The following is a 288,358-nucleotide window of genomic DNA, read 5'->3' as shown; positions in this document are numbered from 1 at the left end:
AGGGGACATCTAAGTCAATTGGCAAAATAAATTCTACTAAGAAAACATTCTGTATCCCACTTTGAAGTGTGGCATCTGGGCTCTTAAACGCTAACAAGCGGCCATCTAAGATGCATCAATGAATCTCAACCCACCTGGATCGAAGAAGAATGAACAACACCAAGGTCACAAGGTAATTATGAGCCCAAGAGACAGAAAAGGCTACCTGAACTAGAGGCTACATCATCCTGAGACCAGAAGAACTAGATGGTGCCCGGCCACAACCGAAGACTGCCCTGACAGGGACAACAACAGAGAACCCCTGAGGGAACAGGAGAACAGTGGGATGCAGACCCCCAAATTCTCATAAAAAGACCAGACTTAATGGTCTAAGACTAGAAGAATCCCAGCAGTCGTGGTCCCCAAACCTTCTGTTGGCCCAGGACAGGAACCGTCCCTGAAGCCAGCTCATCAGACATGGATTGGACTGGACAATGGGTTGGAGAGAAATGCTGATGAGGGGTGAGCTACTTGCATCAGGTGGACACTTGAGACTATGTTGGCATCTCCTGTCTGGAGGGGAGTTGGGAGGGTAGAGGGGGTTAGAAACTGGCAAAACGGTCGTGAAAGGAGAGACTGGAAGGAGGGAACGGGCTGACGCATTACGGGGAGAGTAACTGGGAGTATGTAGTAAGGTGTATATAAGTTTATATGTGAGAGACTGACTTGATTTGTAAACTTTCACTTAAAGCACAATAAAAATTATTTTTAAAAAAGTATGTGCTGAAATTAGCAAGATGAAAGGCAACATAGATATATGTACAGCAATGGGTTTGGTTGGGTTTTTTTTTTAATTATTATTAATTAAGATCTCTGACATCACAACAATTTATGTAAACATAAAACTAACTAACTGCATACAGACATGAGGCAAAAATATCTCCAAATCAGAGAGGCAATACCAGAGCAGCAACCAAAGTTGGACTCTGGATGAGATCTTTAAAAACAGACATTAACAACTGAAAGAGCTTTTTAAAAAAAAAAAAAAACTAAAGAAACTGCAAATGTTTAGGCAGGAAAAGAGGAAACTTGAAGGAGTAATCCAACAGCTATCTCCAAAGCTCTGAAGGGCTGTTACGGAGAAGGTACGGAAGGACATTTGGAGTCGCTCCAGAGGTCAGAACTGGGACACGTGAGAAGTTACAGAGCAATACATTTTTGTCTTGTCTTCCTTAACAATTTGAAAGTTACGGAGCTTGCCTCTTAGAAAAGGAAGGCTTCACTGCCTCCCAAAACGATTTTATTGTTGGACGACTCTATCAGAAATGTGGAGAGAAAGCTTACCTTGGTGAGAAGATGCTTTCCAACTCTGAGAGGCTATGAACATCTTCAAAGAAAACCCTAAGTCTTGTAGAAAATTTGTTTTCAAACAGCAGGTCATCAGTCACTATCGGTTGTGAAACCAGTTTAGTGGTTTGAAGCCAGCATTTAAAAAGAAAGACAGAAAAATAAACGAAATACAAAACATATCACATATGGACTTTTAATTCAGATATGTGTGTATATACACATATTTACGGGGCTTTTGTTTTCTTTTGTTTGTGTGTGTGTGTGTGTGTGTGCATGAACTGATTTGTGATAGAAAATTTATTTCTTTCAGAGTTCCAGAAAAAACATGTGAAAGCTACTATACTAGATGCTGCCCTTCTACTCCCAAGAGGACACAGTGGGCCCTGCTAGGCTACTCTAATGGGAGGACTCTGCTGCCAGATATTCATCACAAATTCTACCTCACTGGCCACTCCTCGGTGTCCTTTGCTACTTCTCTTCTCCTCAACCTCTTAACACTGGAGTTCAGGGTGTCCGGGACTCCTGGGTCCTCTTATACTCCTTTCTTGATCTCAACTAATCTCATGGCTTTAAATACCATCTATTTACATGCAACTCCCAAATTTACATCTGTAGCCCAGACTTCTCTCCTGAAGCCACTCTTATACCTAATTGCTGATTCAAAATCTCCACTTGGATACCCAACGGCTATCCCAACCTTAGCATATCCAAAATTCTTGAACTACTGATCTCTCCCTCCTAATCTGCTCTACCTATATAGCTTTTCCCATTCCATTCTATAACAATTCCAGTCTTCCCACTGTTTCAGGCCAAAATCCTTGGCATCATCCTTGACACCTCTTTTTCTTTCATATCACAGAGCCAATTCCTCAGAGCATCCTGAGGTAGAGACTAGCTAGATGTTCACCAAAGTTTTTTCTTCTTCCTGAGCATACAGGATTCCCAGCCCCTCTGATAGCCAGGCATGGTCATGTGACTGAGTCTAGCCCATGCAATGTGGTGGCCTGGCCTATTAAAACCGTCCCTTCATGATCCTCCATTCTCTTTCCCCATCTGCCAGCTGAATGAAGGGAATTCCAAGCCCTGAAAAGTGGGTGGGAGCCATAAGAAGATGGAAGGATCTTGGGTCTCCAATGACCATGTGGCAGGCTACCAGACCAGGAATACAGTCACAGATTAGATTGTGACAGAAATGAGAAATGAACTTTTACTGGCTTAGACCATTGTGAATTCAGGGCTTATCTAGTCCACTAGTTAGTGTTACCCTAAGTAATAAAAATACTGTTGGCTGTAGCTTTAAAATATATCAAGAATCCAACCACTTCTTACAACCTCCACTGCTACCACCCTGGTCCAAGCCAACATCATCTGCCATCTTTACTATTGCTAAAAATCTCCTAACTGTTCTTCCTACTTCCACATATGTCCCTCTATTCTCCACAAAGGGAATCCCAGGGTGGTGCAAAGAGTTAAACTGCTCAGCTGGTAAGCAAAGGGTTGAATGTTCAAGTCCATCCACCCAGAGGTGTCTTGAAGAAAGACCTGGTATCTACTTCTGAAATATCAGTCATTGAAAACTCTACAGAGCACAGTTCTACTCTGACACACATGGGGTTGCTGAGTCAGAATCAACTCAAGGGCAACTGGGTTTTTTTAATCTCTGCAAAGAGTAAAGCAAATCAGGTCTGTCCATTTTTATGCTCAAAACCTACCGATGATTATAGTGACTTTAAAAAAGGGAAGGGGTACCCCTTACCCTTTAGAGATACAAACTGAAGTATTTATTGATGAAATGATGTGCTGTCTAGCATTTGTTTCAACAGTCTAGTGTGGTTTGGGGGGGTAGTGAGGTATGGAGGGGTACACATAAAACAAGACTGGCCATGTGATCAGAACTATTGAAGCTGGGTGATGAGTACAATGGGGTTCACTATACTATTCTCTCTACTTTTATGTCTTTCCATTTTTTTTAACTTTGTTTTTATACTACTAAATGTTTCTTATTTGACCCAGAGTAAAAAAAAAAAAAAAATCCTTATAATGGCCACCAAGGTCCTATACAACTTTGCCCCCTTCTCTCCTATTACTTCTCTAACTTTCTTTCCTACTAAGCCTCTCTCCCTCATTCTTTGCTGTCCCTTGAGTTTACTAGGCACATTCCTGCCTTAGAGCTTTGCAATGGCTGGTCTTTCTGATTAGAGTTGTCTCCAACCAGATATCCACATAGCTCACTTACCTTCTCCATGAGGTGTACTTTGACCATGCTATTTAAGAATTGCAGCTCACCCTTCTTCCCCCCTTCTTTGGAACTCCCAATCCTTAGCATCCTATGTTTATTTTTATCCAGGCGCTTTTTTTTTTTTTTTTTTACTATCTTCAAACATAATATATGATTTACTTATTTTATGTTTATTATTTGTCTTTATCTTGTCACTAAAATGTAAATTACCAGAGGGACAGGGAGTTTTTGGTTTTGGGGGGATTTTTTGTTGAATGACTAGAATAATGCCTGGCACACAATAAACACAAAAAAAACCTAAGTAGAATGAATGTAGGACGTTTTAGAACTACTTATACACCTGAGGTAAAGGAGGGGATAGACGTTCTTGGCCTTAGTACTAGTCTTTTCTTCAGTCGCTAGAGTAGCTAAGACCCATGTACTCCCACTCCACTCTCTTGCACTAAACAAGAAATCTAGGGCACCAGATTTCTGAGGAGGAGTGAAGAATTTATACACAGCTCATCAGAATTATTGCCCTCCTCCCCAGCCTCCAGGCAGAGATTTCATAACTTGGATTTGGGACATGTAAGGTATCTCCAGTTATATCATGTAATATCACAAAATCCTCAACAAACTCCTCATGACAAAATGAATTTCTGTTTAACTGAAAAACTTCTCAAAATTGGGACTTTGTCATCCAGTAGTTTTAGGAAATTTTAGGCTTTAGCAAAAAACGCATATGTTTTGGAAGAAATTATTGCAAAACAAATGTCCAGAATCAGTTCTATGATTAGGAAGAGTGCAGGGCTTTGAACCAGTTCGAACTGATTCAATCACGGCCAAGAAAACAAAAGCGGGAAAGACCCAAACTTGTTAAATTTGGGTTATCTGGAGCCATGACCAGAACAAGAAAAATGACAGGCTGAAGCCCTGGAATGGGAGACTCAGAAGAGGTGCAGTGAGCCCTTTCAGGAGCCTGATGCATGAGATTGGATTATTGTCATGACTGAGGAAAGTGACACACATTCAAAGTGGCATGGTCAGCTGCCATCTTTAAGGGGGCACTGCTGGTTCCAACTCTGTGCAAAATCCAACAGGCAAGAGATTGGTTGCTATGCAACATGTATGTTGCCCTTTTTTTCTAAAAAGGAGATTAAATTTCTAGCAGGGCTTCAGCCCATAATTTTTCCTATTCCAGTTATGGTTTTGGCTCACTCAAATTTTAAAAATTCAGGTCTTTCTCAATATTGCTTCCTGAGCCATGACTGAACCTCGAAGAAACAGTTTGAAGCCCTGGAAGAATGTGGGCATCAAAACCTAATTTAGAAACACTACTTTGTGCCAAGACTTTTTGTAGGTGAGGCAATTTCTAATAGGCTTATCCCTTCCTGCATTTACAGCTATCTCCCCTTGCTAAGAAGTTACTCCTATACACATCTTCATTTATCCGTGACACAAACTAGCTATGAATCTTAAACTATTTATTTGGGCCAGGTTTCTTAAGATTATAAAAATATCTTAGGTGGTTGTGTGTGAACCACTCAGTACTTTCAAATGAGAAACAGAATCTTGGGAAATCAGATAAACAATAGAATGAAATCCCACAAAAGATTGGGAATCATTTCCTTAAGTGATAACATGAGTACTTTCAAGCATGGAAAGGGGATTATCCACATCTCCTTTTAACACTATTATTAACCAAAGAAAATACTGTCTGAACACGAAAAGAGAGAGTGGAGGGAGAGAGCAGCCTCATTAGGGGGAGAGTAATTGGGAGTGTGTAGCAAGGTGTATATGGGTTTTTGTGTGAGAGACTGACTTGATTTGTAAACTTTCACTTAAAGCACAATAAAAATTATTTTAAAAATACTGTTTGATGTGCTCACGAGCGATTGTTCAGTGACACGTTGCAGTTTATAGCATAGATGCTATTCGAGACTGGGTGACCTTTCCTGAGCTAAACCCAGAATATAAACCCAGAATAAAATGGACAGGTTCCCTGGCTTCAGTTTCCACAGACCAGGCCTACATGGCTTCTAACGCTCCTAGGCTCGAGGAAAGAGTGCCATCTGGAGGATTTCCGTTTCCAAGAGAAATCCTCTTGTAAAACTGTGACCCTGGAACAGGTCACCAACAATTCAACATCCACACAGAAATAGGAGCCATTATCTATCTAGTCACCTCCTGGATCGGTTCGCAGATGCCTTAAAAAAAAAAAAAAAAAAAAAACTTTAACTTCCTTTTTACAACAATCTTGGGAAACCTTGCTTGAATTTCATTTCTAAAAGTCATTTTATACTTCTGGTTGCTATTTGGGAAGGGATTTCTACTTGGCCCATAGAGCCAGTGAATGAGTCAAGCCTCTTAGAGTTCCCTTCCTCCCATAACCTACCTGCTCTTTCTGAAAGGAAAAAGGCTCCAATCCCATTCCGACTCAGGTTCCCGATCAGAATAGGTATCCACAAGATGCCTGTAAGAGCTGCCAGTGACTCTCAAGTGCTCCGTCAGATGATTCACCCCTAACCAAATGAACTCCCACTGAATCATAGCTGTCAGCTGCCTTGGCCAGGAAAGAAGATGGAGTCTGCCCGCTCAGTGAGCCATGGCATATAAACTTGTTACTAGGGGGGACATAGTCCTGAAGGACTGAGTCTACACAGCCTAAGAAGAACTGTTACGCAGTTTTCTGTGTTAATGAGGGGCGAAGAGTGGGGAGTGTGCTTTTCAGTTACAAGAGATCCCTCCCCCAAATTGCTGTATCTGTCAAGCAACAGGAATAGCTTCTATGAACAAAAGAAAACGGCTCTTCTATGTGATGCATTTATTTTAGTTCTGCCCTTACTTCCCCATTTTTCTCAGTTGCTGAGAAAAGAATGCTACCTGAAACCGTGCCAATTCTCAAAAACAGGTATTTTCATCAGTGAAAATGGTCCCTTCTTCCTCTAAGAAAGACAACCTCTTTGTTCTCAAAAAAAGCAAAATTGGTTCAAACAATTCTTTTTTCTGAGTTCTCACAAGACATGCTGAATATAGACAAATAGCTTGTCATTAACCTCAGCTGATTTATAAGGAAAAACTGGTCTTTTTTTTATTGGTTCTCTTATGACACTTAAATAGGAAAAGAAAAACCAAGCAACCAGAATGACTTGATTAAAGGGACTGAGCCAGAACTAAGGAGAGGGTGAAGGCAAAAGAACACCTTGAATGCAGGGAGAAAAACAATTTGTTCTGTGTGTGCAAGGGGTTAGGAGGTTGAGGACTAAGGAAGCATGCCCCAATCCAAAAACCCACTGCTGTCGAGTCGATTCTGACTCATAGCGACCCTACAGGGCAGAGAACTGCCCCCATTTGGTTTCCAAGGAGCGCCTGGCAGCTTTGAACTGCCAACCTTTTGGTTAGCGGCCATAGCTCTTAAGCACTATGCCACCACAGTTGCCCACTTCACTGAAAACTTCCTCTGGGTATTACCTGCCTGAAAAGCACATAAAGATTACACCCTTTACCCTGTATTCATGACAGAAAACCATATTTTATTATGGAGAGAGATGATCCAGAATCCTAGAGCCATCTAGGATAATCTTAACATTATAACTCCAAAGGCTGCAAAGAGTTCAAAACCCAAAAAGTTGAGGTGAAGGATGACCTATGTCCACTAAATAAAGGGTCAGGCTATAGAGCCCAGAGTTAGCAACTCATGGGCACCTACATACTAGAGTTACACCGGCAACTTAAAAAACTTTGCCGTTTGAGAAGGTGCAGCAACAGTGGAGCTTGGGAAGGGAAAACACCCAACCAAAAAAAATTGGTTTTAGTTGAAATAGCAAAAAGGTCCAAAAATGTATACTTAAAAAAGTCTGTTATGGATTGAATTGTTTCCCCCCAAAATGTGTGTCAACTTGGTTAGGCCATGATTCCCAGTACTGTGTGATTGTCCACCATTTTGCCATCTGATGTGATTTTTCTGTGTTGTAAATCCTATCTCTATGATGTTAATAAGGCAGGACTCAATCTATAAGATCAGGTTGTGTCTTAAGCCAATCTCTTTTGAGATATAAGAGAGAGACACAAAATAGCGAGACGGGGGACCTCATGCCACCAAGAAAGCAGTGCTGGGAGAAAAGCAAGTCCTTTGGACCCAGGGTGCCTGCACAGAGAAGCTCCTAGACCAAGGGAAGACTGATGGCAAGGACAGATGGCAAGGACCTTCCTCCAGAGCCAACAGAGAGGTAAAGACTTGCCCTGGAGCTGGCAACCTGAATGTGGACTCTAGCCTACTAGAATGTGAGAGAATAAACTTCTGTTTGTTAAAGCCATCCACTTGTGGTATTTCTGTTATAGCAGCACTAGATAACTAAGACAAAGTCCTAGAAGTCCTAAGAATTCTGAGAAAGGAGATGACAAGTCAGTGAGTACTCTGTGACAGTCTTATACCTCAATAAAAAGAATGGCATGATAGATAAGAAAATGTGTTGGTCTCTTTTGTCAACACTCCCATGTTATTAAAGACACTCACCCCTTAATTCTGAAAAGCAGTATTTATTACAAAGAAATATTACAGGGAAGTCTTCTTGATTCCTGCAAGGCCCAATATGGTGTTCCTACTCGACCAAAAATATCTCACATTTGCTCCCAAATTCTTTAGACTCTTGAAATCTCCTGGATTCTTTGGTCCAAGGCCAGAGTGGGCCTACATTTACAAGGTATACAGTTCCCAAAGGGCCAACGAAGCAACATGAAATATTGCTGTTCTACAGTTTCTTATTGGTGGATAGTGGCTAGAAAGTCAACAAATTGAGGTGCTTCACTCCACATCTTATCTTAACATCCAGTTCTGCAATAAAGCCTCATGCACGCCAGGAGGTGTTCTTACATAAAGTCAAACTTCCACGATATATTGGTTAACTAAAACCCATGGGCGATTCCAAGAAGTCTTTGAAGGAGTGATTGTCCCAAAAGAGGAATCCACATAGTCGAGACACGGCTTTCTTAGATGAAGCTATTTAATCTTAGCAAGGGCAGCTGCTCTTCTTTCCGTGTTCTGGAACAAGGAACGAATTAAAGCTTTCACCTCACTAGAGGAGAATGAAGCCGCTAGGGGCCCTTTTCCATCTGCCCACCTGCAAAACAAAAGATAAAATTTTATTTCCTATCACGTGTCTGAAGTATAAGCAAGATTTAAAAATTGCTTATCTGATCCCCAATGTTTCTTCACGTTAAATGGTAATAGCAAGTCAGGGCATCCTTGTTCCTCATGGGCCTCCCTTCAATACCTTTGACCTCTTCTGCTTATAGGCCACATTGGTATAAGCACAGATAGAAGAGGAGACCAGGTTGGGAAGATGAAACTGTTCTCCTTCAATGCTATACTCACTAAGCCCTGTCTGAGCTTCATAATTATGATCACAGCCTCAAAAAACCACAGGAAACACTTAAAACTGACAAAGGATTGGTATTAAAAAAATACATAAAAGAACTCCCATAAGTCAACAATGAGACAACAAACAATCCAGTAGAATAAATGGCAAAAAATATGAACAGGCATTTTACAAAAGAAGGAACATGAATGACCAATGAAAAGATACTCAACCTCATTTGAATCTGAGGAAATGCAAGTTAAAATTACAAAAAGCTACCATTTCACACCAACTACATTAGCAAAATTTTTAGTCTGATAATACCAAATGCTGGTGAGAATGAGATGCAACAGAGTAAACAAACTATGAAATATTTGTACAATGCAATATAATACAGCCATGAAATGAACTGCAGCTACACAAATCACTAGAAATGAGTTTCAAAAACATTTAAAGCAAGTTACAAAAGAATTCATTTACAGAGTGTTCAAAAACAGGCAAGTCTAAACTTTATATTGTTTAGGGACGTGTACGTATATTATCATATGTATATTTACATGTAAATGTGGTAAAATTACAAAAGGAAATAAACACCACACAATTGAAGACAGTGGTTACCTCTGGTGGGGAGTATGAGAAGGGGGACACATAGGAGTCTTAAGAGGTCCTGGTGAAACCATTATTCTTAAGCTAGTAGTAGGTACATGGCTGTTCACTTTATTCTTTTTCTTTAAACCATCTATATATACTATATCTACTGTACCATTTCTTATGTATATTTTACAATTTTAAAATATTTAAACTACACATAGCTGGAGGTCGTTTCTCCAGTAAAATAATTTATTTATTTACTTATATTTACTGAAAGCTCTTAGAAATCTTCCTAAGCAGGAAAAAAAACCTGAGGGGATAGCCACTTTCTAATTTTTCAGATCATTCTTAGGCTGCTAAGAAGACCCCTTCAACAGCAGAGAGAAAAATTCTTATCTTCAGCCCTCTGGAGCTTGTCACCTAAAGACATCCTTCTGACCCACTAAGAACTTATAAATTACAAATGAATAAATCAAAATTTTGCAATAAATGTCATTAGAGATATTTTGAAGAACTTTTTTTTCCAAGTAGAAATCTCATTTGCATTGCTTTGAGAACAAACGGGCAACATTTAGTGAGAACAACTCAGAAACATCTTGGCTGACTGGTCTAATCCAATGGACATGTGGACGGACTAAGCCAAGCTAAGGCAGGCAGACAAGCAGCTGCCACGATGGAAATGGGCCTTAAGAGCATCTTCTGAATAAAATTGCCTTTTCCCAACATATACACTGTGCTCTGATGACGGAGCTCCCTAGGCAAGGCATACATACTCGTCAATAATCTACCAAGACAATAGTGAACGCATTCATGGACGTGAACTAACCCACATCTACTCGTTTTGTGCCGTATTAATGACCTCCTGACACTCAGTAGATGATATAGCATACGCTGACTGACCACAGCGACATTAACTGATGGTGCCAGAAGAAAACATGATCCACTATATTTAAGAAAAGATGGACCCTTTCTCGGTGAATAGTGCTTCATCTCTAAAGGAGTGAATTTTTGACATTCAATCCTTGTAGAAAAACGGCTGGTCAATCAGACAACAGCAGAGGGTTATCACTACATACAGACAAAACTAACTTCTCTGTTAAGACGTCAAAGCCATTCTAAAAAGTGGGCAACAATTTCCACGCAGGGGTCAGAAGGCTGTACTTCTCGCAAACATCGGATCATTTGTACAGCATGCCAAAACATGTTCAAGGCCAAGACAGTACGAAACGAGAAGTCTTTGTAGTATCAACTGTGAGAAAATAGTAATGAGATCCTCACTATGATAGACCATGCAAAGGCCCCAACTACTGCTACTTAGTAACAAACTTTTTCCTGAGTAATATTAAGAAACTGAAGAAAGCATAGCCACCAATAGCACTATTCTTCTTTCATAGCTGTGGAGAGATAAACACCTCTATAAAGGGTTATGTACGCACCGATCCCCAATTTCTTGCAGGCTGGCTTGTAGCATCATCATCAGTTCTTTGAAAGACATCCATTTTGGCACATAGACTGGAACCTCTTCTTGGTATTTCTTGTTCTTGCTCTCTTCAGATAGAGGGGCAAACACTTGGGGTCCTTCATCCATCACTGTTTTGCATAAGGAATACAATCTATTCCCATCTTCAGTGGAGATGTCCTGGTTTTGCACAAAGGGAACACAGCAGAAGAGAAATGGGCCAGCTTAGTGGTAGGGACAGGGGAAATCTTTAGTGCATGCTGTCCAGGCAGGTCATCTACAGCAATGTTTCCAAACAATTTAGCACACCTTTCTAGACACTACAATTCATCAGCTCTCTGACAATACTCCTAAAGCTAGAATGACATAAACTATGTCCCAACAGATTGTCAGTAATTCAGTAATTTAGTTTGCCTACATGAAAGAGCCCATTTCTCCAGGAGAATGTGGCACAGCTTGCTGCTAGGCAGGGAGTGTTATTACAAATAAGGGTTTAGGCAACCCATGCTTTAAAGCCATCGGCTGGCAGAGCCCAGGCAATTTTCCCATAGGATCGCACACATGACCCCAACTGCAGCAGTGTGTTGGAAAAGGGGCGCCGCACCGCACGGGGCTGCATTCACTTTACTAATTTAAATGACTACGTTCACTTGCAAAGTAAGTGGCTTCATACTTTACAGCATATCTCAGGACCACTGCCCAGCTTCCAACCTCTTCACTCATAATTTACAAAGATGCTAGGCTAAGAAGCAGGACAATCAATCCTACTTCCTTATTATTAGGAATGAAAAGCAGAGATTGCCAAGTTTCCAGCAAAATAGGATTAAACAAAATTGAAAGAAAAAAAAAAAACATGGTAAGTTAGGCATGAAACACGTACAACTTCTACCATCTGTTTTAACTAAAACTGAGCCTTTAACTTCACTTTCTAACTGAAGTAACAATCAGGACAAGAACTACATCTGAAGTCTGGTGAGGCGTTGAATGGCCCTTACCTCTAAGGCAGTGATTCTGCCAATGATCTCAGAAATTGCGGTATTGAGTAAAGTCCCCATAGCCTTGCAATATATATTCACTGGCAGGATGTCCTGCCACACAATCCCAAGTCTCTTTAGTTGGTGCAGTACCTGTCAGAAGAATGGAGATATTTACATGGGAAAGAGTTTGTTGTAACTCAAATATTCCAAATTTACATTTATCATCTGTTTGTGTGTTGGGGGAAGGGGCGTTATGTAGAGTAACATAAGTAATCAAGATGATATGCTTCTTGAATATCTAATCTTAGTGACGTCACTGCTAGTTTTCATCCTGCAGATAGGAAAACCACAATGAAAAGATACAGCACTTAAGAGAAAGGGATACTAAGGTGAAAGCTAATTATTTAAAATTTCCCAAACCCAAGTTCATGAGTAAATTACTTGCTATGACAAACTTACTAGATAACTAGTCACACTACTGGGTAGATGGAAAGATAGCTTCTGTTGGCTTGGTGAGAAGGTACAGGAAAGGTCTTAAACATGACTGTAAAAGAAATCCAGATTTCTAGTAGGAGCTGTGGGGAATCAACTGAGATACCTTTTACATATTCTTTGCTGCCTTTGAAAAAAAAAAAAAAAAAAGGCCATTTAAGGATAGAGTACAAACTCCAGAGCGAGCAACAGCCTCCCACCTGCCGGATTGCTTTGCTTGCTGCAGAATAATTCTCTTCATCATCCATGTTTAGAAAGTTCCTAGCGCTTGATAATCTTTCCAGAAGTTCTCCTTTCTGTGCCCGCATTTGAGCCAAAAAACACTCTGTTCCTATGAAGGAAAAACAGTTAGAATAAAAAATTCTAAAAGCTGTTCAATTACACATTGCAAAACCAGGATGGAAGAGGAGAGGTATCTGTTCTATTTCAAAACAACTGCTAGATAACATCATAAAGCTCCCTTTTAGGTTACTAGAAAAAAAAATCTCTTCTAATATATTAGCCAGTCCCTTCAAGCCCACCCTTGGGATAATAAATAACTCTCTCCCAGAGTCAGAGTCAGCTAGGAAAACTACCTCTTTTTATAGAAGCAGCAGCTACTTATTGTTCTGATACATCTGGCATCACCTAAGGGAAAAGTAGGGAATCTCCAGTAAAGCTGGGTGCGGGGGGTGCTGTCTTGGGGTTTGGCAGAAGAACAAGCATCGATACTAGTGTGCTCTTACCAACAACGCTAACAGAGCTGTCACGATACAAATCTTATTCTACGTTATTCCCCGAACATAACTCTCACCTGGTGAAGTCACTGCACACCAGCAATGCAGTGTGGGACCTAATGTACCATGAGATCGTGTCGAGACAAAACAATGCTTCTGCAAAGACTGCACGCACATTATTATAAGATCAAATAACTGGGAACCCTGCAAACTAAATGCCCTCCCGCTCTAAGGTGCAGCTCAGGGCCACCACGTCTCTGACCTCTGCACACATAAATTACAAAGAAGCTAGCCTGAGAGACTGGATAATTTTCCTAAAAGTATCCTTTACCAAGTCTCCTGAAGCCAGGTACGAGATCCACGAACGTGGCAGTGCCATCGCAAAGAACAGGGGCAAGACGCGAACTGAACTGATGCCCAAGGGTCAGCAAGTGGTGAGCAATGTACATGCAGTTGTTGTGGTGGATGGCAGCCAGCTGAGGCAGTTTCTGAAGGTTCTCCCTAAGGCAGGAGGATAGGTAGGAAAGGAAAGGAATTACCTGTTACTGAAGGCGGCACTGATGAAAAGTTACCAGTCCTCTAATGTATTTCCAGGCTTTGGTAATTATACGCTACATAAATGTGGTACACACAAGATTAAATCTCATCACTCCCACTCCACTCAGAGTGAGGCTGTTCTGCCAGAATATGGCCTCATCCCGTAATGTATCCAATGATTAACAAAAAAAGAAAAAGTGAGGGAATTAAGACATCTACCTGGTTCGTCTCTTTGTTCTGCAAATCTAGCATAGCTGTTCATAATAATTCCTTTAAAATTTAACACTCCTAAGTCTGTAGAGATGCAGGACTTCCCCCTTCTCCAAATTCCTGTTTCACTTACATTATGAAGCACTTCATTATTTTCAAATTCACTAGTTTTTGATGCTAGCTACAGATTAGAGTCACCTGAGGAATTTTAAAATATACAGATGTTTGGGCTTCACCCCAAACAAATTAAATCACAACCTCTGGGAGTGAAGTCAGGGCATTTATAGTTTTTAAAATCATCCTAGGTAATTTTAATTTACATCCAGGATTAAAAACCGCTGCTCTAATTCTTCTACACATATTAGTCTACTCAGCTTTGGAAGAGATTGTGTCTTATATTTGTGTTATATACCCACTAGCAGGCAATCAAGTTAAAACTTTTTTTCCTAGTTTGCTGTTTCAGTGTCAGGCTAGGATGTACAAAGTCAGGAACCGGCAATCCAAGGCAGCTGTCCTCTTTCCTGGCTACACATCAAAATCACGTGCAGGGCTTTAAAAAAACACTGATGCCTGGGTCTTAGAGCTGACCTATCCACTAAAATCTCTAGGGGTAGGGTCTAGGCAAAGATACATATTTTTAAAGCTCCATAAGTGACTCTAATATACTGCCAAAGGTAAGAACCATAATCTAGGACAGTGGTTTCCAAAGTGTGGTCTCCTGACAAAGAACATTATCGTCACCCAGAAATTTATATAAAATATAGGACTCATCCCAGACCTACTGAATAGAACTGTTGGACACGGGGTCCAGCAATCTGTGTTTTAACAAGGCATCCAGGTGATTCTGATATACACTAAAGCTGTGAACCACAGGTCCAGGACAAAGTTCAAAGATCACACAAAGGGGAAAGAGAGGCAAATCCAACTCCTCATCAGTGAGAAAATGTTTTGAAGCCACAGCAGCTCCTGAGCCGACTATCTCTGAATCTTCAATGACACATCTGTCAGCTGACCCAAATATGTTACTCTCGTTCCCTTTACTTGACTAAGCAGAAAGTGAAATACGAATTTTAAACCAAAACAAAGAGAATGCAAATAAAAAATAATAAGGGTTCATGATAAATAAGCGCTCTTTTATACCAAAAATAACAGGTGGGCCTAGTTAAAAACATCTCAGTTGCTCACAAATCTAAGCTAAAATATACTTCAAATAATCAGCGTTTTTTCTTTGTGAGCAGAGTGCTTGGTGATAGGATAGTTCTGCTGGCATATTATCAAAAACACTTCTAAAAAAGTATCCAAAGCACCTAATTAGGATGACAGGGAGCGCTCCCGGAGGCTTCCAGTTCAAATAACTTTTCAGACTCATATTAAAAGAAACTTTTAAAAGCCAAGACAGTAGGTAAATACAGCCTAAGACAGCTAGGAATGGGGGCTGACCATACCCTACAGGGAAACGGCAATCCCTTGCGGTGTTAAGTGTGCAGAGCTGCGAACGCCAAAGGAAAATGTGCTTTGTTTACTGGATGCCAACATGGAGCGGTAGCCTTTTTGTTTTTTAACCAAGTAAAGTGAGGCAGTTCTGAAAATACCTAGCATTAAAAACAGGTTAAAATTCTGTTGAGTTTTTAAATTTGCTTCATCCACTATATTGCAAGATCATAGTACTCGTATGAATTTATTAATAAATGACATTGCTCCTTCTATGTGTGCTTTAAAATAGTTTACTTAATTATTGTGTGAGTTTTAATAACCAAAATATCTTCGGTGAGAATATAAAATTACTGGTTTAAACTTGACTTACGAACATTTTAGACATACGGTTGTTGTACGGGAATGAGATACGGCGGCACTTACTTGTGATATGTTGGTACCACATCATGGAACAAATGGAAGATATTCCTTACCGAGCAGAAAAGCTGAACAGCACTAAGGGAAAACACAGATTTAACAGAAATGTATTGAGGAGATATTGAAAATGAGAAAAAAAATTCAACCTAAATGCACCTTTAATAAACTAAAACTACAGTTGCAGAGAACACTTGCCTTGGTTACTACACAGTTAATCTAGATAGAAATATATTCTCAACCAATATTTACTAACTACATTACCCTTCTTAAAACCTAGATCCATTAATAATTTTAAGAACAGCAGCACTCGACCCACTGCCTTTTTTCGATTTATCAGTGTGTGTTCCACCAGGACCCAGAGTATCCCTTTAGTAACAAATGGAGCTAAGCCTCAAGCAAATGTCACCTACTCGCTGGCGCACTCTGCAAAGGGCAAAGTATCAGTAAAGGCACTCGCTGGGTTCTTTTAGAATCAGTCTGACTTTCAGCTTTCACCTTTTCTCCTCCTCACCCCAATACAAGGAGATGAATCAACATTTCTAGGACAGAATTGAGCCCTCAAGTTTTTTGCCCTTTAAATCTGGCTTTAGAACACCTTAAATCTGGCTTTAGAACACATTAAAATGCACTTAAAAAGAACAAATATAAGCCTTGCGTAGCTCACCTTTATGTAAAAAATATCTTAAAGTAGGTGCCCTGAATAAGTCCCAGGAACTCCACAAATACTTAGAAAAACAAGTCATGGTTACTATACACCAAAACACTGTTACTGGTTGATTACTGTGATACCTGATTCTTTCGTTCTAATTTTGCTGTACATATGTCGCTGTTTAAGGTCTGGTAATAGAGAAGAAAGTTGTAACGTAATTGTATTTTTGTTTGTCCTATTAAACTACTTTTAGTGGAAAGAATCCCCAAAGGCATATGCAATTAAAAAAAATACTGCTTGGTGTTCTATGTTCTCAAAAATTTTAAGAAATACTGCCCAATATCCCTAACTTCCTAGCCAGAATGGTCTGGTATATTTTGGGAGTATGCCTAGTGAAGAAATAGTCACTCCTGTATTTATTTTGTCAAATGAGTATACACTTCTTTTTATAAATATCCTACTGATAATTAAACCTGGACAGATTTATAAATGTAACGGTTAATGCCACGTAAGTATCTTGGTAGACATGTGCTTTCTAGAGCAGAATAAAGTTAAGGGGTTTGTTTGCACGTGGAGATAAAAATTGAAACTCTAGAAGCCCATCTGAACATGCAACATGATTAAGTCAAATCCTTACTGGACTGGTTTTCTATTATGAGAATGAGAAACGCAAAACTCCTACACAGAGATGCAAACTAAAGAGGTATAGATGTAAACCTGCTCTATAATCAACCTGGGCCACAGTCTGCCATTTTCTTCTCAATTTAGTCTAGGAGTAGGGAAGTTGCTTATTAAATAAAAACAGACTCAGCAGGAGATGCTGAACAGAGTTTAGGTACCCGGGTGCAATGTAAACTAGAAGAAATCATCTTGAAATGGTTTCTTTGGTATAGTCTGTTCTTTTCCTTCTACCTTTGGCTGCCCCCCAAATTATTATTGTTCTAAAAAATAAACATTTCAAATGTAAATTAATTAAAACCTGGATCTGAAAGAATGTTAGGCTAAAGAGCCAGAGCAGGCTGAAGCAGAGGGTGCAACTATTAATATTACCACCACTATTTTTTTTACCAATAATAATAAACAATTATTCATTTTTCATGTATTATCAACCAATTCAAATAAAAACTAAAAATTAAATAAATATTAAACAGCTTTTTTGTTAAAAAGTGATAAACAACAATTTCTAATGTCAAAGAAACCCATCTGTCCATCCATGCACATGCTTCTACTTCTTATATCGAGGTCCAACATGTATATGTTATTGTAAATAAAAGCCAAAGATTAATATAAGTTTGTATGCTGTGCTATGTTTTTCTAGGGGGAAAAAAAAATGAACTAATGGGATTTTTTTTTTTTTTTTTTTAAATGGGATAAGAAAACCCAAAGAATTCCAGCTAATTTTCTTAATACATGTCTAGTTTAGATATGCACTTAACAAAGTCACTGCCATTTTCAGACCACTCAGAATTCATACCATTGATCACTGCTGGTCGTCGCCTCTAGTAAAGTCTGGTAGGCGAGTTCCATTAATTTCTTCACAGACTCACTGATGCGGCACGTTGGCAAGGAAAAAGAATGTTGGTCCAGTGTATTTTCCGGCTCTAAATTTCTCACTTCACTGTACTGAGCTCTGGCCACTTTCTGTATGTCTAGCTTGTCATCCTCATCAGGACTGGGTAAGGCTGGCACACTTATCTTGGAATCAGGAGTAACCTAAGTTTCAAACACAGAAAATGCACGGTCTTCAGAATAATTTAAATGCAACACACAGAGAAGAATAAGACACTGGTTGCTCCCATGGATTAAGCTGTGGTTGTACAGAGTAATTTAAAGACCTGAGTCAATACGGCAATATTTTAATGATGGCCTAATCTCCAGAGAAAGCACAAGAAATAAGCAATCCCCTTCACGATTCTTCAGAGCGCTCTTAATCTTCACTGAAATAGCTAAGCTGTGAAACTGGCCCAGGGTTTCAGGTAAATGAAAGAACCTTCAAAATTCTCAAGATTAATCCAAAGGACTAACAGACCACAATCACCACAGCCCCCACCAGACGGAGTCCAGCACAACTAGGTGGTGCCCTGCTACCACCACTGACTGCTCTGACGGTGGTCACAATAGAGGGTCCCGGAAAGAACTGGAGAAAAATGTAGAACAAAATTCTAACTCACGACAACAACAAAAAAAAGACCAGACTTACTGGTCTGAGAGGGACTGGAGAAACCCCGAGAGTATGGCCCCCAGACACTCTTTTAGCTCAGCAATGAGGGATGAGTAACCATGACTTCAGTCACTCTTGAGGTTCAGCCTTCAGCCAAAGATTAGACAGGCCCATAAAACAAAACGAGACTAAAGGGGCACACCAGCCCAGGGGCAAGGACAAGAAGGCGGGAGGGGACAGGAAAGCTGGTAACAGGGAACCCAAGGTTAAGGGGGAGAGTGTTGACATGTCGTGGGGTTGGCAACCAACGTCACAAACCTATGTGTCTACTAATTGTTTAATGAGAAACTAGTTTGTTCTGTAAACCTTCATCTAAAGTACAATTAAAAAATAAATAAAATGTGAAAACAAAAAAAATTCTACTTCTTAGACTAAACTAGTAGATTATTACCCATACCCGTTGCTGTCAAGTCAATTCTGACTCAAAGTGACCCTACAGGACAGAGCAGAACTGCCCCATAGGGTTTCCAAGGAGTGGCTGGTAGATTTGAACTGCAAACCTTTTGGTCAGCAGCCAAGCTCTTAATCACTGTGCCACCAGGGCTCCAAAATTGTTACAGACCACTATAATTTTGTTTCACTGTCCATATTATTAAACAAATTATTTCTCACCCGGCACAACTGTTATTGGCTGTGTCAAATAAAGAACTCAATTAGTTAGTCTAAGAAATAACTGATTCCTTTCCTTAAAAAAAAAAAAAAAAAAAAACTCCAAACAAAACCAAAAAAGCCTCCGTAAAGCTTACACTAAATGAAAATTCTCACGGACTCGGTCAGAAGTAAATAAAAACACACTAGGCTGCAACTCTGAAAATATGACTGATATTTTTATCCTAACTTTTAAAAAAGTCATTTACCTTCTCAATTTTCTCATTACAAAATGAAGAAATTGGAGTGCAACAATGGTTTCCTGTTGTGCATAGGGTGGCTAGGAGTTGAAACCAACTCAAGAGCACCTAACGACAACAACAATGGTTTTCAAATCTTGCTTCTCAAAGATGCCTCAGAGGCCAAGAAAGGAGACTAAGCAGATAAGGCAATAGGTTCCCCACACCCACTGCAAGAAGAGCAGCTCTGTTCAGCACAAACTGCACCTCTATGGAAATTTTATGATGGAAAAAATTCCAAGTCTAATAAAAATGGTTAAGTCACCAGACTTGGTTTCCCAATCTGTAACGGTATAAGAATATCTACTTCATATGAGTCGGAATCGACTCGACAGCACTGTGTTTTTTGGGGTATGGCTTTTATGAAGATAAAATGAGAATAAAAATATCAGGCACCTGGTAGTCAAAAACTATAGCTAACATAACACCAATGAAGAAATGTAATTATAGAGATGATTTGGAAAATGTTAATGTTTATCTGAAAAAAATCACCAACTGAAAACCCTATGAAGTGCAGTTCTACTCAGACACAAATGGGGTCACGATGAGTCAGGGTCAACTCAATGGCAACTGTTTTTGTTTTGTTTTTTAATTCTAGGGCCTAGATGCCAAGAAAACCAAGTGAGAATCTAGAGCAGTGGTTCTCATCCAGGGACAATTTTACCCCAGGGGGCATTTGGAGCCCTGGTGGCACAGTTGTTAAGAGTTTGACTGCTAACCAAAAGGTCAGCAGTTCAAATCCACCAGTCGCTCCTTGAAAACCCAATGGGGCAGTTCTACTCGGTCCTACAGGGTCACTATAGACAAAATCGACTCAACAGCAATGAGTCTGGATTGGTTTTAGGTGGCATTTGGCAATGTCTGGAGACATTTTTGATTGTCATAACTGGGAGAGGTGCTACTGGTATCTGGTGGGTAGAGGCCAGGGATGCTGCTAAACATTCTACAGGACAGCCCCCACAGCAAAGAATTATCTAGCCTAAAATTTGCATAGTGTTGCTGTTAAGAAACTATGATCTAGAAGAAGTTACTAGGATTTGGGTATCTGGGAGAAATGCAGTTTTATAGAATATCAGAACTACTTGAGAACTCAGAGATTACCTACTTCAATTCTCTGATATTATAGAAAACAAAAATGAGGTTCAGAAAGGTTAAAGGATTTAGCCCGGAGTCATGAAGCAACCCAGTAATAACCCTGCTTACTTCAAGGGGTTGTGACAGAGATGAGTGAGATATGTATGTATTCATTTAACAAACATTTATTGAGCACTAAGTAGTATGTACCAGGTACTTCCTTGGTGCTGCAGAGACAACAAAACAAAAATCCCTGCCCTAGGAATGGCAGGAGGATAGGGAATGTGTGCCTAACTACTTTCATGAATAGCTCCCTCCTTTGCCATGAGACCAGAATTAGATGCCACCAAGCTACCATTACCGAACATTTTGATCAAAGATTCCATAGAAGAATCCTGATCAAAAGGGAGAAAATACAGAACAGAATTTCAAATTCTCACGGACTCCTGACTTTCTAGAGCCATGGAGGCTACATGAACTCCTGAAACTATCATCCTGAGAAAATTTTTAAACCTTAAACCAAAAATATCCCCTGAAGTCATCTTAAAACCAAACTATAGTTTAGCTTAACTAGTAAAGAATATCTGCCTTGAGTATTATGCTCTTTTAAGAACTCTCTATAAAGAATCAAACTGACAGCAGCAACTCGAGATTAGATAGGAACCTCAGGGGGCAGTGAGTTCATGTTAATGAGGGAGAAACAACTCAGCAAAGGAGGGGGAGAATGGTTGCGCAACTCAAAGAACGGAATCATTAAATTGTATGTGTAGAAACTGTTGAATTGGTGTATGTCTCACTGTATATATTTCCAACAACAAAATAAGTAAACCTTAGAAGAAAAAAATAAATAATTTCTGAATAATAATGTAGGTGAAAACAACATCGTTAAGAGTTTAGGAGTGAACGGAGATACAGAAATAGACGTACAGAGTATGGGCTGTTCTTCATCAGTCATCCACACAGACAGGGCTTATATTAGATAAATTGGAGGAAAACAATTAAAATGTTTGAAACCTATGAATCTTATGTATATGATACAGATGTAGAAAAAATTCAGACATGACAAAAAAATCCCTGTCCTCATGGAACTTATTTTCCAGAGAGGGAGAAACAATACATCAATAATTCATATAGATGATGGTTGATGATGATATGAAGAGAAATAAAGCAAGGAAGGGGCACAGGAAGCAGCAGGAGTTCCCAATTTAAAAAGAGTGGTCTGGAAAGGGAGCAAGTCACATTGATATCTGCAGTAAGAATGTTCTAAGCAGAGGGAACAAGAGGCCCAACCGAGAAAAGTCAGGGAAGAGCAACAAGTCCACAGTGATTGGAGCAGTGACTGAAGAAGAATGTGGTAGGAGGTGGAGCCAGAGAGACAAAGGAGTCAGATCATATAAAACCTTGTAGGCCACTGTAAGGCTTTTGTGGGTCTTTCTCTAAAATGGGAAAACACTGGAATCTGAGGAGAGGAGTGACCTAATCAAACAATATCTATGTTTTAAAAAAAAAGTTTAAAAACAAACAAAAACCACAGCACATAGCACAGCTCTTGGTAGTGAACAAATTTCAGTTTTCTTAACAATCCAAAATTACCTCAAAATGTGTTCATATCTGTGCACCTCAAATGGCCAATTAAATATTTTGCTGAAGTGGACACAGTAACAGGATACCCCCAAAGGAAAATGGGGGATGACAGAAGAAGGGACTAAGGGAGGAAGATCTTGATCCCTTCGATGGGGACTGAAAAATGGCTAAGGACCCTTCTATTAAGAGGCTGTCTTAGTCTACGTTTTGGTTTAATCTAAGTAAAGCCTTGTATTTCCAAATATTATTTTTAAAATGCACAGGATTATCTAAAGTCAAAGGAGTAAATTACCTTCAGTGAAAATTAACTTAGTCCACTGCCTCTGCAGATAAATTGTTTGTACCCTACATCTTTTTGTTTACTTATTTTATTATTTTAAGCCTAGCAGATGGAAGTCACCAATTTCATAATCGGGTATAATCTCTGGACGTAATAAAACCCAAATACACCTGTCACAAAATTCGTATACTAAAAACTCAAGTAATAAAGCTGAGGATAAGTCATTCAACAACAGTAATCCATTACATTTTCGTCGACTTTTTCTATTTACATAATGCTTTCATATACATTATCTTATCTGGACCTCACAATAACCCTGTGAAAGAAGAAGGTACTAGGACCACTTTAAAAGTAGAAAATTAAGGTTCAGAAGATAAATAACTCGCCTCAGTGAATTCAGCAACTGTCATAGTCTCTTCCACTCTACCACGTGTGACTCAAGAATGAGCTGCTCCTTAAATACAGTGTAATAAACTGTAAACCTGGTACCTTCACAGTGTTGTGAATTTCAGAGGTCATGAGGTTTCTGGCTGCCACAATCACATCCTGGCATTTCTTGTTAGCAAAATGAGAATTGATATTACGGGCGTATTTCAGCAAATCAGTAGTGTCTCCTTTTAAAAATCTCATCTCCTTTAGGGCATTTTCAAATTCTTCAGTGGATTGTATGATCTGACACACACAAGAAAAAAGACATTATCAATGATGTATACATATTTCATTTGAATATTAAGATTTCAAATCTAATGTATAGAAAAAAACAAGGACCAGCTGGTCATTTAAGTTTTAGGACAGACTATCGATTAATGGGTATAAAAATACTATTCATTTTCCAGTCTTAAATTCATTAGGAAGACTATCTTCAATAGAAATTTCTGACTCTACTTAGTAAAGGTGCAAAGATCTTTAAAATAAACATACTTATTTTAGCATTCTAGGAAACAGGAAAAAGATGCGAAAAAGCAGTGTTACACACTAGCCACTATAGTTGGTACACTGGCACAGGTATAAAAGAACAATTGTTTTTCAAAAGTATCTTACTAAAGACAATAAATTTAATAAGAAAACACAGTTCCCCCAAAAGGTAGGAAGTCATGAGAGAGACAAAGTTACAGAGAATTATTATTCATAATTTTCTTGAAGATATAACTAAAGAACAAAAGATCTCCAAGGAAAAACAAAAGACATCAATAGAAATCTACAGTCTCTTAAAACTTTGTGGTATCTCTGCTCTTACCTCTTCATATTGCTGTAACTTGCTGCTATTTGTTGGGATAGAATAAACCAAACAGTTCTTGATGAGGCACTCAGACAAGTCCTCCCAGATCACGTCACCAAGCATCTCGGCCAATATGATCTTAGATGTTTTTTCATTTTCTGGATCAGCATCAAGAGGCAAATCTGAATTCCAAAGAAAAAGTTCCACGCAAGAGACCATTACCAGTCATGATAGATTCTCAAGTTTCCTAGTTTTCTAGAATTCTTTAATTTTAAGATGACAGGGAAGAAAACAGCACAGATCATTCTACGGCCATCTCAACTGACTGCGTGGACAAAGTATGACACAATTAGTATTATTTTATTTTCACTGCTCAAATGAACAGTCTGCACTGTATGACTCTTTGTACTCTATAACAATAAGATATTAAGCCATCTACATTATAATTATCTACTGATTTGATTATATGACAAGTACTCAGAAGTTCTGCATTCCAAGTTGAAACTTGTTTAGAATAAAATCCCAATTCTTTAATAAAGAATAAATGTAATTTATTCATCTCCACATATGTTCTAAGTGTTATCCTAAGTAAAACATCAATGTACACCTTTCATAAAAGTATATCTAGCCTACCAAACAATACTTCAATACCTCTTTTATAACTTATGGTGGTTTTGTCCAACACATTTTGTGCTGGTTCTATTTAGAATGGAGTTCCTGGGTGGTGCAAATGGTTAAGTACTTGGCTACTAACTGAAAGGATGGCCTTTCTAATACACCCAGAGAGGCCTAGGAAGAAAGGCCTGGCAATTTACTTTTGTAAGATCACAGCCATTGAAAACCCTACGGAGCACAGTCCTACTCTGAAACACCCGGGGTGGCCATGAATAGGAATCTACTCAATGACAATTGTTTTTTCATTATATATATACACAGAGAGAGAGAGAGAATTAGAATACGTTTGTTGTTGTTAGGTGCCGTCGAGTCAGCTCCGACCCGTCGAGTCAGCTCCGATTCATAGCAACCCTATGTACAACAGAATGAAACACTGCCTGGTCCTGAGCCATCCTCACAATTGTTGTTAGGCTTGAGCCCACTGCCGCAGTCACTATGTCAATCCACTTCATTGAGGCTCTTCCTTTTTTTTGCTGATCATCTACTTTACCAAGCACGATGCCCTTTTAATTTATGCAACGCCACTGTGAATGCGGTGTTAATGTCGAGACCTGAGTTGGTAAATTAACTGAGTCACAGTTTTGAAATGGATATGCTTTTGCTTCAAAGTCAAATCAATTCTTCTAATAGAGATGAACCAGGTTTGTCACTGTGGATGTGAATATCAAAGAAAAAAGATTTTTTGGTAGTCAGTTGAGTTACTGGAAAGTTTTGAAGTATGTTTAAAACATCTTGGGTATGAAATCTACTTTTTCAACTGTAAAATTTTATAAAATTTAAATGCAGATCAAGTATTTCTGAGGAAAATTTGCATCTGAATTGAGATGTACTGTAGGTGTAAAACTGGAGCCCCAGTGGCACAGTGGTTAAGAGCTAGGGCTGGTAACCAAAAGGCTGGCAGTTCAAATCTATCAGCCGCTCCGTGGAAACCCTACGGGGCACTTCTACTCTGTCCTATTGGGTTGCTATGAGTCAGAATCAACTCGATGGCAACGGTAAGTGTAAATTACACACAGAATTTCAAAGTCTGTATAAAAAAGAGTATAAAATATCTCATTAAGTTTAATATTGATTATATATTAAAATTATAATATTTTAGATAAAAAAAATTTTTTATATTGGGTTAAATATATTATTAAAAATAAATTCACCTGTTTCTTAAGTGGCTATTAGAAAATTTTAAATTACATTATTTTATTCGCATTATATTTCTAATAGCTAGTGCTGATTTAAACCATGGGACCTAAATATGGGCATCATCTCAGGTGGTCTAAGCGGCCAACACAGTGCCCAGCTCTATAAAGGTTTGTCGAATGGATATAACCACACAAACCAGAGAAGGAAAAGCTAGTGCAATCACACTGTATAAACTATTTTGTATCCTTCTTTCCTTAAGATCATATCATAAACATTTCATCATACTATTGAAAATTATTCTATTCCTATTTTACTTAGTTTTTATTATGAAAGGGTGCTAAATTTTGTCAAACATATTTTCCACATCTAATCATTTAATTATTTAACCAGGTCCTAGGTGGTGCAAATGATTTGCACTCGACTTTTAACCTAAGTTGGCAGGCTGAGCCCATCCAGTACTGCCATGGAAGAAAGGCCTAGCAATCTGCTTCTGTAAAGATTACAGCCAAGAAAACCCTATGGAGCAGCTCTACTCTGTAACACATGGGGTCACCATGAGGTGTAATAAGTCATTGGCAATGCGTAATGATGTAGCTAGCTTCCCCCTTTAATATGCTGACATTATGAAGTATTTGATAGTTTTCTTCTGTTGAACCATCTTTGCACTCCTAGAATAAATCCTAGGTCATAATGTATCCTTTTTAAAGATACTGTTGAATTTAATTTACTATTATTCTGTTTAAAATGTTTGCATTTTATAAGCCCGAGGTAAAATTGTTCTTCAGTGTTTTCTGCATATATATGCTACCATTATCGTGCTTTAAGTGTTAAGGTGATACTGGTTTTTAAAAAATTAATTAGAGCATTTTTCATCTTCTTCTATGGACTAAAAGAACTTGATTAACAAAACAGAATTATCTTAATCTCAAAAGTAGAATTTAGCCAAAACCTTCTGTGTTTAGTGGTACCCATTTCAGTGGTAAATCTTCAACCATCCTTTCAACTTTCCTCCTCAGTTACCTGTATGTTCACAGTAAATTTTAGTAATTTATAGTTCCTAGGAAACCATCCAAGGCAGAAACAAAACATGCTTGTTGCAACAAACTCAATACCCAGTAAGGTTTATAAAGACAAAGCCAGTTCTCCCCTCTAACTCATCTCTCCCCTTGCCCAACTGACCACTGTTAAGTGTTTGGTTTGGACTCTTCCTCTCTTACACTCATATAATATACATACATATATATTCATACAAGGGTCTTCCTTCTTCCATTTTTCTAAAAATGGGCTCATGTCATAGATCTTACTCTTACCTGTTTTATCACTTAACCATCCTTTATGTCAATGTATCTAGCTGTATTTCACTTCTTTTTCATATCTACATATTTCATAATATATACAAACATTCCGCAAATGACACATATTCTAGCTGTGTGCAGCATGTGTATATATATAAACTATTCACCCATAAAAAAATTACATACATATAAAAAAAATACATACATATACATAAGTACATATACACTGTTGATATTACTTCTATAAGGCATTAAATAGAATAACTGGGTAAAAGGGATGCATGTTTTAGATTTTACTATGTATCTTCAGATTACTTTCTAAAAAAAGGCTCACAAAGCAATAAAGACTACCTTTCTACTTTCTTGCCAAAAGTGATAGATCTTTTAATTTTGCCAAACCTAAGGGTAAAAAGTTCTATCTTGATGGCATAATTTCCATTGCCCTAGGAAAGCAACACATATTTTTAATATTAACAATTTGCACTTTTTCTTCCATGAATTGCATGCTGATATTCTTTACCCACCTTCCTCGCACCTTCCTATTACCTTCTTTTTCTTTGAAAGAGGTATTCTTACACTAACTCTTGTCTTTTAAAGGTATTGCAGTTATTTTCTCCTAGTACACTACGTATCTTTTGACTTTGTTTATGGTGTTGTTTGCCGTATTGAATTTAACATTTATATGCAGTCAAATTTTCTTTCTTTTTTTTTTTACTGCCAAAATTTTATAATTCATTTTCTGATTTCTGTCATTAGGAGAATCTTTTTTCTTTTTTTTATTGTGCTTTAAGTGAAAGTTTACAATTCAAGTCAGTTTCTCATACAAAAACTCATACACACATTGTTATGTGACCCTAGTGGCTCTCCCTACAATGTGACAGCACACTCCTCTCCACCCTGTATTTCCCATGTCCATTCAACCAGCTCCCGAACCCTCTGCCTTCTCATCTCGCCTCTAGACAGCAGCTGCCCATACAGTCTCATGTGTCTACCTGAGCTAAGAAGCACACTCCTCACCAGTATCATTTTATGTCTTATAGTCCAGTCCAGACGCCTCTGAATTGCGGTGTTGGCGAAGAATACCGAATATACCATGGACTGCCAAAAGAACGAACAAATCTGTCTTGGAAAAAGTATGGCCAGAATGCTCCTCAGAGACAAGGATAGTGAGACTGTGTCTTACATACTTTGGACATGTCGTCAGGAGGGATCAGTCCCTGGAGGAGGACATCATGCTTGGCAGAGTACAGGGTCAGCAGAAAAGAGGAAGACCCTCAACGAGGTGGACTGACACAGCGGCTACAACAATGAGCTCAAGCATAACCACGACGGTAAGGACGGCGCAGGACCGGGCAGCGTTTCTTTCTGTTATACACAGGGTCGCTATGAGTCGGAGCCGACTTGAAGGCACCTAACAACAACAGTCCAGGCCAATCGGGAATGGTTTTAGTTTTGGGTATATGCTGTAAAATTTGTCAATCTTTTCCTTTAGGGATTCTGAGCTTCCTGAGACTATTCAAATCATCTCCAAAATTTTCTTCTAATATTTTAATTGTGCTGCTTTTTTGTATTTAGGGGGATTTAGTTCATCTGAAATTTGTTTCCGTATGAAGTATGAAGCAGGAATCTAACTCTGTTTTATTCCATAGAGACAGCCAATTTTGCGAGTACCGTTATTAAACAGACTAACTGAAATGTGACTGTTATCAGACACTAAGTTCTTATTTATAATTGGCTCTACTTCTGTACTCTTATTCCCCTATCTTCTTGTGCCAAGAGCATACAGTTGTAATTATAAAATACCCCTGCTAGTGTTTCAAACCTTTCTTATCAATCTTCATAAATTTTATGTGAGCTCAATTTTGCCCAGTTTAAAAAACATGTATATTGGGAATGTGACTGGAAATATATTAATTTATCCATTATTTTGGAGTGAATTGACAATTTTATGAAAGTGAATTCTAATCCAGGATAGCCTCCCTTTCATTCAGGCCTTACTTTATGCCCTCAATATGTTTTATGGTTTTCTATACGTATGTCCTCTCCATCCTTACTGTATTTTGTTTTATTTCTTTAAATATTTATTGTGTTTTTGGTGAGTGTTGTTACATTTAGTTTTGAGTATTTTATAGATTCAGTTGCCATTATAAACATTTTTATATTTTAATTTATAATTGATTATTGCTAGCTTAGGGAGAAGTCATCAATTTTTGTATATTTATACCTAGGTGACTTAGTGAATTATCTTATTAATTATAAAAATTTTAGTAGAGTCTTGGTTTTCTAAGTATACAATTATATCACTGCAAAGGAAGATCCTTTCTTCTCTTCATTTTAATATCCATATTTATTTTACTTTTCTTATTGCATCAGTCATAGCCACAAAAAACAATGTTAAAGAATAATAGTGATAGTTGGTACCCCTGATTTATAAGTGATTTTAACGAAAATAAGTTTTTTCATCCTTTAGAAAGGATGAAAGAGGGTAGAAAAACACCTAGATACACTAAATGAGCTGTTTTCTACTCTGAATATATTATATCCTCGGTACTAAGAAAACTACAAATAAAATAACAGACTGAGTACTAATCAATGGACCAATGTCAAACTGGAAAATGTTTCCAGTGGAATGCCCCAGAACACCTTCTGACTTTGACCTTATCCTAGGTAACAGTATCATCACTAACTTACATTAAAATATAAGAAGATGTGGTTACCAATTATTCACCCAATATGAAGCAGAAAGGACAGCAAATTTAATAAAGATAATGTCAGTTCCCAAAAATCACATATAAGGTGGGAAAGCAGCAGTTTGCATTGATTATGACATAGAATTTTCATGTATGTTAAGCTCAACGAGTTAACTGCTAACTATACTAACAGAATTATAGAACTCTGAATGAGGGCACAAATGCTCCCATATTGCTCTGAATTGGTTCAGACTATACCTAAAATACAGTAGAATACAACATACTGTAAGAATAATACAGAAGAAATGGAATATATTCACAAGAGAGCAATGAAAATAAAGGGAACTCAAAATTGTTATCCAAAAAAAAAAAAAAAAAACCCCTAAGGATACGGATGATAAAATTTAGGAGAAATAATAACTACTATAAAGAAGTTCAAAGTCTATCATGTGTAATAGGAGTTAGAATTGTTCTGCATGGCTCCACGAAGTAGAACTAACATCAACAAGCGGGGATCACAGGGCAATATATTTTGAAGAAACTTTTAAAACAACTGCCCTAATTGTAAGCACAAAATGAGCATTTTATTACTTTAATATAGATAGGGGATAAAAATTTTTTAAAAGTAAACAACAGCAAAAAAAATTCCTAGAATTCATAGTTGCCTAGAGATAGGATGGAATGCTCAAAAGGGAGTGAGTTCCCTCACCAAAGGTGCTCATGTTGGCTATATGACCAACTGACCAGAACATTACAGAGAAGATTCGAGTATTAGAGAGATGTTTGGACTGATTCATCTCTTTGGTTCCTTCTAATCCTTGGATACTATGTTTACAACTTTGTTTCTACCCGTCAAAATAAAAATGTATTTCTTCCTAAGTGAAGGATCTGGAAACTAGAAAAACCATCTTGGATTTTTAAACTTTATGCAAGTCTTAGGATTTTTTCTTCTCTGCTCCTGTCAAAACTAGAAAGAATTCCTTGTATTTATATATAAATTATTTATACATAAACAGCATATGACTGCCAGAAATACATACTAACAATAGCAGCATTTCTTTTTTATTTTCTCCACAGCAAGAATGCTTATTTAACTATTCAAGCAAACAACTGAGAAAAGCAAAAAAAAGGTAACTCAGGGAGACTAAAATAACAGTATTAAAACATTAGAAGAAACTTTACTTTTAATAGTATGACAACCAAAACAAAATACTGCAAGCAACAAAGAAACTGGCCATTACAAGTGTGAACATACAAATATCTAACTAGTAGGCTGAGCTGAAATATAATTTATTTCCTTTGTTAAGCCCAGTTTGTTTATATCAGGTAAATGGGTATTTTCCCAATGAATATGTAAAACCTCACTTATATTTCTCTAATAATTAAAGAGTCTCAAAATATGATATTACTGAAAGTTCAGTGAGAGAAGTGCATCCTAGAATTCATCTAAAATAATATTACAAGTAAAGAACCCACCGTACCACTGATGATCTTGTCAATATGGAGCAGAGAAGAGATGCAAAGTGGATCAAGAAATTAGAGGTAACTATTTTTCTCCTGCAGCATAATTTACTCACCCCTAATCCGCATTCACTCAAATCATGGGCATCTTTATCTTCTTTAAAATAATACTTACTTTTAGAAACACTATTTACTTTTCCAAAATATAAAAACACTGCCTTGGGGATACATACCTAGAAGCTGTTTCTGGAGCACTTCCAGAACCAATTTGATCTTTGCAAAAACTTCAGATGGTGATGGATGTTCCAAGTCAGTCATCACAGATTCAAAACGAAAAGTAACTACGTTCGGCTGGCTTTCTATCACAGCATAAAGGGACGGACAAGATGCCAGAGGCCTAAGGATACGCTTCAGAAGCATCTTACCTGAAAAATCACATGAACATTCATCAAAAATCACAGGAAGAAACTTCTAGAAAATAAAAATGTTAAAAAAAAAAAATTGGATCTTAGGGCCTAACAACAAAAATACATATACTATGACATTATAAACCAGCTACTAAGCATTGCAGGTTTTCCCTGACATGACAAACCAACCACTAAGCACTGCAGGTTTTCCCAGTGAAGTTTCCCAAACTGCTTGCGGATTTTTATGTAAATTATTCAAAATAAAATAAATAACAGCAACAAGAAAAAAAACAAAAAGAGAAGAAAGGATCCAAGCCCTAAAGAAGGTCTATTTACGACAATTTCATTTGATGAATCATTGAGACCAAACCCTGTGATAAATCACTGTTACTCTCCAGTGAATATTTTATCATCTGTTTTGTCATCCCTTTAATGCTGGGCCTTCTGAGGTTTCATGTAAATGAAACAAAGTAGTACGCCTTACCAAATGATTTAAGCTTGATGTGTAGCTCCCCGAGAATAGAAAATGCCAAGAGAACAGAACTGATGGGTGGTACAGGGGTCTTCTCTTCTTTCTGGGACTGTTCTGTGCATAAATGAAGTTCTGTCTGTAGGCAAGATTCCAAGCTGTTGGTATCTAAGAAAAAGGAGGCGGGGGTATCAGCCACCTCAGCGATACAAGATGTGCCCACTTGTATTTGTAAAAGCTCATTCTCTACTGAGGTACCTAAACGTATGATTTTATTACAACATACTTCTAATTCAACCACATATTAATTACGGCATACGTGTCCTTGGCATCACTTTAAAACTGGCAATGACTTTTTTTTTTGTATGTTCAAAGAATCAAATTAAGCTCAAAACCAAAATGATGTGCCCACAATAATGCTTATTAAATGTGTGCTCGATTACTGAATGAAGGCCAGGAATGAAAAGTGAGGCCCTAGTTTCCCTTAAAACCTCCTCCTCTATGTTCTTTTTTACCAAGTAATGAGAACAGCCTTCCAAACAAATTTACAGGTACCTTGTGTTATAACAAAGAATTCAACACATCCACTATCTTAATTTTAAAGTCTGCTTAGGATAGAACATAAAATTTTCTAGATGACATCCTTCAAAATACCTGACACACATACATACATAGGTATGTGGAGGCCGAAGTGGATACAGAAAGGGGAACATGGGAGAGACTGTGAGATTACCCCTGAAGTAGACAAAATTTCAAGACTCATCGCTGGAAAATAAACCAAGTTTAATGCATTCCTTTATATATACTCTCTGAGGTCTCACACTAAGTTCAACCAAGACATCAAAGGGGACTCACACCCAGTGATGGGCAGAGGGGCTGAGAGCCAATGAGCATTAATCAATGTCAAGGCCAAAGTAATCCTATTTCTTCACCTTGTAATGCACCCTTATCCCAGGATTTTGTCACCATTTTTTCCCAAGGACTGAAAAAATTGTGGCAAATCCCTCCTCTACCCACAGGCACACTGACGCTGGGCCTTCAGAGATTTCTTGTAAATTAGGTTGTAAAAAAAAAAAAAGCAATATTTTATATTAAATCATTTTCTGAATTTTAATAACTTCAAGTATCTCTGTGCCTGCCTTCTTTCCTCAGTAGGAGAAAGAATGGCTGAGCAGCTTTTTTAAGCTTCCTAGCCAAGATAAACTATTGGGATTTGGGCTGCTGGAAATGGGTACACCTTACACTGCAGTAGAAACCGAGTATGGTCTTAAACTGTTACCACCTCCTCTACCATACCCTCACCACATGAACTCTCCCCAGCCAATCATCTTTGCTCACTGTCCTAGGAAAAGGGACAGAAGAGGGACATAAGGGAAGTAAAGCAAGGACATTCTTGGGACCCAGATGAGTTGGTCCTAACAAAGCATGTTGCTTAATGTGGTAACTCAATATAGACTTGGGAGATGAACTAATGAAGCCTCCTTGTCTGCCAATATACACTATCTACGATATGTTCAGAGGCCAAACTGGTTCAGGCAGACCAAGCAAAGCATCCGCCTGAGGTCAGCAGCACCTTTTGATGGTGGGAACTTCCATACAATCAGCTTCTGCCACTCTTCTCCAAGGTGATAAAGTATGTTCTGTTTCTGTATTGTGAGCTCCATGCTGAGAGATTTCAACATTTTTAAATCAAAGCATTTTCTGGATTTTAATAACTTCAAGCATTTCTGTGCCTGGTAGTGAAATGGAATCATTGTTAAACATTCCATCTGGACTCAGGGCAATTCGAATATATCTGTATAATGATAAGGAATATATGGGACACAAAATTTACTAAGAACAGGAACAGTTGTTCTCCAATAGCTCATGCTTTGGAGAAAGCGCTTAGTACCTCTTCCAGACGCTGAGCAGCTGTGACATACTTCTTCTCTACTAATGCACAATTATATTCTTCAATAGCAGTAGAAAACTGAAAAGATAAGTATAACTTGTTAGGTATTTTATTTTACACATCCTTTTATTTCAAGTCTGTTTTTCGGTTTGTTTGTATTTAAAACACGAAAAAAACACACCTATAGTCTTTTTTTTTTATAGTCAGGGGATAGCCACTGAATAACGGGACCAACTGAAAAAATAATAACTTCCTCTTGACCAAAACACTGAAGTTTGAATTGAGTTTACTGACCTCTTGCAGCTGTTTAAGCAAACAAAGGACTACTGAGTCTCTCTCCAGCTGTTGCTTCAATTCTGTAAATTTAGTAGTTGATACATGAAGATCCCGGCGGACCTAATTCACACATCAAAAACGAATAACTTTTAAACTATGCCATACCTACAAAATAAAACATTTTCAGCTAATCGATAAGTTCTGTTAGGTCAATACAATTCACATTGAAATGCAAATGCTGGCTAAGAGGAAAAAAAAACACCCAATGTAGTAGGAAGAGACCTTAAGATCTGCTTTAGGTGAAGGGAAGGACAATACTCAATACATGGAAGGTCAGCTCAACTGGACTGGACCAAAAGCAAAGAAGTTTCCGGGATAAAATGAATGCTTCAAAGGTCAGTGGAGCAAGGGCGGGGGGGTGGGGACCATGGTTTAAGGGGACTTCTAAGTCAACTGGCAAAATAATTCTATTATGAAAACATTCTGCATCCCACTTTGAAATGTGGCGTCTGGGGTCTTAAATGCTAATAAGCGACCATCTATGAAGCATCAATTGGTCTCAACCCACCTGGATCAAAGGAGAATGAAGAACACCAAGGTCACACGATAACTATGAGCCCAAGAGACAGAAAGGGCCACATGAACCAGAGACTTACATCATCCTGAGACCAGAAGAACTAGTTGGTGCCTGGCCACAACCGATGACTGCCCTGTCAGGGAGCACAACAGAGAACCCCTGAGGGAGCAGGAGATCAGTGGGATGCAGACCCCAAATTCTCATAAAAAGACCAGACTTAATGGTCTGACTGACTAGTGGAATCCCGGCAGTCATGGTCTCCAAACCTTCTGTTGGTCCAGGACAGGAACCATTCCCGAAGACAACTCATCAGACATGGAAGGGACTGGACAGTGGGTAGGAGAGAGATGCTGATGAAGAGTGAGCTATTTGTATCAGGTGGACACTTGAGACTGTGTTGGCATCTCCTGTCTGGAGGGGGGATGGGAGGATAGAGAGAGTTGGAAGCTGGCAAAATTGTCACGAAAGGAGAGACTGGAAGGGCTGACTCAATAGGGGGAGAGCAAGTGGGAGCATGAAGTAAGGTGTATATAAACTTATATGTGACAGTCTGACTTGATTTGTACTTGAAGCTCAATAAAAGTTAAAAAAAAAAAAAAAAAAGAGAGAGACCTGAAAGGTCCACCTAGTCCCAAACCCTATCCTATGCAGGAATACTCATACCCTCCAACAGCCTGCCTTTGTGTCACCGTCCATTATAAACATAAGTAGTTATCGTTCATCAGAGAGCTCACCCACCTAGATTACCAGAAGCGTACACCCACTACGAAGGGATAGGTCATTCTGCAGTTGGATAGCTCTATTACAAAGTTATTTTTTATGCTGAATCAGAACCCACCTCCCATCTGTCCCACATAGAATACTTGCAGATCCCTGAAAGTGACATCTCTCAATTACCTCCATGCCTCTGCAATGCTGTCCCCTAAAACACTTTCCTTCCCCTTTTTTACCTAATTGGAGCCCTGGTGGCGTAGTGGTTAAGATCTTGTCTGCTAACTAAAAGATCAGCAGTTCAAATCCACCAGCTGCTTCACAGAAACCCTAAAGGGCAGCTCTACTCTGTCCTATACAGTCACTGTAAGTCAGAATTAACTCAATGAAAACGGGTATGGGGTTCACCTAATTACCTATTACTTCAACTCTTGGTTTGGACATTATTTCCTTAGCTACATCTCCTCTCTCCAGCTGGATTACTCCTATTTAGTATTGTATTACACTGTATTACTCATCTACATAAGTCATGAGATTCACACTCTGAAATAAAAATCTGTGTCCTATTCAGCAACTACCACAGTTTTTAGCCCTTGGAGGTGCTCAAAAAATATTATCAAATGACTGATTAAACCTCCTTATAACATCCACCTATTGAATCTAATTCCCCTTCTTGAGCCATAAATTTCAATCTTTCACCCATATGACAGGTCTTCAAATCCTGAAGGTGTTAATTTTCAAGGCTAAAGATCCTCAGTTTCTTCCATTGTTCTTCAGATGGTAGTGGTCAGGCCTGCATCTTCTCATCTGGACCAGCTGTCTCTCAAAATATAACAACCAGAACAGAATAAATTTCACCAGCTCTCATCTGGCTAGCATAAAGTACAGATAGCTCATTACATTTCTTCTTCCAGATACTTCATGTCCAATAGTACCGTCTATGATTGTATTACTGACTCATTGACCAATCAGCCAAGTACAAATACACTTTGGGAATACTGCTTGACCTCTGCCAGGGTTGTAGAGTGATTAAAAAAAAAAAAAACTGTTGCTGTCAAGTCGATTACAACTCATAGCAACCCTGTAGGACAGAGCAGAATTGCCCCATAAGATTTCCAAGGAGCGGCTACTGGATTCGAACTGCTGACCTTTTGATTAGTAGCCAAGCTCTTAACCACTGCACCACCAGGGCTCCAAAAACCAAACCTATTGCTGTCAAGTCGATTCCAACTCATAGCGACCGTATAGGACAGAAGAGAACTACCGCTTAAGGCTTCCAAGAAACAGCTACTGGATTCAAGCTGCTGACCTTCTGGTTAATAGCCAAGCTCTTAACTTCTATACCACCAGGGCTCCATAGAGTAATGCGGTGATTTTTATTAAAATCTCTAATCAGGCTGATTGGTGAATGGGCTGTTAAATAAATTTTCCAGGTAACTGGTAGTTTCCTTACTTATGATTCAAGTTTTATAAAAAACTTTTGAAAAACACATTTGTCCATTTTCCTTCTTTAGTAACTCACACAGAGAACAAACTTGATGCCTTTTCTTGGTATTAAGGACCTTGAGGATACCTCATCATCATTTTGGATATCAATGAGTCTTGTGTAATGATTTAGAAATACACATACCAGACACCTAAGATGGGAATTTGTTTAAACCTCTGATATCAGCTTACCTATTTTTCAACTGCCTCTTTTTCCTAAAAAGAAAATTGCAGGAGAAAAATCCTAGTGAGATAATACAAGTGAAAATGATTTTAAAATTATAAAATGGATATTTCTACTTCCAGACCGGCTTCCTTCTTTTTGTAATGATAGTGCTCCTGAAAATGTGCTAAATAATTCTAAAACCTGCCAGACTTTCCGTAAGGAGTAAAGCAAGCACTATTCCCCACAAAGTGATAAAGTACAAGAAGGGCAATGAGTCTCAGTTTGCCCAGAGAAACTGGCTTCATGACAGGAAGTAGAGTGCTTATGGTAGGCCACCCAAGCCAGTTTTCCAGAACACAGCCAAAGAGGGAAAAAGAAGTCTGGGCTGAGGCTTGAATGTGTTGAGGCCAGGGACAGAGCTAAGAAAATGCTAGCTCTTAAGAGATGCAGGCATTTTAAGCTCGGAGGAGATAAAAGATCTAATTCTAAGCTTCAGCTGTTTTTACTTTGTTATGTAGATAATATAATCCTGAGATTATTTCTTAAAATTTTATAAAGTGCTAATCAAATACAAGACATTATTAATTATTATAGCTAAAAAAAATTCTACCGTTAAAAAAGTTGTTTAAACTGTAGTTTGGGAAATATTTATATTTTAAAGTTAGAAGTCACCCTAAAGTCATCTAGTTCAACCTCCAACATTTACCAACAAGGAAAGTGAGTCCTGAAAAGCTAAACAGAACTGAGTTGTCTAAGGAGTCAGGAAGCTGAACTGCCTCCCTACAAGCCTACCCAATATAACTATTCTTACCTCGCTCTCTATCCTGGATTTCAGCTGGTCAATGTCATCAGACAGCTTATCCACCTGGGTAACCAGGTCCTGTGCACTTTGCATGCTAGGCAGGAATTCGCAGTACTTCTTGCTGATCATACTGCATACCTCACCCTATAAGACAGAAAATGAGATTAGTAGGGAGCCTTCTTGTCAGTTAGTCATAACCATTTACTCTTCCTCCCAGGCATTGAGTTTCTTTGAGAAACACATTTCTCCCACCCTTAAGGGTCCCATATCATACTGTGAGGATGCAAGAAGACACAATTGTCAAACCCCAACAGTGACCAAGTTACTCAAGAGTTACTCAAACACTGAAAAAAAGATAGCACTGGAGCCAGAAGGTCTCATATTTAACTCTGTCAGCTCAGGTTGTAGCCACCAATGTCAATCATATCTCTAACTAAAAAGAAAGTAAACGGACAAACTAAATCCACAGTCTGTCCACCTTGATCAATTCACTAATTTATGTCTTCTTACCTACAAAATGTTCAGGCCTGTTCTTAAAAGGCTAACTTGATTTGAGTTTCATCATCTCCTTTAATTCAAATGAATTTAATAAACAAATTACTGAATACTTACTATCCATTCAGTGCTTTGGAAGAAACAAGAATAAAACTATGATTGCCCACAAATAAATTCCTTTCAGGTAGGACAGATACTATATACACTTAAGTAACCAGAACACAGGGCTGAAAGGTGATAGTGCAAGAGAGTTACAAAGTCCTTCAGTAGCACAACTGAGGAAGACATCCTCTCTGCCAAAAGGAAAATGGGGTTCCTTTTCACGCAGGAGTCTACATTTGAGATGGAACTTAAAAAAACGCCTAGAAATACAACAGGTAAAAATGGAGAAATGGCAATTTAGGCAAAGGAGAGCCATATAAATAAAACCTGGGAGCTAGGCGGAAAAAAGTGGACTGTTTGGAGCATAGAAAGTAATTCTCAAACGGCTTAAGATTCAGGTTCGTAAAGGAAACTAGTGGGAAAAAAAAAGGGTAAGTCAGGTCCAGAACCAGGAGCCTTGAGTGTCATCTTTCTGTTATATTGAAAAAGTGGCGAAAAATCCTAAAGCCACGTTAAAGAAAAGATGCCAGTGGCATGAATACTTAAAAGTTAGGAAACCAAAAGGGTTTGTTAGAGCTAATTCCTGTGCCTTTATGGTATGGTCCCAAACTTGCTCCCTACAATCTAGATTTAGGCGGGTACACATTATTTTAAACCAAAGCAACAAAACTGCGGGAATCTTTGACAAGGTAACAATATCAGCACAAAGTGACGCTGTGCATGACTATGTGTGCTTTTTGTTTTTGTATTAATTCAAGGCAACGAGGTCCATGTAAGTGCCCTTCACATTTTTTGTAACATTCGGCATAGCCTAAAGGGCTTGGGGATGGAAAAGAGGGTTTAATAAACATATTTACAGGTTTTAATAACAAAAATGTCCACGAGGTTAGCACAATCCTCCCAAGCTATTATATTCATCAACAAACAGTACAAACACACGAAGCGGAGGCAGTGGAGGAGATGAACACAGATGGCGAGACGAGCCCTGTTCTCAGCTCCACCCCCTCGGACGCCCACCCCCCACCCACCTCCACGCTTCTGGCCCCCGCCGCCCGGCTTCTCCCGGCCTCGCCGGCCCCCCGCCGCCCGGCTTCTCCCGCCCTCGCCGGCCCCCCGCCGCCCGGCTTCTCCCGGCCTCGCCGGCCCCCCGCCGCCCGGCTTCTCCCGGCCTCGCCGGCCCCCCGCCGCCCGGCTTCTCCCGGCCTCGCCGGCCCCCCGCCGCCCGGCTTCTCCCGGCCTCGCCGGCCCCCCGCCGCCCGGCTTCTCCCGGCCTCGCCGGCCCCCCGCCGCCCGGCTTCTCCCGGCCTCGCCGGCCCCCCGCCGCCCGGCTTCTCCCGGCCTCGCCGGCCCCCCGCCGCCCGGCTTCTCCCGGCCTCGCCGGCCCCCCGCCGCCCGGCTTCTCCCGGCCTCGCCGGCCCCCCGCCGCCCGGCTTCTCCCGGCCTCGCCGGCCCCCCGCCGCCCGGCTTCTCCCGGCCTCGCCGGCCCCCCGCCCCCCGGCTTCTCCCGGCCTCGCCGGCCCCCCGCCGCCCGGCTTCTCCCGGCCTCGCCGGCCCCCCGCCCCCCGGCTTCTCCCGGCCTCGCCGGCCCCCAGCCGCCCGGCCCTCCCGGCCTCGCCGGCATCCCCCGCCCCCCGGCTTCTCCCGGCCTCGCCGGCCCCCAGCCGCCCGGCCCTCCCGGCCTCGCCGGCATCCCCCGCCCCTCCGCGCCGCAGTCCCACGCCTCCTCGCCCCCGCGACTCCGACGGCGCTCTGGCCGCCGGCTCCAGTCTCCGTCCTCCACACACACTCCTCAGCCCTCTCTCGCCTCACTCTCCGCACCCAACCTCACACCGGAGCTTCTTCGCAGGCCCGACGCCGGTGGGACCCACGCCCCGCCTGCCCCCGTCCACGCTCGCCCTTCCTTCTCCAGGCGGCTGCCACGCGTCTCCGGAGTCCTTTCCTAGCCCGCCGACAGCTGCCGGGCCCTCACCTTGATCTCCTCCACCTGCCGAGTCAGGCGATTGACCCGAGTGCCCAGATCCTCCTTCTCCAGCCTCCCCGAGTGTGCCAGAACTTCCGTCACGAACGAGGCCATGGCCACAGCCCGCACCGACCTCAACAGGTTCGCTGTCTGGTCGCCAGCGCGGCAGCGCCAGTCCCGCCGGCCGCCGTGGCGCGCGGCCTGCCGGGAAACGGAGTCTCGCGGGGCCCAGTCTCCCTGCACGGAAGGCGAGACTTGCACTACAACTCCCAGCAGGCCCCGCGCCAGGCCGATTGTGGGATTTCCACGGTGTCCCACAGTTGCATACTGGGCGGAGACGCGTTTTACTCCTCAGCGATTTTCGAATAGTTTGAGGCTTCCCGCCCGTTTTTCACTAGAAGAAATGAAATGTTTTTATCTAATAACCAGTCCTAACTGGACCTTTCTGAACTTCAGAATGCTTCTCTATGAAATTATCTAGCTGGAAGACCCAGCGAGTCCATCTCAATGGTTTGTTTTTTTCTTAAGTATTCATTCACTCACTGATCCGCAGTGTCTGTTAGAGTCTATAGGAAGGGTGCCTTCTGCAATTGTGCAATGAAGTGGCGTCAACCCATTATATGTAAAAGGCTGCCTATAATTGCACTCCTTTTATATTAAAAAACAAAAAATTATATCTACGTACATGTATTGTTAGGTGCGGTCAAGACGATTCCGACTCATAGCGACCCCATATGACAGAGTAGAACTGCCCCATAGGGTTTTCAAGGCTCTAATTCTTACAGAAATAGAGTGCCACATCTTTCTCCCACAGAGCGGCTGGTGGGTTCCAATTGCCCGACTTTCGGTTAGCAGCCAAGCACTTTAACCACTGTGCCACCAGGGCTCCTTGGTGGCACAGTGGTTAAGAGCTCGGCTGCTAACCAAACTGTTGGCAGTTTGAATCCATCGGCCCTGTGTGGACCAGAACAAGACACTTCCCACTTTTCTTCGGAGATTACAAATCAATATTATCAAAAGCTTTTTAAAATTAAGTTTCATTATGTAAATCTATCACATACTGAGAAATGTTCACTATACTATGTATAGGATGAGTCCAGTGTTAAAAATAAATAGATGCTGGTATGTACGCAGAGATAAAGAATGTACACCAAATTATATCTCTGAGTGATGGATTTACGGTGTTTATTTTCCTCTCTTTGTCTGTGTTTCTATTTTTCTGCAATAAACATGTACTGCTTTTGATAATAACTAAAAGGTTATCTTTCAGTGTTTTTTTTTTAGGCATCTTGTGAGGGTTGACCCCAAATAGATGCTGGCCATTTAAAAAAGGTCCCTGCCAATTTTAAATGTCTGTGGGATAATCCACTTAACCCTAGTAAGGCAAGGGCAGCTTCCTGTGCCTCAAGCAAAGGAAGTGAAACTAGGGTTGACGAAGAAGTCCTGTCCACCTCATCTTGAATTTCAATGCTGTTAATAATAAATGTCTGGAAACCCCGGTGCTGTAGTGATTAAGAGCTACGGCTGCTAATCAAAAGGTCAGCAGTTAGAATCCACCAGGCACTCCTTGGAAACTCTATAGGGCAGTTCTACTCTATCCTGTAGGGTCACTATGAGTCAGAGTAGACTCAACACCAGTGGGTTTTGGTTTAATAATAAATGTCCAGTGAAGAAAATGGGTCTGCAGATGGAATTCCTGAAAACTTGTTTTACAGGTTATTAAGCACCTACTTAATTAATTAAAACTTGATTAATTAAATTAATTAATTTAAAACTTAATTAATTAAAATTAATTAAACACCTACTAGGAAACCCTGGTGGCGTAGTGATTAAGTGCTATGACTGCTAACCTAAAGGTTGGCAGTTCAAATCCGCCAGGCGCTTCTTGGAAACTCTATGGGGCAGTTCTACTCTGTCTTATAGGGTCGCTATGAGTCAGAATCGACTCGACGGCAATGAGTTTTTATGTGGCAACCACTGTGCCAGGCCTGGAGGTCCAAAACAAATGAATAATTACAGGAAAATATGATAATTGCGGAGGTAGATGAAGGGTGGATCCAGATTTTGTGGTTCCTAAAAATAATAATAAATTTTTATTATTTTTTTACATATGGAGCCCTGCTGGTGTAAAGGTTAAGAGCTCAGGCTGCTAACGAAAAAGTTGGCAGTTCAAATCCACCAGCCACTCCTTGGAAACCCTATGGAGCAGTGCTATGAGTCAGAATCAGCTCCATGGCAATGGGGTTTAAACTTTTATAAGTGGTAGAGACACTCTTTAAGAAAAAGAAAATAACAAAAACAAAATTAGGTCCAGACTTTGGAAGGGGCCTGTGCAAGTAAGGTAACCTGAAGCTTAATCTGTCTCTGAGGAAAGTGCAAAGGACAGAGAAGACATCGGAAGAGGAACACCAAGTCCTGACTGAGTCAGAAAGGCTTCAACAGTAAGGGTGAATCTGAATGGAAACTCAAAGGAGGCCCCATTTTGAGATTGAAATTCTGGGATCTTCCTCCAAGAAACTGATCCATACATACCCACAAACACAACTGCGTGAGCTACCACCCCTGGGCAGAGAGACCACCGGATAAGGTGTTAACTTCCTAAGTTTCAAGGAAAAGATAGGGAAGAACCAGGGTTAGACTGAGGAAGAAGAAAGAGAGCACAGAATGGAGTTGGACTGTCACACTTCAACGCTCAGTGCATACAGGAATGAATGAATACTTGAATGGTGAAAACAAATTAATAAAGGAATGGGTTCTGCTTTCCCTCACTAAGCCACCTTCCTTTGTAGTTCACCCGTACTATGACTTATATTTCTCCCAAATTCCCAGATTTTCACAATTATCAGGAAAGGGCTCTACAGAAAAGATGAGGAAATAAGGAGTTATGTCTGAAAGAATTCTTCTTGACCTATCATGGCTCACGTACATGTGGGCATACTTGTACACAGGAAGTAAAGTATGAAGCACACAGATCTGTATGGGTATACTACAAGCAGACAGTTTTTCCAAGAATGCATAATATTTTGCCATTGTGTTGATTAGTACATTTGGTTGTTATAAAAGCAGCAGAAGGAGTCAACAATTTGAAAGAGCATCTAGTTTGCTTCAAAATCATATGAAGGTGGGGTAGGGGAGTGGTCGGTAGGGGTATGGATGAAACCAGATTGGTATGAGTGTGTAATTTTTGAGACTGGGTTGTGGGACATGGGATTTCTTTATACAATTTGCTCTACAGTTACTATATTTTTACGAAAATAACGTGCACCTTCTGTGTTTGCTAGCCGGACCTTCCCCTCTAGGTATTTTTGTAAGCAAGCTATGCTTTTTTTTTTTTTTTTTTTTAACAGCAACATGTGGAAGAGGATTGGCACGGCTGCCTCAAAGGCCTCAAAGGGCCAGCAAACGAACGCAGAAGGCACCATTATTTGTATAAAAATACAGTATATATGTTCGAAATTTTCTGTAATAAAAAGTAAAAGAAAAGAAGAACATCCCAGATGATCCTGCTCGCCTCCCTCCACCCCCATGCCATGTGATATTCACTGGTATACCAGGCTGCTTAGATGCTGAGACATCAGCCAGATGAAGCCAAGATACTTCTTTCTCTTCTCAGATGCTCCTGCCTGCTGGCTGGCCGACACCTTTGCTTTCACTTTGTGGTATACCACAGATATGCAGTAGGTTAAAATATGAATAGGGTGAGCATATTGGTCAAATGTGTATGTCTTCAATATAATAAATCCAGGTTTTCTTCTCTTACTCTAAAGTCTAGCCTTCCTCCTCATGCTGCGTCACCACTGTGTAGGAGCCAGATGGGAGTGATCGCTGCTGCAGCCTTGGGGGCAAGAACATGAAATGTCAAAGTTCAAGCCACCTGGCTCAAGTCTTGGATCGGTTGCTCACCAGTTGGGGAATCTTGGCAAGCTACGTAACATGTGCCTCGTGGTGGTGGTATGAAAATTAAATAAGGATAAAGTAACTAGCTCAAAGTCTGGCATTTAGCAGTGCTCAATAAGTGCTAATTATTTCCTTTCCTGTCAAAACGTGCTTTTTGGCAGAAGCAGCAAACAGGAATGGAAGCTGGTATATTTATAGCTGCTGTCCTAGCAGCCACAGGAGCCTGAAAAGGGAGAATTTCCCTCTTGGTATATTCTGGGCCTGAGCCTGCATTCCTTGAGTTGGGGGATGTTTAATTTTCTTTAAATAACATTTGTGGTTTTTTCTGCTTACAAAAATACTAAATGATGACTTTAGAAAATTTGTAAAATACAGATAAACACATATAAGGAAATAAAAAAACACCCATAATCCTACCAACAGATATAACCATGGTGAAATACTGTGTATGTATTGAGATATATATAGAGAGAGAGAGAATAAGTCCCCGGGTGATGCAAACAGCTAACACTCAACCGCAAACCAAAAGGTTAGAGGTTTGAGTCCACCTGACAGCACCTTGGAAGAAAGACCTGGCTATCTACTTCCAAAAAATCAGCCTCTGAAAACCCTATGGAGCACAGTTCTACTCTGCCACACGTAGGGTCACCATGAGTCACAATGGACTGGACAACAACTGGTACATATGTGATATACATATATATATACATGCATATTTATAAAACCCAAAAGCCAAACCCACTGCCATCGAGTTGATTCCAATTCATAGCAACCTTATAGGGTTTCCAAGGCTGTAAATCTCTACAGAAGCAGACTGCCACATCTTTCTCAATGTACATGTATATATATATATATATATACACACTTTTTTAATGAAAATGAAATTGTAGTATACATAATATAGTGTTTGGTTACCTGCTTTTTTCACATAAGAACATATCAAAAACATTTTTCATGTCATTAAACTTTCTTCTACAGGCTCACTTTAAAATGTTTGCCTAGTATTAACCAAAATTTAACAAATTTTCATAAATCTGTGTATATTCAAAATAAATTAGGGTAAATTCCTGGAGGTAAGGTGCTGTGTCAAAGTTATGCATACATTAAAAAAATATGAAACTGGTAGCCATATTGCCCTCCGGGAAGATTATATCAATGTGCATTCCAAACAACATTATTGTTGACAATCTCAGAGCTAGGGAGTGATTTTTAACTTTAAGTTTAGTAATTTATTCATCAAATATACATTGATGGCTTACTGTATGGTTGTTTGCCTCCAGGCGACCCTCCCGAAGAATCCACACGCACTTCTGACCTTGGGCACACCTCCTAAACCCAAAATTACCAAATTCATGGCACCTGCCTCAGCCAGAAACTGAAACAAGAACCCTTGCCACATGTGAGAGACCTTCCACTCAAACCTTCCCCAAAGCACTCCCTGCTAACCAGTCACCGAGCCACCCCGTCCTCCATTTCTTTCTGCCTCTCCGGGAACATCAGCTATGACCTGGTATTTCCATGGGAAAGTCCAGCTCGGTAGACTGCTCCTCTCCCTCCGTGGATGGGTCTGCTCATCTGTCACTACGGTCCTGCCCCACTGGAAGACTCAAAACCTGGAACTGAATGAAATGGAGACCCAAATGATGGGGCTTTGGGAGGTCTATGTGAATCATGAGGAAGTTGCCACTGTGTGCAAGGCCTTCGAGTCCTTCTTGCCTCTGCTCTAGGAGCTCCAGGTATCCTGGATCCTCACAGTAGCCTCCAATGCATTAGGACTATTGGGGCTTCTGCTGTCTGGCTTTGGGTCCTAATGCTTCCAGTTTCACAGGATCGGAGGGGTATTGAAGAGGTGGTTTTCCTCCTAGGAGGGGCTTTGGAGGCATCAGCTTCAGCCACTACCCTCTTTCCAGTCTTCTGGGTGGCCCACACTACGATTGAAGCTTCTTGGATAACAGCATACCTCAGATTTTGCCTCGGTGGGAGTTTGGAGATGGCGTTTACATAGGCTGGGCTGCTGGTATTTTCCTTGGCAGACTATTCATCTTCTCCTCCTGTCTGGGGAAAGAAGTTGTGTCCTCTCTCTGGATGGCTGGTCTCACAGTCTCACCATCCAGTGATCCAGCAGATGACTCAGATGTCACCATCCATCTAACACCAGGACCTAGGAACTTGGTGATCTAGGACTAACCTGGGCCAAGGAATCTCTTATATAGGGAGTGCCAGTAGAATCCTTTCTCTTCCTTACTCTTCGTCACTCTGTACCTGTTTGTTTCTTTGGGGCGGTGGTGGTTACTGTCCTACTTGTTAATAATTTGATTGTGTGGGGCTCTGGTGATATGATGATCCTAATTTCAAAATGAAAAAACAAGGCACAGTGTCTTAAAAAGATGTTCTTGTGATTTGAAATTTTATTTATATAAAAATGTATTGAAACTCTAACATTGATTACATACTTGATCCTTTTATTACAACCCATACCCGTTGCCATCAAGTCGATTCTGACTCATAGTGACCCTATAGGACAGAGTAGAACTTCCCCCATAGAGTTTCCAAGGAGCACCTGGTGGATTCGAACTGCTGACCTTTTGGTTAGCAGCTATAGCACTTAAGTACTATGCCACCAGAACTTCCTTTTATTATTAGGGAAAAGAAAATATTTTACAAAACTACAGCCATCATGGAACTTCTAGTGTGAATAGTCACTGAATGAATGTATAGATAGAAAAGCTGAAGAAGATGCCTTGCCAAATGAAAATGAATCATTGGCCTAGAATAGCGCCTTGTTGAAGCTCAGGATAGGAACTCCCTTCAAGTCCATTTTCGGCCTCAGGAACACAATTTGAAAGGGAGCTTTTTTTTTATGTGGTAGATTCTTACTATCCCCAAGGGTAGATGCATTCTTATTTCTGCTACGTCATGAGGCTGTGAATGGTCTGCTGTGTCTTCCCAGCTCGAAGGTAATAGTAGCAGTGAGAATAAGTGGTAAACCAAAAAGACCAAACTAAACCCAGTACCATCGAGTATATTCTGACTCGTAGAGACCCTTAGGACAGAGTAGAACTGCCCCGTAGAGTTTCCAAGGAGTGCCTGGTGGATTTGAACTGCCAACCTTTTGGTTAGCAGCAGTAGCACTTAACCACTACGCCACCAGGGTTTCCTGGTGACAGTAAGTGGTAGGGTGACTAAATGTTCCAGTTTTCCGGGACTGAGGGATTCCTGGGACTCAGAAATTTTCGTGCTAATAGTAGGAAAGCCCCAGGCAAACTGGGATGAATTGATCATTGCAGAGTAGCTGTGCCCAAATACTGCTTGGTGCGGATATGTATGTGAAGAGAGATATCAACTTTTCAGAGATGTTTTTTATCATGCGCATATAAACCCCTTAATTATTTACCCAAATGTCAGTGGACCCACAAGGCTGTGGCTACAAAGTTTCTAATTACAATAGCTCAATTTCCTTTTCTTGCCCCACCTGCACCAACAGGTGCCTGACAAGCCCAACCCAGGTCCTCCTGGGGCATTCTGTGAGACCTGAAGGAGGAGCCTCATGCTTGCTGATAAATCTGTCTGCTGGCTGAAATCACCCACAGTGTCCACCCTGTTCCTCTCACCACAACCTGCCCCGCCCCCTTAACTAGTTGAAGAAGAGTCACCATTGGGCCTTCCAACAGTTCCCACAGGAAAACAGCTAAGGGTGACGGGTCCCAATGTGCCCAAATAGGTCACTTCTCCAGCTTCAGGAATAGCTGGATTCCCTGCAGAACTGGGAAGGTTCCTCCCTCCCCAAGCTGGTGCTGCACTTGGTCAGCTGAGCTCTGAGGCTGCTCTGTTGTGCATAGAGCCCCACAATGCTTCTCGCCTCTCGATAAAACAGCCCTGACGTCTTCAGGTAGCCACTACTCAAGCAAGAATACACACATCTCCAAGAGTAAATGAGTGTGCCAATGCCGCACAGTCCAAATCCCTCCTTAGAAAAGCAACTTTTCCCCCCTGAGTAAATGGAGTCTGCAGGAGTGCAAATTTCTCTGCAGCAACTCTTATCTTCTCACCAGAGCAGATCTCTCGAGGGGCCCGTTCCTCCAGGAAACTTTCCGTTTGTGAAATTCACTTTACATTCACAAATCCAAATGGCCCTTAGGTAAATAAATTTCTAAGTTCAAAGGGACAGATTGCATCAAAGTTGTGTTCTGCTCTTCTTTCTTAAATCACAAAACTGCTTCCAATATCTGTTGTTTCAGCTACTCCTTTTCAACAAAGTTGAGTAAAATTTGGGTCAAATTTCAATCAGGGGTGAGACTCAAATTTCCAAATGTTTTCCCTGGTCCCACAATATCTACAAGAAGGAGCCATTTCATCATTCATCTGTCTAATCACTTACTCACTCATTTAGCAAATATTCAAGCACCTACCAAATGCCAACCACTGTGCTTTGAACCAGGGATACAAATGGTAAACAAGACAGAATTTATCCCTGGCCTTCATTCAGACAAGCATGGAAAACAAATATTAATCTGAAAATCAAAGATAAATGTAAATTGTGACTATGTATGACAAACTTTACAAAAGAAAAGTACTTGGTCCTATAAAATCATGCAACAGGAGAAACTTTAATCTAGTCAGAGAGTGGTGGATGGAGTACCTGTAATGGTTAATGTTACGTGTCAGCTTGGCTAGGCCATGAATCTCAGTGGTTCAGCAAATATTACGTAATCATTCCCTAATTTGTGACCTGACATGAGCAGCCAATCAGTTGAAAGGGGAATTTCCTTGGGGGTGTGGCCTGTATCCAATATATATGGATATTCTGGCAAAGCTGGCTCTTCCTCTCAATCCTGCATCTAACTCATCATCCTCTGACCTCCAGTTATTGGGACGTGCGCCAGCAGCCTGCTACCTGACCTGCAGGTTTTGGGATTCACCAGCTCCTGCAACCCCATGAACCAGCAGCCTGCTGTCTGACCTGCTGTTTTGTCAGCCCCTGCAACCACATGAGTCAGGAGGTGCCTCCAGCCTGATGCCTGACCCACAGATTTGGGAATTGCCAGCCTCCACAACCTCATGAACCATTCCTTTGAAATAAATCTCTCTCTCTCTCTATATTTTTATATATATATTTAGGACCGTGGTAGCACAGTGCTTAAGAGCTCAGCTGCTAACCAAAAATCAGCAGTTCAAATCCACCAGCCACTCCTTGGAAACTCTATGGGACAGTTCTACTCTGTCCCATAGGGTAACTATGAGTTGGAACTGACTTGATGGAAGCGGCTTTGGTTTTTTGGTGTATGTATTTGTATGTGTGTTTCACTGATTTTGCTCCTCTAGTGAACAGAGCCTAAGACATTTCGTTCTAAACCAAAAACCAAACCTGTTGCTGTCGAGTCAGTTCCAAATCATAGTGACCCCACAGGGCAGAGCAGAACTGCCCCATAGGGTTTCCATAATGACCCCACAGGGCACAGTAGAACTGCCCCATAGGGTTTCCATAATGTCCCCATAGGGCAGAGCAGAACTGCCCCATAGGGTTTCCAAGGAGCGGCTGGTGGATTCAAACTGCTGACCTTTTGGTTAGCAGCCAAACTCTTAACCACTGTGCCACCAGGGCCCCAAGAGTGGTTCTAGAGGAACAAAATTGTAAGGATGAGTTTTCTGAATTGGTCCTCAAGTCTGGCTAGTCTTAAAATTGCTGATGACTCAGCCTCTAGTAGTAAAGAGGACACTCACTACTAATCCATGGCATCAGGTGGCAATAGAAATACACAAAATATCACCACCATTGGATCAAATATTTGTGAAAGACAAGAAACCAAACCAGCGTCTTATTGCCAGAGTGGCTGAATTACAACACCAACTGAGTTCTAAACCTTGAATAATGTCTGAAGTAAAGTGAGACCATTGATTGAGAACAAATGGGATCCTGAAACTTGAGATGGGGACAAATGGGCAGATAATCAGGAAGCTAGGGACACTGAGCCCCTAAATTCCACTGAATCACTCCTGCCGACAGAACAAGCCCACTGACTCCCATCTGAAGAGATTACTCCATCTTTGTCAGGTAAACCACCCACCCCAGTAAAACCAATTACCCTCCATCCCCATTTGATGAGATTAACCCAGCTGTGTCTGAAGAGTCTTTGTCTGAGATATCACCTGAGGCAGCGCCTGGGGCATTGCCTGGGGCATCGTCTGAGGCAGATGCCTTACAAGACGTTGCTGAATGTCCCTAGGACTCACCACCACCATCCATTTTTGCTTCAAGATCTATGACTAGACTTAAATCCCAGTACGCACGAAGAGGTGAAGTATGACCCGTGGGGAGGGACGGTACACTCTGAAAGAACTGCTTGTTTTTTCTAATATATACAAACATAAACCTGGGGAATATTTGCAGAAATGTCTATAAGAGTGTGGGGTAATGGTGCAAGGAATGTAAAGTTGGATAACCCTGAGCTTACTGATTTGGGCCCACTAAGCATAGATTCTTCACTCAATATTTCAGCCTGAGAGGCTAGAAAAAGATCTAATACTTTACTTGGTTGGTTCCCTGAAACATGGATTAAGCGGTGGCCTACGCTAAATCAAGTTGAAATGCCAAAACTGCCTTGGTATATTGCAAAAGAAGTTATCCAAAAGTTTAGGGAAATTGGCATATTAGACTGGATTTATCAGGCTGGGAAACCCTGGTGGCATAGTGGTTAATGTTACGGCAGCTAACCGAAAGGTCGGCTGTTTGAATCCACCAGGCACTCCTTGGAAACTCTATGGGGCAGTTCTACTCTGTTCTGTATGGTCACTAATCTGAATCAACTTGATGGCAATGGGTTTTTGGTTAGGTTATCAGGTTGGACCCAGAGACCCATTCATGATCAGAGGACATACCTTTCACCTCATTGGTGAGGAACAAATTTGTGAAGGGAGCCCCAGCATCCTCAAAGACTACAGTAATTACTATTTTATGACTTATGATGTTGGCTACTTAGTCATGGTGTCTCTGGGAGTGAAACAGATAGAAAATGTATTAAATATTTACTTGATCTGTACAAGGGGAAGAATTCTAGGTCAAGTGAATGGCAATCTAACTTGAATTGCCAGAATAGAAAGTCATAGCCCCTCAATCAATTCCCAGCCTTCAGCCAGTTTACAGACCCACGATCCCTTGAATAAAGGGGAGGCCAGGTCCCCTTGAGGAAGAACCCCACTACGCGGCCAAAAATTTATACTATTAATCTTTCTTGCAGTCTTCTCCAAATGGATCTATGCCTTTTTCAAGAGTGACTGTTCATTGGGGAAAAGGAAATAATCGGACCTTTCAGGGATTGCTGGACACTGGCTCTGAAATGACACTCATTCCAGGAGAACCAAAATGTCACTGTGGCCCACCAGTCAGAGCGGGGGTGTGTGGAGGTCAGGTTATCAATGGAGTCTTAGCTCAGGTTCATCTCACATTGGATCCCTGAACCCATCCTCTAGTAATTTCCCCAGTTCCAGATGCATAATTGGAATACACATACTCAGCAACTGGCAGAACCACCACACTGGATTCCTGAAATGTGGAGTAAGGACTATTATGGTAGGAAAAGCCAAGCAGAAGCCATTAGAACTGCTCCTACCTAAACAAACAAACAAACAAACAAAACCTGTTGCCATCAAGTCAATTCCGACTCATAGTGACACTATAGGACAAGGTAGAACTGCTCCATAGGGTTTCCAAGGAGTGTCTGGTGGATTCGAACTGCCAACATTTTGGTTAGCAGCCAGAATCTTAACCACTGCGCCACCAGATTTTTCTAAGAAAATAGTAAACCAAAAACAATACTGCATTCCTGGAGGGACTGCAGAAATTACTGACACTATCAAGCACTTGAAGAATGCAGGAGTGGTCATTTCCACCGCATTCTCATTCAACTCCCCTATTTGCCCTGTGCAAATAACAGATGTATCTTGGAGAATGACAATGGATTATTGTAAACTTAGCCAGGTTGTGACTCCAACTGAGCTGCTATTCCAGATGTGGTTTCATTGCTTGAGCAAATCAATACATCTCCTGGTACCTGGTACACAGCTATTGACCTGGCCAATGCCTTTTTCTCAATTCCAGTTTCAAAGGATCACCAGACACATTTTGCCCTCAACTGGCAAGGCCAGCAATACCCCTTCACTGTTTTTTGTCCTACCTTAGAGGTATATCAACTCTCCAGCTCTATGTCATAATTTAGTCTGCAGGGATATTGATCGCCTTTCCCTTCTACAAGATGTCACACTGGTCATTACATTGATAATATTATGCTGAGTAAACCTAGTAAGGAAGAAGTATCAATAACTCTAGACTTATTGGCACATTATTTGCATGCTAGAGGGTGGGAAATTAATCCAACAAAATTCAGGCACCTTCTGCCTTGGTGAAATTTCTAGGGGTCCAATGGTGTGGGACATGTCGAGATATTCCTTCAAAAGTGAAGGACATGTTTTTAAAGCTGGCCCTCCTAAAAAGGAGGCACAATGTCTAGTGGGCCTCTTTGGATTTTGGAGGCAATGTATCCCCCATTTGGGTATGCTACTCTGGCCTATTTAACAAGTGACTTGAAAAGCCGATAGTCTTGAGTGGGGTCTAGAGCAAGAGAAGGCTCTACAACAGGTTCAGACAGCTGTGCAAGCCGCTATGCTATTTGGGCCATATGATCTGGCTGATAAATGATCCTTGAAATGTCAGTGACAGATAAAGATGTTTGGAGTTTTTGACAGTCTCCTATTGCTAAATCACAGCTCAGAGCCTTAAGATTTGGCAGAAGCTCTACCACTCCTGCAGATAACTACTCTTCTTTTTGAGAAACAGCTTTTGGCTTGTTACTGGGCCTTAGTAGAGACTGAACGCTTAAGTATGGGCTACCAAGTCACCATAAGGCCTGAGCTACCTAATGAACTGGGTGTTGTCTGACCCATAGAGTCATAAAGTTGGGAATGAACAGAAGCACTCCATCATTAAATGGAAGTGGTATATGTGAGATAGGGCTTGAGAAGGCTCTGAAGGAAGTTACGTGAGGAAGTTCTCCAAATGTCCACAGCCCCCACTTCTCTCACTTTACCTTCCTTCTCCCAGTCTGTATCTATGGCCTTATGGGGAGTTCCTTATGATCAGTTGACATAGGGAGAGAAAACTCGAGGCTGGTTTACAGGTGGCTGTATGTGATATGCAGGTACCACTCAGAAGTGGACAGAGGCAGCACTGTAGCCCCTTTCTGGGACCTCCCTGGAGAACAGTGGTGAAGCGAAATCCTCCCAGTGGGCAGAACTTCAAATAGTGCACCTGGTGTTTTCATTTTACTGGGGAGGAGAGATGGCTAGATGTGTGATTGTATACTGATTCATGGGCTGTGATCACTGGTTTGTGTCTGTATGGTCAGGTACTTAGAAGGAACATGATTGGAAAGTTGGTGCTAAGGAGGGATGGGGAAGAGAGTGGATAGACCTTTCTGGGTGGGCCAAAGAAGTGAAGATATTTGTGTCTCATGTGAATGCTCACCAGAGGAGGATTTTAACAATCAAGTGGGTAGGATGATGAGTTCTGTGGATATCGGTAAGCCCCTTTCCCCAGCCTCTCTTGTAATTGTCCAATAGACTTATGAACAATGTGGTCATGGTGACAGAGATGGAGGTTATGCCTATGGTCAGCAACATGGACTTCCACTCACAAAGGCTGACTCAGCTACAGCCACTGCTGAGTGCCCAGTTTGGCAGAAGCAGAGATCAACACTGAGTACTTGATATGGTACCATTCCTAAGCGGCAATCAGCCAGCAACCTGGTGGCAGGTTGATTATATTGGATGACTTCCATCATGGAAAGGGCAGCATTTGTTCTCACTGGGATAGACTCTTACTCTGGATATGAATTTGCCTTCCCTGAACACAATGTTTCTGCCAAAACTATCATCTGTGGATTTACAGTATGCCTTATCCACTGTCATGGTATCCCACCCAGCATCGCCTCAGATCAAGAAATTCACTTCACAAAAAATGAAGTGCACTTAACCATGGGCATATCGAGATATTCCATGGGCCCATGCTCATGGAATTCAGTGGTGTTAACCATGTTCTCCATTATACTGAAGCAGTTGGTTTTATAAAATGATGGAATGGCCTTCTAAAGACACAATTACAGCACCTGCTAGGTGGCAATACCTTACAGGTTTGGGGCAATGTTCTCCAGGAGGCTGTATATGCTCTAAACCAGCATTCAATATATGGTGCTGTTTTCCCACAGCCAGGATTCATGGGTCCAGAAATCAAGAGGTGGAAATGGGAGTGGAACCACTCGCTATTACCTCTAGTGGTCTACTCACAAACTTTTTGCTTCTTGTCCCTGCCACCTTATGCTGTGTGGCTCTAGAGGTCTTAGTTTCAAAGAGAGGAATGCTCCCACCAGGACACACATCATGGATTCTACTGAATTGGACGTTAAGAATGCCACTAGGCTACTTTGTGCTCCTCATGGCTCTGGATCAACAGGCAAATAAAAGTGTTACCATATTGGCTGGTGTGATTGATCCTGACTATCAAGGGGAAATCGGATTGATATTACATAATGGAGGTAAAGAAGAGTATGTCTGGAATACAGGAGACCCCTTAGGACGTCACTTAGTACTACTGTGCACTGTGATTAAATTCCATGGAAAACTACAGCAACCCAATTCCAACATGACTACTAATGGCCCAGACTCTTCAGGAATGAAGCTTTGGGTCACTCCACCAAGCAAAGAACCATGATCAGCTGAGGTGCTTGCTGAGGGCAAAGGGAATATGGAATGGGTGATGAAAGAAGGTAGTTTTAAATACCAGCTATGAGCACATGACCAGTTGCAGAAACAAGGACTGTAGTGTTATGAGTATTTCTTCTTTGTTTTGTTATACTGTATGCACGTGTGTGTATCTTTGTTTTCTTTCCTCCCTTATTCTGTTACTTATTATACAATGTTCATTTTCTTGCCTTCCTTTATTCCATTACTTACTATAAAATATAAGATGTAAACACGGCTAGTGCTTTTTTGGTCGCATGCATGTTAGTTGTACCATGTTAGACACAAGGATGACTTCATAATTGCCCTGAGTCAGAGGTTGTGTATGGTTTAAGGAGATGTGTACAGGTGCCAGTTTGGCAAGAGGTGGACTGTAATGGTTAATATCATGTGTCAGCTTGGCTTGGACATGATTCTCAGTGGTTTGACAGATGTTTATGTAATCATCCTCCATTTAGTGATCTGTTGTGAGCAGCCAATCAGCTGAAAGGGGAATTTCCTTGGACATGTGGCCTGCATACAATATATATGGATATTCTGGCGAAACTCACTCTCTTGATCCTACATCCAACTTGTCATCCTCTGGCCTCCGGTTCTTGGGACACAAGGCAGCAGCCTGCCGCCTGACTTGCAGATTTGGGGATTTGCCAACTCCCACAACCCTGTGAGCCAGAAGTCTTCTACACAAACTGCAGTTTTTGGATTCGTAAGCCTCTGCATCCACATGAGTCAGGAGAAGCCTCCAGCCTGATGTCTGACCTACGGATTTGGGACTTGCCAGGCTCCACAACTGCGTGAGCCATTCCCTTGAAATAAATCTCTGTATATTTATATATATGCTTCACTGGTTTTGTTCCTCTAGATAACCCAGCCTAAGACACTACCCTAAAACCAAACCAGTTACCATTGAGTTAATGCCAACTCACGGCAATCTCATGTGTGTCAGAGTAGAGTTTATGCTCCACAGGGTTTTCAATGGCTGATTTTTTGGAAGTAGATCACCAGGCTTTTCTTCCAAGGTGTCCCTGGGTGGACTTGAATTGCTAACCTTTCAGTTAGCAGTCAAGTGTGTTAACCATTTGCACCATCCAGGGACTTCCGTATGTACCCTAAAGAAGTGAGAGCTGGCTAAAAGCTGAGGGATGGATAGCAGTTATAAATGAAGAGGTGAGAATATGTATAAAATGAGGCTGACAAAATATGCTGGAGTCAGACCTTGCAGGGCTTTATAGACCACGTTAAGGAGTGTTGCCTCTATTCTCAAGGGCCATGAGGAGCCAAGCTTGTGGCCTAGGAATAAGAACTTAGCCCTAGTTAATTGCAGCAGTAACTACTCCCCTGTTTCTAATACCTTGTCCCTGTACAGTTTCCCTATCACACAGTTGTGTTGGGTTTAAGAGTTTACAAAGCACTTTCACATGTCTTGATAGTTTCATCTACATATCCTGAAAGCTTTTTGAGGTTAAGAGAGCAGATACAAGGCTTGCTAATAAGGAAATTTGAATTCAGAGAATTTAGGCAACATGTCCATGTATATCTGGGATTACTTAGCTGAGCCAGGACTTGAACCCATGGTTTTGAAGCCAAGATTTTTGCACCTATCCTGCTGCTTCATGGTGGATGGGTTGCCTCAACCATCCTCTAGACCACAGGCAAAACTAGCACTGAAGCACAAGACAAAAACAAAGACCTATAAAGGAAAACCTTCTCATTTGTGCTTATGTTGAAGTTCAGTCTTTGTTGCCAGATGGTTCACCTGCTCCTGCTGGTGGTTTGCAGCCCTCATCCTAATCCCATGGTTGCAGGCACTGTGGTGACATTTTTTCATCAGCATAAGATTATGACTTCCTCTGTAAAATAATGACTATAGCAAACTAAGGATTTAAGAAAATATCCTGTCTTCCGAACTCTCCTGATAAAGGGCACAAAGGCAATTTTTAAAAAATGGGGGTGGTCCAAGAGACAGAAAGGGCCACATAAATCAGAGACTCCATCAGCCTGAGACCAGAAGAACTAAGATGGTGCCCAGCTACAACCAATGACCGCCCAGACAGGGAACACAACAGAGATTCCCTGATGGAGCAGAAAAATAGTGGGATGCAGACCTCAAGTTCTTGTAAAAAGACCAGGCTTAATGGTCTGACTGAGACTAGAAGGACCCCAGAGGCCAAAGTCCCCAGACCTTCTGTTAGCCCAAGACTGGAACCATTCCCAAAGCCAACTCTTCAGACAGGCATTGGACTGGCCTATGAGACAGAAAATGATACTGGTAAGACGTGAGTTTCTGGCTGAAGTAGACACATGAGACTATGTGGGCAGCTCCTGTCTAGAGCAAAGATGAGAAGGCAGAGGGGGGCAGAAGCTGGCTGAACGGACACAGGGCATAAAGGGTAGAGAGGAGGAGTGTGCGGTCTCATTAGGGGGAGAGCAACTAGGAGTACATAGCAAGGTGTATACAAATTTTTGTATGAGAGACTGACTTGATTTGTAAACTTCCACTTAGAGCACAATAAAAATTAACAAACAAACAAAGAAACCAAAATGAGAGTGGGCTGGGAACTGTTGATTTCATATAGCAAATGGCCTCTCTTCTCCAGGAGGGCATGGCACCTGCGTACTAGTGAGAATCTGCTTTTAGAGAGTCTGAGGAGGGAGATGCTGCTCACCTAAAACTGCCACTGTTTGTATCCACTTGCTTTGCAGGGGGAAATCATGAGAAATAAAATAGAGTTAAATCTTAGCTTCAACCCAGCTTTTCCTCCTATAGATTTGTGGCAACTTATTCTAACATTAAAAACAGTTCTTTATTGTGGTTCCAAATGGAGAGGTAAGTGGTCATGTGTACTAGAAACAGAAAGAGACGTAAATCCATCAATATTTCAGATCAAAAGCTTTTATTACCCACAGAGCATTGGACACACTGAATTTGATACAGTTAGAATTTGATGGGGCTCAGTACTATCGTTGTCACTTATCTGCCTCTTTTTTTTTTTTTTTTAAATGTTAAAATATGGCAAAGAAAAAGGTTGCTGTGGAGTTGATTTTGACTTGTGGCAACCCCACGTGTGTCAAAGTAGAACTGTGCTCCACAGGGTTTTCAACAGCTAATTTCTTTCTTTTTTTTTTTTTTAATTGCACTTTAGTTGAAGCTTTACAGGGCAAACTAACTTCTCATTAAATAATTACTACATTTTTTTTTGTGACACTGGTTGTCAACCACACAACACGTCATCACTCTTCCCTTCTTGACCTTGGGTTCCCCGTTACCAGCTTTCCTGTCCCCTCCTGCCTTCTCTTCCTTGCCTCTGGGCTGTTGGGCCCATTTAGTTTCATTTTGTCTCATGGGCCTGTCTAATCTTTTGCTGAAGGGTGATCCTCAGGAGTGACTGAGGTCGTGCTCACTCATCATTACTGAGCTAAAAGGGTGTCTGGGGGTCTGGTCTTTTTTTTTTTTTTTAGCAGGAATTTTGTTCTACATTCTTCTCCAGCTCTGTCCAGGACCCTCTACTGTGATCCCAGTCAGAGCAGCAGGTGGTGGTAGCCGGGCACCATCTAGTTGTGCTGGACTCAGTCTGGTGGAGGCTGTGGTAGCTGTGGTCCATTAGTCCTTCGGGCTAATTTTTCCCTTGTGTCTTTAGTTTTCTTCATTCTCCCTTGCTCCAGTCACGGTGACACCAGTGGAGTATCTTAGATGGCCACTCAAAAGCTTTTAAGACTCTAGACACTACTCACCAAAGTAGAACGTAGAACATTTTCTTCATAAACTTTGTTATGCCAATTGAGCTAGATGTTCTCTGAGACCATGGTCCCCACAGTCCTCAGCCTGATAATTTGGTCCCTCAAGGAGTTTGGACGTGTCTATGGAGTTTCCACGACCTTGCCTTCATTAAGTTGTGCTGGCTTCCCTGGTATTGTGTACTGTCTTACCCTTCAACAATGGCTGATTTTTTGGAAGTAGATAGCCAGGCCTTTCTTCCCAGGCCCCTTTGGGTGGACTCGAACTTCCAATCTTTCAGTAAGCAGCTGAGAACTTTAACTGTTTGCACCACCCAGACACGTTAATTGGCATGGATGACTTTTATTCAACAGGGAGTTGCAAGGAAGGGCAAGGAATAAAGGAAGGAAGTGGTCCCTTTCCCCACTGTAAGGGGGAAGAGGGACCACTACAGTGGGGAGAGAGATACCAGAACTGTGTCTGAATACCACTCCTCTGAGACACAGGACTGTGAGGTTTTTAAAGATAGTTAATGGTGGGCTGGATGAGTGACATACTGAGGTTGCAGTCAGGGCCAGCTTGCTAGGAATGTTTTCTTATGATAAGGCCACCCCAATCCTGGGAAAGCCAGGGGGAAGTAGAGAGGAAGCTAGGAAAGGGGAAACCAGTTATTCAGAGTCACTCAGTAAGTCTTGGTCAGTGCTTTGCAATAAACCCTGCAGTTTTCCAGACCATAAAATGCTGGGGGGATTTCCTTAACAGAACAAAACAAAACAAAACAAAACAAAAACCATTGCCATCAAGTTGATTCTGACTCATAGTGACCCTATAGGACAGAGTAAGTAGAACTGCCTCATAGGGCTTCCAAGGAATGGATGGTGGATTTAAACTGCTGAACCTTTTGGTTAGCAGCCGAATACTTACCACTGCGTCCCCAGGACTCCTCCTTAACAAAGGGTTTGGATGAAATTCAGCCTTATCAGTCCTCACCCCTTCTTCATCATGAACAACCTAGAGGGATTATAGATCCCTTGGTAGGGGTAAAGCAGGGTTTAAGAAATAGTCTCTTGAGGAGTCTTGTTGGCATTGTCTGCAAAGTCAGTTGAACCATCTGTTGATGTGGTGGCAAAGTTCAGTTGCTCTAGTGCTGGGCATCTTAACATAGCGATGTCTAAAATGAAAAATATTAATATAAAAGTTTATATTACAGTTGAAGAGTCTGGTGAATGAAAATCTTTCTTTTATGCAGCACTGCTCATTGAGTTTCTTGAACTTAGATATAGGTGCTCTTGATGATGTTTTCTAGCCCCGGTTACAACTCTTATAAGGGCATAAATGGCCTGAGCATTTTACTGGACTTTCTTAATGACTCAGACAGCGGCTTGTCCAGAGAGAAATTCAGCCCATGCACAGTCTGCAAGGGTGATGAGTTCTTTGAAGTACATCTCAGATCATCAGGACTTAAAGAACCTACTGCAAGACAGGGTGTCAGTAAAGATCAATGTAGTCAAGTTTCAGTTCTCCGTGATTTCATGTCAGAACTTTGCCTGACAATGTCACCATTAGGGGTTGAGGCATTTTAGGAGGTCTCTATGAAAATATTCATCTGTTAGCCATCTGGTACAGATGGCCTTTGAGGCTAGGGCAGAACTCTTCAGGGAATGCAGCATGGGCTAGACACATTTTGGGAGTGAAGCCTGAACAGTTACGTGGGTTCCTGGCCAGGAGACGTGTTTTAGCAGCCAGGGTAAGATGATGAGAAACTCAGAGTAGGGAAATAGTTGTTTGCAGTCACTGGTCTACAACAGGGAACTGAAAGCTGGAGTTCACGTGCCACACTACCAATTGAAGGATTTTTGTTTCCTCTTAACCCCATCCATGTTTATAGGACATGGAATGGACTTTTCCGCTACCCCAGAATTTTAATTGAAGCCTCAAAGCTGAGTTCCAGGGTGATCTGTGCCTCACATTCTAAAGGAAGGGGCTCACCACATTGCTGCCAGTCTTGCTAAGAGGTGGCCAGATTGGGGTCAGTCTTTAGCCCCAATATCCTTTGTGACAGAAGTACACAGATTTACCAGGGGAGGATCCCTTGAAGAGAATTCCTAACAGTTGGGAGTATTGCAATGTTCTCCACTCTTCCCTATGAGGAATAGGATGGAGATAGACCCCAAGAGAAAAACTCAGACCAGAGACCAGTAGCTTAAACCAACTCCATCCCACCCCTGCTAAGCTTCAGAAACTCTTTCAGCCCAGTCCCTCTGCCACCAAGATGGAGCCCAAGGAAGTGCCTGTGATGTGGAGACACAGAGGAAGATGCCTGACTACCCCTGGTGCAGTCTGAAGGTAGGAGGCTGGCTGCAGTGCAGCATGGCAGCAGTCCCTGCACTTCTGCCTTTTATTGGGGGCAAGAATGGCATTTTCCCACAGCCCAGATGGATGCTGGGAAGGCAGGCTGTGGAATTCTTTTGAATAGACTTCGTTCCACAGCACCGTTGGAGGAGGTGAATGACTAAAACAGGAACTGAGAGAGATTGTAAAAGGTCAACCAGAAAGTCCAAAAATTTTCTTTCACACCAGGGACTAGGGTATGGAGGTTTTCTACAGGGTTCTCTGAACAGCCCGCAAAAAATGACCCACACAAGACCTAATAATTGGATTCCTGCTGTAACAAAAGACATTTGAGAGCCAAGGGAGTATTACAAAAAGCCCTCGCTATTTATAAGGAAAGTATGTCTTTCGCCTTCTTCCTCCATAAACCCTCCTTCCCCAGACTCTAGGGGAGCCAGAAGTTCACAATGGCATGGGGAACAAAGCAGTGAGACTGAAAGAACATTCTAAGACTCTCTCCATACTGCTGGTCCCTGAACTTCAGGGTGATGGCTGGACTAAAGGTAGGGGATAAGCAGCGGAGTGAATGAGTGAGCTTTTGATTACATTGGTCTGGACTCCATAACTCTACAACAATAATTGTGATTTAATACTTTTGAACACTACAATAAAGTTATGAGTTCTTCCTGAAATGCAGTCAAGGGGCAGGTAGGGGATATTCAAAAGATCATATTGGAAGACAGCAGGGAAAACAAAAATAAAGCTGTTGACACATTGTGGCTTATCAAGTTCAGGCCATTTAGTAAAAAGATTACAGAAAAAAAAAATTATCTAAAATGAGAAAAGAACCAGAAGAGCTATGATAACTTCTATATCCAGCACAAACCCTATTATTTCTCCAATAACATCTCTCTTCCAGCTAGATTGGCCCATATGCACAAATCCACTTGGTAGAGGTCCATAACCCGTGGATCTCTACTTCATGCACCAATAACTGAGAACGCACCTCTGGGACCTATGCAGACTGTACAACCCTTGAAGCTCTTGCTCTGTGACAAATCCTTGTGCAAACTGCCATCTGGAACTGTATTACACTGAGTCACTGCTACACATATTATCTCCTTTAACCCTTAAAATGTCACTAGCCAAAACCCAAACCCGTTGCCGTGGGGTGAGTCGATTCCAACTCATAGCAACCCTGTAGGACAGGGTAGAACTTCCCCAAAGGTTCTTAGTCATCTAGTGCTTCTGTGACAGAAATACCACAAGTAGATGGCTTTAACAAAGAGAAATTTATTTTCTCATGTCTACCCACTGTCTAGTAGGTTACAAATCCAAAATTGGGGCGTCAGCTCCAGGGGACAGCTTCTTCTCTCTGATGGCTTTCTGGAGGAAGGTTCCTTGTCATCAATCTTCCCCTGGTTGAGGAGTTTCTCTGAACCCCAGGTCCAAAGAACGTGCTCTGCTCCCAGCACTGCTTTCTTAGTGGTTGGAGGTCTCCCTGTCTCTCTGCTGGTTTCTCTCTTTTATATCTCAAGAGATTGATTGCCTCAAGACACAATCCAATTCTGTAGATTGAGTCCTGCCTCACTAACACAACTGCTGTCCATCCTCCCTCATTAACACCATAGAGGCAGGGTTTACAACGTATAGGAAAATCACGCAATACCTGGAATCATGGCCCAGCCCAATTGATACATATATTTTTTGAGGGACATAATTGAATCCATGACAGGTTCCAAGGAGCAGCTGGTGGATTGCGAATGTTGACCTTTTGGTTAGCAGCCGAACTCTTAACCACTACACCACCAGGGCTTCTAAAATGTCACTAGTAGGTAAGTTATTTCCCTGTTTCATAGACCAGGAAAACAGGTCCAGCCAGTGCTTGAACTCAGATGTTTCAGATTCCAATGACAATATTCTTTCCATGGAGCCACATCTTTTAAGAAACATGCTGATTCAGCAGTGATGTCTAAATCAGCAAAGTTGTAGAACTGTTTAATAAGTTCTGGCTATTCTTTAAGCAAGGACAGCCAGCATGATTTAGTGAATGACTCTGCTACTTTTAGGTCACCACTGGGAATTCTGTCCTTGCTGTTAAAATCAAAGTGCTAATTTGGGAAGACCACCTCCAGCATGCAGTGATACCTGCAGCCCACCTATAGAAAACTGGCCACCGCACCAAGAACACTTAATACCACAACCAGCACACATCTAATTTTCAAAGCACACTACTGGACATTCCTAGCTATCACTTTTATGCCAGTTTATCAATTTCCAAGTTATCTAAATTCTTTAGCTGGTTTCTATACTCTCCTTCTACTCAAAATTAATATTACCGTTCATTGCTTATTATCACATATTCCTGTCCTCAGGGCGTAGCAGGAGCAACCTGAGCGGATCTATTTTGAGACAGGAGACCAGGTCTCAGCCCTGCCTGATCCATTCCTTGAGCAGATTCCATTCATCTATCTATAAACGGCCAATGAGCTAACACAATAAGGAGGCTGACAGCGCATCGAAACTAGTCAAAACCTAATGGCCATGGCAGCACTTGGACAATCAAAGCAAGTCTGCTAAGAAGGGGAGGCACAGAAAAACCTTCAAGGTTCTCTCTTAATTCAGTTTCATTCTGACTTGTAGCTGATTAACATGTCAATTTAATGTTTAATGACTTAAAGAGAATGGGGAGAAAGTTTTTAAACATTCAGGAAGAGTAAGGTAATGAGTGAATAGCTAAAAAAAATTGAAGCTGTGAAATAATCTGAAGGGTTTATGGTAATTAACCACGATTCCTCTGTTGGTTCATCGTACTGCCGTGGCTTGCATGTTGCTGTGATGCTGGAAGCTCTGCCACCCTTATTTCAAATACCAGCAGGGTCACCCATGGTGGACAGATTTCAGTGGAGATTCCAGACTATGACAGACTACGAAGAAGGACCTGGCGGGCTACTTCTGAAAAAACTGGCCAGTGAAAACCTTATGAATAGCAGCAAAACATTGTCTGATATAATGCTGGAAGATGAGCCCCTCAGGTTGGAAGGCACTCGAAATACAACTGAGGAAAAGCTGTCTCTTCAAAACAAGAGTTGACCTTAATGACATGGATGGAGTAAAGTTTTTGGGACTTTCACTTGTTGATGTGGCAAGACTCAAAATAAGAAGAAACAACTGCAAACAACCATTAATAATCGGAATGTGGAATGTATGAAGTATGAATCTAGGAAAATTAGGAGTCATCAAATTGAAATGGAACTCATGAAGACTGATATTCTAGGCATTAGTGAGCTGAAAGACTGGTATTGGCCATTTCGAATGGGACAATCATATGGTCTACTATGCTGGGAATGACAAATTGAAGAGGAATGGCACCACATTCATCATCAAAAAGAATATTTCAAGATCTATCCTGAAGTACAACACTGTCAGTGCTGGCATAACATCCAAACGCTTAAAAGAAAAACCGGTTAATACAACTATTGTTCGAATTTACGCACCAACCACTAATGCCAAAGATGAGGAAATTAAAGATTTTTACTAACTTCTGCAGTCTGAAATTAATCATACCTGTAATCAAGATGCATTAATAATTACCGGTGATTTAAATGTGAAAGTTGGAAACAAAGAAGATCAGTTGTTGGAAAATAAGGCCTTGGTGACAGAAATGACACCACATAGAATTTTGCAAGACCAACACCTTATTCATCGCAGATACTTTTTTTCAACAACAAAAAACAGCAAGTACCCATGTGGCCCTTGCCAGACGGAATACACAGGAGTTAAATCAACTGTATCTATGGAAAGACAGGATGGAAAAGCTCAACGTCACCACTTAGAACAAGGCCAGGGGCCAACTGTGGAACCGACCATCAACTGCTCATATGCAAGTTCAAGTTGAAGCTGAAGAAAACTAAAACAAGTCCACAAGAGCCAAAGTATGACCTAAGTATATCCCACCTGAATTTAGAGACCATCTCAAGAATAGGTTTGACGCATTGAACACTAATGACTGAAGACCAGATGAGTAGTGGGATGACATTGAGGACATCATACAAGAAAGCAAAAGGTCATTAAAAAGTCAGAGAAGAAGTGAAATACCAAAATGGATGGCAGAAGAGACTATGAAAACTGCCCTTGAACACAGAGTAGCTAAAGCGAATGGAAGAAATGACGAGGTAAAAAGCTGAAAAGAAGGTTTCAAAGGGCAGCTCAAAAAGATGTGGTAAGGTAGTGTAACAAAATGTGCAAAGACCTGGAGATAGAAACCCAAAAGGGGAGAACACGCTCGGCATTTCTCAGGCTGAAAGAGCTGAATCAAAAAATTCAAGCCTCGAGTTACAATACTGAAGGAATCTATGGGCATAATATTGAACAAAGCAGGAAGCATCAAAAAAAGATGAAAGGAACACAGAGTCACTATACCAAAAAGAATTGGTTGACATTCAATCATTTCAGAAGGTAGCATATAATCAAGAACCGACGGTATTGAAGGAAGAAGGCCGAGGCACACTGAAGGCACTGGCAAAAAACAAGCCTCCAGGAATTGATGGAACACCAACTGAGATGTTTCAACAAACAGAGGCAGCACTGGAGGTGCTTATTCGTCCATGCCAAGAAATCTGGACGACTGCTACCTGGCCAACTGACTGAAAGAGATCCATATTTGTGCCCATTTCAAAGAAAGGTGATCCAATAGGATGTGAAAATTATCAAACAGTATCATTAATATCACACATTCGTATCAAAAACAGTTGCAGCAGTACATTGACAAGGAACTGCCAGAAATCCAAGCCATAATCAGAAGAGGACGAGGAAGGAGGGATATCATTGTTGATGTCAGATGGGTCTCGGCTGAAAGCAGAGAATACCAGAAAGATGTTTACCTGTTTCATCGACTATGCAAAGGCATTCAACTGTGTGTATCATAACAAATTATGGATAACATTGCAAAGAATGGGAATTCCAGAACACTTAATTGTTCACATGAGGAACCTGTACTTAGAACAAGAGGCAGTCATTCTAACAGAACAAAGGTATACTGTGTGGTTTAAAATCAGGAAAGGTGTGCATCGGGGTTATATCCTTTCACCAAATGTATTAATTTTGTATGCTGAGCAAATAATCTGAGAAGCTCGACTATATGAAGAAGAATGCAGCATCATGACTGGAAGAAGACTAACAACCTGTGATATGAAGATGACACAACCTTGCTTGCTGAAAGAGGACTTTAAGAACTTACTGATGAAGATCAAAGACCACAGCTTTAGTATGGATTACACCTCAAAGAAAACAAAATTCCTCACAACCGGACCAATAAGCAACATCATGATAAACGGAGGAAAGACTGAAGTTATGAAGATTTCATTTTACTTAGACACACAATCAACGACCATGGAAGCACCAAAGAAATCAAACGACATTATTGCATTGGGCAAATTTGCTACAAAAGACCTCTTTCTAATGTTAAAAAGCAAAGACGTCACTTTGAGGACTAAGGTGTGCCCGACCCAAGCCATGGTATTTTCAATCATCTCAGATGCCTGTGAAAGCTGGACAGGAAGGATGATCAAAGAACTGATGCCTTTGAATTATGGTGTTGACGAAGAATACTGAATATAATATTGACTGTCAGAATGAAGTCTGTCTTGGAAGATATAAACCCAAGAGTGCTCCCTGGAAGCAAGGATGGTGAGACTTCATCTTATGTACTTTGGACCTGGAGAAGGGCATCACGCTTGGTAAAATAGAGGGTCAGTTAAAGAAAGACCCTCAAGGAGATGTATTGATACAGTGGCTGCAACAAGGGGCTCAAGCATAGCAACGATTGTGAGGATGGTACAGGACCAGACAGTGTTTCATTCTGTTATGCATCGGGTCACTATGAGTCAGAACCGACTCTACAGCATCTAATAACAACATGGTAATTAAATGAAGGGCTATCAAGAAAATAATAAGTTTTCCTCTATCTCCCTGAAAATTGAGTTTAACTTTATAACATGAGAAATGTGCAGAAGATACATTTACTTGGAAAGTATGAAAGCCTATAAATTATCATTGAGGGAGGTTCTAGAGACTTTTTACAAAATCCTAACATAACATTCAGAGTGTTGATGACAAAGGAAAAGCCACTTTCTTAGGAGACATAAAAGTTCTATGAAGGAATGGTTCTCAGTTGTGGCTGTGTATCAGAATCACCTGTGATGCTTTTTGAACATGAGCCTGTCAAAAGCCCCAGCCCAAATCTAACAAATCATTCACTGTCTTCAGGGTTAGGCCCTGAGCAGCTGTTGCTTCTTTAAAGTGACACAGCTGATTCTGGACTGGCAGGAACGTTAAGGACCACTGCTAAAGAGCTTTGGGGAAAAAGCAGAGAAAAATAAGGGCAAAAGACGGTTCTCAGAAAAGACTAAATAAAGCCCTGGCAATACTAATCAAAAATAAAAGCCAAGAGGATACAATTTAGCCGGTATTAGTAACGAGAAGGGAGACATCACCACAGTTCTGTCATTGAAACACACACATACACAAGGCTATTATGAACTTTATGCCAATAAAGTTGAAATTTTAGGTGAAATGAACAAATTTTGAATGATTTTCCAAAACCGACACAAGAGGAAGTAACCCAAAAAATCTGAAAAGTAATTGAATCCGTAATTAAAAACATTCCCACCAGACAACAAAAATTTTAGACTTAGATGACTTCACCAATGAATTCTTCCAAACATTAAGGAATAAATAACCCTATCTTACCCAAACTCTCCCAAAGCGGAGAAAATAAGACATTTCCCAATTCATTCACTAAGACCAGAATAATCTTGATACCAAGCCCCTGGCAAGAACATTACAAGAAAAGAAAATTAATGGCCAATTCTCTCACATGAATACAGATGCAGAAGTCCTAACCAAAGTATGAAAAAAAAATTCTGGCTACACATAAATACTTCATGATCAAATTCAATTTATTTTGGTCATTTAACATTTGAAGTCAATAAATGTTAATTCACGTATTAATAAAGGAAGTCATGATCACTCCACTAGATATAGAAAAATCATTTGAGAAAACTCAACAGATATTCACGGTTAATAAAAAAAATTCTCAGCAAAGTAGGAAACAGAAGGGATCTTTATATAATAAATGGAACCTACAAAAAGCCTATATAGCGTGATTAGTGATGATATATTGGAAATGTGGCCCCGTGATATTGCGCGGGGGCAGGTAGGACGCCCACTATCATCACTTCTGTTCAGCATTGTACCAGAGGTCCTGAGTGTGATCACGCAAGAAAAATACATAAAAGTTGTAAGAATTGGAAATAAAGCACTAAAACAGTCACCATTCAGATAATTGTGAATGCAGAAAATCCAAGAATTTTCAAATGAACTATTAGAATAAGTGAACTTAACAGGGTCACTGGATACAGGGTTGATATAAAAGCATTAATTTATTTCTACGTAACAGCGACAAACAATAACAATGGAATTTAAATAATTATAACAGCTTCAGAAACGTCAAAAACCCAGGCATAAATTTTATGGAAGATGTGCAAGACTTTTATATAGAAATTAAGACTTGAATAATTACAACCCATTTTATATAACCATCACATAGCTTTCTTCGTCCTCCTCCTCCACCTTCCCTTCATCCTTCCTCACAATCCTTAAAACTGTAAAACCCATTCTAAGCCTGCAGAGTGGGGTCTGATGATTGAGAAACAGGGTTGGACCTAAAGGCAGCTGTTGTTGCACGCCGGGGAGTCAATTCCGACTCACAGCCACACTACAGGGCAGCAAGTGCCCCAGAGGGTTTCCAAGGCTGTAATCTTTACAGAAGCAAATTGTCACATCTTTCTCCCACAGAGTTGATGGTGGGTTCAAACAGCTCACTTTTTAGTTAGCAGCTGAGCACTTAACCACTGTGCCACCAGGGCTCCTTAAAGACAGCTAAAAGGCAGCTAAAATGAAGAAAAAGTAGTTCTGAGCACTCCCTCTGGTGGTTTGAGTGGACCCAAAAGATACAAACATCACTGCACATTACCTATTCCCCTGGGATCCTTTCTTGGCTCAAGCATAGGTCCCTAAGGGTTCCCAAGAGCTGACAAGGCAAAAACTAACATGAAAACGGTACAATGCAAAAATATTTTCTAAGAATAGCAAGGACAGCTGTGCAGTTCAAGCAAAGCCTTTGACGTTAGGCACATCAACGGTTAGTATCCTGGTTCTCCTACTTACGAGGTCTATGACCTTGGACAAGCCAGGGTCTCCCATCATCCCAGGGCTGTTACATTAAGTGAAATAATACAGCTGACGCACTGTGCACAATACTCAACAGCAGGTACTATGAAGTGAAAGGCAAATGGTGAAACATAGAATTTTAAACAGTAAAAGGTAATCAAAATTTGTGAGAAAATTGATCAAATTTCCATAAAACAAATGCAATGAGCTTTCAAACACAAAGCACCTCTGTATAATTGTAAAAGATGGCCTACTATCAATTTAATCAAAATATAAGAAATTCAGTTTTAGGAAAATAATTTTTTGCATTCTAAAATCTGACAAGTTACGTGCAATACAGCTAGGAAATGAGATGAAAAGTTATCAGTTACCACTAGGCATGGCTCTAAAATTGAGTGTTCCTTGCTCTTATTCCAAATCTTGACACCTGGTACATCCCCAGCAAGCTTCTCAACCCTTTCATCTGCTTTTTCTTTTAAAGGAGAAAAACTGGACAAGACAACATAATGAGGTGCAATTACTTTTGCACGTGGCCTTTCTAGCCATGGTCTTGCAATTCCCACCCAGATGATTGGGTGGGGCTGCACAAATAAGATAATTGTGGCCCACCAAAGGGATTGGTCAGTTTTGCTTTAAAACTGAGAGAGCCAATTCCAGAGCAGAGAGGAGAGCGCACCACCAAAGGAGAGACCCACAGGAGACGATGCAGTGGGCTTCCCAGCCTACGGAGCAAGAAAGCTGAGTGCCTTTGGGCAGAGACTGAGGACCAGGGAGAAGTCTACACCGGATCCATGAATTTGGGGCTTGCCTGCCTCTACAATTGCTTAAGCAGTGAATTATGGAATCCAAAGACAGGAGGGAGAGTAATGAGGCGAGAGGAAATAGTTGATGTTAGAGATGATGGAGTGGTTGGTATAGCAGCTTGGAAAAGTTGGATATTTTGGACATCTTTAAAAGAAATTATTAGGATACATAATTACTGAGTCCAGTCATTTCCAAAATGGTAAAAATACATTAAAAAAAAAGTCATATCACACACCAAAGGTAAAACAAATGCTTTTATTGCACATTTATAAAATCTGCATAGTTACACCAGTTTTCTTCCCTCCCACCATTCTTCCATTAATCTTTAAAATTTGGTAAAATCACAGTACCCAATCAGGAGACTTTTAAAAATGGTCAACAGGGCATATTTCTCTCTCTACATATACACATACATATATTTTTTTCTTTCTACAAATCCACATTCCGTATTTTTTTAAATGAGAGAAGGGGTCAAAACATTCTTTTGGGCCAGCAGCAGCCTCAGACACCTGTTTTTGACAATTATCGATGCTATAAGAAGTTACCTAAATGATTAACAACTATCAAAACACTATCTTGAGTCAAGTTTCATGATGCTGTTCTATATAAAGTCCTTAATGCTTTCCTTTCTTTAACTCAGGACTGAGTATGAGGTTTTCTGGTTTATTTAAAAATGTAAAATAAAAGAGGGAGAAGACAGAAAAAGAAAGGAAGATGAAGCGGTATTCTCTTGGCTTTTCAGCATCTCACTGCCACGTAGACCCATTTTCCACCCACATGTGAAAGGGCAGTGGTTCAACAGCAATCCTTTTTTGTCATCTCCTGTCAGGAGTCAGGCCAAGTCTATATTTCTAATCTCTTGCAGTTAAGAGTTTTTAAATGTCATTAGTATTTGATAAAATAACTAGGAGCTGTTCATCTGATACAGGTTCTGATGAAATCACTTTTCTATTCTGCTGTCAAAAATACTTAAGACCCGAAGGATAGTTTAAAAAGTGGCAAGTGACTTAGAAAAGCCCAAGCATTCCTGTAGGTACAAAGGCATTTCAGGTCTTCTGACATAATTCAATATCTTAAACACTGCTTCCTGCTTTTTCTAGTAAAACAGTTTTTACAATTCTGTACCTAAAAAGTGCAATTTTATTTTTAATCCTTCTATATACACACAGCATGGCTGGGGTCTTGATCTGAATCTTGCTCGTCCACCTAATCCCTTTCCCAAGGTGAACATTATGACAACGGAATTCTGTACAACAGAAAAGCAACCAGAGACCAGGATGGGCCTTGAACATGTAGGGACTTATTTCACTGTCACAGTTGAAACCCCCTGAATTGACTCCATGACAGCTGCAAACCGGCTACAGAGGTCATATGGAGAGTTAGGCCGAATAGTCGGAGGCTCCTTCAGGACGATGATTTCTGCAGAGGGATCGAGAAGCCTTGGCAGGAACTCCCCTAAGCACTGCTGCAGGTTTTCTGTGGAGGGAAAGTGGATGATTACATCTACAGCTAAAAAGATCTCCAAGTAAAAAACAGTTAAGCCTGTAACTATCCCAGAAGGCATTTAAAATAGCCCGTTACCCAACCTCAAAGGTCAAAGCACTATGCTGGCCAACTAGCAAGAAATAATAATCCCTTCCAGCCAAAGCAAGAGCAAAAACCTACTTGACGAATATACCAAAGCTTTAAGTCACTGCTTTAAGTCATCTGATGTGTGGCAGAATAACACTATATATTCACTTCCTTATGGACAGGTCTTCTAATCAATCATTCTTTTAAAATTGGAGAAAATAGATATGATACTCTATAACATAAACGTAATAGTGCTATTTTCTGTCAAGCAACCAAAATACATCACTGTTCACACGGTATAAAGTAATGCTAGGATCACACATGGCCTAAATTAAAATTGAAGACATTAAAAAGTAACTACTTATTAGAGAATTTTTCAATAAACTCAAACACTTGAAAAAGTCAGTGGAATATCGTCACATCGGTGAGAGAGTAACAAAGAAAATTCATATTAATTAATCTCAATACACCAACTTTCTAAATCCACCTAACTCACCTAAACTTAACTAGTTTTAGGCTCCCTCCCTGAGATGTTCTGGACAAACAAGGATATTCTGTGTACTAATTAACGGTGATGCTATCATAGTTAAAAATTTATTTTTATGTCTTACAACTTGGAAGTCACAGGAAAATTTAGTTATGGCATCATCAGGTAACCAAACTCTGCATCAGCAGATTTTGAATTTTTAAACTATAAGAAAGTCCAGATTTTGGCACATGAAAAGTAATAACAGTTTGACATTCCCGGAGAGCAGTGATTTTTTTCCATTAGGGCTTGTTGAATATCTGCAGAGGTGTGTCAGCAGCAACAGAGGAAGTAAAAAAAAAGAAGCTAAGAGGGACAGCGGTCCGGATCTCAACCACGGTCTCAAGAGCAGATCCACTTTTACCTCACTGGTATCTGGGGGGTTCCAACGCCTTAAAAAGGTTTGGCAACCAGTGCTATAGAGTGAGACCCACTGTAATACCTACAATTTTCAAAAGCCTTAGAAATGAACAGAAGTGCTAACAACATACCTGCAATATCTTGCCCAAGGTAAGAGCACCAATGGTTTCTCATGACCTCGATGGCATCCAGGTCATCCTTGGAGATGTCGTTATTAATGATAAGGTGAATACAGGGAATGATCGACTCATTCATGACACTAATGCCCTCTGTTACAGAGTGCTCATCATTTGTTTCAAAGAGAGAAGCCGCTTTGGCATTCAGCTCCTATGGATAAAAGGCCAGAGTGAAAAAAAAAGTCCCAACAACTTAAGTACCTATTTAAAAAGTGCCTAAGCAAGTGGTTCCCAAACTGCTGCCCACGGAAGTGCCTGGGGATCTTTATAAATTGCTGATGTTTGGTTCCCACCCCCAGACATGCTGATTTCATTGGTATGGGATTAACCTGGGTATTTTTTTTTTTTTTTTTAAATAATTGTGCTTTAAGTGAAAGTTTACAAATCAAGTCAGTCTCTCACATGTAAACTTATACACACCTGCTATATATACTTCCGCTTACTCTCCCCCTAATGAGTCAGCCCGCTCCCTCCTTTTGTGACCATTTTGCCAGTTCCTAATCCCCTCTACCCTTCCACCTGCCCTCCAGACAGGAGATGCCAACATAGTCTCAAGTGTCCACCCGATGCAAGTAGCTTGCTCCTCATCACCATCTCTCTCCAACCCATTGTCCAGTCCAATCCATGTCTGATGAGTTGGCTTCGGCAACGGTTCCTGTTCTGGGCCACCAGAAGGTTTGGGGACCGTGACCACCGGGGTTCTTCTAGTCTTAGTCAGACCATTAAGTCTGGTCTTTTTATGAGAATTTGGGGTCTGCATCCCACTGTTCTCCTGCTCCCTCAGGGGTTCTCTGTTGTTGTCCCTGTCAGGACAGTCATCAGTTGTGGCCGGGTACCATCTAGTTCTTCTGGTCTCAGGATGATGTAGTCTCTAGTTCAGGTAGCCCTTTTTGTCTCTTGGGCTCATAATTACCTTGTGACCTTGGTGTTCTTCATTCTCCTTTGATCTAGGCGGGTTGAGACTCATTGATGCATCTTAGATGGCCACTTGCTAGCGTTTAAGACCTAACCTGGGTATTTTTAAAAGCTCCCAAGGTGATTTGAATGTAGCAAAGTCCAGGACCCACTGGTCAAAGCTATTACTTAAAAGTCGAGGTCATACTTAACACCTATTTCTACCGAAAGACTGATTCAATGTCAGAATCGCCTGCACAGGAAACACTGCTGCCCAGGCCCCTCCCCTGTAATTTTGGTCAATTGTCTGGGGGAGGGGCCTGAATATTGCTACTGACAGAAAGGTCCCTAGGTAATTCTGACGCTCTGATGCAGCGATTACTGTGTTACTGTGGAACCTGAGTGGGACGTTCAAATGTAAATGTGTTTGGTGATTAGAAACAAAGACATGACTCTAATAAAATTTACATCCATTAAATCTATAAGGAAGGCCCCTTTTTCAACTTCAAAGTGGTCCTGCACACCTACCAATACAGAAATCAAAAGTATAAATAAGAAAATAAAGTTCTTGAGATGAATATATGTCATGTCTTAATCTCTTCCATTTGGTATTACCAAGGCAGGGGTAGAAATGCTGGCCTGACTTCTCCCATGAAGAGTAAATCTGCTGAGTATTAGGGAAAAGACGCACAAGCACACAATCTGAAGGCAAACTGCCTCTGTATCATTCTCTGAAGGACAAGCACCTGTATAAACCCTCGGGCAGGCAGAGAGGATATGGGTCAGCATTTCCACGTGGCTACCAAAAGCAAAACAGGTCAAGACAGACAAAGTCTTCACTGGTATGTGACAATGACAGTAACAGAACAAGAGGGCCAATTATTACGGTTCATACCTTTTTGAAAAAATCACAACTTCTTGGAAGTCACTAAAACTTTCATCTACTAGCTAAGCATGGAACACTGAAAAAACACTGCATTCCTTTAACATAGATTTATTTGTTTACTGCATTGCCAGGCACTGAGGACACAGCTGAGTAAGAAAACAAATCAGTGCTCAAGGAACTCACAATCGAGCAAGGAAGCACCAGGATAAACGCTGTAATGCAGGTGTATTTAAAGGAGAGAGAGAATGGGGTGACTGATTCGCATCCTAACCTCTATTAGAAATTGAAGAAGAATGATATTCACTTAAAGTAACTTAAAAGAACATGTTCCTATGGTAAAACTACTCTTGAGAGTTTGGAAAAAGTCTAAAACCTGTTGTTGATAATTATTTAATTTTTTTAAGTTATAGCTCTTCATGGCTTCAGGGAACAGAGATAAAGACAACAAAAGAAAAAAAAATCTTCAGGCTTTACAAAGTGTACCCACCAGAAGGCATTTTCTTCGGTACAAAGCGATCACAGATTCCTTCACCCCCCGGCAGGGCCCCTTCGTTAGCAGAGCAGCATTGCTCTGGTAGGCATACACCAGGTACGAAAGTGCCTCTTGGTACCTTAGAAAAGGGAAAATAAACAACAGTTGAGTGCTCTTTCCTCAAAATGTAGGGTTTAGGCCTCACTGTTCCCCAATATAAGAATCTACTTGGCTGCAACCATGGAAAAGTCTTAAAAGTAGAGGCAGCCAGGTACACTGGGAAGAGCCTGAAGGCTAGAGACTGCGGCCAGTGCCTGCCCGGCTGCAAACTGGCTGAGAAACCAAGGCAAATCATGAAGCCTCCCAGGGCCCGTTTTCCTCATGTCAAAAACAAGTGAACTAGGTGCTGACTAAGGTCCATGCCAACTCTAAAATTCACTGAGTTCATCTTCATTTATCACAAAGAAAACGTGGTGCAGTGCACCTCTATAATAATAAACCTGTCATTATGGGAAGGCTGAAAAGCTAGTGTGCTGCTCAGAGCAGAACTGAAGAGAAGCACTGGGAAGAGCAGGTGCGCACTGGCTTTTGTGACAACGGAGGTGGTACACTGTTGTGATTCTTAGTATTCAATAAACAGAGCACCCTGACGAATATCTTAGTGAAATAAAAGACCAACATACTTTCCTTTTTGATAGAGTTCCAGGCCTGTTAGAAGATAGACAGACACCTTTCGAAACAAACTATAATCTTCATGCCACTTCTGAAAAGGAATGACTACTATGAATGATTATGACCACAATAAACTATTTCTATACTTTCTACTACAATAAGTTCTGAATTCAACACAAACATTTATTAAGCACATAAAACAACAAAGGCTTTCAGAAAAAAAACTTATCCACAATTTAGAATAAAAGTCTACCTCTGATCTTAATTTCGACATCCTGCTCCTTCTACAGAGGAACAGAAATATTATTTCACTTGAGCTTTAGAATTTATTATCTTAATTTCCAAGTCAAAGGCATTCAGCTCTGGCTTAAAAGGATGGCCTCTCAAGTTCCAACAAAGCCATCCACATGTGAGATGGAAGGACAAGATAGTTCCAAGTCACAAAGAACAAGATCTGTGCCAGGCATACCATAACCATACCCATTGTCACTGAGCTGATTCCAACTCATTCTGACCCTGTAGGACAGAGAACTGCCCCGCAGGGTTTCCAAGGCTGTAATCTTTACAAAGCAGACCACCACCTCCTTCTCCCGCAGGGTGGATGGTGGGTTTGAACAGCCAACCTTTCCTTTAGCAGCTGAGTGCTTAACCACTGCACCACCAGGGCTCCTTGGCACGCCATGGGGGGTGGGGGTACATGATATTGTTTTAGGTAGAATGCAGTGATTTTTAAAAAATATATAGTTATACATGTATTTCAGTGCATATTAGCAAGCTAATATTTAAAACAACCTAAAACCATGATTTCAAGAATTTTATTGCCTAGGAAAAAGCTAATAAAGTGAGAAGTTATGGGGAATAAAGTATCGATTTATTCTAACAGAAACAAAGTCTCCTATTTTAAGCTTAAGAAAACATTGTTCATTCCAGTTTTTTTTTTCCGGGGCCGGGGGCAGGGGAGTGGGTGGTTTGCAAGAAAAATAAGTTAGTCCGTGATAATACAAACTTAGTAGTTTTGCCTCATGTACCATGTGTCTCAGAAATTAACATTCATGCTCGTAAACTCCCCAGAGATTTAAAGAAAAGACTTCACCTTGTACTCTTCCATATTCATGTCATCTGGACCAATTTCCTTCAGTTTAGCTTGCGCCACCTTCATAATACTGATTGATCTGTGGGGGCAAATTTCGGAAGGCAGTGAGCGTGGTGCGAGACGTCCCCACCAGTGTGGCCGGCCACGAGGAGGGGCGAATCACCTGGGTATTCCCTTCTCACCTTTCATCGTAGCTAAGATTTTTATCAGCAAATTGTTCCAAAAGGGTCCGTTCTACTACCCTTTTGGGTGCTTCATTTTGGAAAAAGTAGACAAGGACATGCTGAAGTCGAGGATCACTGTGAGAGGTGGGGGTCTCCTTGGCAAGCTGATACAGTCTGGAGTATTCCTCATGGAATGCCTATTAAAGACAGAACTGATGGTTAGGAAAGGGTCCACTGAGGAGGACTTTCGCACAAAGAAATTGATGCCCAAAGGTGAGAGGTTCTCATGAGACTGAGACCTCTAAGGAATAAGCCATAAGCAATCACAAGGCAACTACAGAATCTACGTTATTTCCATTTCATAGGAGGTGAAGCTCCTCTAGCATTCTGGTAACATTCCGGTAACAAAGACATACTGTACTCATAAGAAACTCATTTTCTTAGTTTTAAGTATATCCATGAGTCCCACTGACCTGAATTTTAAATATCCACATAAATACAATTTTATCCAAGTAAGTACCTTGAAAAGTCTGGCCTATGTCCTAATATTATGGCCCTGAAACTACAAGGGCAAAATCTCATTCACAGCTTTATTAACAGATACCTCCCTACAGCAACAGTAACAAAACCCTCCCGGCCAGGTGTGACACAGAATGGCCCTGCTAGCAAAGGCTGCCTTGGTGTGAGGAGAGAAGCACTCAGTACTGTGGGATAGCTCGCTCATTAGTTGGACAGGAAATGGTGGAAAGCCAATTATTTGTTTCACTTCAGTGAAAAACTTTTTTTTTTTTTAATTGTACTTTAGATGAAGGTTTACAGAACTAGTTTCTCATTAAACAGTTAGTACACGTATTTAATGATGTTGGTTAACAACCCCACGACATGTCGACACTCTCCCTTCTCAGCCTTGGGTTCCCTATTACCAGCTTTCCTGTCCCCTCCTGCCTACTAGTCCTTGCCCCTGGGCTGATGTGCCTCTTTAGTCTCATTTTGTTTTATGGGCCTGTCCACTGTGGCTGAAGGGTGAACCTCAGGAGCGACTGAGGTGAAAGGGTGTCCGAGGGCCATAGTCTCAGGGTTTTTCCAGTCTTTGTCAGGCCAACAAGTCTGGTCTTTCTTTTTGAGTTAGAATTTTGTTCTACATTTTTCTCCAGCTCTGTCTGGGACCCTCTATTGTGATCCCTGTCAGAGCAGTCACTGGTGGTAGCCGGGCAACATCTTCTAGTTGTACTGGACCTGGTCTGGTGGAGGCCATAGCAGATGTGGTCCATTAGTCCTTTGGACTCATCTTTCCCTTGTATCTTTAGTTTTCTTCACCCTTCATTGCTCCCAAAGGGGTGAGACCAGTGGAGTATCTTAGATGACCACTCAAGACCCCAGACGCTACTCACCACAGTAGAATGTAGAACATTTTCTTTATAAACTATGTTATGCCAATTGAGCTAGATGTTCCCCGAGACCATGGTCCCCACAGCCCTCGGCCCAGCAATTTGGTCCCTCAGGGCGTTTGGATGTGTCTACGGAGCTTCAAAAAACACTTTTAATCCCATTTTTTCCCATCACACAGAATTATTGCCCCAATATTATACCTGTGTTTTAAGGATTAGAATTTGAAAAACAGTGATACCTTGATAAGCCCTGCTTCAGACCCATCCCGGTCAAAGGTCTGGCGGGCTTTAGCTATGGCCAGGATGACCCCTTGCATGGCAGGGCTCAGCATCACCTACCACAGGAAGGCACAATACATACAGAGAGAGAGGACAGAAGAAAGGTTCAAAAGAACACTATGAAAGAGAGGTGAACAGATTGCCGATGGGACGCATAGCTGTGTGCTCTTTGATCGGCCTCTACTACAAGCCAAGTTTCAGACACATGTTCCTGTATGCGTTTACAGCCTTCTACATCATGTAAAGATGCTGTTCACAGCAAGCTACCTCTATACATTCTCTCTAACTTAGCAGGATGAACAAGGATGTGCATCTAAAAATAGCTGAAGAATCTAGTTAAATTATAGTTCTCAGAGGGGAAGTATTTGCGGTGAGAATTCTAATGCAGTACTGTAGGTTGGGTGTATATCCTGAATACACAAATATTTTAGTTTTAGTAAGATGAATAGTACTTTTACAGCCACCTGGAAACTAGAGGCCACACAAATGACTTTATAAAACCAAAACCTTTCAATGATTAAAAATAAAAAATTAACTATTGCCAGGCACCTTAAAAAAGTATATGCAACCACATGAGAAGGAAATACAGACTGACGACAAACAGCTACATCCTGTACTTGTCTCTGTACCTCCTCATTATATCCATATGCATCAGATCTAACCAGAATCCTTCCCACACTGGGAATCTCGACTTCAGAGACCTCAGAATTAGGCTGGGCAGCAGACTCTGCTTCATTAGCCTTTTGGGGCTGTTCTGACTGCTCTGCAAGGTCTGCTTCCTGGGGCATGGGCTTCTTGGGTTCAGCTTCCTTAAGCTGTGGCAGCAGAATGGACAGAAAGAGTAAGGAAAAAAGAGAAATGAAGAGGAGTTGGTTAACTGCAGTAGAGATACAGAGCAATAGAAACATGAGAAAACTGCAGCAATTACTGCTGAAAGACTGGGCCTCTTCAATTTGGGGTTCCAAGTCACTCTCACCTCACTCAACGCCGCTTCTACACCACTCTTCTCATAGGCACGTGCTGTGTTTGCAATAGCCTGGGCAGTCTGCTCCTTGGCAATCACAGCATGCTCAGATGACAGACAGCGAACCCCATGACAAGAGGCCACTGAAGGCTCTGATGAGAATGGCATGAAGGTATTAGCATCTAACGATAAAAAAGTCTAGCACACTCTGATAAAACACAAGCAGGATAAAGGATTTAATACAAACCCTCCTAACCTTTAAAAAACTATACAAATTACTCCTAGAAACTAATGACTATAAGAAATGGCTACTTCAGTAAGAACTCATTGATGATTTTTTAAACTTTACCATGCACTCCAATTTCGTCACATTCCTTTATGCCAAGAAGGCTTCCTACCAACAAAAGACCACCCTGGGGGAACAGTACAGGTAGTCCCCAACTTTCGACATATTCAAGTTATGATGAACTGTACTTATGACAGTCTGCTTTTTGGGGGGTACATCTTATTGTTAGTAATATGTACTATATACAATGTTGCAGAGCATAATTTGCTGATGTTATCATTCTCAGACGTTCAATGTTATGATTTATAAAGATACTGATGATAAAAGGCAATAATGAAAAAAAAATGAGGTATCCAACTTACATCAGAACCAACTTACAACTGAGTCATCGGAACGTAACCCCATCGTAAGTCAGGGACTACCTGTATTCATAAAGTCTACCTATTAATCTTATCATAGTTTCTCCTACAACCTAGAAAATAAGCAAAAGCTACGTACACAGTGGAAGTACAGGTAGCTAGTTAGTCTTTCTGATGTAACTTCTGCTCATCAGAAACCACATTCTAAAACCACATGTTACTCCATCAGCTTATACGATACTGACTTTATGGGACGACTGGGGCATCAATCAGCTAACGTATACAGGGCTGGCTTAGGGAGCACAGCATGAATATCAGTAGATCACTGGTATACATACTCTTTTCAGATACCTGGTGATGTAGAGAAATCCTGTGATGTTGAGTTGGTGGAAGATTCCATTTGGGGAATTTTGCAAGACTGCTCTTCTTCCCACTCCTCTACTTCCTGCTCAAACCTCCAGTTATCTTCCTGAATATAACGCTTAAGTTCAACAGACAGGGCTTCCAGTTCTTCCAACATTTGATCTGATTCATTTGAGGCTGTCTCTGAAGAAGAACAAAGACATAATCAAAGTGGTATGCCATCTAGCAAAAGGTCCTTTCTAGAAAGGAAGAAAATAAGACATTTTGTCATTTTTCTTCCTCCTTATCAAAAATACATAGATACATGAGATATCAGAAATAGTAATAACATAATGCCAACAGTCAACAACACACCAGTAACAGTGCTTGGCATATCAATAGGCAGACACTCGTTAAATATCCATTAAATAAATTAATGAATGAAAAATGAATAAATGATGGAAAGTAAAGATACGGAATAGAGACCAATCATTGACCAAAGTACCAAGGACACATCAAACATTTCTGGGGAATTCAGAAAATCATGAGATTCAATGGGAATTTCAAGCTAAACTGTTTTATCAGTTTCACCACTGTGCCTATTATTGATGAGAATGTTCACTTCGTGAGGGTTAGAGACGAATTCCAAGACATTTATTTAAAACAAACGAACAAAAAACCTAGTTGCTGTCAAGTCAATTCTGATTCATGATGACCCCATGAGTTTAAGAGTAGAACTGTGCTCCCTAGAGTCTTCAACGGCTAATTTTTTGGAAGTAGATCACCAGGCACCTCTGGATACACGTGAATCTCCAACCTTTTAGTTAGCAGCTGGGCACGTTAACTGTTTGCACTACCCAGGGACTCCCAGGGAAATCTGACTGTCTCAAATTTCATACAACTTTGTGCTATAAGAAAGCAATTTAATGCAATGGTTATATGGTCACTAATACTTGCTTATTAAAAACTATGATGGACTATAATTCAGCAATTCCAATCCTAGGTATGTTCCCAAAAGAACTGAAAACACAACACATACGTGTACACATACACGTACGCCAATGTTCACTGCAGCACTATTCACAATAGCTGAAAGATGGAAACAATCTAAATGTCCACCAGCAAATGAATGGATAAACAAAATGTGGTACACACATACAATGGAATATTACTCAGCCATGAAGAGAAATGAATTCTTGATATACGCTACAACATGGATGAACTGTGAAAACACTGATGAGTGAAATAAGTCAGTCACAAAAGGCCAAATATTGTATGATCCCACTTATGTGAAATATTTCGACTAGGCAAATGTACAGAGACCAAAGTTTACTAGTGGTTACCAGGGGCAGGAGGAAGGTGGCAGAGGGGAAGTCTTTGTTTAGGGGGTACTGAGCATCTGTTAAGGATAATGGAAAAATATGGGAATGGATAGTGGTGATGGTTGCACATGGTGAATGTAATTACTGTCACTGAATTGTACACGTAAAAAATGTTGAAATGGCAAATGTTTTGTTCTGTATCTACTTACCACAATAGTTAAAAAAAAAAAAAAAGCTATGACAGAAATATCAAAAAAAAAAAATTTTTTTTTTTTGATATCAAATTTCATTTCTAACTCTGTGACAAAAACACAAATGAGAATGAATTACTGTTAAGTGATCATTCTCTTCAACATGCACCCGTCAACCATACCAGCAAATCAGGAAGAAAAATGTCTTATGTGAGTAATATGTGATTGTTTTCTTATTTACGCAACACAGTAAAGCTGGAATACTGAAAAAAAAAAAAAAGCTTTCTATGATCTTAAATGTGAAATGCTGGTCAGTCATAGACCTCTCAGAGAAGACGTGAACGGGAGAGACAGAATAATGGAAGCTGAACACAGCACAGGATCTGGAGTCAGACCTGGGTTTGAATCTTGGGCCTGCCGTTTAGTTACTAGCTCTACCACTCTGGACACTGGAGAATCTCTCAGGGCCTGCTGCCCAGCTGGAAAGTGTGGAGAGTAAGAGTTTCTGCCCTGTCCACTTCCTCTGGGGGGTTGTAAGTCATTAGAGAGGCAGTTTCAAAGCCTGTGTAAGGAGTAAAGTATCGATATAAATGGTAACAATTACGATTGCTCTTAGTATTAACAGCACTGTGGGAAGTATGAAATCATTCAGGCAAATCCACTTTTAAAATCTGGCCATTCTCCAAAGGGTGCAAAAATGTGTGAAAAAGGATGTCAACAAGAAAGCAAAAAACTAGAGACAACTTAAATGTCTATCAACAGGAGGCGGGTTAAATAAATGCAATGGAATTTTTATACAGTTGTTCAAAAGAATGAGTCAGTCCCATTTATGAAAATACAGAGATTGCTAAGATACACGATTAATTGAAAAAAAATTAGATGCAGAACAGAATGGAAAAATATCCCATATGGGCAAAAAATAAGGGGAGGGAGATAAAATCTAGCATATACATAGAACAATTCTTAAAGGCTACATAAGAAACCTAATAGCGAATACTTGTTGGGAAGTAGGTAGGACCAGGGCTCGGGGATGGAAGGAAGGCAAACTTAATTTTCCTTTTCTACTATTAGTATTTTTGAAATGAAATATGTCTTTACAATAATAATAACATAGTTTACATTTTTTAAAAAGAAGTACAAGACCATTCCTTTCTCTGGACAGTGCAGTTTTTCTCATATTCACGGCTCTGCTAAGATATTTACCTGCATTCAAATGGGGAAGCTTGTCGTTAATGTACATCAGACAATATGCACTAACATTTCTCAGACCTCCGTAAGAATCCCTTTCAAGTTCTTCCCAGGAAGATTCAGTAACGGAGATGTCATTGTACTTGAGCCAGGTCTGTCGGGGTTGGTTATAGATATAGGCCCAGTAGTGTCCGGCATTTGCTTGGCCTTCGTGAACAAGAACTGCATGCAAGCGGTAAGGCACCTGCAAATCAAAAGGTAAATAAGGAAGTATCTGATAGAGTTTAGGTTATTAAAATCAAAATTATTCCCAACTATTAGATATAGAAAAATGGACTGTTTACAAGTATTGGATATGGGGTTCACATCAAAATATCCTGTTGGCTCAAGATGAACTAACAAAAACAGAGCAATCTAGGCCATTGGAAGCGATCACTATGCCTCAGTTCCCGAATCTTTAAAGCCATACAGTTGAAGTAGAAGACCTCTTTGAGGTCTCTTCCCATTCTAAACCCCTATGATTATACATCTAAAACCAAAGCTAACCTAGACCTGTTTACTGCCCCCTACTCCCAATTCCAAACTCAAGTTTACTTCAAAACTAGAATACCTTGGCCACTCACTCTGAGAAAATGTTTACCATATTTGGGGCCAACAACAAGTTTGGCAGCCATCTTGTTCTATGCCTATTATATTTGGTACTAAAATTTAAGTCAGCATATTTCATTATGAATCAGTCACATGCTCCTTGTATTTCTTCTTGTGAGTGATTATTCACCTATCTGGGTTAAAGACCCTTTTAAATACATATTGTTTTAATATTTGAAAAGCATGTTTATTTTTTCAATATGGAGAAAATAGAGCAATGCTTAAGTGTTCCATAAATATTGGTGAAAGAAGAAAACATGTCACAAAATCAAATTAAACTCAATCAGTACCTTGACACATTTTTATTAGTGGTGAAGATTTCTGAAATATAGCACATAAGAGAAAATGGGAAAAACCCAGGATACACACAGTGGGTTCCTGCTATACACCACAACTGCACCTCACTGCCACTCTAGAAAGGGCTCTACTCCTACAGCCATTCTGTCCATCCACACAGAAGTCAGTGCCTAAGTCATATCCCGGGGCGGAGGCTCTTTTTCCCTCATGCCCACAGTGTTAATCTAAACAAAAATTTATGTGGATAGTAAGAATTTCTGCCCTGGCTACCTCTCTTGTGAAGTCATAAGTTATTAGAGAAACAAAGCTTGAAAGCATGCTGCTAAATGAGGGATTAAAAGGGTGGTCTTTTAGAAAGGATGAATAACCTAGTTCTGGTTTTCCCCGTTGCACCACTTAAGTTACCATTTTGTGAGAAATTTTTATTAACATTATGACAGCAAACCTTTCTACTGTACGAAAAAACACTGTGTGACAAAATTATGTCATAGGTTCTATTGTTGGTAAAAGATATATTGCTTTCTTTGGCCTAAAATAAACTAAACAACACCCATTTCTATTTAAGTTTATTCTTATATCACATGGAGACTCCCGTTTAGTTTCACAGAAAAACTAACTTTTTTTTTTGTATCTACCATTAGCACCATTTGAACATGCCTTGACTACTTTCCCATCAATTTTCATTCTACCTGACGAAGGAGAGGATCACAATACATCTGCTCAATAGTCTGGGTACTGCTTGCAATACAATTCTTTAAGTCTGTTAAAAAAGAATACTTAAAGTTAGATCCTTCATTCCCTGTCACACTGGCAACTTCAGTTAAGCAAAAAGTAGCTGCTTATCTGCACCCGGGGTTCTGATGATTTCAGCTTCACTTTACGAACCACGAAGGTCTCCGTAGTTTTAAAGCAGCTAGTACTTATGGTTAGAAGGCTTTTAGTTTAAGATAATTACACTGAAGTTAAAAAAAAATTTATCTTTTATATCTAGCACCAAAATTTCTTAAAGACAAAACTATCTAAAAGACCTTAATATGTCACATGGGTATAAAATATATGGTCCGGAGACAGGATGTGAAAGAAGAGCAAGAAGTGGGCAAAATTTCTCTGAATAAGAATGCAGGAGGAACCTGGATTTTTATTCACTTTTTGCTCCATAGATAAAAGGAGAAAGGAAGGAGAAGTTTAGTCTGAGCAACATGGCAATGAGGCCAAAGGACTTTTAGGAATAAAATGTTGACTAATTTAATTTTACATTGTTTGCATTGCTCAAACACTCTCTGCCTCATTAACATTCAGTAAAGCATGCTTTGTATAGAAACGACCTTAGAAATAAAGGAAAGCTAAATTTTAAGGTTGGATCAAGTGAAGTCAGGGTTGAGATAAACAGCTAACTGAACAGAAATCAGCAGAGGCACATAAATCCCAGCCAAAGGTGACCTTGAGCACCTGAGCTTCCCAGGAATACCCAGAAATCTTGAGGAGGGCCTTTCTTTCCACAGCTGTAGAATGGGGGTGTGAACCAATCTTAGGAAAAGTACAAAAGCAGTCATAATTACCCTTAAGGCAATGGCAGGAAATATGCCCAAGGTGCTGACCTCCAGATATTCAAACAAACAAAAAAGGCAAAGAATAACTACTTGACACATTTTAAAAGAGCCAACCTTGTATATCTTGTTCAATCTCACTCCTCCACCTCTGAAGGCAGGTCTTAACGAAGTTTATCTCCTCATCTGTGACTGTTCGAGGAGCAGGGTGTGTGGGCATTTCCATGGCAGACCGGGAAGATGTAAGTGGCTCACTCTCAGACTTGTGTAGAGAATCTTCAGGAGAAGAAAAGGTACTTTCAACTTCCTGAGAAGAGCTTTCGGTACTTGTACTGAAGGAAGACAAAAACCATGCTCATATGGTAAGGGATGGCTTTGGCTTAAATTAATGCACTTTGGAAAGCTAGCAGATCTATCAAAAAGTACAGCTATTATTCAGTATTTACTCTGTAAAGTACTGAGCAAAACCCTTTTCTTTATATGCATCATCTCATTTAACTCAACTTGCTTATGAGGCAGATACTGTTACTATCCCCACTTTACCAACTATAAGCCTGAGGTTTGTAGAAATTAAGAACTTGACACAGAAGAATTAAAACCCAGATGTGCCTGACTCTAAGCTTCATGCTGTCTAACCACTTACTGTACTGCCTTCTCACCAAGAGAGGACAAGAAGGAAGATAAAAAAGGAAAACTGTGACTGGAACAATCAAGGAATCAGCTACAGAGTTACCAAAATTCAACAGACTCAAGTAAAACTATCCATCCAGGAACAAAATATACACAAGCAGAAAAATGAAGTTATCAGCTGAACATCCAACTGGGTAGTACAAATGAGATGGCATCTTGGAAGAGTACAGAGAACATGACTTAAAAGCCAGATAATCTCAGCTCTACCCGAACCCACTGCCATGAAGTTGATTCTGGCTCATAGCAACCCTATAGGACAGAGTAGAACTGCCCTATAGGGTTTCCAAGGCTGTAATCTTTAAAGAAGCAGACGGCCACATCTTTTTCTGGTGGAGCAGATGGTGGGTTCGAATTGCTGACCTTTTGGTTAGCAGCCACATGCTGAACCACTATGCCACCTGGGCTCCCACCCACCCAGCTCTACCACTCCTAGCTAAATACAGGAAAAAATTATTAGCCTCAGGTAAGTAATCTCATCTACAAAATAAACATCTTCGTTGTAAAGGAGAATACAGTATGTAAAGCAGCTATTCAGTAAATGTTAATTACCTACTAGTTAACTATTGTCAAACAGAGTACAAACGGCAAGTAGACAAACTAGCAGGAATATAATATAAGCTTCTAATTGTATTCAGGTTTATTTGACACCAAAACTGAAGAACACAAAATTTCCTTTAGCTTTGACTTAAAAGAAGCCCTAATTCCTTACACACCCTTACACACACACACACCCTTACACACACACACACACACACACACACGGCAGAGGAAACCTCTTTTCTCCAAGGACACAGGCATATGGAGAAATAAACCCAATACATACAGAAAGGATCGCACCGTGCCCACACATACATGCTGTAACTTTAATAGTCTAACAATACCAGGGAGTTTTATTTTACGCAATTAAATAGCCTGCCCCCCCAAATTAAAAACATTTATTTTTCATAAAATACACGAAAACATCATTAAAAAAAGTCACCCACCCCTACTCCCAGACTCATGCCACCCCCTACAGGTAATTATTCTTAACATTTGGTATGTTTCACCCAGATACGTGGTCCCTAGGTGGTGCTCTGCACTGATAGCTAACCTAAAGGGTGGTGGTTTGAACCTCCCAGCGGTGCCTTGGAATAAAAGGCCTGGGATCTGCTTCCGTTTAGACTGCAGCCAAAAAACACCAGGGAGCAGTTCTACTCTGTAACACATGGGATCGCCATGAGTTGGGATCGACGCCACAGCAATTAACAACACCCCAGATACATATTTCCATGTACTGACGAATGAGTAAAATATTAACATGTCGGGGTAGGGGCAGGGAGAATGAGTTTCTTAACATATAAAAACATTTTTCATTACCTTTCCTTGGACGTCAGGTCAGAAACTGGACAGTGCACTGAAGAAAGTGGTAATGTCACCCGTGTGTCACTTGGAGATGGAGAGCTTTCTGAGGCAGGTTTTGTACTAGCAAATTCAATAACATATTTCAACATGTCCGGGAGTGGGAACCGAGCTGGGCCTGAGCCATACTTCACATACCTAAGCGGTAAGGACAGTGCAGTGGTCCTTTACTGGCCAAGTCCGTTTTGTAATACCCAACACTGTGCTATTACTAGCACATGTTAGTAAGAGAGTTAATGAATTTTATAGTTCACTATACATCTACAGTTTAAACTGTACAATCATCAAACTGATTATACAGTAATCAAATTGGTACAAGTAACCCCATAATTCTGGGATTACATCAAAAACCAAAATGGAGTCACTCCATATTTTTCTTCTCTCAATAAAGTGGAAAAAAGAAACAAATACAGAACTAAGGAAAATCATGTAAGGACATTATGAAATGAAATTACTACTGGAAAATAAAGTATAATGCAACACACACACGTTAAAGGATACGTAGCAAAGGCACTTCACAGTGTGCAAACGTAAAGGGGAAAGAGAATTTGCACACCGCAGAGAACTACAGACTTCATTTAAAAAAAAACTTGAATATGTAAAGATAGAGGAACCTTAGAGAAATGTTCTGTTCCTTGGATGTATTTTCTCACCTTCATTTCAGCAATTACCAGCTTATAAACTCTACTTATCCTTCAAGATCTACTTTCTCTGTGACATCTTCCTCAATATCTCATCCCCTAAATGCTGGCAAGAGCATCTCCCCACCTGAACTCTTACAGTATATGAACTGAACCCTTCTCTTCTATCCCACAACACACAGTTCATGTCTTTTTAAGCACTCAGTGTTTGTTTGTTAAATAAATTAATACATGACTAGCCAAATATATGACTAGCCATAACCAAAGGAAACATTTTCTTACTGCAGTCATTTCATATGCAACACAATATTTATAATGCCACAGATTTTAAGTCATCATTTTATAACTGTAATTTTTCCCAGATTTGTTGCATTTTAATATGATACTTAAATTACTTCTCAGAACAATTTTTTTCTAAGAAACTTATCTTGGATTTTATAACATCATTTTCCTGTTCTTGTATTGACTTGAATTCCTTTAGACAACTTTTAGAAGCAACTACTTCATACAATGTAGTACCTATGTCAGATAGGAGATCACAGCAAAAAAGGCTTCAAAAAAGATGTCTACACTCTAAGTAGGAAATCTTTTCAGTATTATCTTAGAGAAGAAACAGTGGATATCTTTATTTTTTAAAACATAAAAGTAATGCATACACCTGGTAAGAAAATTCAAACACAGAAAGTAGACAGCAAACCATAAAAATCATCTACCGCCCACCTAGGTTCTGCTACCTCGTGGTATTCACTAACAGTTTCTTACATATTTTCCCAGAAGTGTGTCACACATATACAAACATGTACATGTACCCTTTTACAGAAATACAAATAAAGTTATCTGAAATTTTAAGTCATTTGATTTTAAAACAAAAATAATATCATGCTATAGGAAATGCTTTTATATCCATTTTAAAATCTAAATAAACCAGAACACCTTGTTAGTTACTGGTGAATTCAGTATTTCTGATCTATGAAACATCAGGTATGTTTGAGTCTATATGAACAATTGACAATATCCAGCCTTACAAACTGTAACTAAAACCTTAAAGTACTGTCCCATCTGGAATCCTGCAAATCACTTCCAAGACAGTATTTGAGGAATCACTCCTCTGCTCAAATCTATAACAAGACAAATAGAGAAATGGTCACAATACATCTTGGATAAGTTCTTATTGAGGGAGACGGGGTGCTGAGGGGAAAAAATGGCAACTGGCCTATCTTGGGCCTGCTATGAAAAGTGTTGTCTCTCAGGGAAAATAACGACCTAGCAATGCAGTGGGTGAAAAGGGGTTGTGGTAGCCAAATTGTTAAGTAAGGGAGAAAAAGGCATTGACAGCATTTAGGATTTCCTGAACTGCTGAATCAATGGAATCTATCTAGACTAAAAAGAAATCACATGGATTCCTCCTTAGTAAGTCAGTGTGATTCTGCACAATTAAAAAAAAAAAAAAAGGCACAAAGATTTCTCTGTAAGAGAAAGGATTCTGTGTGTATCCAAATCAGTTAGCACTATTCTCAGTTGAACAACTTTGCTTTTTATCTATACCAGAAACTTCAGAGCCAGCTTTTCCAAGAAAAATGGATTGGAGCAATCTAACAGTTATTAGTTATGTTTGTGAAAAAGATGACAAGAGGCACAGAAAAAGTAAAGGGCTATGAAATCAGAACTCGAGTTTTCCACAGTACTGCCAGTAACATCTGTGTGACTTTGGGTTACAAGTTCTCTGGGACTACTGTTTGCCGTGGATATTAGCTGATCTTGAAGACTGCTTCTTTCTTAGAAATTTTTTTCTTACCTATTTTATTATAAAACACCCTAGTTAATACTTGAACTTTGAATTAATTATGAAATATAAGAAAATTACCTGATTTTAATATTCCAGTCTTTCACATTTCTAAGCCCAAAGGTGTGAACGATGACTCACCTTTCCAGTTTTTGCTGCAGAACTTTTATTTCCTCCTTCAACTTTCGAATACATTCTCTCTTACTTCGAATAAGCTCTTTGCTCCTATACATGTACCTAGGCAAATAATAATCCCAAACATACAATCTATATTTAAAAACTTTAATAGCAAAACGTCTCAGAAAACTAGAAATACAAGGAAAGTTCCTCAACCAAATAAAGGACATTTATGAAAAAGTTACAGCTAACAACAACACCTAATGGTGAAAGACAGTCCCTAGGATCAGGATCAGACAAGGATGTTCACCCTCACCACACCCACTGAACTGCAGGTATAACCAGTGCAATAAGGTAAGACAAAGATATGAAAAGATTACAGACAAACAAAAAAATAAAACTTTAGATACAGATGGCATGATCATCTATGTATATTTTCCTGAGGAACCTACAAAAAGTCAAAGAACTAATACGTAAATTTAGCAAGGTCAAAAAATATAAAGTCACTTGAAAGAAAAAATCATTTGCATTTCTACATACTCTTAACAAGCAACAGGAACGTGGAATTAAAAACATGCTATTATAATTCAACATCAAAAACATGATTTAGGGCTAAATTTAATCAAATATGAAAAAGACAGGTACACCAACAATTACAATAATGACTTAAATAAATGGAGTTATACTACGTTCATGGATTGAAGGACTCGCTATTGTTAAGATGTCAACTCTACCCAAACTGATCTATAGGTTCAATGTAATCCCAACCAAAATCCCATTAGCTGTTTTACAGAAAACTGACAAGTTGTATAGACATGCAAAGAACCTAGAATAGCCAAAACAATTTGGAAATGATCAAAGTTGGAGGATTCACATTATCTGATTTCAAATTTTACAGTAAAGCTACAGTAACAAAGAAAATGTAGCACTGGCATAAGAAGAGACAAAGAACAGTGGAATAGAGTCCTGAAATAGACCCAAAATATATGTTCAATTAATTTTTGACATAAGTGCCAGCATAATTCAATAGGACAAAGAAGCATCTTTCAACAAATAGTGCTGGAGCAACTGGAATTCCGTGCCCCCTCCCCCCAAAAAAACTCCTTTATCTCCACCATATACAATAATAATTCTAAATAGGTCACAGGACTAAACATGTGCTAAAACCACAAAATTTCAAAAAAAAAAAAGAGAAAATCTTTATGCTCTTGGGTTGGCAAAGATTTCGCAACTAGATTACAAAAAATACAAATCATAAAAGAGAATGACACTAGGTTTCATTACATCTGAAAATGTATGCTCTTCTAAAGACACTGGTAAGAAAATGAAACAAAATACAAGCAGAGAAAATATTTGCAAAACACCTATCTGATAAAAGACTTGTATTTAAATTACATAAAGAACTCTCACAACTCAGTATGAAGATAACCAACCCAATTAAAAAGTGAAACAAAAGATCTGAAGAGACACTTCACCAAGCAAAATGTATGAATGACCATCAAGGATGCAAAAAGATTTTCAACATCAATAGTTAACAGGGAAATGCAAATTAAAGAAGAAGGATACACTGCTACACACTCACTTTTGTTGTTATTAGGTGCCGTTGAGTGGGTTCCGAATCATAGTGACCCTATGTACAAGACAACAAAACATTTACCCATCCTGAGCCATCCTAACAACTGTGGCTATATTGCAGCCACTGTGTCAATCCATCTCATGGAGGGTCTTCCTCTTTTCAATGACTTTCTACTTTACCAAGCACAATGTCCTTCTCCAGGGATTGGTTCCTCTTGATAGCACGTCCAAAGAAAGACAAGTCTCATCATCCTTGCTCCTAAGGAGCATTTTGGCTGTACTTCTTTCAAGACAGATTTGTTCATTCTTCTGGTGGTCCATGGTATATTCAATATTCTTTGCCAACACACTGATTCAAAGGCATAGATTCTTCTTCGGTCTGCCTTATTCACTGTCCAGCTTTCATGTGCAAATGAGGTGACTGAAAAGGCCACAGCTTGGGTCAGGCTCACCTTAGTCCTCAAAGTCACATCTTTGCTTTTTAACACCTAAAGTGGTCTTTTGCAGCAGATTTGCCCAGTGCAATGTGTCATTTATTTCCTGACTGCTATTTCCATGGGCACTGATTGTGGATCCAAGTGAAATGAAATTCTTGACAACTTCAATTTTTTCTCCATTAATCATGATGTTGCTTACTGGTACATCTGGGGGAATTTCTGTTTTCTTTATATTGAGGTGTAATCCATACTGATGGCTGTAGTCTTTGATCTTCATCAGGAAGTCCTTCAATTCCTCTTCACTTTCAGCAAGCAAGGCTGTGTCATCTGCATAATGCAGGCTGTTAATGAGTCTTCCTCCAATCCTGATGCCACATTCTTCTTCATATAGGCCAGCTTCTTGGATTATCTGCTCAGCATATAGATTAAGTATGGTGAGAGGATACTACCCCCATGCACACCTTTCTTGACCTTAAACCAGGCAGTATCCCCTTGTCCTGTTCTAAGGACTACCTCTTGGTCTATGTACAGGTTTCTCATGAGCACAATTAAATGTTCTGGAATTCCCATTCTTTGCAATGTTATCCATAATTTGTTATGATCTACACAGTCAAGTGCCTTTGTATAGTCAATAAAACACAGGTAAACATCTTTCTCATGTTCTCTGCTTTCTGCCAATATCCATCTGACATCAGCAATGATATCCCTGGTTCCACGTCCTCTTCTGAATCTGGCTTGAATTTCTGGCCGCTCCCTGGTGACGTACTTTTGCTTTTGAATGATCTTCAGCAAAAATTTTACTTGTCTGTGGTATTAATGACATTGTTTGATAACTTCTGCATCTGGCTGAATCACCTTTCTTTGGAATGGCACAAATATAGATCTCTTCCAGTCAGATGGTCACGTAGCTGTCTTCCCAATTTCTCGACCTAGCTGAGTGGGCGCCTCCAGCACTGCGTCCGCTTGTTGAAGCACCTCAGCTGGTGCTCCGTCAACTCCCGGAGCCTTGTTTTTTCACCAGTGCCTTTAGTGTAGCGTGAGCCTCTTCCTTCAGTACTATCGGCTCTGGATCACATGCTACCTCCTGAAATAGGTGGACATTGACCAATTCTTTTTGGTCCAGTGACTCTGTGTATTCCTTTCATCTGCTTTTGATGCTTCCTGTGTCATTTAATATTTTGGTCATAGAATCCTTCAAAATTGCAGTAGAGGCTTGAATTTTTTCTTCAGTTCTTTCAGCTTAAGAAATGCTGAGCATGTTCTTCCCTTTGGTTTTCTATCTCCAAGTCTTTGCACATTTCATTAGAATACTTTGTCTTCTCAAGCAGTCCTTTGAACCTTCTGTTCTGCTCTTTTACTTCATCATTCCTTCCTTTTGCTTTAGCAACTCTACGTTTCAGAGTCTCTTCTGACATCCATTCTTTTCTTTTCTTTCTTTCCTATCTTTTTTAAATAACCTCTTACTTTTTTCACATATGATTTCCTTGATGTCATCCCACAACTTGTCTGGTCTTCAGTCAATTGTGTTCAATGTGTCACATCTATTCTTCAGAAAGTCTCTAAATTCAGCTGGGATATACTCAAGGGCGTACTCTGACTCTCGTGGACTGGTTCTAATTTTCTTCAGTTTCAATTTGAACCTGCATATGAGCAACCAATGGTCTGTTCCACAGTTGGCCCCTGGCCTTGTTCTAACTGGTGATACTGAGTTTTTCCATCGTCTCTTTCCACAGATGTAGCCAATTTGATTCCTGTGTAACCCATCCGGTGAGATCCATGTGTACAGTTACCATTTATGTTGCTGAAAAAAAGATATTCGCAATGAAGAAGTCATTGGTCTGGTAAAACTCTACCATGTGATCTCCAGCATCGTTTTTATCACCAACACCATATTTTCCAACTACCAATCCTTCTTTTTTGTTTCCGACTTTCGCATTCCAATTACCAGTAATTATGCATGTTTGATCAATTTCAGACTACAGAAATTGGTAAAATCTTCGATTTCTTCATCTTTGACCTTCATGGCTAGTGCATAAATCTGAATAATAGTTGTATTAACTGGTCTTCCTTGTAAGCGTATGGGTATCATTCTATCACTGACAGCACTGTACTTCAGGATAGATCTTGAAATGTTCTTTTTGACAATGAACATGATGCCATTCCTCTTCAATTTGTCATTCCTGGATGGCACAGCAGACCATATGATTGTCTGATTCAAAAGGGCCAATACCAGTCCATTTCAGCTCGTTAATGCCTTGGATATTGATCTTTCTGCATTTTGTTTCATTTTTGACAACTTCCAATTTTCTTAGATTCGTATCTCAGATGTTCCACATTCCGATTATTAATGAATGTTTGCAGCTTTTTCTTCTCACTTCCAGTCATGCCACATCAGCAGACGAAGGTCTCGAAAGCTTGGCTCCATCCACACATCATTAAGGTCGCCTCTACTTTGAGAGGCAGGTCTTCCCCCGTCATATTTTGAGTGTCCTCCAACCTGAGGGGTTTATCTTTTGGCACTATGACAATATTCCATTGCTATTCATAAGGTTTTCCCTGGCCAATTTTTTTCAGAAGTAGACTGTCAGGTCTTTCTTCCTAGTCTACCTTAGTCTGAAAGCGCCACTGAAACCTGTCCACCAAGGATGACACTGCTGGTATTTGAAATACCGGCAGTAAAGCTTCTGGTATCACAGCAACACGCAGGCCACCACGGTACGACAAATGGCAGACATGACACACTCACTAGAATGGTTAAAATTAAAGACCGACGACTCCATGCACTGATGAGGATTTGGAGCAAACAGAGCTTTCATATAGTGCTGGTGGGAATGTAAAATTGTACAGCCACTTTAGGGCACAGTTTGGAAATTTCTTATAAAGGATACACTCTTCATACAAGCCACTAATTCCACTCCTAGGTATTTACTCAAGAGAACTAAAAACCACACTAACACCTATGTGCAAATTATCATAACAGTTTTATTTATAATAGCCTAGAACTGGAAATATGCAAAATGTCCATCAACTGGTGAATGGAATACTATAGTACATCCGTTTAACAGAATACGACTACCAGAGGCCCTTGAGTGGATTCCAACTCATAATAAAGAACAAACTACTGATACATACAACATGGATGAATCCCAAAAACATTATCCCAAGTGAAAAAAGACAGTTAGAAAAAGGTACACAGTGATTATTAATCTCACAAATATGACGTTCTAAAAATGACAAAATTTTAGGGCTAGAAAACAAGCACCGAGTGGTTGCCAGGTCTCTGGGTGAGCAAAAGGGACTGACTGCAAAGGGGAACATGGGAAGCTTCTGTGTGATGCAAATGGACTGTATCTTGACATTGATAGTGGCTACTTGACTATACATTTGTCAAAAGTCATCATCCACACACTTAAGAATGCTTAAATTTTTTTGTACTATGTCTCAATTAACTAGACTTTAAAACAACTGAAATTCTATAAAATAAGCTCGGCCTAGGATTTTTTTCAGGAATACAAATAGTATTCACATTAGAAAAGCACACACTGTGGCTACTCCACAGACTGTTCTTCACCCCAAAGCTGCATGGTTCTCACCTTAAGCCTTGCTTCTCAAACTGTGGTACAGAGATCAGGGGCATCATTAGTATCTCCGTGGGAGCTTTGCAAAATGCAAACTCTTGGGCCCCAGCCTGGGACCCACTGAATCCAAATCTGCATATTATCAAGGTCTCCAAATGATTCCTATGCACGAGGACAGTTCTACTGTCGTTGAATGTATCAGGACTAGAATCAACCAAAGAACTCACCTGTCTATATAAATAATCTGAGGAAATTCCAGCTTATTGTGAATTTTCTCTGGTTGACCAAGGGACTGATTGAACTCGAATCTTGAGAGTTCAAAGGTCAGCACTGGAGGTAGCTTTGTAAACCAACACTGTGTCAGAAGTAGAAATGCGGAAGAAAAAAAATAATTTTAGGAGATAGCAATAGCCAGCTTTAAAGTATCCCTCACCAAACATTCTTCTTTAGGATTATGGACTTTATATTCAAAGCAAACTCATACTAAAGCATTTTTCATCCCAATATTAAAGGAAATAACCACTCAGAATCATGCCCTCTTAAAAAATATCATTAGACATTCCTCAAAACCCCAAATTTACAAGCCAGTCAACAGCATTTTGCCCAACCATCATCCTCAAAAATACCCACCCTCAAACATGTGAACTGCCCCAAGAATCTATATAACTCATGAAGTCATCAGCATTCAAAAGAGGCTCAAAAACCTGATGAAAACAGCTAGCCGAAACAAATAATTAGAAATATTGATCTAAGCAACATATAACTAAGAAAGGAAACAACTGCCTCCATGAATTAGCTAAAATGTATTATGTACGATTTATTCAGTCTACTAACTGTAACTCAGATTCCCTTTATATCTAAAAAGGAAACCCTGGTGGTGTACTGGTTAAGTGCTACGGCTGCTAACCAAAAGGTTGGCAGCTGGAATCCTCCAGGCGCTCCTTGGAAACTCTATGGGGCAGTTCTACTTTCTCCTATAGGGTTGCTATGAGTCGAAATGACTCGATGGCACTGGGTTTGGTTTTTTTGGTATACCTTAAAAAGAAACTTGAAACAGCCTCATGATTATGATTTTTCAAGTTTCTGAGAAAATCTTTTAATTCCAAGAATTTATAAATGTCTCATAAGGAACCCTGTCAAACCAACCTATAATGCTACCTTGAATTTCAAGAGAAGAAAACATTGACTTTTATAAAAGATTCCAACTGTCACTCATGACAGATCAGAAAAAGCTAAACCAAGAAAGGCATTTCTGCTCAATTCACCTGTATGCCAGAGGTTCATGTCAACAGCTTTAAAATGTTCCCTTTACCATAGATGTAAACAGCTATAGTCCCTTCAATACCCTGTAGGCACTACAAGGTGAATCCAGATAGCCAGAGGGCTGCTTCATTACCTCAGGGCTAAACTTAAGCAAGCATAATGATTTCCTCTCTCTCTCCCCCCTCCTTTTTTTTTTTTTTTTTAATAAAGAGCTCCCATTCTTCAATAAAGGTCTCTTCTCTTTTGTGAGTGAATATATCTGGTCTGTACTTATGTACACATGGTATGTGTCCCATCAGGAATTAGTTCTTTTCTTGAAAAGCTAGAGGCAGGTGCTCTGTCCACGTTCCAACACTGCTCTACAGCTAAGGTACTTTCACAAGGCTCAGATTAGGCTCCCTACTTTAACTCAAAAAAGCTTTCCTTTCTCCTATAGTAATTGCTGAGATAAATTCTAATATAAGCCTCAATTTTGCCTCGAAGTGTGCTGAAAAGAGAATAATCTAAGCTGTGTAGTGTTGACAATTATGCTACTTACTAAATCTTAACCCAACTGGAATTTTGAGGTATTAATTACCCTTGCTCTCCCTTTACTTCCTTTCTTTCCAACCCCCCAAAATAAAAGGAATGAGTAAAAATTAAATTTAAAAAATGTTAAAACCAAAGGCAGAAGAATTTACAATTGAGAACAATAAATACTATAATAGGGAAAATATTCTAAATGGCATACCATAGGTGTTAAGCACTGTACTTTTACCCTCCGAAAATATGGGGGCAGTGGGTTCTCCCTACTCAGGTACAGGTAGGCTTCAACAGAAAGAGAGAAACTTGATCATACTTAAAACATCAGAAGCAGCATACAACCTTTAAATGATTAACTCAAATTCAGTTTTACTAAAGAATTTATTTATTAAAAGACTAAGGCTCACTGATGCATACCAACTCATGAGAGACTTAAGACAAATTCAAGTTTTGTTAAGTGTAAAGTTATTTAATATGTGATGGAAACTAGTTTGCCTGAAAGCTCAGTCCTACTTAACTGGCTTCCTCATTGGCACAACAAAGAAAAATGTCTAACTTACCTCTTGTCCATACTTCACTGAATGATCGGAAGGAAGCAGCTCAACATCACCCTCCACCATGGCCCCTTCCAAACATTCATCTAAGTTGCGATAACCGTTTACCTGAAGGGGATACTGGCCAAAGGTCTCGCTGTTACAAAAGGGCTTTCCTAGGCAAAGAAAGATTGATTTTATAAAAGAGACCATTACACCTATCTATAGCCTCTCTTCTGGCACCTCAGAGACAGTGGTTGTTGTTAGGTACCATCGAGTCAGTTTCGACTCACAGGACAGAGTAGGGTTTTCAAGGAGTGGTCGGTGGACTTGAACTGCTGACCTTTAAGTTAGCATCTAAGTTCTTAACCACTACGCCACCAGGACTCCACAGAGAGAGTAGCTTCCTAAATTGACAACTTCCTGAAAACTCATTACAAGTGCTTTTATGCTGCTGATAACCTCTAATGAACCAGTGGGTCCAGGCATTCATCATTAACAGCTGCTAACATTGCAAACAGAGAGACAACCAGACATTATGTGCCTCCTGATTCAAGAGCATCCCGCCACCTGTGAGTTGAACTTGCCAAAAAAGAACCTTACCTAAATCTGATTAAACCTCTAGACCCAACTAATTTACAGCAGTTGGAGTAGAGTGCATTGTGTTAAATTGTATCATGGGCATGCAAGCAGCAAAACTCAGAGTGAGGACTATAGAAAAAACACTTGTTTCAAAGAAAAAGGATGGAAGGGGAGCCTACAGAGACTTGAAAGACCTATGAACCAATCATACTTGAATTTGAATACTGACTAGATATTTGATTTTTTTTTAAATAATTTTTATTGAGCTTTAAGTGAACGTTTACAAATCAAGTCAGTCTGTCACATATAAGCTTATATACACCTTACTCCATACTCCCACTTATTCTCCCCCTAATGAGTCAGCCCTTCCAGTCTCTCCTTTCGTGACAATTCTGCCAGTTTCTAACCCTCTCTACCCTCCTATCTCCCCTCCAGACAGGAGATGCCAGCACAGTCTCAAGTGTCCACCTGATACAAGTAGCTCACTCTTCATCAGCATCTCTCTCCAACCCATTGTCCCGTCCCTTCCATGTCTGATAAGTTGTCTTCGGGAATGGTTCCTGTCCTGGACCAACAGAAGGTTTGGGGACTATGACCGCCGGGATTCCTCTAGTCTCAGTCAGACCATTAAGTCTGGTCTTTTTATGAGAATTTGGGGTCTGCATCCCACTGATCTCCTGCTCCCTCAGGGGTTCTCTGTTGTGCTCCCTGTCAGGGCAGTCATCGATTGTGGCCGGGCACTAACTAGTTCTTCTGGTCTCAGGATGATGTAAGTCTCTGGTTCATGGGGCCCTTTCTGTCTCTTGGGCTCATAGTTATCATGTGACCTTGGTGTTCTTCATTCTCCTTTGATCCAGGTGGGTTGAGACCAATTGATGCATCTTAGATGGCCGCTTGTTAGCATTTAAGACTCCAGACACCACATTTCAAAGTGGGATGCAGAATGTTTTCATAATAGAATTATTTTGCTAATTGACTTAGAAGTCCCCTTAAGCCATAGTCCCCAAACCCCCGCCCTTGCTCCGCTGACCTTTGAAGCATTCAGTTTATCCCGGAAACTTCTTTGCTTTTGGTCCAGTCCAGTTGAGCTGACCTTCCGTGTAGGTACTTGATTTTAAGAAATGCTCTTTTCTTCAGTAATAGTGGTATTGGATTATGTTTTTAAAAGGACATGGGAGAGGTAAAAGTAGATAGGGGTTGAGTGGGGAACGACTGACAGGGGCTAATGGTTGCTGTGAACATGGAATTTTATATTACTCTATTTGTATGTGTTTGAAATTCTCCATAATTAAAAAAAAAATTGTGCATCACATACGCAGCTTAGGTGAGCCTCAACAGTAGACATTTTTGGCTGCCTAACTCAACAAAACCTTTTGAGGCTGGTTATTACATCAGAGAAATCAACACAGAAATTTAAGTAACATCACTATACGTCCGACGTTACTGCTAGAGCTGGGCTGTGCACATATTATAAAAGTTAATATAACACCTCTGAGACACAGCTGGAAACCCTGGTGGTGTAGTGGTTAAGTGCTATGGCTGCTAACCAAGGGGTCGGCAGTTCGAATCCGCCAGGCACTCCTTGGAAACTCTATGGGGCAGTTCTACTCCGTCCTATAGGGTCGCTATGAGTCGGAATCGACTCGACGGCACTGGGTTTGTTTTGGGTTTGAGACAAAGAGTGTCCTTGTTTTAACAGAGGAAGAGACTGAGGCTCCAGGAGCTTACACATCTTGTCCCCAATTACACAGACATTAAGAGGCAGAACCAACACCCAGATTTGAGTTTTTCTGGCTCCAAAGCCTTTTCATTATATTGCCTCCCCAGAGAAAATTTAACAAGCACTGCCTCCTAGACACAGTAAGAAAGAGCTGGTCACAAGTCACAGGTCTAGAATTAACTCAGAGCAGAGAATTTACCTTCACGAACCCCTTCAGTCAGGAAAGTACCGTAGAAAAGCTGCACCATTGGGTTTTCACATTTGTTGCTGGAGTTGCTGCTTTTAAAGAGGGAGACAATTCTGTATCATTCTGATCAGATATGTACTACACTAAGCTCAACCATCATTCAAAAGCAACAAGTAGTGCACTGTCATCAACCCCCAAAGAGCGAGATTATGTTCTAAAGTATTGGACAGATTCAGTTCAAAAACTTACTGAACAAGTAAGTATATGCATCTGCATGTGCTGAGTTCTGGAGGTACAGACAATAAGGCATGATCCTTGGCCTTAAGGAGCTTAATGTCCCGTAGGCGAGCCACATATGTAGACAAACACATGTATCTGTATACATTCAATACATACATACATCTATATCCAATGACAGTTGTATACAAGGTACAAAGTAGTGTAGAAGTAAGAAGGAACCCTCCGTGCAGTTTTACAAATAAATACATAAGGGTTTTCCCAATGGCACAACAGAAATGAAATGAAAGTGGTTTTTTTCCTACAAGCCCACCTTAAATTGTTATTAACTATGTCAGCTGCTATTTGTAAAATTGTTTTATGATATACAATTCTTCTACCTAGAGTTAAAATAATTTAGGAAATGAATCTGTCAGCATCTGTATTAGATGGAAGGGACACATGAATTCTTGGCCCTAAATTTCACTTGTCAGTCACTTAAATGACTAAAATCTATCTTCAACACAAACTGGTCTTAGATTAAATTTTATATATCCATATTATACCACTACGTTCACATCTAGGATTTATTTGGCTTTTACAACACAGGGTACGTGATTAACAAAGTTAAGAATTATGGTTCTTCTAGTGAAAAATTGGTAGGTTAAGATGATTATACCCTTAGAGGGGAAAGCCAAAGGCAATGGGGATATACAATGAGGAATATCTCAGTGGTTACCCAATGAAGTCTAGTAAAAACCCAGCTATTTCTACTTGAGAACAGCAGCTTTCTCCCATGTCTTAATTCACACTGGACCACTGTGTGTAGGAAGCATCGTACAGGCAAATCCTCAACACTCACTTAACATTAACAGCTGGCTGGAATGCGTCCTCTAGCCAATCCAGGAGCTTGTGTGTGAATTCACTCACATCTTGCTGTAAGACAGGCATAAATTGCATAAGAGTTAGTCCCAACACTATACTTAGCGAAATGAAAATGTTTTTATCCCATTAATGACTAAGATTCTACTACTATGAGAAGATTTAGTTTTTAGGGCCAAATATCATGAAGATACCAGGGACATTGGAACCCAGCGACCACAAGTAAAACAGAAGGTGAGTTAGGCAACCTCTGAGTAAGTTGCTGCTAGAAGGAAATCGAAACTCTACCACTTCCAGCCATATCTATCTGTGTGGCAGAGAAAAACAAGGAAGTAAAATCTCCCAATTAGGCCTTAAACAGAAAAAAGTCTAAAGAAGAGACAGCAGTCTTCTAGAACAATGTAGAGAGTAGAGATCTGAATGGAGAATGGAAACGCTTATGAAAATGCTTTGACGATTTTGTAGAGCTGTAGGCACCTTTATCTAAACAGAAAAAAAAAGAAATAAAATTTATATGGGGAAGAAGCTGTTCTACTAGTGACAGCTTTGTTTTTTAATAGGAGATAGGGAAAGGAAAGGAAAGTACTAAGTCTAGAAAAGGAAAACTGCTCAGAAAAACCTGAACTCAGGTTTAGATAGTTTTAAAAAACATGATTTCTATTTTTAATCCCAAGACAAAGGTACAGGCCAAAGACTTTACTTCTCTCAGTGACTCTCTGCTATGGCTCACTGGAATATTTTCTAACCTCCTTCTTTCTACTTCAATCCCCCATTGCCATATTCTATTTTGATTAATAGTGACGCTAGGACAGAGTAGAACTGCCCCATGGGGTTTCTAAGGCTGTAAATCTTTACAGAAACAGAATGCCACATCTTTCTCCCACAGAGTGGCTGGTGGGATCAAACCACTGACCCTTTGGTAAGCAGCCAAGCGCTTAACCACTACACCATCAGGGCTCCTTTCTACTTTAATAGTCTTTATATATTTCTATTCTTTCTATCATTTCTTCCTTCCTGCAGAACTGCCATTCCCTGCCTCCCACCACAGACAAACAGATGGATACACACACACACACACTTTTACTATCTGTTTCTTGGGCATTACAAAGAGGCAAAAACAGGCACCCATGGCCTTGCCACACCATGTTCAGAATTTACAAAGTTGATATGAAGCAGTATTACAGTAACATAAATGAGGCATAATTTGAAACCTCCAAAAAGTCTGAAGAAAACAAGGTAAGAACAAGGCCTTCTTTATTGTACCTGCTGTTCCTCAGATGATCGGAATGCTCCTTTTAAGAGATCCAGGGCTGCTGAAGGATCTACAAATTTGCGATTTGATCCCATCATCAGAGCAAACAGATACTGAAGCTCTTGCATAAACACGATATTTCTCTTTTCCTGTAGAAAACACAGCAATGAGTACTCTCACAACATCATTTTTTGAAAACCAGAACATATAATGAGAAAAGTTGTCAATGATTACTCCCTAATTTATATTTATCTAGATCTAGATCAGCATCTGATGTCAAACTGTGTTACAGGAACTCTGCTAGGCCTATGGAATGGAATACTCTAAACTGAAGAACACTTATGTAGGAGCCAGAGAGATAATATTGTCCGAAAAGTAAAATGTTCATTTTCTGATGCTGTTACCCTCCCTCCTGTTAGGAAAATGCATCGTCAAGGTGAAATCCTGGCAAGGGTTAGATAGCTGGCAGGAGGCTACATCCTTTGACAAGAACAGACAAGAGTCTCTTCTAAGAAGGACCAACCAGCCCTCTGGCATCAGGTCCTCTATTCTGCATCATGTGGGCTGAGCAGCTCATGGAACCGTGAAGGACACGATAAACAGAACAGGAATCTCTGAATCTCCCTACCTAGAGACAGAAAACTGAGGCTGTCCCAGTGACTCACCATACTTTGTGGGAAGTTTTCCTAATGTTATTCCTACTTTGTATTTTTGCAACCTCTTATTTCTTGTCACAAAGAAGGAAAAGATCATTTAGAAATGAAAAAATATTAGCATAAGGCAAAGAATATTAGTTACGAGCTTCAGCTAAAAATTTAAACTTTTGGGGACGAAAAGACTAAACAGCAATGAAGAAGTTCCTCAAAACCAACTTACCGTGTGACTTCGACAATTTTCAAGTACATTTTGTGGCAGGCTATAGCTGAGAACAAGTCTTCGAAATTCGGGCAATTGAAAGAGAGACTGAAATAAGAAATGGATTCACAATCTTTCTTTCAAAATAACTGCAACAAAAAATATTGCTGTCAACCCAGCAATTCCACTTCTGCTATTTCTAAGGAAATAATTATGGCTATGCACAAAAATTTAGCTAAAGGAATGTTAATCCCTTTCAAACAACCTAACGGTTAACAAGAGCAACAGATTAAATAAACTATACAGATTATGTAGTCATTAAAATAACATAGAAAAACATGTTCATAAAAATGGACTACTATAAAAACAGCAGTGAAAATCAATGAACAAGAGCTAGGTTTATCAACATGGATAAATCTCAGAAATATATTTTGAGTGAAAAAGTTGCAGGGAAATACACGCATGAGGTTACACCTGTAGGGGAGGGAGGACGTGACTGGGGACAGGTACAACAGACTCCATAATACAGGAATTTGTAACATGTTGTTCCTTACATTGGGTGGTGAGTAGAGCAGTGTTTACTACTCACTTCTCTATTTCAAAGATTGCATTAAAAAAAAAAAGCTGAACAGGTATCTCTGGCTGGCAGAATTGGGGAGAGGAATTCTTTTCACTGTTTATAAATCCTACATTTTTCTACAGTGAGTATCTTCTGGAAGTTAAAAAAAAAAACAAAAACATGCTTATATGAACCTGACTCCTCATCTCAACATATTCCTCAAATAAAAAATGCCTCTGTATACTAGCACTCCTGAAGCAGCATCCCAGGCACAATAGGCAAAACTTGTGAATCAGAACTAAGTAAATATTTTATCGGTATTCAAAAAACCGCAGGTATACCTTCTAACGTCAAACAAAGAATCGAAATGCTTATACCTGGCCAGAGGCCATGGGCCACCCCCTCCAACTTCCCTGACTTTATCACCAGCCCTGGTGGGAATCAACCAACAGGGTGAGTTTTTACAACGGGCTAGGAATTTAAAATCATGTCCTGCTATTATACCAAAGTTCTACCTAGAAAGTGGAGGCAGACTGGTTCCTCTATTCTCGGCCCACTCTCTCTTTTCACCTTACCTGTCTACCTGGTACATTTCCATTCTTCCCAGCGTCATAATGACTCTGCTGACTACCCCACTAACAGTTTCTAGGGCTTCTGCTTTACCATGAGGAAACTGGCAATACATTCCTAATCATTTCCTCCCACCTCTTTGTCTTCATCAAAACCTGGCTTTCCCCAAAGCTGCCATTATTCTTAAAAGCCACAAAAGTGTGAATTAATACTACTTGCATTTCATTTCCCAATCCAGCAGCAATACGATTTTTTCAACAAATCTGCTTCTTCTTCTGTGTTTTCTGTTATCACTTAATTATATCCTCTGCTCCAGTGACCAAAGAATTCAAGAACAAGCTTTGAGTCTCTTCCATTTCTTAACTAAACATCCACATCCCATAAGTAACAAGTCCCTTGGACTCTGCCTCTGAGGTGCTATTTATAACCACCTCCTTCCTACCAGTCTCCCACCAACAGCTCTAATCAAACTCCCTTCACTGCTCGTGGTCTCCTGCCTCCAGAACCTTCCATCAACCCACTTGCCATACAGATCCTTCAAACTATCTTTCTAGCATGACCAAAATAAAACCCCTGAGTCTGGTTAACAGTTCTCCTCACTATCCCAAGTCCTGCCTTCTAGGTGACTTTAGTCAACATCCGATCCACAGGGTCATCTTGTCATCCCTACCTTGAAAGTATAGCAATCATCCAACCACTTCTTTAAGTCTGATCCAAGCCACCGTCTCTGACATGGCATACTGCAACAGCCTCCTTAATAGGTTTCTCCATTTGCATCCTTGCCCCCTCCATTCTACTCTTGTATCCTTGCCCCTCCATTCTACTCTTGTATCCTTGCCCCCTCCATTCTACTCTTGTATCCTTGCCCCCTCCATTCTACTCTTGTATCCTTGCCCCCTCCATTCTACTCTTGTATCCTTGCCCCTCCATTCTATTCTTGTATCCTTGCCCCCTCCATTCTATTCTTGTATCCTTGCCCCTCCATTCTATTCTTGTCACAGTAGCCAGAGTGAGTCCTCGAAAACGCAGGTCAGAGTTTCTCCTTCTTCAGTGCAGAACTTTCAAGTTCCCTCTCCAACCTCATCTCCGATGACTCTCCTTTGCTCTTTGCATTCTGGGCACTCCTTGATGTTTCCTGAACACACCAAGTATGCTCCCACCTTAGGGCCACTGCACTAATGGTTCCCCCTACCTAGAATGCTCTTCCCCCTATAGCTGCGTGTCTCACTCTCACCTCCTGTGTATTTGGTATTTACTCAAATTTCATCAACTCAAACCCAAAACCCACTGCTGTCAAGTTGATTCTGATTCAAAGAGCCCCTACAGGACAGAGTAGAACTGCCCCATAGGGTTTCCAAGGCTGTAAATCTTTATGGAAGCAACTACCACATCTTACTCCTGTGGAGAGGCTGGTGGGTTCAATCTCTACAACCCATATCCAAGGCCACACACAGCATATGTCAACACCTGAGAAGGTGCCAATTCTCAGATCACAAACTCAGAAAATCCTACTCTTGGACCATAACCTCTTTTCTGGCTTATCTGTTCAATCACCCACAGAACACTTGTTTTTTACTTCATCAGAGCCCAAGCAAACCAATCTCTTTGCTTTCTCCTTAACCACTAGTCCCCTCCTGTCTTCATTTGTCCCTCTCTCTAGCTTTAACCTCCCTTCATTAAATTCTTAAACTGCCCTTTTGTCCTTTCATCACATTTATTCAGCAAACCCACCAACCTAAATGGACAGACTGCTGCTAAGAAAAAGTGCTGATAAAAACAGGATATACTGACATCACTATACATTTAAGGTCAATAACCTCAAGTAGGCCCTCAGATTTTAGAAATCTTACTATTGTTTTTCTGGTACCAGCTGGTTTGCCCATTGTCTGCAACAAACTTCCACTCCCTTTGAAATCCGACTGTCACTTCTTTCTCATCTCAGGAAATGGCTGCTTATATTCAAGGAGGAAAAATAAGTCCACTTCAGTTTGCAGCCCTCATTCCTTCCTTCCTCTATTACTCCCTCCCCTCCTCTGTCTATGTGAGGCTAGTCCCTCCAGATAGGCTCTATACTCTGTCCTCTCATGCTTTCTCAGAAGCCTCACTTAGTATCCCCTCTATCTGCTGACTCTTTCCAACATCTCCCATAAGAGTGAAGACTGAGGGGATGTGAGTAGAGGGAGGATTCTTTTCTTTCTCTCTTTAGAAAGAACTAACTGATGGCCCTAATTCCACATTACCTCCCTACCTTCTATTCTCAACAGATGTCAGTGATCCTTTTGAAATGGAAGTAGACTCAGGGGACATCCAGCTCAATTGGCATAACATAGTTTGTAAAGAAAATGTTCTGCTCTACTTTAGTGAGCAGCATCTGGGGTCTTAAAAGCTTGTGAGCGGCCATCTAAGACACTCCACTGGTCCCACCCCATCTGGAGCATAGGAGAATGAAGAAAACCAAAGACAGAAGGGAAAGATTAGTTCAAAGGACTAATGGACTACAACTACCACAGCCTCTACCAGACTGAGTCCTGCACAACTAGATGGTGCCTGGCTACCACCAACTGCTCTGACAAAGATCATAATAGAGGGTCCTGGACAGAGCTGGAGAAAAATGTAGAACAAAACTCAAACTCATCAAAAAAGATCAGACTTACTGGCCTGACAGAGACTGGAGAAACCCCAAGAGCATGGCTTCCGGAAACCCTTTTAACTCAATACTGAAGTTGCTCCTGAGGTTCACCCTTCAGCCAAAGATTAGACAGGCCCACAAAACACCACCACACACAGCTCAACCACGTATACGAGACTAAATGGGCACACCAGCCCAGGGGCAAGGACTAGAAGGTAGGAGGGGACAGGAAAGCTGGATGAATGGAAATGGGGAACCCAAGATCAAGAAGGGGAGAGTGTTGACATGTCACAGGATTGGCAACCAATGTCACAAAACAATACTTGTATTAACTGTTTAATGAGAAACTAATTTGCTCTGTAAACTTCCATCTAAAGCACAATAAAATAAACAAATAAGTTTAAAAAAATGGAAGTAGAATCACGTTACTTCTCTGCTACAAACCTTCTAATGTTTTTTCATCTTACATACAGTTAAAATCTCCACCCCACTCCACTATACCTCTCTGACCTCAGCACTTTCTCTTCTCTCCCTTAATCACTCAGTTCTAGTCACAGTGGCTTTCTTGCTCTTTCTCAAACACATCAATCAAGCTCCCGAACCTGAGCCTTTTTACTTGCTGTTGTCTGGAATGTTCTTTATGTAATTATATAGGTCATCCCCTTGCCTCTTTCAGGCCTCTGCTCAAATGCCCACCAGAAAGGCCATCCCTGACCATGCTACATAAATAGAATCCCTTCCCTCTCCAGTTGGACCCTCTCTAGCCCAGCCCCTTTACCCTCATTCATTTGTCTTTATGGCACTCACCACCTGATACATATTTGGTTTACTGTCTGTCCCACTCTTTTCAAAGCAAACTCCATGAGAGCAGGGGCTTTGTTTTATTCACTGCTGTTTTCCCAGGGCCTGAAACAGTGCCAGGCACATGGTTAACTTGAATGAATGAATGGATTGTACATGGTGGTAAGAGAAAGAAAGGATTCCATTTCTTTGGCTTGAGCAGCTGGATAGATGACATGTACCATGTTGGAGAAGACTACAGGGGCAGGAATCAAGTGCTTTATTGTGGACATGTGAAGTTTAAAATGCCTAGGAGGTCTTTTCTAGGTAATACTCCCTTTGGGTGAATTCATTCACTCCCCTGGCTTTATTAGTACTAAATCCCAAAAGTATACCTGTAACCCAGACCTTTTTCTGAACTATAGATTCATATACTTAACTGTCTACATGGTATCTCCACGTGACATCTTACACAGTCCCCTCAAACTCCGAATGTCTAAAACTGAATACTCTGAGTATGCACCCAAATTGCTCCTTCTCCAGTGTCAAACGGTGCTATCATCTACCCGGTTACTCAAGCTAGGAACCTTGGAGTCTTTCTTAACTCTTCCCTGCACATGTTCCATATCCAATCGCTCACCAAACCCTGTAGCTTTGATCTCCTAAATACTTACAAAACACTTTTCTTTCTTTCCATGACTTTTACCACTTCTCTATTTCAGGTGTCATCTCCTGCCTGGATATCTATGATATGCTTTCAACAATGAATTTCTCCTTATTCACTCTTGCTTGGCTATAATACAGCATTTTCGGTAGCAGTGGGTTTTTGGTGGGTTGGGATCTGAAAGACCTATTCAACATACTTGCAACCACAGAAGATTTTTTTCTTTAGTACTGCCCAATTTACACATCAGAGCATCAAAATACAAAATACAAAAGAAGAAACCAAAACACAGTAAAATCATTGAAAAAAATACCCCACTTTTGTTTATCTGTTTCCATTTTTTAAAAGCCATGTTTCTCACATTTCAGTTTAATAAATTACAAAAATTATTTCCAGAAGACACAGGTGTCTCTTAAAAATGTCCTACCTGAATAACAGCATTAAACCAACATGTGTTGCCAACGTTTTTCAGCCCAACTGGCCAGCCATCGACTCTTCTCCAGTCACGGGGGTTGGGATTTTCTCCCCAGACCTCACAGCGTTTTCTCTTGGAGCGTTTAGTTTCTGCAGAGGTTGCTTCGTGCATCCTACATTGTGTCAACGTACCACACACCCAAAAAAACAAAAACAACAAAAGTGAAAGAATACACTATACAAAGGGTTTGAGTAATCTTCCACAGACAATTCAAAATTCTGGATAAGCTATTTACTGGGTAATTACTGGCTCTTTAGCAGTTATAAGATCATAACATACATGAAAAGCAAAGTTCAAACAGAGAGATGTTAAACCTTCTGCAACAGCGATTACTATTAATAAAGTCCATGATGGAGTTGGGACGTAAGACTATTTATGGCTGCTGTATTAAAAGTTTTAGATTTCAACTACAGTACCTTATCTCAGACCTTGCCATTAAAAGGGCAAAAGGGAAGCTCTGCTAAGGATAAGAGCCTCCAAACTGCCTAGCACACAAAATCTGGCCCTCTGTTTCCTTGATAAAAATAATTTAGCAGTGTGAAGGAATAAACATGTCCAGAAACTGACCACCATTAGAACTGGATGTTTGTGAATAATACCAAACACCAAATTAGTACCAATTAAAAAAAGATATCTCCTGGTCCCTTCTGAGGCAGGGCAGTTGAGTGATAACTTTTATTTTCAAACATGCAACAATATATCTCTCAAAGTTAATAAAGGGAATATAAATTTATCAAATACATGGGCTAGGTTTTTTTTTTTTTTTCTTTTCTTCCTAGCAATTGTGAACTATTCAAAAGTTCACAGGCTGTAGTAAGAACTTTGTCACATTTTGCTTTTTCAAAAGTGGCCCAAGGACTAAATAAATCAATGTGAACTCAAATTTTTCCTAAAAGAAAGTTCATTCAGGTTCAACAAAAGGAGCTCTGCAGAATTTTCTGAATGACATTTACAAAGATACTGCCTTTGACCTACACCCTAATATGGGGAGCAAAGATTATATATTAAATCAATAACCTGTTAAGATCTCTTCCATCAGCTTGAATTTTCGGGGATTCCAGTAGACTCAGAGCAATGGCAGCCTGAAGATCATCTTTGTTATCATGAGTAAGGTCTATCACTTCTGTAAGACGAAAAGAAATTTAATTAGTCTATATACACAAGAAGCACTACCATTCTATCTGTAGCGTAGGAAAAAGGGCCAAGAAATTCACAAAACTAAGTATCCTCCCTAGCTCTCCCTACAATGGCTCATTTGTGTAACAACTTTATTACTCCTTCCCAGAGTCAAATGAATAACTTACAGCTACTTTGTAACTCTAGACTAACCAATGGTCCAGAAACAACAAGCAGCTAAAATGCAATGAATCAAATACTCCCTTCTGCAGTCTTATTCTACAACATACAGTCTCCCCTCGGTAGCCAGGGGAAATTGGATACCAAAACGTGGGGATGCACAAGTCCCTTATATAAAATGGTGTAGTATTTGTATATAACCTATGCACGTCCTCCTGTATACCTTAAATCATCTCTAGAATACTTATAATACCTAATATAATGTGCATGCGATGTAAATAGTTGTAAAACCCCATTGCCGAGGAGTCGATTCCGACTCATTGCACTCACAGCAGCCCTACAGTTGTAAACAAACAAAAAAAACACACCAAACCCATTGCCATCAAGTAGATTCCAAATCATAGTGACTCTATGGGACAGAGCAGAACTGCCCCATAGAGTTTCCAAAGAATGCCTGGCGGATGTGAACTGCCAACCTTTTGGTTAGAAGCCTTAGCACTTAACCACTTTGTCACCAGGGTTTCCTGGAGTTGTAAAGTGCTATGTAAATAGTGCTTTATGCCCCCTCTTAGCCTTTGAGGGATTGCCTTGACCACTTCGTTGCTTTTTAGGAGCTACTTTTTCACAGAAACAAGGGTTCACTGGAGGCGAGACTCAAGGCAAGCAATGCTCAAACCAGTGCTGGAGAGATTGAGATCTGTGAAATGGCCGGAGGCTGCAGCAGGAGATGCCTACACATTCCTTCATTTGCGTGGATTCAGCGACTGCTCAGCTGCAGCAAATGCAACTTTTGCTTTTTGAAACTTCTTTTCCCCCCAAGTATTTTCAATCTACAGTTGGCTGAATCCACGGATGTGGAACCATGGATACGGAAGGCCTGCTGTATACATCCCAGACCTCTAGGTGAAACAGTCTCCTTATTAATCACTGTAAAACATGGGCTCAATAGTGAATGTTCAAGAAAAAGACATTTTCAATCTCACACGAACTATTCTAGACATGAGAGGACACACTCCTGAACTCATTTTATGAGGTCAGCATAACATCTTGGTATACGCTAAACCATTCAAGAAGAGTAAGAGGAGGAAAAATGACAAACTCACACATGATCACAGATACAAAAAACCTAAAGAAAATACTAACAAATGGGATCCAATAATGTATTAAAAAAAGATTACTTATTAAGATCCACTGAGTTTATTATGGAATGAGATATTGAGTTGACATTAGAAAATCAAGAAAAATTACTATCTTGATCAGATTAAAGAAAAGACCTATCAGCTCAATGGATACAGAAAAAGTATTTGATAACATTCAACCACCATTCTGGATAAAAGCTCCAAGCCAACTAGGAAAAGAAAAGAATATTCTTAGACTGAGAAAGAGTATCCAGGAAAAGCCCACAGTGACCTTTACATTTGCTGATGAAATGTTAAATAAATTTGTTTTAAAAACAGTAGTAAGACAAGGATGTCTACCATTACTGCTTTTTTTCACCATTGTTCTGAAGTGTTGCCCAGTACAATAACACAATAAAAGATACAAAAAAAAATAAATAAAATAAGGATTGGAAACTAAGAAACAAAACTGTCATAATTCACAGATAATAATCAGCTATGTGGAAAAGCCAAAATAATCCATAGAAAATTATGAGGCAGTTTGATAAAAGATCAATATACAAAAGATAAATAAATTTCTATACACGCATATTTAATTTAAAAAAATACCACAAAGCTACTCTAATCAAGACCATACGCTACTTGGTATAAGGACATACACACAGGTCAATGGAATGGAATTCAGAGTCCAGAAATAAACCCATACACATCTACGGCCAACTGATTTTTGATAAGGGCGCCAAAAAAATTCAATTGGGAAACAGAATCTTTTGAACAGATGGTGCTGGAACAACTAGGTATTCACATGCAAAAGAATGAAGTTGGGTTCCTACATCATATCACAATACAAAAATTAACTCAAAGTGGATCAAGAGGGAGGCAGAGCCAAGATGGTGCAATAGACAGACGCTTCTGCCAAGCCCTCTTTACAACAAAGATCTGAAAAAACAAGTGAAACGAGTATATTTATGACAAGCTAGGAGCCCTGAGCATCAAAGGCAAGCTTAGAAAATGAACTGAGGGGCAGGGGGAGAAAGAGACTGTTCAGGAGCAGAGAGGAATTACCGGACCTGAATTGCGGGGAGCCCTCAGGCACCGTTCCTTGAGCAGCGGCGGTGGGCCGGTACTACCGTTTGGCCACAGTTTCCTCAGAGAGAAGCAGCCAGCCACACAGCCCACCCACAACTCCAGAACCAGAGAAGAATGGCGCTCTGGGCAAAAGCTAAGCACTTGCGTATATTTTACCATGCACCACCCCCTCCCCGCCCCCAAGCCAGCTACAGCAGTTGAATTCCCTGGGCCGAAGATAGGCCCTGTTGAGCACCTAGAGCCATCCTCCCAGCCTTGAAGAAGGAATAAATTTGCAATTGCGAGAAAGGATAATTTGCCAGCTCCAGTACCTGGGGGAGCTCAGGACAGAAGCAGCTCCCATCCAGGAATAAACGATCCCTGGACTTTGAGTACCTTTCCCCTCTCCATGGACCTGTGTGGGCCTATCTCAGGAGAACACACCCTTGTTGGTAGACTCCACATTCAGCTATGCGGCAAAGAGGTAAGTGTTTGATATTTCACACTGGTTTGCCTATTAAACAGGGTCCTCACCTACCCACATCGGGTCCTAAGGACTGGTAGCTCCACTCTGGTCACCCAGCCACCCACGACAGGGATCCAAGGATAAATGGTGTCTCTCAGTACTTACAAACAAAAACATTGGGTGCCCATGGTCCATCTGCAGAACCCACCCACCTGTATGCTCTAGAGAACAGGGACACGCTTTCCTCAGAGACACGTGGGGGACGATTCTCAGCCCCCTGCCTTGTTCAGAGTGTGACTCCCTGCTGCAATCAGATACCGGTACATACACCAATCACCCCTGCCCCTCTAAGACTGTAGGGCAGAGCCCGTACCACAGGCTTGATGATCAGCTACCTGGACACCTGAGCTGAATTAATACAAGAAAAGTGAATGGACTCCTAAACTGATATACCTGGTAACAGCTTCTAGCCATCTGGGGACAGGACATCAGAGCTCCAAAGGTGAAAATAATCAAGCTAGCTTACTCAAGCAACCCATTTGGGCATATCAAACCAAAACAAAGAAGTAAGCAAACATAAAATAAACTAATATAATAACTTATAGATGGCTTGGAGACAACAGTCAATATCAAGTCACATAAAGAAACTGACCATGATCACCTCAACAGCTCTCAAAACAAAGATTCAAGGGATCTTCTAGACAAAAGTGCATTCCTGGAATTATCAGAGGCAGAATACAAAAGATTAATATACAGAACCCTTCAAGACATCAGGAAGGAAATGAGGCAATATGCAGAACAAGACAAGGAACACACAGATAAAGCAATTGAAGAAATTAAAAAGATTATTCAGAACATAATGAAAAATTTAAAAAGCTGGAAAAATCCACAGAAAGCAATCAGAAATTCAGAAGATTAAAAATAAAATTACAGAAGTAAACAACTCAATAAAAATCAGAGGAGCAGAATTGAGTTAGTGGAAGGCATGATTTCTGAACTTGAAGATAAATCACTTGGCACTAATACATTCGAAGAAAAATCAGATAAAAGAATTAAAAAAAAATGAAGAAACCTTAAGAATCATGTGAGACTCTATAAAGAGAATTAACCTACGAGTGATTGGAGTACCAGAACAGGGAGGGATAACAGAAAATACAGAAATTGTTCAAGATTTGTTGGCAGAAAACTTCCCTGCTATCGTGAAAGATGAGATGATATCTATCCAAGATGCTCATCAAACTCCACATGAGGTAGATGTTAAAACAAAGTCACCAAGACGTATCATAATCAAACCTGCCAAAACCAAAAGTAAAGAGAGAATTTTAAGAGCAGCGAGGGGTAAACGAAAAGTCACCAACAAATGAGAGGCAATAAGAATAAACTCAGACTACTCGGCAGAAACCATGCAGGCAAGAAGGCAATAGGATGACTTACATAAAAATTGAAGGAATAAAACTGTCGGCCAAGAATCATATAGCCAGCAAAACTGTCTCTCAAATATGAAGGTGAAATTAGGACATTTCCAGATACACAGAAGTTTTAGGAATTCATAAAAACCAAACCAAAACTACAAGAAATACTAAAGGGAGTTCCTTGTTTAGAAAATCAATAATATCAGGTATCAACCCAAGACTAGAACACTGGGCAGAGCAATCAGAAGTCAACCCAGACAGGGAAATCAAAAAAATAAAGCAAGATTAAAAAAAACACTCAGAACAGGGTAACAGCAATGTTATTATATATAAGAAGACAACATTAAAACAATAAACAGGGACTAAGACTTGATGGCACTGGGTTTGGTTTTTTTTTTTTTTTAAGAAATGTAGTCATAGATCTTCCATATGTAGAGGAAGACAAGGCAATACAAAGAAATAAAAGCTAGGTTTAAATTTAGAAATAATAGGGGTAAATAATAAGGTAACCATAAAGGAGACCACCTATCCTACACATTGAAATAAAATACAAGAAAAAAATAGAGACTCAGCAGAAACAAAATCAACAACAATGGATATGAGGAAACAACATATAAAGATAATCTACTCAGCACATAAGATTAAGTGGGAAAAAGAAACTGTCAACAACACACAAAAAAAGACATCAAAATGATAGCACTAAATTCATACCTATACATAATTATGCTGAATGTAAATGGGCTAAATGCACCAATAAAGAGACAGAGTGGCAAAATGAATTAAAAAACATGATCCGTCTATATGCTGCCTACAAGAAACACACCTTAGACTTAGTGACACAAACAAACAAAAAGCTTAAAGGATGGGAAAAAATACATCAAGCAAACAACGATCAAAAAAGAGCAGGTGTGGCAATATTAATTTCTGACAAAATAGACTTTAAAGTTAAATCCATCATAAAGGTTAAGGAATGACATTATATAATGATTAAAGGGACAATATACCGAGAAGATACGACCATATTAAGTATTTATGCACCCAATGACAGGGCTGCAAGATACATAAAACGAACTCTATCAGCGTTGAAAAGTGAGATAGACAGCTCCACAATAATAGTAGGAGACTTCAACACACCACTTTCAGTGAAGGACAGGACATCCAGAAAGAAGCTCAATAAAGACACAGAAGATCTAACTGGCACAATAAACCAACTCGACCTCATAGACATACACACAGAACACTCCACCCAACAGCAGCCAAGTATACTTTCTTTTCTAGTGCACATGGAACATTCTGTAGAATAGACCACATATTAGGTCGTAAAGCAAGCTTAGCAGAATCCAAAACACTGAAATATTACAAAGCATCTTCTCTGACCATAAGGCCATAAAAGTGGAAATCAGTAACACAAAAAGCAGGGAAAAGAAATCAAACACTCAGAAACTGAACAAAACCCTGCTCAAAAAAGACTGGATTATAGCAGACATTAAGGATGGAATAAATTCACAGAATCCAATGAGAATGAAAACACTTCCTATCAGAGCCTTTGGGACACAGCGAAAGCGGTGCTCAGAGGTCAATTTATATCAGTAAATGCACACATCCAAAAAGAAGAAAGGGCCCAAATCAAAGAATTATCCCTACAACTTGAACAAATAGAAGGAGAGCAACAAAAGAAACCCACAGGCACCAGAAGAAAACAAATAAAAAAAATTAGAGCTGAACTAAATGAAATAGAAAACAGAAAAACAATTGAAAGAATTAACAAGACCAAAAGCTGCTTCTTCGAAAAAAATCAACAAAATTGATAAACCATTGGCCACATTGACAAAAGAAAAGCAGGAGAGGAAGCAAATAACCCAAATAAGAAATGAGAGGGGCGATATTACAACAGACCCAACCGAAATTAAAAGAATCATATCAGATTACTATAGAAAACTACATCTAACAAATCTGAAAACCTAGAAGAAATAGATGAATTCCTAGAAACACACTACCTAGCTAAACTAACACAAACAGAGGCAGAACAACTAAATAGATCCATAACAAAAGAAGGGATTAAGAAGTTAATCAAAAAACTCCCAACAACAACAAAAAACCCCTGGTCTGGATGGCTTCACTGCAGAGTTCTACCAAACTTTCAGAGAAGAGTTAACACCACTACCACTAAATGTTTTTCAGAGCATAGAAAAGGATGGAATACTCCCAAACCCATTCTATGAAGCCACCATATCCCTGATACCAAAACCAGGTAAAGACACCACAAAAAAAGAAAATTACAGATCTATATCCCTCATGAGCTTAGATGCAAAAATCCTCAACAAAATTCTAGCCAAGAGAATTCAACAACATATCAAAAAAATAATTCACCATGACCAAGTGGGATTCATACCAGGTATGCAGGGATGGTTCAACATTAGAAAAACAATTAATGTAATCCACCACATAAATAAAACAAAAGACAAGACTCACATGATTTTATCAATTGATGCAGAAAAGGCATTTGACAAAATTCAACAACCATTCATGAGAAAAACTCTCAGCAAAATAGGAATAGAAGGAAAATTCCTCAACATAATAAAGGGCTTTTATACAAAGCCAAGAGCCAACATCATCCTAAATGGAGAGAGCCTGAAAACATTCCCCCTGAGACTGGGAACCAGACAAGGATGCCGTTTATCACCGCTCTTATTCAACACTGTGCTGGAGGTCCTAGCCAGAGCAATTAGGCTAGATAAAGAAAAAAAGGGCATCCAGATTCCAAGGAAGAAGTAAAATTATCTCTATTTGCAGATGACATGATCTTATACACAGAAAACCCTAAGGAATTCCCCCTAAAACTACTGAAACTAATAGAAGAGTTCAGCAGAGTATTGGGATACAAGATAAACATACAAAATCAGTTGGATTCTACACCAACAAAAAGAACACTGAAGAGGAAATCACCAAATCGATAACATTTATAGTAGCCCTAAGAAGATAAAATACTTAGGAATAAATCTTACCAGAGATGTAAAAGACTTATACAAAGAACTACAGAACACTCCTGCAAGAAACCAACAGAGACCTACATAAGTTGAAAAACATACCTTGCTCATGGATAGAAAGACTTAACATTATAAAAATGTCCGTTCTACCAAAAGCGATCTATAGATTTAATGCAATTCCGATCCAAATTCCAACGACATTCTTTAATGAGACGGAGAAAGAAATCACCAACTTCATATGGAAGGGAAAGAGGCCCCCGATAAGTAAAGCACTACTGAAAAAGAAGAACCAAAGTCAGAGACCCTACTTTACCTGATTTTAGAACCTATTATACTGCCACGGTAGTCAAAACAGCCTGGTACTGGTACAACAACAAATACATAGACCAATGGAACAGAATTGAGAATCCAGACATAAATCCATCACATATGAGCAGTTGATATTTGACAAAGGCCCCAAAACTATTAACTGGGGACAAGACAGTCTTTTTAACAAACAGTGCTAGCATAACTGGATATCCACCTGCAAAAAAATGAAATAAGACCCATACCTCACTCTATGCACAAAAATGACCTCCAAATGGATCAAAGACCTAAATATAAAATCTAAAACGATAAAGATCATGGAAGAAAAAAATAGGGACAATGTTATGAGCCCTAATACATGGCATAAACAGTATACAAAACATTACTAACAATGCAGAAGAAAAACTACATAGCTGGGAGCTTCCAAAAATCAAACACTTACGTTCATTCAAAGACATCATCAAAACAGTAAAAAGATCACCTACAGACTGGGAAAAGGTTTTCAGCTATGACATTTCCTGATCTCTGAAATCCACATGATACTGCAAAAACTCAACTACAAAATAACCCAATTAAAAAATGGGCAAACGATATGAATGGACACTTCACTAAAGAAGACATTCAGGTAGCTAATGGATACATGAGGAAATGCTCACGATCATTAGCCATTAGAGAAATTCAAATCAAAACTACAATGAGATTTCATCTCATTCCAATAAGGCTGGCATTAATCCAAAAAACACTAATAAATTTTGGAGAGGTTGTGGAGAGATTGGAACACTTATACACTGCTGGTGGGGATTTAAGATGGTCCAGCCACTTTGGAAATCAACATGGCGCTTCCTTAAAAAGCTAGAAATAGAACTACCATAGAATCCAGCAATCCCGCTCCTTGGAATATATCCCAGAGGAATAAGAGCCTTTACACGAACAGATATATGCACAACCATGTTCACTGCAGCACTGTTTACAATAGCAAAAAGATGGAAGCAACCAAGATGCCCATCAACGGATGAATGGATAAATAAATTATGGTATATTCACACAATGGAATACTATGCATCAATAAAGAACAGTGATGAATCTGTGAAACATTTCATAACATGGCAGGCATTATGCTGAGTGAAATTAGTCAGCTGCAAAAGGACAAATACTGTATAAGACCACTATCGTAAGAACTCGAGAAATAGTTTAAACAGAGAAGAAAATATTCTTTGATGGTTAAGAGAAGGGGGAGGGAGGGAAGGTAAGAGAGAGGTATTCACTAATTCAATAGTACATAAGAACTACTTTAGGTGATGGGAAAGACAACACACAATACACGCAAGGTCAGCACAACTGGACTAAACCAAAAGCAAAGAAGTTTCCTGAATGCTTCTAAGGGGCAGGGGTTTCGGGACCATGGTTTCAGGGGACATCTAAGTCAACTGGAATAATAAAATCTATTAAGAAAACATTCTCCATCCCACTTTGGAGAGCGGCGTCTGAGGTCTTAAACGTTAGCTAGCAGCCATCTAAGACGCATCAATTGGTCTCAACCCACCTGGATCAAAGGGGAATGAAAAACACCAAGGACACAAGGTAATCACAAGCCCAAGAGACAGAAAGGGCCACATAAACCAGAGACTACAACAGCCTGAGACCAGAAGAACTAGATGGTGCCCGGCTACAACCGATGACTGCCCTGACAGGGAACACAATAGAGAACCCAAAGGAGGGGAAGAGCAGTGGGATGCAGACACCAAATTCTCCTAAAAAGACCAGACTTAGTGGTCTGACTGAGACTAGAAGGACCCTGGTGGTCATGGCCCCCCGACCTTCCGTTGGGCCAGGACAGGAACCATTGCCAAAGCCAACTCTTCAGACATGCACTGGACTGGACAATGGGTTGGAGAGGGACGCTGGTGAGGAGTGAGCTTCTTGGATCAGGTGGACTCTCGAGACTATGTTGGCATCTCCTGCCTGGAGGGAAGATGAGAGGATAGAGGGGGTTAGAAGCTGGCGAAATGGACATGAAAAGAGAGAGTGTGGAGGGAGGAAGAGGGCTGTCTCATTAGGCAGAGGGCAATCGGGAGTATGTAGGAAGGTGTATATGAGTTTTTGTGTGAGAGACTGACTTGATTTGTAAACTTTCGCTTAAAGCACAATTGAAAAAAAAAAGAGTGCATCAAGGCCTCAAGGTAAGAACTAAAGCTACAGAACCCTTAGAAGAAAACAGTCATAAATCTTTGTGACCTTGGATTAGACAGTGAAATCTTACATAGGACATGTAAAGCACAAGCAACAAGAGAAAAAATAGATACATTGGATATCATCAAAATTAAAAACCTCTGCATATCAAAGGACACCACTGAGAAGGTGAAAAAATAACCCACAGAACGGGAGAAAATATTTGTAAATCATGTAGCTGATAAGAAACCTATATACAGGTTCTGATCAGGACAACAAAAATGGATTCTAATAGAAAGTAAGAAAAATAATCTAGACTTTCTGAACCCACTGAGCCAGGGGGAATCCCTAAGACTATTGTCCTGAGATATTTTTTAAGGCTTAAACTGAAACTATTCACTTAAATCACCTTTTAGCTAAATAGCAGGTTAGCTCACAAAAAATGAATATCACCTTTAAGTACTGTTTGCTTTTAAAAAAACATGAGATCAAATGGTCAACAAATGTTCTAAAGCATAGATGGGAAGGTTGGGGGCATGTGAGACTAGGTTCGTGGGAACAGAACAACTAGAATAGAAATAGTGAGAATGTAGATAAAATGTGTAGAATGTAACCAGTGTCACTGAACAATATGTGTAGAAACTGAATGGGAACCTGTTTTGCTCTGCATAGTTCCACTGAAAAAAATACAATATTATTTTTTTAAAAAGCAAAAAAAAAAAAAAAGAATCCTATATACAGAATATATAAAGAACTCCTGGGACTCAATAATAAAAAGATAAACATCCCAATCTTTAAAAACAGACAGAACAAAGGATATGAATAGGTATTTCTTTAGGAAGATATAAAAATGGCCAACAAGCACATGAAAAGATGCTTCTCATCATGAACCATTGGGGAAATGCAAATCAAAATCACAATGAGAAGCCACTTTTACACCAGTTAGGATGGCTAGAATCAAAAAGACAGATAATAACAAGCGCTAGTGATGATGTGGGGAAAGTGGAATCTTCAGACACTTAGTGGTACAGCCACTCTGGAAAACAACCTGGCAGTTTCTCAAAAGTTAGTAACAGAATTACCATATGACCCAGCAATTCTACGCCTAGGTATATACCCAAGAGAAATGAAAACACATGTCTGCACAAAAACTTATACCTGAATGTTCAAAGCAGCCTTATTCGTAATAGGTAAAAAAGGGAAACAAAAATACCCATTAATTAATGGCAGGGAAAGCAAAACATGGCATACCCATATAATGGAATATTATTTGACAGTAAAAAGGAAAGTAGTACTGACAGATGCTACAACACGGATGAACTATGAAAACATCATGCTGAGTGAAGTCAGTCAGTCACAAAAGAACACCAATTATATGCTATACCCAGAAAAAGCAAAACTATAGAGGCAGAAAGCAGACTGGTGGTTACCTGGGCTGGAACTGGGTGGCCACTGAAGTGCTGAATGACTGCTAATGGGTTCAGAGTTCCTCTTTGGAGTAAAGAAAATGTTCTAAAACTGATTGTGGTGATGGCTGTACAACTCTGTGAATAAATTAAAAACCACAGAACTGTACACTTTAAATGGGTGAACTGTATAGTATGAGAATTATATCTCAATAAAGTTATTATGGCAACCCTGGTGGCGTAGTGGTTAAGTGCTACTGCTGCTAACCAAAAGGCTGGCAGTTCAAACCCACCAGGCGCTCCTTGGAAACCCTATGGGGCAGTTCTACTCTGTCCTATAGAGTCGCTATGAGTCAGAACTGACTCTATGGCAACGGGTTTTTTTTTAAAGCTGTAATAAAAATAAAACCAAAATAATGCCCACAGATACCATAAAGGGAAAAGGTATTTTGACTGATCTGTCAGATGCCACCTTAAGCAAGTAATCAAATTCAGCATTATGAATAATGGGACAAAGCGACATCCTGTGCCCCATGTGACCTAACTGGAAATGCTAAATATTCTCGCCAAAATGTTTTAACTCAAATCTAATTTTGAGAAAACAATAAGTCCAGATGATAGGGCACTCTGCAATACAACAGGACTAGTGTCTGGCATAAGCCCCCTCCCCTTGTAGAATAAGGAAGACTAATGGCATAGCAGTTAAGAGGTAGCAGTTACTAATCAAAAGGTTGGCAGTTCAAATCTACCACCCTATGGGGCAGTTCTACTCTGTCCTATAGGGTTACTATGAGTTGGAACTGACTCGACGGCAACCAACAACAACAAAAACACAGATATAAAAAGTAGAATAAATGCTCCTTGGTTAGATCCTAGATATTTAAAAAAAAAAAAAAAAATAGAAAATTCAGAGAATTTAAATACAGACTTCTAAAACTAAAAACTAAAATAGCTGCCTTAATGTCAATTCCAACTCATGGTGACCCCGTGTGTGCAGGGTAGAACTGCTGCATAGGGTTTTCAAGGCTGTGACCTTTCTGGAGATTGCCAGGCTTTTCTTCCGAGACACCTCTGAGGGGGTTCTAACTGCCAACCTTTTGGTTAGCGGTTGAGGACTAAACCATTTGCACCACCCAGACACTCCTAATATAGACTACATATTTTTTACTTAAAAAGTATACCATAACAACAAAAATATTAGGTATTTAGGAATAAAGCTCTACAGACAAACAGGCATGGCTAAGACTCAATTATTATAAAGTTGCCAAATCTCCCCAAATTTATTCATAGATTTACCTACCCATTGCCATCGAGTTGATTCTGACTCATAACAACCCTACAGGATAGAACAGAACTGCCCCATAGGGTTTCCAATGCTGTAATCTTTATAGAAACAGGCTGCCACATCTTTCTCCCGCAGAGTGGCTAGTGGGTTCGAACTGCCAATCTTCTAGCTAGCAGCTGAGTGCTTAACCACTGGTCCAACAGGGCTCCTACAGATTAAATGCAGTCCCCATAAAGCTCTAACAGACCCCGATAAGTTGTTCTTAAAGCATATACGGAGAAGCAAAAAGGTGAAAATAGCCAAGGTATTCATGAAGGTGGACACGGTGGAAAGATACGGCCCTATGGATAGCAAGACTGATTATAAAGTTATAATAATTAAAGTATATGTGTTGGCATGAAATAGAATGGAACATATGAAAATCTGATAGAGCACAGAGCTGAAACTACAGATCAGTGGGCAAGGACAGCCCTTCAACAAAAGGTACTGGGACAACTGGGTAGCTACTGGGGAAAAAAATCTAATTGTTCCCCTAACTCTACGGCATACGCAAAAAAAATTAATTTCAGATGAAGTACAGACTTAAATGTGAAAACGAAATATTACTATTTTAGAAGGAAACAATATCCTTATGACTTCAGGGTATAGAAGAAGTTCTTAAACAAAAAGCACAAGCCATAAGCAAAAGACTGATAAATGCAACTGCAATAAAATTTAGCTCTTCAGTTCACCAAAAGAGTGTAAAAACACAAGGCACTCACAGAGAGAGGGTATCTGCAACACATAAATCCCCAAAAAAGGGATTAATATTGAGAATATGAAAAGCATCCCTACCAATCAACAAGAAAAAGGCAAGCAATTAAACAGAAAAATCAGCAGAGGAGACGAAGAGAAATTTCACGTAAGAGGAAACAAGAATGGCCAAAAATGAAAAGATGCCCAACCTTATTACTAGTTAGAAAAATTCAAATTAAAAATGAGATACCATTTCACATCAAAAAAGATGGGCAACAATTCTACAATCTGCTATATCAAGTTTGAGAGCAATGGTTACTCTGAAACCCCACTAGTGGGAGTATAAATTAGATAAAAAATCATTTTGGAAGATAACGCCATTACCTATAAAGTCAAAGATGAGCTATCTCAAAACCCAACAATTGCAGTGCTAGATATACCCCATTAAACAAACTTGCATACATGCACAAGAAACAGGAACAAAAACAGCCTTTATTTATAATAGCAAAAACCTGGAAACAACTCCGAAGTCAATCAATGAATAGATAAGTTGTGGTATATTCACACCATGGAATACTACACACCAGTGAAAATGAATTAACTACAGTTAAAACCTTCAATATGGGTGGGTCTCAAAAAGAAAAACGTCAGCTGAAAAAAAGTCACAATGTGTACCAGAATACACATATAAGGATAGACATAGCAGCACTATTCAGAATAGCACAAACTACAAACAGCTCCAATATTCATTAGCACCAGCTGATGGTCCACTCATCATGGAATTACCTTCTCCACTTGGCTTCCAGAGCACCAGTTTCCTGGTTTTCTTCCAACCTCCCAGGACACTCTTCACCTCCCCTGACCTCTACTGGGAGGACCTAATGCTTTGTCGCTGAACCTTTTCTCTTTATCTAAACCCACTCACTTGGAGAGCTCATCCAGTCGCGTGGCTTGAAATATAATTTATAGGCTTATGATTCCATGTTTATATGTCTCCAGCCCAGATCTCTTCCCTGAACTGCACGGGTGGATCTCCACTGCCTTTCTGACATTTCCACTTGGATGTCTAACAGGCATCTCAAACTTCATATTGCCGAAACTGATTTCCTCATCTTCCACCCCAAATCTGCCCCATCTGCAGTTAACTCTCATCTCAGTTCAGCCAACTCCATCCTTTCAGCCGCTGAGGCCAAAAAACATGGAGTCATCCTTCAGCTCCTCTCTCTCACAACCATTATCTCCTTCTCTGTAAGCAAATCCTATTGCCTTTACTTTAATACTACTACATATCCAGAATCCAACCAGAATTCTCACCTCTCCATCACTACATCCTGGCCCAAGCCACCATCATTTGCAATAGCCTCCTGACTGGTCCTGGAATCCCTGCTCAGACCCATGCTCCTCACTACCCACTCCTCCACATTCTGTTTATCAGAGTGACCTTTAGAAAATGGAAACCAGTTTACCTCATTCCTTTGCTGGAAACTCTCCAACAGCTCCCCATCTAACTCAGAGAAGAAGCCAAGTACTTACGAAGGCTCTGCCTGACCGTCTCCCGCTCCCTCTATGCCTCATCGCTGTGCTCCTCATCAAGCCTCAGCTCTGGCCTCCTTGCAGCTCCTTAAGCAAGCCAACGTAACACCCACATTAGGGACTCAAGTGATTTAGTCCCTCACTTCCAGCGTACATTCTCAAAAGGTCCATCCCTATTCAAAATCCAGTTCCGGTTCTCCTTTATTTTTCTCCCTGGCACTTTTTCACCTTCTACTATGCTATGTAATTTACTTACTTGTTGATCTCCGCCTACTAAAAAAAAATTAACTATATGAAAGGCAGGATTTTTGTCTTGTTTATTATTCTATCTGCAGTGCTTGGCACATAGTAGGTGCTCAGTAAATAGTTGTTAAGTTAATGAGTGATTGAAGACATTTAAGTACTTAGAACTGTGCCTGGCCCAATAATTGGCTGCTATTATTACTTCCAAAAGGTTAATGTGATTGATAGGGGATTCACATATTAACTCATTGCTTATTTTCTGCTAGTTTGGAGGAGGAACAAGACAGCATACACCCACTTGCTAGTACTTCTTTGTTGGCAGCACTGTCCTCCACTTCAGATGGTTCTGTAGCAACACTGTCTTGACTGGGTTCCTTAACTCTTTCATCTGTGAGAAGACTGACGGCCTGGGTGATGTCACCATTACTAGCCTAAGAGGACAAAAAATAGAAATTTCAAAAGTGAAGCATCACAGAATTTAAAATAAATAATAAGTTAAAAGTCTGCTGATTATAACTCCTTACAACCCTGGTGACATACTGAATAAGTCTAGGCATAAGACTAAGGTAGAAGTTAGAAAAACAGGTAGTGTGGTAGAGGGTAGGAAGTCCAGTATGCTTGAGGCACACTTACTTGCAGCAAGGGAGATGTCATGCTCTGATCTTCCACAACATGCAAACAAGAAAGAAATTTTGCTTGAGATTTGTTCTCACTGCTTTTGAATACTATTCCTCCTGATTTCACAAAATAACTAAGGCTCAATGTGTAAAAACAGGGGTTGGCAATGAACACAGAGTTCCAAATGAAGTCACTGTCTTATCGTTAATAGAAGTTTTAAGAAATTACCATATTCTATGATAGTAACCATGTTTCTATTTGTTTTCAGCCTTTTTATCATGAAAAAGTTCTAACACATACACCAGTAATGTACAACAGAATGTATAATGGAGCCCTATGCACCCATCACTCAGCTTCAGCAATTATCACGTCACAGCCAATCCTGTTGTATCTCTACTGCCTACCTTCTCCCCAGATATTTTTGAACCAACTCCTCAGCATCTTATTATTTCATCAGTCAACATTTCAGAATGTATCTTTTTAAAATATAACCTACAACGCTATTATCATACCTTAAGAGTAACACAGCCTTTTAATATCAAATAACTTGTTCAAACTTCCCTGACTCAAATCTTTTCTAGTTTGTTGGTTTGAATCAGAATCCATATAAAGTCCATAAAATGCAATTGGTTGATATGTCTCTTAAATCTCTTAGACTATAGGGGGGTTCACCCCACCTCAGGTTTCCCCTCACCCATCCACACCTGTCCTTATAATTTACATGTTGAAGATACAGTTTTAAAGCTTCTGTCCCCTATACGCACTTTCATTTTGACATAAAACCAGTCTGAACTGACTTAGCTATAATATGGACTATCCTGAAGCGTGTTGAGTAATTGGGCTCTTGAAACCAACCTTCAAAGCTTCATGAAGAAAGGAAGGGTCCTGAATGCCTGTGACTTCTCTCAGTTGATTTAACAGCATTTGGCAGCTCTACATTTGAGAGACAAAAAAAAAAGCCACAGACACATGTCAGTCAGAAAACAAACCTGGATACATTTAAGGAGTAAGTAAAAGCATCTTGGATAAACAGGCCAGAAACTTGCATTTTTTTTACTCAAAAAAACCCGACAAGCTACACATAAACTAGGTATTGGCCATCGAACACATTCTGAAACGCCAAACCCAACACTCCTTTAAGAGTTTAGTCAGGGAAAATGCTTTTGGTGCTTATGAGAGAAACATGAGTAATCAGCAACACTACAAATAAATAAAACCCGTAAATGCGATATTCCACATCTCCAACGGACTGGTAAAGTGCCCCAGGTATTTCTTTCTCTGAACAGTGCTTAAGTAGGTCATATAAGGAGTCCAGGGAATTTGCGTGGATGTGGTGATGTGCTATTTTAAGCGTCACTACACATGCCATTTGTGTATGTCATTTTTCACTGACAATAACTTTCCAATCGTGTAGTTAACAAATGATACCACCACTGTCATTTTTAAAACTCTAGGCTTGATTGCTTAAAAGGAAATGTACAGCTAAAGCTAGAACTTTCTGAATTAGTAAATAAAATGTGTAATTCCCAAAGGAAGGAACTATGGAATATTTTCTTTTTATTAATCTGAATCATGGAAAAACCCATCTTGTTAATTTCTAGCTACCCCAAGATCAGTCTATAATCTCTTTTCAGTCCTAGAAGTCTTTGAGGGACCATTTTATCCTATTTTACAAAAAGACAAGAGTAAACGCAAAAATCTATTTATAAGTACAGCTCAATTTAAACAAGTGGTTGGCCCAACTTAAGGCACGATGACCTGTTACATGAACACTGTGACAAAATAGTTCAAAATTAATTCAGTGAAAAGAAATCTAACTTATACCATTCTAAAGTTATCCTAAAATTAAGTCCTGCTTCAAAATCTGATGTTTCACCACATCAGTAAAATCCCCATTAATTATCTTTAAGTTAGTGATATGTCTCAGACACAGTCTACACTTCCTGCCAGATGTAACAGAAACCGTATCTTATGTTCTTCAACAGCTGAGGGCATGCAACGCTTCAAGTATCACTCAACTGGAAATAACTTAGGAGAAACTGGCACAAATGGAAACATCCTCGTGCAGTTCTCAGAAATGCGTCAGCAGGCTTTCTGTTCTCGTCACAGGCGACAGTCACAGGCTAGACACGGAACCCTACCCTGCCGAGACGAGCAGTCTCAGAGGCTGAGTCCTGTTACAGGCAGTCACTGCCTGTCCACTGGGAGGGTGGTTATCAAACTAAAAAGTGTCCAGATTTAGCCTCAGCCAGAGCTGAAAAGACACGCAGTGACTCTTAGAAAAGTAAAGCATTTGACATTTTTTCCCCAAATGAGTTCTAATTCCATTCAATTTTATTGTGCAAAAGTATGCAAATCCTTAAACGTGGCTGAAATAGCAAATATGTCCCTATACATACTACACAATAAAAAATATTATTTTAAGTGTGCGAATCTGTGTATCTCAATCACACAAAATTTTCAAAAAGACCACAGTCAGTATGCCCAAAAACTGGTGAAATATAGTTGCTATTGTTAGGTGCCAACTAGAAGGTTATAACTCAGAGTGACCTTTGCACAAAAACCTAGACATGACCTGATCCTGTGCCATCCTCACCATCGTTGTTATGCTTCAGCCCTTCATTGCAGCCACGGTGTCAATCCATCTCGTTGACAGTCTTCCTTTTTCTTGCTGACCCTCTACTCTACTAGGCATGGTATCCTTCTCTAGGGACTGGTCCCTCCTGGTAACAAGTCTAAAGTACATGAAAGGAAGTCTCACCATCCTTGTTTCTAATGAGCCCTCTGGCTGCACTTCTTCCAAGACAGATTTGTTCGTTCTTCTGCCAGTCCATGGTATATTCAATATTTGCCAACATCGTAATTCAAGGGCATCAATTTTTCTTTGGTCTTCCTTATTCACTGTCCAGCTTTCATGTGCGTATGAGGTGATTGAAAATACCAGGGCTTGGGTCAGGCAGCCTTAGTCCTCAAAGTGCCATCTTTGCTTTTTAACACTTAAAGTGGTCTTTTGCAGCAGATTTGCCCAATGCAATGTGTCACTTGATTTCCTGACTGCTGCTTCCATGGGTGTTGATTGTGGATCTAAGTAAAATGAAATCCTTGACAACTTCAGTCTTCTCTCCCTTTATCATGATGTTGCTTATTGGCCCTGTTGCGAGGAATTTAGTTTTCTTTATGTTGAGGTGTAATCCGTATTGAAGGCTGCGGTCTTTGATCTTCATCAGGAAGTGCTTCAAGTCCTCTTCACTTTCAGCAAGCAAGGTTGTGTCATCTGCATATTGTAACATCCAATCTTGATGCCCTGTTCTTCTTCATACAGTCTAGCTTCTTGGATTATTTGCTCAACACACAGACTGAATAGGTATGGTGAAAGGATACAACCTTGATGCACACCTTTCCTGACTTTAAAACATACAGTATCCCTTGTTCTGTTTGAACGACTGCTTCTTGGTCTAAGGACAGTTTCCACATGAGCACAATTAACTGTTCTGGAACTCCCATTCTTCACCATGTTGTCCATAATATGTTATGGTTCACATAGTTGAATGCCTTTGCATAGTCAATAAAACACAGGTAAACATCTTTTTGGTGTTCTCTGCTTTCAGCCAGGACCCATCTGACATCAGCAATGATATCTCTTCTTTCATACCCTCTTCTTAGTCTGGCTTGAATTTCTGGCAGTTCGCTGTCCAGGAACTGCTGCAACCGCTTTTGACCAATCTTCAGCAAAATTTTACTTGTGTATGATGTTAATGATACTGTTTGATAATGGGGGGGGCGGGGAATAAGTAGATGGAACAATGGAACAGATAAATCTTCACTTCAAATTACTCTGTATGATGTTGTGTGCCGTCAAGTCATTCCGACTCACGGTGATCCTATAGGACCAAGCAGAACTGCCCCATAAGATTTCCTAGGCTGTAATGTTTATGGAAGCCTGGTGGCTCAGTGGTTAAGCACTCGGCTGCTATTGAAAAGTCAGTGGTTTGAACCCACCAGCTGCTCCACAGGACAAAGTTGTGCCAGTTTGCTTCCATAAAGATTACAGCCTTGGAAACCCAATGGAACAGTTCTATTCTGTCCTATAGTGTCACTATGTGTCAGAATCAACTCAAAGTCAACTTCTTCTTTTTTTTTTAATCTTTACAGGAGCAGACCACCAGGTCTTTTTTGTAGCGGAGCCACTGGGTAGGTTCGAACCAATGACCTTTCAGTTAGCAGCTGAGTGCCTAACCGTTGCCAACACCAGGGTTCCTTTACTCTCTGTATAAACCAATTCTAACCATACCAAATCCATTGCCATTGAGTCCATTCCAACTCATATTGACCCCACAGGACAGAGAAGAACTATCCCTTATGGCTTCTGAAACTATAAATCTTTACGGGAGCAGACTGCCACATCTTTCTCCCACAGAGTGGCTGGTGGGTTCAAACCACTGACCTTTCGGTTACCAGCTGAGCACTTAACCACTGTGCCACCAGCACTTTTATTCTGTGTATAGTGATCAGCATTTAAGATTCACAGAAAATAATCCCAGGGATCGGGGAGCCAAGGTGGCACACTAGTCAGATGCAATACACAGTCCCTCTAGAGCAAAGACCCCAAAAAAACTGATAAAACAGATACAGATGTTAATGCTAGAACCCTGAGGATCAAATGAAGGGGTAAAGAATTAGATTGAACACCAAATGGAAGAAGAAACTGACTGAAAATGTCGAACAAGAAAGGACAGAGCAGAGGTGCCTAGCCAACTGGACTAGCACAATGGAGACATCTTAAGATGAAGACAGTGGCGGACCTGGGTGAGGAGCACAGGAAGCAACCTCGTGGAATTACCATCAGGACACACTGAAACTGAGAAGACACACCCAAAGTGAAACAAAGAAAACAGCGGCACACACCCCCATCCCTGCAGCTCAGACCACCAGGGACTATAGTATCAGCACCCCCCCTTTCTTTTTTTCTTCTTTCTCACCCCCTCTCTGCCACCGCCCATCTTCCCCTCCCACCCAAGCAAGCCGAGAGCCCGCAGGCAGATTCAACGCGGCTTCAGCTGCCCACTCAGCCTTTCCAGCCGTCTGAGCGAGCCAAGCACCAGCAGGCAGCTCCAGCGTAGCATTGGGTCCCCCCAACCCCACCTTTCCCACCCATCTGAGTCAAGCATGGCAGGCTGCTCTGGGCAGACTCTGCAGCCTGACCCTCATTTTCCACCTGCTCAATCACACACAGGAGCTAGTCCATCCGTTACCCACCCCTTTCCCCCCACACTAGGCAAGTACCAGCGACCATGTGCCCGAGTGCTTACATGCCTACCACACACCTTCCTCTCCTCTTCCGTTAGGGGAGGCAACCGCAGTCCAGTGGCGCCTTCTACTCCCTTCAGTCACCTGTGAGGCCCAAAGACCAGCAGCACACCTTCCCCACAGAGCAATCTAGTTGACAGGGCACACCCTCCCACCAGGCACCCACGGATGGATGGCATCTCCCCTATCTTGCCCCCAACATCGTCTCCCCTCTATAACAAGAGGCTTGAGGCCACTCCAACCACCTCTGCCCAGGATCATAGGTGAGAGTTTCATTTCACCTACCAAGTGACTGGTAACCTGGGAACCCTCGCCCAGAAGACCCAGCAACGGACACTGAGCGTACACAATACTCAACCCAGTGGCCAGTGAGAACGTTCCCTGCACCCACACCCAGCTGACCGGCCAGACAGACACATCTCAACAGAAATGGCCAGTTATATGCTTAGATGCCCCACACCAGTGAACAGAGGACTGCAATCGCACACCCAGTCACTGCCCCACCCTCCCAGAGACAGGAGGTGAGAGCTCCAGTGTGCTCAGACTAGACAGGAGAGTAGCACACACACCCTGCCTACCTGGATATATCAAAACAAAACAAACAACTAGGATACAGCAAAAGTATATACAAGAAATATGATATCACCTTGATGCCATGGAGACAACAGGTAATATCAAATCACATAAAGAAGCAGGTCAAGATGGTTCCAGCAAGTGACCAATATAAAGAACTAGAAAACCTTCTGGAGGAAGAAATGGTAATGGAACTACCTGAAAAGAAATTCAAAAGACTAATATAGAGGGGTGTCCAGGAGAGAGAAAAAAAAAAAAACACAGATAAAACCAAGGAAAACACAGACTAAACACAATAGAATTCATGAAAACAATAAAACGACAAACAGTTAGAAACCACACAAAAACAGCAAATGGAAATCCAAAAGTTTAACAATAAATTTTCAGAAATAGACAATATAATAGAAGGATACAGGAGCAGGATTGAATTATTGGAAGACAGACTCAGTGAAACTGAGGAGAAATCCCTTGACACTAATTTGCTCGAAGAAAAATCAGAAAAAAAGCATGAGGAAAGCCTAAGAGTTCTGTGGGACAGTCTCGAGAGGAAAAATCTGTGTGTGATTGGAGTTCCATAACAGGAGGAGGAAATGGAAAACACAGAGAAAATTGTTTAAGATTTGCTAAAACCCCCTTACATCATGGAAGACAAGAAGACATGCATCCAAGAAGCTCCACAAACCCCTTACGGGATAGACCACAAAAGAAAATCACTAAGACATATCATAATCAAATTTGCCAAAACCAAAGACAAAGAAAAATTCCTGAGAACAGCTTGGGAAAAATGAAGTGTCATCTACAAAGGGAAACCAAATAAGACTAAGCTCTGATTACTTGGCAAAAACCATGCAGGCAAGAAGGCAATGGGATGACATACATAAAACTTTGAGAGGAAAAAAAAAAAACAAAAAAAACTGCCAGCCAAGAATTATATATATCCAGCAAAATTGTCTCTCAAATACGATGGCGAAATTAGGACATTTTCAGATGAACATTTTCAGATGAAAAACCAGACCAAATTTACAAGAAATATTAAAGGGAGTCCTTCACATAGAGAACCAACAATATCACACAACAACCTAAGATTAGGACACAGATCAGCATCAGCCAGACACCAACCCAGATAAAGAATTTTCAAAAATAAAACAAAGCTAAAAGACTGAAAACAGGGAACCAGAGATGTTAATCTTTAATGATAACAATGTCAAAACAAAAAAGGAGGGAATAAATGGTGTATAGAACTTCCATATAGAGAGGAAGCCAAGGTGATATCAAGAAATAAAAGGCTGTTTTAAACGTAGAAAGACAACGGTAAATTTCAAGGTAACCACAAAGAAAGTTAACAAACCTATCCATCAAAATGAAAAAGAAAAACAAAGTCTCAATATTCACAAAATCAACAACGCAAGTAATGAAAAGAAAGCCCACGAGCAAAAAGAAATCAGTGCAGAAAATTAGGTAGAACAAAGAAATCTTCAATACCACACACATGCACACACACAAAACCATACAACAATATGACAGCAGTAAACACATGCCTATTGACACTCAACACTGAATGTAAATGGCTTAAATGCACAAGCAAAGAGACAGAGAGTGGCAGAATGGATTAAAAAAAACATGACCCATACCCCACCAATATGCTGTCTACAAGAGAAACACTTTAGACACAAAGACATTAATAAACTAAAACTCAAAGGATGGAAAAAAATATATCAAGCAAACATAACCAAAACAGCAGGATTGGCATTATTAATCTGATAAAGTAGACTTTAAGGCAAAACCCACTATAAAAGATAAAGAAGGACATTATATGATAATTAAAGTATCAATCCACAAAGAGGACACAACCATAATAAATCATACACACCCAATGACAGGGCTCCAAAATACATAAAACCAACTTTAACAGCAATGAAGAGAGAAATGACAGGTCCACAACAATAGTAAGAGCCTTCAACATCACTTTCGGTGAAGGCAAGAACTAGAAACAAACTCAACAAAGATACAGAAGATCTAATTGCTACCATCAACCACCTTGACCTCACAGACATATACAGAACACTCCACCCAACAGCAGCAAAGTAAATGTTCTTTTCCAGTGCACATGGAACACTCTCCAGAATAGACCACATTTTAGTCCACAATGCAAGCCTCAACAAAATCCAAAATACTGAAATAATACAAAGCACTTTCTCTGATCACAACGTTATAAAAGTTGGAATCAGTAACAGGAAGAGCAAGAAAAAAAAATCAAATACATGGAAACTGAGTAACACCTTACTTAAAAACCAATGGGTAATAGAAGAAATCAAGGATGAAAGAAAAATTCCTAGAATCATATAAGAATGAAAATGCATCTTATCAAAACTCTGGGACACAGCAAAAGCAGTGTTCAGAGGACAATTAGTAATAAATGCAGACATCAAAAAAAGAACAGGACAAAATCAAAACATTAGCCCTACAAGTCGAACAAAGAGAAAAAGAACAGTGAAAGAAGACCAGAGTTGCCAGAAGAAAGGAAATGATAAAGATTAGAGGGGAAATAAATGAAATAGAGAGCAGAAAAACTATACAAAGAATCAACGAGACCAGAAATTGATTCTTTGAAAGGATCAACAAATCTTTGGCCAAAGTGACAAATGAAAATCAGGAGAGGAAGCAAATAACCTGAATAAGACATGAGATAAGTGACATTAAAACAGAACCAACTGAAAAGGATCATAACAGAATACTATGAAAAACTGTACTCCCAACGTATTTGAAAACCTAGAGGAAATGACACATTTCTAGAAACAAACTACCTACCTAAACTAACAAAACTGAGGTAGAAAAACTGAACAGACCCACAAAAAAGAGATTGAAGAGGTAATTAAAAAAAAAACAAAAACAAAAAACCTCCCAACAAAAAGAAGCCATAGCCTGGACAGCTCCACTGGAGAATTCTACCAAACATTCAGAGAAGGGCTCACACCAGTACTACTCAAACTATTTCAGATCATAGAAAAGAGAGTAAATAAAACTAAGCCTGCGCTACTCCGCAAAAAACAGGCTGGCGAGAAGATAATGGGACAACATATGAAAAGCCTTGAAGGAAAAAAATTGCTAGCCAAGGATTATACCTGGCAAAACTATCTCTCAAATATGATGGTGAAATTAGTGCATTTCCAGATAAACAGATGTTTAGGGAATTTGTAAAAACCAAACCAAAATTACAAGAAATACTAAAGTGAGTCCTCCAGTTAGAAAACCAGTAACATCAGATAACAACCCAAGACAAGAATACAGGACAGAAAAACCAGATATCGACCTGGATAGGAAAGTCACAAAAATAAATCAGAGCTAAAACATTAAAAATAGGCAAACAGAGACGTCAATACATAAAAGATAACAACATTAAAACAACAACAAAAAAAAACCCCAAAAACCAAACCCAGTGCTGTCAAGTTGATTCCAACTCATAGAGACCCTAAAGGACAGAGTAGATCTGCCCCATAGAGTTTCCAAGGAGCGCCTGGCAGATGCAAACTGCTGACCCTTTGGTTAGCAGCCACAGCACTTAACCACTAGGCCACCAGGGTTTCCAAAACGAAAAAGAGAGACTAAATAATATAGTCATAGATCTTTCATAAAGCAATATAAAGAAATAAAAGACTGGTTTAAACTTAGAAAAATAAGAGTAAAAACTAAGGTTAACCACAAAGGAAACCAACAATCCCACACATCAAAATAAAAAACATAAAGGCTCAGCAACTACAAAATCAACAATGAAAACACGCTAAGAAAAATGACTCAGCACACAAAATTAAGTGGAACAAAGAAACTGTCAACAACACAACACAAAAATACATCAAAATGACAGCACTAAACTCTTAACTATCAATAACTACGCCAAATGAAAACAGACTAAATGCACCAACAGAGAGACAGAGAGTGGCAGGATGGATTATAAAACACGATTCATCTACATGCTGCCTACAAGAGACACACCTTAGACTTAAACACACAAACTAAAACTCAAAGGATTGAAAAAAATACATCAAGCAAACAACAATCAAAAAAGAGGAGTGGCAGTATTAATCTCTGACAAAATAGACTAGAGCAAAATCCACCACAAAGGATAAGGAAGGACACTATATAATGATCAAAGGGTCACTATACCAGGAGAACATAACCATAATACATATTTACAAACCCAATGACAGGGCTCCAAATACATAAAATAAACTCTAACGGCACTGAAAAGAGAAAGAGAAAGCTCCACAATAATAGTAGGAGACCTCAACACACCACTTTCAGTGAAGAACAGATCCAGAAAAAAGCTCAAGTAAGACATGGAACATCTGAAGTCACAATCACCCAACCTGATCTCATACACATATACAGAACACTCCACCCAACAGCAGCCAAATATGTTTTCTTTTCCAACTTGCTTGGAACATTCTCCAGAACAGACCACATATTAGGCCACAATGGAGGCTTTAAAAGAATTCAAAGAATCAAAATATTACAAAGCATCTTTTCTGACATAAAGCCATAAAAGTAGAAATCAATAACAGAAAAAGCAAGGGAAAAAAACCAAACACATGGAAACTGAACAACACTTTGCTCAAGAGCTACTGGGTTATAGAAGAAATTAAGGACAGAAAAAAGAAATCCACAGAATCAAATGAAAATGAAAACACATCATATGATGACCTTTGGGACACAGTAAAAGCACAGCACTCAGAAATCACTTTACAGGAATAAACGCACACATCCAAAAAGAAAGACCAAAATCAAAACATTAACCCTACAACTTCAACAAACAGAAAGAAAGCAAAAAAAAAAGCCCTCAGGCATCAGAAGAATGCAAATGAAAATTAGAGCAGAATTAAATGAAATAGAGAACAGAAAAACAATTGAAAGAGTTAACAAGACCAAAAGCTGGTTCTTTGAAAAGATCAACAAAATCAATAAACCACTGGCCAAACTGACAAAATAAAAACAGGAGGGGAAGCAAATAACCTGAATAAGAAATGAAATGGGTGATATCACAACTGAATTAAAAGAATCACAACAGAGTACTATGAAAAACTGCACTCCAACAAATTTGAAAACCTAGAGGAAATGGACACATTTCTCGAAACACGCTACCTACCTAAACTAACACAAACAGAGGCAGGAAAAACTAAATAAACCTATAACAAAAGAAGAGATTGAAAAGGTAACTAAAACACTCCCAACAACAACAACAAAAATCCCTGGCCCTGACACCTTCACTGCAGAGTTCTACCAACTTCCAAAGAAGAGTTAACACTACTACAACTAAAGGTATTTCAGAGCATAGGAAAGGACGGAATACTCCCAAACTCATTCTATGAAGCCAGCATAACCCTGATACCAAAACCAGGTAAAGACACCACAGAAAAAAGAAAATTACAGACTAATATTCCTCATGAACTTAGATGCAAAAATCCTCAACAAAATTCTAGCCAATAGAATTCAACAACATATCAAAAAAATAATTCACCATGACCAAGTGGGATTCATACCAGGTATGCAGGTATGGCTCAACATTAGATCAATGTAACTCATCACATAAATAAAGCAAAACACAAGAACCACATGATCTTATCAACTGATGCACATGATCTTATCAACTGATGCAAAAAGACATTTGACAGAGCACAACACTCATTCATGATAAAAACTCTCAGCAAAATAGGAATAGAAGGAAAATTCCTCAACATAATAAAGGGCATTTATGCAAAGCCAGGAAACCCTGGTGGAGTAACGGTTAAGCACTACAGCTGCTAACCAAAGGGTCGGCAGTTCGAATACACCAGGCGCTCCTTGGAAACTCTATGGGGCAGTTCTACACTGTTCTATAGGGTCGCTATGAGTCAGAATCAACTCAACGGCACACGGCTTTGTTTTTTTTTTTTATACAAAGCCAACAACCAACATCATCCTAAATGGACAGAGTCTAAAAGCATTCCCCTTTAGAATGGGAACCAGACAAGGATGCACTTTATCACCACTCTTTGCTGGTGGTCCTAGCCAGAGCGATTAGGCTAGATAAAAAAAGGGCATCCAAATTGTTTAAGAAGAAGTAAAAGTGTTCCCATTTGCAGATGATTTATACACAGAAAACCCTAATGAATCCACAAAAAAACTACTGGAACATTATAATACAAGAGTTCAGCAAATTCTCAGGATACAAGGTAAACATACAAAAATCAGCTGGATTCCTCTACACCAACAAAGAGAACATCGAAGACGAAATCGCCAAACAGTACCATTTACAATAGCCCCCCAAAAGATAAAATACTTAGGAATAAATCTAACCAGAGATGTAGAAAACCTATACAAGGAAAACTACAAGACACTACTTCACGAATCAAAAAAGACCTAAGTAGAAAAACATATTTTGTTCATGGATAGGAAGACTCAACATTGTAAAAATGTCAATTCTACCCAAACTGATCTACAGGTACAATTCAATCTCAATCCAAATTCCAACAGCATTTTTTTTAACGAGATGGAGAAACAAATTACCAATTTTATAGGAAAAGTGAAGAGGCCCCAGATAAATAAAGATTACTGAAGAACAAAGTTGGAGGCCTCACACTACCTGATTTTAGAACCTATTATACTGTCATAGTAGTCAAAACAGCTTGGTCCTGGTACAAGAGATACGTAGACCAATGGAACAGAACGGAGAATCCAGACGTAAATTCATCCACCTACATAAAAAAGTATATGAGCAGCTGGGAAATCCTGGTGGCATAGTGGTTAAGTGCAAAAGCTGCTAACCCAAGGTTAGCAGTTCAAATCCACCAGGTGCTCCTTGGAAACTCCATGGGGCAGTTCTACTCTGTCCTATAGGGTCACTATGAGTCGGAATCAACTCAACGGCAATGGTTTTTTTTTTTTTTTTTTGAAATGAGCAGCTGATATTTGACAAAGGTCCAAAGTCCCTTAAATGGGGAAAAGACAGTCTCTTTAACAAATGGTGCTGGCATAACTGGATATCCATCTGCACAAAAATGAAACAAGACCTACAGCTCAAATCATGCACAAAAACTAACTCAAAATGGATAAAAAACCTAAACATAAAATCTACAACAATAAAGATCATGAAAGAAAAGACAGGGACAACACTAGGAACCCTAATACATGGTATAAACAGAATACAAAACATTACCAACAATGCACAAACACCAGAACAGAAACTAGATAACTGGGAGCTCCTAAAAATCAAACACTTATGCCCATCCAAAGACTTCACCAAGAGTAAAAAGACAACCTAAGGACTGGGAAAAAAATTTTGTTTACAACAAATTTGATCGGCATCTTATCTCTAAAATCTACAAGATACTGTGAAACCTCAACAACAAAAAGACAAATAACCCAATTAAAAAATGGGCAAAGGATATGAAAAGGTGCTTCACCAAAGGCAACATTCAGGTGGCTAACAGATACATGAGGAAACGCTCACGATCATTAGCCATTACAGAAATGCAAATCAAAACTGCAATGAGATACCATCTCATCCCAACAAGGCTAGCATTAATCCAAAAAACACATAATAATAAATGTTGGAGAGGTTGTGGAGAGACTGCAACACTTATATTCTGCCGGTGGGAATGTATAATGGTACAACTACTTTGGAAATGGATTTGGCGCTTCCTTAAAAAGCTAGAAATAGAATAAAAAAAAAAAATTAGAAGTACCACATAATTCAGCAATCCCACTCCTTGGAATACATCCTAGAGAAATAAGAGCCATCACACAGTTAGATACATGCACACACATGTTCACTGCAGCACTGTTCACAATAGCAAAAAGACGGAAACAACGTAGGTGCCCCTCAATGGATGAATGGATAAACAAATTATGGTATATTCACACAACGGAATAAGTATTAAGAACAATGATGAATCTGTGAAACATCCCACAGCATGGATGAACCTGGAAGGTATTATGCTGACAGAAAGTGGTCAGTTGCAAAAGGATGAAATATTGTATGAGATCACTATAATAAGAACTCGAGAAAAAGTTTAAACAAAGAAGAAACATTCTTTGACGGTCACGAGGTGGGGAGGGAAGGAGAGGGATATTCACGAACTAGATGGTAAACATGAATTATCTTAGGTGAAGGGAAGGAAACACACAATACAGGGGAAGTCAGTACAACTGGACTAAAGCAAAAGCTAAGAAGCTTCCTGAATACAACCAAACACCTCAAGGAACAGAGTAGCAGGGGCAGATGTCTGGGGACCATGGTTTCAGGGTACATCTAGGTCAACTGGCGTAACAAAATTTTTTAACAAAATGTTCTGCATCCCAATTGTGGCGCCTGGGGTCCTAAATGCCAACAAGCGGCCATCTAAGATACATCAATTGGTCTCAGCCCACCTGGAGCAAAGGCAAAGGAAGAAGACCAAGGTCACACGACAACTAAGAACCCAAGAGACAGAAAGGGCCACATGAACCAGAGACCTACCTTATTCTGAGACCAGAAGAACTAGTTGGTGCCCGGCCACAATCGATGTCTGCCCTGTCAGGGAGCACAACAGACAACTCCTGAGGGAGCAGGAGACCAATGGGATACAGACCCCAAATTCTCATGAAAAGACCATACCTAATGGTATGATTGCGACTAGAGGAATCCCAGAGACAATGCTCCCCAGAACTTCTGACGGCACAGGACAGGAACCATCCCCGAAGACAAATCATCAGGCATGAAAAGGACTGGTCAGTGGGGGGGAGAGAGATGCTGATGAAGAGTGAGCTAATTAACTCAGGTGGACACTGGAGAGTGTGTTGGCAACTCTTGACTGGAGGGGGGATGGGAAGATAGAGAGAGAGGGAAGATGGCAAAATTGGCACGAAACGAGAGACTGTAAGGGCTGACTCAATAGGGTGAGAACAAGTGGGAGAAGTGAGTAAGATGTATGTAAACCTACATGTGACAGACTGATTGGAATGGTAAATGTTCACTTGAAGCTTAATAAAAAAAAAAAAAATGTTCTGCATCCCACTTTGGTAAGTGGCATCTGGGGTCTTAAAAGCTAGTGAGTGGCCATCTAAGATGCATCAATTAGTCCAACCCACCTGGAGCAAAGGAGAATGAACAACACCAAAGACACAAGGAAAATATTAGCCCAAGAGGCAAAAGGGGCAACATAAACCCCAGATTCCATCAGCCTGAGACCAGAAGAACTAGATGGTGCCCAGCTACCACCAATGACTGCCCTGACAGGGAATACAACAGAGTCCCTGATGGAGCAGGAGAAAAGTGGTATGCAGATCTCAAATTCTAATAAAAAGACCAGACTTAATGACCTGACTGAGACTGGGGAACCCCAGAAGACATGGCCCTCTGACTCTGTTAATCTAGAACTAAAACCATTCCTGAAGCCAGCTCTTCAGACAAAGATTAGAGTGGACTGTAAGACATAAAACGATACTTGTGAAGAGTGTGCCTCTTACTTCAAGTAGATACACAAGACTAAATGAGCAGCTCCTTCCGGGAGGTGAGATGAGAAGGCAGAAAGGGACAGGAGCTGGTTGAATGGACATAGGAAATCCAGGGTGGAAAGGAGAAGTGTGCTGACATATTATACGGATAGAAGCTGGGGTCCTATAACAACGTGTATATAAATTTTTGTATGAGAAACTAACTGGAGCTGTAAACTTTCACTTAAAGTAAAATAAAAATAAAAAAGAAGTAGTACTGGCGTTTGTTCAGAGTTGATGAAAAAGTCTGGAAATGGTGATGGTTGCACAACATGGTTTGAGTGTAATTAATATCACTGAACTGTACCCTTAAAAATAGCTAAAATGGCCACTTTTAAGTATATATTTTATAATAATTTTTTTTAAAAAGTCAAAGATAGCTATTAAAAGTTTAAACAACGAATTTCACAAGGATTAAACTATGCTATTGACACACATATACAACTGCTATTAACAAGACATACATAGCACGAATATAAGTATATGCCTGGGTTTGGGTGGGTTATGCCAATATACTTATCATATATATGATGTATGATAAGTTCTTAACAGCATCCACACCCAAATCCTAACAAGTAACAAGTACTATACACTAAATGTTAATTTTACAGTAACACACAAACTAAACTCATTAGTATTCTACTGCAATACTGACTCAGGGTTTCTCTTGAACTTCACAGAAGCTGATTTATTAACTTCATCCAAAACTACATTGCTTTATTTAAAGTACATGGTCAAGTTGAGACAAGCCAAAACCTGTACTCCAGTCACAATGAAGTAACAGGCAAGAGCCAACAGATTTGCATTTCCTTAGCTATATTCATATTGTTGTCATAAAACAAAAGTACTCCCAGAGGCAGTGAAGAAAGATTGACACACAAAACCTCCAGAAAGAAGGAACTCAAGCTTTCCAACCTCAGCTGCACTGTGGTTTGGTGAGATGCAGTTGGCTTCTCAGGACTGAGATTGTCTAAAGCAAAGACAGTAACTCACTTCACAATACACAATGAACAGGATCATTCAGACAATAAAACCATTAAGCAATCAAGTTTTCGTAACAAACGATAATTGGCCTAATCCTACTGCATTTAAATTAAAACTCTCTTTGCTTGAATAAGACAAATTTGTGAGATTACTAATTAAGGAAGAGTTTTCTCTTTAAAACACCCAATTTAGCACCGTGACAAGGAGCTTTCTAGATTATTCCATTTCTTCAAACAAGGATGCTATTTTCATTATTCTGATGTACATACTTCCTGGTTTCAGTTGTCTATTCTTATGAGGGCATTTCTAAATTTAAAACTAAATAAATAATTGATAAACGGTCCTTTCATTTACTCCACTGAACTACCAAAGCGTGCCTCCAAAACTCCTTCCAAAGTTAAAGATTTGGCTTTCCAATTTTAAAATAAAATTAAAAGTATGCAAGGAAAGCAAAAGAATAAGTAGGAGTCAAAGAATATGCATAGCTGCAACTCCAGAAACCTAGACTGGACAACGGGGTTTTAACACACCATCTGAGATTGTCACTAAACTTCCCCGTCCCCACAAAACAAGGAATGACCCACAAAAAACCTGTTTTTTTTCCAGTTTTTCTTCCAGCAACAACTCCATGTTCGTCCAATTTACTCATGAAGGAGAAACCTAAAGCAGCACAAGCATATGACTCTCTAAAAATGACAAACAGCAGCTTTTTGTGGATATAATTAAATCTCCTGAGATGGGCTATTTGACCATTTTTTTAATGATGCAAAAAGTAGCTACATGATGACATTGTTTGTTTATCAACTGGGTTAAAGATTTTAAAAAGCATTAAACAGTTTTTAAATTTCACTAATATTATATGGTGTACAGGGGTTTAAATTGAAGCTTACAAGAAAAGAAAATAAGGAATTAAATTCTTACTTTTAATTTTTTTCACCTCTTTTTCTCACATGCACAGAGTAAGAAATTGCGACTGCACAAAAAGAGATGAAATGAAGGGAAATCTTCCCTTCCTTCTACCTCAGTTCCATTTCTCAAGAGTAAGCACTAGGAATGGAAACCCTGGTGGCATAGTGGTTAAAAGCTATGGCTCTTAACCAAAAGGCCAGCAGTTTGAATCCACCAGGCAACCCCTGGAAACCCTATGGGGCAGTCTACTCTGTCCTATTGGGTCACTACGTGCTGGCATCAACTCGATGGCAATGGGTTTGGTTTTCTTTGGAATTATTATTAACAGCTTTTTTAAATGTATCTTTCCAGAAATTTTCTATGCACCTGATATCTTTTTTATGCTAAACAAAATGTCTGGCACCTTGCTTTTTTCTTACTTTAGAATACGTTAAGAAAATATTTTTTTCATTTCTTTGAATAAATGCCCCAATCAAATGTGTGAAAACTGAGGCTGGAATGCCTATACAATAAGGATATACGGAATGTACCTCCAAAAATTAAGGAAAATACCATTTTTAGCAATAAATTGCTAAGGTTAATTGAGAAACTAGGACGATATCAGAAAAAAAATAAACCAAATGGTTGTACTTGTAGTTTCAGAAATCTAACAACAGTAAAATTTTAAGTTATTATTAGGTGGGAGGTGTGTAGTTTCTATTTTTGATAAATAATTGAGATCAAAGAGGTGACACAGAATTGGATTATTAAGGGTTCTAAATGTCCAAATGAATTTAGACTTGACCTGATGAACAGTGTAAAGTCAGTGCAGGTTCCTCAGCAGGGAGGGGACAAGAGGAAAAAAGTTACTTCAAGAGGATTAACTGCTGATTCAAAATGGGACTAGACTAGGGAAAGAAAGCTCAATTATGAGTTACAGGGCTATTGAAAAACTCAAGTGTGATGAGAGCTAGGATGAGTAGGAGAAATGGTAAGGTAGGACATATTCTAAACATCTCAAAGAATGAAGAGATAAAAAACTTAGTTACATATTTGAAAATGGATGCCTAAGAAAGTACTATTGCCAATGACAAAAACAGAAATCAGTAAGAAAATCAATGTAATATGCTACATTAATAGAACCAAGGAAAATGATCACATGATCATCTCAATTGACGCACAAAAAGTATTTCACATAACCCAACACCTTTTCACGAGAAAAACAAGCAGAAAAGTAGGAATAGAAAGCAACTTCCTCAACACGACAAAGGGCATTTACGAGAAACCCACAGCTAATATCAGACTCAATGGAGAAAAAGTGAAAGAAAGCTTTCTCCCTAAGATTAAAAATAAGACAAGGATGCCCACTTTCATCACTGCTATCTAACACTGTTCTGGAAGTTACAGTCAGACCAATTAGACAAGAAAAAGGAGTAACAGGCATCCAAATTGAAAAGGAAGAAGTAAGACTAACTCTAGTTGAAGATGACATGATCCTATGTATAGAAAATCTCCAAGAATCCACAAAAAAAGCTACTAGAGTTAATAAGCTAATTCAACAAAGTTGCACAATACAAGATCAATGCACAAAAATCAGTTGTGTTTCTATGCATCAGTAATGAACAATCTGAAAAGGAAATTAAGAAAACAAGTGCATTTACAATTGCATCCAAAAAGCAAAATACCTAGGAGTAAATTTAACCGAGGGGGTGAAAAACTTATACACTGAAGCTACAAAACAGTGCTGAAAAAGTGAAAGCTTAAATAAATAGCAAGACATTCTGTGTTCCTGGACTGGAAGACTAAATATTGTTAGGATAGCAATTGTACCTAAAGTGATCTACAAAGTCAATGTAATCTCTATCAAAATTCCAACCGCCTTTTTGGCAGAAATGGAAAAGCCCATCCTCAGATTCATATGGAATTGCAAGGGGCCCCAAATAGCTAAAGCCATCTTGAATAAAAAGAAAATCATTGGAGGACACACACTTCCAAATTTCCAAAGTTACAGTAATCACAACACTGTGGTGCTGCCACAAGGACAGACAATGGACCAAGGGAACAGAAATGAGAGTCCAGAAATAAAGCCATACATCTACAGTCAACTGATTTTTGACAAGGATGTCAAGACCATCTGAAGGGGAAACAGTCCAACAAATAGTCCTGGAATAACTGGATATCCACATGCCAAAGAATGAAGTTAGACCCTTAACTGACACCATATACAAAAATTAATGCAAAATGGATTAACAACCTAAATATAAGAGTTAAAACTATAAAATTCTTAAAAGAAACACAGAAGTAAATCTTCACGACCTTGTATCTGGCAATGAATTCTTAGGTATGATACCAACAACACAGGCAACAAGAAAGAAAAAATAAACTGGACTTCATCAAAACTAAAAACTTTTGTGCATAAAAGGACATTATCAAAAAGACATTGTAATGAATGGGAGAAAATCTTTGCAAATCATACATAAGGGTCTAGTATTCTGATTATATATACACACACACACATATATATATATAACTCTTGCAACAACCGCACCCTAAGTTAAAAATGTGCAAAGGAATTAAATAGACATTTTTCCAAAGATTCCAAACAAATGGTCATTAAGCACATGAAGAGATGTTCAACATCAGTGATCATTACCACTGCCCTGGAGTGGATTCCAGCTCACAGACACTAACCAGGGAAATGCAAATCAAAACCACAACGAGATACATTTCACATCCATTAGGAAGGCTACAGGAGCCCTGGTGAGGCAGTGGTTGAGCACTCAGCTGCTAAGTGAAAGGTCACCAGTTCAAACCCACCAGCTGCTCTGCAGGAGAAAGATGTGGCAGTCTGCTTCTGTAGATTTTCAGCCTTGGAAACCCTATGGGGCAGTTCTACCCTGTCCTACAGGGTCGCTATGAGTTGGAATTGCCTAGACAGTAGTGGGTTTAGTCTTGGTGGCGATTTCAAGCCACCGACAAGAGGTCACGGGGTGTGGGGCTGGGGAGAGATGTACACCATCAGCTGGAGAGCCAGTATAAGCTGGCTCCAGCACACTCAAGTTTCTGTACTTCTAACAAGCTCCTACGTGATATGGATAGTCAGTCCTTGAGTAGTAAGGCTGCAGAACACAGGGAAAGTGTCTGGGGGTTAGGGTAGGACAAATAAGTGAGGTAACTGAGGACAGTGAGGACAGATATCATCCACAGGATTTCTCAATATGGGAACTATTGACATTTTGGACTGGATAATTTCTTTGTTGAGGGGTGCTACTACCCTGTAAATCATAGGGTGTTTAGCAGTATTCCTGGCTTCTACCCACAAGATGCCACTAGCACCCATCCTCCAGGAGTCACAATCAAGAAGGTCTCCAAATCAGAGACCAAACCCATTGCCACAGAGGCAATTCCTACTCATAGCGACCCCATAGGACAGAGTAGAACTGGACCACAGGATTTCCAAGGAGTGGCTTGTGGATTCAAACTGTCCATGTTTTGGTTAGCAGCTAAGCTCTTAACCACTGCACCACCAGGGCTCCAAACACTGGCAAATGTCTTCTCGAGGGCAAAATCATTCCTGGATGATAAACACTGATCTACATTTATCTCCAAAAAATGAAGGTGGCCAGGGAAGGAAGGGTATCTCTTCCACTGAGATAGGAGAAAAGATGAGACGGGAAACTAGATATCAGCAACCTCAGTCAAACAGAAAGGGAAATTATCTATTTAGAAAGAGGGCAGAGAGGCTCAGAAGTTTAAAGCATCTGGAAAAGAGTTCTACGTAAGGCATTAAGACAGTAATGAAAAGGTTCTGACCCAGGACAATGGGTCTCTCAACAAAGAAAGAAGACCAGGGATAGCTTGGGCTGTTCAGAGTCAGAATTACCTGGGTTCAGCCTTAGCCAAATCATCTAACGAGTATAAACCTCCTCAACGGAAAACGTCACCGAGCTGTAAGTTCTGCAATAACATACATGTAATTCTGACCACGGGATCTGGTAGAGTGCATGATCAATTAATGTTGGCTTTTATTGCTCTCATCGGAAACCCTGGTGGCGTAGTGGTTAAGTGCTACGGCTGCTAAGCAAAGGGTTGGCAGTTCGAATCCGCCAGGCGCTCCTTGGGAACTCTATGGGGCAGTTCTACTCTGTCCTACAGGGTCGCTATGAGTCGGAATCGACTCGACGGCACTGTGTTTGGTTTTTGGTATTACTCTCACCAGAGTCCCTGGGTTTTACCAACGGTTAACATGCTTGGTTGTTAATTGAAGGGTTGGAAGTTCAAGTCCACTCAGAAGCACCTCAGAAGAAAGTTCTGATAATCTGTTTTTGAAAAATCAGCAACTGAAAACCCTATGGAGCGCAGCTTTACTCCGACACACGTGGGGCTGCCCGGAGTAGGACCTGGCTCAGCGGAGGCGGATGGCTGTGGAGCGCAGCTTTACTCCGACACACGTGGGGCTGCCCTGAGTAGGACCCGGCTCAGCGCAGGCGGATGGCTGTGGAGCGCAGCTTTACTCCGACACACGTGGGGCTGCCCGGAGTAGGACCCGGCTCAGCGGAGGCGGATGGCTGTGGAGCGCAGCTTTACTCCGACACACGTGGGGCTGCCCGGAGTAGGACCCGGCTCAGCGCAGGCGGATGGCTGTGGAGCGCAGCTTTACTCCGACACACGTGGGGCTGCCCTGAGTAGGACCCGGCTCAGCGGAGGCGGATGGCTGTGGAGCGCAGCTTTACTCCGACACACGTGGGGCTGCCCGGAGTAGGACCCGGCTCAGCGCAGGCGGATGGCTGTGGAGCGCAGCTTTACTCCGACACACGTGGGGCTGCCCTGAGTAGGACCCGGCTCAGCGCAGGCGGATGGCTGTGGAGCGCAGCTTTACTCCGACACACGTGGGGCTGCCCGGAGTAGGACCCGGCTCAGCGGAGGCGGATGGCTGTGGAGCGCAGCTTTACTCCAACACACGTGGGGCTGCCCTGAGTAGGACCCGGCTCAGCGGAGGCGGATGGCTGTGGAGCGCAGCTTTACTCCGACACACGTGGGGCTGCCCGGAGTAGGACCCGGCTCAGCGGAGGCGGATGGCTGTGGAGCGCAGCTTTACTCCGACACACGTGGGGCTGCCCTGAGTAGGACCCGGCTCAGCGGAGGCGGATGGCTGTGGAGCGCAGCTTTACTCCGACACACGTGGGGCTGCCCTGAGTAGGACCCGGCTCAGCGGAGGCGGATGGCTGTGGAGCGCAGCTTTACTCCGACACACGTGGGGCTGCCCGGAGTAGGACCCGGCTCAGCGGAGGCGGATGGCTGTGGAGCGCAGCTTTACTCCGACACACGTGGGGCTGCCCTGAGTAGGACCCGGCTCAGCGGAGGCGGATGGCTGTGGAGCGCAGCTTTACTCCGACACACGTGGGGCTGCCCTGAGTAGGACCCGGCTCAGCGGAGGCGGATGGCTGTGGAGCGCAGCTTTACTCCGACACACGTGGGGCTGCCCGGAGTAGGACCCGGCTCAGCGCAGGCGGATGGCTGTGGAGCGCAGCTTTACTCCGACACACGTGGGGCTGCCCGGAGTAGGACCCGGCTCAGCGCAGGCGGATGGCTGTGGAGCGCAGCTTTACTCCGACACACGTGGGGCTGCCCGGAGTAGGACCCGGCTCAGCGGAGGCGGATGGCTGTGGAGCGCAGCTTTACTCCGACACACGTGGGGCTGCCCGGAGTAGGACCCGGCTCAGCGCAGGCGGATGGCTGTGGAGCGCAGCTTTACTCCGACACACGTGGGGCTGCCCGGAGTAGGACCCGGCTCAGCGGAGGCGGATGGCTGTGGAGCGCAGCTTTACTCCAACACACGTGGGGCTGCCCTGAGTAGGACCCGGCTCAGCGGAGGCGGATGGCTGTGGAGCGCAGCTTTACTCCGACACACGTGGGGCTGCCCGGAGTAGGACCCGGCTCAGCGGAGGCGGATGGCTGTGGAGCGCAGCTTTACTCCGACACACGTGGGGCTGCCCTGAGTAGGACCCGGCTCAGCGGAGGCGGATGGCTGTGGAGCGCAGCTTTACTCCGACACACGTGGGGCTGCCCTGAGTAGGACCCGGCTCAGCGGAGGCGGATGGCTGTGGAGCGCAGCTTTACTCCGACACACGTGGGGCTGCCCTGAGTAGGACCCGGCTCAGCGGAGGCGGATGGCTGTGGAGCGCAGCTTTACTCCGACACACGTGGGGCTGCCCGGAGTAGGACCCGGCTCAGCGGAGGCGGATGGCTGTGGAGCGCAGCTTTACTCCGACACACGTGGGGCTGCCCTGAGTAGGACCCGGCTCAGCGGAGGCGGATGGCTGTGGAGCGCAGCTTTACTCCGACACACGTGGGGCTGCCCTGAGTAGGACCCGGCTCAGCGGAGGCGGATGGCTGTGGAGCGCAGCTTTACTCCGACACACGTGGGGCTGCCCTGAGTAGGACCCGGCTCAGCGGAGGCGGATGGCTGTGGAGCGCAGCTTTACTCCGACACACGTGGGGCTGCCCTGAGTAGGACCCGGCTCAGCGGAGGCGGATGGCTGTGGAGCGCAGCTTTACTCCGACACACGTGGGGCTGCCCTGAGTAGGACCCGGCTCAGCGGAGGCGGATGGCTGTGGAGCGCAGCTTTACTCCGACACACGTGGGGCTGCCCGGAGTAGGACCCGGCTCAGCGGAGGCGGATGGCTGTGGAGCGCAGCTTTACTCCGACACACGTGGGGCTGCCCTGAGTAGGACCCGGCTCAGCGGAGGCGGATGGCTGTGGAGCGCAGCTTTACTCCGACACACGTGGGGCTGCCCTGAGTAGGACCCGGCTCAGCGGAGGCGGATGGCTGTGGAGCGCAGCTTTACTCCGACACACGTGGGGCTGCCCGGAGTAGGACCCGGCTCAGCGGAGGCGGATGGCTGTGGAGCGCAGCTTTACTCCGACACACGTGGGGCTGCCCTGAGTAGGACCCGGCTCAGCGCAGGCGGATGGCTGTGGAGCGCAGCTTTACTCCGACACACGTGGGGCTGCCCGGAGCAGGACCCGGCTCAGCGCAGGCGGATGGCTGTGGAGCGCAGCTTTACTCCGACACACGTGGGGCTGCCCTGAGTAGGACCCGGCTCAGCGCAGGCGGATGGCTGTGGAGCGCAGCTTTACTCCGACACACGTGGGGCTGCCCGGAGTAGGACCCGGCTCAGCGGAGGCGGATGGCTGTGGAGCGCAGCTTTACTCCGACACACGTGGGGCTGCCCGGAGTAGGACCCGGCTCAGCGCAGGCGGATGGCTGTGGAGCGCAGCTTTACTCCGACACACGTGGGGCTGCCCTGAGTAGGACCCGGCTCAGCGGAGAGGGATGGCTGTGGAGCGCAGCTTTACTCCGACACACGTGGGGCTGCCCTGAGTAGGACCCGGCTCAGCGGAGAGGGATGGCTGTGGAGCGCAGCTTTACTCCGACACACGTGGGGCTGCCCTGAGTAGGACCCGGCTCAGCGCAGGCGGATGGCTGTGGAGCGCAGCTTTACTCCGACACACGTGGGGCTGCCCGGAGTAGGACCCGGCTCAGCGCAGGCGGATGGCTGTGGAGCGCAGCTTTACTCCGACACACGTGGGGCTGCCCTGAGTAGGACCCGGCTCAGCGGAGAGGGATGGCTGTGGAGCGCAGCTTTACTCCGACACACGTGGGGCTGCCCGGAGTAGGACCCGGCTCAGCGCAGGCGGATGGCTGTGGAGCGCAGCTTTACTCCGACACACGTGGGGCTGCCCTGAGTAGGACCCGGCTCAGCGGAGGCGGATGGCTGTGGAGCGCAGCTTTACTCCGACACACGTGGGGCTGCCCTGAGTAGGACCCGGCTCAGCGGAGGCGGATGGCTGTGGAGCGCAGCTTTACTCCGACACACGTGGGGCTGCCCTGAGTAGGACCCGGCTCAGCGGAGAGGGATGGCTGTGGAGCGCAGCTTTACTCCGACACACGTGGGGCTGCCCGGAGTAGGACCCGGCTCAGCGGAGGCGGATGGCTGTGGAGCGCAGCTTTACTCCGACACACGTGGGGCTGCCCTGAGTAGGACCCGGCTCAGCGCAGGCGGATGGCTGTGGAGCGCAGCTTTACTCCGACACACGTGGGGCTGCCCTGAGTAGGACCCGGCTCAGCGGAGAGGGATGGCTGTGGAGCGCAGCTTTACTCCGACACACGTGGGGCTGCCCTGAGTAGGACCCGGCTCAGCGGAGAGGGATGGCTGTGGAGCGCAGCTTTACTCCGACACACGTGGGGCTGCCCTGAGTAGGACCCGGCTCAGCGGAGAGGGATGGCTGTGGAGCGCAGCTTTACTCCGACACACGTGGGGCTGCCCGGAGTAGGACCCGGCTCAGCGGAGGCGGATGGCTGTGGAGCGCAGCTTTACTCCGACACACGTGGGGCTGCCCGGAGTAGGACCCGGCTCAGCGCAGGCGGATGGCTGTGGAGCGCAGCTTTACTCCGACACACGTGGGGCTGCCCGGAGTAGGACCCGGCTCAGCGGAGAGGGATGGCTGTGGAGCGCAGCTTTACTCCGACACACGTGGGGCTGCCCGGAGTAGGACCCGGCTCAGCGCAGGCGGATGGCTGTGGAGCGCAGCTTTACTCCGACACACGTGGGGCTGCCCTGAGTAGGACCCGGCTCAGCGCAGGCGGATGGCTGTGGAGCGCAGCTTTACTCCGACACACGTGGGGCTGCCCGGAGTAGGACCCGGCTCAGCGCAGGCGGATGGCTGTGGAGCGCAGCTTTACTCCGACACACGTGGGGCTGCCCGGAGTAGGACCCGGCTCAGCGGAGGCGGATGGCTGTGGAGCGCAGCTTTACTCCGACACACGTGGGGCTGCCCGGAGTAGGACCCGGCTCAGCGCAGGCGGATGGCTGTGGAGCGCAGCTTTACTCCGACACACGTGGGGCTGCCCGGAGTAGGACCCGGCTCAGCGGAGGCGGATGGCTGTGGAGCGCAGCTTTACTCCGACACACGTGGGGCTGCCCGGAGTAGGACCCGGCTCAGCGCAGGCGGATGGCTGTGGAGCGCAGCTTTACTCCGACACACGTGGGGCTGCCCGGAGTAGGACCCGGCTCAGCGGAGGCGGATGGCTGTGGAGCGCAGCTTTACTCCGACACACGTGGGGCTGCCCTGAGTAGGACCCGGCTCAGCGCAGGCGGATGGCTGTGGAGCGCAGCTTTACTCCGACACACGTGGGGCTGCCCGGAGTAGGACCCGGCTCAGCGCAGGCGGATGGCTGTGGAGCGCAGCTTTACTCCGACACACGTGGGGCTGCCCGGAGTAGGACCCGGCTCAGCGGAGGCGGATGGCTGTGGAGCGCAGCTTTACTCCGACACACGTGGGGCTGCCCTGAGTAGGACCCGGCTCAGCGGAGGCGGATGGCTGTGGAGCGCAGCTTTACTCCGACACACGTGGGGCTGCCCGGAGTAGGACCCGGCTCAGCGGAGACTGATGGCTGTGGCGGGTTACTATCATCGGCATCATTTTTTTTCCTTTGGAGAGTCACCTGCTTTACTTAGCTATTAGTTTAAATTTCTTTGATGAAGATTTTCATAAATAAACAGAACACATGGAAAGAGCTTGCACGGTGAAACGCTATTTGTCAATAAGCTTTATAAATAACTGTACTCGCTGTGTCAACATTAGCCTTTTGTGGCCGAGGTGGCATGAAAGTTGTGGAAGTCAACCAAATGCTGACTAACTGATGGGCCCAAAATCACAATTAAGGAGACAAAGTAAATGGGAATGAAAAGTCAATAAAACAAGAGAAAGTAAAAGGACATTAAACTTTCACTGAAATTGGAAGGTTGTTAAACGGCTTCAGTTTAGCACAAAGAATGTGTGATGTGTACGGCTGCCAAGGGACAGGTGTGCCAACAGACTTCAAGTTGTTTATTCCACAAAACAAAACAAAACAAAAGCCCATTGCCATCAAATTGATTCCGACTCAGAGCACCCCTACGGGACGGCGTAGAAGTGCCCCATAAGGTTTCCAAGGAGCACCTGGTGGATTTGAGCTGCTGACCTTCCGGTTAGCAGCCACAGCTTTTAACCACTAAGCCACCAGGATTTTGGTTTATCCTACAGTAAAGGTAAACTTTGCTTTTTACCTGAGTCAATATGCTCAGCAAGCAATCTGAGAAGCTGGACTATCCAAAGAAAAACAAGGCATCAGGGTTGGAGGAAGACTCACTAACAATCTGTGATATGCAGGTGACACAACCTTGCTTGCTGAAAGTGGAAAAGATTTGAGGCACTTCCTGATGAAGATCAAAGACTACAGCCATCACTATGGATTATGCCTCAACATAAAGAAAACAAAAATCCTCACAACTGGACCAATAAGCAACATCATGATAAACAGAGAAAAGATTGAAGTTGTCAAGGATTTCATTTTACTTGGATCCACAATCAACACCCATGGAAGCAGCAGTCAAGAAATCAAAGAACATATTGCATTGGGTAAATCTGCTGCAAAAGACCTCTTCAAAGTGTTAAAAAGCAAAGATGCCACTTTCAGGACTAAGGTGCACCTGGCCCAAGCCATGGTGTTTTCAATTGCCTCACATGCATGCAAAAGCTGGACAATGAATAAGGAAGACCAAAGAATTCATGCATTTGAATTTTTTGCTTGGCAAAGAATACTGACTATACCATGGACTGGCAGAAGAAGGAACAAGTCCGTCTTGGAAGAAGTACATCCAGAGTGCTCCTCAGAAGGATGGCAAGACTTCGTCTCAGGTACTTTGAACATGTTATGAGGAAAAGTCCCTGGAGAAGGACATCACCCCTGGTAAATTAGAGGGTCAGTGAAAAGGAGGCATACCCTCAACAAAATGGATTAACACAGAGGCTGCAACAATGGGCTCAAACACAGCAATGACTGTGAGGATGGTACAGGACTGGGCAGTGTTTCGTTCTGTTGTACATAGGGTCTCTAAAAGCAGAAATGACTTGAGGGCACCTAAATACAACAAAGGTAAACTTTGCGTTTTATCAAAGTCAGGAAATGATTAAAATAACAGAAATCTGTCAGGAAGCAATCTCTAGATATTTAAATATCAGTCTGCAGTCTGGAGAATTTAATGATAACACAAAGTTCCAGCTCTCTAGATTCAAGTACATACTGAGAGTATATTTCAAGAGTATTACATTTTTCTCTCACTAAAATTCTTTGGAGGCTATAAAGGGTTCTGTCTGTCCCTTGTACAACTGACCAACAAGGGAAAGGAAGCATTCTAGGTTTTAAATAGCTTCTAAGTGTCAGAGGAGGATAGACAGTTATTCTCACTGGAACAATTAAGTATCCTTTAAGGGAAAGACAGAAAGCCTCATAGAATTCAGAGCAGACAAGAGTTCATCCTGCTGTTGTTAGCTGCCGTCAAGTCAATTCTGACTCACAACGACCCCATGCTTGCAGAGTAGAACTGCTGCAGAGCGTTTTCAAGGCTGTGACCTTTCAGGAACAGGTCACCAGGCCTTTCTTCCAAGGTGCCTCTGGGTGGGTTCAAACAGTCAAACTTTCAGGTAGTAGTCAAACACTTAACCGTTCCAGAGTTTATTCTAGCACATAACTTAAGATGAGGAAGAAGTTATCAACATCTTTCCTCAGATCTGAAAAGGTACTTTCCCTAAGACTCCTCCAATCTAGCCTGCTAACTCCAACTATTTTACATTAGCAAAAATAAGGGCAAATACTATAAAGAATTCCAAGCTCATCATTTGTCTGTATAAGGCCCACTGCTGCAAAGAACAGTAAATGTCATCGCTCTGCAGGTTGCCAGAAGTCAGGGTATTCCAGCCAGCCACAGCCACAGCCACTGGAGTGCCGAGCCTTCCAAAAATAGCTATGACTGATACACAAGGTTCATCAAAAACATCACACAGGAACTCTCAAACGGAGTGTTGAGGTAGTGGTCACTACTCAAACTGTGGCAGGGGTAAATGAAGATGCCCTGATTAACAGGCACGTGGTCTCAACTGACAAAGCTTCAACAAATTTAAATATGACTTGCACTCCCTTAAAATAGTCTCTTCTTTCCATCAACATGACTGTCTCAAAACTAAGATTTTTCACCTGATTTTTAATCACTGTCCTAAAAACAAACAGAACTGATTTTCTGAAACCTAACAGAGAAAATCGTGACTCAAACTCCAACAGGCATTTGTGAACACCTGTTTTTTTTTTTTAATAATAATATTTCCATTAGAAACCAGCACATGCCAGCACTCTACAGGAGTTTAAAAAGGAAATGGTGTTCACTGTAACTACTGGTCTTCTTTTGAATGCATTAAAACAATAAAAGGGTATAAGGTTTCTTACTTGGAAATATTTTGACAGCTTTCTATTTTAAATATTTTATGAAATTCGTATTTCCGAGCTTTGAATACAGGGCACAGCTTTTTCGTTCTGTCTGGGAGAAGTGCAGTAACTGAGGGATAAAGAAGTTGTGTTAAGATTTAACACTAAAAAGTAACAAAATGAAAAGACTAATGCCTGTGTGGAGAAACTTGGAGCAATTTGATTGCTCCAAGTTTCTCCACACAGGCATTAGTCTTTTCATTTTCTCCCAAAACCATGGGTTACCCACGTTCTTTTACTCTCACCACCTTAGCCCAGATTATCCGCATACCTTCTATTCATCGGGCTGTTCCTCTCCCCTCCTTCTTAAAAATCTAGAACGATGAATTCGATAATTGGGGAGGCAACTCCCTGCTTTAAAAAAATAAAAAAGGGGGGGTAGATATGTGGTGGTAACTAGAACCCTGGTCTCTCACCAGGTTGATAAACCCCGGCTCCAAGTGAGATAACCTCGGGCTGTTTTAGTCACTGTGCAACAAGACTGCCGTGAAACTGATTTGAAAACAAACCACCAACACTGCTGCTGCGGAACTTCACCAGCCCGGTGGGGACGCGGGGCGCTCCGCTCCGGGAAGCCCTGCTGCAGACAGGCTCGCGTGGAGCCCTTTATGCCTGTTTTCCAAAACGCCTGGCTCCCGTCTAACTTCAGCTCGTCCACGACCCCAGGATAAAGCCCTCCATCTCTGCGGCCCGAGCCTCGCGAAGACTTGAGCCTCCTCCCAGACCTCTCACCCTCGCCCACCCGGGCGCGTTCCCTCGGCCGCAGCCCGGCCGCCGGCAGCCGCAGCCCCTGCCGTCCCGCGCGCGCCCCGCAGCCCCGGAAGCCACGCCGCCCGGCCCGGCCTCCCGCCCGGGCCCCGCGCCGCTCCCCGCCGGGACCGGAGACCGCCCGCACCGCCGCTCGCCGCCGCGGGACCCACCGAGCTGTGGCTGTCGGCTGCGCCGGCCGTTTCGTCCTGCTGCAACTCCGCAGTCATGGCCGAGGCGCCCCTCCGCGGGTCCCCGGCTTCACGCCGCCGCCGACAGAGCAGCCTCATAGGAGGAGACTCCGCCTCCGCCCCGGCCCTCGCCCTCGCCTTCCACCTCCGCTCCCTCAGTCCCCGCCCCACTCCGCTCCCTCAGTCCCCGCCCCACCCCGCTCCCTCAGTCCCCGCCCCCCACTCCGCTCCCTCAGTCCCCGCCCCACTCCCCTCCCTCAGTCCCCGCCCCACTCCTTTCCCTCAGTCCCCGCCCCACTCCGCTCCCTCAGTCCCCGCCCCCCACTCCGCTCCCTCAGTCCCCGCCCCCCACTCCGCTCCCTCAGTCCCCGCCCCCACTCCGCTCCCTCAGTCCCCGCCCCACTCCCCTCCCTCAGTCCCCGCCCCACTCCGCTCCCTCAGTCCCCGCCCCACTCCCCTCCCTCAGTCCCCGCCCCCACTCCGCTCCCTCAGTCCCCGCCCCCACTCCGCTCCCTCAGTCCCCGCCCCCACTCCGCTCCCTCAGTCCCCGCCCCCACTCCGCTCCCTCAGTCCCCGCCCCCACCCCGCTCCCTCAGTCCCCGCCCCCACCCCGCTCCCTCAGTCCCCGCCCCCACCCCGCTCCCTCAGTCCCCGCCCCCACTCCGCTCCCTCAGTCCCCGCCCCCACTCCGCTCCCTCAGTCCCCGCCCCCACTCCGCTCCCTCAGTCCCCGCCCCCACCCCCGCTCCCTCAGTCCCCGCCCCCCACTCCGCTCCCTCAGTCCCCGCCCCCGCCCCCGCCCCGGCCCTTGCCTACCACCTCTGCTCCCTCAGTCCCCGCCCCCGTCCTCGCCCCCGCCTTCCACCTCCACTCCCTCAGTCCCCGTCTCCGCCCCAGCGCGCGCGCTGGAGGCCCCACCTACACGCCCCGCCGCCGGCCTGCGCGCGCACGCAAGGCGCGCGGCCAAGGGCCGAACTGCTCCGCATGGTCCCGCGCACGCCGGGCTCTGACCGCCCCCTCCCCCCCGTCCCGGCGCCGGCCACGTGACCCCAGCCTCGCCTACGCCTAGCAGTCACCGTTGCCACCTTAGGCAGTTAGTTAGGTTTGGGGCGGTTGGCGCCAGGGAAGTGGCTTTGGAAAGTGTGGACTGTGCCCAGGGAGCCCTGATTGTGCCGTGGTTAAGCACTTGGCTGCTAACAGCGTTTAGAAACCAGCAGCTGTTCTGCAGGAGAGAGATGTGGCTGTGTGTTTCAGTAAAGATTGCAGCCTTGGAAACCCTATGGGGCAGTTCTATTCTGTCCTATAGGGTCGTTATGAGTCAGAATTGGCCCTCCTCCACCTCAAAACCTAAACTCCAGCTCAAGCCGACCCACAGACAAGTTAAAGCTGCTCCAAGTGTCAAAAAAAACATTGTGGTGGAGTCCACTTTAACTCATAGCGACCCCATGTTTGTCAGAGTAGAACTGTGGTCCATAGGTTTTTCAATGGCTCCAATCTTATGATCCTTACAACTGACCAATAAGCAACATCATGGATCAACAATCAGCACCCACAGCAACATCATGGATCAACAATCAGCACCCACAGAAGCAGCAGTCAAGAAATCAGAGGACACGCTGCATTGGACAAATCTGCTGCAAAAGACCTCTTTAAAGTGTTAAGCGAAGATAATGCTTTGAGTACTAAGGTGTGCCTGACCCAAGCCATGGTATTTTCAGTCATCTTACATGCATGTGAAAGCTGGACAATGAATAAGTAAGACCTTCTAAGTACGGTGTGTGTTGGTGAAGAATTACTGAATAAACCAGGGACTGCCAGAACAATGGGTTTTTTGCTAGAACAAATATATATTGGGAGAAGTACAGCCGAAATGCTCCTTGGAAGCAAGAATGGTAAGACTTCATCTCATGTACATTGGACATGTTATCAGGAGGCACCAGTCCCTGGAGTACAACATCATGATTGGTAAAGTAAAGGGTCAGCGAAAGAAAGGAAGACTGCAACAGTGGGCTCAAGCGTAGCAACAATTGGGAGGATGACAGAGGATTGGGCATTGTTACATTCTGTTGTATGTAGGATCACTGAGTCAGAACCAACTGGATGGCACCTAACAACAACAACAGTCTTACAATCTGATCAGCAGGTCTTTCTTCCTCGGCACCACTGGGTGGATTTTTCAGTTAGCAGTCAAGGAAAAAACCATTTGTGCCACCCACCCAAGTGTCTAGGGATTATGTAGCCTCGTAGCCACTTTGAAGCCCGGTGACCCAAGAAGCTATCCGTTGTCTTTAAGAGAGGAGAGATGGAGGCTGAATGGAGAGGTCTAAAGCTAACCATACCTGGGCATGATGATCAAGAAGAATTGCCAAGTTTTTCAATTTTAGATTGTCATGACTTCAAACTAAAATTTTGCAGTATTTTATTAAATTTGAAAAAAAAAATGGTGCTTCATAAGGTGCCCCAGTTGAATTGCATTTTGAACATGATGGAAATTGTAACTGCTAAACCACACTTAAGGAGCCCTGGTGGCACAGTGGTTAAGAGCTACAGTTGCTAACCAAAAGGTCAGCAGTTTGAATCCACCAGCTGCTCCTTGGAAACCCTGGGTCGGGGGGGGAGGGCAGTGCTACTCTGTCCTATAAGGTCACTATGAGTTGGAATTGACTCCATGGCATCAGGTTTTTGGTGGTGCAACGGTTAAGAGCTCAGCTGTTAACCAAAAGGTTGCCAATCTGAACTCACCCAGCAGCTCTGTGGAAGAAAGACCTGGTGATCTGTGGCACACTTTGGCCTTCCCAAAACTGCATGAAGTTGGGTGTGAAGGGCCTCTTCCAGGGGTACTATTTACACCGCTGGCCTGGTCTGGCCTTCAGGCAGTACTTGGGTGAGAATTTATATGCACCGTGGCCTTCTGAAATGCTAGGCATTGTCATTCATGTGACTGTGATGTATCACCTGCAGGCCTTTTCTTGAATGTCTGCCTGTGGGCGTAGCTTGTAACAAAAGGAAATAGGCTTGGCTTGGGTGCAGCTCACTTGGAGGGACCTAATTACCGCTGCTGCATCCATCACCCTGGAGACACAGGGGTACCCATTTTGCCAGCAAGTAAACTGCCTCAAAATCTTCCCACATTCAACAGACCGACACTGTGCTTACATCTGAGGGTTGTAAGACTTACATCTGTAGCTTTGCCTTTTTTTTTCCTTATGAGTAATCAAACTCTGTGTTTATGGGCTCATCCTGGGTGTCATTGCAGAACAAGTTGGTTTCTCGATCTAGTACATTTGCAGCATTGTGTACGTCTGCTTTGTTAAAAAGTTTTATTTCCATCAGAATTATATCTCTGGAGCAACCTTTGTCTTTGCACATTCATTTTAGGAAATTGCTTCTTTAATGTGTGTAAGGGGTGACAGAGAAGCCCTGTGGCCCAGTGGCTAAAGCGTTCCAACTGCTAACCACTAGCAGCTGTGACAGTCTGCTTTCATAAAGATTGACAGCCTTGGAAACCCCATGGGGTCACTATGAGTGAGAACTGACCCTATGGCAGTGGGCTTGCTTTGGGTTTGGAAGGGGTGTCAAAACCTATTAGCAGTTACTCATGAAATTTTTCTGTTTTGAAAGAAATACATACAGGCCATTTGGCAAATACAGGCTCCTGAGCAGGAAACCCTGGTGGGGTAGTGTTTAAGTGCTATGGCTGCTAAGCAAAATGTCAGCAGTTCGAGTCCACCAGGTGCTGGTTGGAAACTCTTTGGGGCAGTTCTACTCAACTCGATGGCAACGAGTTTGTCTTTTTTTTTTTGAGGAGGCTGTGTGGTAAAAAAAAAAAAAAATTTTTTTTTTTTTTTTTTTTTTTTTTAGTGTGGTACAGCGGTTAAGACCTTGGCTGCTAACTAAGAAAGATCAATAGTTTGAATCCACCAGCGGCTCCTTGGAAAACCGTATGGGGCAGTTCTACTCTGTCCTATACGGCCGTTATGAGTCGGAATCCACTCGACGGTGACAGGTTTTGGTTTGGAGGTTTGATTAAGCCTCTTTCTGCAACATGGTACTAAACAGGGCTCCAGGTCTTGTATATTCAATCTGATACATTTGAGGGCTCCAGATCTGATAAACACTCTTAGTTCCCTGGGTTTAACTTCTCCCTGGTCCTGGGCATGGTAATCAGCAAGAGACACACTGTCTGACCATAATATTTAATGAACAACTCTTTTTTTTTTTTTTTTCTATCCCAGTGCTTGGCCATCAGTTGGCAAGTTGCGTGGTGATCACATATCAGAAGTGGATACCACGGAACTTGTGCTGTCACCACGGAAGATCCCTTCTCATTCTCTTAAAAGCCCACACATGAAGGCTCCAGAATAATTACATTATTAGTTGATAATCATTTCAAGAGTATTCAAGGGAAAAATATTCTGGATAGAGAGTAATAAATACCTGACATCTTTAAAAAGGGAATAGTTACCGGAGTATTCTCCTAGAGAAGAAGTTGAAATGCTGTATTTGTTTTTTCCTTTCCTGGAAAACTTTTTGTCCCAATGGCAAGTTATTTTCTGGGTCAGTGAATTTATCTTTCTGTTTCTGGTTGACCTCAGCTGAAAATATAGTTTGTATTATAATCAAATGATTCTATTTCTACATTACTGAACGCTTGTGTGGAGTGAGGAGATAAGTGAGAATGAAGGGAAAATGTTAAAAATAGAAAAGAAGGCAAGAAAGAAATGTACTTATATTTCATCCCTGCTTCACTCCAGAAATAGTTTTTGCCACTGCCTTCTGAACGAATTTGAAAGCTGAAGAGTGAGGCTGATTGACAGATGTGACTGGTCTTTGAGCTACAGATTCCTTTCCAGGAATGATCCAGTCAGAAATGTCCATAAGAGTCAGCTCTTCAGCAGCTAGGAAAATGGCCTTTCTCACTACGCAGTAAAGAATATGCATATTTCTGTTATAAACCCTAAATTAAAGAGTTAGTTCAGGCTGGTGTTGTTGTTAGGTGCCATCGAGTTGGTTCCGACTCACAGCGACCCTGTGCACAACAGAACGAAACACTGCCCAGTCCTGCACCGTCCTTACAATCGTTGTGATGCTTGAGCTCATTGTTGCAGCCACTATGTCAATCCACCTCGTTGAGGGTCTTCCTCTTTTCTGCTGACCCTGTACTCTGCCAAGCATGATGTCCTTCTCCGGGGACTGATCCCTCCTGACAACATGTCCAAACTATGTAAGACGCAGTCTCGCCATCCTTGCCTCTAAGGAGTATTCTGGCCACGCTTCTTCCAAGACAGATTTGTTCATTCTTTTGGCAGTCCATGGTATATTCAATATTCTCCACCAACACCACAATTCAAAGGCGTCAACTCTTCTTCGGTCTTCCTTATTCATTGTCCAGCTTTCACATGCATATAATGGGAATGAAAATACCATGGCCTGGGTCAGGCGCACCTTAGTTTTTCAGGGTGATATCTTTGCTCTTCAACACTTTGAAGAGGTCCTTTGCAGCAGATTTGCCCAATGCAATGTGTCGTTTGATTTCTTGACTGCTGCTTCCATGGCTGTTGATTGTGGATCCAAGTAAAATGAAACCCTTGACAACTTCAATCTTTTCTCCATTTATCATGATGTCCATCATTGGTCCAGTTGTGAGGATTTTTGTTTTCTTTATGTTGAGGTGCAATCCATACTGAAGGCTGTGGTCTTTGATCTTCATTAGTAAGTGCTTCAAGTCCTCTTCACTTTTAGCAAGCAAGGTTGTGTCATCTGCATAACGCAGATTGTTAACGAGTCTTCCTCCAATCTTGACGCCCCATTCTTCTTCATATAGTCCAGCTTCTTGGATTATTTGTTCAACATACAGATTGAATAGGTAGGTGAAAGAATACAACCCTGATGCACACCTTTCCTGACTTTAAACCAATCAGTATCCCCTTGTTCTGTCCGAACAACTGCCCCTTGATCTATGTAAAGGTTCCTCATGAGCACAATGAAGTGTTCTGGAATTCCCATTCTTCACAGTGTTATCCATAGTTTGTTATGATCCACACAGTCGAATGCCTTTGCATAATCAATAAAACGCGGGTAAACATCCTTCTGGTATTCTCTGCTTTCAGCCAGGATCCATCTGACATCAGCAATGATATCCCTGGTTCCACATCCTCTTCTGAAACTGGTCTGAATTTCTGGCAGTTCCCTGTCGATATACTGCTGCAGCCGTTTTTGAATGATCTTCAGCAAAATTTTGCTTGCGTGTGATACTAATGATGTTGTTCTATAATTTCCACATTCAGTTAGATCACCTTTCTTGGGAATAGGCATAAATATGGATCTCTTCCAGTCAGTTGGCCAGGAAGCTGTCTTCCATATTTCTTGGCAGAGACAAGTGAGCACCTCCAGGGCCGCATCTGTTTGTTGAAACATCTCAACTGATATTCCATCAATTCCTGGAGCCTTGTTTTTTGCCAATGCCTTCAGAGCAGCTTGGACTTCTTCCTTTAGTACCATCGGTTCCTGATCATATGCCACCTCTTGAAATGGTTGAATATCGACTAATTCTTTTCAGTATAATGGCTGTGTATTCCTTCCATCTTCTCCTGATGCTTCCTGTGTCGTTTAATATTTTCCCCATGGAATCCTTCACTATTGCAACTTGAGGCTTGAATTTTTTCTTCAGTTCTTTCAGTTTGAGAAATGCCAAGCGTGTTCTTCCCTTTTGGTTTTCCATCTCCAGCTCTTTGCACATGTCATTATAATGCTTTACTTTGTCTTCTTGAGAGGCCCTTTGAAATCTTCTGTTCAGTTCTTTTACTTCATCAATTCTCCCTTTTGCTTTAGCTGCTCGACACTTGGAAGAAAGCTTCAGAGTCTCCTCTGACATCCATCTTGGTCTTTTCTTTCTTTCCTGTCTTTTCAATGGCCACTTGCTTTCTTCATGGATGATGTCATTCTACAACTCGTCTGGTCTTCGGTCACTAGTGTTCAATGCGTCAAATCTATTCTTGAGACGGTCTCTAAATTCAGGCGGGATATACTCAAGGTCATATTTTGGCTCTCATGGACTTGCTCTGATTTTCTTCAGTTTCAGTTTGAACTTGCATATGAGCAATTGATGATCTGTTCCATAGTCGGCCCCTGGCCTTGTTCTGATTGATGATATTGAGCTTTTCCATCGTGTCTTTCCACAGATGTAGTCATTTTGATTCCTGTGTGTTCCATCTGGTGAGGTCCACGTGTATAGTCACCGTTTATATTGGTGAAAGAAGGTATTTGCAATGAAGAAGTCGTTGGTCCTGCAAAATTCTATCGTTCGATCTCTGGCATTGTTTCTATCACCAAGGCCATATTTTCCAACTACTGATCCTTCTTCTTTGTTTCCAACTTTCGCATTCCAATCACCAGTAATTATCAATGCATCTTGATTGCATGTTCGATCAATTTCACACTGCAGCAGCTGATAACAATCTTCTATTTCTTCATCTTTGGCCCTAGTGGTTGGTGTGTAAATTTGAATAATAGTCGCATTAACTGGTCTTCCTTGTAGGCGTATGGATATTATCCTATCACTGACAGCGTTGTGCTTCAGGATAGATCTTGAAACATTCTTTTTGACGATGAATGCAACACCATTCCTCTTCAAGTTGTCATTCCCAGCATAGTAGATTATATGATTGTCTGATACAAAATGGCCAATACCAGTCCATTTCAGCTCACTAATGCCTAGGATATCGAAGTTTATGCATTCCATTTCATTTTTGACGATTTCCAATTTTCCTAGATTCATACTTCATGCATTCCAGGTTCCAATTATTAATGGATGTTTGCAGCTGTTTCTTCTCATTTTAAGTCGTGCGGCATCAGCAAACAAAGGTCCCAAAAGCTTTACTCCATCCACGTCATTAAGGTCGACTCTATTTTGAGGAGGCAGCTCTCCCCCAGTCATCTTTTGAGTGCCTTCCAACCTGGGGGGCTCATCTTCCAGCACTATATCAGACAATGTTCCGCTGCTATTCATAAGGTTTTCACTGGCTAATTCTTTTCAGAAGTAGACTGCCGCGTCCTTCTTCCTTGTCTGTCTTAGTCTGGAAGCTCAGGTGAAACTTGTCCTCCATGGGTTACCCTGCTGGTATCTGAATACCGGTGGCATAGCTTCCAACATCACAGCAACACACAAGCCCCCACAGTACGACAAACTGACAGACATGTGGGTACATAACTACACGTGGGTATATAACTATACCTTATATAGTTCAGATATAAGGTTAAATTATAGGTGTTAAGGCAATTTTCCTGAAAAAGCTCTCTTTTTTTAGATAAAAAAAAAAAAAGTGTTTCTGATCTTCCTAAAATATGTACTCTAAGTAAGTGTAGTTTGTGGAGAATTGGAAAAAATTTCAGTAAAGTTAATGAGTTCATTTAAGAAGTATTTAGCCTTGGTATTCAAAGTAATAAACTCATGTCCCCTTTTTATTTTCAAGGAAAATACTGAGAAACACTAAAAAAAAAAAAAAAAAACTTAAAATTTACTGTTTTCTTTAATTTTTTAGAATTTAGCTTAGAGTCCAGTTTTCTCTTTACAAGAAGGTAAAAACAACTATGGCTTCCACATAGAGAAGTAACAATAAAATAGAGAGCTAGAAATAGGCCCATAGATTTCTGGAAAGTGATTTTTGACAGAGCTGACATTGTAGACCAGTAGGGATAGGATGGACTTTTAAATAAATGGTGCTCAAACCCAAACATACCCGTTGCAGTCGAGTTGATTCCTACTCACAGAGACCCTGTAGGACAGCGTAGAAGTGCCACATCGGGTTTCCAGGGAGCAGCTGGTAGCTTGGAACTGCCAACCTTTTGATTAGCAGTCAAGCTATTAACCACTGGGCCACCAGGTGCTTAGGCAATTGGTTATTAATATATACAAAAGATTTTGGACTCCTACCTTGTATCATCTACCACCCATCTGTCAGTTTGTCGTTCTGTGGTGGCTTGCATGTTGCTATAACGTAAGCTATGCCACCAGTTATTTCAAATACCACAGAGTCACCCAGGTTGGACAGGTTTCAATCAGCTTTCTAGCCTAAGTCGGACTAGGAAAAAAGGCCTGGTGATCCACTTTCGAAAATAAGCTAATGAAAACCCTATGGATCACAACAGAATATTGCCCAATATAGTGCTAGAGCCCCTTTGCTAGAAAACTTTTTTGTCCCAATGGTAAATTATTTTCTGGGTCAATGAATTTATCTTTCTGCTTCTGATTGACCTCAAACTGAAAGTATAGTTTGTATATTCCTCTAGGTGAGAAGGCACTCAAATATACACACTGGCCACAACAATGGGTTCAAGTATATCCATGATCCTGAAGATGGTGCAGGACCCACAATGTTTTGTTCTGCTGTGCCTGGGGTCGCCATGAGCCGAGACTGAGTCTACGGCAACTAACAATACCTTACATCATAAACAGAAGTCAATACCAGCTGCATTGAAGACCTAAAAGTAAAAAAGCAAAATTTAAAACTTTTAGCAGACCTTATTTAGTAGAGAATCTCTATCATTTGAGGATAGAAGAGGCTTTTTGTTTGTTTGTTTTAATTGATTTTGTTGTTGAGAATATGCATAGTGAGGATTATATTCTTGGAGCTGTGCAACCATTCTCACCCTCCTTTTCTGAGTTCCTTCCCTATTAGCATAAACTCATTGTCCTCTAAGGTTCCTATCTAATCTTTCAGTTGCTGTTGTCAATTTGATCCCATTAAAAAAAAAAAAAAAAAACCCCATTGCCGTGGAGTGGATTCTGACTCATAGTGACCATATAGGACAGAGTAGAACTGCCCCATAGGGTTTCCAAGGAGCAGCTGGTGGATTGAAACTGCTCACCTTTTGGTTAGCAGCCTGAGCTTTTAACCAGTGCGCCACTGGGACTCCTTGATTCTATACAGATAGTTCTTAAAAGAGCATCATGCTCAAAGCAGACATTTTTTACTACTATGGTTTAGTTTTAAGAAGACTTCAGGGGATACTTTTGGTTTAAGTTTCAAAGATTCTCTCAGGGAAATAGTTTCCAGGGTTCATCCAGCCCCCATGAACTGCATGAGAATTTGAAATTCCGTTTTGCCATTTCCCCCTTTTGATATGAATCTTTGCTCAAAATGTTCAGTAGTGGTAGCCAGGAGGAGAGACTTTCTTAAATAAGATACAAAAAATACAATTCATAAAAGAAAAAATTGGTAAATTCAATTATGTTAAAATTAAAGATTTCTCTTCATCAAAAGATACTATGAAGAAAATGAAAATACCCACAAACTGGGATAAAATATTTGCAGCACATATAACTGATACGATATTAGTGTCTTGAACAAAGTTCTTCAACCTTGCCGCTATTGACATATTGGGCCAGGTAATTCTTTGTTGTAGGGTGTTGTCCTGTGCGCTGTAGGATGTTTAGCAGCATCGCTGGCCTCCACTTACTAGATGCCAGTAACTCTCCTCCACCCTGCTGTGACAATCAAAAATGTCTCCAGAAGCTGCCAAATGTTTTCTGATGGACAAATTCTTCCCCAGTTGAGAATCACTGATCTAAAATATATGAAAAATTCTTAAAAATTAAAGGCAATACAATAGAAAAAAGGGCTAAAGGCTTAAGCAGATGTTTCATGGACTAGGAAGTCCAAGCATATGAAAAGGTGATTAATTCATTGGTAATCAGTGACATGTGAATTAAAACAAAAGATACCATTACACGGCTACAGTTGCCAAGAATTAAAAAAAAAAAAATCACAGGTTTTGGAGAGAATATGGAACAATGGGGGAACTCTTATGCACTATTTGGGAGTGTTCTTTTTGATCTTTTGTTTTTATTAACTATCAAGTACATATAAAATATAAAAATGTAATAATGATGTAATGATCATTATCTACCATATACCTACCACGTGACTTGTGAAATAGAACACTGGCATTTATCCATGAAATAACCACATGCCCTTCTCCACTTCATTCCTTTTCTTCCTTCAGAACTACTATCCTGAATTTTTTGTTTATAATGTCCTTGCTTTTATTTATAGTTTAATCATATGTTTATATCCCTAAGCAATATATTGTTTTGCTTATGTTACTGAGATTCATCCATAGTATTGCATAGCTACAATCCATTTTCAGTGCTCTATAGCGTTCCGTTAGATAACTACACCAAAATTTATCAATTTTACTTATAACATTTAGGTTGTTTCCTGTTTTGTTTGCTGTTAAAAGTTCTATGAACATTTTTGTACGTATACCCTGGTACAAGTGGGCAAGATTTTTTCTAGAATACTGAGGAGAGGATTTGCTGGGTATGAGGCAAGCGCAACTTCCATCTTAGTAGTTAACGTCAAATTGTTTTCCAAGTGTGTAGCACATTTTACCTAGTGTCTTAGGCTGGGTTCTCTAGAGAAGCAAAACCAATAAAGAGTATAAATAGAGAGAGAGAGAGAGATTTATATCAAAGAAACAGCTTACGCGATTGTAGAGGCTGGAACATCCTAAGCCCATGGATCAGGATTGAGGTTTCTGATTCACGTAGCTGTAGGGGCTGGCGAACCCAAGATTGGCAGATCAGAGAGCAGGACTCTTGCTCACAGGCTGTGAAGATCCACGAATCCCAAGATCGGCAGGTAAGCTGCTAGCTGAAGCCCTAAGAACCAGATACCAGACGAACAAGAGGCATTAAGATTCAGAAGAAGCCAAAAAACCTTGGCAAGGCTAGCAGGAAGGAAGTAGGCGGCGGAGGACGGGGAGATGAAGGCTGAGGGGGCAGTGAGCCACCACAGGTCCTGCCCCTGCCGGTACCATTCAGCAGATTCCATCATGGGGGTGATCACATATCAAATTTCAACACAGAAGTGATCCCAACATTATACAACTGCCAAAACACTGAGAATCATGGCCCAGCCAAGTTAACACACAATCTTAACCATCACAACTAGGGAATGCTCTTGGGATCAAGAGGAAGTAAGATCGGGCTGAGGGAAGTAGTTGAGCCGCAATGCAGCCACCAACAAAGGTCTTAGCCAGTCCTGCAGGAAGCTCTGGAGCTGGAACGGCCCTTCTGAGTTGTCCTGAGTTGGGGAGGGAAAGGGGGAGCAGGCCTTTATACCACCACGTCAATCAACCACTGGATATCATTCACCCCAGAAAGGGGATATTACCTTGGGAAAAGCAGTTCTCTTCAGCTGAGGCATTCTCCAAAGTGGCTGACGGACAAGGCCCTTCTGCTGATACCATTGCAGCGACTAGGGAATAAATGTTTTACTCCTGAACAGGGATCTCGATGGCATCCACCATACCCAGGAACGCAAGACTGGCTAATCTTTGAAAATCAGCATAATTCACCACGTGAGTTTGCTTTCCAGAAGGCGAGGGCAAAGGCCAGACCTCTTTTTGGGCAAGGTTAAGTTATTTACCACATAACCGCATAAATAGAATAAAGAAGAAAAACTGCATGATCTTCTCGATAGGTGCAGGAAAAGCATTGACAAACTTCAAAACAATTATAAAAGCTTGTAGGAAGCTAGGAATAGAAATTTCTGCTTCTTGAAAAAGGGCACCTGTGAAAAACTTACAGCTAACATCATACTTATGAAATATTGAAATGCTTTCCTTTAAAGATTGAGAACAAGGGAAAAATATCTGTTCTCACTGCTTTTAACATGATACTGGTCTGGGTGAAGCAAGAAAAACAAAAGGTATACGTATAAGAGTGCAATCTGTATTTGCAGATGACATGACATATAAGTAGAAAATCTTAAGGAAGCTACAAGGTAACTACTGAAATTAAGTGATTTAGCAAGGTTATAGGATAGTCACAAAGTCAATATACAAAAATTAACTATTTCCACATACTAGTTACAATTTGAAGATGATATAAAAATGATCATTTGCAATAACATCAAAAAACAAATACTTAAGGATACTTAAGTAGACTTCGTCACGAAAAATTACAAAACATTGCTCAGTGAATAAATAGGGTCACTATACGGTCGGTCACTGTGAGTCAGAATCAACTCAACGGCAGTGGGTTTAGTTTGTTTTTTTTTGGTATAAATAGAGGAGCCCTAGTGGCACAGAGGTTAAGCTCTCGGCTGCTAAGCAAAAGATTGGGTTCAAACCCACCAGACACTCCATGGGAGAAAGTTGTGGCTGTCTGCTTCTGTAAAGACTTACAGCCTCGGAAACCCTATGGGGCAGGTCTACTCTATCCTACAAGGTCGCTATGTGTCGGAATCAACTAAACAGCAGTGGGTTTGATTTTCGGGTTATAATAAATATATATGTCATGTTCATGGATCGGAAGATTCAACAGTTATGATAATTCTTCCCATATTGATCTACAGATTCAGCATAATTTCACCATCATCTCAGCAGGCTTTTTTATTGCAGAAATTGATACATTGATTCTAAAATTTATGTAAAAATGCAGAGGAGCTAGAGTGGCTAATACAATCTTAAAAAAAAAAGAAAAAGCAAATTTGGAGACCTTACACTGTATGGTTTCAATTGGATTGTATTGACAAAAGGATAGAACAGTGATTCTCCCCAGGGACAATTTCGTCCCCTCGGAGACATTTATGTCCCCCGGAGACATTTTTGGTTAAGAGTTTGGCTGCTAACCAAAAGGTTGGAAGTATGAATCCACCAGATGCTCCCTGAAAGCCCTATGGGGCGGCTCTACTGTATTCTACAGGGTTGCTATGAGTCAGAATCTACTGGACAGCAACGCGTTTGGTTTGAGTTTTTGGAAGAAATTCTTGGTTGTCAGAGCTGAATGATGAGCGGGTACAACAAGCATCTATAGAGGTCAGAGTTGCTGCTAAACATCGTAGAATGCGCAGGATGGCTCCCCACAACAAATAATTATCTGGCCCAAAATGTCAATAGTACTGAGGTTGAGAAGCCCAATGCAACAGAATAAGAAGTGGATGGTCCACAACAGATGAATAGTACTACCTGGTTCAAAAGCTGTCCAGGTGAAGATAATGGCTTCTATGCACACCTCACTTTGTATCGAGGGTGAGAAACTTAAATGGGACAGTTACATGACACTTCTTCCTCCCTGGCTTCTGGAACTTGTCCCAGTGGAACTCTCCACCTGGCATCAGTGGCTGAGGGACACAATGGGAGCCTATCTTCTGCCAGTCTCCTTCTGGCCAGGGAGATTCGCTTAGGTGGGCTATAAGTTTAACACATGTGCCCCACTAGCACCACAGCTGAGGAGATCATGAGGTTCCCCCAGCTAGCCATTTTTAACTCCAAAGCCCATGTGGTTTGTGTCATGGGCAAGCCTGAGGCCTCGAAAGGTGTGAGGCCTCATCCTGCACATTGCCTTCCTGAGACCTGTTGCCAAGGTGATCAACCGGCACTCCCAATTTATTTACATATGTTAAAGATTGGCCTGGCTATTTTAGAAAGACAAAAAGTAGCTTAATTGTTCAGGCTATTTTCAGAAACCAGATACAAAAATCCAAACTTAGTTCTTTGTCCCATAGCCTGTTTACCTGTGACGGAACACCCAAAAGCCTTTGGTTTCGGGGATTGCACTAGGCCTGTCTCATCACAATCAATGAAAGTGTGTTGAATAAACAAATGAATGAGCATGTTTGTTGTTATTAGTTACTATCTAGCCAATTCAGACTCATGGTGACCCCAACTATTACACACTGGAACTGCCCCATAGGGTTTTCTTGACTGTATTGACGGCAGTGGGTTTGGGTTTTTTTGGGTTAATCTTAATGGAAGCAGATCACCAGGCCTATCTTCCACGGAACTGCTGGATGGGTTCCAATTGCCAGCCTTTAGGTTAGCAGTGGAATGCAAACCGTTTGTGCCACCTATGGACCTATGAATGGACATATATATAATTTATTTGACATGTCTAACGTTGTCTCACATACTTTGGATATGTTATCAGGAGGGACCAGTCCCCAGAGAAGAACATCACACTTGGTAAAATAGAGGGTCAGCGAAAGAGAGGAAAATCTTAAACAGTATGGACTGACACATTGGCTACAACGATGGGCGCAAGCATAGTGACAATTGTGAGGATGGTGCAGGACCAGGCAGTGTTTCATTCTATTGTTCATAGGGTCACTGTGAGTCAGAACTGACTTGGTGGCACCTAACAACAACAACACTTGAATTTAACAATTATTTATTGAACATTCACTGTAATAGTTGTTACGGATTGAATTGTGTTCCTCAAAAATATGCGTTGAAATCTTAGCCCCTCTATTATGTGGCGTAATGGTTAAGGGCTATGGCTGCTACCCAAAAAGTCAGCAGTTCAAATCCAACAGCCCCTCCTTTGAAACTCTTTGGGGCAGTTTTATTCTGTCCTGTAGGATTGCTATGAGTTGGAATGAACTGGAAGGCAATGATTTTTATATTTGTGTACGTGACCCTGTTTAGAAATTGGGGTTTTCTTTTGTTATGTTAATGAGGCCATACCCACTGTAGAGTGGATTCTAAATCTAATTGCTGAGTTATAAAGAGATCAGAATAGACATAGGGGAAAGACACGAAATGAAGACAGACATATGCAGCAGATGCATTGATAAGTCCAGAAATCCCAAGGATTGGTGACAAACACTAGAACCTGGGATAGAATACAAGGGCCTTCCCCTAAGCCACACCCTAAATTTGGACTTCTAGTCTCCTGAACTGAGAAAATAGATTTCTGTCCTTTAAAAGCCACCCACTTGTGGCACTCTTTGTTAGGCAGCCCTAGGACACTAAGACACCACTTTACTGTACTAGATGCTGGGTGGGTGGTTAAGGCATAGCGTCTTGCTCTTTTCTGACCTCTAGTTTAGTGAGTTTGACAAACATGGTGTTGAGGAATGACTGTACACAGTCTCAGAAAAGCGTATGGACTATTGGCTTCTGTTCCTCTATATATTTTGTGACCTAACAGAAAGACATTTTTTGGCACAGACTCAGCACCTGGCATACCCACCATTGTTTTAATTAAGGCTTTTTGATCACAATTAACAGAAACCAGAACAAAGAAGCTCTAAATAAAGAAGGGAAGAAATGGCGAAGTTGTTGGAGGCCACAGAGCAATCTCGTTGGAGTATAGCTGGACTACACAAGCACTGAAACCAGTTCCGGGGAACTCATCAGTAATCAAAATTCTCTCTTTGATTGCTGCCACGTGTGGTTTCTCATCCTTGCTCTCTCTACATTTCTTCTCATTCTCTGTAGTCTGGCGTGCTTTGCTTCTCAATGAAAATGGTAGAAACTGGCATCACCCCAGCCCTGGGTCCACAACACTTCTTATTTTCCAGCCCCAACACCAGTAACCAACTGACTTGTGACTGACTTACTGTCTTGGTTCCAAGTTCTAGGAGAGTCTCAGTGGTCCACTTGGACCAGGTGTCCACTGCTGGTCCAGTTGACTTTGTTCAGAGAGGTGGAATAACAGTACACATATGGCCACAGGAGCTGGAGAAAATGGCAGTTCTCAGGGGAGGGAAGTTTAGACAGGGCAAAACCCAAAAGCACGTTGCCATCGAGTTGATTCTGATTCATAGTGACCCTATATAACAGACTAGAACTTCCCCATAGAGTTTCCAAGGAGCGCCTGGTGGATTTGAACGGCCCACCTTCTGGTTAGCAGCCAAACTCTTAACTACTACGCCAGCAGGGTTTCCTGTAGACAGGGCAGCTACCCCAAAAAGTTCCTTTTAAAAGCATGAAAATAGAATTTAATAATTGAATAAAGGGAAATTAATTCCATTAATCTACAAGTGAATCAGTTTGTATTTATTTAAACATGTGGTTTTGAGATCTGGCTACACATTAGAATCGCCTGTGGGTTTTAAAACCACGTCCGTGCCTGGTCACCACCCTAACCAATGACGTCAGAATCTGTCCAGGTGGGTCCAGGTAACTCTATAAAAAGTTAACCGTACCTAAGATGATTCCAATGTGCTACCATGGTCGCAAACTACTTGTTTAGGCTTCACATCAGCATAACGTAAATTTCAGCCTTTATGATTTTGTATCTTATTCTTAAATATACGTGGTCAAGTCAGGAGCCCTGTACCTCTGGCTAAAATTTATGGGGGAATAATTGTTGAGTGTTCTGGGGAGAGGATTTCCCCCGGCCGGTTGCCCTGGGGTCGAGGCTGACGTCTGACCGCCGCAGGGTGTCCGAGCAGAGCCGCGCTCCACAGGGTCTCAATGGCTGATCTTTTGGAAGCAGATCACCAGGATCCTTCCCAGGCACCTCTGGGTGGATTTGAACCTCCGCCCTCTTGGTTGGTGTTTGAGTGTGTTAATTGCACCACATAGGGACTCCTCCTACCAGGATACCAACAAAAACCCATTGCCATCGAGTAAATTCTGACTCATAGCGACCCTGTAGAACACAGTAGAACTGCCCCACAGGGCTTCCGAGGCTGTAAATTCTGTCGGAAGCAGACTGCCACATCTTTCTGCAGGGGAGCAGCTGGTAAGTTAAAACCACTGACCTTCTGGTTAACAGCCGAGGGCTTTAGTCATTGTACCACCAGGACTCTCTCCTACCAGGATCCAAAAAAGAAAAAAAGCCTGTTGCGGTAGAGTCACTTCGGACTCATAGTGATCCTACAGGACAGAGTGGAACTGCCCCCATAGGGTTTCCTTGGCTGTAAAACTTTAAGGAAGCAGACTACCACATCTTTCTCCCATAGAGGGCTGGTGGGTTGAAACCGCCAGCTTTTTGTTTCGCAGCCAAGCACTTTAACCACTGCGCCACCAGGAGTCTTTCCTGTACACATGAAGACCCGGAAATGTCTGAGAATTCACTCCCTGCTACTCCCTTCCCAGGCCTTTAGCCAATGGCTGACAGGTGTGAGTGAGAGGATGGAAGCCCAGCTCCCTTCTTTCCAATAATTGTGCTCTTGATGTAGCTTACACTCTTGAGTTTCCCTGTGGGATCAGGCTGAAGCCACCCTTTTTCCTTTCCTGTCCTGCTTCTCTCACTCCCTTACCGATTTCTGTTATACTTTCATAATAAATCATTTGTGCACAAATCCTTATCTCAGGATCAGCTTCAGGAAACCCAACCTAAGAGAGTAAACTTTGTGGAGTTTTGTCACTTTTAGCTATATTAAAATTCTGTCTGGCTTTTAATAATACAGCTTATAGCTTTTCAGAGGTGTAGAACCTGTATATATGCGCTATTGGCTTACATACCTTTTTCCCGTAAAAACCAAACCTGTTGCCAGTGAGTCGATTCCAACTCATACTGACGCTATAGGACAGAGTAGAACTACCCACAGAGTTTCCAAGGAGCACCTGGTAGAGTCGATCTCCCAAACTTCTGGTTAGCAGCCATAGCTCTTAACCACTACACCCCCAGGTTTCCTACATACTGTCTTAAAAAAAAAAACTGTCTTAGGCTTTATTTATTCCTTCTTAGGAAGAGTAGTTAAGAGCTACAGCTGCTAACCAAAAGGTCGGCAGTTCAACCCACCAGGCACTCCTTGGAAACAATATGGTGCAGGTCTACTGCAGGCTCGCTATGAGTTGGAATCGACTCAATAGGAATGGGTTTGGTGTGGTTTTTTTTTTTTTTTTTTTAATGAAGGAAGTAGTTCAGTTGTGGAATACTCTCCTTCGATGCTGGAGACCCAGGTTTGATTTCCAGCCAATGCACCTCAAGCGCAGTCACCACCTCCCCTGTGTCTGTAGAGGCTTGGGTGTGGCTCTAATGCTGAACAGGTTCCAGTAGAGCTTCCAGACTCGAAGATGGACTAGGAAGAAAAAAAAAACCAAACCCATTGCCGTCGAGTCGAAGGCCTGGAAATCAGCCAATGAAAATGCTATGGATCACAAAGATCATGGGGCTGGGACAGGATCAGGGCAGTGTTTCATTCCATTGTGCATGGGGTCACCAAGAGTTAAGGACAACTAGCAGCAACAACAACATGAAGACAAGCAGGGAAGTTACCCTTTAAGAAGCCACTGAGTCAGCTGAGCTGAACCCTCCTCTCCTGGAGAACTTGGTAGCTCCTAGGGGCAGAGTTTGGAGGAACATAAGTAAGGAAGTGAGCAGGGAGGAATTGGTTGACCATTGTAAGCAGAGTGGAAACAGATTGGTCAGGTTGGTGTTGGGGAACTTGGAAGAGGGATGGTAAGAGCAAAGAAAAAAGGGTAGTCACATGACTAGAGACATGAATGGACTTTTAAATCATCTGAAAGAACACACCCCAAAACCCACTGCCATTGAGTCAATTCCAACTCACAGCAACCCTATAGGACAGAGTAGAACTGCCCCATAGGGTTTCCAAGGCTGCAAATCTTCATGGAAGCAGACTGCCACATCTATCTTCTGTGGAGCAGCTGGTGGTTTGAGCCATCGACCCTTTGGTTAGCAACTAAGCACTTAACCACTGTACCACCAGGGCTCCTCAAAAGTGCACAAATAAAACCTAAAATGGGTTTATGGCAATTTCTGTGGCAGCAGAGAATTTGTTAAGGCAGGTACGACGGTGGCCACCAGGTGGTGCTCTGACTGTATTCACTGTGCTAGAGCACCAACAGCAAGCCTTTGGTTTTCAACGAGCCTTAGATTTTTCCCACTCCTCTGCTCTCAGCCTTTAAGGGCTCTAACTAGAGGTCTGTCACACTCCAGCCATAGTCAGCCAGCCTATTATTAGTGCCAAGCCTTCCTCTTGGAGCAATGACAGTGTAAATTTCAGCAACGGCAGAAAGGGGACAAATACAGCTGTTGTGCATTTTAGAATAATGGCTACAGGCCATTTGGAAGACAGCTTTATAATAACAGCAGTTATACAGGCTTATACAATATTTTACTTTCCTACTTTATTCCCCTTCAGTACTTTGTATCGTGAACTTGTTAATCCATTCAATTCATGTGAGTTTGGAATTATCAGCCCCATTTTGCAAACTAAGGCTTCTACCCTCCATGGAAGCTGCCATGCTGTGATGTGGTGATTTGGTGAAAAGCAGGTAAAATTGTACACTACAGATTAGTAAGTAAGCACAAGAAAGCTTGTGCATACCTTGCTTATTGAGTAGTCCATCCCTGCTCTGACAGAACCAAAGGGAGGCCTAATCCACCTGCATCTGTTTCTCGTGTTTCTCCTTTTCCCTGCTTGGTAGCTGGTTCTGGAGCAAATCTAATAAAAGCAGCCTTGCTCGAAGCCAGGTTGTCATTCTCACGCATCCTTTGTGAGACAGGTGGGGAAAGGATAGTATATTGAATACGATTGTGGAAAAGCTTGGCACTTCTTGGTTCAGTGCCATCCTCCTTGATTAAGCCCAAATTCTTTTCTGATCATTTGTTAATTCTTCCCTGCCTTTCCTTCTCAAACATTTTATGAGCACTTACCAGGGGTCAAGTTCTGGACTGGAGATACAAAGATGAATGAAACACGGCTCTCTACCATCCAGAAATCTCGGAATTCTGAGCTCTGGAACAGATAGAAAAGTACTAAGCAAATACTTGTAATACACGTGGATAAGTGCTGTAATGAAGGCATACACAAGGCCCTGTAAGGTCAAGGAGTGGGTCATGGTGTGCTAGAAGATGGTTAGTTACCACCTAGCGAAAGGAGTCCTGATATGTAGTGTTTGCTGATTGCCATGTGTTAAATAGTCCCATCACCACTGGTTTCAAGCTACCAACCTGATGTCACTGAACACAGAGTTGGGAAGCATTGTGCTAAAGTGGCTCTTTCGAGGCAGTAAGAGCCAGTTCCAGCACTCCACCTGGATTTGGGCCTTGTGAGACCCTGGGCCTTAACTTTTATCCTCTACGACTTCCCATAGAATGTCATGTCACAAAGGACCAGAGCCATGGGGGACTTTCTTTCTTTTAGGTACCAAAAACATGTACATTGCTGTTAACAATGAAAAAAATGTTTTTTAAGTTTTATTGTGCTTTAGGTGAAAGTTTACGGAGCATATTAGTTTCCCACTCAAAAAATTTATACACAAATTGTTTCGTGCCGTTGGTTGCCATCCCTACAGTGTGTCAGCACTCTCCTCCCTGCCTCCCTCCTGGGTTCCCGTTTCCATTCTTCCGATTTTCCTGTCTTTCAGTGGCTTCCTTTGCCCTAGTCAACTTGTGCTGATTTCTCCTATTTTGTGTACTGTGTTGCCTTTCCCTTTGCCAAAGCTAACACATGTCTACTATCTAGTTAGCGGTTTCTCCTCCCTGCCCCTCCCTCCCTTGTAACCATCAAAGATTGCTTTTTTCTGTGTGTAAACCTTTTCATGAGTTTTTACAACAGTGGTCTCATACAATAATTGTCCTTTTGTGATTGACTTATTTCGTGCAGCCGAATGCCCTCCATGTCCATCCATGTTGTGAGCTGTTTTGAGGGTCCATCCTTGTTCTTTATGGTTGTGTAGTGCTCCGTTGTGTGTATGCACCAGAATTTGTTTATCCTTTCATCTGTTGATGGGCACTTAGGTTGTTTCCATCTTTTTGCTGTTGTGAATAATGCTGCAGTGAGCATGGATGTGTGTATAAAGATGAAATTCTGAACCAAAGGAAAATCAAATATTGAGCGTGACTTTGGACTTGAAGTGGCGCCCCAATGATTACCTTGATATTTGTTTCGAGAGCAACGCTATGGAGTTAAAGAAATTTCATGTGGAACTTTACTCATCAAATGCTTGAATTTGGCTAAAGAGTCCTTTCCTTCTTCTCTTCTCCAGCTTGACCAGATGCGCTCAGAAAACTTGGTTCCCCCGAATATGTACATCTGTCAAAATTCCCGTCAGTTTTTGCACGAATGCTAAGGGAGTGAACAAAGGGAGTTAGTGATTAACTTCAAAGAACTTTGTTGGAGAGGAATAAAGATATTTAAGGCCTATTTTGTGAACTAATTGCATTTGCATATTTATGGGATTTCCTGATATAGCAGTAATTAAAAACTATTTAGTAGTCTTAAAGGACACATAACTCAGTTGCTGTTTGCATAATAAACACTTCCTTTTTATGTTTGCATAATAAGCCCTCTCCCCCTGCTTCTTCCAAAAGACATTGGTGGATGTAAGACGTGTCCTATCTTACCTGGAAATAACGGAGAAACAGAGTGGCAAGATTCATGGGAGTGTGCAGAGAGGTCTTCAGAAATAAATGCATTTCTAGATACTCTCTTATTAGATAGGCCTGGCCCGACCTGCTATCAGCGAATGGCAGATTCAAAACTCAGATTAAGTCTTTGTTTCTTTTGCCCTGGTGATATTACTCAAGGAGCCTGAATTCATAGCCCCTGATGAATCCAATTCTAGATTTTAAAATACTGATCTGCTTGAAAAGTCAGAATGGGGTTTGCCCCCATCCTCATCTTCACAAGGAGATGTCTCAGGGGAGTGAAATCCTTGACTAATGAATTCTGAGCAAGAATGTGTGACTGAAAAGCTTTCTCTAGATGAGAAGTGCTGTATTTAAAGAGCGGAGAAGAGTCAGTGTTCACGAAAAATGACAGGTGGGGACAAGACAAATCTGAAAGCACTTAGTAAGCAAATTAAGCCCAGACAGGATGAAACATTAAGGTTAGAAAAAGAAAGATCTTAGCCAGTGGATGATACAGAGCCAGAGTGGGGAGTGACCAAGGAAAGATAAGGAAGCATGTACATATAAACGACTTTGAAGACAAGTTGCTCAAAACCATTCCCATCTTCTGGCAGAATCTGTCAGCCAGTAAAGAGCTGTAATGGGCAAGATCACCAGACTGTTGTTAAATAAGCTAATGAAGGTCGTAACATACCTGTATTACACATTATTAGCAATGGCCTTCCAGTAACAGATGGGTACATGAGTAAGTGCAAAGAAAAGGGAGGGAAAGCATGCCCCAGGAGGTCTGACTTAGAGTCGTGGCTTACTAAAATTCGTGGCAAGAATAAGTCAATCCTCATCTCAATCAAGCCTCTGCATAAAGGGAAGCTTCTGTGTTTCCTTCCGGTAAAAAGTGCTGCCTACATGGATATGCTGTCTGCAGCTTGCCTTTCTCTTGTCCCAATTCATCTCCTAGGTAGAAGCTGATGATTGGGAGAACTGATGGGAAGTGCTGGGACTTCAAGAGCCACGTCAATCTTTTGTGAGCCCACCTCTTGATGAGGTTCCCCCCCCTCCAAAGCACTTAGTTACCAAGTGCTACCATAGCAAAAAATACCACAAGTGGGTGGCTTTAAAGAAGAGGCATTTATCTTCTCACAGCTCTGGAGGATAAAAGTCCCAATCAGGGCCGTGGCCGTGTGAATTCCTTCTGTGAGACTTTCTCATCGTTTCTGGAGTCTTCCAGCAATCCTTGGAGTTCCTTTGCTTGTAGATGGGCCTTTACGTGGCACCTGTCTTCCCTCTGTGTGTGTATATGTGTATACTCTATTTTATAAGACACTACTTAGAAGTGATGAAGTTTAAGACACACTCTACTCTGGTGTGACCACATTAACAGAACACATTAACATAACAAAAGAAAACCCCCATTTCCAAATAGGGTCAGAGTTACTGGTACAGGTACAGGAGTTAACACATACTTTGTGGAGATGTAATTCAATCTATAACAGAGTATTTTTCAAATATAATTTATATAACTTTGTATAGGGTCGCTATGAGTCAGAATCGACTCGATGGCACTGGGGTTTTTTTTTTTTTTTTAGTATCAAAGTTCCTCCACCAGGTTGCATTGAATATTTTTCTTTTTATTCTGAAATATTTCCAAACTTTCAGCAAAATTGGAAGAACAGTAGAAAGACCTCCCCACCAACCGTTGGAGAGTAAGTTGTCAACATGATGCCCCTTCACCACAGAATACTTCCTTACATGTTGTTCTTAGAAACATCCTTTTACATCATCTCAATATAATCAAAATCAGGAAATAAACATTGATACATTACTACCATCTTATCCACAGATCCCATTTGAGTTTCACCAATTCTTCTCAAAGTGTCATGTTGTAACAAAAGAATCCAGCCCAGGGTCACACACTGCATTTTTCCCTTCATGCCTCCTTCATCTTTAGTTTGCTATGGAGACCCTGGGTGGTGCAAACAGTTAATATGCTCAGCTGCTAACCAAAAGGTTGGAGGTTTGAGTCCACCCAGAGGCTCCTTGGAAGAAGGATCGGGCCATCTATTTACAAAAAACCAGCCACTGAAAACCCCCTAGAGCACAGTTCTACTCTGACACACGTGAAATAGCCACTAGTCAGAATCAGCCGGAGGACAACTGTTTTTTTGTTCGCTACGGTTTCACAGTGTTTTCTTAACTTTCATGACCCTGACAATTTTGAAGAGTACATGCCAGTGATTTTGTGGAATGTCCCACAATATGAGGTCTTCTCCTGTTTGCTCCTGAATAGATTGAGGTTATGAATTTTTTGGCAGAAGTGGGAGTCCCTGGGTGGTGTAAACAGTTAATTGCTCAACTACTAACCAAAAGGTTGGCGTTTGAACCCACCCAGAAGGGCCTTTGAGGAAAGGCCTGGTGATCTGCTTCTGAAAGATCATAGCCTTGAAAACCTTACAAAGTGCGGTTCTACTCTACAACATATGGGGTTGCCATGAGCTGGAATGGACTTGAGGGCATCTGGTTTCTTTGGATCACGGAAGTGCTGCTGTGGCTTCTCAATTCATCCTATTTGGTGACAAGCAACTCCCGTTACTGGTGACGTTAGCTTTCATCACTAGAGTAACATATTGTCTGTCAGGTCTCTTCACTGAAAAGTTTTTTTTTTATTCTTTGTAGGGTCACTATGAGTCGGAATCGACTCGACGGCACTGGGTCTGGGTTTTGTAATTACTACACATTTTGTGTAAATATGTTATTCTTCATCAAACTAGTTTTAGTATCCACTGATATTTCTTGGGTGCATTAATTATTACTATGAAGAGCCCGGAAACCCTGGTGGCATAGTGGTTAAGTGCTATGGCTGCTAACCAAAGGGTTGGCAGTTCAAATCTGCCAGGCGCTCCTTGGAAACTCTATGGGGCAATTCTACTCTGTCCTATAGGGTCGCTATGAGTCGGAATCAACTCGACGGCACTGGGTTTGGTTTGATTTGGTATGAAGAGCCCATCATTCCTTCTACACTTATTAATTGGCGTTCTAATTTAAGGAAAAGAGTTTTCTCCTTCCCATTCATTTATTTATTTAAATAAGTATGGACTTGTGGGTTATTATTTTATTTAAACCAAAAGTAGACTCATTGCCTCCGAGTTAATTTCAACTCATAGCGACCCTACATTTGTTTAGTGGGTTTTTTTTTTTTTTTTAATTCATGACCATCATTAGTGATTTTGATGCTCAAATTGTCCCAGATTTGCCCCAGGTGAGCCCATTCAAGCTGGCTCTTTTGATCACAGCCCCATCATTCTTATTCTTTTTTTTTTTTTTTCAGCTGAGTATTTAATTTTTAAACAGTTTTATTGTGGTGAAATATACACACCAAAACATGTCGATGAAGCACCTCATCATTCTTTTTTTTATTGTACTTTACACAAAGGTTTACAGAACAAACTAGCTTCTCATCAGTCAGTGCACACATTGTTCTATGACATTGTTTAACGATCCCACGACAAGACAACATTCTCTGCTCTCAACCCTGGGTTCCCCATCACCAGCTTTCTTGTTCCCTCCTGCCTTCCAGTCCCTGCCCCGGGCCTGGCGCGCCCTTTCAGTTTTGCTTTGTTCCATGGGTCTGTTCAATCTTTGGCTGAAGGGTGAACCTCAGAAGTGGCCTCATTACCGAGCTGAAACAGTGTCCGGGGGCCATACTCTCAGGGTTTCTGCAGTCTCTGTCAGGCCAGCAAGTCTGGTCTTTCTTTTACCTCATTATTCTTTTAGCACTCCTTTACTATCTGATACAAGATGTCCTTCTATGTTTTCCCTGACCCAGCCCAGGTATCACTGCTCCTTGTCCCTCTAGTAGACAAAGCTAGGGAATACATGTATGTATAAACACATACACACATACTTATATCTGTACTTACTTCTATATTAATCTCTCTCTCTCTCTATAAAACCTTGAGTTCACACTGATACCTCTAAAACCAACTCATTCAATATTTCTCCTTTTCCATATTTGTAACTCCCTTTACCAACAGTGGAGTCCCGGTGGTCCAGTGGTTAAGTGATACCACTGCTAACCAAAAGGTCAGCAGTTCAAATCCACCAGCCCTTCCTTGGAGACCCTAGGGGGTAGCTCTACTCTGTCCTCTAGGGTTTCTATGGGTCAGAATTGACTTGATGGGCAATGGGTTTGGGTGTTTTTGGTTTTACCAACAGTAGGAAACCAGTCAAGCTACATTTTATTGGCAGATGAAAATTAGAAGAACACCATGGATTCTAAACAAAGAGACTAAATAATTAGGAGAACAGGAATCAGATATATGCTTCTTTCCCCTTAATTTGCTCTGTCAAAGCTTACCTCAAACCTATGCCTCTACAATCCCATTTATAATCAAAAGCAGGCAGATATATTAGAAATGGTATGAAAGTTTTTGTTTCTAGAGCATCTAGGGGTCTACCAATGAAGGATAGAGTTATTATACAGAATTATGAATGCTTTTTCCTTAATAACAAAAAGTCAATGGGCACTCAATCAAAAAATGAAAAGATACAAACACTTTTAATTGAGCGGTGTTAAACTTTAATAGTTCTCATCTTCAATAGGCCTAGAAGCATCCTTTCACTTTCTGAAGTGTGGGCAGTGAAAATTTAAGAAGCACTCCTATTTATCAAAAACCAATGTTTCTTTTAATTAAAGGGGCTTAGGAAACACAGAAAGCACTTTTTCCATTGTATTGTTAGTAGTTGTTCTCCATTAGACAATTCCAGGTTTCCATTAGCTTTGTGTAACTCGAGAGCCCAATAACCCTTGCGAAACGCTGAAGATGTTACTGCAAAAGTCTGATTTAGAACAGCTATTTGGATCTCAATTATTAATGAAATTAGCGTCCTGGATGTCAGCAAGAGCATTGCCTTAGGTAAAGGCTATAACGGAAATCATATTAGTGTAGAATTTCCTCTCCTTAGGGGCTCCTCTTGGATTACATTATTCACTTAGCTATCTCGTGCCGGGGAAATTGAAATGTTGGCCAGGATCTAATCTGGGGGCAGAACCAAATGGAGAAGTTAAGGGGTATTGTGATAGCATTCATTCCAAAACATTTGTGTGGTGCAGGTTTTCCCTTTGGTCTCATTTAGTGTTTACAAAATAGCCCCAGTGCGGTTAGCACAAACTAGAAAACAGAGAAGAACCAAGTGGAGAGGAACACTTTTAGGAAAAATTGGCGGCATTCTATCCGATAAGCAACTTTGCCTTCCTCCTCTTTGGGACCTTCCCAGGAACATCTGCAAGTATAATGACTCATCTGTGGTCCCTCATCCTGGTGGTTGCTTCAGGTAAGTCCTTTTAATGGTTTTGCTAGGCTTTGAGTAATAATTATTAGAAGCTAGAAACAATTTTTTTTTTATATGTATGCTGTGCTATGTAACTCCTCACGAGTGTTTGTTTTCATTTATCATCTGAAAAACGCCAAACCTGTGAAGCTACATGGAGACGTATTTATGACTTCAGTCCTACAATTACAGATACACATACATACAGGGTCATACAGTGGGGGTTTTTACACTTGAAAAATGCTCTTAAATGTTATAATTATTAAGTAAGGGTCTTCTCTAGAAATTCAAGATCTCTTTGCAGCAATTTACATTAAGAGTTTAAGGCATTCTTTTTCAGATTTGTTTTTATATCTGGATAATATATTTTTATTATTCAAATTAGTCTTGTCTTTATTATAAGCTTTTAGAAGCCTAGAGAAGAATCTCTTGCATATGTCATGGCTCCAGACACCTGGATATCGTTTTGGCATTGGAGGTTTTCTGCCTAGCCTTACAAAGTCTATAGAGGTGATGAGTATATCTCTAAAGACAGATTCTATAAGCTTGCAGGTTTTGAGTGTACTATTGTCTTTGAAAATATTTTGGAAACTAATACCTTTTTTTCCTATATTTCTGGAACTGTACCTCCATACTACCAGTATTAACGCTACTGAATTAAACCATGCCATGTAGGATGCAATTGATTCTTAGTTGGTAAATGTGTACAAATCAAGAATTTATCTTTTTGCTGGTGTTTCCCAACACCCTCCTTCCTAGAGCTCATATCTGAATTTTCAAGTTTTTAAAATGCAACTGGAAGTGGAATGAGCTAACCAAGGAGACAAGTAAGGAACTTAGTAGCCAAGGATATGGAAATGATTTTTTATTGTGTAGAGAAGAAAAATGGCCACTTACCATTATCATTAAAGTATAAAAATCTTCAGTGTTGAACTTAGGGGGTAAGAGCACATCTTAACTATAAAAATGAAAACACAGAAAATTTCATTAAAGGCCAAATGGGTTTCTGAGCAGGAAATAATCGTGAACATTAAATTAAGTAAGATGAAATAGAAAAATGAAGGTAAGAAAACAGAAGAAATTCATTTTAACGATATCTCTTTGTAATGTTTTATATTATGGTTGATTTTTATCTCAAATCTGGTAGAAAAAGTGCTTTAATAGTATTTAGTAATCAGTGTTTGACTGTAAATCATATGGAGAACATTTATTGCAGAAAAACCCACCTTTCGCAATTTTACTTCATTAATATCAAAACAATTTATAAATATAAGAGCATTGAACAGATCACCAATATATGGCTGCCACCTGGAAGGACTGTGCTGGGTAGAAGGAGACCTGGATTAGTACAATTTAGCTGCTGCTCCACTACTCACCAGCCCTGTGACCTTGGACAAGTCAATTAATCTGTTGGAGATTCAGCTTCCCTGTAAGTTAACTGTTTTTTTGGGTATTTATGAAGATAGAATAAGATGAGATTGTGAAATTGTAAGGTGCAAAACAAATGTAAGATGTTATTAACCTGAAAAAACACACAAAATATAACACCAGGGTGTTTTCGCCCAATAACGTGTCTGTCTTAGATATCTAGCGCTGCTGAAACAGAAATATCACGAGTGGATGGCTTTAACAGAGAGGAATTTATTCTCTCACAGTCCAGTAAGCTATAAGTCCAAATTCAGGGTGTCAGCTCCAGGCAAAGGTTTTCTCTCTCTCTGTCAGCGCTGGAGGAAGGTCTTTATCATCAATCTTCCCCTATTCGAGGAGCTTCTCAGTGCAGGGACTCCTGGTCCAAGGGAGGTGCTATTCTCCTGGCTCTTGTTTCTTGGTAGTATGAGGTTCCCGGGTCTCTTTGCTCGCTTCTCTCTTTCATGTCTCAAAAGAGAGTGATTTAGACACAATCTAGCCTTGTAGGTTGAAAAAAAAAAAGTCCTGCCTTATTAACATAACTGCCACTAATCCCACCTCATTAACATCATAGAGGTAGGATTTACAACACATAGGAAAATCACATCAGGTGACAAAATGGTGGACAATCACACAATACTGGGAATCATGGCTAGACAAATTGATACATATTTGGGGGGACACAATTCAGTTAATGACAGTACTCCATGCAACATGTCAGTCTTCCTTTTGAAGGGTGATCCATAGCTGTTCATAATATTCCAAGGGAGCCAGCTCAATGTAGTATCATATTTAAGAGCATGGGCTTTGTATCCAGACCAGTTGTGTTTAAATTCCAGCCCCATCACTTGCAAACTGTGTGACCATGGTAAGCTAAGTATATAGTTCCTCATCTGCAGTCATCGTGCACACCTCACAGGGTTGTAGGGTGCCTGTCTCCTAAAGATTGGTGTGAGAGTTAAGTGAGATAATTCATGTGAAGGGCTTAGCCTACTTCCTGGCATACAGTAGGCACTCATTTGGCCTTAAGCGTTGTTACCACACACCTAAACCTCTATTTCCCTATAATCTCTCAGATACCTGTACGTCGGTGGTGCTTGTTACCTTCGAGTCGATTCTGATTAATGACAACCCCAGGTGTGCAGAGTAGACCTGCGTCCCTTCGGGTTTCCAAGGCTAGGCCTTTCGGAAGCAGATCACCAGGCCTTTCTTTCAAGGCGCCTCTGGGTGGGTTTGAATCGCCCAGCTTTCTGTTGGTAGGTCCAGCGCTTACACATTTGTGCCACCCAGGAACTCCAAGCTACGTAACGTTCTCTGAGAATCTTGAAGAGAGCATACTCACCAAAGAAAAAATGGCTTTTACTCAGAGTGCGCTGTAACACTTTGAGATACGCTTTTGAGAGAGCAACTCATTAAAACAGGGAAAACAAAGTAATAATTCTATTGTATTCTTATCTGTTTTTTTCTTTTAATCTATTTTCACCTAAAAGTACTTCATAGCTCAGCTGCTAACACATTCTCCTTTCCAGAAATCTTGTAAGTGAATTGTTTACAGCTGATTATTAGCATTCAAGGAGGAATCTTTTCGGGGTCTGTTGATAGCTCCCATCAGTGTCTGCTGAAACATCACTGAACTGTGAGTCATTTAGTTCTTGTGTGAATGTCACATTAGCTTTCAAGGGGCGTAATTTACTGTTAATTTATGGTCACTTAAATCCCTAATCTCTCGTCTGTAATTGATCTTTCTCCCAGGCACATTTGCATTCATAGTAGAAAATGTGATTTATTATTTCTTCCCATTTTAAACAAAGAACTCTTTCTCTTTTTGGTTTCTTCAAACACATTTCCATTTGCTTATTATTTTTCTGCTACCATTGCTGGTTTTTCTTTTGTTCCTAGTTCTAGCTTTTAGAACTTTCTCTCTTTTACCCAAAGACTTTGACGCAGACAAAGACGTTGAAACATTCTAGGAAGTATGTGTTTATCCGTAGGGAACTTACGGGTTGTTTCCTAGAAAGGATAACAGGGGGAATTTCAGTTTTATAGGCAGAGGGTGCAGAAACGACACTTTCATTTCTCAGAAATATGTTTTGATTCTGTCTCAGGTAGTTAGTCTCCTGTATTGAAACATGTACATTTCAGCGTTTCCCCGACTGAGACTTGAACTGGGGGCTTCCAAGCGAGGTAGGAGTGAAGTTGCCCAGAGGGAAGTTGGCAGAAAAAGCACTAGACCAGCTTCCCTTTGTGCTCCTGAGTCCTCTCCCCTGGAGGATGCCAGCAAGAAAGGGTCTCAGGTAGGGAGAGTCACAGCACATTTTTGACAATCACAGTAAAGAAAAGAAGAGAAGAGAGAAGAAAAGACCCTGAAAATGATGCCTTGTGCAAACCACCCACCCAAACCCTACACACCTGAGTAGCTGATGCCACTTACGCATCTTCATGGGTGAATGGTTAGTGAGTTAAAATGCTCATTAGATTCCCAGTGCTGATAATAATGAGGGTGACTATTCCACTGCCCACAGTGTGTCTGAAATTGCACCTCCAGCATTGTTGTTCATTTTTTGGTCACATTGACATGGATAAATCATAGAAATTGCTGCCTATGGCGGCAAGTGACATGACATCATTCATAAAGAAATGGGCATAAACAGGATTGTTGCACCAGGACCAGCTATCTCATTTACGGTTTCCTGCTGGATCCCTCATACCTTCAGCAGCTCATCAAAACAACCATCAAAACCACTGAGAGCCCAGGCGAATTCACGCACAGGACACTACAGATTAGATTTCACTCATGCGCTGTGGTAGGAGGTGTGCAATTTGCTTCAGTTCAACGACCTGGCGAAGCTTGGAGTTCCCTAAGGGCTAGCAAAGCTTGTGAGCAAAATATCTTTTTGCAGTTCAGAGAAAGCCCTCACAAATTTGTCACTTCCAATTCTTGGTGCTCATTTCTCTTGCTTTCTTTCCCTTGGCTTCCCCTGCCTCGACACCAATCACCGCTCTTCTGCAAATCAAGATTCCTGGGTCATAGGAAATGGTTGTTCCCTCCAACTAGAGAGAATTTTCCCAAAGCAAAGATCTCATTTTCTGACAAGTGCATTTCAGTGAAAGACGGATTGAGTGAGAAAAGAGATTGTTTCAGGAGAAAAGTATGAACTGGAATCTCATTCATCTCATTATTTAAAAATCCACACGATCTTTGAGTTCACTGATTTATCCATGTTTTTTCTTTCTTTCTATTTAAGTTTTAATTACAAGCGAAAAATCAAAAGGAAAAATCAAGGATGAAGTTAAATTTTGGCTAAGTGTAGGTGGGTTTCTTCTATGTGCCTGGAGGTAGTGATACAGGGATACAGAAAAGATTGTCTCTTCAACATGCATGATTGCTGTAAGAGTGGAATTATAAACATAGTTAAAAAAAAAAAAAAGCCAGAAAACCAAACCCATTGCCATCAAGTCGATTCCGACTCAGAGTAGAACAGCCCCATAGGGTTTCCAAGGAACGCCTGGTGGATTCAAACTGCTGACATTTTGGTTGGCAGCTGTAGCTCTTAACCACTATGCCACCAGGGTTTCCAGGTATAGTTTATATCCTTGGAAATGGGCTTGATTTATTTATCTTACAATGAGGTATCTCTACTGGGCACTTATGCCATTAGTTCATGTTAAAGAAGTATCTGCCAAAAAACTCCACTAGCTGGCTGTGGACTTATGCAGATTGGGGAGAGCTGAAAATCATATTCTACTAAGAGCCAATGAGTCCTGAACGGTCTGAAACATCCTAAAGATGTTAAATTCCTCTTATTTTTTTCCTCACAGTGTTAAGTTTCTTTTCCAGGAATCCAAGCCACAGATACATCTCATCCCAGGAATTCTGCTATACGTCATCTCACCAAGAATCTATTACAGAAATACCACAAAGAAGTGAGACCAGTTCACAACTGGAGCGAGGCCACTACTGTATACCTCGATCTATTTGTCCACGCAGTATTGGATGTGGTAAGAACCATCTCATGCTTTCCTATATATGTTACCCTCTTTGAAAACTACCTGTTGTTTACACAGGTGCCTGGGAGAGGTTATAGGTCCCTGGGTGGTGCATACAGTTTGTGCTTGGCTACTAACTGAAAGTTTGGTAGTTGAAAGTCCCGGCTATAGGGCAGTTCTACTCGGTCACGTGTGGCTTTGCCATGAGTCGGAGTCGATTCGTTGGCAGCTGGCTTAGCTTTGTTTTTTTCTTTCTTTTTTTTTTTAAACTACTTGATAACAACTTCTAGACTAGTGTTTGACCAAGCAAATAGACACCATAGCCTAGCCAAGTTGACACCATTACAAATTGTGAAGGTTTATTCCAGTCTGTGGCCTACCTATTCATTTTCTTAACGGGTTGTATGATGAAGTGCACTTTTATCAATACTTTATTTATGGTTAGTGCTTTCTGGGTCCTGTCTAAGAAATTTTTACTACTACAAGGTCACAAAGATAGTCTCCTGTGTTTTCTGCTAGAAGTTTTATAGTTTTTAGCTCTTAGATTTAGCTCTACAACCTATTGAGAATTAATTTTTGTGATGGTGTGAGGTATGAGCCAAGGTTTTCTGTTTATTTTGTTTTGTTTTTAGGTAACAGCTGTTTTAGCACCATTTTTTGAAAAGCCTTTCCTTTCCTCATTGAATTGCTTTGCTATCTTGGTAGAAAATTAAATTGACTATATACGTGTGGGTCTATTTCTCTGGAAATAAGGTAGTGTAAAGTTCTCCGACTTTCTTCTTCCTTTTTAAAGGTTGTTTGGCTTTTTTAGGTCCTTGGCATTTCCATTTAAATTTTCGAATCAGTTTGTCAGTTTCAATTTTTTTAAAAAGCCTGCTGGGAGTTTGGAATGGTGTGGAATCTAGAGATCAGTTGGGTGGGGAATTGACAGCAATATTGAGTTTTCCAATTCTTTAACATGGTATATCTCTCCATTTATTTGGATCTTCAGCAACTGTTTTGTGATTTTCAGTGTAGAAGTTTTACACGTATTTTATAAAATTTATTCCAAAGTAATTTTGGTGCTATTATAAATACTATTTACATTTTTCTAATTATTTGTTCCTAGCATATAGAAAGGAAACCCTGGTGGCGTAGTGGTTAAGAGCTACGGCTGCTAACCAAAAGGTCAGCAATTTGAATCTACCAGCCACTCCTTGGAAACTCTATGGTGCAGTTCTACTCTGTCCTATAGTGTCGCTATGAGTCAGAATCGGCTCGACAGCAACAGGTTTGGGTTTTTTTGGCTAGTATATAGAAATATGCTTGATTTTTTTTATGTTGACCTTGTATCCTGTGACCTTGCTAAATTAATTCACTAATTATAGTAGGTTTTTTTTTCTAGATTAGTATTTTCTACAAATATAACCAAGTCATTTGCAACTAAAGAGTTTTACTTCTTTCTAATCTGTATGCCCCTTTTTCTTCTTCTTTTCTGTGTCTTATCACATTGCCCAAGAATAGAAGCAGTGAAAGGAGACATCTTTGCTCGTTCCCATTAAGTATGATGTTAGCTATAGGTTTTTCATAGATATACTTTATCAGGTTGAGGAAGTTCCCTTCTATCTCTTGTGTGCTGAGAGTTTTTTAATCATAAATGTGTATTGAATTATGTCAAATGCTTTCCTGCATCTGTTTGGATGATCATATGGTTTTTTCTCTTTTATCAGTTAAAATGATAAATTACTTTGTTTCAAGTGTTAAGCCACCCCTGCACTCCTGGGATAAACCCCACTTGATCTTGATGTACTATCTTTTTTATATATTTCTAGATTTAATTTCCTAATTAATATAGATTGCATGTATGCTAATGAGGGGTATTGTGCTATAGTTTTCTTTTCTTGTAATTAATTTGTCTGGTTTGGTATCTGGGTTATATTGGCCTTATAAAACTAGCTGAGACGTGCTCCCTCCTTAATTTTCCGAAGCAATTATACAATACGGATTTTTTTCTTTGTTAATGTTTGATAGAACTCACCAGTGAAACCATCTTGCCTTGAAATTTTCTTTGTGGGAAAGCATTCAAATATGAATTCAATTTCATTAGCATATATGAGAATATTCATATTTTCGATTTCTTGTCAGTTTTGGTGATTTGTATTTTTTAAAGAACTTACCTATTTTATCCAAGTTTTTTAATTTGTTGGCTTAAAGTTGTTCATAGTATTCTTTTAATTTTTTTTCTTTTTATTTATTTATTGTGATTTAGGTGAAAGTTTACATAGCAAATTAGTTTCTCATTAAACAGTTAGTACACAAATTGTTTTATGCTATTGGTTGTTGAGCCCGCGATGTGTCAGCACTCTCCCCTTCTCCACCCCGTTGGCCCATCCCTTCCTGCCTTCCTGTCTTTGCTCCAGGGCTGGTGTGCCCATTAGTCTCTTGTACATGATTGAACTGTGAAGCACATCCCTCATATGTGTCTAATCTTTGGTTGAAGAGTGAACTTCCGGAGTAACTTCAGTACTGAGTTAAAAGGGAAACAAAGTATGGTACATATACACAATGGAATACTACACAATGATAAAGAACAATGATGAATCTGTGAAACATCTAACAACATGAATGAATCTGGAGGGCATTGTGCTGAGTGAAATAAGTCAATCACAAAAGGACAAATACTGTATGAGGCCAGTATTATAAAAACACATGAGAATGAAGAAAACCAAAGACACAAAAGGGAAAGGCTAGTCCAAAGGACTAATGGACCACAACTACCACAGCCTCCACCAGACTGAGTCCAGTACAACTAGATGGTGCCCAGCTACCACCACTGACTGCTCTGACAGGGATCACAATATAGGGTCTCAGACAGAAATGGAGAAAAATGTAGAACAAAATTCTAATTCACAAAAAGAGACCAGACCTACTGACCTGACAGAGACTGGAGAAACCCCGAGAGTATGGCCCCTGGACACCCTTTTAGCTCAGTAATGAAGTTACTCCTGAAAGTCACCCTTCAGCCAAAGATTAAATAAGCCCATTAAAAAAAAAAAGAGAGAGACTAAAGAGGCACACCAGCCCTGGAGCAAGGACCAGAAGGCAGGAGGGGACAGGAACGCTGGTAATGGGGAACCCAAGCACAAGACGGAAGAGTGTTGACATGCCACGGGGTTGATAACCAATGTCACAAAACAGTATGTGTACTAATTGTTTAATGAAAAGTTGGTTTGTTCTGTAAACCGTCATGTAAAGTACAATAATAATAATAAAACACATGAAACTGTTTCCACACAGAAAGAAACAATCTTTGATGGTTACAAAGGGGAGAAGGGTTGGGGAAGGGGAACCACTAGTTCTTCTTTAATTTCTCTCAGTAATGTTTCACAGTTTTCAATATTTTACACTTATTTGGTTAAATTTGCCCCCTAGGCATATCATATTTTTTGATGCTAATGTAAATGGTGTTTTAAGTTTTAATTTCCAGTTTTTTGTTGCTAGCATACAAAAATACAATTGATTTGTATATACTGGCCTCGGATCCTGTGACCCAGCTAGCTATCTCATTTAGTTTTAGGGGCTTTTTTATATATTCTCTCAGGTTTTCTACGTAGAAGGTCATTTTGTCTGTGGTAAAGACAGTTTTGCTTCTTTCTTTTCAATCTTACACATTTTATTTCCTTGTCTTGCCTTACTGTGCTGCTAGGCCCACCAGTACAATGTTAAATGGAAGATTATAACCAAAATAAAGAAAGAAAACTAAACCCACCACCATCCAGTCGATTCCATTCATATCGGCCCTATATGGCAGAGTAGAACTGCCCCATAGGGGTTTCCAAAGCTATAATCTCTACGGAAGCAGACTGCTACATCTGTCTCCTACTGAGTGGCTGATGGGTTCAAATCACCAACTTTTTGGTTAGCAGCTGAGTGCTTAACCACTGTGCCGCCAGGTCTCCCTTAGAAGGGTATCAAACAAAATTCTTTAAATATCAGTTGGATAAATGTGATTGATAATGTTGCTAAAATTTTCAATAATCTTTTTGTACTTTCTTGTTTAGTTGTTCTATTGATTTCATAGAGAAACGTATTAAAATCTCCAACTATGATTGTGATTTGTCCATTTCTCTCTTTGGTTCTGTCAATTTTTGCTTCATATATTTTTATTTTACAGCTCTGGTAGTAGCTGCATACACGTGTAGGATTGTATGTTTTCTTGATGAATGTGTCCTTTCATCATTATGAAACGTCACTCTTCATCTCTGGTGATATTCTTTTCTTGAAGTTTTTCTTAGGATTATTTTTTGATAGTATATCTTTCCCATCTGTTTATTTTCAATCTACTTGTGGCATTGTACTTGAAGCCATTTATTTTAGGCAGCATGTAGCTGGAGCTTGCTTTTTTTTCTTCCACTTTTTATTTTAAAGCAATCATAAATTTGCAGGAGGTTGCAAAGAAATATACAGGGAGGTCCTATGCATCCTTTGCCCAGCCTCCCCCAATGTTAGCATCTTATGTAACTACAGTAGGATATCAGTATTAGAAAATTGACATGGATATGATCCCCAGGGCTTATTTAGATATCTCCAGTTTTACATACACTTGTGTGTGTGTAGTTGTATGTAATTTTATCACATATGTAACTTTATTTAACTGTCTACACAATCAAGATACAGAACTGTACCATCACTATAGGGCTCAATGGTGCCACTCTTTTCTAGCTACAACTTCTTCTCCTCCCTAACTTCTAATCCCTGGCAACCACTAATCTCATCTCCAGCTTTATAACTGCTATTTCAAGATTATTATATAAATGGAATCATCTAGCATGTAACCTTTGAGATGGCTTTTTTCATTCAGCATAATTCTCTTAAAATTCATCTACATTGTTTTGCGTATCAATAGTTTGTTCCTTTTTATTGCTGAGTGGTATTCTAGGGACTTGCTTTATTAAGTAGTCTACAATCCATGCATTTTAATTGAAGAGTTTAGTCCACTTACCAATACCATCTTGATAACTTGTTTTCTAGCTGTCTCATCTCTTTTTCCTTCTGTTCCTCTTATCCTGCTTTATTTTAGGTTAATTAAATACCTTTTAATAGTTCATTTTAGTTCCTCTATTGACTGTTTGGAGCCCTGGTGGCGCAGTGGTTAAAAGCTTGGGTGCTAACCAAAAGGTCAGCAGTTCAAATCCACTGGCGCTCCTTGGGAACCCTCTGGGGCAGTTCTCCGCTGTCCTGTAGGGTCACTGTGAGTCGGAACCGACGCGCTGCAGCGGGATTGATTGACTGTGTAGCTGCCCTTTAAGTTATTTTCTGCAGGCTGCTTTAGGGATTGCCATATTCATCATTAACTTATTCAATGTGCTTAAGACTTAATATTATGACACTTCGTGTGAAATGTACAAACCTTTGTTGTTGTCAGCTGCCGTCAAGTCGGCCCACAACTCGTGGTGACACCACGCACAATGGAATGTTCTTCCCCAGCCCCGTGATTGATTGGAGGTCAGACCGTCGGGACCCGTAGGGCTTTCACTGACTGATTTTCAGAGGTAGATTGCCAGGCCTTCTTAGTTCGTTTTAGTCTGGAAGCTCTGCTAAAACCTACTCAGCATCACAGCGACACGCAAGCCCCCACTGACGGCGGAGGGCGGCTGCCATGAGCTGCGCTGGAAATGGAACACAGGTCTCTGGTTGGGAGGCAAGAGTTCTACTACCGAGCTACAAACCTCATAGCAGCAAATTCCGTTTACATTCTCCCCCGCTTTTTGTGTTCCTTTTGTCTTCAGTTTTACATTTATGTGCCTGATATACTTCATAATGCAATGTTATTATTTTAATTTACTTTGTGAGAAGAATTTAATGGTTCTTCTTTGTTTTAATGGAGATGTTTTTCTATGTTAAGATCTTAATGCTATGAATCATAAAATCTTGGATTTTTTTACATAAAATTAGGCTCTAAGATTGGTGAAAAAATAAACTTGAAACAAGAGTATAATCGATATGTTATAACAGGTTTCAATTATTATTATTTTTTGCCTGATTCAAGTTATTTTAGTGCAATTTCAAATAAACCCCTAATCGTTTCCTAGTAAACAATGGTATTTTAGCAACCAATTGTACTTTTCTCAGCTTTATTTTCCCACTCATACTAGTAAAAAAGAAACCCTGGTGGCACACTGGTTAAGTGCTCAGCTGTGAACCAAAAGGTCAAACTCACCTAGCATCTCTGCTGGAGAAAGATGTGACAGTCTGTTTCCATAAAGGTTGTTGTTGTTGTTGTTGTTGTTGTTGTTACATGTTGTTGAATCAAATCTGACTCATAGCAACCTTATGCACAACAGAAGGAAACACTGCCCAGTTCTGCGCCGTCCTCACAATCATCGCTATGTTTGAGCCCGTTTTTGCAGCCATTGTGTCAGTTCATGTTGTTGAGGGTCTTCCTCTGTTTCGCTGACCTTCTGTTTACTAAGCGTGATGTTCTTCTCCAGGGAATGGTCCCTCCTGATAATACGTTCAAAGTATGTGAGATAAAGTCTTACTGTCTTTGCTTCAAAGGAGCATTCTGCCTGTACTTCTTCCAAGACAGATTTGTTTGTTTTTCTGGCAGTTCGTGGTATATTCAGCGTTCTTTGCCAACGCCATAATTCAAAAGCATCAATTCTTCTTCAGTCTTCCTTATTCATTGTCTGGCTTTTGCCTGCATATGAGGCGATTGAAAACACCATGGCTTGGTCAGGCGCTTCTTGGTCCTCCAAGTGACACCTTTGCTTTTTAACGCTTTAAAGAGATCTCTTGCAGCCAAGTAAAATGAAATCCTTGACAACTTCCATCTTTTTTCCGTTTATCATGATGTTGCCAATCGGTCCAGGTGTGAGGATTTTTGTTTTCTTCCTGTTGAGGTGTAGTCTATACTGAAGGCTGCAGTCTTTGATCTTCACAGTAAATGCTTCAATGTCCTCTTCACTTTCAGCAAGCAAGGTTGTGTTATCTGCATGTCATTAATGAGTCTTCCTCCAATCCTGATGCCCGGTTCTTCATATAGTCCAGCTTCTCGGGTTATTTGCTCAGCATACAGATTGAATAAGTATGGTGAAAGGATACAACCCTGACGCACACCTTTCCCGACTTTAAACCACACAGTATTCCCTTGTTCTGTTTGAATGACTGCCTCTTGGTCTAAGTACAAGTTTCTCATGAGCACAATTAAGTGTTTTGGAATTCCCACTCTTTCCAATATTATCCATAAGTTGTTATGATCCACACAGTCGAATGCCTTTGCACAGTCAATAAGACACAGGTAAACATCTTTCCCGTATTCTCCACATTTAGCCACGATCCATCTGACCATAAAGATCACCATCCTAGAAACCCTATGGGGCAGTTCTACTCTAACCCATGTGGTCACTAGGAGTCAGAATTAACTTGATGGCAATGGGTCTGTTTTTTTGATTTACTAGTAAAAACAGTAGACCTAAGATCCTAGAAAATATTGCTAAATGTCAGGAAATACCCACCCTGCCCCAAAAAGCCTAGTCATGCACAAAATTCCAATAGAAAACTCCTTCGAATCTCTTTTCTAATTGAATATTGAACTAGAATTTTGGAGACTTTTTTTTTTTTTTTTAATTTCTTGGGACTGGTTCTTCACTTGGCTAGGAGAGATACTATTTCTTGCCATGTAGTTGTCATTGGGTTATTATAACTGTATTATGACTATATTGTTCAGTAGACATTGTCCAATGGGAAGATGATTTGAATAAAGACACATGAATTGCTTCATGTCATGTGAAACCACAGGGCAGAGGTATAATCAGCCTTGAGTAAGAGATAAGACTACTTTCTGTGTTCCTTCTCATTCTTCTGCTTTCTAATTTCATATTGATTAAGATGAAGTAGATACTGGTACAATGACAGACACATAGACCAATGGAACAGAATTGAGAACCCAGAATCTGTCCAGCTATGAACAGCTGATCTTCAACAAAGCACTGAAGTCCATTGAACTGGGAAGAGATAATCTCTTCAACAAATGGTGCTGTCAAAACTGGGCATCTATTTGCAGAAAAATGAAACAGGATCCATACCTCACACTATACACAAAAACTAATTCAAAATGGATCAAAGACCTAAATGTTAAATCTGAAACTATAAAGTTCCTGGACAATAACATAGTGACAAAGCTAGGGGTCTTAATCTATTGCATAAATACACTATTAAACATAACTAAAGATGCACAAACAACAGAACATAAACTAGACAGCTGGTACCTCCTAAAAATTAAACATTTGTGCTTATCAAAAGACTTTACCAAAAGAGTAAAAAGCGAACCTACAGACCAGGAAAAAATTTTTGGCAACGGCGTATGTGACAAGGGTCTAATCTCTAAAATTTATAGAACACTTCGACAACAAGAAGACAAACAATCCAATCAAAAAATGGGCAAAGGACATGAACAGATGCTTCGTAAAGAAGACATTCAGGCAGCTCACAAACACATAAAATGAGTGTCACAATCATTAGCCGTTAAAAACCAGAAACTAAACCTGTTGCCCTCAAGCCGATTCCAACTCATAGTGACCCTATAGGACAGAGTAGAGCTGCCCCATAGGGCTTTAAACGAGCAGTTGGTGAGTTCAAACTGCTGACATTTTTGTTAACAGCTCAGTTCTTAACCACTCCACAGAGAGATGCAAATCAAAAGTACAAGGAGATACCATCTTACCCCTGCAAAAATGGCACTGATCATAAAAAGAAAAAAAAAAAAAAAACCCAGAAAACAGCAAATGCTGGCAAGGTTGTGGAGAGATTGGAATTCTCATACAGTACTGGTGGGATTGTAAAATGGTACAATCACCATGGAAAATGATATGGCACTTCCTCAAAATCTAGAAATAGTAATACTGTATGATCCAGCAATGCCACTCCTAGGTATATATCCTAGAGAAATAAAAGCAATGACATGAATAGACACATGCACACCCATGTTCATTACAGCATTATTCACAATAGCAAAAAGATGGAAAAAACCCAAGTGTCCATCAAGGGATGAATGGATAAACAAAATGTGGTACATGTGTACAGCGGAATTCTATGCAACAATAAAGAATAATGATGAGTCTGCAATACATCTTATACATCTTATAGCATGATGAATCTGGAAGACATTATGCTGAGTGAAATAAATCAATCACGAAAGGACAAATATTACATGATATCACTTATAAAAAGTCAAGAATAGGTTTATACACAGAAAGCAACATTCTTTGATGGCTATCAGAAATGGGAGGGCAAGGGAGGGAGGAGAATCACTTATAGATAGTAGACAAGTGTTAATTCTGGTGAAGGAAAAAGCAACACACAATATGGCAGAGGTCAGCATAACACCACAAAGGTAAATGGAGACACTGAGAGGTACACTATAACATACACAGTTCTGCAACAGTAATAGCAAACAAATATTTGTGTGTGATTACATAGGTATATATGTATGCTATGTAGGTGTGGGAGGGCGTATGGGCACACATGCGAGTGCACGTATAGGTATAGTTGTGGACATTTTCATATACCTATTTGTATGTGCTGCATATGTATTCATATATATATATAATAGAGCACATAGAGGGCGCAGTTATGGAAATTTCTTAGACATGTTCAAACACCTCATGGCGCTCAGTTGCTGGGCTTGAAGACTAAGGACCATAGTCTAGGGGAACATCTAGGTCAATTGGCATAACATAGTTCATAAAGATAATGTTCTACATTCTAGTTTGGTGAGTAGCTTCTGGGGTCTTCAAAGCTTGAAAGTGGCTACTTAAGATACAATTATTGGTCTCTTCCTGTCTGGAGCAAAGGAGAGTGAAGGAAACCAAAGATTCAAGGAAGCAATTAGTCCATAGAACTAATGGCCCTTATAAGCCACAGCCTCCTTTAGCCTGAGACCAGAAAAAATAGGTGATGACTACTCTGACCAGGGACACGATAGAAGAACTTGGTTAGAATGGGAGAAAAATGTAGACCAAAACTCAAATTCATAAAAAAAAACAAAACAAAACACCAGGCTTACTGGACTAACAGAGACTGGAGGAACCTCCAAGATCATCTCCCTAAGACATTCTTTTAACCTGAAACTGAAGCCAATCCCAGAGGTCACCTTTTAGCAAATAACAGTTTGGCCTATAAAATGAACAATAACACCGATAAGGAATGTTCTCCTCAGAACAATCAACTATACAAGACCAAACGGGCACCATTTGACCAAAAGCAAAGATAAGAAGGCAAGGAGTGGCAAGGAAACTGGAGGGACCGAAACAGGAAGGCAGGGTGGAAATGGGGAGAGTGCTGACACATTGCAGGGATAACAACCAATGTTACAGAACAAATTGTGTATAAATTGCTGAATGGGAAACTAACATGCTGCATAAACTTTCACCTAAAACACAATAAAAAAAAATTTTTTTTAAAGATATAGTAGAATTACTCAGGCTTTCATTTAGAGACAACTCTGGGGATTTTCTGGGGATAAACACAGAAAAAGAGTAGTCTTGATATTAGTTTTTTCCTGTAGAACAATTGTGTCTAACAGAAATTAAAAAAAAATTATTTTATTTTATTTTATTGTGCTTTAAGTGAAAGTTTACAAATCAAGTCAGGTTCTCATACAAATATTTATATACGCCTTGCTATATATTCCTAGTTGCTCTCCCCTTAATGAGACAGCCCACTCCTTCTCACCACCTTCTGTTTCCATGTCTATTCACCCAGCTTCTGTTCCCCCCTGCCTTCTCATCTCCCCTCCAGACAGAAGCTGCCCACATAGTCTCATGTGTCCACTTGGTCTAAGAAGTTCACTCCTCACCAGGATCATTTTCTATCTCAAACGGAAAATTTTTATCTCTATCTCAATAAACGAAAATAAAATCACATTCCTTACAGTGGGTAAGGGAAACACCATTATTTTTTCAAGGATGGTAACCTTAGATATACTCATTTTTTACAAGAATATATTAGACCTTTCATATTGTTGAGTATGACAAACTTTCCTTCAGAAATCTGGAAAATTCTTATATTCCATCTCTCTAGTTTTTTTTTTTAATTTAAATCTCTATCTACTGTCTTTATCTTATCTTCTAAGATAAATGTACTCAATTCTACAGTCAACCTGAACCCCTTGTTTCCTGCTTCTAGACCATTCACTTTCTATTTATTCCACTGAAGGTCTTCCTCTTCATTCTCCACCTGCAAAATATTGTAGTCCTTCACATTTCAGCTCCGAAAAGAAATTTTCTCATCCCCCAAGCTGACAATAATGACTCCTTCCTCTAAATTCACTTAACAGTCTGTCTATTCCTCTTTTTTATTGTTGCAAAAATATAGAGCACTGCAGTCTGCATATTGCTTAACACACATAGTCATACAATTAAAATGCATAATCTGATTTATTATAATTATTGAGGGAAGGGTATCTTCTTTGTATTTTCCACAATAAGCAGCACAATGTATCTCACTTCAGAGATACTGGATAGAGACTTGCCAAATTAACCGATTAATTAAAATATGGAAGTACCAATTTTGAGATTGTCATTATGAATGACTTGGCTACTCGGAATATGCTTTGAGAATATCTCTATTACATTTAGGGGGGCTAAGCCTATTACATTTAGGTGGACCCTGAAAGTTAGTTTCAGAGGTAGGGACAGTTTCGAAGCACTCAGTAAAATTGCTCAAGATTCTGCTCATGTCAGGCCACTCCCAATGTGAATACATAACTTGTTGGTTGCATCTTCCAACTGCTGAACTGCCTGGCAACTTTTGTTTGGAATGAAGGGCTTTCAGCCCAGCTCTCATGACTGCACCTCACTTTCATGGTAATGTTTTGCCTCCTGTTTTGTTTATATAAAAGACTACAGTCTTGCCTTAGAATTTCTGGGTATTATGAGTACCTTAGGGAAATCTGATTATAGAGATAATCTACTCAACAGTGAGGAGTTTCAATTTGTTTCTACTGAGTTTTGTCAATTCCGAATCCCAGATACCTTTGTATTCCAGTCCATTGACTAGAGCCTCTCAGCCAGACGTTGAGGCATCTGTTTCTATAGTCTCTGGAACTGGGAAAGATAAAAAAGAATGTGGGGGAATTATCTGTATATTTGCTAACCACCAATTTAGATCTAAATAAACTCCCTCTGTTAGGAAGACTAATGAATTCCAATTCTCTGAAATATCTTTCGCTTTTAACAAGCAAGATGTAAGGTATCTGAAAAAAAGAAAAAGAAAAAAGAGATACACAGAGCGAAAAGCTGTGAATAATGCCACCAGAGAACCAATTATGTTTACCAGCTGGCATTGAGAAACTTGTTTCCTTTGACACAAAAGACTAGTTTTAGCCTCAAACTCCTTTTTGATGTTGTGTTCTGTAGGGCTGAATGATGAATCCTCCCAGCCACCCTCATAAAATGTTAGAGAAAAAAATCTTAACATTATTGTTACGTGTAATCTGGCAGAGCACTGGGCAGGAAGAGAAAAACTAGCTGAGGCATCATCATGGCACTTAATAAGAATAAACTGGATACAGTGATAGTTAAAATGAAAGGTTAAAGCATAAAAACCCTCTCCCCAAGGTCAGCACAATTGGACTAAATCAAAAGCAAAGAAGTTTCCAGGATAAACTGAATGCTTCGAAGGCCAGAGTAGCAGGGGTAGGGGTCTAGGGACCATGGTTTCAGGGGACATTGAAGTCAATTGGCATAATAAAATCTATTAAGAAAACATTCTGCACCCCACTTTGAAGAGTGGCGTCTGGGGTCTTAAATGCTAGCAAGAAGCCATCTAAGACACATCAATTGGTCTCAACCCACCAAGGACACAAGGCGATTACGAGCTCAAGAGACAGAAAGGGCCACATAAACCAGAGACTACATCATCCTGAGACCAGAGAAACTAGATGGTGCCCAGCTACAACTGATGACTGCCCTGATAGGGAACACAACAGAGAACCCCTGAGGGAGCAGGAGAGCAGTGGGATGCAGACCCCAAATTCTCATAAGACCAGACTTAATGGTCTGACTGAGACTAGAAGGACCCCAGTGGCCATGGCCCCCAGACCTTCTGTTGGCCCAGGACAGGAACCATTCCCCAAGCCAACTCCTCAGATGTGGATTGGACTGGACAATGGGTTGGAGAGGGATGCTGGTGAGGAGTGAGCTTCTTGGATCAGGCGGACACTTGAGACTATGTTGGCATTACCTGCCTAGAGGGGAGATGAGAGGGTGGAGGGTGTTAGAAGCTGGCGAAATGGACACAAAAAGAGAGAGTGGAGGGAGAGAGCAGGCTGTCTCCTTAGGGGGAGGGTAATTGGGAGTGTGTAGTGAGGTGTATATGGGTTTTTCTGTGAGAGACTGACTTGATTTGTATTTTTATTCACTTAAAGCACAATAAAAATTATTGAAAAAAAAAAACCCTCTCCCCAGCCACAGGACTGAGTCACTGAGATACACTCACAGTTTAGGAAGATAGTGGTAAAGAAACTGTACATTTAATAGATGTGAGAAGTATATTTCTTGTGAAAGAGTACTTACCCAATAAAAAACCCAGTGCCATCGGGCTGATTCCGACTCATCGCGACCCTATAGGACAGACTAGAACTGCCCTGTAGAGTTTCCAAGGAGCGCCTGGTACTTACCAGCTGTATTTTCCAGTAATATAAACTGCGTTTTGGGTTTGTTTCTTTTGTATTTGTGGGGAACCCTCACTGATTGCAACTAAGACTTGAACTAAGCATTTTTGGGCTTTAGTGGGTGAGACATGCCATATTTCATGATCTCTCAGCTGGTAAAATTTGCAAGGAAGTGCTGTCACCTAATCTTGAGTTCTCAATAGAGGTCTTTTATTGCAACTGCCGGACCCCTGTGGAGCTGATCTTGGCTGGGAGTCCTGTCCCCAGCTCCTACAAGCTGTTCCTTGAGGGAAATTCTTGTGAATGCAATCTTTTCACTTAGTGTATCACTTTGAAACCTGTCTTTCCCAAGTATCAACTTTAAGTCCATAAAAATCTGTAGAATAAATTCACACAGACCAGCCTTTGTGAAGCCAGTAAAAGTAGGGTGACTCCATATCTGCTCATACTCCCTTTTCTTTCTCCAGGTAGCTGAACATGTTTATACACACACACACACACACACACACACATGCACGAACCCTTTGCCCTCAAGTCGCTTTTGACTCATAGTGACCCTGTAAACATGCTTAGTCAGTAGCAGTTTGCTTTTCTAATTGGAAGAAGGGGAAACTTTAACCTAAAAGGCTTATCGTTGTTTCTCTTTCAAATGATGCCGCTGTGCCGAGCCACCGTGTACGTATGTGTAGTCTGTGTACAGCACAGCTCCTGGCCCTCCATTCATGAGGACTGCGTCATCAATGGTGCCTCTCTTCCCCTGCCAAACCTGGATCCTTCAGAGTGGTAGCTTGACCCTGTGCACAAAGAGTATGTATTTTTAATGTGGCTGGATATTAAAAGACTGAGGGCAATGGGTATGTGTGTGTGTGTTTAAGCATGTTCAGCTACCTGGAGAAAGAAAAGGGAGTATGAGCAGATATGGAGTCACCCTACTTTTACTGGCTTCACAAAGGCTGGTCTGTGTGAATTTATTCTACAGATTTTTATGGACTTAAAGTTGATACTTGGGAAAGACAGGTTTCAAAGTGATACACTAAGTGAAAAGATTGCACTCACAAGAATTTCCCTCAAGGAACAGCTTGTAGGAGCTGGGGACAGGACTCCCAGCCAAGATCAGCTCCACAGGGGTCCGGCAGTTGCAATAAAAGACCTCTATTGAGAACTCAAGATTAGGTGACAGCACTTCCTTGCAAATTTTACCAGCTGAGAGATCATGAAATATGGCATGTCTCACCCACTAAAGCCCAAAAACGCTTAGTTCAAGTCTTAGTTGCAATCAGTGAAGGTTCCCCACAAATACAAAAGAAACAAACCCAGTTTTGGGGAAGAAAAGAGTTGTTTGCTTTCACGTCATCAACACTCCAAGGAGATTTAGTATTATACTAGATGTTACAGAAATACAAAGGTTATCTAAATGGCTCTTGAGCTTTGAACCTAAATTAGGCAGAGGAGATGTACAGATTTAATTTCACTTTTCTTTATCTTGAATTTTCCATTCCTCTTACTCTCTTCTAAGGATGCAGTTTTCAGTGATGAATTATCCGCAAAAAGGAGTGAAGAATATGATTTCAAGGAGATTTTTTAAATAGTTTTTATCAGCCTTCTTACTTATAAATTCCCTAGAAATGTCTTCAAAGATGGTTTTGTTTTTCTTTATTAGTGCATTTTTAAAATAGTCACTCCAGGGAGATATAATTCAACCACAAAATTCACCCATTTAAACTACACATTTTGGTGGTTTTTAGTATATTCACATTTATGGAACCATCACCACTATCTAATTTTAGAGCATTTTCATCACTCGCAAAAGGAACCCCATACTCATTAGCAGTCAGTCCCATCCCCTCTTTTCTTTCCCTCCCCAGTCCTAAAAACCAATAATATATTTTCTATTTTTATGGATTTAACTATTCTGGACATTTCATATATATGGAATCATACAATATGTGGCATTTTGTGACTCACTGTCTTTACTTAGCATAATGTTTTCAAGGCTTGTTTTATTACTTTTTATTGCTAATAATATTCCATTATATGAATACACCACATGATGTTTATCCTTTCATCAGTTGTTGGACAGTTGAGTTGTTTCTGCTTTTTGGCTATTGTGTATAATGCTGCTATGGACAGTCCTATATAAGTTTTTGTGTGGGCATGTCTTTTCATCTCTCTTGAGTATATGCTTAGGAGCAGAATTGCTGGGTCATATGATAACTCCATGTTTAACATTTTGAGGAGATAATCAGACTCTTCCAAAGTGGCTACACCATTTTGTGCAGCAATGTGTGAGGATTCCAATTTCTCTACATACTTGCCAACACTTGTCATTTTCTGTCTTTTTTATTTTAGCCATCACAGTGGGGATGAAGTGATATCTTATTGTAGCTTTGCGTTTCATTTCCCTAATGACTAATGATGTTGGGTATGTTTTCATGTATTTACTGGTCATTTGTATACCTTTGGAAACATGTCTATTCAAATCCTTTAGCTGGCTAATTTGTCTTTTTATTGTTGAGTTGTAAGCATTCTTTATATATTCTGGATACACGGCTCTTCTCAGATACATGATTTGAAAATATTTTCTCCCATTCTGTGGGTTGTCTTTTCAGTTTCTTGACGGTGTCTTTTGAAACACATTAAGTTCTTAATTTTGATTAAGTCCCATATACTTTGTTCTTTGTTACTCATGGTTTTGTTGTCATATCTGAGAAACCATTACATAATTCAAAGTCATAAAGAGTTACTCCTCTGTTTTCTTCTATTATAGTTTTAGCTCTTACATTTAGGTTTACGATCTATTTTGAGTTAACATCTGTATATGGTGTGAGGCATCCCTTTTCTGTTAATCCCTAAGAACATGGCAGTTTAGAATGGCCTTCACTAGATTCAACATGAAAAGAATTTGTAAGGAAGTTTTTTGTTTTGGTTGTTGCTTTGAGGCCTTTAAAAAAAAAATCATTGACTTATTACAGACATGGGAAAGTGCATCTATCATATCATCAAAAATAGACCTCATTTGCATTAAGCTCATTCAGTCTATTTGATAAGCAGAGAAATGCAAGCATAGGGTGACTTAACAGGAATGGCTGCCAACGGCAGTTGGGATAACACTCATTAAAAGATTATAAATAATATCTTGGTTACAAATAAAAGTATGGTGTCATCTTTTTAACCCAGAATTGGCTAAGACTACACACCATTTTTTAGTGTGATTAATGGCAGAGTAACTAATTGGAATGGTAAGAGACTAGCAAATCGTTCCAAATGTCAAGTGCAGTCAAAGTGCCATTTTGTCATAGATAATAAAGTTCATGGTGACAGGTGTGAATAATAAATAAGAACTGAGACTACCCAGGAAGAATTAAGGTAACGATTTTAGAATCAGGATTATTTGGGCAGATTTGATTTTCTTCCCCTGAATTGTCATACTGTTGAACTGACCTTCGATTTACTGACATTCTAAGATTTGGTGTGAATTTTCTTTTTTGATTTGCAGGATGCACAGAATCAAAAATTAAAGACAAGCATATGGTACCGAGAGGTAAGTAATTGTGCTTCCTTTGTACATGCTGGACTCCTGATCTGAATCAGTCAAAAATGTATTATTCCAAGGAACAGATATCATTTATATGTTTGTAGCTCCACACATTTACATGGATTCTAATAATTTATTGTAATGTGTTGACCATGGTTTCTGGTTGGGGCTACCATCTTTAGGAAATGGATGAAAAGTCCTCTCCCTTGGCTACTGTAGTACCAAGGTGCTGATCAAGTGGGTTGTTAACCCAAATTTCTTCTCAGTTCTTTGGTGAGGTTGACATTGCCCCATTATGATACCCTTCCTTTTTGGTTGCTCCTGACAGGTTTGGGACGATGAGTTTTTATACTGGAACACCAGCATGTTTGATGATATTAGAGAGATCTCCCTACCTCTAAGTGCCATCTGGGCCCCTGATATCATCATTAATGAATTGTAAGTGTGCTGGGTGTGTTTCTGTGGGGTTTGTTTACACTGCTTAGAGTGCTTGGAATATTCAAGTCACCAATTGCTGTCTACTTATAGTCAGCGTTGCTATTTTTTTTTTAATTTCTGAACTTGTTTCTGAAATAAGCTTTTGTTTCTAAACCATAAAAGGAGCATATTTTGGGGGAATGTTTAGGGGTGGAATACCATGAGTCAACATCATTTGAGATATAGATTTGATTACTAATGTATGAGGTTACTCATGGATTATATCTGTGTTATAACAAGAGCAAGTGAGCAAGCTTGCTGTCACTGCTGAGCCAAGCTTTGCCATGGCTAATCGTCTAATGGGAAATGAGATTGTCCTTGGAGTGTTAGATTAGTCCTAGGTGTCATGGTCACTACCATCTCATAGTCAGTTCTATTTATGTTTTGAAATGACCGAAGCCCCGTCTGTAATAAGTTTCTTATTTTTCATGTAGTGTGGACATTGAAAGATCGCCTGACCTTCCTTATGTTTATGTGAACTCATCTGGGACCGTTAGGAATACTAAGCCCATCCAGGTGGTGTCCGCATGCAGCTTAGAGACATATGCTTTCCCATTTGATATCCAGAATTGCAGTCTAACCTTCAATAGCATTCTGCACACAGGTAAAGCATGGGAGATGCAGGCCACTAATTGGAAAACACACCTATGCAGGGTGGGTGCACATAGGTGAAATTATATTATGTCATCCATCAGGTCTATTTTATTCTTGCCCATAATTGACTTTTTAAAAAATTTAAACCCTTGTTGCAGCTATTCGGTTCCTGCCATAAATCAGACCTAGTAGAATATTGCACACAGATATATAGCCAATTACTGCTGCTGATTTGGGAATACATTAAGCTTCCACTGCCGTTGAGAATGTTACAGAAGTCACAGGACCAATTCCAACATTTTATGGATAGTTGAATCCAAGCCCTAAACTCAGAGGTTTTTGTTTTTTTGGTCATGGCTAGAAAGATTCTTTTCCCTGTCTCTACCTCCATTCCAAAAGGTTATATTGAACCCAATCCAAGTAAGACTGCATGTGGGGCAGGAGTTAAAGGAAGGGTTCATATTGGTGAGCTGTAAAAGTGGGTGGATGTTGGAGCCTTTCTCTACATGGAAGTCAATTGTTTCTGTTGTTTCCAGTGGAAGACATAGACTTGGCCTTCCTGAGGAGCAGAGAAGACATTAAGCATGACAAAAAGGCATTTTTGAATGACAGCGAATGGGAACTTCTTTCTGTGCCCTCAACATACAACATCCTACAGAACAGCGCTGGAGATTTTGCCCAGATTCAGTTTAATGTAGGTTCTTCCCCTTCCTCTTCCTGCGGCCCGCTTCTCTGCTGTCTTTGGGCTGAGGAATCTCTGCTCTGTTGCACATGCACATTCATTAGTGCCCAAGTGTAGCTGATTCATACGGCCCTGGACATCCACCTGTACTTCAGCACTTTAGTCACAGATCTGGTCTCCAGCTGTAGATACTCCACAAGCGAACAGAGAGACAATGGCTTCCAGACACCCAGAGGACTAAAAGCGAGACCCAGACCACCCACCACAGAGGGAATCCTCAAACCTTCTCAATATGCACTAACATCCTTACTTCTAATTGCTACTGAGGTAAACAAACAAAAAACCCACACATCTCAGCAAAAAAAAAAAAAAAAGGAGGTGGGGAGAAGAGTGTCTCATTAACATTATTGTCTCATTTTGACTGTTAATTAGTAATTCCAGATGCAAGTACATAAAATTTTTATAGCATTAACCTGAAAGCCTTGAGGGATTAGCCAACAAACCACCTGTGGGACCCTCAGAGACCACTGGTGGTTTGTGAATCAGAGAGAACAAGTGCCCTAAAGGGACGTGATGAGAGCCCATGCTTCTCAGATACGCCACTGGGAATGTTCTTGAGTGCACTGCTTACAGGGAAAAGTGCCCAGCAGGGGCCTGGAGGATGATGGGGTGCATGTCAGTACAACCTGGTACTCTGCACTCCAGAGGCAGTTTTTCTGCTTTCCCTGGCCTTCCTGACAAACCATCCTGACACAAGGTCTCCAGTAAATTCACACAATGGGTAGACTAAGATCGTTAGTATTTGGCAGTGCGCTCTACTTTTCTGCACAAAGTTGACTAGTGGTGGTGATGGTGGGTCCTTAATACCAGGTGATGGATCCCATTGAAAAACAGAGACTGCAGGTAGGTCAGGGTTGCACACGAGATGAATTCTTATAGAAATCAAACCTTTGAATAAGAAAAAAAAAAATTAGACTAGACCAAGGCACTGCGGTTACTGTAGATAATTCTATCTAAGGGGGAGTGGAATAAACTATTATCGAGGGCACAGATGCCCTTCCATTGGTTAAAAGGGGTTTGTTTTATGCAGTTTTCCAGCCAAGCTTAGCAAAGCTCTTGTAAATCAGGGACCACTCAGACATAGTTGTGATTTGAAGCTGAGTAATGCATAATAAAAAAAAAAAAAAAACTAGTTTTTTTTTTAATGCATAAGGCTGGGTACTAAGTAGTCACAACTCCCACCTTCTAGGCTAAGGGTGAGGTTTGGGTTCTTGCCTAGAATTTTGCTTGGTTTTTAGCAAAGCTTGCATTGTGGCCTGTTTGTCCACTTTTTTTTTAACTTAGGGAAAGAGAGGGAAAAAAGAAAGCATTTTTAATTTGAATGAGTTTCTTGGCTAAGAGTAAACACCTCATTAATTTTAAAGATATCAGCCGGCAAACATTATTAATGCAGCCCAAATAATGGAGAGCATTAATGGGAAATGTGAGGGAGCAGCACGTGCAAGGTGGAACATAGCCACCTACCAAGCACTCCGGAGAACGCTGCACACACCATTACCTACACTGCACGGAGAAGACAAACAAAGGCAAAAGAAGGGGCAGGTAAACAGGAACTCTCTCTCTCACACACACACACACACACACACACACACACACACACACACATGCGCTCACACGCTCAAGATCTCCGTCTGTCTCTCTCCATGCAAGTAGCCATTATTTTTATCTCACCCTTCACCTCAAGCATTAATTTGTCTTCTCGACAGTGGTGAGAGGTTTTCTGTGCACTATCTCTATTTTAAATACGATGAACAGAGCTGAGCAAAGATTAAAGCTTCCCTGGATCTCAGGAGCCATGATCCAGTTCCTTTGCTTTCTGCACTGTCATGTATTTTCAGTGTGCACATTGAGGCTGCTGGAGGTGGGGATAGATATGGCTGCGTACTCTTAGAGGTTTTCCTTAGGTTCTTTTGCCCTGGGGGCTAAGGTGGGCTATGCAGCAGGCTTCCACACTGGCCTTCTGGAACAGAGTAGGGACAGAATGCTGAGTAGAGTCACAGATTGTATTTGGTAGGGCAGGGAGCCAACTCAGAAGGGATTCTGCAACATTGGAAAGACTTCGAGTAGATTTGGCAACTATCACAGTTGTCTCTCTCAGTCTCCATGCCTCCCCATTTCTGCTATGTACAGCTTGGTTAGGCTCATTATGTTCCCTTACTCCATACCAGACATCTCACTCTGGAATAGCAACTGAGGCATTCAGGTGTCCTTCAACAGCCCTTGGCCACTGACATGAAATTTAGAGCCAGGCCCGTGCCAACATTGGGCCCGCTAGCAAAGGGCCAGCTTCCTCCTAATCTAATCAACCCTAGTGTTCCAGTCCAGGCTGTCCAGCAGGGCAATGGAGATTGGTGGAGCAGACAGGGGGAACAATGATCTATTCTAAGTACATCGTCACCCTGGGCCTGATGTACACTGTTGCCATTTCCATTAAATCAGATGCTCCGGGTGCCCTGTTAGCTCCAGCTAATGTGCAATCCTATCTGCCTGCTCTAGGACACGTATTGTTTATGCGAGGGCTTGGCTGGTGCTTTGGAGTCAGGCTGCATTCCACAGGGGGCCCCCACGCACAGACAATTCTCCATACTAGGATGTCTGTATGCAGCCTGGGACCCGATCCAGCAGCCGTGAGAGGCGAGGTTTCTTCCAATACATTATCAGAGGTGCTGGTTCCCAGAGACAGCAGGGTGAGCATTTGATTTCTGCATGGCAGTGTTGTTGTTGTTGTTTTTAAAGAATGAGGATAGGAGTGGGAGGGAGGTAGAAATAAAATGTAGGAACACTTTGTATGGAAAATGTTGGACAGCTGTGATAACTAAACTGAACTCAACCACAAAAATCCTCATGCTGACTGAAGTGTTCATTCAGATAGGACCTGGGGTGCCCACAGGGGACTCCCAGAAAGATGCGAAGAGGCATCTGGGAAAGAAAGGCACCTGATCTATCTTCTTCTATCATACTTTTCCCTTCTAGATCAGGGTAGAGCAGCTTTGCTGAGACACCCAGTGAATGCATCTCATAAACTTGATAGAGATCATTCTGAGCACCACCAGATTGAGAGAGAGAAAGAAGAAGAAGAGAAGGGAAGGGGAGGGGAGGGGAGGGAAAGGAACGGGAGGGAAGGGGAGGGAGGGAAGGGAAGAGAAGGGAAAGGAATGGGAGGCGAGGGGAGGGGAGGGGAGGGAAGGGAAAGGAAGGGAAGGGAAGGGGCTTGAAGGGAAAGGGAGGGAAGAGAGAGGAGAGAAAAGAGAGAGAGCTCTAGAAATCTTTCTAGGGGTACCCGAATAATCCTGGAATCATGGACTTCTGCTAATCCAGCCCAAGATCCATAGTCAAGATCCAAGAAGCACTCAGGTGCAAGGATCTTACTTAATTGGCAGCAACTTTCCCATCCTTTCTAAATTGGGAATGTTGGGAGGGGTTTGGGAGAGGAGGAAAATGGGCTTCTGTATGAAGCGTGAGCCTGGGCGTCAAAATTCCAACTATGTCATAAAGACGGTCATGCAAAATTGAGTACTGGTGGGGTCTACCATCAAGGAGGCAATTAGAGGCTAACCTTCAGTCCTATTCCATCTCCAAGGAGCTCTCCACACACACATTCCGAATTAGATTGATCTCTTTCATTAACGTCAATAGGCTCCAAATACCTTTGTGTACTTATTATTACCTGGCTTTAATGGATAATGAAATTGTGGCATAATATTGCTAACACCTGAAGGGTGTCTAATGGAGAACACAGACTGAAACTAAAGTGCTTTTTCTTCTCTTTCTGTGGAATTTAAAGGCACCAGCTCCTTTAGTCCATTAGAAACTATGGGCTTTAGGTAGGGGCAGTGCTGCAGACAGCTTCTCACTGCGTTGGTGACATCTTTTCCCCTCAGCAAAAGCAGGGATTACTGCTTCGAGCATGACCTGCAGGGAGGTAGCCTTTGGAAGGACTGGCCTCAATAAGGGGACTAACTCTGCACTCCCATCCCATTGAAACTAAAAGTAGCATTATTAACAGACTCCAATACAACTCAACACACATCTTCTGAGCTCTTATCATGTGCCAGGCTCAATGTTAAACACGGAGGTCACAAAGATGAATAAGACAAGCTTCCTGATATCTATCATGGACCTCAAAATCTCCCCAGGGAGACGTAATAACAATAACCACAAAATGAATTAAGCACTTTATGTGAGGCACCATTTTAAGAGTTTGTACATATAACCCTTAAATCCCTATGATGTGGGTGCTCTAAGTACAGGCATTTTTACAAATGAATGGAGGTACAGAGTAGTTGAGTAGCTTACTCGAGGTTGCAGGTGACTGGTGGTGGCTGGATTTGAATCTAGGCACTTTAACTCCAGAAACCATGAATCCAAACAATCCTTCTCCAGAATCCCATATCATGCTAACACACAACTAAAGGGAACGCAGTGTGTTCCGCTCTGTTCTTTGCCATCCACCCGTGTGTTAAAGGGCAGGTCATGCAGCCACTAGTCTGGTCCCTGATCCCATAAAATGGAGGCAAGGGCAGTGACCCTGTCTGTCCTGTTAACAGTTCTAACCCTAGTATCTAGGATAGCACCTGATACTCTGTTCAATTAACGCTCAGTTAATGCCTGTTGAACAAGGTAATAAAGGGCTATAAGGATCAAACGAAATTGTGAAAACAAAAAAAATTCTGAAAACTGTGTGATAAAATTAGTTTCTTCGGGCTGCACTGGGTTTGTGGAGGAATTAAGTCTAATTCACAGGTACATTAGTCCCTGGGGGGTGCAAACAGTTAATGTTCTCAGCTGCACACTTTACAATTTTATAACCCAAATGTAGAAAAAGGAAATTCCTTCTTCTAGGTACAGCAGAAGCTAATTGTCTGTTCTTGTACCCACTTCTTTCCTCTCTGTATCCATCTACTGTTGATATCTGGTGAGGAATATTCTCTCGACAGAACTAGCTACATAATTTGTGGCGCCTAGTTCAACGTGAAAATACAAGATCCCATGTTCAAAAAGTATTAAGAATTTCAAAATGGTGCCAGCATAGCATTAAACCAAGCAGAGAGTCCTTCTAAGTACAGGGTCCTATGCAACTGCACAGGTCGAAGGCCCGTGAAGCCTGCCCTGCCTCCCAACCCCTTAGCTCTCCCCATACCTCTCTCCTGGCACCTTGGGAAACATTTGTTCTGATAAAACTGCACTTTCTCTAAGATGAGGGACCCTAAGGAGCCACATTGCCCATCTTTTTTTCTGGCCCAGATTTACATTCAGTCTTCTAGCTTCGTGCCTCATGGGCCATGGGCTCCCTGAACACATTCTACATCAGCCTCTAAGAGGAATCATCTCAGCAGGTGCTATTTACATAGGATCTTTATTTAAAGAGCACAACTAATCTCAATTGTACCCAAGATGCTTGTCAAGGCAAAAGTAAATCGCTTTCAATAAAAGGGAAAATCGAGGCATGGAGAGGTTGAGTCCCTTACCCAGGATCACTTAAACTAGCTGATACAAACCAAAAAAAAAAAAAAAACCCAAACCCACTGCCATCGAGTCGATTCCGACTCATAGCAACCCTACTAGCTGATATAAACCAAGCAAAACCCAGTGCCATCGAGTTGATTCCGACTCTTAGCGACCCTATAGGACAGAGTAGAACTGCCCCGTAGAGTTTCCAAGGAGCGCCTGGTGGATTTGAACTGCCGACCCTTGGGTAAGCAGCTGTAGCACTTAACCACTACATCACCAGGGTTTCCACTAGCTGATATAAGCACTTAAAATTGAGGGGCTCTAGAACTTGGTTCCCTTGTCTTCAAGTTTGGGCTCTTTCCATTTAACCCAACATGCCTACTTGTACTTTTTTTAGGGTGGCATTCTTATACTTTTTCTTCTCTTTCGTTTTAATACCCACCATGAAGTTTCTAAGGGGTCTTCTAGCTTCTAACTTCCAGGGGATAGCAGGCTTAGCCACCCCCATCACCTCATGTGGCCAGATCACCTATAGCCCAGGCTGGGCCTTCAACACCAACCTGCCCGTGGACTTTGAGCACTTGGCTCCCTTCTTACTGCCTCCACCTGACCACAGTCATCTCAGCCACGTCACGATGACAGGAGCTAGCGAGGTGCAGGATGATGACAGTTACTTTTGTTGTTTTTCTTGTTGATTGCACTTTGGTAGAAATATGTTTTAACCAAATTATTGCAAAGCAGTGAATGTCGCTCTAGTTTAGATATTTGCAGCCAAGTATGTTTAATATGAAAGACAAGCCACTACAATCCACCAAACAACACTGGCCTGCCAAGCTCTACTGAGTCAGGATATGCTCCCAGACCCAATGGCTGGGGAGCCCCAGCTCTCATCAGCAAGGAGATATCTGGTCTTACCCAGCCAAGCTCTTCCCCCCCACCTTCTGCTCTGTCCTATCTCACCTTGGCCTCTGCACTTAATCTCCGCCTTGGCTCCATATCTACCTTATTCTCTTCCAGAACAGGAGGCAGCATGAGTGAGAAGAACCCTGCACTAAGCTCAGAAGACCAATCAGGCCAAGAGTTGTAGCTATGCTGCGGCGGAAAAGAACATCTGGCTTGGAATCATATGTAGGGGCTCCTCCTAGTTCTGCCACCTATTCATCTTACCCACTTAAAGGGGCTGAGCTTCATTTTTTAAACTGTCTAAAATGGAGCTATTACCTACCAATAAGGTTGTATTGAGGATTAAATAAACAACATCATATATGTAAAAGCCCCTAGCACTATCTGACGTGTAGAAAGCATTCATTTGTTGAATCAAAGGAATGGGAGATTTTAGATATTACTTTTTTCCAAATCCTACAGCTAAGGGCCCGGAACATTTATTTGTTTTTTGAACACCCGCCATAAGGTAAGTGGTATTTTTGGCCCTGTGGAGGATTAAAAAAAGCTTGCTTCCCTCATGCTTAAGGGGTCCACAGACTAGTGGGGGAAACAGATCTGTCATTCCCTAGTTTCTTCTCTCCTAGTTTTTCCCATTGTATCCCAGAGAAACTATGTATAAAAAAGGGCAACGACAATAAAGGTAGTTTTATGAAACTCAAAATCCAAGCCACGAAGCCCACTCAGCAGTACTATATGCCCAGACATACTGCAGGGTAAGCTGGATATTTTTAATTGGCCCCCGACTCAAACCTCCTTCTCCCTGGTCTGCACCCCTGGAGACTGAGCTGTGTGGCCTGTAGAGATGGGATCCCTGGTCACTGGCCAATGGTGGGGGGTGGGGGAGGCGGGAGGATAGCAGGAGATGGGACAGAGTGAAGAGAGCAAGTGGATATATATTTATCTCTCCGTTCCCCTCCCTGTGGAGTCACTGCCAGGCTGGCTGTGTCCCTGAGAGAAAGCCACAGCTCCTGCCTGGCAGCCCTCTCCATACAGCTTTCTCTCTCCTTAGGTTCTAGTAACTATGCCTTCCCCTTGGCTACTTCAGGCCTAAGGCTAGTCGCCCAGCCCCTTAGCCTCTGTGCTGTATTTTTCCTTATCTCTTTTTTGACTGAAGACCGCAGTCTCTGGCTCTTCAGAAAGTCTAATTTTGGCTCCCAGTTCAGGCCTTCACCCAGTCCCTTAAAAGCCCTGGGGTACTGCACTACTTCTTGTGGTTCCCCTACCCATGCCCACGCCTTGTATATAATCTCTTTATTAAACTCTTCTCAATTTTCCCAGTTGAATTGTTCCAGTTGTTTCCGCCCAGACCCTCACAGATACACAGGTGCTAAGGAGCTCACGGAGCCCTGGTTGGGCAGTGGTTAAGAGCTCAGCTGCTAACCGAAAGGTCAACAGTTCGAATCCATCAGCCGCTCCTTGGAAACCCTGTGGAGCAGTTCTACTCTGCCCTACAGGGTCTCCATGAATCGGAATTGACTCAGTCGCAACGGGCTTGGTTTTGGTAAGAAGCTCACATTCTGAGTAGGGAAATAGACTAAACTAATGAAATAATGAAAAACCAATACACAGCATAGTATGATGCATAATAAGTGGTTTAAGAAGAAAGATTTTGGTGTAAGGTCTGGTTTTAAACAGTTTCTTATCACGTGTGTGAGAGTGGATAAGTAATTTAACCTCTTTAAACCTCAGTTTCCTTGTTTATAAAATGAAATATAAATATCCAGCCCTTAGAATTGTGAGGACTGAATAAGATAAAGCCCCTGAAACACTGACTCCAGTGCCTGGCACACAGCAAGTGGTGAGTAAATAGTAACATTGTTTTTTTTATTGTTATTATAATTATTAGTAACATTTTTATTAGCTCCATGTAAATGCTTAAAAATTTTTTTTTTCCATTTTCTAAACCACAAAATAACCTCAAACATGTTTCTAAGTAAACTATGTAGATTTTTCACATTATGCAGAAATGCGAGGACTTCAGGGAACATTATTGACTATTTGTTTAGCCAAACATTAGTCAGTCGGCTGGGTCCCTCATTTCAATAGATTCCTTGTCCCTGACCAGGTGGTGATTCGCAGGCGCCCATTGGTCTACGTAGTAAGCCTGCTGATTCCCAGCATCTTCCTAATGCTTGTGGACCTGGGGAGCTTCTACCTACCACCCAACTGCCATGCCAGGATTGTGTTCAAGACAGGTGTGCTGGTGGGCTATACTGTCTTCAGGGTCAACATGTCTGATGAGGTGCCCAGGAGTGCAGCGAGCACCCCTCTGATTGGTAAGCACTTTTAGGGTCACCAGATACCCATCTTCCATTACTGTTGTCAAAGGTCTGATGTTACACTTCCAGTTGGAGGAGGGAGAAGCTTGGACATTCTAGCTAACCCCACTCCTCTGGGTTCCTTCTCTCAGAGATCTTCTTCACAGTCTGCATGGCCTTCTTGGTCCTCAGCTTATCTAAGTCCATTCTGCTGATCAAATTCCTCCATGATGAGCGATGCAGTGGGCAGGAGCGGCCCCTCTTGTGCCTTCGAGGGGACACCGATGCTGACGGGACTAGAATGGATCCCAAGGCTCAGCTTGCAGGGGCAACAGGTTTGTGAGGAGTCTTGAGGTCTCTGCCCCATCTTGCCTTACCATCCTCAGTATCAGCTCCCATGAGTGGAGCACCAGACCATGGGTTGGAGTGGGTGAAAAATTTGAAACACTTCCTTAGCCTCTTTGCTGGCGTTTTCATTACCTCTTCTGTGAATGAAGACTGCACCCTCTGGTTTTCCAGAAAGTCTTAATTTTGACTTCTAGGTCAGGCCTTCCACTACACTTAGCTTGTTTTATTTTCTAGTTACAACCAATTACCCAAAGTAATTTAGCCATTGACTCCAGAATAGCAGATTGCTGGCATGGATAGATAGGTAGGTAGATAGATAGACGGATGGATGGATGGATGGATGGATGGATGGATGGATGGATGGATGGATGGATGGATGGATGGATGGACAGATAGATATAGAGGCATAGAGGTATAGATCTAGAGATATTTGTATATATTTACATTCTAGTTGCTTAATATAAAAAAAGAATAAGAATTTAACCCAGCCCCTAAAGCTCCAATGGAGGCAAATGGGTCTGGGTCCAGCTCAAAAAGAAAAAATCTAGATGGATCTGGCCTAGCTACACCCTAATTGTACAATACAACTCTGCCATGTTCTCTGAAGCTTCCCGCAGCACAGCCTTGCCTTCTCTTGGCAGGGAGGGACAGAGTCGCTAGCTCAATCCCAACCCACTGCCCCCCCCCATCTTTTTCCCACAGCCTTCATCGAAGGATAAGGTCGTAAGCTTCAATGGAAAGCCCGGGTGGGCCTTGCTAGCCCTTGACTCATGTAGGGTGTTTTCTTCTATAACACAGAGTCCCCCATCTGTCAAGAGCACCAGGCCCAGTCAGGTACCCTGAAAGAAGTCTGGTCCCAGCTTCGATCCATAAGTGACTACGTCCAGGCTCAGGAGCAGGCTGATCAACGGGAAATTGAGTGGCTGGCCCTCCTATACCGCTTCGACCGACTGCTCTTTCGAAGCTACATCATCATGCTCGGGCTCTATACCATCACCCTGTGCTCCCTCTGGGCACTGTGGAGCAGCTGGTGAAGACTGATATTTGGTGGTGGTGTCATGGCACTTGGGGGAAGGCTGAATTCTTTTGTGGGGAGATTGGAGGGAGATTGGAGAAAAGGGGGTTAAAAAGCTTTCTACCCCCCATTGCCTCTTTTCATTCAGTCTGGATACTCCCACCTAATGAAATACTGAATGACCCAGGGGTAATGCATTCATGATGAAAATGCATAAACATTACACGGTATACAGTGAAAAGTAATCTTTCCTCCTTATCCTGGTTCATGCCCCAAAGTAACCACTGTAGGCAATTTCTTTTGTATCCTTTCAGAAAATGTCTAGGTACCAAACCTGTTACCCTTTGCTGTTGAGTCAATTCTGAAAATGTGACTGTACAGGACAGAGTAGAACTGCCCCATATGGTTTCCAAGGCTGCAATATTTATGGAAGCAGACTGCTACATCCTTGTCTCACAGAGCAGCTGGTGGGTTCGAGCTGCCAACCTTTCAGTTAGCAGCCAAAAGCTTAACAACTGCACCACCAAGGCTTCTGTCTAGGCACATATAAGCATATTGGTATGCATAAACAGTTTTTTAAAAAAGTGTAAGATCACTCCATCTCCCAGTCCCATCTTGGTCATTTCTTTATTCAGTCAGAGTCAGTTCATTCAACAAAACCTGTACTGAGTGTTGATTGAGTCCTAGGTATGATGTTGGGCAAGACAGAGAATACAAAGGTAAGGTAATTATAGATCCCTCTTCGCTTGACTTGATTTCCATTGTCAACCGTGTACCAACCAGAATACAAAATTCCCACCATCACTATATCCTTCTGAAGTGCTGTGCTAGCTCCCACTATCCCAGTTGAGCCCACCGTCTCCATCTCACTCCCATGCCTCCTCAGCAGGGCACTATTTTTGGGGGAGATCCAGGTGCCAAGGCTTCCAGGCCCAATTTAACATAGCATTTAGAAAACATAAACCACATGTAAGGCGTTGAGCTAGAGGATAGGCATAACATAGCCCTTGGGTTCAAGGAATTTACCCTCTACTGTCCCAAAGTTTCCTTAGCTTCCCATCCATGCCCATGGTCACTTGCTCAGAATAGGAGAGCCCTGGTCACCTAGAACTTGGGTAAATCGACTTCAGGCTCATACTCTTCAGTAGCCAGGGTAATCTTGAATATCTGTATTGATTAGCCTATCTCATGACACTTCCTATGGCCTCATAACCTGGATCCTAAGATTAGAATTCAAGCCTACCACAACTTTCCTTCCCCTTGTATTTAACTTTCTTCACTCTCATTGTTTCCTATTTCCAAGTCTTGAATCTGGCCAAGCCAACCGGCTTGCCATCCTCCTCAGGAAGGGGTTTATTGCTACATAAGCCTCTACTTCCATTTGACATTCTCTTCTTTTGCTTCACCAATCTGCAGACCAAGTCCCTCTCAGATACATGCTCAATGCAGCCTTCTTCCATTCAGCTTTTCCACCTGGTTATCCCATGACTCTATCCCTCAACTCTAGACTTAGGTATTCTTATATTTTTCTCCCTTCGAGTGTTCCACGGGATTCTTTTATATGTGTGTCTGTATCATTTGACTCCCCAAATACATCACAATTCCTAGAATGGTAATGCTGCTTTCTAGCTAACCTCTCAGCTACCCCAGGTCCATACAGTTTTGCACATGGTGAAGCTTCAATAGTTATTGCAGCAATCCGTTCTCACTCCCTGCTGATGGTGGACACATTTCTAGTTTTCCCAAGTCTGAGGGACAAAACCTACCTGAGGTCAGACACCAGGTCCATCTGCATCCCTCCTCCCTCAGCCCAGAGCAGCCCATGAGGGGGTTGGTGGTAGAAAAACACGGGGCTGAGTGGTAGTCATCTGTCCTAACACTGCTGCCAGAGAACACAAGAATCCAAAGCTGTTTGCTACAAACTTTTTTCAGCTCTAAAATTGCCTTAAAAAAAAATCTCTCCCCCATCCCCCCAAAGAAAAGAATTTAAATTCAAACAGCCTTTACCTACATCCTCCCTCTCTCATTACTTCCCAGTTAGTGCTTAACGCCAATTATCCATGAAATTCCACTGCTGCTGTTAATGAAATGAGGAACATAGTAAGTTTGTGAACAGGAAGTATCCATGCAAACCTCTACTTGTTTCCCTCCTCACTTCCTACTTTCTGTTACTGGCCTCTTCTGCCTTGACCTGCTCAGTTAGCCTCTAAATTGATCCTGGCTTCCTCCACTTCCACAGTCGTTAAGGGAGAAAAAGGCCTGCAGTGAACCCACTGTGGTGGGTTCTCCCTCCTTCCCAACCATGCCTGGGAGAAAGTACGAGATTAAGAGTCGGGAGACCTGATTTTGGTCCTGGCTCCAACGTTATCTAGACTGACGATCTTAAGTTGGACTTCTCAGAGCTTCGATTTACCTTATTTGATATTGGAATTGTTTATATTTACTCTACCCATATCACAGAATTATGGGAATCAAAAGGAAGTAATGTATTTAAAAGCACCTTGAAAGTAAATGATATATCACATAATAAAGTTCACGCCTGCCTGCAAAAGAACTCCGGTCTTTGGGTCTTTAGTGGGAGGTTCCATTTCCAGCCATCTTTTCAGAATCTAGTCATGGGCTCTGGTTCTCCCCAGCAGTGCACTTCTTCCTGGGTCCCAAGGACTGAAGCCATCACATGCCTCCTTGAGAGGGACTTGAGTGGCGAAGGCTGCCGGAGGGACTTGTATTTCCATTTCCCACTAGGTTCATTTTCACCCCTTTCCCAAAGAACATCTCCCAGGTTCTTTGTGTCAGCCTCTAAGAGGCATCTTTCCAAAGTAAAGCCTGAACACTAAGCTGTCTCAGGAGTGGACTCCCTTCTCTCCGGTACCAAGTGACTTTGATCTCAACATGGCGGCCAGAAACTCATGCTAAGGCCCGCTGTCAGGTCTGCATTATGAGAGAATGGCACTGCAGACCTCCTCCTGAAATATTGTCCCTTGTCCCTCTGTAGTGGAGGAATATTGGGATGCCAGAAGCCGTTATTTAACAGAGCATCTTTAAGCTCAGCCCCTTCACCTGTTTATACATGTCATTATTCCCATTCCATACAGGAAGGAAACTGAGGAAGAGAGAAAAAATGAGATTTTCCCAGCTGTGAATGCTCCCACCAGATGCTGTTTCCTAGAGCCTAAGGTAGCTTCAGTACTCATCAAGAAATCACAGCTCTACTTCTAGGGACTTCTAGAATAGAGTTAGTTAAGCACAGCCCCAGGCTTGCCAGGCAGCCCTCAACTCATCGCTTTATCTTAGGATATCTTTGGAGTACCGGTAAAATGACCTCCCACAATGTCCTCAGCCTTTCATATTGCCAGTAGTTAGGTAGAGGTTTCTTTCTCTCTACTCCCAAGATGTCCCCACCACCTTTCCAGTTGTCTTAGAGGAAAGGGGGCCATCGTGGAGGGTGAAGCTGAGTATCTCACCTCTTAAACCTCTATGACAAGTCTTCCACGGTAGGACTTTCAGTCTGGGTGGGTCAGAACCAGGAAGTGAACCAAAGAGCTGCCGGGAAAGGAGGCAGCAAGAAAAGTGTCCTGATAGAATTAGCCCTCCTCTGAGTCCCTCTCCAGGGTTCCCCAGATCCTCTCACATCTCAGGGATCTAAGTACATATCTAGGAGCCCCTGGGTGGTGCAGTTAACACACTCAGATGATAAATGAAAGGTTGGAACTTCGAGTTCAACCAGACGTACCTTGGAAGAAAGGCCTGGCGATCTGCTTCTGAAAAATCAGCCCTTAAAACCCTATGGAGCACAGTTCTACTCTGGCACACATGGAGTCACCATGAGTTGGGATTGACTCAATGGTAACTGTTTTTTTTTTTTTTTAAGTCCACATCTGAAAGTAAAGTTAGTAGAAGTGGGGGGAGTTTCAATTTTCACCCTATCTTGTGGCTCTGAGGCTTTCAGAACACTTCAGAATTTGGGTTTTAAGGTTAGGAGTTCTCTGCCAATTCCTTACGGATGATCACCCCAGGGCAGAGACCTCAGTTTCCAAGTTCCTTCCAGGAAGGCCGTACCTCCTTATTGCAGCTCCATCTGCAGCCCGAGGGCCCCGCCTCAGTCACCTCTCAGGCAGGCTCAGTCTACCCTATCCTGTTACTGGCTCAGACTCCATCTCAGCAGCCAGAACCTCTCAGCCCTGAGTTATTTACCTGCCGAGACAGTGAAAGCTTCGTAATTAGCTGAGCAACAGTGTGGAGGCTTTTATGAGCAGCCCCTATCCTACCACACTCTGGTGTCCATAATTGAAATGACCCACGCCAGTGATTAGATTAGGGGCTGGAGCGGCCCAGCACGCCACCCCCGCCCTCTCCCCCATCCTGTCGGGGAGGTGCTGTAGTTAAGCTTGTGCTTCATTTGGCAGAGGCCATAAAGCAGGAATTGTAGCAGTGCTTTCTGCAGGGGCTGGGGGCACTGCTGGGCAGCGAGCAGGTTCTGGGAGGGCAGAAGGCTCCAGATCCGAGGGAGAGGGAGGCCCTTCCTCCCTTCTTCACCACGTCCTCTCTACCCTCCCCCTAAGCCCAGTGTAGGCGCCAAAGAACTGGGGCCTGAGTGGGCCTACTGGGATAATCAACCCTACTGCGTGCCACGGGGTCCAGGGCTGCATGCAGACGGCCAGTCCTTGATGGGATCTAGCTCCCTGTCAGCCTGCTCATCCTTCTTTGGAGATCTCAAGGCTGAGAGCAAGAGAGGGTGCTGCTGGCAGTCCCTCTTCTCCTCCCACCCCCTACCCAATCTTGCTTCTCATCTCCTCCCCATACAAACCTCCTTTTCTACCCCAGTCCCACCCTCCGGCTGCCTCCTCCCACCACCTGGCCCTTTGAGGACCCAGACTGAATTTGGCCGTGTTGCACAATAGTTGAAGTTTTTTTGAAGTTTCCTCTTGCTCCTTCCTCTTCCCTACCCACACCTGCCCCAGGAAACTAAGTCCCCACACTGCCTGCCCCAGGACCCAGGGGCAGATTAACCCATAAACACTCTATGCACCAGCTTGCACTGAGCAAGGAACATATGTGCTTGATTTTATTTACTTGCTAATCTGTGGAGAGCAATTTCACATCTTCAGAGTGGTCAGGGACCAGTGAAACTGCGCACTGCATATTGGTGGGAAGGCACAATTGGTCCCCATGTGAACCTTGCTTACTGGGTAATCCAGCCCTGCCAAAACCCCTCACTTTTGTGTTCTTCCCTAGTCTACCTTCCGGAACACCATGCACAAAGCCAACCAAGATCCCTTCACTTGTGCCCATTCCTGGACTGTCATTTATAACAAATCCATCCCCAAGTACGAATTGCTGAAAGGGGTGAATGCTAAATTTCCAATCTGCGGTACCTGTACCCCTAGAGGGGCCCTGTGTGTGCTCGGTGCACTTAAGGCCCCAGAATGAACACGGCTCATCTAGAGTGCCAATTTTACTCAATAATGTTTTATTAGGAATATCAAATACTTTCCCATGAAAACAAACACTGATACATTGTGGGGAAGGAGCAGAAAATTAGAATTAAAACAAAACTTTAGATTTCAAAGAAATTTTATCTGGAAGGGAGTCCTCTTTGGCTATGCTCCCTCTGAGAATCCCAGCAGCATGATTTTGCTTCCTTCTGTTTTTCGGGATACTTAAGTGGAAATGGAGCCCTGGTGGCACAGTGGTTAAGAGCTATGGCTGTCAACCCAAAGGTCAGCAGTTCAAATCCACCAGCCGCTCCTTAGAAACCCTATGGGGCAGTTCTACTCTATCCTATAGGGTCGCCGTGAGTTGGAATTGACTTGACAGCAATGAGTTTCTTTTTTTTTTTTTGGTTTTAAGTGGCAATGGGCAACATAACTCAAAAAAGGATGTTCAGTATTGTGGCAAGCTTGTGGGGAAAGATATTTGAAGTGGACAAGCCTAGTCATTGATGCATGTGTTCACTTTCCCACTCATTCAGGTAGGAAGTTGATATCTCTGTGTCAGGGACTTTGCTGGGTGCTGGAATACCACCTTGAATAGGACACTCAGTCTCTGGCCTCACAGAGCTTTTAACCCAGCAGAAGTAGTACACCAGAAAGAGCATAAGCTTTGGGGTCAGAAACATGTGCATGATCTGAGGTCTTAAAAGCCTGCGAGTGGCCATCTAAGACACATCTATTGGTCCCATCCTACCCGGAGCAAAGGAGAATGAAGAAAACCAAAGACACAAGGAAAATACTAGCCCAAAGGACTAAAGGACCACATGAACCAGAGACTCCACCAGCCTGAGGCCAGAAGAACTAGATAGTACCTGGCTACCACCAACGACCGCCCTGACAGGAGTCACAACAGAGACTCTGGACAGAGCAGGAGAAAAATGTAGAACAGAATTCAAATTGACATAAAAAGACCAGACTCAGTAGTCTGACAGAGTCTGGAGGAACTCCCAAAATTATTGCTCCCAGACACCCTGCTAACCCAGAATTGAAATCAGTCCTAACGTCCACTTTTCAGACAGAGATTAAAAAAGACAGGCCTATAAAACAAAAAATAACACATGTGAGGAACATGCTTCTTAGTTCAAGCAAATGTACAAGACCAAATGGGCAACTCCTGTCCAAAAGCAGGACAAAAAGGCAGGAAGGAACCAGAACTGGACGAATGGACACAGGAAACCGGGGTGGAAAGGGGGAGTTTACTGTCACATCGTGGGGATTGCAACCAATGTCACAAAACAATACATTTTTGAATGAGAAATTAACTTGAACTCTAAATTGTCACCTAAAGCACAACTTAAAAAAAGAAAAAACATGTGTGTGAGTTCCACTACAGGCCAGTCGCTCAGAGCTGACACAGATTTTACCTCAATGCAAACCTGGGGTTTGGCAGAGGCTGCCTGGAGTGTTGTCTTGAAATGAATTTTCAGGTCATAGGTGGGTTCTGTGGGAAAGAATACTGTGATCAATTAGTGATGTCTGCCACTGGTAAGAGAGGGACACCAGAACCGGTTGCCATGGAGTCGATTCCAGCTCATGGTGACCTCATGTGTGTTAGAGAAGAACTGTGCTCCATAGGGTTCTCATTGGCTGCTTTTTCTTCCAAGTTGCCTCTGGGTAGACTCAAACTTCGAACCTTTCGGTTAGCAATCAATCATGTTAGCCATTTGCACCACCCAGGGACTCCAAGAGACAGATAAGGGAGAGCAATCAGAACTGACCCTTTTTGTGGGTGTTGCCATGTGCCAAGAATTGGGCTGAGTGCTTTGGGTGGTATTATTCTAGGACCACAGGAGGGCAGCTCCAGGAGAGCAAGGAGTTTGTTTTGTTCACTGCTGTCTTTTCAGCGCCCATCACAGTGCCGAGCACATAGTAAACACTGAATCAATATGCCAATATGTGTTGGATGAACTGGACTGAGTTCAAATTTCAGCTCTACCACTTAATAGCTATGTAACTTCGGGCAAGTCATTTAAACTCTCCAAGTCTCAGTCTCTTCATATATAAAAGGTGGTAAGTATTAAATCTAGCTTCTAGGATTATTATGGGAGTTAAAAGAGTTAACCCACTGCCCGAGTCACTACATGTAAAATGCTTAAAGTGGCTGGCTATTAAGTGTTAGCTATTATTATTGTTAAGGAGCCCTGGTGGCACAAACGATTATGCGCTTGGCTAATAATGGAAAGGTTAGTGATTTGAACCTACCAGTGGCTCTGCCAGAGAAAGACCCGGCAATCTGCTTTCATAAAGATTATAACCTAGGAAATTCTATAGGGTAGCTATATTCTGTCGCATGGATTCACCATGAATTGACTCGACAGCAGACAACAACAAGAATGGCATTGTTATTGTTAATATCAACATCCCCATTTCACAAATAATAATCAATAGCACTTATATCTGTGCCAGGCACTTTTCTAAGTGATCTATACATACAATCTCATTTAATCCTACTATTTTTATCTCCATTTCACAGTTGAAGAAACTGAGGCACAAGGTCACTGAGCTGGCAAGTGACAAAGCTAGAATTCCAATTCCAATTCAAGCGATTTAGGTCTAGCCAGACTCCATGCTCTTGAACACTTGGCTATATCCAGGTACGGAGCTTGTGCCCTTGACCATTACTTGTTAGAAGAGTCTCCTATTTGCCAGCTTTCTCAGTGGAAAGGGGAAGGGGCTAGAGTTAGAAGATGTGGATTCAAATTCAAACTCCACCACTCATTAGGCTTGTGACCATGGGCAAGTTACTTAATTATCCCAGAACCTCCATTTTTTTAATCTATAAATTATAAGAAAGCTTTCAGAGGTGCTGTGAGGACTAATTAAGATAAGATTTATGTAGTGCCAGCATAGTGCTTTGCATTAGAGGCATGGAGAACAATAACAGTAAAGCACTTGGCTACTAACCAAAATGTTGGTGATTCGAATCTACCTAGAGGCACCTTGGAAGAAAGGCCTTGTGATCTACTTCCAAGAAATCAGCCACTGAAAACCCTGTGGAGCATAGTTCTACTCTGACATATGTGGGGACACCGTGAGTCAGAACTGGCTCGATGACATTGGGTTTGGTTCTTGGTTTTATCTTACTATAGGGCTGTTATGAGAGCCCAGGGAGATCGTAAGCGGGAAAGGGCTTTGTAAACTTTAGAGATTTGCTACTCAAAGTGCCCAAAGTATAAGTGTGGCTCCTGAACCAGCAGCATCAGCATCAGCATCAGCATCAGCATCACCAGGAGCTCGTAAGAAATGTAGACTCTCAGGCCTTCCCTGAGTGAATCAGAATCTGAATTCTAACCAGACCCCCCAGGTGTTCATTTGCACACTACAGGTGGAGAAGCACGGAACTAAAGAACTGCCGTGGTAAGGACTGACTTTGGGAGCTCTGGGAGGGTGGCACGGGGTCACGTGGGGCCAGCCTCGCTCCCAGGACAGCTGGGCCCTGCCGGGCACCTGCCAATCATAGCACTCCATTCCCACTCAGCAATCTCCCCTCACCACAATCAGGGCAGTCAAGCCCTCGGTGCAGCTGGGCAACTGAATTATAGGCTGTGGGCAGATGGCAGAGATGGCTCTGTGTGTGCCATCCAAGGAGAAATAGGGTGAGGGAGAGGCAGGCCCTGCCCCACTCTCCTTCCCCTGATGGTAAACACCCTCTGTTCTGGAGAACCAGGCTGCCAGCTCCAGCGGCCAGGCACCTACCCCCCCAGGGCCACTCGCTGCCTGGGACAAATGCCTGAGCCTGCTGCCCACTAGTCCCTACCACAGCATCTCCAGACCCCTCTGCCAGTGCCTTGGTCACTGTAGGAGCTTCCCCCAGACACAGCCCTTTTGTTCACCCAAACCCTTCCTCTTCCCAGAGCTTGAGACACCAGAACATCAGGGGGAGGTAGACCTGAGACCACAGGAACCAGGTCTTAGTCATTCCTTTCATATCTCCGGCACCTAATACAAAGCCTGGCCCACAGCGGGGGGTCACAGGAAGTTCTTGCTGAAAGGCAGCCAGCCAAGCTGCAGTGGGTGAAGTGCCTTGTCACCACCTTACATCAAAGCATGGTGGGGGGGGGGAGGGTAGGCAGGAGTGGGAGCATAAAGAGGGTTACTCGGGTGCCAAGTAAGCTGTCTGCTGTCAGTGCTCATTCTCCTGCCTCCCGAAGGAGCCAGGGCTGTAAAGAGGCGCCACCCAAATGGAGTCAATGCTCTGTCTTCCAGTCCAAGTCCCCAAGGCTGCTGAGTGGCCTGCTCTGCCCTGCCACCGAGTCTCAGCCAGGTCCCTGGGAAGAATGAAAGCTCTCTCCATCTCCCAGACCTTCCCCTGGTGGTGATATTTCCAACGCCCATTAGGCTTTATGGGCACTGCTGCTTCCAGGGCCACTGGGGATGGCTCTGGGGCTGCACTCCCAGCCTGTGGGTCTCCCCATGGCCTGCTGGCCTTTCTCATCACTCAACCCCTCTTCCCTGCACTCCCTGTGGCCTTGCCCCTCAGCCACCGTGCCCCTCTCCTTGCCACTCTGAGGTGGACACAGAAGGCACCTGGGAGGAGACTAGACTCCTCACGGTGGCTTCAGAGGCCCAGGTGACTGGGAGAGCCCTGCTCTGCCTACCGGTGCAGTGGTGTGTGTGTGTGTGTGTGTGTCTGAGGCAGGAACTAAAAGTTGAAGAGGAATCTAGACTAGCTCTTCCAGCTCTCATTTTGCAAATTAGGAAACTGAGGCTGGGAGAGGATAATGATGTACCCAAGATGATGAAGATAATGTCGATTACTGATAGCTACTCTCTGTACACTTACTAGGTGCCATGCATTATGTGAGGCCTTTCCATATTGCATCTAATTTAAACCTCATGAAAGCTTTCCACGGTGGAGTAATTTGCACATATAAACCCTGAGGCCCAGAGAGGTCAAGTAAGTTGCCTAACATCACACAATGAATAAGTATAAGACATATAATGATTGTTCAGAAATGTGGTCCTCTTTCTCTTCCCCTTCCTGCACCCTGTCACTCACTTCTAAATAGGTGACTCTTGGCAAGTTGCTTAATTTCTTTTAATAATAGTAACAGTAATAACAATGCCAAAAGCTACAACTTCCATTTACTAAGCATTTACTATGTGACGGGCACAACACTAAGAGTCTTACTCATTATCTCAATGAATCCTCTCCCAAATCCTATGATAAATGTCATCCATCCATCCCACAAAGCCCCAGAGAGGTTGATTGACTGACTCATCCAAGGCCACACAGCTAGAAAGTGGCAGAGCCAACATTCAAGCCAAGTTAGTCAGGAGAGGCTAAGTTATGCTGTGGTAACACATGACCCCATATACCGCGGGTCAGCTCCAGCTCTAGTCGATGACCTCACTGTGGACCCCAGGCTAACAGAGCAGCCTCTATCTGGAATATTGACGGTCGCCCTGGCAGAGACAAAGAGACCTCATGAGAGTCTTACCTGGCCTGGAAGACACACCAGGGCTTTCCACTCACAACTCATTGTCTCCTTGTTCCCGTCATGCAACCCACCATGGAACAGAAGAAATGAAATCCTTCCATGTGCCCTGAAAAGAAGAGAACTGGAGTATTTAGAGAATAGCGTGAATGGTTACAATACCCAGTTTCTAATCATAGCTCTACTGATTCCCACAGTATACTGAGCCTCAGTTTCCTCATCTGCAAGGTGGGAAGAATAACTCTATCTTTCATGACTGCTGTGGTGATTAAATGACATAGCATATAAAAAGCCCAAGCCTGGAAACACTGAATCGTAGCAATCTGTGTTCACGCCTGAAGGTGGAACGACAAATCAAGCTATGGAATTCGGAAGGCTACCAGCGAAACAAGAGGACACTAAAGTGGGAAGTGCTGCTGTTCTTGGGGCTCATGAAACCAACTTTGGCGGAGTCAGAGGGGAAGGAAAGTTCCAGAAGGATAATCAGTAGTAACAGCAATTGTGCAAATGTGATTACGTCAGCAAATATGAAAAGTGCTATCCGATGTTGGAGGGCTCTTCATTTAGGACTAATTAAAGGCTTGGAACCAGAAAGATTGAGAGGATCTTTTTGGGGAAACTACTCCAGGCCAGCAAGACACTTCAAGGTCAGTCTGCAGGGTGGGAAGCTGCAGAGCGGAGGAGGAAGAGGATGACTCCACTTGGAACAACACTCCAAAGGAGTGCCATGTAAGGTAACATTCTCACATCATCTTTGGAGCCATTTTCAGCCTGCCACATGGGGGAACAGTCTGGCATCTGAGATGAGTTAGATGGCAAAAAGGGCAACCATGAACCCAATGCCACTCCACAGAGTTCCCACTGAGGTTTAGGGCAGGAAGCACTCTCCAGACCATGGCCATGGGTGGGACCTCTGTGGTGACCTCAGGGGGGACCGTGCAGACTTAAGCCATGTGACCAGTGCCCAGCACACAGTGCTACAGAGCAGCAAAGACATGTCATGTATCAGTCAATCTGTTAACACATACGCATTCAGTCCTGTTGGGTCCTGTGGGAGGGGGTTCAGACCTGTGAGCCTGCAAGGCTCTCTGTGTAGGAAATTCATCCAACAAATATTTATCAAGTTCCTACTATGTAGGGATCATTCTAGGCACTTGGGACACTTCAGTGAACAAAACACATAAGGAGCTTGTCCTCGTGGAGCTAACATTCTATTAGTGGAGACAGACAAAAAAGGATCAATGTAAGTCAAAATAAGTCATCATGTAGTATATAAAGGTGATGTGGCTATGGAAAAAGGAAAAATTAAGGCAGGATCATTGCTCAGGGGGGCACTGAGCCTCTGTTGAAGGTGATAGAAAATTTTGGAAACAGATAATGGTGATGGTTGAACAACATGATGAACGTAATTAATGTCACAGAATAGTACATGTTAAAAAAGCTAAAATGTTTTGTTACATATATATTCACCACAATTAAAAAAAAAAAAAGTCAGGCAGGTAAGGGTGATCAGGTGTGCCAGGGGTGGGACAGGGCAGGTTAGGAAATTACATAGTCAGGTAGGCAAAACAGAGCAAGACATCTAAACACTCTGGTGTGGGACTCTAGAAAAACCCTTGAACTGGGAGCTAGTTCCAACCTTAGGAATTGTACGACCTTTGCTTAAGTCACTTACCCTCTTTGAGGTTCCCTTGCCTCACAACAAATTGAGAAATTTGCACCTGATTCTTTTGTTCATCCATTGGTCCAATGGGCTCCATCCAGCACCAATGAGTCACCAGGCAGAGCACAGCACTAAAGACCCCCAGGGGACGGACACACAGTCTCTGCCCTCCCAGCCCACACTCCTTCCAGCTCCAAAACCCTGGATTCCATGTTGAAAGAATTGAAGAGAATGGATGATGTTAGAAAAGGAATTATTCTGGATGGTTTCAAAGGGTAGAACTGGGTGGTTGGAAGAGAAACAGATTTGGAGATTGATATAAGAAAAATTTCTCTGAAAATGAAAAGGGCTGTCTTGAGAGGTAGTAAGCTCCTCATCTTGGAGGTCTGCAAGCAAAGGCTGACAGGTCATTTGCTGGGGATGCTATAGAGATTTGAGTGTCAGATGGAGGCTGGACTAGGCAGCTTTCAAGGACTCAGAGAGTTTCTCTAAGACCTCTGTCTCCGGAGGGCTTGGTTACAAAGTAGGTTTGTATCTGCTGGGATGTATTGAGGTCTTGCTTTAGGCTGAGGGGCAGTCTGCTCTCCCATAATGCCCAAGTGAGACAGCGTCCCCAGGGCAAAGGAGTCATGTAACTGCCTCAGTGGGCCCAGCCTTTCCATTGGGTGGTATGGGCAGGACCCTCCTTAGCCGGAGTTCTCTCTGTAGGGCATCACTGCCTCCCATCAGGAGCAAGGGTGGGCTTTATCCCATGCCTGCCCTCCCCCCACCTCCTACCCTTCTACGTAACCACCAGAACTACAGGCTCTGTGTCTTAAGTCATTTCATATCTCCAGGTAATGGCAGCTTGGGTGGCCCAAATATTCTCTATTCCAAGAAATGCATTACTGCACAGGCCATTCCGTGGCCAGCTGAGTCCCATCACGTCACTGCCCAGGAGACCAACATACCAGGGTCAATGCAGAAGAGGGCATGCTCAGCACATTCCTGGAACCAGAGAAGATAGCCAAGACCCATGGCTGGGGTCATCCATCCTACCTCCCTTGACAGGACTCCCAAGGAGGCCAGGAGAGCCCCAGAACATAGGTGGATTTTCCTAGACCCATCCACTTATAGCCTATTCTGCTGATGCCTTTTATTCATTCATTCATTTACTTGTTCATTCAGCAAATATTTATGAACATCTATTTTGTGACAAAGGTCCCTGGGTAGCCCAAATGGTTTTATTCGACTACTAACCCAAAGGTTAGTGATTCAAACCCATACAGTGGCACTACAGAAGAAAGGCCTGGTGATCTGTTAGCATAAAGATCCCTCCCGCCAGAAAAATCTGTTGCCATCGAGTCAATTCTGACTCATAGTGACCGTACAGGTCAGAGTAGGACTGCCCCCACAGGGTTTTTTGGCTGTAATCTTTATGGAAGCAGACTGCCACATCTTTCTCCCTCTGGTGGGTTTAAACTGTCAGCCTTCCAGTTAGCAGCCAAGCGCTTAACCCTGTGTCACCAGGGATCCTTTTCCATAAAGGTTACAGCCAAAAAAAAATCCTATGGAGAAGTTCTATTCTCTAACTCATCACCGTGAGTTGCAATTGACTCCGCCACAGTGTGTTGGCTTTGGTTTTACTATGTGACAGGCACTCTTCCTGGTTCTAGGGATTCAACAATCAACAAAACGGATAAAAGTCCCTGCCCTTGTGCAGTTTACATTCTAGTGGGGAGAGACAGATAATAAACAAGATAAATAAGCAAAATATTAGCATATTAGATGGCATCTTAGTTTCCTAATGTTGCTATAACAAAGGAAACTGTGGTTCAGAGCTACTGCTGCTAACCAAAAGGTTGGAGAGTTTGAATCTACAGGCTCTCCTTGGAAACCCTATGGGGCAGTTCTACTCTGTAATATAATGTCGCTATGAGTTGGAATCAACTTGATGACAGTGGGTTTGGTTTTTTGGTTTGCTTTAACAGAAATACCACATGTGGATGGTTTTTTAAAGGACAGAAATTTATTTTCTCATAGTTCAGGAGGCTAGAAGTCAGAATTCAGGGCACTGGCTCTAGGGGAAGGCTCTCTCTCTCTGTTGGCTCTGGGGGAGGGCCCTTGTCTTAGCTTCTATAACCTCGGCTGGTGTTCCTGGGTTCCTTGGTGAGCTCCATGTGGCATGTGCCTTCCCCTCCCTTTGTGCTTACTTCTCTGTGGCTAATCTGCTCTTTTTATATCTCAAAAGTGAGTAGGTTTATGACACACCCTACACTGATATGGCCTCACTAACATAACAAAGAAAACCTCATTCCCAAATGAGATTACATCCTTGGGTATAGGGGTTAGGATTCCAGCATACATTTTTGGGCCGACACAATTCAATTCCTAACAGATGTTAGGTGTTGTGGAGAAGGAATGTAGGGAGTATTGGGGGCTATAGCTTTAGACAGGATGTTCAGAGAAAGTCTCAGTGAGATGACATATGAGGAAGATGACAACCTCTTGAATCACAGACAAGCTGTTGCTTTCGAATTCCCCTCTCCTCTTCCCAGGCTCCACCCTCTGGCCACTTACGACAGGTTGCTCAGGAACAAACCCTTACAGGTTATATTGCTGCATTTGCTCTTTTTAGAGTGTTCATAACCCATTGCCTCATTTATTTATTAATTCTATCGATGCCTTTTATTTGTAAAGGGATGAAACTAACATTTTTTGAGTGTACACTGTGTGTCTAGCACTGTGTACATGCTTTACGTACATCATCTCATTTAATCCACAGAACAACCTATGAGGATAGATGAGGCATGAGACATCTGGGTTTAGGAACTTTAGGTATCTTGTCATGTAGCTAGTAAACCGAACAAGTGAGATTTGAGCTCAGGTCACCTTTGACTCCTGAGTCCATGCTTTTTTCATAATACCATGCACTTTGGTTTCCGTAATTGTCTGTGTTTCCACTGGGTTTTGTTGGTTTTTAATTGTCTGTGTAGTGGGGAAGAGGAGGGGGATCAGAATATCTGGAAAAGAGGAGCATGCATAATTTGAACCATGTGATGCTGGTACTGCCTTCCCCACTCTAGACTGGTAATTGCTAAAGTATATTATCCTCATCAAAAGTCCTGTGAATTTGGTAGAAGGACAATTATTCCTTTATTCCCATTAGATACATGGTAAAACCAATAGACAGTTTAGCTGGTTTGCCCAAGATCACACAGAGAGTTTGTAATAGAACCAGGATTAAAATCCAGGTTATATTCCATTTTCCCCATTGCTTCTTTTAAAAATATCATTAAACTTCTTTGAATAGGTAATATATTCACATGGTACAAAATTTAAAGGTATAAAAGGGTAGAAAGTGAAACTCAAGTCTCCCTCCCTACTCCTGTGCCCCAGACACACATCCAAACCCCCAAAACAATGATCGTTGTAGTTCATCGTGTTCCTTCTTCCTCACTTCTTACCCCAGAGGAAAAGGCAGAAGGCAGATTTTCAAGAATGCATCCTAGCTTGGCTTAGACTTCCAAACCAGTTTGGTCAGATAGTAGCCAAGTGACGCTGGACAAGTCACCAAATGTCTTAGAGCCATAGTTCTTCATCTATAAAATGGGGATAATATCACCTACCTTAAAGTGTCATATAATGAGTTCCAGAGTGAACATTCACAAAAGTGCATCGTAAACTGTGTGGCTCCATACAAAGGTTGATTAATGTTATCGTTCTCTGCCTCTGTTTTTTTCTCTCTGGAAGAACACATAAATTGCCACTGTGTTCCTACTGTCTTTTGGAGACTGTGGCAAAGATGGATGAAAGATAGGGCTCATTTCTACAGGATGAAGGGAAATGATTTAAATTGGAACAAGTGCAATTAAAGTTAGATATTAGGAGGAACTTTGTTTTGGAATCCCAAAGGGGTTTGTGAAGTCTCTTTCTTTGATAATTTCTCAGAAAATACTAATAACTATTTTTTTTTTTTTATTATTCCTAGAAGGAAGGGGGTGGATAAGAGGGCCTTTTCAGTCTCTTCCACTTTAGAAATTAGAATTCAAGCAAGAGAGAAATCTCAGCCAAACTACCTTCTTCCTTCAGGTCCCATTTTGGGGTGACCAGGTGGACTAGTGGTCACCCGCCAGGAATAAGATGACCTCTCTGGTTTCTTCTTTCCTGGAATTTAAAAATTCTCCTGAGTTAGAGAATATTGAAGCCAAATGGCCTTTGTCCCCAGATCAACTCTGTCACCAGTCCCACTGAGGCCTGGCCTTTGCCACCAGCTTGCTAATTCTAGATGCACTTACCAGGGTATCCTTCTGCGACTGAAGCATCATGAAGTTGTCTCTGTTGTTTGGGATATAGAAGAAGGCTTTCACCCTAAGGAGGTGAAAAAGCTAGAACTTGATGGACATTTGGGGAAAGGGATAAGGGGAAATTTCATCTTATGGGAGCGAGACATGTCCAAGTGGCCAGAACATCTCCTTCTTGGATACCTGTAAGAACTGGAGTAAGACCACCATCTTCTTGCACCAGAAAGGAAGGGAAGGGGGAGAGAGAAGGTCAGCTTTACATGACCCTGCCTGCTCCTGCCTTGTCTCATACTCATGGTTTCCTTATGGTGTGTGTGAAGGATTACCACCCCCCACATGAAAACAAGTCCCCAAACCTCCGAAGTTTAGCACCAGGAAGACTTCCAGGCAGAAAGGTAGTGGGACCAAGTAGCCCCGTGCAGTCCCTTGGATTTCACCTTCATTTGGTGCTTCTCTCAATTAGACCATTGCTGCTGCCACCACACTAGCCTAAAAATGCATAAAGTTCCCTTCCTTCTGTGTCCCTTAGTGTGGAGGATGGAGGTTGGAAATTCTAATATGAACCCTTATTAAGGGAAGAGACAGGAAGTAAGAAGGAGGAGACCGAAGCAGCCTGTCTTGAACAGCACAGGGTTCTCTCTTCTCCTAGGCCTGTCAGAGTCTTCCCAGTGTCCTGAAATATCCTTGTAGAGCCCCAAAGGAACCGTTCAACTTCAGAGACCCCTTGCTTGGCTCTCTTACTTCCTACTCCTTGCCTGTTTCCATGTGGAAGGTGGCAATATGAACACTCACTTCCTAGAAACAAGCTCTTTGGGGCCATTTTTTTTTTTTTGTAGTAAAACACATATAACACGGGGTCAATCTTGAGTGAAAAGCCCCACCATGCTGCTTCCTTAGGATCTCCATCCTGTCTAGTTGTAGGGTTAGGAAAGTCCTGCTCCTAGATGATAACCAAAAAACCAAACCTGTTGCCATCAAGTCGATTCCGACTCACAGTGACCTTATAAGATGGAGTAGAATTGCCCCACAGTGTTTCCAAGGAGTGGTTGGTAGATTTGAACTGCTCATCTTTTGGTTAGTAATCACTGAGCCACTAGAAATAACCCCATCCTTCCGATGATGCCCTACCCCACGCACCCAGACTCAACAAACCCACTGTTGTTGAGCTGATTCCGGCTTATAGGAACCCTGTAGGACAGAGTAGAACTGCCCCATAGGTTTCCAAGGCTGTAATCTTTACAGGAGCAGGCTGCCACAGCTTTCTCCCATGGAGCGGCTGGTGGGTGTGAACTGCTGAACTTTCAGTTAGCAGCCAAGTGCTTAACCACTGAACCATCAGGGTTCTCAGACTCAACAAAATGACCATATAATAATAAACCCCCAAAACTCTAGCATTGAGTCTATGCTGTGAGGAAGGGCTGCAGAGGTCACCAGCCCCAAATTACTATGGAGCCCCACACCTGACATTTGCTGCAACTGGCTTTGCTGGGAGTAGATTGCTGTATCTCTGAACCCATATTTTGCTGGGGAAAATAGTAAACTTAACAGTCCATTAAGTTATCATATAGTCTTACTTAAGATACTCTTCAGTAAAAATCACTTAATTAGCAGGCTTACGCAGGCCCATCCCAGTGAACCTGCCCTCTCAGTAAGAGCAATCAAGGTAGAGTGGGAACCCCAATCCATCACCAGGATTGGAGGGATTATAGTAGCCAGAGTCCAACCAGCCTGGGCCTAAATCCAAGAGAAGGTTCTGGGACTTAGTGTAATCAGGTGGCTAAGAGCACAGGCTTCTGAGTCTGTAAGACTCCTCTTATGAGCTATGTAACTCTACACAGGTTGCTTTCACTCTCTGTGCCTCAGTTTTCTCAACAGCAGTGTGGAAATAACAATACCTTTTTCATAGGAAGTAAGGATTGAATAAGATAAGGAGCCTGGCACAGTGCCTGACACATAGTATATGCTCCATAGATGACAGCTACTGCTGTGGAGTCATGCTGAATCAGACCATTCCAAGGACCCAGGGCCTTGGTGGAGAAGATGGGATAGCAAGGAAAGATGGGACAGCAAGGAAAGAAAGACCAGGACAATGAGACCCTCTGCCTCAATTTCCTAAGGCTGCTGTAACAAAATACCACAAAGTGGGTGGCTTGAAAGAATGGAAATATAACGTTTCACAGTTCTGGAGATTGTAACTCCAAAATCAGGGTCTTGGTTATGTCGATTCCTTCTGAGGACTCTGATAGAAACTGTTCCATGCTCCTCTCCTAGTTTCTTTCTTTCTTTTTTTTATTACTGTACTTTAGATGAAAGTTTACAGAACAAACTAGCTTCTCATTCAACAGTTAGTACACATATTGTTTTGTGACATTGGTTACCAACCCCACCACATGTCAACAGTCTCCCTTCTCGACCTTGGTTTCCCTAGTACCAGGTTTCCTCTTCCTCCCCGCTTTCTAGTCCTTGCCCCTGAGCTGGTGTGCCCCTTTAGTGTTGTTTTGTTTTATGGGCCTGTCTAATCTTTGGCTGAAGGGTGAACCTCAGGAATGACTCCATTACTGAGCTAAAAGGGTGTCCAGGGGCCATACTCTCAGCGTTTCTCCAGTCTTTGTCAGGCCAGTAAGTCTGGTCTTCTTTTTGTGAGTTAGAATTTTGTTCTACATTTTTCTCCAGCTCTGTTCAGGACCCTCTATTGTGATCCCTGTCAGAGCAGTCAGTGGTGGTAGCTGGGCACCACCTAGTTGTGCTGGACTCAGTCTGGTGGGGGCTGTGGTAGTCGTGGTCCATGTTAATCATTTGGACTAATCTTTCCCTTGTGTCTTTGGCTTTCTTCTCTCTCCTAGTTTCTGATGGCTCCTGACAATCCTCGACATTCCTTGGCTTGTAGATGCATCTTTATATGGCATCATCCCCTTGTGTCCATCTGTGTCATTCTCTTTTATGAGACACTTCTCAGAAGGGACTAGGTCCCACCCTAACCTACTATGACCTCATGTTAACAGATAACATCTTCAAAGAAAGACCCTATTTCCAAATGAGGCCACATTCACAGGTGCCAGGGGTTGGGACCTCAATATATCTTTTTTTTGGAGAAACAATTCAATTTGTAACACCTCCCCATGTCTGTTGAGGGTGCTGTTCTTCTCTCCCTACCAAGGCTGCTCCTGCCTCTTTGGGCAGAAGAACCAGGAAGTGGGTCAGGCACTTTTCCATCCTGCTGGCTTTCTTGTCTCCCCATGGGTAGAAAAAATAAAAAAAAATTTATTTTTATTTATTTTATTTTTTCTACCCCTAAATCTTTCAACCTTCATGCCAGGATGTGTCAGGTTCCTGGAACTGGGTAAAGGAAAGAGTGCACCTGTCTGTCCTTTCCACCCCACCGCCAGTATGGAGACATGTGGGTTGCACAGGAAAGGATGAAGATACAGCTTCCGTTTAGCACCATGATGACAAACCATAAGCCTCCCCTAGCAGGTGGACCCCTAGTGGGGCCAGATGTCCCTACGAGTTGCAGAGTTTTTGTCAATTTATAGGTTTTCAAAGGCAAGGCTCTTTGACGGTAAAAGTTTTACAGACCAGTAAAAATTGACTGCTGAGGATGGGAAACACAGCTGTAATGGCAAGAAGCTGGAGGCAGGAGGCTGGAGGACCCCAGTTCCATCCATAATGAGCATAAGAATTAAAGTCATTGAGACCTTCTGGGCTCAATTTCTTAGGCACAAGAAAAGTGATTAGGAGTATGACCAAGTGCAAGAGCATTCACTCACAGACAGAAAGCTCCAGACACATGCGATGCCAGTCTTCCTCCCCCAGGGTGCTGGGAGCAGTTGGACACAAAGGCCCAGGCCTGTGGGTCCTGCAGTCTTGGGGCTTTTCATTACCCAGGCTGGCCTGCTGCCATCTGCATGTCTGCCTCCATTCCCTGGGAGGAGCCTGGGTGTCTGCAGGCAGAGCTCATGAATCCAATTAGCCAGGCCTCTGCTTTTTCCTCTTGCCCGCTAGCCAAGGCGAGTTCATCAAGTCCTCATCCTAATTCTTATCTTCTTTAAAAGGGGCAAAAGTGAGTCTATAGTTTCATCTGAGGCAATTTACACCCCGCCACTGGCCAGTGGCCTCAGTTCCAACTCCCCCCTGTCTGTTGTGCCATCAATTCCATTAATAGGAAATTTCTTCAAGGGAAACTTGATTGCTGCTCCATCAGAGAGATGCACAGGCAATGCATCTCCATGGGAGCCCTCGGCCTGCCCGGCTCCCTCTAATCCTGTTACCTAACGAACTAATTCCCTAATGTGCACAGTGTGCCGTGGACATCCTCTTCCCTCCCTAACCCAATTGGTTGGTCCCAGAGGAGTCCAGGAGCTCGGTGCAGAAGGAAGGCTTGGGGCCCGTAGGCTGGGAGCTCCAGACATTCTCGCCGTTCCCTGAATGGGTCTTTAACCCATCGCCTTGGCTGGCACCCCCCTATTCCACAGTGGAGGGCCCCCTTTTGGGAGTGTCATGTGAAGGAGGTGGGGGGGGACATTCAGACCACAGCTGGGTTCACAGTTCAGCACCTCCTGCTGCTTCTGCTCCATCCTTCCTCCATCTCTTCCTTTTCTCCTTCCGTTTTCCTTTTTTCTTTCTCCATTTCCTCTTTTCTTTTTACTTTGATCACCTTCTTCCTCCTCAGTTTCTTACCCATCTTTTCTTCGTTTCTCATCTTCCTTTTCTTCTTCTTTGTCTTTCTTCCCTTTTTTTGCCCATCCGACATTCTTCACGTGTACAGTTTATGGCAGCCCTGTTGTACAACCATCACCAATATCCATTTCCAAAACCTCCATCCCCATCAACAAAAACTCGATGCTACCCAAGCAGTGAGTCCCCTCCTTTCCCTGTCCCTCCTGCCCATTTTTAAACTCTGATCTCTATACATTTGCCTTTTGGAGGTATTTCATATTAGTGAAATCATACAATATTTGCCTTTTTGTGACTGACGTATTTCACTCAGCATGTTTTCAAGGTAGGCATGCATCAGGACTTCATTTCTTTTCATGACTGAGTAATATTCCATTGTCTGTATGTACCACATTTTGTTTATCCACTCATCTGTTGATGACTCCTTTTCTTCTTCCTCCTTTTAGGTTTACTTCTCTCCCTTCTTCACATCTACCCTGCCTTTTGTATACCATAGAACCTTTATTATTTTTCCCCTAAATTCTTAGAAACTTATATAAAACCCACGCTCTAGTTATGACTCCACGTATAGACATTTAAAATGCGTCTTCATTTTTTTACATTTAGTCCATAGAACAAATCATTTTACTAAATAAAACTGTAACTTTTTAAAGCAGGCTGTGTGTATAGTTTGAATATGCATATATTACATGTGATAAATTTACTTGGTGTTCTGAGAATAAATCCTTATTGCAAAAAAAAAAAAAAAGCATATACGATAATACAATATCTTTCCCCCTCCCTCCCCCTCAGGCAAATACTAAAAAATGTTACATATATCCACAGTTCTCTCAGTAATTATACAATACTTAATATTGTGCTACAGAAGGAGTGCCAGTGGCGCTAAAGTTAAGAGCTCGGCTGCTAACCTAAAGGTCGGCAATTCGAATGTACCAGCTGCTCCTTCGAAACCCTAGGGGGCAGCCCTACTCTGTCCTACCGGGTCGCTATGAGTTGGAATCAACTGGACAGCAATGGTTTGTCTTCTTTTTGTTTTTTTTTTTTTGGTTTTTATAAAAGGTAGGTTTGGGTTGAAATCAGTTAGGGTCTACCGTTTTATATTGCTTTACCTTCTCTTTCTTTTCTTCCTCTTCTTGCGCTTTTTCATCCTGCTTTGTTTTTGCCCCTTTCAGAACAAGTTCAATGCCTGATGTGGCTACTTTCGTCTTGGCTCTCTATCTCCACATAGCTGGGCTCTGTGCAAGGAATGGGCCCCAGGGCACGCTGCCACCTTGTGGAGCAGGAGTTAGAGGAGGGCATCGTGGATATACACAAGGAGCCCTGAGGACTACAAAATGAGGGCATTTGGAGGTAATTGTTAAGGGTGTAGGGGAGAGTGGTTAAGTGTTGGTTTGCTCTTTAATAATGAAACCAATGGATTTCCATTATAGTTGGGGTGCGAGTGTTTGTTATTGCTAAAGGCCATATGAATAGCATGATGCCGTATGCAGATTTCATAATGTACGTAAACAAGAGGAAAAATTCTTCTAGAAATTTGCAGCATAATCCTAGGTGTCAATTGTCATAAATGGAGGCAAGCAGGCGCCTAAGACGTTTTGTTTATCGCTCCAGGTGTTGGGCCTGGGATGTATTTAGGAATCCATCCACAAGTGTTTTTTTGATTTGGGCCCCTTCAAGACCTCAGCCAGTTCTCCTTGCCTTGCCTTGTCCTGCTGTCCAACTGGGGACTGAGTGACTCCACCCTGGGGAGGTCTAGCTCTGTTGCCTTTAAATCCCTCTTTTCTCCTGTTTTACTTGCCTTCATCTCCAGTCAGTCTTGAAGCTGGTTTTTCCTTGTTTTTCTGCCTTGTGCAGTGATGCAGCACATGGAGCCTGAGTGAACATTCCAGAGCCTGGAGACAGAGCCAAGGAAGGCTCAGCCCTGAACAAGGTGTTTTTCTTTCTTTCTTTTTTAACTTGACTACACATCAGAAAATTCACCCTTCCTATAATGCTCCCAGCCCATTCCACACTTAGATTCAACTGGAAAAGGGATTGGAAGGAATGAAACTGTTTTGTGGTTAAAGCTTGCCATGATCAATACAGGTGCCTCTTGCCCTTCAGTACACTTGGGGTAGAAAAGTTCACATTTACCCAGAGAGTGAACTGGGGTGCAATTCTTTCTCAATAGAAGGTCACAGTGATTCTTTGCTCAGGCAACTTTGGGGGCACACAGTCAGGTATCTGAGAGATAGATGTTTGCCTATTTAACTTACAAAGAGAAAATAAAGGCTTCTTTCAGAACAAAAATATACATTTAAAGAAAGGTATTGAAATGATTATGAAATGATATTAAGCACAAAAAAGGGGAAAATGCAAAATTGTTTGTACGATGTGTTTACTTCATTGTATACATATTATAGGAGTAAATCATAGACGAATACACACCAAAATATTAACAGTGGCTGTCTCTGGGCAGTACTCTTATGGGTGATTTTAATTTTTCTTAATCTTTTTCTACAATAAGCATATATTACTGTTATGTTTTTACTATATATATAAATATATTTTACCATATAATTAAATACTAAATTGTTATGTATTGAATATTTAAAAGTTAAATATTTCAATATAAATATTTAAAAGGAAGACAAAAGGCAGATGTGTGGTGACCTCAGATCTTCTTCTCCTGTCTGCAGAGGTGCCCAGGGGCACTACCTCACCCTGGGGAACAAGAAATAGTCCATCTGCTCCTGCCTAACTCTGCCCACCCCTCCCCAAACCAATGCTGCAGAGACATACTCGCCGTGGGTCATAAATGAAGGCAGCAGCCTGGAGCACATCCCAGCAGACGGGCTGCGCCCTTGCCACATAGGCTCCTGCAGACCCCTGTCCCCAAGGAGTCTTGGGGAACCTTGCTCCGACCACCTGGCTGAATGGTGTGGCCTGAGCTCCCGCCCTGTGACATCAGCCCCCCTCTCAGTTGATCCCTCCCCTTAGCTCTCGCCCTGAAACCTGATCCCGCTGGAGGACTGATTGCAGGAAACCTGCAGCTTCGCAACCCTGGGGGCTTGGGCAGTGAGAGGCTGCGTCCTCGCAAGGTGCCTGGAGCAGCCAGGAGAGACACATTGGCCAGGGCACAAACTGGCAGCGTGTGGGCAGGCTGGCCTTCGGCAATACGCACCCTGAAGGACCCCTCTGGAGGCCACCCACACCGTGGGAAGCTCGTCATGCCGCTGCCCGTCCAGCAGGTACTGCTCGCCCTGCTTCTGCCCACACTCCTGGCACAGGGTCAAGGTAAGGGGAAAATATGCAGGACTTGGCTGGCCACCCACAGAGGTGAGGTGGGGTGGTGTGGGGTTCTTGTTTCCTGGGGGGAGTGGGGTTGAGGGAAGGAGGGTTTCAGAATGGGTGCCGCTGCAGGGAGTTTGGGTATCTCACCATGTATGAGCATGACAGCATTTCGAGGTATTGTAGTCAAGCTAGAAAGTTGGAGAAGCTGACCACCAGGTGAGATCAGGGCTCGCTGCTCAGCTCCCAGTGTATCCGAGAGGCACTAGAGAGGTGCCCAGAGAAGGGCTGCTCTCCTCTCTACCCTGCTGCTAAAGTCATCAAATGGCAGCTGCGAGGGACCTTTGAACTTATTCAGTCCACCCTTCCTGTTATAAATGGGAATACCATGGTCCAGAGAGGGGAAGTAATTCACTTAAAGGTCACACAGCTTGTCAGCAGCAGAGTGGAGATGGGAGCTAATCGAGCAATCTTTCCTCAGCTCCACTGGCTCTGAGGCATGTGTTCTCTGGGCCTTTGTTTCCCAAAGTTCCCTTCCAGGCTAAACTCCCATAACACCAAGCTTCTCTCTGTATTTCCCACCAGCATGTGTTACTGCCTCCTCTGAATACAGAAAGTTTTACTCTCACAGGGACCCTTTTGCTGCAGACCATGATCATGCCATCTTGGAAGGTTTCCCCCGTACAGGGCTGGGTTGGAGCTGAGGCTGGGCCATGATTAGAAGGATGCCACTCTGGGGCCGGCCAGATGTATAGGGCTTGTGGGCATTATGACTTTCCTTCCTGTGGGCTGTAATTTGGGGCAGTTCAGTGGGCCAAGCGAGCAAAGGTTGCAAGAGATGACTGTGACCTGGCGCTTCCTTGGTGGGAGAGAAACCTTGTACCTCCCAGCAGTGGCCCTGCTGGGCTCTATCTGATTCTCTCTGAGCTGGTCAAGCGTGCCAGACAATAGAATCTGAGCTGTCTCCTGGGATAGTGAAGAGGCACAGGAATGAGGCTTGAATTCAGTTCCCCCACTTGCTGGGGGAATATAACGGGCATGGAACTCACCTCTGTGAGCTTTGGGGATCCTTATTTGTAAAATGGCCCAACATGATGACCACCAGGGTGGCGGTGGACTGTCCTAAATTTAAGATGAATAATATAAGTTAACTTATATTTTCTAAATACTCAGTAAATATACTTTTCATCCTTCTCTCTCTTCTGTCCTCCTGAGGGATGCTGAAAGCTTAGCAGGTACAGGTGGGTTAGAGACAGGTAGGGGAACCTGAGAACCAACTTGCTGTATAGGTTGTACACATCACAGGCACAATGAGAAAAAATGAGGGTTCTGTTTAGAGAAAGCCAGGCCCTGATCTAACCCTGCCAGAGCCATCATCCCCTTTTGGCCTGTACTGTAGTCCTCTAGGATGCCCCCCTTCCTGCCCCATATACTTGCACCTTCATATTTCATGGCCTCCTTCAGGAAGTGCTCCCACTATTTTCCAGAGGAAAAATGAGTATACACCAAGGTCACCACAGAGTGAGACTAGGACCTAGGAATAGAGCCTTCTTGTCACTATTTGTCCCTGTAGGCCTACACAGAGAACAAGGAAATGTGGCTTTTCCTCCTTCCCACCCCATTCCCAAACCTTCTTTCTCATTCCACCAAGTTTGCCAATATAGAGACCCTATGAAGGAGACCTGGAAAACCCTTCCTAGTCATTTGTGTGAGAGTGGAGAAAAGCGGGCATCGTTTGGGGTGGACTTTGCAGGAGAGGGTATCAGTTTTCGCTAGTCATCCACCCTTCCTTCTTTCTTGGTTGGTTGTGGACTGGGAGCAGGCAGGCAAAGAGCTTTCCTGGATGCTGAGACCTGAACTTGGCTGAGGTAGACCATTTGGCTCAGAAATCGTGCCCTTGGGCCCGTAGTTTCTGTGTATCCATCTCACCTTTCCTGCCTGCATGCCTCTGGCCATTTCCCTTTAGTTCCCCAGGGCCCCTCATCCAGAGCCCCACAGCCCTGCCTCCTCCAGGCAGGCCCCCTACTCTCAGCATTTCTCAGCCTTTAAAAAAAGAAAAAACCTATTGCCATTGAGTCTATTCCAACTCATAGCGACCCTACAGGACAGAGTAGAACTGCCCCACAGGGTTTCCAAGGAGCGTCTGGTGGATTCAAACCGTCGGTCTTTTTGGTTAGCAGCTGTAGCTCTTAACCACTATGTCACCAGGGCTTCCTCTCAGCCCTTAGCCTACTTCAAAACTTATCTCTGTCACCTTCTCCTACAACCCAGCTCCCTGCTCTTGTGTACATGACAGCATGGGTCACCCCTCTGAGACAATACGTTTGAATTTTGGCAGGAATCATAGCAGATAAAATGGCCTGGCAATGGGGATTTCAGTCTGTGGGGTGGGGGTGTCTGGGAATTTTGTGAGTTGGGAATGGTCCCTTAATAGCTTTCAAACCAGGCCAGAGAATGGGGTCCACTCTGCACTGCTTTCCTTCACAGCCAAGTGGAAGGGGTGCCCCCAGGCCCATAGCACCACCAAGCCTGCCCTACTGAGGCTCTCTGAGTGCCTGCTGTCCAACTACACGAAAGGCGTGCGGCCCGTGTGGGACTGGAGGAAGCCGACCACTGTGCTCATCGACGTCATTGTCTATGCAATCCTCAATGTGGTGAGCACCAGCCCCAGCCTGCCCCACGCTCTCAGGTGTACATTTTGGGGGTGGAGAGAAGGCCACATGAGACCACTCACCCCTGGGCAGTGCTGGGGGCACTCCATTTTTCCTGGCTGACCAGGGATCTCCAGCTTACCAACTTCACCAGCCCCTTTTCTTCACTCTCACTTCCCAAGGGAACAGGGACACCAAGAAGCAGCTCCTCTGTGGGGCTGGGTGTCCATGAGATGGACTTCCAGCCCACATGGGCTGCCTGAGTCTGTCTCCCTTTCTTTTCACAGGATGAGAAGAATCAAGTGTTGACCACCTACATCTGGTACCGGCAGGTGAGCTGACCAGCCCCTCAATCACCCCCATTTCCTAGAATGGGGCTTGTTTTTCCAGGAACAATTCCTCTGTCCACCCTGAATGACAGGGCTGGTATTTTGAAATAGTGGTAGCATGGTTCCCCACATCACAGCAACACACAATCTACCATCATATGACAAACTGACAGACAAGCTTATCTGATAAAGTAGAGGACCAAGGAAAACTTCAGTGAGATAGACTGACACAATATTCACAACAATAGGCTCAAAGCAGCAATCACGAAGATGGCACAGGACTAGGTAACATCTTTTCTGTTATATACAAGGTCACCATAAGTTGGAGCTGACTTAATGGGCGTTAAGTGCTTCGCTGCTAACTGAAAGGCCAGCAGTTCAAACCCATCCAGCTGCTCCACACGAGAAAGATACGGCTGTCCGCTTCCAGAAAGATTAGAAGTCTGTGGGGCAGTTCTACTCTGTGCTCTAAGGCCACTAGGAGTTGGAATGGACTCGACGGCAGAGGGTTTTAACGACAACAGGGCAACGGGCACCACTGAAGAGTTTTAAGCAAGGGAGTGACATGATCAAGTTTACATTTTAGACTGGCCATTCTGTTAAAAGAGTGGAGAATGCATTGATCAAAACTTAGCAGTAATCAGCTCGACCCTGCGAAAACCAAAAACCATTGTTGAGTCAATTCTGACTCATGTCACAGAGTGAAACTGAGCTTCATAGGATCTTCTTGCCTGTAATTTTTATAGAAGAAGATCGCCAGGGCTTTCCTCTGTGGTGCCACTGGCTGGGTCTACCCTGGGAGGTGGATCTCCATTTATGTATGTGTGTACCAAGATCCAGGAAGCTATCTGTCCAAAATCACTCAGTTAGTGGTTAGGGGAGTCATAGCACCAGGAATGACAAAAGGCCTTTCTTCCCTGGGATAGGCTCCACCTGTCTGTGTCCTAAGTGCACATCAGAGAGTATGTGAGTACTGAAACGGGGGGCCCTAAGTTAATGCTGAGTGTTTTGGGTATCACCCAGGTTTTCCCAGGGTGCCACCTGTTGCCTGGGCACTGAGGGGTGAAGCTGACCTGAGTTAAAGCCACCCCTTGCCTGGGATGCTGGGGTTGCCCCTGACAGGGCCTGCTTCTCCCCTAGTGCTGGATGGATGAGTTTCTCCAGTGGCACCCTGAGGACTTTGACAATATCACCAAGTTGTCCATCCCCACTGAGAGCATCTGGGTCCCAGACATTCTCATCAATGAGTTGTGAGTATTTTCATCCCATGCTGGGCAGCTGGGTGGGCTAAGGGCTGGAGAAAGCAAGGGGGCTGGGGTAGGAGGCAGGAGACAAGATCACTGCTGCCATGTTTGAGATGTTCCGCCTAGATTTGTAGAACTATAGGTAAAGTTGGCCCTAACTCTCCTTTGCCATCCCCCCACCTTTCCCTTCTTTTTTAAACTCCCCATCTTCTATGCCTGATGTTGAAACTCTGAGCTCTTGGTCCAAGGGCCCCCATCACAGGGAAAAGTAAGCCAGTGAGTGAATTCACACTGAGCTAGAATAAGCTAAGGAGGGGCAGCTGCATTTTGCAAAGGGACAGTGATATTGCTGAAAGAAGCGGGGGCACTTCTGGTGATCACCGCTCCTGGTCACAGGGGAGGTTTGGAGCTGGGGGACACTCTCAAACCTCTTAAGTTACACATGTGCCTGACTGTCCACAAATCACATCCCCAACATGCCTTCATTCCCAGCAGCCAAAGGCTGTCTCCTTTGGTCCCATCCAACACACCTTCTCCTTGAGGCTCCTTTAGTCTCCACCACCTGAGCTTCTTCTAAATTCAAGGGTGGGAAAGATGGCTGGTGAGAAGGGATGGATGGAAAGGAGAAGGCGGCAGGGACCAACCTCCCTGCACCCAGTACTCAATCGCATTACCCAACTCTAGGGAGTGCTACTCACGTTGTTTTCCAGGGGAGGAAGCTCCCATGCTCTGCATAACTCAGGCTGGAGGGGTTCTGGGAAACTCCACTTTCTGTCCAGATCTCTAGTTTAAACTGTGAAATACCTTAGCCTTAACTTCTCAGCCTTGAGCCTGATTCCACAGGAGGCAGCAGGCTCATGACCCCAGGCCTAGTCCACTCCACTCCACAGTGGTCATCGGGAGAGTGTAGAGTCCAGGGTCAGCAAGAGAGTGGAATGAGATCTCGTGGGACTCTCCTGGCCTCCCCCAATTCTCATCAATGATTTCTCTAGTCCCTTTGCCTCCAGAGATGATTATTCTCATTTCACACGACTTCTAGGGATGAGAAACAAAGAGAAGCCAGAATCAGGATGGAGCCCAAGATTCTGTTCTCTCACCAAGGCTGCCCTGGCCCCAGGGCTGCTGATCCTGGAAGCTGGGCTGCCCAGCCCGAGTGGGCAATAATGTGGGGGCAGCTGGGCATACAGCCAGCTTTGGGCCTATGGATTTCTTTCCTGACTTTTGTAGCTGGGATGCCAGTGGAATGAAGAAGGAGAAACGCCTTTTATTGCTTGGAAGGTAGCCTTGACAATGGCAAGTGAGGAGGTCAAATATAGGAAGGTTGGAAACACTGGGATCTGACAGAACCATTCAGGTTGTCTGCTGCCTACTCTCCCCCTGCATTTCTCCCCGTATTGGGCTGCTCAGTGACCTTCAGACTCCCAGGGCTAGACCTAGGACCTGCTTCCTGAGTTCCTACACTGACCCCTCTTCTCTGGCCAGTGTGGACGTGGGAAAGTCTCCAAATATCCCGTACGTGTATGTTCAGCAAAATGGTAACGTCCAGAACTACAAGCCCCTCCAGGTGGTAACTGCCTGCAGCCTTGACATCTATAACTTCCCCTTCGACGTTCAGAACTGCTCGCTGACCTTCACCAGCTGGCTGCACACCAGTGAGTATGTGGGCTTCAGGGGGCGGGGGAGGAGGTAGGGTGGCCCAGGGACACCTGGGTGAAGCGCACACCTTGGATGCCTTCTTCTCCCTTACCCAGTTATTATTAGTTGTCATCAAGCCATCTCCATGTACAACAGAACAAAACATTGCCCAGTCCTGCACCATCTTCATGGTGGTTGGTACATTTCAGCCCACTGTTGCGGCTGTTGCGTAGTGCTTTCCAAGCTAAGGGGCTCATCTTCCAGCAGTATGTCAGACAATGTTCTGTTATGATCTAGAGGGTTTTTACTGGCTAATTTTTGGAAGCAGATCACCAGGCCTTTCTTCCTAGTCTGTCTTAGTCTGGAAGCTCTGCTGAATCCTGTTCACTGTGGGTGACCGTGCTGGTATTTGAAATACTGTTGGCATAGCTTCCAGCATCACGGCAACATGCAAGCTGCCACAGCACAACACACTGACAGACAGGTGGTGGTTAGCCAACTTACTTACCACTTGTTTTCTTAATGTCACTGAGCCTCTGTTTCCTTATCCTCCAAATGGAGCTGGCGTTGCTACCCTTGCTGGCTCTTTCATGTTATAAGGATTTAATGAGACAGTGTGAGGGACAGTCCATTTCCACTATCACAAACAGGGTCTGGTACTAAAAGTCTCTGAAATCCACCCACTTCTTTTCATCTTCACTACCGCCCCCATCTCTTGCCTTAGTTTCTGCAATAGCCTCTTTACTGGTCTCCCTTATTCATTCTTGTCCCCCTCACAGCAGCCAGAGAGAACGTATTAAAAATGCAAATCTGATCAGATTCCTCTCTGTTAAACCCTCAATGGCTTCCCAGCACTCCTGTGACATGATCCAAATCCAGGACCTGGCCAGTAGGGCCCTGCAAAGCCTGACCCTGCCTGCCGCCCACCACTCCAGCCTCAGCTGTGCACAACTCCCTGCAGCCAGGGGTGGACTACCCAGTAAGCAAGGTACACACGGGCTAATTGTGCTTACTTACTAATTCATAGTGCACAATTTCACCTGTTTTTCACCACAAACAGGTGAAATTGTGCACTACAGATTAAGTAACTAAGCACGAATAAGCCTGTGTGTAACTTGCTTACTGATTAATCTGCAGCCCTGCTCCACCCAAACTGCTGGCCTTTCCAGACCCTGAAACCCCTGGTTCTTTCCCTTTTTCACATGCTGCTTCCTCTGCTAGGCTATTTTACCCTCTCCTCTTCCCCCATCTACCCCCTCAGCCACATCTAGCCTGTCCAACTCTTCTGCTCACCCTTTGGGTCTCAGTGTAAGAAACAGTGGCTCAGGGAAACGACCTCCCAGTCTCCAGACTAGGCCATCCCTGATGCCCCATTTCAGAGCTCCCTGTTCTTTCCACCTCTATCACACTTGTAAATACTTGCTCAATGTCTACTTCTCTACTAGATATAAACTTAGAGAGGGCAAGGCCATGACTTTCTGGCCCACCATTGAATCCCTAGCACAGTGCCTGGCAAAAAAGGAGGTGCTGGGCAAATTCTGATTGAAGGAATGAATGGTAGGCGCTCACTACTGGTCAGTGGCATGAACATTGCCCTATTGTGAAAAGGTACCCTCTATCTCCATTCTGTTTTATTTTTAAATTAACTTTAAATTACGTAGGTAATACATAATTTTCTTGAACAAGAGCCATAATTACAGATAAGGCTAAAGTCTCTTTTGACCGCTAGTCTCAATTCCAAACTCTTTAACAACTGCCCATACCAAAGTTGACTAACTATTTTTGTCTGAATAAACTTCATATAGTGTGTTCTTCCAGATCCTTCTCTATGCATTTATATTCACATATCTATTTGTGTGTGCAAACACACACACACACACACAGACATCCATGGAAATTACATGGACTTTGCTTTATGGGTTTTTATTTTACATAACTGTATCATATTGTGTGTACTATGGTATTCTGCAACTGGCTTCTTTCTCCTCATCAAGAGATCTTGGACATATTTCCATGTTAGATCTCCCTCGTAAATCTTAACTGCTATAAAATATCTCACAGTAGTTTGTTAAGCATTTTCCTGATTGACAGCCATTTAGATCTTGTCTGGTGTTCTGCTGTAGTGGATGCTCCTGTCCTTCCTGGCACACATGTCTACTTCTCTGCTGTAAATACAGGGAAGCAGGACTACTATTCTATAAGTGAGGTGTTCGCTTATTTTTCCAATTCACCTTTATGGACAAGGCAGTTCTATCAAGGCAAAGGTAAAGAATGTTGGCTTGTGTTCATTTCCTGAATGCGTAATTCTAACAGGAAAACCTAGCAAGGCATTTGGAAGGGGTGTGTGCGTATGTGCGTGTGTGTGTGAGAGAGACGGACACAGAGACACAGAGAGAGATAAACAGAGGTCTTCTAATCGACAATTTATGTGGTCCTTTGTGTTTTCTATGAGACGGGTAGGATGCGTCATATCACCTCATTTTATAGCTGAGGAAACTGAGGGTGAAGATAAGAGCTGAGACCTGAACTCAAGTCACCTGACATCAACGCTCTTGGCTGCTGCCCCAACCCCCCACCCTACTCCACCCTCATTTCACCACCTCAAGGTTTGGCAGTCTCCTGGTACTAGATCCCAAAATTGGCTTGATTTCTTCTCTCTCAGTCCAGGACATCAACATCTCCTTGTGGCGCAAGCCAGAAAAGGTGAAGTACGACAGGAGCGTCTTCATGAACCAGGGCGAGTGGGAGCTTCTGGGGGTGCTGACTCAGTTTCAGAAGTTCAGTATTGAAGCCAGTAATTATTACGCAGAAATGAAGTTCTACGTGAGTGGGACAGGGAGTGAATGTGGGTAAAATGATGATAAAACTACAGACCTTCACACCCAGTAGACTTCAAAAAGCCCAAACCAAGCCCATTGCCATCAGGCCAGTTCCAACTCATAGTGGCCCTATAGGACAGAGTAGAACTGCCCCAGAGTGTTTCCCAGGCCATAATCTTTCCAAGAGCAGACTGCCACATCTTTCTCCCATGGAGTAGCTGGTGGGTAAAAATATCTGACCTTTCAGTTAGCAAGAGAGCACTTCACCACTGTGCCACCGGGGCTCCTTCCAGGTAGACTTAAGGAGCCATAATTTCCTTAGCCTTTTTCCGGCTTCGGGGTTGCGCACATTCCCCTGGAACTTCAACGAAGTGAATGGGGAATCTCAGGCAAATTGTCCCTTACTTATCCTGAACCACTCCAAACCTTTCAAGCAACCCCAAGTCTGGATCCAGAGGCAGACGGTGGGGCCCGTCCATTTCTGTCTCTGAGCAATCCAGGCTGACAGCTCCGGGAAGCAGGGGTGTCTAGGATGGGGGTGGTTCTTGGGTGCAGAGACTGTCTCCTCTCCCGGTCCCCAGGTGGTCATCCGGCGGCGGCCCCTATTCTATGCAGTCAGTCTTATTCTGCCCAGCATCTTCCTCATGGTCATGGACATCGCAGGCTTCTACCTGCCCCCAGACAGTGGTGAGAGAGTCTCCTTCAAGATTACACTCCTCCTGGGCTACTCCGTTTTCCTGATTATCGTGTCTGACACGCTGCCTGCAACCGCCATTGGCACTCCCCTCATTGGTAAGACCAGCCCCCCCGGGGGGGAAGCTCAGTGTGGCAGAGGAGACTGCACCTCCCACCTTTCGTGTGTGTCTCTTCCCTGGCGTGCACAGGTGTCTACTTTGTCGTGTGCATGGCCCTGCTGGTGATAAGCCTGGCCGAGACCATCCTCATCGTCCGGGTGGTGCACAAGCAAGATCTGCAGCAGCCCGTGCCCACCTGGCTGCGGCGCTTCGTTCTGGAGAGAATTGCTGTGCTGCTTTGCCTGGGGGAGCAGTCGAATTCCCCAAGGCTCTCAGCCACCTCCCAAGCCACCAAGATTGATGACTGTTCAGGTGAGAGAGGGAGGAGAAAGCCCCTATGGAGGGGCCACTTCTGGCCTGGATTCAGGGCCTGGTGGAGTCTCCAGCGGGGGTGAAATCGGATGCTGCCCTGCACAAGGCACCCCCACACCCAACCTCCTTGGAAGGGGAGGATCTGGACTCCCTTTCCACTTTCACATCCTCTTATCAGCCCAGGTGTGGACAGAGACAAGGTAGAAGAAGTCCCAGGAGCTGAGACATCCAGGCTGAGAGTGGTCTCTCTCTGAGATGCACCCATAAACCAAAAACCAAAACTGTTGCCATTTCAGACGCACGGCCACACCATGTGTTACAGAGTAGAACTGCACTACAGGGTTTTCTTGGCTGTAATCTTTATGGAAACAGATCACCAGGCCTTTCTCCCATGGAGCCACTGGGTGGGTTCAAACCACCCACCTTTAGGTTAGCAGCCCCTTACAAACCGCTCGCACCACCCAGAGACCTTGAATGGGGTGAATTAGATCCCCTCAGGCAGTTATTGGCCTCCTTGCCTCACATGGTTAAATATTGCAGCCAGGGTTTCTTTTTAAAACTTTCACTCTAAACTGCTCAAAGACCAGGCCCATTGAATTAAGATGAGGGTTGCTAAGAGTCGAAATTGCCTTGGCAGCAAAGGGTTTGATTTTTTTGTTTGTTTATGAGGCAGGAAGATGTAGGTGCAGAGAGACACTACATCTGGGTCTCTAGCCCCTGAAGAATTGTTACAGCTCCCGTTTTGTGTTGGCAGTGGTTGGTTTATCGGTTTGTTTACTGAGAACTTGGAGCCAGGCCTGTGCCAAGCCCTTTCTGTGCATTGTCACGTGCAATCCTCATGGCCACCGATTGCATTCTCCTTCTCATTTTTCAGATGAAGAAATTGAAACACACAGAGGCTAAACAAAAGCTTACCTAAAGTCACAAAGCCTGTGACTAAGCTAGTGCTTTTAACCACTACCTTCCATCACTTTTCATCCTTCATTCTGGCTAGGGCCAGGCCTTTTACATTCTTGGTTCATCTAAGACCTTCACCTCATGAGCTAGTCAGCAGAGTGAGCCAGTCTGCAGCCTAATGCCTAATTTTACTGTTCACTTTTTTGATGAAGGCAGCCAGATCTGAAAGTGAGATTTCTGGTACAAAAGGACTTGGAGTCCCGGCGAGGAGGGCAGTGACCACTGGCCAGCCTCCTGCGGTAATATGGCATAAAGGAGAGAGCGCTGGATTGGGAGTTCAGATACCTGGGCCTTGGTGGCCTCATCATTAAATGATGCTCCAGCTCCGTGACCATAGCCTTGTCACTTAACCTCTCTGAGCATCAGCACCTTCATATGAAAAGTGGGGCTAGTAATCACCCCTACCATGCCTTTCTCATGGGGTTACTGAGAAGCTCAAATAAAATAAAGAATATTAAATTTCTGGGGAAAGTCCATAGGTTAAAAAAAAAAAAGCATGGGAAAGGAAAACACCAAATTCATGATATCGATGATGTGAGAGAGGGGACAGAGTATGTCACTAAGGAGGGGCATATAGGTACACAATTGAAAATTTTATATTAGCTTTATTTGTTTAAGATGGATGGTGGGTACACAAGTCTATGTTATTCTTTATACTTTTTATATCAGGAATTTTTCATAATAAAAAATTGTGTAGGACTATAGAAACCTAGAAGCTAGTGGTGGTTCAGTGGTCAAACCCTCCCCTTCCATGCAGGAGACCTGGGTTGGGTTCCTGGCTAGTGCACCTCAGGCACAGCCCCCACCTTTCTGTCAGTGGAGGATTTCATGTTGCTATGATGCTGAGCAGGTTTCAGAAGAGCCTCCAGACTAAGATGGACCAGGAAGAAAAGCTTGGCAATCTACTTCCAAAAATCAGCCAGTGAAAACCCTATGAATCACAATGGTCCGATCCACAACCAATCATGGGAGTGGCACAGGACTGGGCAGCATTTTGTTCCATTCTGCTTGGGGTCGCCATGAGTCAGGGGCCAATCCAATGACAGCTAACAACAGTGTTCAGGCCATTCCGCTGGGCCTCCCTCTCTTGCCAATGCTCTGCTCTTGTTCCAGCCATGGGAAACCACTGTAGCCCTTCAGGAGGACCCCTGGACTTAGAGAAGATCCCGTGGGGTAGAGGTAGCCCTCCCCCTCCACCACGGGGGGCCTCGCTGGCAGTACGTGGGCTGCTACAGGAGCTGTCTACCATCCGGCACTTCCTGGAGAAGCGGGATGAGAGCCGGGAGGTGGCTCGCGACTGGCTGCGTGTGGGCTCTGTGCTGGACAGGCTACTCTTCCGCATCTACCTGCTGGCAGTGCTGGCCTACACCATCACCCTGGTCACGCTCTGGTCCATCTGGCAGTATTCCTGAGTGGGCCCAGCTTTGCAGGCAGGTGCGTATGGGGCCGGTTAGGGTGGGGGGGGGGCGATTTCTGTTCCCCCCTGGGCCCAGAATGTCCTTCAGGGCCCAGGGGACTCCAGGGACATTCTTTTTTTTCTTTCTCCCCTTGGCTTGCCTGGGACTGTTTTTTGTTTTGTTTTGTTTGTTTGCTTTGCATAATATTTTATTGTATTTTCAGTGGAAGCATACATTGCAAAACAGGTTCCCATTCAACAATTTTTACACACATTGTTCAGTGACATTGGTTACATTCTTCACATCATATCAACATTCTCACTATTTCTGTTCTTGTTCTATTCCCATGAGCCTCATCTCAGAGTCCCCCAACCTTATCATCTAGGCTTTAGAACATTTTCTGACCATTTGGTCCAGGGACATTTTTAAGCCACATACACTGTCCTATGCCCTGTTTCCAATGCCTATTCATCTCAGCAATCTTGAGACAAGGCCTGGATCCTTCCCACAAGAACATGGTGTTCAAGACTCTTACATCCTCTCCCCCATTGCCCATTATGGCTTTAAAACATGCTGTCCTAAATCAGGAGAAACACACGCATTCCCTAAACTTCACTCTATTTATCTATCGACCAAGCCTCACTTTCCCCATTGGCATTTCCCTAAATAAGGTGCTTTGGAATTCTGCTCATCTCTCCCAACGTTGTTTTTAGATGGAAGGCAAAACCAACTCTCTGCTACATGGAGCTGATAACTCTGCACTTGGTTTATTAGACCCCCAATGTCTCCTTCTTCACTTCACCTGTGGCCACATCCCTCAACACTCCTGCCTCTATTAAATGGCAGGGATGAGTGATATAATAAAATGGTACGAAGCCCTACACTTTCTTCTCAACCTATTGTTAGCAGTTTGGGGAAAAGGCTGGGTGGGTGGAAGAGGAAGTTTAAAGTTAAGGGTGGAAATTATCTGTGGTTTCAATTGTTTGGTGTTTCCTGCCCCAGGGGATAGGCCGTGACTGAATGGTGGCTGTGTTGAAGAAGAAACTATATATACAGGTTGGATTTAAGGTGTAAGGGTCGGGACCATGAAAGCTTAGCAATGGTGGGGTGAGGCAGGGGAAGCTCAAGTTCTGGGATCCCCTGGAAAGATGCTGGGGGTAGGGGCACACAGTCTTCTATCCCTCTGGGCTCATGGTCCCTCAGTGAAGCTGGGAGCCAGCTCTCTCCCTACAAGCAACTACCCCGCTCCTTCTCAAAAGGACCCTCCAATGGAGACAAATACATCAGCACCATGGCCAGCACCAGCTGGCTTGGGGTTTGGAAACCATGGAGAAGACCAAGGCTTGAGTTTGCTTCTTAGAAGTCAGCCCCTGGCACAGCTACCAGGAAGCAGGACCATGAGGAAGGCAAAGTTGGGGTGATGGTCTTTAATTTTACTTCTCATGTCCTGGCCTCCTTTCCCAGACATCAGACTTTAAGACATGCCAAGGAACACAACACCTTAGTCACAGCATCCACCTGACAAGTCTTTGGAGGAAAGGAAAGCCAGAACCCACCAAGGCCATTGCCTGTCCCAGCATCCTCAAAGTATGGTTGGGGCTCCCTGTGGTTTCCACCTTCTCCTTCCACCTTTACCCCTCTCCTTGTCTGGGCTGTCTGTCACTTGGAAGAAGGCATGGTAGAGAGGGATCATAGAACACTGCCAGGCTAAAAGAAAAGGTCACAACTGTAATATCTGGGGATGAGTTCTAACATCTCTGCTGCCTTCCCAGTTATTTCAGGCTGGCCAATCTTAAGTGTGGAAAGTCTGAAGCTATACCTTCCCATGATCCCAAACTCTGCAATTCTAGCTAGTAGGCCATACCACAGGCTGGAGAGAGGGCAAGAACCTCGAGCCTTTGGGAGCTTCATGTCTGAAAGATCCTAGAGGCTAACGGAGGGGTCTTGTCAGGTGTAGCTTCTCCCAGCTTCCTCAGCATGCATGAAGAACACATTAAATCCTGTCTAGCTGGTTGCTTGTTCCTCAGGTGAACTGTGAATGAGTTCTCACCTGCTAACTCTATCCCAGACGTATGTGCTTTTGATATTTGTTAGGGGCTTTATAGTTGTCTTTACTTTGTTGGTGGGTAGGAATCAAGGTTTCCCAGCAAAGAGCAGGAGACTATGGGGCTGGAGATTGGCCCCACTTACAAGTGTTGCCTTCTGATGAGAAGAGATTGGGCTAAAGAAAAGGATTGTTAATGTCTACTTTCTCAGGATGGCCCCTGCTTGCCCATACTTTGAGTCTGGTCTTGGGACCAAAAGCTACCGTACTCCACTAGGACGTGCTTGGGCTAGGCATGCTGTTAGGTGACTGTTAGGTTTTGGTCCAGAGTGATAGAAAGGTGGACAGTGTGGGCCTGTAAATGCATGCTGGTCAGTAAGTTGGTGGCTATTGACAAAGTGTCCAACCAGAGAGCTAGTAAGACGCTAATCAGCCTATTGATTCCCCATTTCCCCCTCCCCACCCTTTGCCCAAAATCAGTGGTACAACAGAGCCCAGCATTGAGGCAGCCAATTAACCACCTCGAGAAAGAGCCACTACGTGTAACATCCTCTGCCCTACTAGCCACATCCAATCAGCTCATCGATCTAGCATTCAGGCTGTGCTCCCCAGGGATGGGAAATTGAGGCCAGGGCCAGAGAACTTCCTGGTGTGCTAACTCCTGTCCATCGGTACTGATCTTGGTCTTCTCCCAAGGAGACCTTTATCTTGTCTGGAGTCTAAGGACACCCAGGGTTTCCCTCCCACCTATCCCAGAATCTGCTTCCTTCCTGTTTGCTGCCATCTTAGCCCATTCCCTCTCATTCAGTCCTAAGCAGAGAGAGAAAACCAGAAACCACCCATGTCTTCATAAGCGCTCTGAGAATTTGCTGATCCTCCATCTCATTGCACTCCTTCCCCATAGCCTTCTCTATTTGACTTTGAATACTCCCGGTTCTGTTTGCCTTTTCTTATCCACCCTGCATTCCAAATCTATCATTTCTACTGAAATTTTTCCATTACAAGTTTTGAAAGTGCCCAGCCTGAACCCCATCAGCCCTCTGTGAATTCATAGCCATTATTGCTCCAACGAGGAGCCCTACAGGTGCAATGGTTAAGCACTCAGCTGCTAACCAAAAGGTTGATGATTTGAATCCACTTAGTTGCTCTGTGGGAGAAAGATCTGGTGAGTAAACCCAACCAAAGATTAACCAAACCCAACCAAAGATTAACCCAACCCAACCCAACCCAACCCATTGCCATCGAGTCGATTCCGACTCATAGCGACCCTACAGGACAGAGTAGAGCTGCCCCACAGAGCTTCCAAGGCTGTAAATCTTCACAGAAACAGACTGCCACATCTCCCCCCACCCACAGGGCATTCTACTCTGTCACATGGGGTCTCCACGATGGCACCCAACGATACTGCTCCAGCACCCTGGAGCCTGCCGCTGCCATCCCTGGAGGCTCTTTCCCTCCTGAATATTGGCAAATTGGAGTTCAACGACTTCAAGAAAGTTCTGGAAATAGGTAATGGTGATGGTTGCACAACATTGTGAATACAATTAATGTCCATGAATTTTACACTTAAAAATGGCCAAAATGCAAATTTTATGACATAAAATGGCGCTATAGTAGTTAAGAGCTACAGCTGCCAACCAAAAGTCAGCAGCTCGAATCCGCCAGGCATTCCTTGGAAACCCTATAGGGCGGTTTTACTCTGTCCTTCAGGGTCGCTATGGGTTGGAATAGACTTGACAGCAACGATTTGGTTTATTGTTGGGTGGGGCAAATGGTTACATGCTCGACTATTAGCCAAAAGTTTTTGGTTCAAATCCACCCAGAGACACCTTGGAAGACAGGCCTGGAGATCTGCTTCCCAAAGATTACAGCCTTGAAAACCTTATGAGCCAGTTCTACTCTGCACATGTGAAGTTGCCATGAGTTGGAAGTGACTTGACAGCAACTAATAACAGTGAACATACGTATACATACATATATATAAGGAAACCCTGGTGGCGTAGTGGTTGAGTTCAGCTGCTACCAAAAGGTGGGCAGTCTGAATCCACCAGGCAGTCCTTGGAAACCCCATGGGGCAGTTCTACTCTGTCTTACAGAGTTGCTGAGTAGGAATAGACTCAACTGCAATAAGTTTGGTGTATATATATATATTTTAAAGATTTCAAGTTCATTTGTCACGGTCTCTCCAAACTATATTACATATATTTTACCACAGTAAAAAAAAAAAAAAAAAAAAACCTCAAGGATCTTACCCCACAGTGGACATTCAGGGGCTTTCAATGACTCAGGAAGTGTGCTCCAAGACCAGCATATGGGCTCTGGGCGAGTTCCTCCTTGATTTCTCTGGGCCTGCAGAGAGGAGGAAAAGTTGCTTGGTGGGGGTAAGCCTGGTGGGGGTGAGCGAGGAGGGAGAGCATGTGGTGGGGTAAGGTTCAGCATTCATAAGCCAGATTCTCCTCCCTTCCCCACATCCCCCAGCCTCTGAATCAATACATTTTGAATTTAATCTAATAACAGAGATTTAACGAGGGGATAATGCCAGTGGAGCGGCCGGCGCTTTGTCTCTGCTTTCATGCCGCAGCTGGGGCCCATTATCTGGGGACAATGCCCCATGCTAATCACTCCCCTTCCTCTAGAGTGTTTGGGGAGGGGCGGTGGGCTAGAAGGGCAGCTCCTCCCTGATTGGAGGGGAGTGGAGGGGAGGGAAAGGGTGGAGGGTGAAGTTGAGAAGGGTCTAGAAGTGGCCCCACACAATTGTCTTGACTGGCCATCAACTCATTGGCCTTCTCCCCACCCCCACATAGTGTGTGCTCTGACCAGTTTTGGGGTGGGGGGAGCCCTAACCGTGCACAAAAACAGCAGATAATTAATAATCAGCTGCAGCACCCATCTTTTTTTTTTTCCCTTTCCTCTAACTTGGTCCTCTATAATTTAAGTTTTCCTGTTGAGGCCTGTGATTGGCCAGCCCTGACTGCCATGGTTGGAGAACGAAACCCTGGTTTGAGACCAAGAATACTTTCTCTGTAACAGAGTCCTACTCCCTACCTCTCCCTCTTCCATCTGGGACCTTATCCAGGGCCCAGCCTGCATGAGGTTAGACTGGAGAGAGAATTTCCTGATAATGATATTCCTACCATGAATTAAACTGGAAACCCAAAACGGAAGGAATGGAATCTCGTTTCCTACAAGCCTTTAAAGTCTTTATCCCTGTAGGTTGGGAAGGGGAAGACCAGGCAGAGGGGAGGGAGGATGTGCCTGGCTTTCCCCTAATGGGGGTTCTAGTTGGGATGGAGCCCTGGAGCTGGAGCTAAGACACCCTCGGCTTCGACACTGGCGTTCCTTTCACAATACGCTTGTCAGCGACAATATGAGCGTGCCGCATGGACCGAGGGGTCACTGAGAGGTGCAACGTTAGTGCTCTCAGGTTCTAACCAGAAGGGTGGAGTTCAAATCTACCCAGAGATGCCTAGGAAGAAAATCCTGGCGATCTACCTTCGAAAACATCGTCCATTGGAAACCCTAAGGAGCACGGTTCCACTGTGACATACACGGGGCTGCCATGAGTCACAGCTGGCCCCACAGCAACCTGGTGTGGAATGAGGGACCCAAAATCTGGATCTCAGCCCCACGCCTGCTGGCTGGGAAGCCCTGGAGCTGTTCTTCGCTCTTCTGTGCCTCAATCTTCTCATCTGTAAAGTGGGAGTCATAAAAGTATCCAGCTCACGAACTTTATGGGGATACTATGCCTCCAGTCTGGGATAAAAGCCTAGGGAAGTCACACAGCTGGGTGTAGAGGAACATCTAGTGGAAGACCACCCCTTCCCGAGTCCCATGCATCAGTCTCTGTCTCCCTGAATGGGTGGGGACTGCTCCCAGGGTGGATCAGAGCGGGGGCCCTTTATCCTTCTTGTCCCATGTCTGACACCGGCAGGGTGAAGGGAACTGGTCACTCACCACATAGAAAACGAGACCCAGTCGACCCTGACTCACGGCTGCCTCGTGTGTGTCAGAGTACAGCCGTGCTCCATAGGGTTCTCAGTGGCTGCTTTTCCGGAAGCAGATCACCAAGCCTTTCTTCTGAGGCAGCTCTGGGTTGACTAGAACCTCTGACCTTTCCCTTAGCAGCTGAGCTTGGTAACCCTTTGCCTCAGGGGCTCCCACCATAAGCCCAGAGAGGGCTCAAGTTCCTGCCTCCACCAAGTGTATCCAGACTTCTTCCCATATCCTTTTGTGCCCTTTTCTCCCATTACTAATCCCTCTCCCCCACCCCTGCACATTCACAGCTTCTGAGCACAAAGTTCTTCCCTAAAACCGCAGCTCTCAGTTCCTGCTCTGGGAATACGTTTGGGATATGGGGCACAACTTAGATGGTCCGTCCTAGTCCTGCCTGGGCCTCTCCTATTCAGCACACTTCCTGTGCTCCTGTATCTACAAAGAGAATTAAATTCTTGGCAGAGAGGTACATCACAAGCTACAATAGCCTGGGCTTAGAAGCCTGAGAATTCATTTCCACCTGCCTCTCATTCACCTGAGAGAACCCCCCACTGAAGACTCAAAAAGAAGTGAGGTCCTCCTGAGTACCAGAAAAAAAATACCAGAAAAAAAATACCAGAAGGAGATGTAAAATCTTTGGTCTAGGGTAACCACAACCCTGTCCTTCCAGGTTCTTTCCACAAGGTGGCAGCAAAGTACAGACGTTCCATGGTGGTAACACCACGAAACGTTTTCTTACTCCCTACCCTGAAGAGTCTCCCTGGCCCTCTTCCTTGCTGAGACCCACCTCCCTGTAGTTTCTGGATCTGCTCCCTAGAGTCAAAGACCTCCAGTGGAGGAGGGAAAGAGAAGCCTCAGCGCAGCCTTTGTCCATTGTGGGGGTCATGATCTTCCTCCTGAGGTTCCCTCAGAGGTCGGAAGGATTTGCCGTGGGGTCGCGGGTCAAACGCCTGAGGTCCCCAGCCGAGCCACATGGAGTCCTAGCCTGGCCCCTCCTCGCCCCGAGGAAGAAGGACGCGCTGATTCCGTAGCAGAAAGCGGGCGAGAGTGGGTTCACCGGCAGGGTCCTCACTGCTGCCAGGAAGGGGCTCCGAGGCCAGCCACCCCACCCACCGCCAGAAGGGCGCCACTCTGGCCACTGCCCTTACCCACGCCCCGGGGTGCCAACTTGCTTATAGTGGGGTGCAGTGTGGAAGAGGCGCTGCTAGCAGAAGGGGACGTGCTCCATGGGGTTGAAAGCTGGCTGGGGCGGGGGGGGGGGTGTCGCTGGACTGACAAGGGATGCCCAGATAACAGTTGCCTTAAAAGTCTATTTTTCATTGATAATCCGTTTTGTGAAGAGAAACCCATTTGCTGCCCCGCAGAGCAAACAGAAAGTGCAGTAGTGTTGCTAAAGGAGGAAACGGATTTCAGTCTCTCCAGGAACTTCCAGACAGCTCCCTTGGGGGTTGGCTGGAGTTTGGGGCAGAACAGAAATTCCCCTGGGGAGAGGCCATCTCTAAGCAGCAGCCCCCAGGGGGCCTGGCGTCAGGGACGTGGTGGGAAATAGGGCCGGGGGACATCCCCTGAGAGCCTACCGTGATGGGCTGGAATCAGCCTCACTGAGATCGGGGTGCATCATGGGCCCCAGCTGTGGACGGCCACTGAGAGGCCCCACAGAGGGAGCACTGCACAACTCCAGGGGCACCATTTACTTCGGGGGCCATGCAATGTGCCTTTACACACGCTAGTCCCTCTACCTAACTCCAGCCCTTTGTCAGTTTGTCATACTGTGGTGGCTTGCATGCTGCTACGATGCTGGAAGCTATGCACGGTCATTTCAGATACCAGCAGGGCCACCCACGGTAGACAGGTTTCAACAAAGCTTCAAGATGAAGACAGACTGGGAAGAAGGTCCTGGTGATCTACTTAAAAAGTTAGCCAGTGGAAACCGTGTGGATCCGGACAGAGTGTTGTCCATACAGTGCGGGAAGACGAGCTGTCTAGGTGGGGGGGCAGTGAAAAGATACAGTGGCTGCAACGATGGGCTCAGAACAGAGTGTTGTCCATACAGTGCGGGAAGACGAGCTGTCTAGGTGGGGGGCACTGAAAAGACACAGTGGCTGCAACGGTGGGCTCAGAACAGAGTGTTGTCCATACAGTGCGGGAAGATGAGCTGTCTAGGTGGGGGGGGGGGCACTGTAATACACAGTGGCTGCAACGATGGGCTCAAGCGTAACAACAGTTGCGAAGATGGCTCTGTTCCATTATACATGGAGCTGCCATGAATTAGAGCTGACTCAACAGCAAGTAACAACCACAAAGTCCCTTTGCTTAAAATGCCATTCTGGCAAGTTCGTCATCCACCTATGAGGTCCAGCCCAGATTTCCCCTCCTCTGAGGGGCCTCAGTGCCTCGTCCTCCGAGGGGCCTCGGGGCCTCGTCCTCTGAGGGGCCTAGGGGCCTCGTCCTCTCCTCCGAGCAGCCGTAAACACCTCTGGCCTGGGATTCACTACATGGAATTGCAATTACCTGCTTAAGTGTCTGTCTTGCTTACTGCTCTCAGAATCTTAATCTTCTTTACTCTTCCACTCCTAGCACCGAACCAAACCAAACCCATGGCCATTGAGTCAATTCCGACTCGTGGCATCTCCTCGTGGTACAGAGTAGAGCTGCTCCATGAGGCTTTCTTGACTGTGACCTTCATGGAAGCACCAAGCACTTCTTCCACAGCCCTGCTGAGTGGTTTCCCAGCACAGAGCCTGACATATGGATGAATGGAGTGAATGATGTTGAATGAATATTGGAAGCGGAAGAACATGAAAGACCACCTTGCTAATTCTTCCATTGTACAGAAGTTGCTGTGGCCCAGAGAGGTAAAGTGACTTGTGCATAATCACACAGGATTTTCATGGCAGTGAATGAGAACATGAGGGACAGGATAGGGCAGCAACCAGTCCCTCAGTACTGGGAACAGGCAGGCCTTAGAAATGACAGTGGCCCCTATTCCAAGAACACTTGAAAACTTGGGCCCAAACCCTGTTTCCAAAATGTCACTTCCTCCTGTCGTCTTCTCTCCTTCCTCTCACTTTCCAGCAATGGGTATTTTAAAGGGTGTTCTGACTCTCTCTGCTGTAATGAGAAACTAGCAATTAACTATTATAAGGCTGTTTTACAATCCCGTGGAAGCCCCTTTTATCCACTTTGCTTTAAATGCTTGTCTCTTTTATCCCTAGTTTTTAGCGGTATAAAACTTTACAGCGTTTGCTGCAAACCTTCATACTTTGCTTTTCAGTTTATTGCTCCCTCTGCAGATATATCTTTCACATAAATAAGACTTTCATCTGTACAGTACAGGGCTCGGGCCACTGTGGTGCTCCATGGTTGCATCAGTGGGACTTGGCCTTGGAGTACAAGGTCATTCACACAGAGCCACTGGCCTGGTTGCTGCTCCCTTTGCCCTCCGATCAGGGCTGGGTTGCAGGAGGTGGTGGGCCCCAGGGACAGGAAGATGTGGTAGGGAATCCCAGAGGGGGTTTTCCCCACTCACCCTGTGTGTGATCTGAGGCTTAGGTCTCTCATGGATTGAGCTGTGTCCCCCCAAAATATCTGTCAACTTGTCTAGGCCATGATTCCCAGTATTGTGTGACTGTATACCATTTTGTCACCTGATGTGATTTTCCTTTGTGTTGTAAATCCTACCTCTATGATGTTAATGAGGCAGGATTAGAGAAGTTATGTTAATGAGGCAGGACTCCTCTTCACCTGGGTTGGACTGCTCTCCCAGCCTTCCTCCCCATTTTCCCTCACAGGCACTTTGCCTAATAAAATCCTTGCACATTTAATCCCCTCTTGGCACCTGATTCTCAGCACACCTCTCCTTTACCCAAGGCGAGAAAGTTGTATATATGAGTGTCACTGTCATAGATTGTGTGCCTACATATTGCTTACATAGACAAGCATTAGACAAGCGATATTTTTGTTGGTGCTGTCAAGTCGGTCTGACTCATGGCAACCTCATGTATAACAGAACAAAGCATTACCCAGTCCTGCACCGCCTTCGGGATCATTGGTATGCTCGCGTCTGTTGTCGAGTGTCTTCTAACCTAGGGGCTCATCTTCCAGCACTCTCTTGGACAATGTCCATAAGGTTTTCATTGGCTAATTTTTGGAAGTTGATCACCAAGCCTTTCTTCCTAATCTGTGTTAGTCTGGACATTCTGCTGAAACCTGTTCACCATGTGTGACCCTGCTGGTATTTGAAATACTGGTTGAATATCATAGCAACACACAAGCCACCACGGTACAACAGACTGACAGATGGGTGGTGGAGAAAGACAGATAGTAGAATAGATGTGTATATGTTTGTATGCAATAATAAAAAAAAAATACTACAAGCAAATATATATACACTTCTAGGTATAGCTATATGCAGGTGATTATAAATTGATAGCCATAAGTATAGCTTTAAAATTACACTCATCCAACACTTAAATCTTGGGGATGAATCACTAGTTGGCTGGCTAGATATTACACACGGACAAGGTAATGGATGTGCAGCCAACCTAACAACCACTGAGTGACAAGCCTGTGACAATATAGTTTACATTTGTTATCTTACCTACACACACACATTTCTACTCATACACATGGTCTCACGTAATCTTCACAACAACATTATGACAGGCACAATGATTGTCTACCTCACAGACATGAAAACGGAGGCTGAGAGAGGATTCCAGTTAGCAAATGGCAGACCCTGGGCTTGTCTGCAGATAACTATGCACAGATGTGAAGCGAGACAGTAAATGTGCACAGATAGAGAGGAGGAAGCAGGAATAGATGGTGTCTTATCTACCTAGGGTTGCTGCTACACAAATACTGCAAGTGGGTGGCTTTAAAAAACAGAAATGTATTTTCTCACAGTTCTGAAGGCTTAAATCCAAACAAGGGTGTTCTTTTGTTCTTTAGTGTTCCTTGGCTTCTGTCTTCTCCCATGTGTGTGTTACCATGGCCATGCTATCTTTTTTTTATAACTTTTTTTTTTTAATTAACTTTTATTAAGCTTCAAGTGAACATTTACGAATCCAATCAGTCTGTCACATGTAAGTTTACATACATCTTACTCCCTTCTCCCACTTGCTCTCCCCCTATTGAGTTAGCCCTTTCAGTCTCTCGTTTCGTGCCATTTTTGCCATCTTCCCTCTCTCTCTATCTTCCCATCCCCCCTCCAGTCAAGAGTTGCCAACACACTCTCCAGTGTCCACCTAATTTAACTAGCTCACTCTTCATCAGCGTCTCTCTCCCCCCCGCTGACCAGTCCCTTTCATGTCTGATGAGTTGTCTTCGGGGATGGTTCCTGTCCCGTGCCAACAGAAGGTCTGGGGAGCATGGCCGCCGGGATTCCTCTAGTCGCAGTCAGACCATTAAGTTTGGTCTTTTTATGAGAATTTGGGGTCTGTATCCCACTGATCTTCTGCTCCCTCAGGGGTCCTCTGCTGTGCTCCCTGTCAGGGCAGTCATCGATTGTGGCCGGGCACCATCTAGTTCTTCTGGTCTCAGGATGATGTAGGTCTCTGGCTCATGTGGCCCTTTCTGTCTCTTGGGTTCTTAGTTGTCGTGTGACCTTGGTGTTCTTCATTTTCCTTTGATCCAGGTGGGTTGAGACCAATTGATGCATCTTAGATGGCCGCTTGTTAGCATTTAAGACCCCAGACGCCACATTTCAAAGTGGGATGCAGAATGTTTTCGTAATAGAATTATTTTGCCAAATGACTTAGAAGTCCCCTCAAACCATGTTCCCCAGACCCCCACCCCTGCTCTGCTGACCTTTGAAGCATTCATTTTATCCCGGAAACCTCTTTGCTTTTAGTCCAGTCCAATTGGGCTGACCTTCCTTGTATTGAGTGTTGTCTTTCCCTTCATCCAAAGCAGTTCTTATCTACTGATTGGTCGATAAAAAACCCTCTCCCTCCCTCCCTCCCTCCCCCCTTCGTAACCACAAAAGTATGTGTTCTTCTCCGTTTTTTCTATTTCTCAAGATCTTATAATAGTGGTCTTATACAAAATTTGTCCTTTTGCCTCTGACTCATTTCGCTCAGCATAATGCCTTCCAGATTCCTCCATGTTATGAAATGTTTCAGAGATTCGTCACTGTTCTTTATCGATGCGTAGTATTCCATTGTGTGAATATACCACAATTTATTTACCCATTCATCAGTTGACGGACATCTTGGTTGCTTCCAGCTTTTTGCTATTGTAAACAGAGCTGCAATAAACATGGGTGTGCATATATCTCTTTGTGTGAAGGCTCTTGTATCTCTAGAGTATATTCCGAGGAGTGGGATTTCTGGGTTGTATGGTAGTTCTATTTCTAACTGTTTAAGATAACGCCAGATGGATTTCCAAAGTGGTTGTACCATTTTACAATCCCACCAGCAGTGTATGAGAGTTCCAATCTCTCCGCAGCCTCTCCAACATTTATTATTTTGTGTTTTTTGGATTAATGCCAGTCTAGTTGGTGTGAGATGGAATCTCATCGTAGTTTTAATTTGCGTTTCTCTAATGGCTAATGATCGGGAGCATTTTCTCATGTATCTGTTGGCTGCCTGAATATCTTCTTTAGCGAAATGTGTGTTCATATCCTTTGCCCACTTCTTGATTGGGTTGTTTGTCTTTTTGTGGTTGAGTTTTGACAGAATCATGTGGATTTTAGAGATCAGGCGCTGGTCTGAGATGTCATAGCTGAATATTCTTTCCCAGTCTGTAGGTGGTCTTTTTACTCTTTTGGTGAAGTCTTTAGATGAGCATAGGTGTTTGATTTTTAGGAGCTCCCAGTTATCTGGTTTCTCTTCATCATTTTTGGTAATGTTTTGTATTCTGTTTATGCCCTGTATTAGGGCTCCTAGGGTTGTCCCTATTTTTTCTTCCGTGATCTTTATCGTTTTAGTCTTTATGTTTAGGTCTTTGATCCACTTGGAGTTAGTTTTTGTGCATGGTGTGAGGTATGGTTCCTGTTTCATTTTTTTGCAAATGGATATCCAGTTATGCCAGCACCATTTGTTAAAAAGACTATCTTTTCCCCAATTTACTGACACTGGGCCTTTGTCAAATATCAGCTGCTCATACATGGATGGATTTATATCTGGATCCTCAATTCTGTTCCATTGGTCTATGTGCCTGTTGTTGTACCAGTACCAGGCTGTATTGACTACTGTAGCTGTATAATAGGTTCTGAAATCAGGTAGAGGGAGGCCTCCCACTTTCTTCTTCTTTTTCAGTAGTGCTTTGCTTATCCGGGGCTTCTTTCCCTTCCACATGAAATTGGTGATTTGTTTCTCTATCCCCTTAAAATATGACATTGGAATTTGAATCGGAAGTGCGTTATATGTATAGATGGCTTTTGGTAGAATAGACATTTTTACTATGTTAAGTCTTCCTATCCATGAGCAGGGTATGTTTTTCCACTTAAGTATGTCCTTTTGAATTTCTTGTAGTAGAGCTTTGTAGTTTTCTTTTTATAGGTCTTTTACTTCCTTGGTAAGATTTATTCCTAAGTATTTTATCTTCTTGGGGGCTACTGTGAATGGTATTGATTTGGTTATTTCCTCTTCGGTGTTCTTTTTGTTGATGTAGAGGAATCCAAGTGATTTTTGTATGTTTATTTTATAACCTGAGACTCTGCCAAACTCTTCTATTAGTTTCAGTAGTTTTCTGGAGGATTCCATAGGGTTTTCCATGTATACGATCATGTCATCTGCAAATAGTGATACCTTTACTTCCTCCTTGCCAATCCGGATACCCTTTATTTCTTTGTCTAGCCTAATTGCCCTGGCTAGGACTTCAAGTACGATGTTGAATAAGAGCGGTGATAAAGGGCATCCTTGTCTGGTTCCTGTTCTCAAGGGAAATGCTTTCAAGTTCTCTCCATTTAGAGTGATATTGGCTGTTGGCTTTGCATAGATGCCCTTTATTATGTTGAGGAATTTTCCTTCAATTCCTATTTTGGTAAGAGTTTTTATCATAAATGGGTGTTGAACTTTGTCAAATGCCTTTTCTGCATCTATTGATAAGATCATGTGGTTTTTATCTTTTGTTTTATTTATGTGATGGATTACATTAATGGTTTTTCTGATATTAAACCAGCCTTGCATACCTGGTATAAATCCCACTTGATCAGGGTGAATTATTTTTTTGATGTGTTGTTGGATTCTATTGGCTAGAATTTTGTTGAGAATTTTTGCATCTATGTTCATGAGGGATATAGGTCTATAATTTTCTTTTTTTGTAATGTCTTTACCTGGTTTTGGTATCAGGGAGATGGTGGCTTCATAGAATGAGTTGGGTAGTATTCCGTCTTTTTCTATGCTTTGAAATACCCTCAGCAGTAGTGGTGTTAAGTCTTCTCTGAAGGTTTGGTAGAACTCTGCAGTGAAGCCATCCGGGCCAGGGCTTTTTTTTTGTTGGAAGTTTTTTGATTACCGTTTCAATCTCTTTTTTTATTATGGGTCTATTTAGTTGTTCTACTTCTGAATGTGTTAGTTTAGGTAGGTAGTGTTTTTCCAAGAATTCATCCATTTCTTCTAGGTTTTCAAATTTGTTAGAGTACAATTTTTTGTAGTAATCTGAAATGATTCTTTTAATTTCATTTGGCTCTGTTGTGATGTGGTCCTTCTCGTTTCTTATTCGGGTTATTTGTTTCCTTTCCTGTTTTTCTTTAGTCAGTCTAGCCAATGGTTTATCAATTTGGTTAATTTTTTCGAAGAACCAGCTTTTGGCTTTGTTAATTCTTTCAATTGTTTTTCTGTTCTCTAATTCATTTAGTTCAGCTCTAATTTTTATTATTTGTTTTCTTCTGGTGCCTGATGGGTTCTTTTGTTGCTCACTTTCTATTTGTTCAAGTTGTCGGGACAGTTCTCTGATTTTGGCTCTTTCTTCTTTTTGTATGTGTGCATTTATCGATATAAATTGACCTCTGAGCACTGCTTTTGCTGTGTCCCAGAGGTTTTGATAGGAAGTATTTTCATTCTCGTTGCATTCTATGAATTTCCTTATTCCCTCCTTGATGTCTTCTATAACCCAGTCTTTTTTCAGGAGGGTATTGTTCATTTTCCAAGTATTTGATTTCTTTTCCCTAGTTTTTCTGTTATTGATTTCTAGTTTCATTGCCTTGTGGTGTGAGAAGATGCTTTGTAATATTTCGATGTTTTGGACTCTGCAAAGATTTGTTTTATGCCCTAATATGTGGTCTATTCTAGAGAATGTTCCATGTGCGCTAGAAAAAAAAGTATATTTTGTAGCAGTTGGGTGGAGAGTTCTGTATAAGTCAATGAGGTCAAGTTGGTTGATTGTTGTAAGTAGGTCTTTCGTGTCTCTATTGAGCTTCTTACTGGATGTCCTGTCCTTCTCTGAAAGTGGTGTGTTGAAGTCTCCTACTATAAATGTGGAGGTGTCTATCTCACTTTTCAATTCTGTTAAAATTTGTTTTATGTATCTTGCAGCCCTGTCATTGGGTGCATAAGTATTTAATATGGTTATGTCTTCCTGATCAATTGTCCCTGTTATCATTATATAGTGTCCTTCTTTATCCTTTGTGGTGGATTTAAGTCTAAAGTCTATTTTGTCAGAAATTAATATTGCTACTCCTCTTCTTTTTTGCTTATTGTTTGCTTGATATATTTTTTTCCATCCTTTGAGTTTTAGTTTGTTTGTGTCTCTAAGTCTAAGGTGTGTCTCTTGTAGGCAGCATATAGATGGATCGTGTTTCTTTATCCAGTCTGTGACTCTCTGTCTCTTTATTGGTGCATTTAGTCCATTTACATTCAGCGTAATTATAGATAAATAAGTTTTTAGTGCTGTCATTTTGATGCCTTTTCATGTGTGTTGTTGGCCATTTCATTTTTCCACATAGTTTTTTGTGCTGAGACGCTTTTCTCAGTAGATTGTGAGATCCTCATTTTCATAATGTTTAACTTTATGTTAGTTGAGTTGTTACGTTTTTCTTGGCTTTTTTCTTGAGTTATGGAGTTAATATTCCTTTTTGTGGTTACCTTATTATTTACCCCTATTTTTCTAAGTAAAAACCTAACTTGTATCGTTCTATATCGCCTTGTATCACTCTCCGTCTGGCAGTTCAATGCCTCCTATATTTAGACCCTCTTTTTGATTATTGTGATCTTTTACCTATTGATTTCCATGATTCCCTGTTATGTGCATTATTTTATTTATTTATTAGAATTAATCTTAATTTGTTTGTTTTTGTGCCTTCTCTATTTGAGTTGATATCAGGACGTTCTGTTTTGTGACCTTGTATTGTGCTGGTACCTGATATTATTCGTCATCTGACCAAACAATCTCCTTTAACATTTCTTGTAGCCTTGGCTTGGTTTTTGCAAATTCTCTAAAATTGTGTTTATCTGTAAATATCTTAATTTCTCCTTCATATTTCAGAGAGAGTTTTGCTGGATATATGATCCTTGGTTGGCAGTTTTTCTCCTTCAGTGCTCTGTATATGTCGTCCCATTCCCTTCTTGCCTGCATGGTTTCTGCTGAGTAGTCTGAACTTATTCTTATTGATTCTCCCTTGAAGGAAACCTTTCTTTTCTCCCTGGCTGCTTTTAAAATTTTCTGTTTATCTTTGGTTTTGGCAAGTTTGATGATAATATGTCTTGGTGTTTTTCTTTTTGGATCAATCTTAAATGGGGTTCGATGAGCATCTTGGATAGATATCCTTTCGTCTTTCATGATGTCAGGGAAGTTTTGTGTCAGGAGTTCTTCAACTATTTTCTCTGTGTTTTCTGTCCCCCCTCCCTGTTCTGGGACTCCAATCACTCGCAAGTTATCCTTCTTGATAGAGTCCCACATGATTCTTAGGGTTTCTTCATTTTTTTAAATTCTTTTATCTGATTTTTTTTTCAGCTATGTTGGTGTTGATTCCCTGGTCCTCCAGATGTCCCAGTCTACATTCTAATTGCTCGAGTCTGCTCCTCTGACTTCCTATTGTGTTGTCTAATTCTGTAATTTTATTGTTAATCTTTTGGATTTCTACATGCTCTCTATGGATTCTTGCAACTTATTAATTTTTCCACTATGTTCTTGAATAATCTTTTTGAGTTCTTCAACAGTTTTATCAGTGTGTTCCTTGGCTTTTTCTGCAGTTAGCCTAATTTCATTTGTGATGTCTTGAAGCATTCTGTAAATTAGTTTTTTATGTTCTGTATCTGATAATTCCAGGATTGTATCTTCATTTGGGAAAGATTTTGATTCTTTTGTTTGGGGGGTTGTAGAAGCTGTCATGGTCTGCTTCTTTATGTGGTTTGATATGGACTGCTGTCTCCGAGCCATCACTGGGAAACTAGTTTTTCCAGAAAATCTGCTAAAAAAAATGCAGTCGGATCCCTATCAGAGTTCTCCCTCTGGCTCAGGCTATTCGGATGTAATGGAGCCGCCTGGGGAGGGTGGGGGAGGAATCAGAGAGCTAGGAGTGTAGCACCTCAGAATATAGCCAGAGTTGTTTGTCTTACTTGGAATGACTCATATCTGAGATTTCCGCGGGGCGCGTCGCCTATATGTACTGGCTGTGTGGAGATTGCCCCCCGGGGGGTCTGGCCCGCTGGCGTCATGGTCAGATCCTCTGCTGTCAGCCCCACCCCCAAGGTTAAGGCTCCCCTATTGGGACAGTGTGCTCCCAACTCCAAAATCAGTCGCTGCCTCCTGGGGACTCCCCATCCCACCAGCCGCGTCCCGCGCCGCTCCTGCGAACCAGGTGGGCTCCCCCCCCGGGGTCAGCTCAGGAGAGTGGAGCAGCTCCCCGCGCCTGAGCCACGACTGCGCATCCCAGCTGGGACACTGCTCTCCCCGCTCCAAGACCAGCCACTGCCTCCCTGGGACTTCTTCCACCTGCTGCGCCGCCATGCCGCCCGCGCGAACTGGCTGGGCCTGCGCGAACCAGTTGGGACCGCCCCGGGGTCAATTCAGGGGAATGTAGCTGATCCCTGCGCTCACGCCCCGCCCTTGCCTGCCAAAATCCCGGCAGGACGGCTCCCTGGCTGGGACACTGCTCTCCCTGCTCCAAGACCAGTCACTGCCTCCCGGGGACTTCTCCCACCAGCTGTGCTGCCACGCCGCCCATGCCAGCTGGCTGGGCTCCCTCCCGGGATGAGTTCGGGGGCTAGGGCTGGGCCCCTTGTCTGTGCCGTCTGCCCCCCTGGGCTCTGCCCCAAATCGGGCTCCGAAGGTCACCTGCCTGGTACGCTGGCTCTTGGCTCTGAAAACAATCGCTGTCTCCCCGTATTTGTTCGTTCTCCGTCTCTAAATCTGTGTTTGTTGTTCAGAGTTCGTAGATTGTTATGTATGTGATTGATTCACTTGTTTTTCTGAGTCTTTGTTGCAAGAGGGATCCGAGGTAGCGTCCACCTAGTCCGCCATCTTGGCCCCGCACCTATAACTTTTTATAAAACTATAAAAAGTCCTTTTGTAACTTGGAAGTGATTAAGTTTAGGACCCACTCTTGTCTGGTATGACCTCATCAACTTAATAAAAGAAATCCCTATTTCCAAACAGGATCACATCCACAGGTACAAGGGTCAGGAATTCACACATATTTTGGGGGGACACGATTTAATTCATAACAGATGGGTAAGTAGATGTATCTGAACCTGTGTGGAGGCAAATGTGTGGAGGGGCAGATAGATAAAAATGTGCAAACCTTTCCCCCACAATCACAGCTCTTGTCTGTAACACAGAACTCAGGATGTGGCTGGATGTGGGCCAGAGCTCAGAGTACTGATTTCTGCCTCAACAAGCTCATTTCACTGCTCAGTAGTAAATCAGAACCCCACTGCCTAGTCATCTTACTCATCTAGTCACCCGATGCCAGGAAAACCAGTCCCAACTCTGGAAATTAACTCCAGCACTTGGCATTGGTGGCATATGATTGTTATGAATTCAATTGTGTCCCCCCAAAATATGTGTTGTAAATCCTAACCCCTATACCTGTTGTTATAATTCCATTTGGGAATGGGTTTTCTTTGTTATGTTAATGAGATGGTATTAGTGTAGGGTGTGTATTGAGTCAATCTCTTTTGAGACACAAAAGGAGCAGATTAAGCAAGAAAAGCAAGGCAAGTAGAGATGGGGGAAGATGGATGCCACGCACCACATGAAGATGACCAAGGAGCCAATAAACAGAAGCTGAAAAGAGACAAGGACTTTCCCCCAGAGCTGACAGAGAGAGAAAGCCTTCCCCTAGAGCCAGAGCTCTGAATTCTGATTTCTAGCCTCGTAAACCATGAGAAAATAAATTTCTGTTTGTTAAAGCCATCCACTTGTGCTATTTCTGTTACTGCAGCACTAGATAACTAAGACAAGGATGATATGTTAAAGAAAAAAAAAAAACTTATATTTTGTGTAACTGTTCCCGTGTCTTGTTTTCAAAATAAAACTGCCCTTACTAAGATTAGTAAAGATCCTAGTTGCCCAATTAACCGTATGGGGCAGTTCTACTCTGTCCTATAGGGTTGCTAGGAGTGAGAATAGACTCCATGGCAATGGGTTTGGTTTGGTTTAGTTGCCCAATCCAATGGTCACTTTGATCTTCCTGGCCTTCTTTGTGATATTGACGCTGTTGCCCACGCTCTCCAAGAGTCTCTTCCGCATGGCTTCCTTAGCATAACTCCCTTCTGACTTTCTGCTCCCGTGTTTGACCACACCCCTTCTTGGTCTCTTTTTCTGGCCACTTTTTGCCCACTGTGTAGCAGACACCATTGGTAGCTGTCTTAGTTACCTAGTGCTGCCATAACAAAATTACTGCAAATGGGTGGCTTTAAAGAACAGAAATTAATTTTCTCACAGTTCAAGAGGCTAGAAGTTCAAATTCAGAGCATGGCTATAGAGAGAGGTCCTTTTTTGTTTCTTTCAGTTTCTTATAGCTGGTGGCAGTCCTTGGTTCGTGGCCTTGTAGATGCACCTACTGTGTGTATCTATGTTCTCATGGCATCTTCCCTCTCTGTGTGTGTCTGTGTCTATTCTGCTCTTTTTATTAGACAATGCTCAGAAGTGATTAAGTTTTGGACCCACATACTCTGGACTGGCTATATTAACATAACAAAAGAAAACCCCTTTTCTCAAATAGCATCACATTTACAGGCACAGGGGTTAGAACATCGACATAACTTGTGGGGACACAATTCAGTCCTTAGTAGTTGCCTACCCACCAGTTTTCTCTCCTTGCTCTTTTCTAATGGAACCCTGATTTTGTTCAGGTATCCCCTGTTCTCTGAATGGAAATGTATTTCCCAGGAATTAGGAATTGAGCCCAGTCCTCTGAGATGAGCTACGATCAGTGTAACCCACTGCTCTCTAAGTGTGATCTCTTGACCACAGCATGCCCTTACCTGCGATCTTGTTAAAAATTCAAATTCTCAGGCCTCGCCTCAGACCTCCTGAATAAAAAGTTCTGGGGGTGGGCCCCAGTCATCTCTGTTTTAACAAGTCCTCCAGGATATCTGGATGCTTGTTCGAGTTCGAGAACCACCGGGCTAAGCCAATTATAATAGTCGTCTTTTTCCCCATTCCAGTGACTGTATTAGGCATGAACGTGTGATGAACTTATTTTAAATCATTTTTTATTATCTCGCCTTATTTTATTTTTATTATTTTCAGTGGATGATTTTTTTTGGAAGCAAATCGCCACACCTTTCTTCCAAGGCACCTTTCATTTAGAAGCTGAGTGTGTTAACCCTTTGCACCATCCAGGAACTCCTATATGTGATGACATTTTTGCTAATGAGGAAATGTGCTGGGGGGAGAGAGACTTCTTAGAAAAGTTTCTTTTCTTCTAAAAAGAGACACAAGGAAGAGATGATTCATTTTCCTCTGATGGATGCTGTTGTGCAAGATGTGACACCTGGGACTGCTACAGCCAGGTTTAACCATACAGGTAGTGGGCCAAAGGCAAACCAGTACACTGAGGATAGCAGAGCAGAAAGATGGAAAGGGTACTTATAATCTATAAACCAACCCTGTAGCCACCCTACTTGTTATGAGAGACAATGACTTTTCCTTATCATATAAGCCATTTGGCCAGGAGTTTTTTTGTTTTGTTTTGTTTTAATTACCTGCTTGCAGTAGCTTCCTCATTGATACCCTAAGGTTTTAATCTTCCTCAGGGTTCTGTCCTTGACCCTCCTCTCTTCTGACTTTACATTCCCTCCTGGGGAGATCTCATTCACTTCCCATTGCTTCAAATACCATTCAGTGGGCTCCTAACTCCTGAATTCCCAACCCAGACGGTACTCGTGATTTACATATCTGGTACATACCCAACAGCCCCACTTGGATATCCCACAAGAACCTCAAACTCAACGTGCCAAAATTCAAGTCACTATCAACCCCTCCTTCAAGCTGTTCTTTCCATGTTTCACATATTTTGACTCAAGTATCTAAACTAGACATCTGGGAGCCGTTTTGCCTTCTTCCTCTCATTTCTAGAATATCTGGTCAGTCACAAGCCCTGTCAATTCTACCTTTACTCCCTATTACCTCTTGTATCCATTTCCTCTTTCCCAACCCCATTTTCTCAGAAAGAAATTAAATCCTCATCATTTTTTCCTATCTTTGACCTTGAACAATTGTCCACATTACTGATCATTTAAAAATGCATCTCTTAAATGTTTGGTAAAATTTATTGGTGAAGTCGTCTGGGTCTCTAGTTTTCTTTGTGGGGAAAATTTTCTAATTACAGATTCAATTTACTTCATAGATACAGAATTTTCTATTTCTGAGGCAGGGCCAAGATGGTGGAGTAGTCAGACACTTCCTGTGGTCCCTCTTACAACAAAGATCCAAAAAAAAAAAACAAGTGGAAAGTCTATTATATATGACCTGGCAGGAACTGGCACCCTGCAGGCTGAATTGGCTGGAGTGTGCAATGAGGCAAGCAGTGGCGCCCAGGACGTATTTTCCACATCTGGAGTACAGAGCGGCAGAGAGCCTGCTCGACCCTCCAGAACCAGCAAGAAGCAGCACTCAATCAGCAAAAGATAAGTACATGCATCTAACCTATGGTAGGGATCAAAAACACCCCCTTTGGGAAGAACTCTTCTCCCATTTACCTGTCCCCTCCCCACTCCGCACTGGGTCTGGGCCTGCTTCAGTGATTTTCATGTCCCCTGGGCTGGAAGTAGGACCAGTCACATGCCCAGAACAATTCTCCTGGTTTTGGAGAGGAACAAATTAACACACAGGAAAAAATAATCACCTAGCTCCCCTAAGCTGGGAATCCAAGGCAGGCACAGCATCTTTGCCTAAGCATAGGCATAAGGGGTCCATGGACTTTAAATGCCTTTCACCCCTGCACAGACCTGTGTGGGCCTATTTCAACAGTGTAGGCCTTCATTAGCATAGTACGACAGGGTATAAACCTGAAGCCTAATTTCAATTTTATCAGCTATAAGGTACAGTGTCAAGTTCATGACATTTGACACTGCTCTGCCTGTTAAGCAAGGTCCTCACCTACCCACATCAGTGGCCTGATGACTGGTGGCTCCACCCACACCACTTAGCCACCCACAACAGGAGTTCAAGAATAAGCGGTACTTCCCTTTTTTTTCACCCAGGGTGTACAGCCTACAGCGTTGGGCACCAGTACTACGGCTACAAAACCCACCCACCTATGTGCTATGGGGAACAGGGACACGCTTTCCTCCCAGACACTCAGGGACAGCTGTTGTCCCCCTGCCTTGCTCAACACATGACCCCCTACTGTAGCTAGATAGTTGTGCCTACTACAATCACCCCTGTCTGTCTCGGATGGTAGATGAGAGCCTGTACCATGCACTTGGTGACTGACTCCCTAGACATCTAAGCTGAATCCTTAGAAGAGAATTCAATGGACTCCTGGGCTCACATACTTAGTAAGAGCTCTAACCACCTGGTGACAGAATGTGAGAGCTTCAAAAGCACTAATAATTAAACTAGTTCCCACGAGCAGCCTATTTGGGCATATCAAAACAAAACAAGAAACTAAAACACAGTAAGCAAACATAAAATAAATAAATATAATAAGATGTGGATGGCTTGGAGACAACAGTCAATATCAAATCACAGAAAGACGCAGACCATGATGGCTTCAACAAGCGCTCAAAATAAAGAATCAAGAAATCTTCCAGAGGAAGATAATTTCTTGGAACTACCAGAGGTAGAATTCAAAAGATTAATATACAGAGCCCTTCAAGAGATCAGGAAGAAGATCAGGCAAAACACAGAACAAGCCAAGGAACACACAAAGCAACAGAGGAACTTAAGAAAGTTGTACAAGAGCATAATGACAAATTTAACAGGCTGCAAGAATTCATAGAGAGAAAGCAAACAGAAATCCAAAAGATTAACAATAAAATTTCAGGGTTAGACAACTCAATAGAAAGCCATAACAGCAGAATTGAGGCAATGGAAGTCAGAATTACTGAGACTGAGGATAAGCCACTTGACACCAAGTTATCTGAGGAAAAATCAGATAAAATAATTAAAAAAAAAAGAAGCCCTAAGAATTATGTGGGAATCTATCAAGAGGAATAACCTACAAGTGATTGGGGTACCAGAAGAGGGGGGGATGACAGAAAATACAGAGAGAATTGTTGAAGATTTGTTGGCAGAAAACTTCTCTGATATCATGAAAGATGAGAAAATATCTATCCAGGAAGCTCATCAAACCCCACACGAAGTAGATCCTAAATGAAAGTCACCAAGACATAATATAATCAAATTTGACAAACCAAAGATAAAGAAGATTTTAAGAGTGGCTAGGGATAAATGAAAAGTCATCTACGAAGGAGAATCAATAAGTCTAAGCTTAGACTACTCAGCAGAAACCATGCAGGCAAAAAGGCATATAAAGTCTTGAAGGAAAAATATTACCAGCCAATAATTATATATCCAGCAAAACTGTCTCTTAAATACAATGGCAAAATTAGGGCATTTCCAGATCAACAGAAATTTAGGGAATTTGTAAAAATGAAACCAAAATTACAAGAAATACTAAAGGGGGTCCTCTGGTTAAAAAATCAATAACATCAGATAACAACCCAAGACTAGAACACAGAACCAAACAACCAGATATCAACAAAGGGAAGTCACAAATAAATCAAAGCTAAAACCTGAAAATAGAGAATCAGACTCATTAATATGTAAAAGACAACAACATTAAAACAAAAAAGGGACTAAATAATGTAGTCACAGGTCTTTCATATGGAGAGGAAGTCAAGGTGGTATCAAGAAAGAAAAGATTGGCTTAAACTTAGAAAAATAGAGGTAAATATTAAGGTAATCACAAAGGAAACTAACAATCCCACACATCAAAATAAAAAACAAGAAAAACATAAAGACGCAGCAAATACAAACCAACAACAATGAAAAGGGCGAAAAGAAAATACACACACAAAAAACCGACTCAGCACAGAAAATTGAGTAGAACAAAGAAACTGTCAACAATGCAAAAAAAAAAAAAAAAGACATCAAAATGACAGCACTAAACTGATACCTATCAATAACCATGCTGAATGTAAATGGACTTAATGCACCAACAAAGAGAGAGAGAGTGGCGGAATGGATAAAATAAGACACAATCTGTCTATATGCTGCCTATACAAGACACACTTAAAGACACAAACAAACTAAAACTCAAAGGATGGAAAAAAATATATCAAGCAAACAACATCAAAAAGAGCAGGAGTGGCAATAATAATTTCGGACAAAATAGACTTTAAAGGAAAATCCAGCACAAAAGATAAGGAAGGACACAATATAATGATTACAGGATCAATACACCAGGAGGACATAACCATAATAAATATTTACATGCCCAACAACAGGGCTCCAAAATACACAAAACAAACTCTAACAGCATTGAAAAGAGAAATAGCTCCACAATAATAGTAAGAGACTTCAACACACCATTTTTGGTGAAGGACAGAATATTCAGAAAGAAGTTCAATAAAGACACGGAAGATTTAAATGCCACAGTCAGCCAGCTTGATCTCATAGATATATACAGAACACTCCACCCAGCAGCAGCCAAGTATATCTTCTTTTCCAGTGCACACGGAACATTCTCCAGAACAGACCATATATTAGGCCATAAAACAAGCCTTAATCCAAAGCATCAAAATATTACAAACCATCTTTTCTGACCATAAAGCCATACAAGTAGAAATCAACGACAGAAAAAGCAAGAGAAAAAAATCAAACACATGGAAGCTGAACAACACCTTGCTCAAAAAACTACTGGTTCATAGAAAACATTAAGGTTGGACTGAAGAAATTCGCAGAATCAAATGAGAATGAAAACACATCCTACCAGAACCTTTGGGACACAGCAAAAGCAGTGCTCAGAGGTCAATTTACAGCAATAAATGCACACACCCAAAAAGAAGAAAGGGCCAAAATCAAAACATTAACCATACAACTTGAACAAATAGAAAGCAGCAAAAGGAGCCCTCAGTCACTAGAAGAAAGCAAATAATAAAAATTAGAGCAGAATCAAAATGAAATAGAAAAACAAAAGAGTTAACAAGACCAAAAGCTGGTTCTTTGAAAAGATCAATAAAATCAATAAACCATTGGCCAAACTGACAAAAGAAAAACAGGAGAGGAAGCAAATAACCTGAATAAGAAATAACATGGGAGATATCACAACAGACCCAACTGAAATTAAAAGAATCATATCAAATTACTATGAAAAATTGTACTCTAACAAATTTGAAAACTTAGAGAAAACGGACAAATTTCTAGAAACACACTACCTATCTAAACTAACACAAACAGAGGTAGAACAACTAAATAAACCTATAGTAAAAGAAGAGATTGAAAAAGTGATTTAAAAACTCCCAGCAAGAACAACAAAAAAAGCCCTGGCCCTGATAGCTTCACTAGAAAATTCTATCAAACTTTCAGAGGATAGTTAACAACACCACTATAAAAGACTTTTAGAGCATAGAAAACGATGAAATACTCCCACACTTTTTCTATGAAGCCAGCATACCCCTGATACCAAAACCAGCTAAAGACACCACAAAAAAAAGAAAATTACAGACCAATAGCTTTCATGAACATAGACACAAAAATTCTCAACAAAATTCTAGCCAATAGAATTCAACAACATATCAAAGAAATAATTCACCGTGACCAAGTGGGATTCATACCAGGTATGCAGGGATGGTTCAACATTAGAAAAACAATCAATGTAATCCATCATGTAAATAAAACAAAAGACAAGAATCACATGGTCTTATCAATTGATGCAGAAAAGGCATTTAACAAAGTCCAACACCCGTTCATGATCAACACTCTCAGGAAAACAGGAGTAGAAGAGAAATTCCTCAACATAATAAAGGGCATTTATACAAAGCCAACAGCCAACATCACCCTAAATGGAGAGAGTCTGAAAGCGTTCCCCTTGAGACTGGGAGCCAGAGGAGGATGCCCTTTATCACCACTCTTATTCAACTTTGTGCTGGAAGTCCTAGCCAGAGCAATTAGGCTAGAAAAAGAAATAAAGGGCATCCAGATTGGTAAGGAGGAAATAAAAGTATCTCTAACTGCAGATGACATGATCTTATACACAGAAAACCCTAAAGAATCCACAAGAAATTTACTGGAACCAACAGAAGATTTCAGCAAAGTATCAGGATACAAGATAAACATAAAAATATCAGTTGGATTCCTCTACACCAACAGTGAGAACTTCAAAGAGGAAATCACCAAATCAATGCCATTTACAACAGCTCCCATGAAGTTAAAATACTTAGGAATAAATCTAACCAGAGGCGTAAAAGACCTATACAAAGAAAACTACCGACACTACTGCAAGAAACCAAGAGAGACCTGCGTAAGTGGAAAAACATACCTTGCTCATGCACTGACCTCTCTCTTTCCTTGTTTTAAGTCTTTTAAAAGCTTTGTTTTATTACTGAGAGTTCTTTACCTAGGTTGGTATCTGGCTGATGCTATTCTGTGTCCTAGATTCCGGTTGTTGTCTGATGTTGTTGTTTCTCTAACTGAAGAACTCCTTTCAACATTTCTTATAAGTTTAGTTTGGTTTTTACGAATTTCCTTAATTTCTGTTTATCTGGAAATGCCCCAATTTTGCCATCGTATTTGAGAGTGAGTTTTGCAGGATATATTATTGTTGGTTGGCAGTATTTTTTTTTTCTTTCAAGGTTTGATATATGTCATCCCATTGCCTTCCTGCCTGCATAGTTTCTCCAGAGTAGACATTAGTCTTATTGTTTCCCCTTTGTGACTTTTCGTTTTTCTCTAACTGCCCTCAGGATTCTTTCTTTGTCTTTGGTTTTGGAAATGTGATTATGATATGTCTTGGTGACATTGTTTGGAGGTCTATCCAATATAGGTTTTTTTTGAGCTTATTGGATGGTCAGCTTTTTGCCTTTCATGATATTTGGGAAGTTTTCTGCCAGCAAATCTTCAGCAATCTTCTCTGTGTTTTCCATTCTCTCTCCCTGTTCTGGAACCCCAATCACAAGCATATTTTTGCTCTTGATTGTGTGCCATATAATTCTTAGGTTTTCTTCATTGCTCCTAAAAACTTCTATTGAGTTATCCATTTCTGAAATTTTGTTTATCTTTTGGATGTCGAGTTGCTATTTTGTATGATTTCTAATTCTTTATTCATTTTGAAGTTTTGTTCTGGTATTATTTTCCTGATTATTCTCTTGCTTTGTCTGTTTTCCTTGATTTTGTCTATTTTTTCCTTGGTTTTGTCTGTATTTTCCTTGATCTCTTTCCTAATCTCTTGGAGAGTCCTGAATATTAGTCTTTTGAATTCTATACCAGGTAGTTGCACTACCTTTTCTTCTACTGGAAGGTCATCTGATTTTTTATTTTGGCCACTGGCTGGAGCCATTTTGTCCTGTTTCGTAAAATTAAAAAAAATTTTTTTATTGTGCTTTAAGTGAAAGTTTACAAATCAAGTCAGTCTCTCACACAAAAACTTATATATACGCCTTGCTACATACTCCCAATTGCTCTTCCCCTAATGAGATGGCCTGCTCCTTCCCTCCACTCTCACTTTTCGTGTCCATTTCGTCAGCTTCTAACCCCCTCCATTCTCTCATCTCCCCTCCAGGGAAGAGATGCCAGCATAGTCTCAAATGTCCACCTGATCTAAGAAGCTCACTCCTCACCAGCATCCCCCTCCCACCTATTGTCCAGTCCAATCCCTGTCTGAAGAGTTGGCTTTAGGAATGGTTCCTGTCCTGGGCCAACAGAAGGTCTGGGGGCCATGAGCACCGGGGTCCTTCTAATGGTCTTTCTATGAGAATTTGGGGTCTGCATCCCACTGCTCTCCTGCTCCCTCAGGGGTTCTCTGCTGTGTTCCCTGTCAGGGCAGTCATCGGTTGTAGCCAGGCACCATCTAGCTCTTCTGGTCTCAGGCTGATATAGTCTCTGGTTTATGTGGCCCTTTCTGTCTCTTGGGCTCATCGATACCCTGTGTCCTTGGTGTTCTTCATTCTCCTTTGATTCTGGTAGGTTGAGACAAATTGATGCATCTTAGATGGCCGCTTGCTAGTGTTTAAGACCCCACATGCCTCTGTCCAAGGTGGGATGCAGAAGGTTTTCTTAATAGATTTTATTATGCCAATTGGCTTAGATGTCCCCTGAAACCATGGCCCCCAAGCCCTGCCCCTGCTATGCTGGCCTTGGAAGCATTCAGCTTATTCCGGAAACTTCTTTGCTCTTGGTTTAGTCCAGATGTGCTGACCTCTCCTGTATTGTGTGTTGTCTTTCCCATCACCTTAAGTAGTTAGTATCTACTATCTAATTAGTGAATACCCCTTTCCCACCCTCCCTCCCTCCCCCGTCTTGAAACTATCAAAGAATATTTTCTTCTTTGTTTAAACTGTTTCTTGAGTTCTTATAATAGTGTTCTTATACAATATTTGTCCCTTTCCAACCAATGAATTTCACTCAGCATAATGCCTTCCAGATTCCTCCATGTTATGAAATGTTTCACAGATTCATCACTGTTCTTTATCAATGCGTACTATTACATTGTGTGAATATACCATAATTTATTTATCCATTCACCCTTTGATGGGCATTTTGGTTGCTTCTATCTTTTTGCTATTGTAAACAGTGCTGCAATGACCATGGGTGTGCATATATCTATTCGTGTAAAGGCTCTTCTCTAGGATATATTCCAAGGAGTGGGATTGCTGGATCGTATGGTAGTTCTATTTCTAGTTTTTTAAGGAAGCTCCAAATTGATTTCCAAAGTGCTTATACCATTTTACATTCCCACCAGCAGTGTATAAGGGTTCCAATCTCTCCCTGGCCTCTCTAGCATTTATTGTTTTGTGTTTTTTGGATTAACGCCAGCCTTGTTGGAGTGAGATGAAATCACATTGTAGCTTTGATTTTCATTTCTTTAATGGTTAATGATCGTGAGCATTTCCTCATGTATCTGTTAGCTACCTGAATGTCTTCTTTAGTGAAGTGTCTGTTCATATCTTTTGCCCATTTTTTAATTGGGTTATTTGTCTTTTTGCAGTTGAGTTTTTGCAGTATCATGTAGATTTTAGAGATCAGGCGCTGATGGGAAATGTCAAAGCTAAAAACTTTTTCCCAGTCTGTAGGTAATCTTTTTACTCTTTTGATGAAGTCTTTGGATGAGCATAGCTGTCTGATTTTTAGGAGCTCCCAGTCATCTACTTTTTTCTTCTGCATTGTTAATAATCTTTTGTATACTGTTTATGCCATGTATTAGGGCTCCTAGCATTGTCCCTATTTTTTCTTCCATGATCTTTATCGTTTTAGATTTTATATTTAGGTCTTTGATCCATTTTGAGTTAGTTTTTTGTGCATGGAGTGAGGTATGGGTCTTGTTTCATTTTTTTGCAGATGGATATCCAGTTATGCCAAGACCATTTGTTAAAAAGACTGTCTTTTCCCCAATTTAACTGTTTTGGTGCCTTTGTCAAATATCAACCACTCATATGTGGATGGATTTATGTCTGGATTCTCAATTCTGTTCCATTGGTCCATGTATCTGTTGTTGTACCAGTACCAGGCTGTTTTGACTACTGTGATGGTATAATAGATTCTAAAATCAGGTAGAGTAAGGCCTCCCACTTTGTTCTTTTTCAGTAGTACTTTACTTATCTGGGGCCTCTTTCCCTTTCATATGAACTTGGTGATCTGTTTCTCCATCTCATTAAAGAATGTCATTGGAATTTGGATCAGAATTGCCTTAAACGCATAGATCGCTTTTGATAGAGTAGACATTTTTATAATGTTGAGTCTTCCTATCCATGAGCAAAGTATGTTTTTCCACTTATGTAGGTCACTTTTAGTTTCTTGCAGAAGTGTATTGTAGTTTTCTTTGTATAAGTCTTTTACATCTCTGGTAAGATTTATTCCTAAGTATTTTATCTTCTTGGGGGCTACTGTAAATGGTATTGATTTGGTGATTTTCTCTTCAATGTTCTTTTTGTTGGTGTAGAGGAATCCAACCGATTTTTGCATGTTTATCTTGTATCCCAAAACTCTGCTGAACTCTTCTATTAGCTTCAGTAGTTTTCTGGAGGATTCTTTAGGGTTTTCTGTGCATGTCGTCTGCAAATAGAGATACTTTTACTTCTTCCTTGCCAATCTGGATGCCCTTTCTTTCTTTTTCTAGCCTAACCGCTCACACCCTTTATTATGTTGAGGAATTTTCCTTCTATTCCTATTTTGCTGAGAGTTTTTCTCATGAATGGGTGTTGAACTTTGTCAAACGCCTTTTCTGCATCAATTGATAAAATCAAGTGATTCTTGTCTTTTGTTTTATTTATGTGATGGATTACACTAATTGTTTTTCTAATGTTGAACCATCCCTGCATACCTGGTATGAATCCCACTTGGTCATGGTGAATTAATTTTTTGATATGCTGTTGAATTCTATTGGCTAGAGTTTTGTTGAGGATTTTTGAATCTAAGTTCATGAGGGATGTATTTTTTGTGGTGTCTTTACCTGGTTTTGGTATCGGGGATATGCTGGCTTTATAGAATGAGTTTGGCAGTATTCCATCCTTTTCTATGCTCTGAAACACCTTTAATCGTGGTGGTGTGAACTCTTCTCTGAAAGTTTGGTAGAGCTCTGCAGTGAAGCCATCTGCACCAGGGATTTTTTTTTGTTGGGAATTTTTGATTGCCTTTTCAATCTCTTCTTTTGTTATGGGTCTATTTAGTTGTTCTACCTCTGTTTGTGTTAGTTTAGGTAGGTAGTGTGTTTCTAGGAATTCATCCATTTCTTCTAGGTTTTCAAATTTGTTTGAGTATAGTTTTTCATAGTAATCTGATATGGTTCTTTTAATTTCAGTTGGGTCTGTTGTAATATCGCCTATATCATTTCTTATTTGGGTTATTTTCTTCCCCCCCTGTTTTTCTTTTGTCAGTTGGGGCCAATGGTTTATCAATTCTGTTGATTTTTTTTCAAAGAACCAGCTTTCAGTCTTGTTAGTTCTTTCAATTGTCTTTCTGTTTTCTATTTTATTTAGTTCTGCTCTAATTTTTATTATTTGTTTTCTTCTGGTGCCTGAGGGGTTCTTTTGTTGCTCTCTTTCTATTTGTTCAAGTTATAGGGATAATTCTTTGATTTTGGCCCTTTCTTCTTTTTGGATGTGTCCATTTATTGATATAAATTGACCTCTGAGCACTGCTTTTGCTGTGTCCCAAAGGTTATGGTAGAAAGTGTTTTTATTCTCATTGGATTCTATGAATTTCTTAATGTCTTCCATAATGCAATCTTTTTTGAGCAGGGTATTGTTCAGTTTCCAAGCTTCTGATTTCTTTTCCCTATTTTTTTTCTTATTGATTTCTACTTTTATGGCCTTATGGTCAGAGAAGATGCTTTGTAATATTTTGGATTGTGCTAAAGCTTGCTTTATGACCTAATATGTGATCTACTTTAGAGAATGTTCCATGTGCACTAGAAAAGAAAATATAATTGGTTGCTGTTGGGTGGAGTGTTCTGTGTATGTCTATGAGGTTGAGTTGATTTATTGTGACGTTTAGATCTTCCGTGTCTTTTTTGAGCTACTTTCTGGATATCCTGTCCTTCACAGAAAGTGGTGTGTTGAAGTCTTGTACTATTATTGTGAAGCTGTCTATCTCAATTTTCAATGCTGACAGAGTTTCTTTTGTGTATTTTGCAGCCCTGTCATTGGGTGTATAAATATTTAATATGGTTATATTTTCTTTGTATATTGTCCCTTTAAGCATTATATAGTGTCCTATGAATCGACTCGACGGCACTGGGGTTCTCTATCCTTTATGATGGGTTTAACTTTAAAATCTATTTTGTCAGAAATTAATATTGCCACTCCTGCTTTTTTCGGATTGTTGTTTGCTTGATATATTTTTTTCTATCCCTTGAGTTTTAGTTTGTTTGTGTCTCTAAGTCTAAGGTGTGTCTCTTGTAGGCAGCGTATAGATGGATTGTGTTTTTTAATCCATTCTGCCACTCTCTGTCTCTTTATTGGTGCATTTAGTCCATTTACTTTCAGGGTAATTATGGATAGGTATGAATTTAGTGCTATCATTTTGATGTCTTTTTTTGTGTGTTGTTGACAGTTTGTTTTTCCCAGTTAATTTTATGTGCTGAGTAGATTATCTTTATATATTGTCCTTTCCTCAGATTTGTTGTTGTTGATTTTGTTTCTGCTAAGTCTCTATTTTTTTCTTGTATTTTATTTTGATAAGTAGGATAGTTTGTCTCCTTTGTGGTTACCTTTATATAATGACATTGCTGTTACCCTGTTTTGAGCTTTTTT

The 288,358-nt window shown here is 42.2% G+C and overlaps 5 protein-coding genes across 21 annotated transcripts; 3 read left to right on the top strand and 2 right to left on the bottom strand.

Annotated features, from left to right (window-relative positions):
• Positions 1 to 8,070: 8,070 nt before the first annotated feature.
• Positions 8,071 to 40,429, bottom strand: ZW10 (zw10 kinetochore protein). Its single transcript, XM_064269060.1, has 16 exons — positions 40,260 to 40,429; positions 37,703 to 37,837; positions 33,971 to 34,072; positions 33,677 to 33,754; positions 33,359 to 33,518; positions 31,801 to 31,953; positions 31,143 to 31,334; positions 23,670 to 23,833; positions 22,922 to 23,104; positions 17,861 to 18,099; positions 15,744 to 15,815; positions 13,471 to 13,640; positions 12,624 to 12,754; positions 11,950 to 12,081; positions 10,932 to 11,134; positions 8,071 to 8,667 (listed from the first exon to the last, which is right to left on the bottom strand). The coding sequence occupies exons 1-16, from the start codon at positions 40,362 to 40,364 to the stop codon at positions 8,547 to 8,549; spliced, it is 2,340 nt and encodes a 779-aa protein (XP_064125130.1). The 5' UTR covers positions 40,365 to 40,429; the 3' UTR covers positions 8,071 to 8,546.
• Positions 40,430 to 45,289: 4,860 nt separating this feature from the next.
• CLDN25 (claudin 25) lies at positions 45,290 to 46,328 on the top strand. Its single transcript, XM_010597885.3, is given in 3 exon segments — positions 45,290 to 45,995; positions 45,998 to 46,084; positions 46,087 to 46,328. Coding segments are annotated over 3 exon segments (675 nt in total). The 5' UTR covers positions 45,290 to 45,649.
• Positions 46,329 to 69,993: 23,665 nt separating this feature from the next.
• On the bottom strand, positions 69,994 to 156,869 carry USP28 (ubiquitin specific peptidase 28). Of its 16 annotated transcripts, XM_064269049.1 has the most exons (27): positions 156,739 to 156,832; positions 155,780 to 155,888; positions 127,049 to 127,126; positions 126,209 to 126,232; positions 125,874 to 126,006; positions 110,569 to 110,674; positions 109,504 to 109,663; positions 103,896 to 103,982; positions 103,031 to 103,168; positions 101,748 to 101,821; positions 100,682 to 100,761; positions 98,208 to 98,356; positions 96,090 to 96,217; positions 90,297 to 90,392; positions 87,690 to 87,869; positions 85,761 to 85,975; positions 84,786 to 84,856; positions 83,167 to 83,395; positions 80,460 to 80,654; positions 79,476 to 79,615; positions 79,129 to 79,314; positions 76,851 to 77,029; positions 76,669 to 76,747; positions 75,587 to 75,666; positions 74,919 to 75,042; positions 72,607 to 72,802; positions 70,001 to 71,493 (listed from the first exon to the last, which is right to left on the bottom strand). In XM_064269049.1, the coding sequence occupies exons 3-27, from the start codon at positions 127,115 to 127,117 to the stop codon at positions 71,318 to 71,320; spliced, it is 3,294 nt and encodes a 1,097-aa protein (XP_064125119.1). In that variant the 5' UTR covers positions 127,118 to 127,126; positions 155,780 to 155,888; positions 156,739 to 156,832; the 3' UTR covers positions 70,001 to 71,317. The 16 variants fall into 16 exon arrangements, with proteins under 16 accessions (XP_064125128.1, XP_064125126.1, XP_064125118.1 ...); XM_064269048.1 differs by lacking the exon at positions 155,780 to 155,888 and having other exon boundaries at positions 69,999 to 71,493; positions 87,690 to 87,794; positions 156,739 to 156,869; XM_064269059.1 differs by lacking the exons at positions 126,209 to 126,232; positions 155,780 to 155,888 and adding an exon at positions 78,460 to 78,555 and having other exon boundaries at positions 69,999 to 71,493; positions 156,739 to 156,869.
• A 14,098-nt stretch (positions 156,870 to 170,967) lies between these two features.
• On the top strand, positions 170,968 to 218,982 carry HTR3B (5-hydroxytryptamine receptor 3B). Its single transcript, XM_010597951.3, has 10 exons — positions 170,968 to 171,079; positions 184,093 to 184,149; positions 189,392 to 189,552; positions 206,691 to 206,735; positions 207,058 to 207,167; positions 207,641 to 207,810; positions 208,337 to 208,494; positions 217,004 to 217,214; positions 217,349 to 217,531; positions 218,343 to 218,982. Exons 1-10 carry the CDS (start codon positions 170,968 to 170,970, stop codon positions 218,576 to 218,578), a joined length of 1,443 nt encoding a protein of 480 aa, XP_010596253.3. The 3' UTR covers positions 218,579 to 218,982.
• Positions 218,983 to 243,312: 24,330 nt separating this feature from the next.
• Positions 243,313 to 255,559, top strand: HTR3A (5-hydroxytryptamine receptor 3A). 2 transcript variants are annotated; one of them, XM_064269043.1, is made up of 10 exons: positions 243,313 to 243,385; positions 243,571 to 243,586; positions 245,898 to 246,033; positions 246,318 to 246,362; positions 247,500 to 247,609; positions 249,086 to 249,255; positions 251,901 to 252,061; positions 252,639 to 252,849; positions 252,942 to 253,163; positions 255,234 to 255,559. In XM_064269043.1, the coding sequence occupies exons 1-10, from the start codon at positions 243,319 to 243,321 to the stop codon at positions 255,530 to 255,532; spliced, it is 1,437 nt and encodes a 478-aa protein (XP_064125113.1). In that variant the 5' UTR covers positions 243,313 to 243,318; the 3' UTR covers positions 255,533 to 255,559. The 2 variants fall into 2 exon arrangements, with proteins under 2 accessions (XP_064125113.1, XP_010596188.1); XM_010597886.3 differs by lacking the exon at positions 243,571 to 243,586 and having other exon boundaries at positions 243,319 to 243,385; positions 245,867 to 246,033.
• Positions 255,560 to 288,358: the final 32,799 nt, after the last annotated feature.

This window comes from Loxodonta africana, chromosome 15 (assembly GCF_030014295.1).
Source record: "Loxodonta africana isolate mLoxAfr1 chromosome 15, mLoxAfr1.hap2, whole genome shotgun sequence".
Taxonomy (NCBI): Eukaryota; Metazoa; Chordata; class Mammalia; order Proboscidea; family Elephantidae; genus Loxodonta; species Loxodonta africana.
Note: the sequence above shows the minus strand (reverse complement) of the source record. Positions and strands in the feature narration are given on the sequence as shown.

Excerpts from the sequence above, each read along its gene's own strand:
- ZW10 (XM_064269060.1), bottom strand. The coding sequence starts at position 40,364 with ATGGCCTCGTTCGTGACGGAAGTTCTGGCACACTCGGGGAGGCTGGAG. Across the intron at positions 37,838-40,259 it reads GGCAGGTGGAGGAGATCAAG|GGTGAGGTATGCAGTATGAT; the intron begins GTGAGGGCCCGG and ends TCTGTCTTATAG. Across the intron at positions 23,105-23,669 it reads AGTTACAGCAATATGAAGAG|ATCATACAATCCACTGAAGA; the intron begins GTAAGAGCAGAG and ends TGTGTGTGTCAG.
- HTR3B (XM_010597951.3), top strand. The coding sequence starts at position 170,968 with ATGTGCCCCACTAGCACCACAGCTGAGGAGATCATGAGGTTCCCCCAG. Across the intron at positions 207,168-207,640 it reads GATATCATCATTAATGAATT|TGTGGACATTGAAAGATCGC; the intron begins GTAAGTGTGCTG and ends TTTTTCATGTAG. Across the intron at positions 207,811-208,336 it reads CAATAGCATTCTGCACACAG|TGGAAGACATAGACTTGGCC; the intron begins GTAAAGCATGGG and ends TGTTGTTTCCAG.
- USP28 (XM_064269059.1), bottom strand. The coding sequence starts at position 156,855 with ATGAGGCTGCTCTGTCGGCGGCGGCGTGAAGCCGGGGACCCGCGGAGG. Across the intron at positions 87,870-90,296 it reads CTGCAGCAAAAACTGGAAAG|GTATGTGAAGTATGGCTCAG; the intron begins GTGAGTCATCGT and ends CTTACCGCTTAG. Across the intron at positions 83,396-84,785 it reads GTGATCCTCTCCTTCGTCAG|GTGCCTTACCGCTTGCATGC; the intron begins GTAGAATGAAAA and ends TTTGATTTGCAG.
- HTR3A (XM_010597886.3), top strand. The coding sequence starts at position 243,319 with ATGCCGCTGCCCGTCCAGCAGGTACTGCTCGCCCTGCTTCTGCCCACA. Across the intron at positions 247,610-249,085 it reads GACATTCTCATCAATGAGTT|TGTGGACGTGGGAAAGTCTC; the intron begins GTGAGTATTTTC and ends TTCTCTGGCCAG. Across the intron at positions 249,256-251,900 it reads CACCAGCTGGCTGCACACCA|TCCAGGACATCAACATCTCC; the intron begins GTGAGTATGTGG and ends CTTCTCTCTCAG.